A 288,358-nucleotide genomic window follows, 5' to 3' on the forward strand; every position below is an offset into this window, starting at 1 on the left:
CAGCTGGTGAACAGAGAATTCAGTCTTGCCAAGTGCCGCTCTGCCAGGGAGTTCTCTGCTGGGGAAGCAGAACTTGCGGGCGCTGCCTGCCTCTCCTTCTCCACCCCCTCCCTCCCTGACCACCCCACTTTTGTCTGCCCAAATCACTCTGGTTGGGCATTCTATCTTAATCTGATTTGGCTGAAACCCGCTTCAGCGCAAACTGGTTTGGGATTCAGGCGTCAGATGATCTCCATGTACAGCCTCCTATTATTTCACTGCTCTTGCGCAAATATTTGTAGAAAAACCCTTCACCGCTGCTGCACTGCAGCAATCATTCCCGGGATCCACACACAGCGGTAGCAGCCGAGACAAACTTTTCTAAAAATAGGCAGCACGGCAGCTGTGGAAAAATTGTTTGGTGGCCCAGGGTAATTGTTGGTCTTGCATTCCCTTTGTAGACGTTCTGCATTTACTTATCAGTACAAACTCTTTTGCATTTGAACCACTGTGCCACAGCGAGAATGCAAATGTGTCTCGTAAGGTCAGCATCAAAGCAGTTAAATAATGCGAAATATTTTATTTCTTTATTTTTATAATGAAACTTGATTCAGTGAAGACTTCTTTCATGCCAAAAGAATTCCTGGAACTTTGTATAATGAAATCGGAATAACTGGCACTGTTGTTTGTGACAATGATCTCTAGGTTGGACGCTAAACATTCTTCACCCTGTGTAGGCTTTTGAGTGAATTAACAAAGTTCTTTTTTATGCCATTTAAAATGAGGTAAGTCTTGTCAAAATTGACAATGGACCTTTGTGGAGGGAGGATGCAAAATGCTTTCTAGAACAGCAAGCAGAGTATTTTCCTTTTCCATGACACCCCACGGTGTCATGGGGTGCCTAAAAAGAAACCTTTTTCTGCATGATGACTGCGGGGTGTATTGGGTGTTAGGGGAGACGTAGTACCTCTGGTGGGGGAGACGCCATATTCCTTTTGGGGTAATTTATCCATCTTTGGTTCGCACCCTGCACTCAGCTCTCACCTGTGACTCCTAGAAGCTGTAAGCATGTGACAGAGGCCACATCCTGGGAAATGGCTTTGGCTGGCTGGCTAAACCAGGGGAGGGTAGCCAGTGTATCTCAAAACCTTTCACTTAGGGACTTTGCTTGCATGTGAAGGCAGGCTCTGGTGAATTGAGTGAGCAAGACCAATAGTGGATCCAACAGTCAAGAAGACTGTTTCTGCACATGCTGTAGAGGGAAGTGAGGGGCAGATGGGGCTTGCCAACCTGGAAAGGTAGCCCATCTAGGTGAAGGAAAACTCTTATCCTATACCTCCACTGCCTTGCGGGTTATCTTCAGGAGAAGAAATCCTGCACAAATCCAGAGTCCCTAAGATGGTTGGATGGTGCCTTCCATGCCTAATTCCAGCAACTGCTGTAGCTAAACTGCTGCCAAACATATTGCTCTGCTTTCTTTTGGATCATATCAGTGAGGCTGAGAGAGGGGTCTTGTCATCTGGGCATCCCAGGACCTCCAGACACACAGCCCAGGTTTGCATTCACTTCGGTGCTGCTAACAGAAGCAGAGCGGGCTGGGAACGTGGTGTATTTTGCTTGTTTATCTACAAATATACAAATAAAGCATGGAATCTCCAGCCAGCAGGCCAGTCTTGGCCCACCGGGAGGTCCATGCCCACCTGCCCATCAGATGACATCACTGGGTGCCATCCATCAGCCAATGGGCAGGAGGGTGATATTGAACCCTGTTGGGTCCTGCTTTGCCAGTGTGTTTCCTGAGAGTGTTAATCTCATGTTGGCAGTTCCACTGTACTTAGAAGTTCAGATTGTCCCTTCCCATTTTCATTATGGAGTTTCCATTGCACGCTGAAGATCTACCTCTTTACCCTGGCCTTTCACCCCTGAGATAGATGCTTTTAATACCCGCTCTATGCTCTTGAGTGTAATTGAGTTTTAAACTAATTTTTAACATCTTTAAGTTGTTGTAGCCCGCCTTGGGACCTCAGAGTAAATAGTGAGTAAGGAACTGAATCAATCACAACAGCAGCAACTTCAGTGGGATGAAATTGGCACCCATCAAAGTGGTCTGGGAAAGCTGGAGAGAGGATTAATTTGTTTGGCATCCCCAAACTCCACCAAGGTAAAAGGTAAGGTAAAGATACCCCTGCCCGTACGGGCCAGTCTTGACAGCCTCTAGGGTTGTGCACCCATCTCACTCAAGAGGCCGGGGGCCAGCGCTGTCCGGAGACACTTCCGGGTCACGTGGCCAGCATGACATTGCTGCTCTGGTGAGCCGCACACGCAAACGCCGTTTACCTTCCCGCTAGTAAGCGGTCCCTATTTATCTACTTGCACCCGGGAGTGCTTTCGAACTGCTAGATTGGCAGGCGCTGGGACCGAACGACGGGAGCGCACCCCGCCGCGGGGATTCGAACTGCCGACCTTTTGATTGGCAAGCCCTAGGCGCTGAGGCTTTTACCCACAGCGCCACCCGCGTCCCCACCAAGGTAAGCCATGCAAAAAAGTCCAGTGGGTTGATTTGAGTTCTCAAGCATGCATTTGCAATCCTGCTGCATGCCCTTCCCACACAGCTATAATTCTCACGCAACCATAACTAGGCTGAAGCCAAGGAGCTCACTCACTGTCACATTTTCATATTTTCTAGTCAGTGAAGCCAAGTGGAAAGGTTTGCGGCAGGAAAGCTGAAGGTGGGACTGATGGAGTGAGAGTTCAAAGGTAATGCAGCCGAGACATCTGGTTTGGAAGCCTGCAAAAGAGCAGCTTAGGACAAGGATGAACAGAAGGAAACAGCTGTGGTTTCCTAAAGCCAGGGACCAATCAGGAGAAATCATGAGCCAGGAATGCATCAGGGCATACCTGCCCTACAATGTCTCAGCTTGGTGAAGGTGCTGAGATTTCTATTTGAGATGAGTATCCCTGCCTCCCCTTTTTCAGAGCTACAGTTCCTAGATTTGATGGGGAAAGTTAAGGGTTATTAATCCTAGTCTAGGGATGGAAGGATCTGTCACTCTGGGCTCTTCCTTACTTTCCCACTCATAAATTCAGTTCTCCACATTTCCACATTAGTGACCCCCCCCCCACTTTTTAAAGAGCAATCATGAAAGTTCATCAACATTTTAGTGCAAATTCTCCAAAATTTCTCCTAATATTCTTTTGTGCATGATTTTGCCTAATGTACATCTATTTGCAAAGCAATTCATCCTAACGAAATGCATTCTTGTACAGTGGTACCTCGGGTTACATACGCTTCAGGTTACATACGCTTCAGGTTACAGACTCCGCTAACCCAGAAATAGTGCTTCAGGTTAAGAACTTTGCTTCAGGATGAGAACAGAAATCATGCTCTGGCGGCACAGTGGCAGCAGGAGGCCCCATTAGCTAAAGTGGTGCTTCAGGTTAAGAACGGTTTCAGGTTAAGAACAGACCTCCGGAACGAATTAAGTACTTAACCCGAGGTACCACTGTATGTCATTTTCACTAACATATGCATTTCGATGGATGTTTTACTCTAGTAAACGCCTTTTTGTAAACATTGCTTGGCTGGAGAACCATATTGCAAAATTCAGAGGAGCAATTAATTTTGAAGAGACAGCTGTGTTTCAGTTCACGTATTCTTTCTGTAAGTGTGAATTAGGTAAGTTCATCTTTAAATGCCAACTGAATCGAATTGCTCCCCCATCCCTATCCTAATCTGAAGAGCAGATACGCCCTGAGAATATCTTTTGATATCTTGCTTGAGGTTTTATAACTGCAGTTCCTGCTCTTGGCGGAAGATCATGCCAAAAGGATGAGTTGTGAAACCAGCTGGTAACCTTTTCCTTAAACCCAGTAGTTTCACTGTGTAAGGGACGGAATTAAAATTGGCATTATTGCTTTCTCTTAAAAAGAGAGAAAAAAAAGAAACATGTTGTTCAGTTCAAGAGGTGTTCTCCAATGCCTAATTCAAAGCATAATAGGACCCCATCAGTGCTAGGAAAAGCGAATTGGGTTAAATTGGCCTCTTTTATGGCTTTCTTCCCTGTATCACACTTAAATGCTTCCTTTCAGCAGAGAAGTTAATATATCACATCATTATGACATATTGTATTATTATGTACTCCCTGCACCCTCTGATGGACACCCAAGCCAACCTCATACTGAGTTAACAAGTCTGTGCTTTCAGACCGCAGGATCAAATGCTCCGTACAATTTTTCCCTGCACATGGAAAAGTAGGGTATCAGGAAGGCCCACCCAGACATGTGACATCCCCACACACTTGCAGATTGAATGTCAAATTAAATGTGACAAAAAATAATAATCTGTGACTGGATCCATGATGGGATCTTCTGACATCTTTCTTTTAATAGGCTTAAAAGCCACCATCTTTACAAGCACTCGGATTGGGCTCAGTGCAGCAGCCCAGGGGTGAGGTGGGGTGTTGTGGGGTGGGTGGAGGTTTTTTTTTAACCCTCTTTTCTTTCATTTTCCTGATAGGCAGCAGGTACCTCCAGGTTGTCAGTATTTTGCAGGAGGGATTCAGACACATTCCGGGACATTTAGGTAAAGGTAAAGGGACCCCTGACCATCAGGTCCAGTCGTGGCCGACTCTGGGGTTGCGGCGCTCATCTTGCTTTATTGGCTGAGGAAGCCAGCATACAGCTTCTGGGTCATGTGGCCAGCATGACTAAGCTGCTTCTGGCGAACCAGAGCAGCGCACCCTGCCACGGGGATTTGAACCACCAACCTTCTGATCAGCAAGCCCTAGGCTCTGTGGTTTAACGCACAGCGCCACCCATGTCCAGGAAGTTTAGGTCTGGGCAATTAAAGTGGAAAAAGGCGCTCTAAGTTAAGCCGCTTTAAAATAAGAAACAGACTGCAGTTAGGAAAGTGACAACTGAATGCATTGAAATACGAGTGTGGGGTGAAGGAAAGATCAACTGTATAACCCCCCCCCCCCCGAAGCAAATGCCCATTGTAATCTAACTTTTCTGCAAACAAATCAGAACAAACGCTCAATAAAAAACCTTCCTGCAAACCTTGGGTGAGCAAGTCAAGATGAATGCTCTATAAAAACTGGACGTAGTCTAGGCTGGTTTAGAAATAGTAATAATAACAACAAGGGACGTGGGTGGCGCTGTGGTCTAAACCACTGAGCCTCTTGGGCTTGCTGATCAGAAGGTCGGCTGTTCGAATCCCCACGATGGAGTGAGCTCCTGTTGCTCTGTCCCAGCTCCTGCCAACCTAGCAGTTCGAAAGCACACCAGTGCAAGTAGATAAATAGGTACTGCTGTGGCGGGAAGGTAAATGGCGTTTCTGTGCACTCTGGTTTCTGTCACGGTGTTCTGTTGTGCCAGAAGTGGTTTAGTCATGCTGGCCGCATGACATGAAAAACTGTCTGTGGACAAACAGTGGCTCCCTCGGCCTAAAAGCGAGATGAGCGCTGCACCCCCTAATCACCTTTGACGGGACTTAACCATCCAGGGGTCCTTTACCATTACCAATAATAACAAACAAACTTCGTGTTGAGTCCCTGTCTCCCCCCCCCCCCCAGAAAAGAAGCACTGGGGATAAGCAATAATAATCATTCCTAGTCATTACTGAGAGAGGTTACTCAAGGCTGTAGCTTTTGACAACAGCCACATATTATCTCTTTGAGTTGGTTCAACCACAAAATATTTCTAGAATACCATTAATTCCTGTACACTTGAATATTTTGTGCACTTAAAAAAAAATCTGCATTAGACTTGTTCCCTAATAAAAAGCCTAGAGCTAGATTGGATTTTTCTTGGGATTATTTATTAAAGAGGTCAAATATTTCTCAGGCAGAAGCAATTTTCTTCCTAGTATTGTGTGAACACCACTTGGAGAACAAGAAGGACCTCTTTGAGATCTCAACCAAATGCAGTTAGATCTCATGCACTTGCAAAGACTCCACTTGTCCCAATCTGCCCCCTCTCCAATCAACAGTTGTAAGATTCAGATGTACTTCATGTGACTTTTATGGTACCAAAATTCAGGAGTTCACACTCCTGAATATTTGGGCCTTAAGTGATTTTGTGCTTCTTGTTGTAAAAAACACACAACAGGAAACAAAACAAAACCATCATTACCTCTCCTGTTCAAGGTGTGTTTGAAGTTTCCACTGTTCAGCAATTGTTGTTTTCTCACTTTGCCCCCTTCTTGTTGCAAATTACTTTCAAGCTTCGTCGGCACAATGGAGGTCAAAATGACCCATGCCAAAACTTCACTCTGAAGCACCAGGTGCATCTTATCCATTCTGTTCCTCTCTTTATTATATGCATGGCTTCTTCTTTGTAATCCAAATTCAAGCTCTGATTTACTTCTATGGCCAATAGGTTGACTCAAGATTGGATCTCCTCCCTCTGGACTAATTGTACGTAATTTCTCCTGAAATTAACTCATACAGTGGTGCCTCGCAAGACGAAAAGAATCCGTTCCGTGAGTCTTTTCGTTTTGCGGTTTTTTCGTCTTGTGAAGCAAGCCCATTAGCGGATTAGCGCTATTAGCAGTTTAAGGGCTATTAACGGCTTTTTAAGGCTTAAGGGATTAGCGGATTAGCTGCTAAAAGGCTATTAGCAGCTTAGCACTTCAGAAAAAGGGGTTGGGGAGCAAAAAAAAACCCTCAAAAATCGCAAGACATTTTCGTCTTGCGAAGCAAGCCCATAGGGAAATTCGTCTTGCGAAGCACCTCTGAAAACGGAAAACCTTTCGTCTTGCGGGTTATCCGTCTTGCGAGGCATTCGTCTTGCGGGGCACCACTGTACCAGGATCATTATTAGGCACTCAGTGGGATGAAATGAATTATCTAGACCAGAGATGAGGAAACTTTGGCCCTCCAGGTGTAGCTGGACAGGTGTAGCTCCCATCAGTCTCAGCCAGCCTGGCCAATGTCCCTTTACCAATATTGGGAGAGTCAACAATATTAGCCATCCATGATCTAGACCACCGATGAACAGACTTGGAGGGTGCCATGGAGGTCAGCATCCGGTGGGACTGGTAGGGGAGAAGGCAGGGACGCTCGGGGTGCAATCATGTTGGTGGCCCTAGAAGTCCCATGTTTCCACAGGGTCCTCGTTGATGCTGTGGAGCATTCAGGAAGGTCTGCAGGAAGGTCACAAGCGGTGAAAATCGCTTGGCCAAATGCAGGTAAGAGATCACTTCTGCATCTACGATGTGGCAGTGATTATGGCAGATGCCCCCAATGGATCAGAGGTGAGACCATATTTCAGGTGTCCTGGTCCCAAGCAGTGCGGGGCTTAATGCACCAGAACCAGCAAGTTCCACTTGGCCCAGCAGTTAATTGGCAGCCAGTGCAATTCTTTCAGCAAGAATGTAACCTGACAGCAATACCAGACCCTCCAAGTATCCCTATTTTCCAGGGACGGTCCCGGATTTACAGAAGCCATTATGGTTTCTGATTTGATCCCAGAATGCCCTGCTCTTCCTTAAAGGTAAAGGACCCCTGACCATTAGGTCCAGTTGTGACTGACTCTGGGGTTGCGGCGCTCATCTCACTTTATTGGCCAAGGGAGCTGGCGTATAGCTTCCGGGTCATGTGGCCAGCATGACTAAGCCACTTCTGGCGAACCAGAGCAGTGCACGGAAACGCCACATACCTTCCCGCCGGAGTGGTACCTATTTATCTACTTGCACTTGGACTTGCTTTCGAATTGCTAGGTGGGCAGGAGCAGGGACCAAACAATGGGAGCTCACCCCATCGCAGGGATTCGAACTGCCGACTTTCTGATTGGCAAGCCCTAGGCTCTGTGGCTTAGACCACAGCGCCACCAGCATCCCTATATAAATAATTATAAATAGTATTATTATTATTATGGAATAGGACGTCCCTATTTTCATCCGAGAAATGTTGGAGGGTATGCAGTATCTTGCCCCAGTGAGCAGTTGAGCTGAGCAGTTGAGCTGCACCTTTCAGACCAACCTCAAAGGCAGTCCCACATCATGAATGTACATTAAAGGGGCAGGGTAAGGCCCTCACAGTAAAAACTGTTGTGGCATCCACATCAAACAACATTCTGATCCTTGGAGAATCCTGTCCCTGGGGTTGCGCTGCATCTTGCTTAACTGGATCGTGACCAATAGAAACCCTGTGCCTTTGATTTTGTGCCGGCTGAGGCCCCTGCCCATTTGAAGCTCTGCTAAAATGCCTGGCTCCTTCCCCACAGCTTGCCAAACAGATGCACACCAGCGAGGCTATCTTGGTTCGAGCCCAAACTCCGCAGCATTTTTTGTTGGTGACCCAGGGTTGAAAGGCTCTCTATCTCATTGTCATCCCTTGGACATTCCCCACCATTGGTCTTCGCATGCAGGAATGTTGACATTTTGATTTCCGTCTCCTACTCCTGCCTCTTCCTTGCTGAACTGGCACACGAGAGGAAAATGCTACTTAGAAGCTGCCTTTATCACCCTTTGCCTGCAGAGAAGGGGCTGCTGCTGTTAACTTTGCAGCTGCAAAGAATATCCTGGTTTGAGCCAAACAGCTGCAGGACCATCTGCAGAACAAATAAGCGGTCCTTTCACAAGCTTCCTCTCTTTGGTACTCCCTCGCTGAACATTTCTTCGAAACATGTTCCAGTGGTGTGGAAGAGGAAAGATGAGTGTCAGGCTTATCTCCTCGGGTACTGAGCAAACAAAAGCACGGCCTGTCTCCATCTTCCTGGAATCATTAATCTTGAGATGCAAACAAGACTTGAGTTTGTGTCATCCAGAGGAAGATGTTTGAACCACTTACAGACAGATCTCTTAGAAAGTTTCTTTGAATGTCTACATTTCCAACCCCAAATGGGTGGACAGGAAGCAGGTGGGGGAAGATACAGGTGGTGCCTTTTCAGGCTCAACATGGCTACATCTGCGAAGGTGGTCCATGGGAAGGGTTTTCTAGCAGCACTTCAGAACTTTTCTGTCATTTGTCAAGGCAGACAGAAAAACACTTGGCTTTGCTTGCTTTTGTTTCCCAATGACTCTTCAAGCCGGTTAGCCAGGGCATTGCTGCGCAGATGGGAAAACTTCACTCGACGCCGTCTCTTGCTCAAAAAGTTGTTGGTTGGCACATCAACCTCAAATATAAGGGGAAGGAAGGAAGCAATTTCTACCCAACAGGTTGCTTCTACCTTCTAGTGCTAAGACACTGAGATAAATCTACCAAGCACTTGACTCTTAGTTTCAAAGAGTATATGTAATGGTTCTAGGGGTTGCTCATGCATAAGTTGCCTTTACTCCTGGCTAGGTTGCATGGCTGAACTCTTTCTGTCAGGACAGCCTCAAGTTCCGTGGCTGCCTCAGTCGCTGGCAGAATCCGTCAGTGGGCGTTTCTTAAACCTCTTCCAACATAAAAGCTGCTTGATGCCCAGTCTCCTCCCCCGTTGCCTGCGCGAAAGCTTTTTGCGCACGGTGGGTGTGGGCAACGGAGCACTTGTCCCCTCTCCGCTGGTCTCCTGCGAAGAGTCTTGGAGCCACCTCTCCGATTCCTCCATCTCCTCCCCTTCTCCACTGGTGTTACACTGATTACCTTCCCCAGCGGATGGGCTATCCCTCCTACTACTAGGACCCTCTCCACCATCGTCCGGGAGCCTCCTCTCCGCCTCCTGCTCCGATGGCAGTTCCCTGACAGTATATGATTTTTTTAAAAAAATAATAATAAAATTAAGCCTATTCAACTGCTTGTATTTAGGTTCTGGTGGTTCTACATTGATTCTCCTTCCTCCTGGTGTCTATTTCCCCTTGCCCTCCCCTCTCTGATTCTCTGATTGGCTGGGGCCAGGCCTGGACCTACATCTCCACTGAAGCTTCTACATCAGTTGTCCAAGGTCACAAGTGAAATAAGTCAATTTCTTCCCTTTCCCTCCTAAAAAGCAAACTTAAGGACACAATTATTTCTTCCTTGTCCCGTGCAATTTGATGCTGTTCACATTTAAGGACAAACTGCACTTTCCAAAGCACTACCGCCCTTCAAAAACCCAGTCTCCTTCAAATTTTGCAATGCAGTTCTCCAGCCGAGTAAAATGCACGCACTAGGATACGCATTTGTGTCATGTGCGCATAAAGATGCACACACGAGTGAAAATAACGTACAAAAATTCATTTTAATAGCGGAGATTGCGTTGAAGAATGGAAATATTGGGCAAAACTGCAAAGAGAAATCTTAAAAGGAATCAGCATGTTCTCCCATATGAACTCCCAACTAACTTCACAATATCCTGTTGGCAAAGATGGAGAAAGATGAGGAGATGGTGAGGGGAAACAACGCAAGTTGACAAGAAGTCCTCTTCTGAGAAGTGGTTTCAGCACTTCTCCTGCCCATGGTTTTCCCGCTTCCTCCTGGCTTCTCATGGAGCAAGCAGGCTCTTGCCTGAAGACAGAGAAGCTTCTTCCTCTAATGCTTAGCAGTGACTCCAAGTTTTTCATGCCATCCTCATTCCCCTATTTAGTTTTTCCTTCTTCACACTTACCAAGAGGCCACCCAAATTCATCTGCAAAGCAACCCTGTGGAGTGCATTCAAATGAATGGCTATCAACCAAAGACCGGAGTGAACTACATGGCTAAGGACTTGGAAACTAGAGCTCCCAACTCCAATAATTGTTGTTGTTTAGTCGTGTCCGACTCTTCATGACCCCCTGGACCAGAGCACGCCAGGAACTCCTGTCTTCCACTGCCTCCCACAGTTTGGTCAGACTCATGCTGGTAGCTTCGAGAACACTGTCCAACTATCTCGTCCTCTGTCGTCCCCTTCTCCTTGTGCCCTCCATCTTTCCCAACATCAGGGTCTTTTCCAGGGAGTCTTCTCTTCTTATGAGGTGGCCAAAGTATTGGAGTTCAGGATCCGTCCTTCCAGTGAGCACTCAAGGGCTGATTTCCTTCAGAATGGATAGGTTTGATCTTCTTGCAGTCCATGGGACTCTCAAGAGTCTCCTCCAGCACCATAATTCAAAAGCATCAATTCTTCGGCGACCAGCCTTCTTTATGGTCCAGCTCTCACTTCCATACATCACTACTGAGAAAACCAGAGCTTTAACTATACGGACCTTTGTCGGCAAGGTGATGTCTCTGCTTTTTAAGATGCTGTCTCCAATAATATAACACTCAAATTTCTACCTGTCATTGGCTGGCAAGTGGCTCAATTCTTCGGCGATCAGCCTTCTTTATGGTCCAGCTCTCACTTCCATACATCACTACTGAGAAAACCATAGCTTTAACTATATGGATCTTTGTAGGGAAGGTGATGTCTCTGCTTTTTAAGGTGCTATCTCCAATAATATAACACTCAAATTTCTACCTGTCATTGGCTGGCAAGTGGCTCTCTTCTTAGATTCCTTCCCTACTTGACAGATTGAGTGAACCATTCCACCTCACACCCCTGTTTCCTCATGTGGAATACAACTCTCATCACCTGAAGGGATGTGACCATTTTGCCGTGTATTCTGCCTCCCATCCTACCATACGTATGTTATGGAGGTTTCACCACAATTTTTACCACATATGTCGTCAACCTCTCCCTACAACAGAACTGGATCTGGTCAAAGAGCCAGATGCAGAACTGGCCCACCACCTGTGAGGCATTTGGGCAGTTGATTCAAATGTTAAGCTGTGGGAGAATCTGACAACCTAAAAGCAACACGGCAGTCTAATAATTTGATTACAACACTTTATATAGCTACTAAATTGTATCTTCTGTGGGAGAAGGCAGAGTCTAGTCTCTGATTTTAGTGCTATGCTCTCACAGCTCCAAGGATCTGGGTGGCGCTGTGGGTTAAACCACAGAGCCTAGACTTGCCAATCAGCAGGTTGGCGGTTTGAATCTCCACGATGGGGTGAGCTCCCATTGCTCGGTCCCTGTTCCTGCCAACCTAGCAGTTCAAAAGTACTTAAAACAGCAACACCACATAAATTCTCTGTAAGGGACACAGGTGGTGCTGTGGTCTGAACCACTGAGCCTCTTGTGCTTGCCAATCAGAAGGTCGGCGGTTTGAATCCCCGTGATGGAGTGAGCTCCCGTTGCTCTGACCCAGCTCCTGACAACCTAGCAGTTCAAAAGCACGTCCAAGTGCAAGTAGATAAATAGGTACCACTCCAGTGGGAAGGTGAAGGACATTTCTGTGCGCTGCTCTGGTTCGCCAGAGGTGGCTCAGTCATGCTGGCCACATGACCCGGAAGCTGTGCGCCAGCTCCCTCAGCCAATAAAGCGAGATGAGCACCACAACCCCAGAGTCGGCCACGACTGGACCTAATGATCAGGGGTCCCTTTACCTTTACCTCACAGCTCTAAGGCTGGAGATATCCCTGACTCCAATCTTAGCCCTGTGGTGATTAGCATTACAACTGGAGAGAAGATATACCTGATCTTGGATGGTGATAACAGTTCTTCATGCCTGCCATCATATACCACCAAGTGACTGACAGGTGGGTGTGGTTTGCCCAAAACAGGCCAAATTCAGAGGCCTAGCAGAGTGGACATGGCCCACCACTGCCCTGCAATTTCTCAGAATAGCCAAGTTACCCTCAGTGAGATGAGATAATTCATCCCAGACTAATTTGGTTTTCTTTATGGACTCAAGACAACAAGCTTACCTGCATGCACACTACAGTGAGTCACTCTTTGATAGCTGGTCATCTGTGCAAATCTAGCAGGGGGAACTTTTTCCCTCTGGATGCTGCTGAACTACATTTCCCATAATTCCTGGTCTTTGGCCATGCTTACTAGAGCTGATGGGAGTTGTAGTGAAATAACATCTGGAGGGTCAAAGGTGGCCCACACCTTATCCAGCCAGCAACCGAGAACTTTGTATGCAATCCTCAGTCAGCCAGTGGCTGACCACTGGATTTAATGGTGCTACTTTGGGGTAAGAGATTTCAGAATTGCAGTGCTTGTAATCATTCAGCAACGTACAGTTCAGCTTCTTAGGCTTATTTTCAGCGAGTATTGGAAGAGCTGTTGGCTTCCATTGCTCTTCATTTCAACAGCAATTTTGTCTCTTAGAGCTGTCAGCATTTGCTACTTGAGCACATTAGCGTCTGCTCAGGAAACATGAATGGCACATGATGGACTTGTATACATGAGAACTCGGAGCACAATTAGAAGCCATTGGACTTAATTCAAAGCCCATCCAAAATGATTGCAGACATTATCTCTCTCTGGAACGACTTTGCAGAATTGCTACTCGGGGAACTTTAGATTAGGGAGGCTTTTTTGTCTCCTTGAGAATTAGAAAGTTGAGTGTGAGCGTTGTGAAATGTAGCCCAGCCTCACTGATCGGCGAGAAAGGGTGGATGAAGTACCTAAAAGCGAAGCCCCCGAGATACTGAACAGCTCCTGAACTCAGGATGGGACTCACCACCCGTGATAAAGGCCATTACATGCCATGACTATACCACTGCATGAGTACAGGAGAATCAGTCTCACAGTGGTCTTGGTGGCTATTCCTGAGTCTGAATTAGAGGCTTATGTTGTATTAGAGGCTTAATATTTGTACCATCTGCCCTCAATACAGATGCCAAGAGTCAGCACATCAGCCTGCAACATTGGATTGTACATTTGGAGGAGGGATCCTAGCATCTCAGAGGGATGTTGGTGGGGAGCCTCCTCTGGTCTGAGGGTCTAATCATCATCATCATCATCATCATCATCATCATCATCATCATTTATTTGTTTATACCCCACCCATCTGGCTGGCTTTCCCCAGCCATTCTGGGCAGCTCCCAACAGAATATTAAAAACACAATAAAACATCAAACATTAAAAACCGGCCCGGTTTCTGATTTGATTCCAGAGTGTCCCCCTGTTCCTTAGGATGTCACTATTTTCATTGGAGAAATGTTGGAGGGTATGGAGTTATGGGACCCCTGAGCCAAGGAGATAAGTAACTATACAACCTTTAGAAGACATTTGAAGACAGCTCTGTATAGGGAAGTTTTTTAATGTTCAATATTTTATTGTGTTTTTATATATGTTGGAAGCTGCCCAGAGTGGCTGGGGCAACCCGGCCAGATGGGCGGGGTATTATTATTATTATTATTATTATTATTATTATTATTATTGAATAGGGCACCCCTATTTTCATTGGAGAAACGTTGGAGGGTGTGTTCTTATGCTTTTATTTTTAGAGGCTGAAATAATATTTACTGATACAGGAAGGCATCACATTAACAATGGTGCATAGAACTGTTTTCTCACACAACCTAGCACACGCTTCCTATTTTCCTAATTTATTTGTTTTAAAATTATACCCTGCCCTCACCCTTCAGGGGGAAAAAGCTCTTAGAACAGGTGGCAACAAGTAACAGCAAGGCAAAACCAATGAAACACTAAAACAACCTCACATAATAAAAACAGCCACATCAATTAAAAACAGCGGGGGTTAAAGCATTGTCTCCACCACAGGAGAAGGAGAAAATCAAGCACAACAGATATTTTAAAGAGAAAGCATGGGAAACAAAAACGTACCGTATTTTTCCATGTATAAGACTAGGTTTCCCCCCTTTAACATAATGTCAAAAATGGGGGGGCATCTTATACATGGAGGTCATCTCCCCCCATTTTCTTAAATTGGAGTCCCCCAAAATAGGGGGTGTCTTATACATGACGGCGTCTTATAGACGGAAAAAATACTGTATATTTTCATGTGGTGTTGGAAAGACATCAGGGCTGCTGCCAGAGGAGACACCCTGAGGTGATTTTATCCCATATGGGGCCCCACAGCTGATGAGGCCCTCCTCCTAAACAGCATCCATGTCCACCACATGACAGGATGAGATGGGTGGTAAAAACTCTGGTGTAAAATTGCCCATATTTGGCCAGATGATACTACCATTTTGCCACACATTCTGTGTGGCAAGACATTTTCTCCTGAAGGTGTGATAAAATTTGCAGGTGGCAGGATAAGATGACCAGTCCACCTTGCATTTTACCACACAACTACCCCTAACATGTGATAAAAGTCTCCTTAGATATTGACCGTATGAGGTGACCATTTCACTGCACATTTTATCACTCGTCTTTCCTTCCTGACGAGATTAATATCTGAGTTGCAATGGTGGTGGTGGAATCCTTCCTGTCAAGCAGCCTGGGCAAAAACTATTCATGAAGTCAGCCCAACAAAACATTATGCAAGTGGGGCTTAGCTGTCAGCATAATTCAAATAGAAACAACCTTCTTACCTGCTACGTTCCAGTGTGAAAAAGAGAGACTTATTTCAGCCAGAGATCAAGTGAAGAACTATGATCCATCCAGCAAATTTCTGATGGATTAGTCAAACTGTGTTGTTGTCTTCCTGCCTTTCCCCCCTTTGCATTAAATCTTCCTACTTGGCAGCCAGGGGATAAATGTCACTTAGAGACCAATATTCCCCAGCCACGGTTTATATATTACAAATATTAGTCCATTGCAAGTTGGAGGAAGCGGCTGAGAAATAACGGCCATCTCTGCCCAGCCCTGTGGCATCTTGGCTTCAGATCCAAAATTCACAACTTGGAGAAACCACTTTGCCGGCTGCTTGTCAAGTTTACCAATCCTCGCATAGTAGGTTGCTTGTCCGTGAATGCATTTGGATTGGATTGGCTTCAGCTAGCCTTACCCATTTAGCAACTTCATCTGCAAGGAACCTCACTGCAATCCAATGGAATAAGGTGCCGTTCCAATGTAAGCAGAACCAGGCGGCTGCCTGCTGGAGTTCCAAGAGAATCTGGTAGTTGCAGGTAGGATCAGATGTGGTGACACCGTTTGCCGATCTTCCTTTGGAAACGAAAACCCCACAAGTTTCCAGTTGTCTTGTTTGTCCGTATTTAGTCAAAAACATGCTGTCCCATTAGGGCAATTCAGCTGAAGTTGTCTTTCTGGTGTAACCCAGACATATTCCATTAAAACAAATGAGTCAGTCCATCTATGCTCCTGAACGCCAGTTGCTGGTGGGTTTCCCATAGATGCCTATGGTTGGCCACTGGGAACTATCCTCCACCAGGGCCAGGGCCTTTTCAGTGATGGCTCCGAACTGGTGGCCCTGCAGGATTTAACCTCCTTCAGTCAGGCCTGTAAGACAGAGCTATTCCACCTGGCCTTTAATTTGAATTCAGCCTGATCTTTTACAGTCATACCTTGGGATAAATACGCTTTGGGATGAATATTTTCGGGTTGCTCTCTGCTGTGACCCAGAAGTAATGGAGCACGTTACTTCCGGATTTCACCACGTGCATGCACAGACGCTAAAAATGACGTCATGCGCATGCCGGAAGCACCGAAACACGCACAGACGCACGGACACAGGTTATGTTCGCTTCAGGATGCAAACAGGGCTCCGGAACGGATCCCGTTCGCATCCCGAGGTACCACTGTATTTCCCTTTTCTTCCTCCCCCTCCCCTTTTATGAACATTACCCACTCTGGGATCCCACAGCTAATTCTCCTCTGGCCTCCTTGCTGGCCCAAGTAGGACCAATTCAGCCAGCTAGCCCTGGTGATCATCTAATGTTTATTGGATGGATTTCCCCCCTAAATTGATTTTTGAATTCGGAATTTATCGTTATTCACATTTTTTACTGTATTTTATGCTGTGTTTTGTTGCATCAATTAAGTGTTTTAAATTTGTTGTTAGCAGCCCTGAGCCCAGTTTTCTGAACTGGGAAGGGCAGGGTATATATATAAAAAATATTATTATATTATTTTAAAAACCACTCACTCCAAGGTAACACCCAACTGTCCCACTTTCTGTAATCGAAAATTTGTTTCATTCCTCAAATCCAGTTACACAAGCTGACATTCCTATGAGCAAAGGCTATTCTTGCAGCCACCGAGATATTGTTGGATTCCAACTGCCATCGTCCCAGGTGATTGGCCATGCTGGTTGAGGCTGAGGTTGGGGGAGAAATTTGATACAATTTGTACTTATTGGACCAATGTGTGAATTGGAGCACACCGATCCTGCAAAGGTTGTGCTTCTCCGAATTTTGTGGTGCAATTCTCTGATAAAACAATGTGCATTAAAGAGGAAAGTGTGCATGCAAATACTAGTACTAGTAAAAAAAAAAATTTAAGATGCATTGTATTGGGGAAATTGTTTGCATCAGCCTGCATACACAAATGTGTTCATTTGGAGAAATTTGTGATAAAATGCTGACCATTTTTCATGGGGATTTAATATTGTTATTATTTTAGTAAAGGTAAAGGGACCCCTGACCATTAGGTCCAGTCGTGACTGACTCTGGGGTTGCGGTGCTCATCTCGCTTTACTGGCCGAGGGAGCCGGCGTACAGCTTCTGGGTCATGTGGCCAGCATGACTAAGCAGCTTCTGGCGAACCAGAGCAGCGCACGGAAATGCCGTTTACCTTCCTGCCAGAGTGGTACCTATTTATCTACTTGCATTTTGATGTGCTTTCGAACTGCTTGGTTGGCAGGAGCAGGGACCAAGCAATGGAAGATCACCCCGTCACGGGGATTCAAACCGCCAACCTTCTGATCGGCAAGTCCTAGGCTCTGTGGTTTAACCCACAGCGCCACCCGCGTTATTATTTTAAAAATGGCTAATTGCATCGGAAATGGGGAGAACTGAGCTGAGAGAAACCAAAATTGACAGCTTTGTAGCTGGGGCTGATGGGAAGTGGAGACCAAGGATGTTCCTCAAGTCTGCCTTAGGCTCTGGGTGAGTTATTAGAGTGTTAACATCCTACTCACCCCACCAACATTTGGAGAGGCTCGCAGACAGGCACAGTGAGGCATGTGAATCTAAACATCCATCTCGTGATCTTGGGAGTTCTCATATGAGCTCATTTGCAGTGTATGCATCCCATGTGGGCGGGGTGTCGTGCTTTTGGCTTCCCACCTCAGGAATCCGTCTCAGGAATCCCATGATAGTTTGTCATGCTGACCTTCTTTTGTGATTAACTGGGCATTGCAAGCGGGAAGAGAGCTGTTGTGCTCAGGTTCCGCTTCTGAGCTTCCCACACGCTTCTGGCTGACTGCTCTGAGAACAGCATGCTGGACTAGAGAAGCATTTGGGCCTAATCCTGCAGCCAGGCTCTTTTTGTCTTCTTCTTGTTATGTTTTGCTTTCAGTTTTTCAAATTTTATTTATACTTTTCAAGTTTATACATTTCACTAGCTTTTTACATTTCACTAATTTTACAATCATTTTAACATTTCAAAACTTGGCTTCTTTCCCCCTCTTTCTGTGGTTCCTTAAATTTATTTTTAACATCCTCTGCAAATCCAAATTAACTTACCGTATTTTTCAGTGTATAACACACCCCAGGGTATAAGACTATTTTGGGGGGACTCAAAATTAAGAAAATGGGAGGAGATTGTGTATAAGACTACCACCCCTTTTAACATTATTTTTAGTAAAAAAAAAACTAGTCTTATACACAAAAAAGTACAGTGGTGCCCCGCAAGACGAAATTAATTCATTCTGTGAGTTTTTTCGTTCTACGAGTTTTCTCGTCTTGCGAAGCACCAATGTGTATTGACGGTTTCCCATAGGAATGCATTGGCGGTTTTTTAAAAAAAGGTGCAAGACGTTTCGTCTTGCGAAGCAAGCCCATAGGGAAATCCGTCTTGCGAAGCAACTCAGAAAACGGAAAAGTCTTTCGTCTTGCGAGTTTTTCGTCTTCCGATGCATTCGTCTTGCGGGGCACCACTGTATGGTAATTTGCTCATTTGTTCATCTACTTTAAATATATACTCTTATAAAACTGTAGTTTATTACAATAATCCTGCCAATGATCTTATCTGTTTACAATTTATCTGTAAATATTCAAGAAACCATTTCCATTCAATTATAAAAAGTTTGTTATCTTGATTTCTTTTTCTTCCGGTAAGTTTTGCCATTTCTGCATATTCCATAAGTTCCCGTATCCGTTCTTCCTTTGCTGGGATTTCTGCTTCTTTCCATTTTGGGGCGAGTAACATTCTTGCTGCTGTAGTACATGAATATGTTTCTATACAGTTCTATACAGTTCTGACCCTGTAATTCCCAATAATTCTTCTTGCATTCTTATGCCTAATTTTAATATTAAGTTCACTTGGGACATGGCTTGGGAGGAGGTTATTTGTCTGCCGGAACAGTCTGTGCAGCGGACACGGTAATTGATTTTGCATCTAGTCCTCTTTCCCTCTATAGTTGCCTCTCCAAAGTCCTGACTCGAAAGGAGGGAATCATTAGCCTGCCCAAGAATAATGGCTGTAATAGTTAAGGCGGACACTATGGGCTCTACCAGAAGATCTGTTTATTGAGCATTCTTCCTGATTCACATGCACAAAGCTTACACAGAGGTTCAGCTACTTCCAATCTCCACTTTGCATTCATTCTGATTTGTTTGCAGGTAGGTGATACAGTAAAGTAAAGGACCCCTGGATGGTTAAGCCCAGTTAAAGGTGACTATGGGGTTGCGGCGCTCATCTTGCTTTCAGCCTGAGGGAGCTGGCGTTTGTCCACAGGCAGCTTTCTGGGTCATGTGGCCAGCAGGACTAAACCGCTTCTGGCCCAACGGAACACTGTGATGGAAACCAGAGCGCACAGAAATGCCGTTTGCCTTCCCACCACAGTGGTACCTATTTATCTACTTGCACTGGCGTGCTTTTGAACTGTTTGGTTGGCAGGAGCTGGGACAGAGCAAAAGGAGCTCATCCCATTGCGGGGATTCGAACCACTGACCTTCCAATCGGCAATCCTAAAATGCTCAGTGGTTTAGTCCACAGCGCCACCCGCGTCCCCCAGGTGATTCAGTAATGAGCACTGGGGCTGCACTGATCTTCATTTGCTTGTAGGATGTTTATATATCTTCCCATTGATAATTTGCTTATTCACACCATACTTTTCAATGCTTTACCACATCACAAAAGTCTCTCTCTTATTTTAGTGGAGTTGTTGCACAATATTGCAAGTGTCTGCTCCATCGGGGTGGTTGGGTCTGCTCCCATCTGCTAAGCTGGCACGTGGTTCTAATACATATTTTTCCTAGGACTGCTGGGATAGCTCAGTCAGTAGAGCATAAGACTCAAGGTCATGGGTTTGAACCCCACAAAAGATTCCTGCAAAAGATTCCTGCATTGCCGGGGACTGAACTAGATGACTCTTGCGATCCCTTCCAGCTCTACAATTCTATGGTTCTGTGGCCATATTTCAATGCATCCATGTTCATTCTATTTGTTTGTTACATTATTTTCAAACTTTTTTCACTATAGGAAGGAAACCTTTACAAAAAGAGGAAAGGAAAGGAAAGAGAAGAACATATTGTTATAGACTGAAGGGACTCCTAAACCCTAGAAATTAATAATGACTGCTCCCCACATCAAATGGGGGGCACTTTTTGTGTGGTCGCACGCAGCCCCCTGGATCCTAGTGTGGCTGGGTACCTGGAGGTCTCTGCCTACCTCACCCAATCAACCAATCCCGCCAGGGGAGGCATTGCCAGGGGATCAGCCAGGTAGGGAGAGCGACCGCCCTGCCCACACATCGGAAGGTGAATCTTACCTGTGATGCGTCCGTTGGCTCCATAGCTTCTCCCACCCTGCCCTCCCTCAGTTAAGCCTTCTTTCGCAGGTTAACCTCTTCTCCACAGGTACACGGGCGCTGCTACGTCATGGTCGCTGTTGAAGGGCCGGAAAGGAATTTTCCTGCATTGGCAGGTTTCGCCTTACCCATAGCAAAACATCACAATTTTGGCGGTCTGTGGACAAACGCCGGCTCTCTCAGCCTGAAAGCGAGATGAGTGCCGCAAACCCATAGTCGCCTTTGAATGGACTTAACCGTCCAGGGGTCATTTACCTTTACCTTATATTGTAAATATAAGTACTTTACCTGTATAGTTTTTACTGCTATGTTGCTGAGAACTAGCACAAGACTATGAGTAAGTAAACCATATTTTAAACTTACTTCTCAGTCTGTTGTCTGATTCTTTGTTAAGCAGAGTAAGAAAAGAGTGAATAGGCTTGCTTTGCAGCTGGACTTAATTAAAATAAGGCTTCACAGGCTATTCCTATTCCTATATGCTCTCCGTTTTTCTGCTTAGGATGAGACTTCAAACTCATCCAACTCCTTAAATTCAGAGTCTCCACATTTCAACACCTTGGGCATTTTTAGAACTTTTAGTGTCTGCCAAGCAGCTTGTAGTGACTTTTTCACCAAGCGTGCCAGAAATGTTTTAGCAGGGCATGGAGATAACTTAATTTTCACCCTTATAAAGCAAAAGTTAACTTATGCAAAAAGTAATCTCCAAGAAAAAACAACAGGGACAAACCTCCCAGAAATGTGGCATTTTAAGAAAAGTTTCTTCCAGCCGTTTGGCAAGCCAAGCTGAACAGTGGGAGTCCTTCTTTCCTCTTGCCATCTTTAGGTACCATCTCAGTGCCAAACTCATTGAGACAGCTTTTTAAACAGTGGGTATTTCTGTTGGGGATCCAAATCAACAGACTTGGAAATGTGCTGTTAAAAGGCAAAAATTGTCCCTTTTTAGAAATGAGGATAAGGAGATATTTTGTGCTGACTCCAAACCCAACGATCAACAATAAGATGGTGCCTTGGGTAGAATTCAGGCACAAGCTCCAAGCCACAAAGGCTATGGTTCTAAGGCAAGGGTGGCCAACGAGGTGCCCTTCAGATATTTTTGGACTCCAAGTTCCATCAGCCCCAGCCAATGGTCAGAGATGATGGGAGTTCAATGAGCTCCATTGAAAATGGCCTATCCATGAAAACCAGGACGTGACCTCTCCAGGCAATGGGATGGATCTTCTTACCTCTGTGGCTGCAATCTCCTGGGTGATGTGGATGCCATTAGGCAGTTGAATGAGTACTCCATCCATTTCCCTCCTTCCAACCCATCCCTCCGTACAGCCTCTACTGCTGGTAACCCACACTATACCACTGTGCTGGTCCCGTGGGTTACCCGAGAGGCAAGGTCCAAGTCCGGTCCATGGTCAAAGGTGCAACATGGAGGCAGTCCGTAGCAGCTGAAGCTGGGTGCAGGGCAGGGAGCCGGGTGAAGTCAGGAACAGGCTTGCAAGCAGGGAGCCAAGGCGGGTCAGGCAGGAAAGCAGGACAGGGTGCAGGCAGGAACTAGCAACCAACAATGTTGCTCCTGCAACTTGGGACTGGGGCTGGCCAGCTTTTATCTGCCCTGAGGCATGGTGACTTGCCTCCCCTGGCCTGGAGGCGAGCACTCTTCCTGCAGAAACTTAGTTCCCTCTACCCTGAACCTCTGCAGCTCAGGAGAGGCTGGAGGGTTACTGGACCCAGAGGCAACCTCAGCTTCCTCTGATGGGGCTGAGAGTGGAGCACCTGCAGGCAATGGGTCCTCCATCCCCTCAGGCGCCAGAGCGGACTCAGCTGATGCCTGCACCTGAGGATCCAGCACAGGTGAGGACCCTTCAGGTTCATGCCCCAGCCCCAGCTCAGCTGGTTCTGGAGGCGGGGAATCCTGTGCAGGCTGGGATCCCTCGGGTTCAGCATCCGAGTCTGAATCCCAGGCCATTACAGCCACTGCTTCCTACACAGAGTAGACTCACTAAAATGGATGCATTTAAGTTACCGTATTTTTCCATGTATTGGATGAGGTTTTTTGACACAAAAATCATGTCAAAAAACTCAGGTTGTCCAATACACGGATAGTGGCATGGGGGGAAGATGCCACTGCTCGCAGGGAGCGATCTGGGGGCGCTGGCTGGGGGTGTGCAGCTCCCCCCCCCCCCCCCGATGATGTTGCTGCGGAAATCACCTTCTGGATCATTTCCTGTGAGCAGCAGCATGTGGGAAGGTGCCCTCCAGCCAACTCGCTGACTGGCTGGAACGCAACTTCCCTCTATGCTGCTGTGCGAGGGAAACACTCCCTAGATTGTTTCCCACACGCGGCAGCATCAGGGGAAGGTGCCCTCTTTAGGATGTGAAACACAAGAGCAGTCAAGTACAACATTCCTAGAGTGAACATGTTTGCACATGGGGAGGAATGTTTGTCCAGCCAGCAGGTAAACTTCCTGTTTCCTTCTAGGCTGGGACAGACTTCCTCTGCATGTGACTAGAGGTGGGTGTGGCCTCACCTGTGCAGGTAATGACAAAAGCACAGGGCAGGGCAAGCCATCTCTCTCTTTTTCACCACATGCATCGAAGACACAACATCTACTAAGCCAAAGATGCCCTCTTGGCTTCCAGCCAAGAAGGGACTGTCTTCTAATGAGATAGATTCCAAGTGTATGTTACTTCATTAAGCTAAGTCTGCCTTCTGGGATCTGATTGTGAACAGAATGTGAGTAAACTCTTTTTATACTTTTGTAAAAGACTGTGTCGTCTCTTATATTTTATGAGGGAATAAGGGGGAAATACCAGAACAGTTATTATAGAGGCTTTAGCGAGCCTGAGCAAACGCATCAGTTGCAAAGTTTAAAATAAAGGGGAATGTTACTCTGCTGAAATTGTGGAACTTGTTAACACAAGCTGGATAAGGATATAATCAGACAATATATCCTCTCCTGCATCCCTGAACATTCCCACACCCTCTGGCCAACTGGCTGGCTGGCTGGAGCACAACTTTCCTCGATGTTCTTGTGTGCGGCAAACGATCTAGGGAGTGTTTCCTGCCCGCAGCTGCATGGGGGGGGGAGGCTCAACAACTTTGGGCCATCTCCCCTCATTTTCTTAAAACTGAGTCCCCCAAAATAGGGGCGAGTCTTATATATGGGGGCGTCTAATAGACGGAAAAGTACGGTAGTCCTTTCCAGTAACTTCAGTGGGTGTACTCTGCATCAAACTAACATTGGTGTCAAGGACTGGGCAGAGGAGCAATGGTGGAGACCGCCTCCCCATCTTGACCCTTCCAGGGAGGAGGAAGAGGAAGATAGTATAGATTTACAACAGGGGTTTGAGGGAGGTAGCATCTCAGAGGCAGATGAGGGGGAAAGCTGGGAAATCATGGGAGAGCCGGAACAACACCCGGCTGACACGTTGTCATTAGAAAGCATTCCAGACCCTCCATCTCCCAGAAACCAGCGAGCCTTGAAAGTAGGAAAGCAAAGAGCTCAAAGGCAGAGGGCATGTAGCAGCAGCTATAGAAGCGACAAATGAGGAAGTGGGAGAGACGGGGGTGGAGATTCACTCAAGACAAAGCCATTATCCAAGAGGCTGGGTTCTATAGCCTCTCTCTGTAAAGACTGAAATAAAAAAAGGATGGCAAGAAACTTTTCCATGTCTTTATACTTTCCTGGGCAGCCAGCCGGGAGCCACTGACAGCATCCTGACAATTGGATACAACCCTAAAGCGGGAATTGTAAACACAATGAGTAGGGAATAAACACTGTTGAATGCTTTGGGACGTTTGTCTGAGAAAACATGCCTAGGAACACACTCTGAATACACCTAATGACGCACCACAGCTGGGTGTCCCAGAGGAATTGCAGATTCTGCCAAAAGTTCAACTCCACTACCCTCCTTCTCCCCTGACTCCTACTTGCCATTTTCAAGCCTGCTCAGAAGTGAATACCTCCATATATTAAAAGCACAGACAACTACCAGGAAGCCAAAGGAAGGACAGATCACTCTTACTGGAACAGCATAAGAAAGGAAAGCAGCGAGTGTGTGTGATTCAGCCCCAAAACTTTGTGTCAGCTAATCTCCCACTCACCATCTCCTTCTGTATTCATCTGCATATTCAGATACGTCAAAGAGTATTCACCAGGAAATATCATCGATATTTTAACATCTTTTTATTGCAAAAATAGCAGAAATTATATATAGCAGAAACCTTGCCAACAAAGGCCCGTATAATTAAAGCTACCTTTATGTTCGCCTTGTACATTTGCGAACATTTCATTTATATTTGAGACCCTAGAATTCTTATAACACTTGGGAGGATGTGATTGCATTAAGGGTGTGTATTCTACACACACACACACACACACACACACACACCTATATATAGATCATGGCCACTGGTCCCATCACCTCCTGGCAAATAGAAGGGGAAGAAATGGAGGAAGTGAGAGATTTTACTTTCTTGGGCTCTATGATCACTGCAGATGGTGACAGCAGCCACGAAATTAAAAGACACCTGGTTCTTGGGAGAAAAGCAATGGCAAACCTAGACAGCATCCATATAGTTAAAGCTATGGTTTTCCCAGTAGTGATGTATGGAAGTGAGAGCTGGACCATAAAGAAGGCTGATCGCCGAAGAATTGATGCTTTTGAATGATGGTGCTGGAGGAGACTCTTGAGAGTCCCATGGACTGTAAGAAGATCAAACCTATCCATTCTTAAGCATATCAGCCCTGAGTGCTCACTGGAAGGACAGATCCTGAAGCTGAGGCTCCAATACTTTGGCCACCTCATAAGAAGAGAAGACTCCCTGGAAAAGACTCAGAAGATTGAGGGCACAAGGAGAAGGGGACGACAGAGGACGAGATGGTTGGACAGTGTTCTCGAAGCTACTAACATGAGTTTCACCAAACTGCGGGAGGCAGAGGAAGACAGGAGTGCCTGGCATGCTTTGGTCCATGCTGTCATGAAGAGTTGGACACGACTAAATGACTAAACAACAACATAGCAGAAATAAAAGAAATGCCAGCTCACATTAACATCCGAACAATCCATCAATCCTATTTTAAACAGATATATTAACATAGGCAGTCCATCTAGCCAAGCAAATGTCCAAGTGAAATGGATGGTTATGAGATATACCTTCAGATGGAGAAGGGGCTGTAAGATCTTCAGACCACTGAGGGGTGGATGGATGATCTTTTATCCCAACGACCTTGAAGTACAAGTCTCCTGGCAACCACAAGGAATCGCAGGATCCACATTTGTTGACTGTCTGCTAACCTCCACGTCACCTGACTATCATTTAAAAGCATGTGGACATGTGCAAATATAGAGAATTTTTCCAAAATAAAGTTATTACGAGCAGCAATTCCTGACCGCAAAGAAGAAACTCTTTTTGAAATGCCAAAGACTATGTCTCAGTAGTTTCTCAATGAAGGCCAGTGCTTCAGTCTAAACTGTTTCCAAGTCCAGCCCTACCATGAGACACACTGAGCCACTGGGCGCAGACAAAAGATTGGGACAGGTGGGAGAAAGCCAATTTGCCTATCCTTGCCTGTTGCTGTCTCTAACCATCTGAAGAAGAAAAAGAGGAGAAGAGTTTGGATTTGATATCCCGCTTTATCACTACCCTAAGGAGCCTCAAAGCGGCTAACATTCTCCTTTCCCTTCCTCCCCCACAACAAACACTCTGTGAGGTGAGTTGGGCTGAGAGACTTCAGAGAAGTGTGACTAGCCCAAGGTCACCCAGCAGCTGCAGGTGGAGGAGCGGGGACGCGAACCCAGTTCACCAGATTATGAGTCCACCACTCTTAACCACTACACCACACTGGCTCTCACATCTGGGAGAATTGGTGGCAGTGCTGGGTGAGGGCCTAGGCTCAGGCAACCCCAACTGCTGCGGCTGACACTCCCACACCCCAAATTTGACTTTTATTAGACAATTGTCTGGAGTCAGTGATGGACTACTGGTTGGTTGATTTATTTAAAATACAATAATTGTTACTGGCTAGATCTGAGTGCTTGCATTGTTCTTATGCATTTGCAGCAACATTAGTCCCAGCAAAGGAAGAATGGATACAAAAACTTATGGAATATGCAGAAATAGCGAAACTTACCAGAGGAATAAGAAATCCAGACAACAAACTTTTTATAAGAGAATGGAAGTGGCTTATTGAATATTTATAGATAAATTGTAAACAGATAAGAACAATGGCAGGATTATTGTAATCACCTGCAGTTTTATAAGAGTATATATTTAAAGCAGATGAATAAATGAGCAAATTAAGTTAATTTGGATATGCAGAAGAAATTAAAAATAAATTTAAGGAACCACAGAAAGAAGGGGAAGAAAGTCAAGTTTTGAAATGTTAAAATGATTGTAAAATTAGTGAAATGTAGAAACCTGAAAAGCATAAATAATTTTTTTAAAAAAAGCATTTGCAGCAGCATATCGCGCTGTGGATTAAACCACAGAGCCTAGGGCTTGCCAATAAGAAGGTCAGCGGTTCGAATCCCCGCGCCGGGTTGAGCTCCCATTGCTCGGTCCCTGCTCCTGCCAACCTAGCAGTTCGAAAGCACGTCAAAGTGCAACTAGATAAATAGGTACCGCTCCAGCGGGAAGGTAAACGGCATTTCCGTGTGTTGCTCTGGTTCGCCAGAAGGCGGCTTAGTCATGCTGGCCACATGACCCGGAAGCTGTCTGAGGACAAACGCCGGCTCCCTCGGCCTATGGAGCGAGATGAGCGCGCAACCTCAGAGTCGGTCACGACTGGACCTAATGGTCAGGGGTACCTTTACCTTTACCTATCTCATAACACCAATACTTTGGCCACCTCATAAGAAGAGAAGACTCCCTGGGAAAGACCCTGATGTTGGGAAAGATGGAGGGCACAAGGAGAAGGGGACGACAGAGGATGAGATGGTTGGACAGTGTTCTCGAAGCTACCAGCATGAGTTTGACCAAACTGTGGGAGGCAGTGGAAGACAGGAGTGCCTGGCGTGCTCTGGTCCATGGGATCACGAAGAGTCAGACACGACTAAACAACAACAACAACATCTCATAACACCATTTTATAATGTTATATATTTCATCCCAGGGCTGCTATCCCCATTGATACACCCATCCCTAGATTCTGATGTACTGGTCTTATGATGTGTTCAGAAGGGCTGCAGGTCAGACTACAACCTACGAGTCATGCAGTATGCAAATAGTTAGTAGGCCACAGCCAGGATGAAGTAATGAGATACTAGTGGATGTAGCAACCTCGTATCAATTGCCTTCATTCAGGTTTTTTTGGGTTTTTTTTGACCAATCACTTTGATCTGTTGCTTTGGGTCATGAATGAGCTGTTATAACCACCCTCTTTTGGTTCCATTTGATTCATTCATTTGAATCGTGTTCTTTGGTTTGGTTTGGTTTGATTGCTCCCTCTAGGCCGCTTTTCCTGTCTGATTCATCTTCCCCTTTGCAAACAAATGTTTGATTGTACGAAGGAATTCCGGGGAAGTTTCTGGGAAAAGTGTCTCTTCGCTGCCAGTGAGTTGATCTTGCTTTTTTAACCATCTCCTCATCATGTCCACATTCTTGGTGTTTTCCCGGCATTTGTGTTGCTGAATAACTATTCTACTTAGTGCTGGAGACAGATGCAAAGAATTGCTGGCTTTTATTTTTCCAAAATAAAAAAGGATTGGGGAACAGCCGCTGTTTTTTCTTTTATTTGCCTTGGCGGGTGTCGATATGACCTGAAATCTGTTTTGGACCAAGCATGATCTAACCTACCGGTAATTAACAGAGGAGTCCTAACTATAGGAAGCCAACAGATTTTTCAACACCTTCAGTGAAGCCACCGTAAGTGACCACTATCTCAAGCTTCATTCAGAAATGGGACTAGAATCATAGAATCATAGAGTTGGAAGAGACCACAAGGGCCATCGAGTCCAACCCCCTGCCAAACAGGAAACACCATCAGAGCACTCCTGACATATGGTTGTCAAGCCTCTGCTTAAAGACCTCCAAAGAAGGAGACTCCACCACACTCCTTGGCAGCAAATTCCACTGTCAAACAGCTCTTACTGTCAGGAAGTTCTTCCTAATGTTTAGGTGGAATCTTCTTTCTTGTAGTTTGGATCCATTGCTCCGTGTCCGCTTCTCTGGAGCAGCAGAAAACAACCTTTCTCCCTCCTCTATGTGACATCCTTTTATATATTTGAACATGGCTATCATATCACCCCTTAACCTCCTCGTCTCCAGGCTAAACACACCCAGCTCCCTTAGCCGTTCCTCATAAGGCATCGTTTCCAGGCCTTTGACCATTTTGGTTGCCCTCCTCTGGACACGTTCCAGTTTGTCAATGTCCTTCTTGAACTGTGGTGCCCAGAACTGGACACAGTACTCCAGGTGAGGTCTGAACAGAGCAGAATACAGTGGCACTATTACTTCCCTTGATCTAGATGCTATACTCCTATTGATGCAGCCCAGAATTGCATTGGCTTTTTTAGCTGCCGCGTCACACTTTGGGCTCATGTCAAGTTTGTGGTCAACCAAGACTCCTAGATCCTTTTCACATGTACTGCTCTCAAGCCAGGTGTCACCCATCTTGTATTTGTGCCTCTCATTTTTTTTGCCCAAGTGCAAAAAAAATACTTTCGGTTGAGCTGGCCCAAGCCAGGCAGAGGGAAGGCAAACATTTATATTAAACTTTGTATTATTGTCTTACTCTGCCCATTTCGCTAGGGCAAGTTCCACTGACATGCTAGGTCATGCAACCAAACTGAAAGGGGTTTGTAATAGGTTACTGCTGCCCTGCCCTGCCCTACCCCTACCCCTGCCACAGGCCCAGAATACCTACTTTTCTGGACTTACCCTGGCCTCAGTCCAGCTGGATTTGGCCAATCTGGGATGAGGGACTTAATAATGCAGTCATATCTTAGGTCGAAGTTGCTTCAGGTTGAGCACTTTTAGGTTGCGCTCTGCGGTGACCCAGAAGTAATGGAACATGTTACTTCTGGGTTTCGCTGCTCGTGCATGCACAGACGGTCAAAATGATGTCATGCGTATGTGTGGAAGCGACGAACTGTAACCTGCGCACACGCACAGTCACAGGTTGTGTTCGCTTCAGGATGCGAACGGAGCTCCAGAACGCATCCTGAGGTACCACTGTAATTAATAATAATAATTGTATTATTTATACCTCACCCATCTGGCTGGGCTGCCCCAGCCACTCTTGACGGCTTCCAACACATATAAAAGCACAATAGAACATCAGACATCATCATCATTAGAATTTATATGCTGCCCAATACCTGTGGGTCTCAGGATGCTTCACAGAATAAAATAAGCATATAAAACTGCAAAATACCTAATAAAAATAAAAACAACAACCCAATATGCCCTCCCCCAAAAAAACACATTTTAAAAAGGGCATAGGATGTAAATCAGATCAACCAAAGGCCGGATTAAAAAGGAACTTGTTTGCCTGGTGCTTCAAGGTGTATAATGCAGGCACCAGGCGGACTTTCCGGGGGAGAACATTCCACAGACGGGGAGCCACTGCAGAGAAGGCCCTGTTCTTGTGTTGCCACCCTCTGGGCCTCTCACGGAGGGGGCACACGAAGGAGGTCCTCAGAAGATGATCTCAGGGTCCGGGTAGGTTCCTATGGAAACGAATGGAAACATTAAAAACTTCCTGATACAGGACTGCCTTCAGATGTCTTCTAAAAGTTGTATTGTTATTTATCTCTTTGACAGCTGGCAGGAGGGTATTCCACAGGATGGACACCTCTGCTGAGAAGGCCCTCTGCCTGGTTTCCTGTAACTTCATAGCTCCTACTGAGCTGGGATGGGAGACTTGGCTGGGCCCAGGCTTAGCCTGAGATCTGCCTACTCGAGTCAGGCTCTTGGGTTTGGATTGTGCTGCTAGCCTGCCTATACAAGTGGCCCTTGCCATTTTATTTAGTGCTTCTCTTGATGGAGAAGCAGCCAGGGCTGGCCCATCCATGAGGCAAGGTGAAGTGACTGCTTCAGGTGGCAGAATCCACAGGGGCAGCAAATGCCTTGGGCTGGCCCTGGCAGTAGCTATTTAGCCTTAACTAAATAAAACCTCCAGCTTAGAAGTCCTGGTGCCTTTGGATGCCAGATGCAGAGAAGCACCACCAGCAGAAAGTTGTTGGGAAATAATTTATAATGAACAAAATGTTTAAATATATCTTTCCCCCAGAAAAACCTAGAGTCCTTTTTTTTTCAGATGGAAATTCCCAGGTGTCAAAAAAATGTTTATTATTTTATTTTATTTTATTTTAAAAAGGGTTATTTATGTATGCCACTACAGTGGCCCGTGTTTTGTTAGCCCAAAAATAGAAAACGAGCAAGGTCCCAAGCAAAGAAGGTTGGCAACTTAAACTGATGGAATATGTGCAGGTTGTGGGTCTAATGTATAGAATAAGAGAACAAGAAGAACATTCGTTTAAAGAAGATTGGGAAATATTTATTGAATATAAGGGGGGAAATTGTGTACACTTGAAAACATTGACAGCATTAAGATAAATTCAACAGTAATAATGAAAGTAATAATGGAATACTGAATGGTTTAGTTTATATAAAATATGCAGGGATGTATGCTATGTAAAATGAACCATGGAAAGAGAAGAAGGGAAGTCATTGAAATTTCAAGGTTGTATAAATGAATATTCTAAATTGCAAAACAGAAAAGTTAATAATTTTTTTTTTAAAGGAAAGAAAAAAAAAGAAAGCTGTTGCCTTTATGGTTCTGCTTTCAGACTTCACTAAGGCGTCCAGTTGGCCACTGCAGGAAGTACAACGCTGAACTAGATGGAACTAGTTGCAGTTGATCCCTATAGATGTCAGCCTTTGCCAATCAGGTGCCCTCCAGATGGTTTGGGTCACAACTCCCATCAGCCCCGGCCAGAAGGGCACTAGGCTGAGAAAGTCCTCACACCTCAGTGCTTAAGCAAACCACAAGCTGCTTGTGTTTGTGTTTATCAGGATGTGTGAGAACCGCCCATTAGGTGTTCCTGTTTTCTGTGGGTCCCGGGGATTGTTCCAGCATTTGACATTCGACTTGGGAGTCTCAAGAAGCAAAGTGTTTTTTAAAGCACTGCTGCGATTTTAACAAAGGGTATCTGGAGGTATGAGACGTGAAATGCATGGCACACAAATGAATACTTGCATAACCTGATACTTAGCAAAAGAAACAGCTGGAGCAAACAGAAGAAAAGGAGCTTAAGAGAGCTTAGAGCAGGGGTGTGGATCTGGCTGGAAGGCTCCCCACAAGCCAGCTTTGACTGGTGGGTGGGAAGCACCCACCTATCAATCACCTGGTGCCATTATGATATCAGGTGATGACTTCAAAGGTGCTCGGTCTCAGCACCCATCAGTGGTGAGAGCAGCTTCATTGTTCTCACTAGGGAACAGCAAAGGTTTTACCTACCCCTCACCCAACAACAGGGACACAGCTGGCGCTGTGGGTTAAAGCCTCAGCGCCTAGCACTTGCCGATCGAAAGGTCGGCGGTTCGAATCCCTGCGGTGGGGTGCGCTCCCGTCGCTCGGTCCCAGCGCCTGCCAACCTAGCAGTTCGAAAGCACCCCTGGGGGCAAGTAGATAAATAGGGACCGCTTACTAGCGGGAAGGTAAACGGCGTTCCGTGTGCTGCGCTGGCTCGCCAGATGCAGCTTGTCACGCTGGCCACGTGACCCGGAAGTGTCTGCGGACAGCGCTGGCTCCCGGCCTCTAGAGTGAGATGAACACACAACCCTAGAGTCTGTCAAGACTGGCCCGTACGGGCAGGGGTACCCTTACCTTTACCTTTTTACACCCAACAACTCATATGGCATCAGATGTTGGGCTGGTGGGCATGGCTTCAGGGAAATGGCATCCTGGGCCTCATTAGCCCTGCCTGTTAGAGGTTCCCCACTGGTGGCTTAGAGCAGGGGTGCCAACCTAAATAAAAGATTGAGGGACCAGGTAATCCCCACCTGGCATAATCAATCACAAGACGTGCCACACACAGCCCATTTGAATAGCAATGCCCATCAACTTTGGGGTGGCCCAGCCCCCTCAAATATTTTATTGGAGGGGCAAAGGGATTGTGGCCTCCAGGAGTTGGCTCCTATGGCTTAGAGCAGTGATGGCCAAACTTGGCCCTCCAGCTGTTTTGGGACTACAATTACCATCATCCCTGACCACTGGTCCTGCTAGCTAGGATGATGGGAGTTGTAGTCCCCAAACAGCTGGAGGGCCAAGTTTGGCCATCACTGGCTTAGAGGAACCACCAGGGTATGTCTTGATGCCTGCTGACACTGTTCTCAAAGTGCCAGGAGATACAGAGGCAGATACCTGCTTCCTTCCTGCCTTGTGAAAGCAAAGTGATTTCAATAAATGTAATAATAAATAAAGTGCTTTTGCTGTGTCTAGCACCCATGGGTTGGGAGGAGTGTTTTTAGTTTGTTCCCTTGTGTGGAACGTCTGGGGGCTGCGTGCCAATAATGATGCACAGAAGGCTATATCCCAGCCTTGCAAAAACAAGAGGGTTCTGTATATACAACCCCACCTTCATCTTGGCCAGCAAGAGGCATGGCCACGGTTGAGGGACACCTTCCAGGAAAGCAAATGTGCTCAAGGAAAGCATGGAGCAGGGCCACAGAGGGGCACAGTTTGGGGAGTGGGAAAGGCCCTGGGAGTGTATTGAGGGCCAGACAAGGAGGTCTGGAGGAACATATTTGGCCCCTGAGCCTGAGGTTCCCCACCAGTTTCTACAAAACGTCGTTTGAAGACAATGGAGCAAGAACAGGTCAAGCCATGGCCACCCCTGAATGCCAGACTCTGGAAATGGATGAAGAAAGCATCTTGAAGAAAAGCAAACTTATATAAAGCCATAGCTGGTGTCTTAGAATGTCTGTGCATAAAGGGTTCTATAGCAATACTCCATTCTTATTATACTTCTAGTAAATAATGAAACAAGAACAACACATCTGAGAGAAGCCCAGATCTCCCACAAGGTTGCACAGATGGGGAACTGAGCGCAAATATTCCCCCCCTGCTATGCTCCAAATGGTGGTTCAGAGTGATGATGATTCCTTTAATCTATCAATTTGTTTTGTAATGGATAATAAAAGACGGGGGGGGGGGGGGGGATAATGATCAACCACACTTTTTTGATTCAAATGCATAACTCTATTTAAGACTCACTCACGAACTGCTGTGATCTTAGTTGGCCTCTATGTGGATTTATTGTTTTTTATCATAGCTATGCTCTCTCTTTCTATGTATATGTGTGTATTAGTTTAGTAAACTGTCTTACGCATTCTTTGGGAGTGATCTGTTGTGCAAACTAGATACATTCTAGCCAATCCTGCCATAATTCCCCCAAAATTCATGTATAGATGAAGGTCACAACTGCACTAAACATAAGCTGTTTCCTAGTTCTGCTGGATCTCTCAGTATCCTTTGATACCATCAACCATGACATCCTTCAGGACTGTCTAGAGGGGCTGGGAGCATTGTTATACAGTGGTTCCACTCCTTCCTCCTGGGCCGTGTCCAGAAAGTGGGGGTGGGGGATGAGTGTTCGGACCCCTGGGCTCTCACTTGTGGGGTGCCCCAGGGTTCCATCCTCTTCCCCATGCTTTTTAACATCTATATGAAACTGCTGGTTTCAGGGGGTTTGGGCTGGGTGTTCATCAGTATGTGGATGATACCCAGCTCTACCCTTCTTTTAAATCAGAACCAGTGAAGGTGGTGAAGGTCCAGTGTGAGCGTCTGGAAGTGTTTGGAGGATGGATGGCAGCTAACAGATTGAGGTTGAATCCTGACAAGACCGAAGTACTGTTTTGGGGGACAGGCGGCAGGCTGGTGTGGAGGACTCCCTGGTCCTGAATGGGGCAACTGTGCCCCTGAAGGATCAGGTGCACAGCCTGGAAGTCATTTTGGACTCATAGCTGTCCATGGAGGCACAGGTCAATTCTGTGTCCAGGGCAGCTGTCTACCAGCCAGTGGTGTAGCGTGGGTTGTCAGCACCCGGGGCAAGGCAAGTAATTTGCGCCCCCCCCCAGAGTGAGTGAGCCAGGTAGGGGCAGAGAGCTGCGAGTGCGAGCGCCCCCCCCAGATGTTGCACCCAGTGCGGCCGGCCCCCCTGCACCCCCACGCTACGCCACTGCTACCAGCTTCATCTGGTATGCAGACTGAGACCCTACCTACCCACGCAGACTGTCTCGCCATAATGGTGCATACTCTGGTTATCTCCCGCTCGGACTACTGCCATGCGCTCTATGTGGCGCTACCTTTGAAGGTGACTCAAAAACTACAACTAATCCAGAATGTGGCAGCTAGACTGGTGACTGGGAGTGGCCACCAAGACCATATAACACTGGTCCTGAAAGACCTACATTGGCTCCCAGTACGTTTCTGAGCACAATTCAAAGTGTTGGTGCTGACCTTTAAAGCCCTAAACGGACTGGGCCCAGTATACCTGAAGGAGTGTCTCCACCCCTATTGTTCAGCCTGGACACTAAGGTTCAGCACCGTGGGACTTCTGGCAGTTCCCTCCTTGCGAGGTTACAGGGAACCAGGCAGAGGGCCTTCTTGGTAGCGGTGCCCACCATGTGGAATGCCCTCCCATCAGATGTCAAGGAAATTAACATTTACCTGACTTTTAGAAAACATCTAAAGGCAGCCCTGTTTAGGGAAGTTTTTAATGTTTGATTCTATTTTTAATATTCTGTTGGGAGCTGCCCAGAGTGGCTGGGGAAGCCCAGCCAGATAAGCAGGATATAAATAAATAAATAAATAAATAATAATAATAATAATAATAACAACAACTACAGCACTGTTATACCACTGCAGTCATCACTTCTCCCAAAGAATCTTGGGAACTGTAGTTGTTAGGGGAGCCCCCTAGTCCCCCCACAGAGCTACAATTCTCAATTTCTCTTCCCTGGGAATTCTGGGAATTGTAATTCTGTGAGGAGAATTTGGGGGCTCGCCTGCTGCTTTTGTTACATATCTTCAGGTGCCAAGCAAATACCTTCCTCTTCATCCAGGCCTTTGGTTAATTAACCAATCTATGGTCTTTTCAACTGTGTGTTGGGGGCAGGGTATTTTGCGGGCTTGTTACTACATTATGTATTTCTGTGCTTTTCTGTTGGGAACCACCCTGTGACCCTTGGGTGAAGTGCAGCATGGAAAGTCAATAAACAACTTCAGATGGATGGCACAGCCTTCGGAACCACGGAAGCTGCCTTTGGTCTAGTTGGATGACTCGTCCGTCCAGTGCAATACTGCTTATGCTGACTGTCATAGGCTCTCCACCTTGGTCAGACCATACCTGGAGTCCTATGTCCAGTTCTGGGCACCACAATTTAAGAAGGATATTGATAAGCCGAAACATGTGCAAAGGAGGGTGACCAAGATGATCAAGGATCTGGAAAACAAGTCTTATGGGGAACGGCTGAGGGAATTGGGTATATTTAGCTTGGGAAAGAGGAGACTGAGAGGAGATATGACAGCCATCTTTGACCATTGATGGAGCAAACTTGTTTCCCCCTGCTTTGGAGGGTAGGACCTGTACCAATGAATTGCGTTTGCCGATCAGAAGGTCGGCGGTTCATATCCCCGTGACGGGGTGAGCTCCTGTTGCTCTGTCCCAGCTCCTGCCTACCTAGCAGTTCGAAAGCACACCAGTGCAAGTAGATAAATAGGCACCACTGCGGCGGGAAGTTAAATGGCGTTTCCGGGCACTCTGGATTCTGTCATAGTCTTCCGTTGCACCAGAAGAGGTTTAGTCCTGCTGGCCATGTGACCCGGAAAGCTGTCTGTGGACAAACACCGGCTCCCTTGGCCTGAAAGCAAGATGAGCGCTGCAACCCCATAGACACCTTTGACTGGACTTAACCGTCCAGGGGTCCTTTACCTTTTACCTTTACCAATAGATTCAAGTTACAAGAAAAGAGATTCCAACCAAATATCAGGAAGAACTTTGTGATGGTAAGAGCTGCTTGACAGGGGGACAGACTTCCTTGGGAGTTAGTGGACTCTTCTTCTCTGGATGTTTGTAAGCAGAGCTTGGATGGCTGTCTGTCATGTAGAATGGAGTTGAGGTTCTTTGCAGGGGTTTGTACTAGACGACCCTCGGGGTCCCTTCCAAACTCTATAGGGTTTCCTAAAGAGCCCAGTCTGGAGCAGTCAGGGCTCGATCCAAATGCCCGCAGGACACGTGTTTTGCGCGGAGCCTTCGCCCTCGCGGGCTTGCCTGCTGGGTTGGCCCGTGTCCCGGCCAGCCTCTCTCCGTCCCTCCCAGCGCCGGGGCGCCCGCCACTCGCAGCCCTTCCGCCCCCGACGGTGCGAGCCAGCCGCCCACGGGGCATAAGCGCCTCCCCGTCGCGGCCGAGCCCCCTGCCACCCCCCGGCCGTGTTGTCCCAGCGAGGAGCGCCTGGTCCGTCGGGCGTCGCGATGCAGGGACAGGCAGCGGGCAGCCGGGCGCTGTGCTGCGCGCTGGCTGCCGTCGGGTTGCTGTCGGCGCTCAGCGCCGCGGGCACCGTCTTCTTGCTGGGCCAGTGGCGGGAGCTGAGCGCCGCGCTGCAGGCGACCCAGGAGGAGGTGGCGCAGCTGCGACAGCCCCAGGTTCCGCCGAGCGCGCTGCGGCACCTCCGCGACAGCGGCACCCCGTCGGACGGCGGCCTCGCCCAAGCGCCGGGCGGCCGCGACAAGAGGAGCCAGCGGAGGCGCGCCCTCGCCAAGAGCCACATCCGCGCCGAGGACGAGGACATGCTCATGATGATGACCTACTCCATGGTGCCGGTAGGGGGCGCTCTGGCCTGTCGAGGGGGGGAGGGGTCGGGGTCGAAACTGGGTTTCTCCCTAGAGATCCAGAGAGAAATCTGCGCTTGGAAAGCTCCAGTTATCTGCCCCCAAGGTCAGGCTTGCTACCCACAACTCCGCACTGGCAGAGCTCCTGTGCTGCAGCCAGCGGAAATCCAACAGGTGCAGCTTGCGCTATGGAGAGGGGCAGAAAATCAGTCCGCCCGGTTGGACCCTTTTAGGGTAAAGGAGTATTGGGAAATGATCCACAATGAACTGGAAAAAAACAGAGTCCTTTCTGTTGGGGATAATTCAGACTGAAATTCCCAGGTGTCAAAAAAGCTAATTTATGTATGCTGCCGCTGCGGCCCCTGTTTTGTTAGCCCCAAAATGGAAAACGAGCAAGGTCCCAACTAAAGAAGAATGGAATATGCACAACTCGCAGACTTAACGTATAGAATAAGAGAAAATAACTGTGTACAACTGAAAACGCTGGCAGCATTAAGATAAATTCAACAGTGTAAACCAAGTTTTGATGGGTGCTACAATGGAATACTGAATGGCATAGTTTTTTGTAAAATATGCAGGGATTTATGATATGTAAAATGAACCATGGAAAGAGAAGAAGGGAAGTCACTGATATCTGAAGGATGTAAAATGAGTATTTTAAATTGTAAAACAGAAAACGCATTAAAGAAGAAGAAGAAAGAAAGTTCCCCCTGTTGGATTTCGGCCGCTCTTCGTGGCACCGGAGTGAGGCCAGCAGATAAAGATGGCAAGGGAGAATGAAGGCCCCGATATCTGGTGAAGGAGGGGGGCCTGAAATATCCAGGGTTAGCATCACCCCCTGTTGCTTGACAGCTACAGCTTTCCCTGTCTCTGCATGGCCACGCTTCAGAAAGGCACCACCTGTTGAATTTTGCGATCTGAAGCCTGTTAGAGGATTTCTTCCATTCACATGCCTGTGCTCAGGTTGGATCTAAGCAACCTGGGTATGTGCAGGATACCAGCCAAAGAGTGTATATTTAAGTGCCTTAATAATAACTGTTGAATTGTGTGCAGCCATAAGCAGGGTATCATTTTTTCAAAAAAACAAAAACCCTATTGATTTAATTAGCCAGAAATTCCCAGGTTCAGTCCCTGGCATCTCCAGGTAGGATAATGTACTCATGTTGAGTTGGAAGGGACCCAAAGGTCATCTAGCCCAACCCCTGGAATGCAGGACAGAGAAAGACTTCTATTCTGAAACTGCAAAGAGTCACTGCCAGTCAGTGTAGACACAAGCTAAATGGTCCGATTCAGTACAATGCAACTTCCCATGTTCCTCTTTTTGTTGTGCTGTGCAAGACCTCCAAGTGTGCTACACAGCAGGGGCTGGAGGAGAGGGCTAGGGAAGGGGGCAGTTTGCAGATGCTACAACTCCCTCTCCCTAGGTTTAAATGGGTAGAGTCAATCTCCAGGTTGTGATTTTGGTGGCACTTTGGTATTTTGGACAGCTTGTTCTGCACTGCCAAGGTGAGCCAAAACATCAGTACTGAACAGCAGTACTTAAAACAGCAACACCTCTTAAATTCTCTGTAAGGGACACGGGTGGCGCTGTGGTCTGAACCACTGAGCCTCTTGTGCTTGCCAGTCAGAAGGCTGGCAGTTTGAATTCCTGTGATGGAGTGAACTCCCATTGCTCTGTCCCAGCTCCTGCCAACCTAGCAGTTCAAAGCACACCAGTGCAAGGTAGATAAATAGGTACCACTGTGACGGGAAGGTAAATGACTTTTCCATGCACAATGGCTTCCATCACGGTGTTCCGTTGCTCCAGAAGTGGTATAGTCATGCTGGCCACATGACCTGGAAAGCTGTCTGTGAACAAACACCGGCTCCCTTGGCCTGAAAGTGAGATAAGTGCCACAACCCTATAGTCGTCTTTGACTGGACTTAACCGTCCAGGGGTCCTTTGTTGTCGTTTAGTTGTTTAGTCGTGTCCGACTAAACACTCCTGTCTTCCACTGCCTCCCGCAGTTTGGTCAAACTCATGCTGGTAGCTTCGAGAACACTGTCCAACCATCTTGTCCTCTGTCGTTCCCTTCTCCTCGTGCCCTCAATCTTTCCCAACATCAGGGTCTTTTCCAGGAGACCTTTACCTTTACGTTTTTACTTAAAATGGCATCACCTCTTAATTTTTCTTTACAGCCCTGTAGCTTTAAGCACCTCCAAACCCTCTGATTTGTTGGAGGAATCAACAGCCTTAGCAAACTATCCAAAAACCCACACTCTGCCTTTATACCACTCTCATCCATACTTTTCCTTGACCTGTATTTCGATTATATTGTGTACCGATTGATTCCTCTGGGTCCAAGAACTTTTCTGGTTGTTCTGCAGCTGTGTCTTGCAAAGCTCCAACCTTAGCTGCTGAATTTGATCTTATCAGTTGCGCAGAAAATCCAAAGAGAGAGTTTGCTTTACGAAGCTTCGATTCGGTGGGTTAGATCAGATTTTCATGAGGCACAGCTGCATAACCCTGTATTGCAGGGGGCTGCACACTCAGGGAGATGGTTTGACAGTGATAGAATTTATGATCTGTTCAATGTTTCCCCCATAAAATACTTTATCTGTAGCATTATCAGTTGCTGTGTGATATTTTGTATCCTAAGACAGAACCACAAGGTGTGCAAACGCTATCTAATCCTAAACTGCATTGCAGTAAAAACAAAACCAGAACTTTCTTCCAAGATATACAACAGTTGTCTGAGCGATTATATAGTCATAACGTGTCTACAGCTGACACTCAGTTTAGAGAGTTGTCAACTGGCCCAGGCTTCTGTGCCTTTAATGATCTGCAACACTTGGAAGACAGTCTGGAAACTTCAGCTAGTGCAGAATTCAGCGGCCAGGCTGCTCACCGGAGCAAGATGGTTTGAGCATATTACACTGATCCTGGTCTGACTGCACTGGCTACCAATTAGTTTCCAGGGCCAATTCAAAGTGCTGGTTTTGACCTATAAAGCCTTAAATGGCTCAGGACTGCAATACCTGAAGGACCACCTCTTTCCATATGAACCTACACTGACCCTGAGATCACCTTCTGAGGCCCTCCTTCGTGTGCCTCCTCTTCGAGAGGTCCAGAGGGTGGCAACACAAGAACGGGGCCTTCTCTGCAGTGGCTCCCCGTCTGTGAAATGTTCTCCCCAGGGAAGTTCACCTGGTGCCTTCATTTTACACCTTTTTAACCAGGCCTTTGGTTGACCTGACTGACATCCTATGCCCTTTTAAAATGTGGCACTTTGGGTGGTGGGGGGCTGTTATTGGGTTATTGTGTTTATTTTGATTTTATATATTGTGACCTTTTCTGTGAACCACTCTGAGACCTCTGGGTATAGGGCAGTACATAAATTCAATCAATAAAAGAAGAAGAAGAAGAAGAAGAAGAGCTTGACTGCTGAATCAGGCCAAAGCCCCATCTAGTCCTGCATTCTGCTTTCACAGTGGCCAACCAGATGACTATGGGAAGCTTGCAAGCGAGACCCAAGCAGAACAGAATAATAATAATAATAATAATAATAATAATAATAATAATAATAATTTATTTATATCCTGCCCTCCCCAGCCAAAGCCGGGCTCAGAGCGGCTAATAACAGTAAAAATACCACAATTTACATAAAATCACAGTCAATTAATTGAAATACATTCTAAAATCACTTCAGAATCAAATTAATGGCAACCACTGGGCTACAGTTCTATGAGGATGACAGAAGGAGAGAGGAGGTCAGGCTGTGCCCTGGCCAAAGCCCTGGCGGAACAGCTCTGCCTTGCAGGCCCTGTGGAAAGATGTCAAGTCCTGCAGGGCCCTAGTCCCTTGTGACAGAGCGTTCCACCGGATCAGGGCCATGGCCGAAAAAGCCCTGGCTGTGGTTGAGGCCAGCCTAACCTTCCTGTGGCCCAGGATCTCCAAGATGTTTTTATTTGAAGACTGTAAGGTCCTCCGTGGGACACACCAGGAGAGGCGATCCTGTAGGTACGAGGGTCCTAGGCCGTATAGGGCGTTAAAGGTCAAAACCAGCACCTTAAACCTGATCCTGTACTCCACCGGGAGCCAGTGCAGCTGGCATAGCACTGGCGGAATGTGATCCTGCAGCGAGGACCCCATAAAGAGTCTCACCACAGCATTCTGCACCCGCTGGAGTTTCTGGGTCAGTCTCAAGGGCAGTCCCACGTAGAGTGAGGCTGGTATTCAGAGCCATAATGTCTCTATGGAGGTAGAAAACAGCCATCAATGCTAGTGGCCATTGATAGTCTTGCTCCTGTCCAAGGAGCATCATCACATTCCAATTGCTGCAGACTAAATGATGGTTAAAGGTGCAGGTGCCAGATCTGGGTGTAAACTGGCGACTCTTTCTGTATTTAATTGCCAATATTTGACAAAAAAAGTTTTCAGGGTGATTTAAAGTGAAATGCAAAATGAAATCTGAACCCAGAATAAAACTGGCAGCGAAGAATGACATCTGTACCAGCAGATCTTTAAAAATGCAAGAAAGGAAAGGGGGGGAGGAATACAATTGAGTGGCAATTTTATCCATTCATTAATTTTAAAGGTGGGTATAAATAGGATGGAAGAACTTCTATTGCACATGTCTTGCTTGGAGGCGCTTCTGTCCAGACTCAAGTATCAAGTACCATTGAGCCAGATGCTTGCATTAGATGTTCTGAAATCTAAGTCTTCGCACAATATGTATTTTGAATTTTTTTTGTTCCTCCATCACGCCAACCACTACAAGGCATGTTTGCTTTCCATGCTTGCTGCTTCCTCTTGTCTCCTTACCCTGTGAGTGCCAGAGAAGCCAGAGAAGCCTGCATAAATTACCCACGGCTGTGTAGCTCCATAAGATCTCACCTGTTCAGACCCTTTCATTAGATCATTCCTATTACATAGCCAGAAAGCTAGGGACCACAGTGGCGTAGCGTGGGTTGTCAGCACCCGGGGCAAGGCAAGTAATTTGCGCCCCCTAACCCAGGGCAAGGCAAGTAATTTGCACCCCCCCCCCCCGCGCTGCACTGTCCCTACCCCAGATAGTCCCTCGCTCTCTCTCCGCACCGCACCGCACGCCTGGCACCCTCCCCTCCACAGTGGGCGGCGACCCGGCGGCTCGGATCAGATTCGCACAGCCAGCACTGCAGTGAGAGAGAGTGAGTGAGCCAGGTAGGGGCAGAGAGCTGCGAGTGTGAGCGCGCCCCCCCCCCGATGTTGCGCCCGGTGCGGCCATCATTTGCATTTTAAAGGACTGCTAAAGGGCTGCAGCTCAGTGGTTAGAGCATCTCCTTTGCATGCAGAAAGTCCTAGGTTCTATTGCTGGCAGGTCCAGGGAGTCTGGAAGACAGGCTGGAGAGCCACTGTCAGTCAGTGCAGACAACAATGAGCTGGTCTGGTTCCATGTAAGGCAGTTTCCTCATGCACATTTCTTGGGACACTTGTGAAGGCTGTCGGATGAGCCAGTGTTTCACTGCTTTTGCTTCATCTTCCTCCGCCAAGAGAGAGAGAACAGATCAAGCTCTCAAAATTGCAAAGCTAACGTCATCTGTTCTGCAGATGTTCTTGCAAAAGGTAAGAAATGGAAAAGATGGGGGGGGGGAAACAAACAGAAGACGATTTGGTTTTTGTTATGTACTGAGTTGAATAGGATCCAAAAGGCAGCAGTTTGATTGGCCCCAGAACAATAGGATCCGGAATGCAGCAGTCTGATTCGTCCACAGGAGCCACCCAATCCAGCTCCAGGTGGAAGTGAACCCGCAACCTGATTGGCCTACAGGTGAATCCCGGAATTAGCCAATCATGTGGGGCTCATTGTGTAAATAATGTATATAAAGCAGACATTCTGGGGGAACTTCCATTCCTCCTCACCACTATTAGCTGAATAAAGAGCATGAAATCCACTCTCGACTCCAAGTATATTTCAGTTTTAGTTGCTCTCTAGCTAGCCGTCAGTGTTCCCCTGAAGCTGTTTCCCAGTGTTGTTCTACTTTGTGTAGATACTGGGAGTGGGTGGGAAATCTCAGTTAGTTTGTGCCTACACATATTAAGTTGCTGGAGTGGCTTCGCAATCAAACCATCTTCCCAGGGAACTCTGGGAATTGTAGGAGTGTGTGTGTGTGTGTGTGTGTGTCCTGACAACCCTTGGCCTCCTGAACAAACTACAGCTCCCATAATTCTTTGTGGGAAGCCATGGCTGTTTCAAAGTGCCGTTATAGTGTTTTACATGTATGCTGTAGGTGTGGGCTGAGTGTAGGGAGTCCATTGCAGGCCTCTATCCTGTCCTATACTCCCCTCCCGTCTCATACTCTGGTTTTTCTTCAGATCATATAAATCTTCTGCTTTTTTGCTATATCCCACTGTCTTTTGCTTGGCAACAGTGGTGTGGAAATTCTATGAGTAAAAGAAAGAGGCTTTCATCCTTTTTGCTGGGTGCATTCCTATGTCTTCAGTAGCTCCCGATCTAGAGACAAGTATTGCAACAACGAAAAATCAGTGGCCATTTTTCCATCCCTCGATTCATTCTTTTGTGTCAAAACAAATTGCAGGACAAATTCGTCCTCCTCCACCCCCAACCCTCTCGCTCTCTCTTAATAGACTCTCGCTATGATTATGCCAGTTGACAAAGTGTTTTCGTTGAAGAAGCTCTGCAAAGAGTGAGCAATCAGTCGCCTGACTTTGTGAACAAAAGCGTGGAAATGAAAGCAAAATAAGCAAAAAGGAGAGGGCAAGGAATCTGGAATGCAGTCGTGATATTCTGGCATGGCTATAGATTTGACGACGGTGCAAAACAAAGAAGCCCAAATCTGTAGTAAATGACTCATTCTCAGTTCGGTGAAAAGCGCCGCGTGGAATGTGAGAGGAGCACTTTGATGCGCGTCCAAAATTCCTTGCTCATCAACCCTATTTGTATGATGTCGTTGAGCAGAGTTTGCTCGTGTTCCAGATAGGGCTTGCTAATAATCTCACATTCTTTTCTCAAGCCCGTCCAAAGGCAAAGGCTCAAAATGTTTCCCAAAGGCAAACATGGGTCGTGTGTCTAGATGCAGAAGAGAACCGGATCCTTCAGTACCTTTTAAACTGGGGGTGGGGTCAGTGGCGTCGCATGGGTTGTCAGCACCCGGGGCAAGGCAAGTAATTTGCGCCCCCTAACCCGTAGATTTGCGCCCCCTAACCCGTGGATTTGCGCCCCCTAACCCGTGGATTTGCGCCCCCTAACCCGTGGATTTGCGCCCCCTAACCCTAACCCCCAGATGTTGCGCCCGGTGCGGCCGGCCCCCCCTGCACCCCCCACGCTACGCCACTGGGTGGAGTAAGCCTGTGGCTCCTGAGACGTTGCTGGACTACACTTCCCATCACCAGCGGCCATTGGCCATGCTGGCTGAGGCTGATGGGAGTTGGAGTCCAACATCATCCTGGATAGCTCAGTTGGTTAGAGCATGGTGCTGATAATGCCAAGGTCGCAGGTTTGATCCCCATATGGGACAGCTGCCCATTCCTGCTTTGCTGGGGTTTGGGCAGGGTGATCGTCAGGGTCTCTCTGCAATTCTATGAATCATCTGGAAGGCCACAGGTGCCCCATCCTTGTTTTCAGTGGTTGTACAGAATATGGGATTATGTTATTGTTATGCAGGATGTTAAGTTGTGGGTGAATATATCAGACAACACAGCGATTCTTGTTTATTCACAGGCCCAGAACAGAACTGGCCTGAAGGGTTTAGCCAACCTGCTTATATAGAGCTCAACTACAAAGCAACAGTAACACTTTCTGTAACTATCCAATCACTGAACGTCACTTTCACTTCCTTATTTGCATATGTGGACCTGAGAGAAAACTATCTACAGTATCCCCCTGCTGGCCCAGGGTGAGAACTTCAGTACATAACACAGGATAAACTCCTGGGTGATATGAACAGTCTGGAAATGCCTGCCTATCGATCTTAGGCAAACTCCTTCTCTGGGCTGTTTTAGGCACCTGCTAAAACCTTTCTTGTTTAAACAAGCCTACATAGACATTGTGGGACGTGGGTGGCGCTGTGGTCTAAACCACTGAGCCTAGGGCTTGCCAATCAGAAGGTTGGCGGTTCGAATCCCCACGATGGGATGAGCTCCCATTGCTCTGTCCCAGCTCCTGTCAACCTAGCAGTTTGAAAGCACGTCAAAGTGCAAGTAGATAAATTGTGGCGGGAAGGTAAACAGCCTTTCCATGCAGTTTGGCACTCATCATGGTCCGCCAGTAGCGACTGAGTCATGCTGGCCACATGACTCGGAAAGCTGTCTGTGGACCAACGCCAGTTCCCTTGGCCTAAAAAGGGAGATGAATGCCACAACCCCTAGACACCATTGACTGGACTTAACCGTCCAGGGGGGTCCTTTATGTTTTACCTTTTACAGACATGTATATTTGCCATATATCTTAATTTGTAAGTTGTTTAAAAATAAAAATAATAATAAGAAGAACAATAATGATGCTGTATGACCTGTACCCAGCTAAAGCTTTCTCAGAATAAACCTGTCCATTCATTTTAATGGATGTACTTAGGGCAGGAGAACAACCAGAAAACTAGGATGGCATCAATGGTAGCAGGGAGAAAAAAGGGATGTGAAAATGATAGTGTTATAAATCCTGCTTCTATGCACGTAGCCAGTGGCATAGCATGGGGGGTCAGGGGGGGCCGGCCGCACCGGGCGCAACATCTGGCGGTTAGGTTAGGGGGCACAAATCCACGGGTTAGGGGGCGCAAATTACTTGCCTTGCCCCGGGTGCTGACAACCCACGCTACGCCACTGCACGTAGCTCAGTGGGAGAGCATCTGCATTGTATGCAGAAGGTCCCAATTTCAATCCCTGGCATCTCCAGGTAAGGCTGAGAATGCTGCCCCCCTGTCTGAAATCCTGGAGAGACACTTCCCACCAGTGTGGACAATACTCAACCTGATGGACTCGTGGTCTGATTTGGTAGAAGGCAGCTTCCCAGGGCTCCCTACTTCAAATTCCCAGGTACCCAACATTGGCCATGCTGACTGGGACTGATGGGAGTTGGAGTCCAGCAGCACCCACAGGACATTGTGTTGGCTTCCCCAGTTGAAGATTTCATACCCTCCAACATTTCTCTGATGAAAACAGGGGCATACTATTCCACCACCATCAATATTATTATTTTATTTATACCCCACTCATCTGACTAGGTTGCCCCAGCCACTCTAACATATATAAAAATATTATAAAACATTAAACATTAAAAAACTTCCCTATACAGGGCTGCCTTCAGATGTCTTCTAAACATTGTATAGTTACTTACCTTCTTGACTTGCCGATCGGAAGGTCGGCGGTTCGAATCCCCGCAATGGGGTGAGCTCCCGTTGCTCGGTCCCTGCTCCTGCCAACCTAGCAGTTCGAAAGCACGTCAAGGTGCAAGTAGATAAATAGGTACCGCTCCGGCAGGAAGGTAAACGGCATTTCCATGCGCTGCTCTGGTTCGCCAGAAGCGACTTAGTCCTGCTGGCCACATGACCCGGAAGCTGTACGCCGGCTGCCTCAGTCAATAAAACAAGATGAGTGCCGCAACCCCAGAGTCGTCCATGACTGGACCTAATGGTCAGTGGTCCCTTTACCTTTAAGGAGAAGTGGGACATTCCAGGGTCAAATAAGAAACAGGGACAGCTTCTGTAAATCCGGGACTGTCCCTGGGAAACAGGAGCACTTGGAGGGTCTGAGATTTGCAGCAGCAAAGGGGGGGGGGGCTTAGGATGGAGGGCACAAATGGAGGGCACACCCTGCTCCCAGCCAGAACATGACAAGTCATAACATTGGAGAGTTGCTGGGAGTTCACTCTGGTGCTCATGCTTTGAATGAAAGGGAGCATGGTACCCAATTATTCTGATGCCTGATTAAAAAACATAGATTAACCTTAGCAGTTAAGGCCAATGTGTTCTTTAAAAATTGAGCTTAGGTTGCATTTTGACGCTTGTCCTAACATTGCCCTCCTTTGGAGCACTACATTCCCTGGTTTGTCAGCAGTGATGTCTGTACAAAAAGTAACCAGCATTCATCCCTTTAAATTATTTCCTCGGTGCAGTGGCCACTACACCCCCCCCCCCAAGCTCTCTTCTGTCCTCCGTCCAGCTTATCAGAGTTCAAATACATTGGGAGTACATCCTGGGAGGGGGTTCCAAGGGCCACATAGAAAGGATTGGAGGGCCACAATTTGCCTGCAGTCCTGAGGTTTATCACCACCGCTGTAGAAAAGAAGTCATGAGTTAATAGTTAATAAAAAGATCACGGGACGCGGGTGGCGCTGTGGGTTAAACCACAGAGCCCAGGACTTGCCAATCAGAAGGTTGGCTGTTCGAATCCCCGTGACAGGGTGAGCTCCCGTTGCTCGGTCCCTGCTCCTGCCAACCTAGCAGTTCAAAAGCACGTCAAAGTGCAAGTAGATAAATAGGTACCACTCCGGCGGGAAGGTAAACAGCGTTTCCGTGTGCTGTTCTGGTTCGCCAGAAGCGGCTTAGTCATGCTGGCCACATGACCTGGAAGCTGTACGCCGGCTCCCTTGGCCAATAAAGCGAGATGAGTGCCGCAACCCCAGAGTCTGTCACGACTGGACCTAATGGTCAGGGGTCCCTTTACCTTTACCTTTAAAAAGATCACAGATCCACTTCAAATTGGAAACTGGATTTTTGTTCCTGTTAGGTTTTCAAGCAGAAGCTGGTTTGCCACCCAAGTGGGAAGCTGTATCAGTGGATCACGGGCAGGGGTTGGGTAGAGAGCCTTTGAGATCCCTTCCAGCTCTATGCTTACTATATAATTGCAAGCAGAGGGGCAGCTCAACTGGGTACGCGTACACTCAAAAATGTTTGTTCTGACACACTTGGGAAGCAAATCTTTAAGACTGTATTTGGGCCTCAAGTTATAAAGGACAACTTGCCTTTGGTGGCCCCCTCACGCTTGTTGGGCTTCAGCATGAACTGCAGATCTAGACTTGTCTCCTGTTTGGCAGGTTTACCTTGGACAGTGACTCAAGCAGAGACACAACAGGGATCTTCCAGCAAGGATGTAGAATTACTCTGTATCTCTTCATTAGGTGTGATTGGATTAAGGCACAGAGGTGCAGCAGAACCATCTCGTCCTGCAGCAGCAGAGGCTGGTTGGAAGGTGGCACAGTTGGGCTTTTTGACATGCAGAGACACAATGGGCAGCCACCTCTGAAGATCCTGCTTAGTCTATGCCTTGGGAGTGGTTGAGTGACCATTCATTCCTGATGCAGAAGGATACTGAAATCTCCAACTCCCCGATCCAAAAAAATAATGATCGGAAGAACTCAGAGTATTTATGCTTGCAGAGATGCAGCGGGCAACCTCTTAGGAACATAAGACGAGTTTTGCTGGATCACACCAAAGGCCTGTCTAACCTCTGGATTCCTATGGGAACAAGCTAAGCATGTAGACATTCAGATTGCCTCTCACCCTGGAAATGTCATAAATCCATTTTGACCAGCAGCAACTGATGGAGCTGGGCTCCATGGATTTGTGCTTTGGAGCTGAGGGCAGCCTTTCTGCATTAAATTATCTCGAGTCGTGGCACACTCTGTTTTAAAGCATTCTTCTGATGTGCTAGAATGGTAGGAAGCTGTCTAAATCTCACATTCTGCACCCTGCCATAAAGATACCGTGTTTTGTGATTTCAGGTCCGGGTGATGATCGAGATCTGCAACAGCACAAAGGGAGTGTGCTTGACAGGTATGCTGGAGAATTTGTGATCTGGCAAACTGGGGACTTTTTTCTGTCTGTGCCTATTTTATTGCTGCTACAGCAGTGGGAGAAATTTGCCACCAGTATCACTACCCAAAGCTGCTCTAAACCAGGGTCTTCTAGGAGCATGTCTAAGTGTGGAAATACAGCTGATTTTATCTATCTATCCTATCTATCTATCTATCTATCATCTATCTATCTATCTATCTATCTATCTATCTATCTATCTATCATCTATCTATCTATCTATCATCTATCTAGCTAGCTAGCTGATGGCTTTTATATGGTCAGAGGGAGAGGAACTGTTCCTGCTCCACTTCTGAATGCCTTGCTGCAGCCTACTTGCATTGGCATGCTCTAACCCAGGGGTCGAGGGACGCGGGTGGCACTGTGGGTAAAAGCCTCAGCGCCTAGGGCTTGCCGATCGAAAGGTCGGCGGTTTGAATCCCCGTGGCGGGGTGCGCTCCCGTTGCTCGGTCCCAGCGCCTGCCAACCTAGCAGTTCGAAAGCACCCCTGGGTGCAAGTAGATAAATAGGGACTGCTTACTGGCGGGAAGGTAAACGGTGTTTCCGTGTGCTGCGCTGGCTCACCAGATGTGGCTTTGTCACGCTGGCCACGTGACCCGGAAGTGTCTCCGGACAGCGCTGGCCCCCGGCCTCTTGAGTGAGATGGGCGCACAACCCTAGAGTCTGTCAAGACTGGCCCGTACGGGCAGGGGTACCTTTACCTTTTTAACCCAGGGGTCAGCAAACTTTTTCAGCAGGGAGCTGGTCCACTGTTCCTCAGACCTTGTGGGGGGCCGGACTATATTTTTTGGGGGGAAATGAATGAATTCCTATGCTCCACAAATAACCCAGGAATGCATTTTAAATAAAATGACACATTCTACTCATGTAAAAACAAGGCGATTGGGCTGGATTCGGCCCCCGGGCCTTAGTTTGCCTACCCATGCTCTAACCCAGCTTTCTGCAACCTGTTCCTACTGGACTGCAAAACCCATCATCCCTGACCATTGGCTATGCTGGCCGGGGCTTATGGGAATTAGAGTCCGAAACACTTTAAGGCCAGCAAGTTGGTGAAAAGGAGCTGCTAACTTAAGCGAGTTTGCAATATTTCAGGTTGGTCCTGATAAAGAAATGGCACTACTGGTACTTTTGGATTGCTTTCCTAAAGGCAACACAGCTAATGGAAACCTTTGGCTTCCATTAGCTTTGGCTTCCATGTTCTTCATTTATCCTTGGTCTCCCACTAGTCAAGGATAATGGGAGCCACAGTCCAGTGTAGATAACCACAGGTTCCCCATCCCTGGTCTAAATGGAGCTTGTTGGCTATAAAGATCCAGCACAGTCCATCAAGTGCATTTTTGGCCTAGGACCTCAGGGATAAACAATGACTTGACGTCCATTTTTCAAGATGTGGGGAACCGTTGTCCTTCCAGATGTTGCTGAACCAGCATGGTGAATAGCCAGGAATGATGGCAGCATCTGGAAGGTCCAGATGCTGCCATACCTGGACTAGATACAATGGGGACGAGTCGCTGCTACGTAATTCTACACATCTTGCATGCAAAGGCTGATGAATTTGCACAAGGACTTAAAAAAACCAACAACCCACAAACTGATTTGGAGATGTGAAGAATTGAATTTAAGATTGGACGAAATGAGAAACGGTTAGAGACACAAATTGATCAGTTTGCCCATTGCTAGTTTCAGGTTCCCAACAGTCAAGCAGGAATGAGGGAGCCTTAAAGCAGGATCTTCGCCACCATTTAATCCAGATCTGTTGTTTCGTTTTGGCACAGCCTTCAGATCCCATGTGCCATTTTCATGTGTGCTGCAAACCGAGATGCTGAGAGCTTCTTGGGAGGCACCAAAAATACAAAGGTGTAAAGGACTGGATTATGTTGGCTGGCAGGAGTGAAAAAGCGAGTGTGCCACTATCCTCTGCAATGAGACTACCCTGAGGAATGCATGCTTTGTCAAGAGAGCAACTGGCTGAAATTTAAGCGGGTGCTGGGCTTGGAACAGAGAAGGAAGTTTGTTTGTTTGTTTTGAAAGATTAGCCACCAGTGAACTGAATTGGGTGGTGGTAGAGGGAAGGATTATGTTTCTGTATTTTTCAAAGTATTATGTTGTGCGTATTGTGAGCAGTTTCCCACATAAATACAGGAGCAACCAATGCTCCCTTCTCGAGTAGGCGAGGCAAACATTTTTCGCAAAGTTAATCCGCCATTTTCATTTCACTTTTGAGCACATTTATTTATTTAGAGCATTTGCACCTTGTTCTTCAGGCTGCCAACCTCCCATCTTCGTAGCTGTCAACTTTTCCCTTTTCTTGTGAGGAATCCTATTCGGAATAAGGGAATTTCCCTTAAAAAAAGGGAAACGTTTACAGCTATGCCCATCTTATGTTCAGCCGATGTACATGTGTAAACTCAGAGATGGGTAGCCGAATTGTGGAGGAGGGTGTGGACTGCTGGCTGCCTAAAACCTGTAGAGATATGAAACATGTGACTCTCCACAAGTTGGACTCCAAGTCCCATCAGCCCCTGTCAGCATGGCCAATGGTCAGGGCTGATGGGTGTTGTAGTCAAACTGGCTTAGTTTACCCATCTTTGTTTCAAAGCAGGAATGGGGAACATCAGGCTTGAGCTCTCTGTCTCTCCTCTGGGACTCTCACAAGGCACATCCACTCTCCCCAAGCCATATCCCACTCAGTGGCATAGCGTGGGTTGTCAGCACCCGGGGCAAGGCAAGTAATTTGTGCCCCCTAACCTGTGGATTTTAGCACTGATTTTAGCACTGCGAGTGCGAGCGCGCCCCCCCCAGATGTTGCGCCCGGTGCGGCTGGCCCCCCCTGCACCCCCCACGCTATGCCACTGATCCCACTTAGGTTTCATTTCACACCTTTCTTGAGTGTTCTCACCTGGCTGCAAGGTGTCCTTGAGAAGGATAGAGGACATAGAGGGGGGTTGTGACAGTGTCAGTGTGTACAGCAACTAGCCTGCTGTACAGAGGTAAATTTACATTCATTCATCTTCTTTTTAAAATTATTTCAATAATTTCCAAATTATTACAAATCAAAGCAAATTACTTTAATTTAATACAATTTCTTAAAATCAGGTTTCCCGCTCCTGTGGCAAACATATGTCAGTCATTTCCTCCCATAGCTGCATCTTCCCTTATTTAATGTCCAGTTGACCCTTCACTTGTCGTTAGTCCATTCCTGCAGCTGACCACATTATTATTATTATTACAGTGGAACCTTGCAAGCCGAATGCCTTTAAACTCAAACGTTTTGGCTTCCAAACGATCAAAAACCGAAAATGTTTTTCGGAAGCTGAACGTCTGACATGACTTCCGCCTCTTCTGAGAGCCAGTGTGGTGTAGTGGTTGAGAGCGGTAGTCCTGTAATCTGGGGAACCAGGTTCGTGTCTCCGCTCCTCCACATGCAGCTGCTGGGTGACCTTGGGCCAGTCACACTTCTCTGAAGTCTTTCGGCCCCACTCACCTCACAGAGGAAGGGAAAGGAGAATGTTAGCTGCTTTGAGACTCCTTAAAGGGAGTGAAAGGCGGGATATCAAATCCAAACTCCTCTTCCTCTTCTTCTTCTTCTTCTTCTTCTTCTTCTTCTTCTTCTTCTTCTTCAGGAAGCTCCTGCAGCCAAACAGAAGCCACGCCTTGGTTCTCGAACCATTTCAAGAGTTGAACAGACTCCTGGAATGTATTAAATTCGAGAACCAAGCTTATGAAATCCATTTCACGTGTGTAGTCCTTTATGTACATTGTTGTTTCAGACCTGGTGTGCTGGGATAATTAATTAATATCTTCCCATTTTACATTCATTTAGCCATAAACTTTTGATTCACATGTCACTCTGCTCCCTCCAAAAAAAGGTGCCCAGAAGGGAACCTGTCTCTTAGGCTGAAATATTTTCTCCACCCCTACCTAGATGGTTACACATATCCTTTGTTTGTTTCAATGTAATTTTCAGCGTGATACAGTGGTATCTCAGTTTAAGAACAGCCCTGTTTAAGAACAATTCGGTTTACAAACTCCGCCAAACCGGAAGTAGTGTCCTGGTTTGCGAACTTTACCTCTGTTTACGAATGGAAGCCGAACGGTGGAAGGGCACCGGCAGCATGAGGTCTTATTAGGGAAAGCGCACCTCATTTTAAGAACGGTTTCGGTTTAAGAACAGACTTCTGGAACGGATTAAGTTCGTAAACCGAGGTACCACTGTACTGGGATATTCATTGGAGTGTTATTTCCAGTTTTGGAACTGAGTTTGGAATGCACTGACTATTCTCCCTGTCTCTCTCTGTATGTGTCTAGGACCACCAGGAATACCAGGTAATATCTTCTCTGCTATATGTTCCTGTCTTTAAGCTTAAGCACTAGCTGAAAAAGCTGCTTTTACTGTCCTTCCCTGTTTATCTCCTGCCTTCCCTTCCCTCCTGTTTGTATACTACTATAGACTGAAAATTGTATACTATGATAACATGGTAGATAGATAATGTAAGGATATGCATAACTTTATAACATGCAGAGAATAATATGTGCTGAGAAATCACAGAGAGAGGAGCTGAGGTAAGTCTCGGGAGGGGGAGGGAGGGTTTGAAGGGGGTGGTGGGGGAAAATGCGGGAAAATAATGAAGATGATGATGATGATGATGATGATGATGATAATAATAATAATAATAATAATAATAATAATATAATAATATAATAATAATAATAATAATAATAATAATAATAATAATAATAATAATAATTTATTATTTATACCCCGCCCATCTGGCTGAATTTCCCCAGCCACTCTGGGCAGCTCCCAATCATATGTTAAAATATTAAATATTAAATATTAAAAACTTCCCTAAACAGGGCTGCCTTCAGATGTCTTTTAAAGTTAGGATAGCTGTTTATTTCCTTCACATCTGAAGGGAGGGCATCCCACAGGGTGGGCGCCACTACTGAGAAGGCCCTCTGTCTGGTTCCCTGTAACCTCACTTCTCGCAATGAGGGAACCGCCAGAAGGCCCTCGGCGCTGGATCTCAGAGATATGGTTTGATAATTTGTTATGTTGAAATTGTTAATAATTTTTTTTTAAGAAAAAAGAAAAAAGAACAAAATAGATCCTGCCAATCCAATCAATCAATCAATCAATCAATCAATTGTATAGTAGCACGACGGGGTGAGCTCCCGTTGCTCGGTCCCTGCTCCTGCCAACCTAGCAGTTCGAAAGCATGTCAAAGTGCAAGTAGATAAATAGGTACCGCTCCAGCGGGAAGGTAAATGGCGTTTTCGTGTGCTGCTCTGGTTCCACTCTGGCGGGAAGGTAAACGGCATTTCCGTGCGCTGCTCTGGTTCGCCAGAAGAGGCTTAGTCATGCTGGCCACATGACCCGGAAGCTGTACGCCGGCTCCCTCGGCCAATAAAGCGAGATGAGCACCGCAACCCCAGAGTCGGTCACGACTGGACCTAATGGTCAGGGGTCCTTTTACCGTTAGCTTTTACATGATTCTTAAACATAGCCCTGTAGGAGAACGTCAGTCAGTGCAGCGCTTTCATCCATGTTGTAACATGCTTTTGGGAGGCAGTCTGGTTGCCACATTTTGGCAGCTGTATCTTCTCCTTCTCTAGCAGGTCCCAGGGCTGGCTAAAGCAACATAAAATCCCTCATTAAAAACAGTTGAAACAAATGGCCATCACGGAAATGGGCTGGGTTGTAAAAAAATGTAAAGGTAAAGAACCACTGGACAGTTAAGTCCAGTCAAAGGCAACTATGGGGTTGTGGCGCTCATCTCGCTTTCAGGCCGAGGGAGCCGGCATTTGTCCACAGACAGCTTTCCGGGTCATGTGGCCAGCAGGACTAAACCGCTTCTGATGCAACGGAACACCATGACGGAAACCAGAGCACACGGAAACGCCGTTTACCTTCCCGCCGCAGCAGTACCTATTTATCTACTCGCACTGGTGTGCTTTTGAACTGCTAGGTTGGCAGTAGCTGGGACAGAGCTATGGGAGCTCACCCTGTTGCACAGATTTAAACCGCTGACTTTCCGATTGGCAAGCCCAAGAGGCTCAGTGGTTAGACCACAGCGCCACCCACTGGGTTGTAAAAGCACACATCTCAAGGGTCAAAGGCCACTTCTGTGGTGTGGCCATGTACGAATAAGTCTCAGCAGGCTTCTTCTGAGGTCTCCTCCAGGAGTCTATGTGGCTGAAGCAGGTGCTGACAACCCATAAAACCCAGACGGACGACTATGTGAGAGTGCGGCAGAGGCAGCAATGGAACTGTGTTCCCTGCAGTCTTGTGCAATGAGAGTCAACAGGCTCCAATTTCTATTTAAATCAGTGGGGGCTTCTTCCAAATAAACAGGCGTTGGGCTGATCTGCGCAACCTTTTGTCTCAGTTGCAGTTGAGAGGTTCGGCCTTCCCTCTTGCTAAAGCACCACGGCTGTCTTTGTGAACAAATTGCACAAGTCTATGTAGGTTTGCTCAGCACTGAAGCCCCACTGTGTTCCGTGGGTCTTACTCCCTTGTTGAGTATAGAAACCTTTAAGTTTTCCATAGGAACCCCCCCAAAGTTTGGTATCGATGCAGCGTATTTCTGGAATGTTGTTGTCAGCATCTCAATATTCTCTTCCACCAGCTGCATTATTGCACCATCAAAAACTGGTAACTTTCCTCGTTCCAAGCCGTTGGAAGGCAAACACAAGGACTTAGGCCTGCTTTTAATTTCTAGTCCATAGTGTCTTTCTCCCCCTTCCATATGTTCCACATGTTATCTGTTAAATTTCTGGATATTATGAAACTGATGACACAGTTGTCATTATGCTGTAGAAGAAAGCAGCATTTTCTTCTGGGTTTCTTACGAGACAGTTGTTTTAACTTCAAAATAAAGCTTTGCAAATTAAAAAGGGGGGAGGAAAGAATGAGGGGGCACATATGATGCTAATTTAGCTTCTGATGTTCATTTGGTATGAGATGTCCTTTGTTTATTTACCACTGAGGAACCTTTCCTTGAATGGTATTAATAAAAATGAGGGGGCTGCAATTAATTCCCTTTATAAATCTATAAATCCAGAAATTCTGCAGCTTAGCAGGACTGGGAAGAAGGGTGAGAGGTAAATGCAATTCTAAAAGTAATGGAATAAATACTTTTTGATGATATGTGATATCCTGTGCAGGGGGTGGGACTCCCTGAAATGTATTTCTTTGACTTTGTCAGGTCCTCCCGGGCTTGATGGACTGCCTGGTTTTAACGGATCAGATGGCGACCCTGGCATCCCTGGTCAGAAGGGAGAAATTGGAAAAAGAGGGAAACCAGGTATATTTTTGGACTTAAGAATGATATATGCAGCTGACCTTTCCCCCTTTATTGGATCTTCTCTTCCCACCTCAATCCCTGGAGGCAGTTCTGAAGAAGTTCAGACAAATCATGTGGTGACTGTACCACTTCAGACTGGAGGTGGGAAACGGCATGTCTGAACACTGTCACTGAAATATACTTGGAGTCGAGAGTGGATTTCATGCTCTTTATTCAGCTCATAGTGGTGAGGAGGAATGGGAGTTCCCCCAGGACGTCTGCTTTATACACATTATTTACACAATGGGCCCCACGTGATTGGCTAATTCCGGGATTCACCTGTAGGCCAATCAGGTTGCGGATTCACTTCCACCTGGAGCTGGATTGGGTAGCTCCTGTGGACCAATCAGACTGCTGCATTCTGGATCCTATTGTTCTAGGACCAATCAGACCGCTGCATTCTGAATCCTATTGTTCTAGGGCCAATCAGACTGCTGCATTTTGGATCCTATTCAACTCAGTACATAACGGTCTCATTTCAAAATCCCTCTCCATGTGGGTGACAGCTAGGTGTGTAGCACAAGGGCTGCAAGAATGGCAAAGTTTTGTTGTTGTTGTTAAAAAGGGAAACAAACGACTTCCCCTTGTCTTTAAAAGTAAGCCCATCCCACCTCTTTGATTGGGCCTGGCCCTCCCCAAAGATTTGCCAACATCCCTCCCACTTTATTTTTTAAAATTATTTATTTACTTTTGAAAGGGGTGAAAGGGTCTCCAAAAATGAGGTGTGTGCGCATGTATGTGGTCCAGCCTGAAGTGAGATTAGGGATTTGTTGCCCCTGTCAGGAATCAGATCTAGAACGTCTGAGGTAAACCGTGGTTACCTCATGCTTTCTGAACATGCCCATCGTTCATTTCCTTCTTCACTGGACGTAACGCTCAAGGCAGAGCTGAGCCCCACGCTATTTCTTTTGAGAAAATTACTTCAAATAAGCTCAAACGCACCTGGGAAAACATGATGGATTGAACTTGAGAAAACAAAGCATTGTTCTGGAATGTCCACAGAGGGCACTCAATTCTACGATATTCCCTTCTGGGTTAATCACGTCTCAAGAATGGTATTGAATGTTCCCTCTTTTCTACCAGGATTGAAAGGAGAACCTGGAGAGAGAGGTGAAAAAGGGGATCCTGGAGAAATTGGCTTGCCTGGGAAAGAGGGAGAGCGAGGAGAAAAGGGATCGAGGGGTCCCAAGGGGGACAAAGGTGATGCGAACAATGAACTCATGGCAGAAGGTGAGCTAACAGGCACTCTAATAATGTATAACTCATAGAAAAACATCATATCAACAAACTCCCATAGAGTGCTCTTTGTGTTACTTGATGGCCACAACCACACCATATACATTTAAAGCACACTGAAATTGTACGGTTTTTCACAAAAAGAATCTTGGGAACTCTAGTTTTTTAAGGGTCCTGGGAATTGCTGCTCTGTGAGGAGTTCCAAGGATTTCTGAAGGGAAACCATGTGCTTTAAAATGTGCTTTAAAGCGGTGTGATCAAGTGTTCTCCTTGGCAGGGTTTTCTTCCTATATACATAAAAAGGTAAGACTGTCGTCACGCAGCTCCCACTGGATGATTCATTGCACCGTGTCCATCCATCTAGTTGGATGAAAGGAGTGCTTAGCCATGGCAACGTTTTAGGAGGAGGAAGATGCAAGAGGTTACCATGGGGGTGGTTTGTGTGCAATGGGGGGGTTGCACAAAAGGAGATGGGGGAGGCATGGACACAGGGGAGAAGGTGAAAATGGGTGCAAAGTAGAGCTGCGGAATTGAGGATCCTCAATTAGCTGGTTAAGATCAGTCGTTCTGAAAACTAGCCTCCCTGCAGCATGGCGCCACCTCCCTGTAGATGTTGTTGGACTCCCATCACCTGATCATTGACCATGCCAGCTGAGGCTGATGGGAGTGGTAGTCCAACAACATCTGGACGGCACCAGGTTAGGGAGACCTGCTGCAAGCAATGCTGTTCAGACTCTGCAGATCCTCAGATTATGGTGTTGGGCATCCCAAAATAGGACATGGCGGTGTTTAAATTTCTACCTTGGGTCTGGTAAGCTACAGTCATACCTCATGTTGCTAACGCTGCGGGTTACGTCGTTTCAGGTTGCATCCTGTGGCGACCCGGAAGTACCGGAAAGGGTTACTTCCAGGTTTCGCCACTCGCGTATGCGCAGATGCGCAAAATGACGCCATGCGCATGCGCGGAAGCGGCGAATCGCGACCCGCGTGCGCGCAGCCGCGGGTTACATTCTGTTTAGGTTGCGAATGGGGCTCCGGAACAGATCCCGTTCGCAACATGAGGTATGACTGTATAACCTTCTGTCCTCCCGTGAATCTACTTGATAGCATCTCTCAAAGGGATATGTGCCAAACTTGTAAATGTACTGGCCAAAAGTAACTCCTCTGCTTTGATGTTCTCTTAGGTGCAAAAGGTGAGCCAGGGCCTCCAGGACCCTCTGGTCCGCCAGGGCCTCAAGGACCTCCAGGGCCACCTGGGAAGCGCAAAGCTAAGGCCCAGGTTCAGGAGAAAATGTTCAGCTCAGAGTGTACAGGTGAGTGCTTTGTGATGCTGTAGCGTATTGAGCTAAAATGTCGAGCTGCAGATCGGGGAGTCCCCAGTTGGAATCCTGCCTTTTCCATGAACTCACGAGGTGGCCTTAAGCATGCCCCTTCCTCTCGGCCTCAGTGCCCCCATGTGCAGTAGAGGGGACAACAATAGTAGCTTACCTTACAGGGTTGTGCTAAAGGTAACATACAGTGGTACCTCGGGTTACATACCCTTCAGGTTACATATGCTTCAGGTTACAGACTCTGCTAACCCAGAAATAGTACCTCGGGTTAAGAACTTTGTTTCAGGATGAGAACAAAAATTGTGCTCCGGCGGCGCAGAGGCAGCAGGAGGCCCCATTAGCTAAAGTGGTGCTTCAGGTTAAGAACAGTTTCAGGTTAAGAATGGACCTCTGGAACGAATTAGGTACTTAACCCGAGGTACCACTGTACTAGATAATGCGTGAGAATCGCTTTGAACACTCGAAACTGCAATAGAAATGTTTGTTATTTTTATCAACAATATGCTCTTTCCGTCTTTAACATGGGCAGACTTTGGGTTTAAAAGGTCTACTTTCTGCTAGAACCCCAACGTCCATCGATCTGAGCAGGGCCCAAACGGTGGTACAGACGCTTAGGAAGCCTCCAAACAAACTTGCCGCATCTCAAGTCTTAGCATTTAGGGTTGTGTCCAATCGTGGCACAGCCTTGCTCCACCAGGTGCCCTTCATATGTTCTGGAACACATGACATACATGCCGACATGTTAAGCAATGATAATCATGGGCCCCTCGAGTGGAACCTCGAGTTGCGGATGTAATCCGTCCCAGAGGCACATCCGCAACTCGAAGCATTCGCATCCAGAAGCGGCCCATCTGCACACATGCATGGCACGATTTAGAGCTTCTGCGCACGCACAAAGCACAATTTAGCACTTCTGCACATGCGCGAGCGGTGAAACCCGGAAATAACCTGTTCTGATACTTCCGGGTTGCCGCAGGACACAAGACGAAAACACACAACCTGAAGCGGACGCAACATGAGGTATGACTTTACATTTGAAGCAGGATCATGCCACTTTGAACAACAACAATAATAATTTATTATTTATACCCCGTCCATCTGGCTGGGCTTCCCCAGCCACTCTGGGCGGCTTCCAAAAAAATATTAAAATACTGTGATACATCAAACAGTGATGGCTTCCCCCAAAGAATGCTGAGAGCTGTGGATTTTTAAGGGTGCTGAGGATTGCTAGGAGGTCCCCCTCTACACCCCTCACTGAGCTACAATTCCCAAAGCTCACTAGGAAGAGGGATTGATGGTTTAAGAACTCTGCAAATTGTAGGTCAGTAAGGGGAACAGAGGTCCTCCTGGAACCACTCCCTGCACCTTTAACAGACTATATTTCACAGAATTCTTTGCTGGATGCTTTTGCTGAGATTCCTGCATTGGGGGGCTGGACTAGATGAGCATTGTGGGGATCCCTCCCAATTCTACAAGTCTATGATTCTAGGAATGTTCAATGTGGCATGATGCTTCATTTTTTATTTTTTGCGATAAATTTTTATTGATATTACATATATATACATAAAGACAAATACAAAATCCATTACATAACTTGCACATATCACATCTACTCCACAAATCATAAATATAGTACAAAATTATTTTAGGCTCTGCCGAGCCTTGAACTTCCCTCCACTCTTTTGGTAAGTATCAAATAAATTTTACAGTCACGTATTTTATCTCTTTTACTTATAGATCACTTACTGGTTATTTCAACCCCGCCAGTGTCGTCTGAAATTTGGTTCCAATATAAATCAAATATTTATTCCAATTATCATGAAATTTCTGTTCGTCTTGATCCCTTAATCTTCCTGTTATTCTAGCGAGCTCGGCATAATTTATCACTTTAACCTGTCAATCACTTATATTGGGTATAACCTCCGTTTTCCAATTTTGTGCTAACATGATTCTTGCGGCTGTAGTGGCATATAAAAATAATATCTTATCTTCTTTTTTAATTTCTTTACCCATCATTCCTAGCAGAAAAGCTTCAGGCTTTTTGGGAAAAGTATATTTAAGAATTTTTTTAAGTTCGTTATAGATCGCTTCCCAAAAGCCTTTCACTTTACTACATGACCACCACATGTGGTAGAGGTCACCTTCTACCTCTCCACATTTCCAACATCTTTTATTCTTCAACCTATAAATCTTGGCCAACTTCACTGGCGTATGATACCACCTATAGATCATTTTCCACAGGTTTTCCCTTAGCGCCATACACGCCGTGAACTTCATGTTAGTATTCCACAATTCCAGCAATGTGGCATGATGCTGTAAGCATTCAGTGCCGATTGAGGCAATGGCTTCTCTGAAGATGAAAAGATCTCGCAAAGGGTTATTGACTGTCTTTCATTTCCCTCCTCCTTCACTCCTTCAACCTGGAATCCCTTTAGTGTGGCTGAAGTGAGCTTCTCAGAGGCAAGGGCCAACCCTGTGGACATACTTGGAGAGATAAGGGAGGAAGGGCAGATATGCTGCTTTGTCCAGAAAAAGAAACCTTTGAAAGTGAAATTTTGCTTTCATTATTGCAACGAGAGACCTGGAACTGCCAAGGTTGCATTTAAATTAAAAACTCCATCGGTGGTCCTGGGAAAACTTGGCTTCACTAATGTGGTGCTTTTATCTTGACTTCTGATGGAAATGGAGCCCTGTTGCTTCATTTAGGTGGTGATGATGGATTCCTGCTCATTTTGCTGAGCGGGGTCCTTGACCTCTGGCTCAAAGTCCTGCCCTGGTACTTTACCAGCTTCACAGACTTTCAGCTCATCCTCTTGGACCACAAGCCATTTTGAGCAATCTAGACATTTGGTCTAGTCATCATTTTTGATGGTTTTTTCCCCCTGATGAGTTCTCCCCAGTACATTAGTTGGTTTTGTTGCTTCTCCCTCTTCTGTTTCTGGATTGGAGTCATCAAGGCTTGGTGAGTAAGAGGTGACATGACAGAAGTTGCAATAAAAACGCAATAGGGGGGGGGGGAAACCAATTTAAAATACAGGCTAAAATGCAATTTAAAATGCAGCCTCATTTTAAAAGTAGCCCATAAATCAAAACCATAAGGGGAGGGAAACATAAGGGTCAGACTGAGTCCAAACCAAAGGCCAGGTGGAACAGCTCCGTCTTGCAGGCCCTGCGGAAAGATGTCAAGTCCCACAGGGCCCTAGTCTCTTAAAAAAAATAATAATGGTGAATTTTGGACATGATGGAGATGTAAAAGATTTGGATTATTATAAAAGATGTAGGAGGAAATGATAAACAACAGGACCCACAAAGGGGAGGAGGGAAGTCCAGGAGATTCTTTGCTTTTATGTTGTATGTTGGATATGTGGCTGCAAAACTTTAATATAAAAAAACAAATAAATAATTATTTTTAAAGAGAAGTTTATAAAATTATGCATGGCATGGAGAAATTAGTATTAGTATTAGTATACCACCCTATACCCTCGGGCAGCAACATAAAATCATAATATAAAAACACAAAACCCATAATAAAATAATAAATAATAATAATAACAAAAGCAACCTGATAATGCCCCCCCCGCTCCCTGACACATTTAAAAAGACATTGGATGTCAGTCAGCCAAAGCATATAGAGAAAGGTTTCCCTCCTTCTCTCATAACTCTAGAATTTGTGGGCACCCAATGAAGCTGAGTGCTGGAAGATTCAGGACCGGGAAAAGAAAATGCCATATTTTCCTGTGTATAAGACTGGGGTTTTTTTAAACCAAAAAATTAGGTTTAAAATTGGGGCTCGCCTTATACACGGGTAGTGCTGAGGGTGTTTTCTTAACTTGGAGTCCCCCCAAATAGGGGACGTCTTATACATGGACGTGGGTGGCGCTGTGGAATAAACCACTGAGTCTAGGACTTGCCGATCAGAAGGTCGGTGGTTCCAATCCTCGCGACAGGGTGAGCTCCAGTTGCTTGGTCCCTGCTCCTGCCCACCTAGCAGTTCGAAAGCACAACAGTGCAAGTAGATAAATAGGTATCTCTCTGGTGGGAAGGTAAACGGCGTTTCCATGCGCTGCTCTGGTTCGCCAGAAGTGGCTTAGTCACGCTGGCCACATAATCCGGAAGCTGTACGCCAGCTCCCTCGGCCAATAAAGCGAGATGAGTGCCACAACCCCAAAGTCGGTCATGACTGGACCTAATGGTCAGGGGTCCCTTATACACTGAAAAATATGGTACTATTTCATGCAATGCACCATAGCCAGATGCTTCTAAAAAGCAGCTGCTGAGAACCACAGGAAGGGAGAAGGCTCTTATGCTTGCATCCTGCTTACGGGTTTGCTATAGTCAGCTGGCTGGATCCTGGACTAGACGGCCCATTGGCCTAATCCAACGAGCTCTTCTTATGTTCCTACATTCTTCTCAAGCAATGCCCCATAAAGAACCTATTTCCCATTGTGCTATTTCTGGAGTGTCTCACCTTTCCTTTTAATATGGGCCCTCGTAATGAGCCTGTGAAGTGGGAACGTGGTCCTCCTCCAGTCCTCGGAACAGGCTGTGCCACTTCAAGGATGGCAGAGGAGAACATTGCTCTTGCCCTCTCCTCTCTGTACTATTTTGGGGGCTGCTTGCTTAGCTCACGCTAGGAACCAGCACCCCACAGATTCCATCCCATGCTGTGTCTAGCTTCTGTCTTATCTGGAGGAGGGGGAGAAAGGGAGATGATTAGTGATAGGGATATGAGCAGCTGTTTGCAAGGTAAACCTTGGCATGTGAGTGGGGGGCCTTCGGCGAACCCATGCTGATGCCTAAATTCATCCGTTCCTCTCCTTGCTGTGACTCTGCTGGCAAGGCTAGAATTGGCGAGGGATGGAAGGAATCTCAGTCTCGCAATTTCAGCAGCCTCTGCTTAAATACCCCCCAGCGAAGCAAAACTCACCTCTTCCTCAGTCAGATTGTTCCTCTGCAATCAGCTCTTGGGCTTATATACTTCTGATTTTCAGACAGTTGCCATCTATATATCTCCAGGCCTTGGATGAACTGGAAACACAGTCGTCCTTAGACTTTCTTGTTTCCTTTCGTCAAAGCTTGTTCCCAAATGCAAATCCTGCTCTTGGCACATTGGGAATGCCAGCCTGGGCCTTGACTGTTCTACCCAAAAAGATAAAATGCTGTTTCAGGGGCTTTGTTGAGAATGTGAACTGGGGGAAATGGATAGAGAAAGAGGGCATTCTCTCCTCTCCCCCATAACCCTGGACATTTATGAACTTCAGTGTTACAGAAGCACAGATTTCCAAGGAATATCTAGTCCACGCTTCCCGGTTGTTGCACGCTATGGAGCGCAGGACGCAACTATGGCACCATTGAGAGATTGGCACCCAGCCATATCCAGTCAGCAGTCTGTTTCAGGATAGGCAAAAAGAACTACAGTGGTACCTCAGGTTAAGAACTTAATTCGTTCCGGAGGTCCGTTCTTAACCTGAAACTGTTCTTAACCTGAAGCACCACTTTAGCTGATGGGGCCTCCTGCTGCCGCCGTGCCACCGCCGCGCGATTTCTGTTCTCATCCTGAAGCAAAGGTACTATTTCTGGGTTAGCAGAGTCTGTAACCTGAAGCGTCTGTAACCTGAGGTACCACTGTACCATGAAACACAGAGGATAAGACCATCACTGGCTCCTAGCCACAATGGCTATGTTGTTGCTCCAACAAATGGGGTTTCCCGTTGGGGCATCTGGCTGGCCACTGTGAAAAGAGGATGCTGCACCAAAGTGCCAAAATTCTGACACGCTTTTTCCATACAAAAGGTGGCAATCACATACCATCAGCGCTTGAAGTGTTTAAAGCTACACCCCTAGCACAGTTATTATGGGGGGCTCAGATTTGGACAGGCCTTCACCTTGGATCTACAGAAGCTGTTCAATCTAATTTTTCCCTGTTCCACCCTGTGTTCCAAGTGCTTCACTGCACTTAGAGGCTAATCTCCCCTCTGTTGAATTACAGATTTGGCGTAGGACATTTAATTATTGGCTTTGCCTAAGTTTAAACCCCACTGGTCTACTACCCTTAGTGTCGCAAGATTGTCACGAGAGCGCTTGGATTAAAATTGTCAGTGAAAAGCTTTACTTTTCTGGTTTATCAACACAATAGCTATTAACACTGGGCTTCAGGTAAAGCAAAAAATTTAATTAGACAGCGCCTATATGATATCGAATAACAGTATACTCTGGCCACAGTAAGGAAATTTTGTCCACAGTGTGATTGTTTTCCACCTAGTCATTTTGACACTTTGTCACACACTATTTGCAAAATTTAACCATTCCAAAATACAGACATGCTTTCACTTTCACAAGATTGAATATACTGCCTTCGGCTGTACTTGAGGGTCGATTTCAAAAAATTCCACTGGGAAAATGGTTATGTCCCTATGGAGATGGCAGTATTGAGTCAGTGGCTCATGTGCTTCTGGCTTGCACTCCTTATAAAGATTTGAGGACTGAGGTTATGACCCCTTTATTACTGTCCATGCCGGGTCGCTCAACCATTCCTACTAGGTCCTTTCTTTTAGCGGATCAAGATGATCAGGTGACAGCAAAAACAGCAAGGTTTTTAGCAGGGGCAATTAGAATAATATCTATTATTTGATTGTTGATGTAAACCCCCAAAATGTATTTTCTATAGTTAAGTTTTTACCTTTATCTTCAGTACATTTTATTTTATTGCTATGGCTAGTGGCTGATGCAAATGAAGATTCTTCTGATTCTCTGATGCTGGGCTTGTTGGCCTCCTTTGGCCTCATCCAGAAGCGCCTTTCTTGTGTTCTTAGGATGTGTAAATTTATTTATGGCATTTTCTGGCACAGGATGGAATGGCGCCTCCTTGCTCAGGTGGCTTTGGAGGGCGATTAGTTTGGAAAATCGTGACCTCCATCATGTTGCACTTTGACATGCTTTCGAACTGCTAGGTTGGCAGGAGCAGGGACCGAGCAACGGGAGCTCACCCTGTCACAGGGATTCAAACTGCCGACCTTCTGATCGGCAAGTCCTAGGCTCTGTGGTTTGGACCACAGCACCACCCACGTAGGTTTTTGTCATGGTGTAGCAACTCATCACAACTTTGTAAGGTTGGCGGTTAGGCATTGGCTCAATGTTTTGTGGAGGGGAAGTGGTTGGCTGTGCCTGACCCTCCAATTGTTGGTGCTAGGGAATTCCGTTAAAGGAATCCAGGGACTCACCTTGCTTTTGTCCGAACCCTGTCAAGGGGCTAGGGCCACACCAGAGCCCCTGGAAGCAGCTGGGGTGAGCTGTGAGACTGAAGCCAGTGTGGTGTAGTGGTTAAGGGCGGTGGAGTCGTAATCTGGTGAACCAGGTTCGCTTCCCCGCTCCTCCACATGCAGCTGCTGGTTGACCTTGGGCTAGTCACGCTTCTCTGAAGTCTCTCAGCCCTACTCACCTCACAGAGTGTTTGTTGTGGGGGAGGAAGGGAAAGGAGAATGTTAGCCGCTTTGAGACTCCTTTGGGTATTGATAAAGCAGGATATCAAATCCAAACTCTTCTTCTTCTTCTCACTCAACCAGGATGCTTCCCCTTACTGACCTCTGGTGGTGCCCAGTTGTCAGTCTTGTTCCTGCCACAGTGCAGGTTCAGGTAGTCTGGAACCATGCCTAAGCAACCACTCACATGCTGTAATCAATAAAGTTGTGGCCAAAATTATTGCCAAAAGCCTTAACCAAAACTCTGTGTCTATTGTGTCTGTAATTTTGGGGGTGGTTTGGGAGGTCTTCACCCACAGGTTGCCATGGCTGAAACACATGGTTAGATCAATGAGAGACACACATGAACCAAGGGGCTTTTTATGTACTAATGCATGTCTTGATTTCACAAACATATTGGAGAGATGATGTATTTATTCCCCCATCTTTGGCAGCCCTGAAAATATGGAAGTCATAACAAAAACCCAGCAGAAGCAAAACAGTGTTCTGAAAAGCCATTGGAAATCGTGGCTTTCCCTTAGCCATTCTTCCATTTAATTCTTGTTTTTGTTTTTGTGTAAATGGACAACAAACAAGATGAATTTTAACAGGGAGAAATGTAAAGTATTGCACTCGGGCAAAAAAAATGAGAGGCACAAATACAAGATGGGTGACACCTGGCTTGAGAGCAGTACATGTGAAAAGGATCTAGGAGTCTTGGTTGACCACAAACTTGACATGAGCCAACAGTGTAACACGGCAGCTAAAAAAGCCAATGCAATTCTGGGCTGCATCAATAGGAGTATAGCATCTAGATCAAGGGAAGTAATAGTGCCACTGTATTCTGCTCTGGTCAGACCTCACCTGGAGTACTATGTCCAGTTCTGGGCACCACAGTTCAAGAAGGACACTGACAAACTGGAACGTGTCCAGAGGAGGGCAACCAAAATGGTCAAAGGCCTGGAAACGATGCCTTATGAGGAACGGCTAAGGGAGCTGGGCATGTTTAGCCTGGAGAAGAGGAGGTTAAGGGGTGATATGATAGCCATGTTCAAATATATAAAAGGATGTCATATAGAGGAGGGAGAAAGGTTGTCTTCTGCTGCTCCAGAGAAGCAGACACGGAGCAATGGATCCAAACTACAAGAAAGAAGATTCCACCTAAACATTAGGAAGAACTTCCTGACAGTAAGAGCTGTTCGACAGTGGAATTTGCTGCCAAGGAGTGTGGTGGAGTCTCCTTCTTTGGAGGTCTTTAAGCAGAGGCTTGACAACCATATGTCAGGAGTGCTCTGATGGTGTTTCCTGCTTGGCACGGGGTTGGACTCGATGGCCCTTGTGGTCTCTTCCAACTCTATGATTCTATGATTCTATGACTTGTCTCCAGCTAAGTAGGCCCGCTGTAAAATAGCCGTGTCCATTCACTTCAGATGGTCTACTCTTGAGTAGGACTGGTATTGGATGCAATGTTAGATTGCGTGTCACAATAATAACAGATCTCTCTGTGTGTTCCTCTCCTTCTGTGCACCGTTTAGGGGAGACCTGTGCTATCCCAAATGATGATACCTTGGTAGAGAAAGCAAAAGAGAAGGGACACCTTCGTCAGCACAGAAAACCAGGTAGCCTGTGCTAAAAATGATCGCTTTGCTGACTAAAGGCTGGCCAGTGGTGCTGATTCTGTTTCTCTCCCCCTCCCCATCAGAATGCATCATTAAATCAATTGGAAACCCAGCTGAGATTATACAATTAAGACAGAGCTACGGAGCGTGGATGATGGATCTCGCCAACCGAAGTGATGAAAAAATTTGGATCGCTGAACATTTTACAGGTGAGGGTAGGATCCAAATCCTCACTCAGCAATGCAGCAGGATGGGCGACCGTGGGCTGCTTACACACACACACTCAATCCAACCCATCTATACCTGAAGAAGCGTCTCCACCCCCATCGTTCTGCCAGGACACTGAGGTCCAGCTCCAGCGGCCTTCTGGCGGTTCCCTCCCTGCGAGAAGTGAAGTTACAGGGAACGAAGCAGAGGGCCTTCTCAGTAGTGGCGCCCGGATGTCAAGGAAATAAACAACTATCTGACTTTTCGAAGACATCTGAAGGCAGCCTTGTTTAGGGAAGATTTAATGTTTGGTGTTTTATTGTGTTTTTAATATCCTGTTGGCAGCCGCCCAGAGTGGCTGGGGAAACCCAGCCAGATAGGCGAGGTGTGAATAATAACAATAATAATTTGTTGTTGTCGTCGTCATCATCATATTGCAGGGTTTGTGGGGGACATAAAATGAGTGGGGAGGGAGGAAGAACAGCACTGTGAGCTCCTTGGAGGGAGGGACAGGATTAAAATGTACACGTTCTCTACTTGTAGCTGCTTGGAAAACCTTTCTTAAGGACAAACATCCCAAAATGTTGCAAAGCGCCCATGCAGTGTATTGCTAGATTCCTCCTCCTGCAAGCTTATTCAGCACCTGCTGTAGCTGGTTTATTATCCGAAGCACAGGAAGGAGATGGTCTTTGCTTGGAGGGCTTGCAAAACGTGCATGGCACAGGAGAGATTGATAAGAATCGAGAGTAACCAAAGAATGACCCAAGGAAATGAGCAGGCAGGTGGGAGCGTGTGATGGCAGTGGCAGAGGGAATCAGGTCAACCAAAGGCCTGGTTAAAAAGGAACGTTTTTGCCTGGTGCTTAAAGGTGTGTAATGAAGGCACCAGGCGAACCTCCCTGGGGAGAGCATTCCACAGACGGGAAGCCACTGCAGAGAAGGCCCTGTTCTTGTGTTGCCACCCTCCTGACCTCTCAAGGAGGGGGCACATGAAGGAGGGCCTCAGAATATGATCTCAGGGTCTGTGTAGGTTCATATGGAAAGAGGTGTTCCTTGAGGTATTGTGGTCCTGAGCCATTTAAGGCTTTATAGGTCAAAACCAGCACTTTGAATTGGGCATGGGAACTAATTGGTAGCCAGTGCAGTCGGACCAGGATTGGTGTAATATGCTCAAACCGTCTTGCTCCGGTGAATTCTGCACCAGCTGAAGTTTCCAAACCGTCTTCAGAGGCAGCCCTACACATTGCAGTAATCTAACCTATAAATGTAATAAACAAACCAACTTTTCCCATGCCTTCCTCCCCTGAACAGGCCACATGATTAAAGAATATGAGGACATCTCTGCGCTGTGGAACAACAGCTACAGCACCATTGAGCTGCCTTGGCAATATTACGGCTGCGGACATGCCATCTATAACAACACCTTGTACTATCAGCGTGTCGGACGCAACATTATTGTGAAGTAAGTAACTGAGGGGGCAGCAAAGGGGCTTCTGCTACTAAGCTGCGCCACGCAGTGGCGTAGCGTGGGTTGTCAGCACCCGGGGCAAGGCAAGTAATTTGCGGCCCCCCCCCCGCTGCACTGTCCCTCCCCCAGATAGTCCCTCGCTCTCTCTCCGCACCGCACGCCTGGCACCCTCCCCTCCACAGTGGGCGGCGACCCGGCGGCTCGGAACGGATTCGCACAGCCAGCACTGCAGTGAGAGAGAGAGAGTGAGCCAGGTAGGGGCAGAGAGCTGCGAGTGCGAGCGCCCCCCCCCCAGATGTTGCGCCCGGTGCGGCTGGGCCCCCCTGCACCCCCCACGCTACGCCACTGGCGCCACGTCAGGGAGAGGGAACCCGGTGACCTGTGCTGAATGGCAGTAAGGCAGCTCCGCGGTAGAGGATCTGCCACCCTGGCATCTCCCAATTCTGGAGCCCTGGAGAGCCACTGCCAGGAATCGCAGACCACACTGGGCTCCACGGACTGATGGGGCGAGTCTTTGTAAGGCTGTTTCCTTTGTTTCTCGTTGCTGCCATTCAACAGAGACTCGCTTTGAACAGCTTGCTTCACCCAGGGCTTAGCTTCTGGGACGGGTGTGTATCGTGGGCTCCGTTGTGTGGGAGCTGGGATTGCAGCCTTGGCGTTATTGGGGTGGCTGGATGCTATTTTGAGAGCGAGCGAAAGATCCCCTCTGCTCTTTTGCCCTTTCCAGCATCGCCCTTGATGCTGACGCCAACAAAAACATTTGCCTTTGAGAAGCAGGTGTGAGCGCCTCCTTGACCTTTCTCCCTAGGGAAGCAGGCAGAGAAATGAGAGAGGTTCCGGGGATCGTAATTTGCTCTGTTCGAGACACTCCCTGTTTCTTGGCAAGGGGGTTTAGAGATGCCAGACCTCTTCCAACAATGGTCTTTCATCTCAGCAGTGGAAGCGGCTGAAGAGGGAGGAATATAATGTCTTAACTGTCCATGATTAACACTCAGAGGGAGATGGATGGTGCTAGCAGCCGTTTGAAGGCTTTGGGGAGTTGCTTCCTCTGACAAAAGACTTGTAAACCAGGCAAGAGACAGATTGCAGACCTGATAGCATCAGGCAGTATCTTATGTTCCAAGACATGTGCATAAAGCTTTCATGCTTGGTAGTGGCACCCAGATTGCAGAACTGCCCCCCAAAAGGCCCCATCTCTTTTGAGTTTTAGGAGTGAGGCATGTATTTTTCTCTTTGGCTGTGCCTTTGATCTGTTTTTTTTAAAAAATAATATTTATTAAATGTTTAATAGTTACAAAAAGAAAAAGAATAAAAAAGAAAAGAAGAAACAATAATTTTTTTTTACAGACAATACATCAAAAAGAAAAAGAAAAAACAATACCACAAAACAACAAGAAAAAACTAAAACATTTAAAAACACATCCAAATTACATTTCTTTATCTTTCATATGCTTGTTTCCTCGACTTCCTCACGCCTCCCTTTTTTGTATTCAAGTTCAAATTAGCTGGTTCAACAAATCCTTTCCCTCTTTCTCAATTTTTGTTCTATAATTTATCCTAACACAGTTTAACTTTGAATTTTCCACTTTAACGCATTAGCAATTAATTTTTGTATAATTCTTAATAACACTTCTGCTAAAACCTGTGCCTTTGATCAGTTTTGCCTTCCTGCTTTGGCAATGTATTTTGAAACTGACCTATGGTGCAATTCTATGGTGTGTGTGTGTGTGTGTGTGTGTGTGTATAATCAAATGCAGTTCATCCACCTCATAGTTTGACCTGGCAGCCTCTTGTTCTGTCCTTTTCTGGGATTCAACTTTTTTTAAAAAACTGTTTCCCTCCCACTGTGAACAATGGCTTGTGGAAGAACAAGGCTTATTCAAATGGCAGTTTATGGTCCCGTCTTGCTGTCCCTATGGAACGCAGTTGTTGATGTGGTCTAAACCACTGAGCCTCTTGGGCTTGCTGATCGGAAGGTCGGTGGTTCGAATCCCCACAACGGGGTGAGCTCCCGTTGCTCTGCCCCAGCTCTTGCCAAGCCAGCAGTTCGAAAGCATGCCAGTGCAAGTAGATAAATAGGTACCACTACAGTGGGAAGGTAAACGGTGTTTCCGTGCGGTGCTCTGGTTCGCCAGAAGTGGTTTAGTCATGCTGGCTACATGACCCGGAAGCTATACGCCAGCTCCCTCAGCCAGTAAATCGAGATGAGCACTGCAACCCCAGAGTCAGCCGCGACTGGACCTAATGGTCAGGGGTCCCTTTACCTTTACAGTGGGAAGGTAAACGGCATTTCTGTGTGCTTTGGTTTCCGTCACGGTGTCCCATTGCACCAGAAGCGGTTTAGTCCTGCTGGCCACATGACCCGGAAAGCTGTCTGTGGACAAACGCCGGCTCCCTCAGCCTGAAGGTGAGATGAACGCCACAACCCCATAGTTGCCTTTGACTGGACTTAACTGCCTAGGGCTCCTTCACCTTCAGCTTTTTACCTTGTTTCCCTAAACCATGGTTAACACTAAAGCCAGGTTTGGTTCAGTGATGGTTAATTGAAAACGGAAGTGAAACCTTGCAGCCTTGTTGTGGCTGTACCAGAGGAGAACCAGAAACTGAGCAGACTGCACTCCCATGACCCTGAGGTTCCAAACTGTAGTTTAGTGTTACATACAAACAGAACCATTGTCTCTCTTGGGGGCAATGATAAGAGAGACAGGTGCATTCTGCTATTCCCTCTTAACTCTTAAGTGGCATGTTCTGTACTTTGAGGAACAAAAGGGAACATCATTTTTAAGAGCTTCTTTGCCTTGCTTGCTTTGAATGGTGAACTGTCCTCAGAATGACCTTTTCCTTCAGCAAACTTTGTGGCAGACTTGCTTCTCAGCCGTGTGGTCCCAATCTTAGGGTGCATGCTCATCATTTTGGACCCTTAAACCACATTCAAAGCTTCTTTCCCTCAAAGAAATCTGGGCACGGTGGTTGATTCCCCACAGTGTTTTAATTCTCAGCAATCCTTAATAAACTACAGTTCCCAGAATTCTTTGAGGGGAAGGCTTGCCACGAATGTGCTTTAAAGGGATAGCATATGCAGCCTGTGGGTAGCATCATTTCCTTTGGGATGTGTCTTGCGGTCAACTCAACTTTTGGAAGATTCTCAAGAAACTGTATCAGCCCTTTTTTGGGCACTTTTTTGAATTACGTTTCAGGGCTTCCTGATCTCTGTGACTCAGATATCCAAACATTTCCATAAATTTTTTTTAAACAATGCTTTTGTACTTCAGAGAGATGCTCATTCTGCCCCTGGGAAGGCAAGAACAAGGCCAGAATGCTTGCTCAATCTCCTTGCTTGGAAAGAAATTTTGTTTTTATTTCCTGGTCCCAGTTTATTTGATTGGATTTCAGAATTTGCCACCCAAGTCATTAGAACGTAAGAAGATTCCCATCTAGGCTGTCATCCTGTTTAGGGAAGTTTTTAATGTTTGGTGTTTTATTGTGTTTTTAATATTCTGTTGGGAGCTGCCCAGAGTGGCTGGAGAAACCAAGCCAGATGGGCAGGGTATAAACAAACAATCATCATCATCATCATCATCACAGCAACCACCCAGATGCTTGTGGGAAGCCCAGAAGCAAGGTAAAGGTAAAGGTACCCCTGCCCGTATGGGCCAGTCGTGTCCGACTCCAGGGTTGCGTGCTCATCTCGCTTTAGAGGCCGTGAGCTGGTGCCGTCCGAAGACACTTCCGGGTCACGTGGCCAGCGTGACAAAGCTGCAACTGGTGAGCCAGCACCAGCGCAGCACATGGAAACGCCATTTACCTTCCCGCTATAAAGCGGTACCTATTTATCTACTGGACCATAAAGAAGGCTGATCGCCGAAGAATTGACGCTTTTGAATTATGGTGCTGGAGGAGACTCTTGAGAGTCCCATGGACTGCAAGAAGATCAAACGCATCCATTCTTAAGGAAATCAGCCCTGAGTGCTCACTGGAAGGACAGATCGTGAAGCTGAGGCTCCAATACTTTGGCCATCTCATGAGAAGAGAAGACTCACTGGAAAAGACCCTGATGTTGGGAAAGATGGAGGGCACAAGGAGAAGGGGACGACAGAGGATGAGATGGTTAGACAGTGTTCTTGAAGCTACAAACATGAACCTGACCAAACTGCGGGTGGCAGTGGAAGACAGGAGTGCCTGGCGTGCTCTGGTCCATGGGGTCACGAAGAGTCGGACATGACTGAACAACTAAACAACAACAACATTTATCTACTTGCACTTAAGAGTGCTTTCGAACTGCTAGGTGGGCAGGAGCTGGGACCGAATGACGGGAGCTCACCCCGCCGCGGGGATTCGAACCACCGACCATACGATCGGCAAGTCCTAGGCACTGAGGTTTTACCCACAGCACCACCCACCAGAAGCAAGACACGAGTGCAAATCTCCTCTTGTGATTTCCAGAAAGCACATTCAGAGGCATGCTCCAGTTTAGGCATTGATTTGCATTGAAATCAGTCCAGTCTTCTGCTGCCTGTAAATTGGACATTTGCCGTCCAAATGGCATCTAATTTGCAGGCATTCTTTTCATCCCTCAGGACATAAAACCTACTGGAATTTTGACAGATTGAACAAAGGACTCCATTTTTATTGGTAACTGAAATGACTCACACATGGATTCAAACTTGTATGAGCTTTCCAATCTGCCTGTTTCAATGTTCTCTCCTCCTCTTCTCCCCAGAAAACCTTTCTTTGGTGATCTCTACAGAGGCCCCGTCTGCACTATGCATTTAAAGCAGTATCATCCCACTTTAAACTACACTTTCTGGGAAGGGCAGTTTGTTAAGGGTGCTTTGTGTGGTTCGGAGACTCCTTTTCCCATCACAGAGCTACAATCCCTCTTCCCAGGGAACTCTGGCAATTGTTGTACTACGAGGGGAAGTAGGGTATGCGTGGTATAAAAACTAGTCTACTTTGGTAAAAATTTATATTCATTGCTTCCTCCTGTTTCCCCCCTGGCCCAGTCCACCACTGTTCACAATGTTTTCAACACTGTGATACATCACCAGTTGAACCACAATATACCAATATATCACGATGTCTGAAATAAGGATGGAGCTCTGTGGAGGCATCGGCTGGCTTAATAATAATAATAATAATAATAATAATAATAATAATAATAATAATAAATTTATTTATATCCCGCCCGCCCCAGCCGAAGCCAGGCTCAGAGCGGCTAACAACATTAAAATGATACAACATTCTAAAATCATTTCATTCTAAAATCAGTTCAAATCAGATTAATGGCAACCACTGGGCTAGAGTTCTGTGAAGATTGCCAAAGGAGGAGGTCAGGCTGTGCCTTGGCAAAAAGCCTGGTGGAACAGCTCTGTCTTGCAGGCCCTGCAGAAAGATGTCAAGTCCCGCAGGGCCCTAGTCTTTTGTGACAAAGCGTTCCACCAGATCAGGGCCATGGCCGAAAAAGCCCTGGCTCTGGTTGAGGCCAGCCTAACCTCCCTGTGGCCCAGGACCTCCAAGATGTTTTTGTTTGAAGACTGTAAGGTCCTCTGTGGGACATACCATGGCTTTTCCTGCATTGTGATTTTTGCTGGCGCTTGCTCTTGTGATTTGCTGCCCCTTGCAAATGGCAGAGGAGAATTGAGCCGGCTGAGTTAAAAGGGGCTGCAGGAATCGAGATAAGCATTGGCTGGCTTCACGGTTTTTTCTGCATCGTGATTTTTGCATAGCGCGCGCACACACACTCACTCCGTGATTCACAATATATTGCCAGGTCCAAATTTTTAATAAAGAATGGGGAAAATGCACAACTTTTCTTAAAGACCATTGTAAACAGCTAAAATCGTTAGTAGGATTGGAATAGCACTTGTAGTGTAAGGTTGATTCTGGACGTAATGGAAGAGGTAAAGGTTTTGTATTAGCATAAAAGATGTGGGCGGAATTGATTGATAATAGGACCCACAAAGGGGAGGATGGAAGTCCAGGAGATTCCTTGGAATCTTGTTTTTATGATTTACGTTTGATATAACTCTGTAAAGTTGAAAAACCAAATAAATACATTTAAAATATATATATTATGCAAGCAATATCATGATACGGACTTCGGTTTTGGATGATATATTGATATATCACCCAGCTCTGGTAGGTTACCCAGAAGGGAATGTGGACTTGGAATAAAAGAGGTTCCCAATCTGGATTCATGTTCTTCCATTCCTTTCAATATAAAACACATGGAAACAAATGGGGTGTGTTAATTTTGTTTTATAAACCCCTGCCAGGGTGGTGTAGTGGTTAAGAGCGGTAGTCTCGTAATCTGGGGAACCGGGTTCGATTCCCCGCTCCCCCACATGCAGCTGCTGGGTGACCTTGGGCTAGTCACATTTCTCTGAAGTCTCTCAGCCTCACTCACCTCACAGAGTGCTTGTTGTGGGGGAGGAAGGGAAAGGAGAATGTTAGCCGCTTTGAGACTCCTTAAAGGGAGTGAAAGGCGGGATATCAAATCCAAACTCTTCTTCTTCTTCTTCTTCTTCTTCTGCCCTCGTGCCGCTTGAGCCGCTCTGAAGTATTTTGCTTCAAACCCTCTCCGCAGGTACGACTTCACGACACAGTCCTCGCAGACGCTCTCCGTCAAAAACGCCTGGTACTTTGAGCGCAAGTATCTCTTCGGCGCTTCCAAATCCTACTTCAGCGTCGCCGTGGACGAGAATGGGCTTTGGGTGCTCTACCTCTCGAGGCCAGACGAGCACATCATGGTGGCGCACGTAGACGAGGACACCTTCTCGGTGCTGCGGTACATCAACACCACGTACCCGCAGTCCAAAGCCGGCAACGCCTTCGTCGCCTGCGGCATTCTGTACATCACTGACAAGAACCACACGCATGTCGCCTTTGCTTATGATCTCTGGAGGGAAAGGCAGCTGGACACCAGCTTTGAGTTGAAACTGTCGCTATCCGACGCAGGCTTTGCTTCCAAAGTTTCCCCAACCAAGCAGGACGATTCGTCGTTTGTGCCTGTTCTGGCCATGCTTTCCTATAACCAAGGGGACAAGCGCCTCTACACATGGGAGCATGGCTTTCTGATGCAGTACCCTGTCCATTTTGTCGGCTGAATGTGCTTGGTACCAATCCACGAGGGCCATCTTTGCCTGTCGCCAATACTGGAGATTCGGCTCTCCAAACCTTTCGGCGAAAACAATTGCACACCTCCCATTTGAGGAGAGTCGCAAAGCAATGTGCATACAGAGCAGCTTGTTCTCATCCCCCTTTGTGTCCCCAGTGTAGATGTTTAGATTACGTAGGCTTCTGTGGCTTTGCAGAACAAAGGCCGCTCAGTGTCGTAGCGAGTGGTGCATGCCGGCAGAAGCCCAGTGAGGCTTTTGTTTCGCAGAGAGGCTGCGGTGTGGGAGGTAGGCCCTTGCAAATGCCATGTGCTTCGAGCGCGAATGGAGGCATGTGGCACCTCTCGTCAAAGGACCCCAGGAACGTATCTAAAAGCCCGCAGCTCCCATGTGGTGGTCCTTCTCACGACCTGGGTCACAGTGGCACCATACAGTACATTTAAGGCATGCTTGGACCACTTTCGAGTTGGAACAGTAGTTTTTGTTAAGGGTCCTGTGTGTCAGAGGTCTTGGGTTGTCTTCTAGCAACCCCCGACACCCTTTAACCGACTGCAGTTGCCGGATTTGTTTTGGGGGAAGCCAGAGCTGTAAAAGTGGTGCAAGTGTCCTTTTAAATGTATGGCTGGGGTCCACTCCAGCCATTTTTAAACATGCGAGGGCTGTGCTTGGTGTTCCCTGCCCACTAGCACAAGGCTTTTGCACTAGCAGGTGGGAGATTTTAATGTGGTGGAACGGTGGCATCCAATGCAACAGAAACTTGTTGCACAGCAGCGGCCCACATGCTTGTGCATTATCTCAGGCAATGAAGTCCTCCTGCCGCAAAGCACCTTGCCAGCAGAAGAAGTATACCACTAAGTGACAAACGTCGGGATGCAACCTTCAGTTTATTGGTCTCTTGGCTGCGTGTGGCTGCTTAGGTGGTCATGCATATTGCTCTATATCAGCCTTTCTCAACCTGTGGGTTCCCAGATGTTGTTGAACTACAACTCCCATCACCCCAAGCAAGCAAGGCCAGAGCTCAGGGATGATGGGAGTTGTAGTCCAACAACATCTGGGGACCCACAGGTTGAGAACCGCTGCTCTAAATGGTCTTATGGGCCATCTCATCGAACCCTGATCTCATTCTAGGAATCTTGCAACCCTCACAGCAGGCGTGCGGCAACCTTGGCCCTCCAGAAGTTGCCAGACGACAACTCCTGTCATTCCTAGCTTCCTGTGGCTGATAGGAGCTGTTGTTCAGGGACATATGGACGGCCACAGGTTCCTCACACCTGCCTTACAGCTTCTGCTAGAATATCTCGTGACAAAGAGGCCACGGTTGCCTTGGAGCAGCCACTTCTCCTGTCAAAGCAGCTATTTGTGTGACGTTTTGTCAGAATAGGATGCCCTCCCATTTCAACTGGCTGTTGTTTCATACTCTGGAGCAAAAGAGGGAGATGTATGTGGAACATACTGGGGGGAAATTCTTCTTCAAACACCCCCTTCAGCTCTTTAGTCTCCAGCCCTGCTCTGTCCACTGAAATGTGTCCTTGAATCCGAGATATCATTTCAATTCTTTGTTGAAGTCTTCCCCCCGCTCCCAGCACCTTTTAGCTGTAATCTTGGCTGAATCTCTCTCTCTGTGTGTATATATTTCTCAAATGGGGAATAAAGATGCATGTATGACAATCTTGGCAAATAAAGGGGACATTGGCCCAACTGGAATGGGCTTCCTGACTCCTGTTGCAGCCAAACACGGCTGTTTTGGAGAGATGTGTTGAACGGTGATGGGCTTGGCGGTGTTTGTTCCTGGCAGAGAAATGTTTCTCAAAGTGAGAAGTCTGCAAAAGTAATCTGTCAGAGGGCAACCTCTGGAAAAGATCTGGGGTAAAACAGAGATCCAGAAACAGAGGTACCCCTACCGCTGTGAAGCCAAAACTAACTTTATATGCATCCTTGCATTTAATGCTCAAAGCTTTTTTTAAAAAAGAAATTAAAATAGCATTAGCAGGTAAGTGTGTGAAAGAGAATTGTACTCTGTGGAGGAATGTAAGCCTTCCCTTTCATTTTTGACACTGCTCCCGAGGAAAATCCCTCTTCGAATAATGGGGAAAAACCAAATAGAAGATGTAGACCCCCCTTTTTTACACACACACAGAATTGTGTGCAAGGAATAGGAGCCCAGCATTGGTGCAAGACGACTGTGTGGAAGACATGGGATCTGGAGAGTGGGGCAATATTATTATTAATGATGCCTCTGCAGTAGAATGGTGGGGCATGAAGAGGGAGGAAGGTGTGTCCTTTCCGTGTTCTAGGATGCGTCTGAAAGTTCATACGTTATAAAATCTAAAATAAAACTCTGTCTTCATGAAGCTTATAAGAACACCATGGGACGCGGGTGGCGCTGTGGTCTAAACCACTGAGCCTCTTGGGCTTGCCGATCATAAGGTCGGTGGTTTGAATCCCCGCGACAGGGTGAGCTCCTGTTGCTCTGTCCCAGCTCCTGTCAACCTAGCAGTTCGAAAGCAAGTAGATAAATATGTACCGATGCAGCAAGAAGGTAAACGGCATCTCCATGCGCTCTGGTTTCCGTCATGCTGTTCCGTTGTGCCAGAAGTGGTTTGTCCTGCTGGCCACATGACCCAAAAGCTGTCAGTGGACAAACACTGGCTCCCTTGGCCTGAAAGCAAGATGAGCGCCGCAACCCCAGAGTCGCCTTTGTCTGGGCTTAACTGTCCAGGGGTCCTTTACCTTTTTTTATAAGAACACCGAGCTTTAGAATAGAGATGGGGAAATGCGGCCCCAGGGGCCTCTTTCTCTGGACCCACTTTGTACCCCCCCCTTGAGTATATTTGCCTGGCCGTAAGGTGCGCTGCTCCGGTTCGCCAGAAGCGGCTTAATCATGCTGGCCACATGACCCGGAAGCTGTACGCCGGCTCCCTCGGCCAATAAAGCGAGATGAGCGCCGCAACCCCAGAGTCGGCCATGACTGGACCTAATGGTCAGGGGTCCCTTTACCTTTAAGGTGCCCTTGAACTCACCCTTGCCTGGATGGAAAGGAGAGAGAGGGGTGCATGAAGTAACTAATCTGCTGTATTGCGCCACCCACTTTTGCCTCTGGCCCCGCCCACTGGCATGTGGCCCCTGGAAAGTTGCCCCGAAGGGAAAGCAGCCCTCTGGATGAAAGGAGGTTCGCCAGCTGAGCTGGGATAGCTCAGTTGGTAGAGCATGAGACTCTTAATCTCAGGGTTGTGGGTTGGAGCCCCACATTCGGCAAAAGATTCCTGTTTTTGCATAGGGTTGGACTAGATGACCCTTGGGGTCCCTTCCAATTCTACAATTCAAAGTGCTGGTTTTGACCTATAAAGCGCCTTAAACAGCTCAGGACTGCAATACCTCAAGGACTGCCTCTTTCCATATGAACCTACACTGGTTTCCTGATATCATCTTCTGCGACTCTCCTTTGTGTGCCTCCTCAAGAGGTTCAGAATGTGGCAACACAAGAACGGGGCCTTCTCTGCAGTGGCTCCCCATCTGTGGAATGCTCTCCCCAGGGAAGTTCACCTGGTGCCTTCATTACACACCTTTAGGCACCAGGCAAAAAACGTTGCTTTTTAACCAGTCTTTTGGTAGACCTGGTGAACATCCCATACCCTTTTAAAATGTGGCTCTTTTGGGGGGGGGGGAGGGTATTATTGGGTTATTGCTTTTATTTTTATTTTATATACTGAGATTATTTTTTTAATGTGAACCGCCCTGAGACCTCATATATTCCAGCTGTTGTCTCCTTAAACACCTGGGGGCAACTGTTGCTATTACGCCTTACAAAGTCTCACGCTACCACGACGACAAGGACTGTAGGGCATTCCGTGAAATAAAAGGAATTTATTTAACTTACAAAGGTAAAACTAACAAAGGACATTTGCTTTCTTTTCATATATATATATACTTTGCAGCTTGCACTTAAAATTGCCTTTAGACAAAGGTGCATTTTACTCCATCTCATTCATATATATATATATTTCTCATATATATATATTTCTGATTTAGAATACAGCACAGACACATAAATTCTCACTGGAGGGGAAAAAAATACAATTTGTTAAACATTTAAATACACAGACATCAGCTCCGTTATATCTTGGTAAAGAACATGTCTTCCTGTTTTACAACAGAGAAAAATACATCTAAGTATGACAAACAATAGCTGGTATATTACAAGCAAACAATATTGACCTCTGCATAGTTTATACAATATGCCGTGGAAACAGTTCAAGATTACCAATTTTGTCAACTATTTACTAGCTGGCCACATGTAAGCCTGACATTCATCTGAAATGTGGCATGGGTCTATATCAGTAGTTTCATCTACAGCTTCGCTTTAAGAAAGATCAATCTGTATGGTTTTTTCCCCTTCCTTCTCTTCCTTTTTTTTTTTGTTTTTGCCCTACGTAAAAATAAAACTCAGAACTCAAAAGGATGACTAGAAAGAGGTTTCCTGTTCACAACAAACACTTAGTGCTCACAAATTACATTCCTAATGCAAAAGGCAGGACTCGAAAAAATGGCAGGGGGAAGGAGTAAGGAGAAATCTGATATTAGGAAAATCACGGCGCCTCAGATGAAAACAGAGACCTGTGTTGCATTCTCTCCCACCCTCGCCTCTCAGTAGTGAATTGAACTGATGTCATAACGTGGCTTGGTTTTCTGCCCTGTCCGGCCAGTGATATGGATTGGAATGTGGAGAAATGCAACAATTTGTATCGGGACAGTGGTCAGCTGTACCAAAAGTTAGGAAAGGGATCGGGGAGGATGCCACAGGGCCTCCGTTTTGGTGGGCGGCCCGGTTCGTTTCAAAACGTCTTCAGCGCAAACGAGACAGAAAAATCAAAAGTGGCATACAATTCCAAGGAAAACCCCACAGGTTCCGAGAAATGTTATTCTGTGCAAATTACAGTACTCCAACGGTGCATTAATGCTAATTCGGGGAGGGGAAAACATAACGGGGGAGTCTCGGCATCAAATAATATACACATCAGCCCACAGTACATTCCCCATTGCACACAGCTTCACGGATTGTGTGGTAGTCACATTTTCATAGTGGCATGACCCAAAATAATAATAATCATTAATAACAACGACATCAACAATGTAAAATCACGCTCACTTCGAATACCCTTCATTATAGCAAATCATTTTCAAAATTGGAGGGCAGGGGGCGGTTTGCAGACATGCTTCAACTTAGCGGCAACGATTTGGAAGAGAATATCCTGAAAAGTACATCAAAAATAGCTTACTTTTAGGGATTTTGCTGCAACTGCAGGAGAATAAGCATCTTTTCGCTTACTTTAAGTAAACAAGGCTCATGGGTCACAGAGCACAAGCCCATCGGTCACTGCGCAAGGGACGTCGGCGCCCGTACAGTGCATGCATTCCCACACCATCAATTCATAAACGCAGTGCTTTAAACGAGAAAAAATAAAATAAAGGGGGTCGAAACACCGCTCTTCCTCTTAACTCAACTATATAGCAACTAAAAGCTGCAATAATTAACTCTCGACTATGAAGCGTGGCGACACCCCTTCTTAAACGTTCACTACGCCACGGTACCGGTTCCAGCCACGTTTCTCGGACAGGGAATGGTGGCGGCCGCGGCAAAGTCTACAGAATGTCGCAGAGGCTCGACGGGATGCTGAAAGCGTTGGGTAGAACTCGCATCTTCAGGGTACCATCCGCTCCACAGGAGAAGATGCGGTTGCCTTGTGCCATTTCAATCTGCATGACTCCGGTGCTGAGGTTTCGGAAGATGGACTGCTTGGCGTGTTCGTGCTTAAACGAGTGGATCAGACCATAGCCTGTCAGCCTCCACACCTGCAGGAAGAGAGGGCGGACAAGGACCCTGTCAGTCGATTTTGGGGACCCAGGTGACCTCATTTTCCCCCTCTAACGGAACAGCTCGGTGGCAGAGCTCGTGTTTGGTATGCAGGTGTTCCTAGGTTCAATTCATGCCATTTCCAGTTAGTAAATACCAGGTAAGGGACACGGGTGGCGCTGTGGGTAAAAGCCTCAGCGCCTAGGGCTTGCCGATCGAAAGGTCGGCGGTTCGAATCCCCGCGGCGGGGTGCGCTCCCGTTGCTCGGTCCCAGCGCCTGCCAACCTAGCAGTTCGAAAGCACCTCCGGGTGCAAATAGATAAATAGGGACCGCTTACTGACGGGAAGGTAAACGGCGTTTCCGTGTGCTGCGCTGGCTCGCCAGATGCAGCTTTGTCACGCTGGCCACGTGACCCAGAAGTGTTTCCAGACAGCGCTGGCCCCCGGCCTCTTAAGTGAGATGGGCGCACAACCCTAGAGTCTGTCAAGACTGGCCCGTACAGGCAGGGGTACCTTTACCTTTACCTTTAAATACCAGGTAACAGGTGATAGTAAAGGTGTCTCTCCTGGAGACCTTGGAAAGGTAAAGGTCCCCTGGATGGTTAAGTCCCGTCAAAGGTGACTATGGGGTTGCGGCACTCATCTTGCTTTCAGGCCGAGGGAGCCGGCGTTTGTCCGCAGACAGCTTTTGGGTCATGCGGCCAGCACGACTAAACAGTGTGTGGCGCAATGGGACACTGTGATGGAAACCAGAGCGCATGGAAACATCATTTACCTTCCCACCACAGCGCTACCTATTTATCTACTTGCACTGGTGTGCTTTCAAACTGCTAGATTGGCAGGAGCTGGGACAGAGCAACAGGGGCTCACACCGTTGTGTGGATTCAAACCACCGACCTTCTGATCGGCAAGCCCAAGATGCTCAGTGGTTTAGACGACAGCTGCTAGGCCTGGGTGTACAAATGGTCTAGATCTGGTTTAAGCCAGTCTTGTTTAAGCCAGTCTGGTTTAGGCATAGACAGGCTTAGCCTCCATGAATTTGCCCATCCTCTTTCTTTTTTAATTTTATTTATACTTTTCAGGTTTGTACATTTCACTAATTTTACAATCATTTTAACCTTTCAAAACTTGACTTCCTTTCCCCTCTTTCTGCAGTTCCTTAAATTTATTTTTAATATCTTCCGCATATCCAAATTAACTAAATTTGCTCATTTATGCATCTACTTTAAATATATACTCTTGTAAAACTGCAGGTTATGACAATAATCCTGCCAATGTTTTTATCCGTCTACAATTTATATGTAAATATTCAATAAACCATTTCCATTATTTTATAAACAAGTCTGTTATCTTGATTTCTTATTCTTCCAGTAAGTTACCTGCCTAATCCTCTTTCAAAGCCTCCAAGTTGGTGGCTGACCCTGCTTCCAGTGGCAGTGAGTTCCATAGTTTTAACTATGTACCATGTGAAGAAGTACCATATTCTTTGCTTCATAAGACACACCTTTTTCCTCCTAAAAAGTAAGGGGAAATGTCTGTGCATCTTATGGAGTGAATGTGTGGTTGATCACTGGCTCCCATTCTGGCCCCTGCCCCCTTGCCCAGAACTGTGAGTTGAACCCCATAAAAACAGGATTTTTTCCCTTTGCAAAGTAACTCAACAACTTTGAGCTGATCCTCAAAAAAGGGGCTTTTCCCCTTTGCAAAAGAAGCTGCACAACTGTGAGCTGACCCCCCAAAAACGGGGCTTTCCCCCTTTCCTCCTCTAAAACCTAGGTGTGTCTTATGGTCAGGTGCGTCTTATGGAGTGAAAAATATGGTACTTTCTTTTGTCTGCCCAGAGTATTCATAGAATCGTAGAGTTGGAAAGGGACTCCAAGGGTCATCTAGTCCAACCCCCTGCAATGCAGGAATCTTTTTGCCTAGTGTGGGGCGCAAACGCACGACCCTGAGATTACGAGTCTCATGCTCTACCGACAGAGCTATCCGGATGAATGTGTTGGATGGAAGTCACTGCATGCACCTCAATTTTGAGGAGCGGAGCAGTCAGCCTTGCAGAGCGGGACAACACCTGCACCATTTTTCTATGCGGTGCACACCAAATGTCTTTTGCCAGCCTGTATCAGAGGTTACAAGGGACGCGGGTGGCGCTGTGGGTTAAACCACAGAGCCTAGGACTTGCCAATCAGAAGGTCGGTGGTTCGAATCCCCGTGACAGGGTGAGCTCCCATTGCTCGGTCCCTGCTCCTGCCAACCTAGCAGTTCGAAAGCACGTCAAAGTGCAAGTAGACAAGAGCTGTAGGAAAAACAGTTGGCAACATCATGTACCTTCACATATATGAAGGTTGCTATCACACCACTTCTCAATTCCCTCTTCTCCAGGTTAAACATTCCCAACACATGTATTTATTTATTGAATTTATATACCTCCCTATGATCAGAAGGTCAGAGGTTTGAATCCCCGCAACGGGGTGAGCTCCTGTTTCTCGGTCCCTGCTCCTGCCAACCTAGCAGTTTGAAAGCACATCAAAGTGCCAGCAGACAAATAGGTACCACTCCGGCGGGAAGGTAAACGGCATTTCCATGTGCTGCTCTGGTTCGCCAGAAGCGGCTTAGTCATGCTGGCCACATGACCCGGAAGCTGTACGCCGGCTCCCTCGGCCAATAAAGCGAGATGAGCAACCCCAGAGTCGGTCACGACTGGACCTAATGGTCAGGGGTCCCTTTACCTTTACCTATCAGAGGTTACAGACCACAAGTTCGCCTGAACTTCCGCTTACCTTCACATTGCCTTCTGCGGAGCCCGTGCAAAAGCACTCTTCGGAAGAGTCGAGGGCAAGCGCCTTGATCGAAGAGTCGTGGGCTTGGAAGGTGTGCAGGGCCTGCCTCTGCCGGATGTCGAAGATGGAGATGTGCCCTTTCCTGCCTCCCGAAATCAGCAGCTGGTGCTTGGGTGCGTACTGTAACACGGTGGCACCGTGATCGTGACAAGTGAAGGCTGAGCGAGGAAACAAACAACCAAGCAAGTTTTAAGTAAATGGTTATTATAGCCTCATGCAAGCCAGGCTGGTCCTTCCCTACAACAGCAAACTTGGCCGGGGGGGGGGGGGGGAGAGGTGAGTGCCAAAGATAAACGGAGCCAAGTCAAAAAGGGACTGCTAAGAAACAAGAGGGAGGGGACCGGTTTCCTTGGGGGAACTCCTGACATCTACAGTCTGGGGAACGCTCTTCCCGCAAGCATCCTCGCTGCTAGCTTTGCTTGAGAACAAGCAATACACCACTACCTGAAAATGATTTGCCGATGGTAGAAGAAGAAAAGAGTTTGGATTTGATATCCCGCTTTATCACTACCCGAAGGAGTCTCAAAGCGGCTAACATTCCCCTTTCCCTTCCTCCCCCACAACAAACACCCTGTGAGGTGAGTGAGGCTGAGAGACTTCAGAGAAGTGTGACTGGCCCAAGGTAACCCAGCAGCTGCAGGTGGAGGAGCAGGGAAGCGAACCTGGTTCCCCAGATTACAAGTCTACCACTCTTAACCACTACACCATGGTATTTAACTCTGAGTAGACTTGCTAAAATGTATAAGCCTGAATCAGATAAGTGCTGGACAAGGTTGAGGGTAGCAAGGGAAAACAAGCTGGTGGCCAATCACTTCCTGATTTCCCTAGACCCCTGGTATCTGCCCTTCCCCTGAAACATCTGGGCCTCCCTTGCAACATTTCACATTTTCTACCCCAGCACAGGTTATCACGATGGAGGCCATGCCTCACCAAGGCATACTTGGCAGCGCGGAAAGCCATCCAATTAGACTTTAATTTGATTTTGACCTGTTTTTGGGAGGTAATTTAATTATTGTTTGATTTTATACTAATGTTATCTATTTGATGTTAGCAACCCTGAGCCCGACTTCGGCCGGGGAGGGTGGGATATAAATAATTTATTATTATTATTATTATTATTATTATTATTATTATTATTATTAGTGATGTTTTGTCTTGGACTTGGCCAAAGTCTGGAAAAACTAAGGATGCTTTTCTAATTTCCAGGCTTTGGTGCAAGGGCAGGTGGTGTGGCTTGTTACGAATGATTCTCTCTCTCTCTCTCTCTCTCTCTCTCTCTCTCTCTCTCACACACACACACACACAGACACACACACATATATAAAAAACCACATTTTTGAATATTCAATTAAACAACCTTAAAATATCAATTATTCCCTTCTTCTCATTCTATGGTTCATTTTGCATAACATAAATCCCTTACATAAACTAAACCATTCAGTATTCCATTATTATATCCATCAAAACTTATTTACACTGTTGAAGCTTGCTACGATAGAGGACTGGATGGTTGGACACTGTTCTCAAAGCTACTAACATGAGTTTGACCAAACTGCAGGAGGCAGTGGAAGACAGGAGTGCCTGGCATGCTCTGGTCCATGGGGTCACGAAGAGTCGGACATGACTAAATGACTAAACAACAACAAAAGTACAGTGGTACCTCGGGTTAAGAACTTAATTCGTTCTGGAGGTCCGTTCTTAACCCGAAACTGTTCTCAACCTGAAGCACCACTTTAGCTAATGGGGCCTCCTCCTGCTGCTGTGCCACCACCGCACAATTTCTGTTCTCATCCTGAAGCAAAGTTCTTAACCTGAGGTACTATTTCTTGGTTAGCGGAGTCTGTAACCTGAAGCGTATGTAACCTGAAGTGTCTGTAACCCGAGGTACCACTGTAGTAGTAGTCGTAGTAGTTTAAAAGGTCCACCCTCCCCATCCACTGGCCATGTTGACTAGCACTCATGGGCATCAGTGTCTAAAACCAGCAATTTGTATCTGAGTTGACCGTACCTCAGTGGTGGCAGGCACCCGTGAGGTTAGTGGGGCAGAAGGCAGTGATCCCAAATGGTAGGTGGAGCCAGAACCAGACAAGCACAGCCGTCCTGTGATTGGCTGTAGGTATGACAGCTGGCAAGCAGTGGCTGGTAGAGGGCAGGCTGTGATTGGTGGGGCAGTGCCCCATTTGCCTTCATGGACCAGCCTCCACTGCTGTACCTGGCATGACTGCCAGCGGCAAACATCTGGGCACCTCCAACAAAAATATGAGCTTGCACATGATCACTAGCAAAAGGGAAGTGCACACCACCATCCGCAGGACTAAGCAAGACTCCTAACCACAACTTCCAGGAATACAGGAATGCATCATGAATCACTTGCACATCACAGAGCTAATACAAAGGTGTATTGCAATAAACCTACCATGTATGAGGCTGTTGGATGGTGACACTAAGGTGTCCCACAAACACACATTTCTGGAAAGAAGAAAAGACACGCAAAAATAAAATAAGTATTACTTATTTTCCAAGTGTACCATCACTCCTTCCTCCCATTTTTTTGCCCTTTGGACAGACCTGTTGTCACTGGACTGCCCAGAGGTGGCTACTAGACTCGAAGAGGTAATGAATGCAAAGTCACTTGTGGTTTTGCTGTGGCACTGCCAGCTCTGAAAAAGAAAGCAGAAGAGACACAGAAATGCTATCAGCCACGAGGTACGAAAGGGCTCGCGCCAACTTCAGAGGGTTCTGCGACATCATCATCACAAGCAAAATGTCGGGAACACAAATGTTATAGCTTCAGATTAACAATGTAATGGCAGCTTGAAAACGAACAGGAAATGGAACTAAGCAAGCAATTAACCCTCTCATTTATAACTGCCATTTCTCTTTCTGCAACTGCTGAGAAGATGATTAAACAATAATGAAAATGTGAAAGTCTTAAAAGGACATTGCACTCATAAATTAAGGGTTTCCTGTGCTGTAATGGTTCTAGGGGTTGCTCGTGCGTAAGCCGGTGCAAACACCTGGCTGGGTTGCCTGAGTGAACCTTTTCTGTCCGGACAGCCACTCACCCGTGGCTGTCTCAATCGCTGGCAGAATCCGTCAGTGGGCATTTCTTAAACTTCTTCCAGCAAAGAAGCTCTTTGACGCCTAGTCTCCTCCTACTCTCTCTGCGCGAAAGCCTTCTGCGCAAGGAGGGCGTAGGCAGTGGAGAACCTCTACTCTCCCCGCTGGTCCCCGGCAAGGAGTCATGGGACCGCCTCGCCGCTTCCCCCATCTGCCCCCCTTCTCCACTGGTGCTATGCTGATTCTCTTCCCCAGAAGATGGGCTGCCTCTCCCAATCCCGGGACGCTCTCCGGAATCCCTCTGGATTTTGCTCTCTCCCTCTGGCACTGATGGCAGTTCCCTGACATGTGCCTTGCAAAGTTCAAAAACCAAACCATGGTTAACCATCTAGTGCAGGCAGGGCCATACCCCAAGAAACATGGGTTTGCTTCTTTGCTTGAAACACTTTGAAAACCACCGTTCATTGTGATGGATTCTAAGGCAATGTACAGCAATATAAACAGAACAGAATAAAACATCACAATTGGCATCCTTCCTTAGGAGAGTAAAATTAAGGGGCAACAGAACACTTAAACTATAAAACCTATGAAGCAAGGAGGCACCATAAGATAAATATAAACGCCTGGGCGAAGACGAATGTCTTGATCTGATACTGCAAATGTTGCTTCTTTGGGAGCGTGTTCCAAAGAGCACCCCCCTAAAAGGCTTCCCCCTTTCTATTTGTGTAACCACACAGTTGCTCTATGCTTATTTTTATTGAAACATTTCATTAAGGAGCTCGAGGTGTACAGAGGTCCCCTGGTCTCCATTTTATTCTCACAACAACAACCCTGTCAGGCAGGTTAGGCTGAGAGTGAGTGAGTGGCTGGCCCAAGGTCACCCAGTGATCGGGTGGTGATTCGAACCCTGGTCCTTTGGGCGTTATTCCAACACTCCAACCATTACACCACTCTGGCTGTATGTGTTGATTACAAAGGGATAGGAGATTATTTACACTCTGCATCCCAAGGTATTAGTCGCCTCCCCACACCCACAACTGAGAACAATCTTTAAACACAGAACGATAAATCTCCCTCTGCATTTTGTCTGACTTCCCTTGGGAAGAAATATATATGAATTTTTATTATTACGGTCACAGGCCAGTTCCAGCTCACTTACAATATCAGGAAAATCATAAAACACAACAGGAATACATTGAATTGCAGTTGGGTATAACAGAGATAATTCAGATATAGCAGCAGTTAACAATATATATTAAATCTTCATCATTAAAATATAACCTAAAGTTGTCATTTAAAACCTTAATCATTTCGGTAGTACAGCTTGTTCCCTAAGTTTTATGGCAGTCACACAGAATTTGGCCACCCTTAGCGTGATCTATAGATCCTTGTCCTCTAGAATATATATACGCATCTGAAGAAGTGTGCATGCACACGAAAGCTTATACCCAGAACAAACTTAGTTGGTCTCTAAGGTGCTACTGGACATATTTTTTATGGCTATTTCAACTGCATCAGACCAACATGGCTACCTACCTGAATCTATTCCCTTAGGAAGGTCCATGTCACCTCCTGGGAACCAGAGTTCAAAAATCAAGTTCAAATCTGCATGCATTTAACACTGCCCTTTACAGAGGCTGCTCTCCAGGCACTGCAGGACTTGCAACTTCCATCAGCCCCAGTTGACGGTCAGGAATGAAATAATCCAAGACATTTGGAGGCCACTAGGTTGGGGAAGACTGCTGACGGTACACCGAAGGGCCAATTGGAAGCTTGCAACCAAATTGACTCCTTGGATTTCCTACTTTGAGTTTTCCTAAAACTTGGGGAGTGGGACCAGAAATGAGGTCACTCAAAATAAAAACTTGGCTTGATCTACTTACCAGATAAGGTTTAGGATTAGTTGCAGTTTGGTTTACTTGCCAGATACTTAAGAATCCCTCTCCATCAGCCACACCACACTGCAAGAGACAGACGCCACTCATTTCATAACAGAATTCACGACTTTTATGAAAACGGTGTCAAGAGCAGCTATTTTTTCAGTAACCAGGGCCTATATTGCTACTGTTATTCCAGGCTACTGTCTTGGAGTGGTTGGACGCAGAGGAATGGTGGGAGGAACCAGCTAGGAAACCACCAAGGGGAGAAGGCTCGGAGACTGGGGAGTGGTGGTAGGACAGCAGTGAGTGGTCAGAGGGAGAAGACTGGGAGGAGGAGGTGCTGGAAGCTGAAGGGGAACAGGGCTTAGTGAGCAGGGAGAGTCTGTGGCAGAGAGAAGTTCAGAATCAGAGGTGGAAGTGGAAGCAGGAAAGGAGGGAGGCCAACAGGCAGAGATGATTTAGATTTGTGAAGTGTCACAGGTGTCTCCCTGTCCTACTGCGACAAGCCCCCCTCCCCACTTGTCTCCCAGAATCAGAAGAGGCATAAAAAGGGCAGAGGAGACATTGGCTTCACACAGATGCAGTCTCTTGATTGTTTGGGGGAATCCCCGGAAAGGAGGGGACTTAGGCAGATGTGGGGAGGCAGGGGCCTTCAGTCTCAGCAATTGATCCATGGGGCAAGACCTACCGGGGGTGAGCTGCTGTGCTAATGACACTCTGCCGGTCTGTGCAGATCATATTTTTGCTAATAAAGAGTTAACCCCAACTTGCACAGTGTGATTCACTGCTGGCTTGCTCCCGACAGCTACGCACTTAACGTTTTCTTAAATTCCAGTGGCAACTTTTTGCAGCTGTTAGATGGGATAGTTTATTAGAAACCAGGAACCATCACTCTAGGCCAGAAATGGGGGCACTTGTGGCCCTTCAGGTGTTGTTGAGACTACAACTCCCAGCATCCAATGACATTTGGATGGCCACAGATGCCTCATCCCTAGATGGGCATGCGGTCTGAGGTTGCAGAAGGCAGCTCCCTATTTCCCTTTGATCACAGCTCTGTGGTCAGCACAATTTTGTGCTCGTTCTCTTTTTTAGAGAATGCTTGTGACCGAAGTTTTGCCATGCACGTTTCAGTAATGCTCGTTAACAAACTCTTAACACAGCTTGTTGCTGTGCTTATGGTTCTTCCATTCAACATCTTTTACCTCTACTGGTGTGACTGGTCCTATTCTAATGACCGCAGAACACTGTCCTTTAAGGAAAGGATCTGCAGAACAATAAACAATCCAGTCCTACTAAGCACTAAGCCCCATGGAGCTCAATAGGCCTTAATCCCAGGTAATCAGGCATGGGCCAGAGGAAGCCTGAGTGCTGATTCAGAAGTACAGATGGGACCACTCACCTTATTGCCCTGAGAATTAAAATACAATCTAGTAACCCGTGCATTGCCTGCTTGTCGGAAGCACACCAACTGTTGTGGCCTTGTCCATTCAAACATCCGGACGCTACCATCCTGGGCTCCTGTAAGGTCTGAGAAACACACCCACAAGAGACCAAGTTAACACTTCACTAAAGGAAAGAAGAAAATGCAATAGATCGCAATTACTATACCCCTATTTCCTGCTCCTATGAAATCTGCTCCAACTACTTTCTCCCTGCTTCCTAACTTTTTATCCCCAATCTTCAATCTGCTAAATTGTTTTTTTAAAGTCAGCAGGAAAATTCATATGCATTTCTGCACATATTTCTCCTAACAAATGCGTTTTTTGGTAAACAAATCTGCCCAATATGCATGGTTTTGAAAGTGATTTCCCCTAAAATACAAAGATACCGTATCTTACTTTCGATGATGTACACATTTTTCTATCTACTTTGCCCCCCCCCACATGCACAACATCTGCATTCCTTTTTTGGTGGGAGAACTGCGCAGCAAGACTGGGAGAAGGAAATCAAAAGATGGCTGCATCTCAGTTTGTGTACTGGGCCAGGAATTGCAGATTAGTTAGGCTCCCACGGAATTGCAAACATATTACATTTCTCTCTCTCTCTCTCTCTCTCTCTCTCTCTCTCCCCCCCCCCCCCCCGTTATTTCTCCCGCAGTTAGAACTGCTGCACAGAAATTACTCACAATACTGATGGACTGGATGGGAAGTCATCCTCTTAACGTTATTCAAATTCCGCTTGATGAGCTAAATGCAAAAGAAATTGAAACCATAATCAATCCACTTTTTCTACAAGTCTGGACAATAATACTCAAGAGTAAGAGATTACAGTGGTACCTCGGGTTACATACGCTTCGGGTTACAGACGCTTCAGGTTACATACGCTTCAGGTTACAGACTCCACTAACCCAGAAATAGTACCTTGGGTAAAGAACTTTGCTTCAGGATGAGAACAGAAATCGTGCTCTGGTGGCACAGCGGCAGCAAGAGGCCCCATTAGCTAAAGTGGTGCTTCAAGTTAAGAAGAGTTTCAGGTTAAGAACGGACCTCCGGAACGAATTAAGTACTTAACCCGAGGTACCACTGTATGTGGGTTCTGGTGTCTTTTCCTATTCAGATGTCCTAAACCTCCCTACACTAATTTGGAAGCATCTCTCAGTGAACTTGGTGCGATTTATATCTGAGTGGATCAGAGCAAAATCTCACATTTCAGCTCAGAGGCAGTATGTCTCTGCATGTTATGGCTGCAGGTTCAAAACTACCATACATGTCAGCTATCGCCATGTAGTCATCCCTTTATGCATGAGAGCTTATCACGTGGATAAAGCTGTTTTATTTGTGCCACCTCAGAAATGTAAAAAGGAAGAAGGTTCTTTTTCTCATATGTGGTGGTCTTGTGGTAAGGTTAAAGCTTACTTGGAAATGATATATAATGAATTGAAAAGGATGTTCAAAATAAGCTTTGTAAAAAACAAACAAACCGAGAAGTTGTTTTTTTGGGGGGTGGGATTATAGGGACAGAACTACCTAAACTGAATAGAAACTTATTCATGTATGCGACTACAGCAGCAAGAATGCTACTCGCCCCAAAGTGGAAAGAAGCAGAAGTCCCAGCAGAGGAAGAATGGATACAAAAAACTTATGGAATATGCAGAAATGGCAAAACTTACCGGAAGAATAAGAAATCAAGATAACAAACTTTTTATAAAAGAATGGAAATGGTATATTGAATATGTACAGATACGGTAAATTGCAAACAGATAAAAACATTGGCAGGATTATTGTAATAACCTGCAGTTTCATAAGAGTATATATTTAAGGTAGCAAATTAAATGAATTTGGATATGCAGAAGATATTAAAAAATAAATTTAAGGAACTGCACAAAGAGGGGGGAGGAAGTCAAACTTGGAAGTGTTAAAATGATTGTAAAATTAATGTATAAACCAGAAAAGTATAAATAAAAACTTTAAAAACTTTAAAAACATTCGTGCCACCTCAGATCTTTTTGGGGTTTTTTTTTTGGGGGGGGAGAGATGTCTGTGTGTGTGTTGGGGGGGGGGCAACCATTTGCAGTGGTGTGAAGAAAGCAGCTTGATCCATGAGCTGAGTTGCTGCACATGGCTATTTTGACAAAGGGAGCAATTTCAAAGCAGCCTTCGTGCCCTGGTTGTACAAAGCATGGTTTGTCGGCCCTAACTTCTCAGCAGCAAAGATAAAATAAAATTAAAAACTTGAACATGTTGGTCATTTTATCCTGCACACTCTCCCACCTCCAAACATTCTTGGCACATCCTGCTATGTGAAAGAAAATGCAAACTGCATTATGCATCCTGGAGTTAAACAGCGCATGGTTTTTCTATGATCAGGACATCCTTTACGATGGGGTAAAACTTGCAATTAATTTGGCATGTGTTGCCATCTAGTGGCCATTACACCATCTCATATCTTTTATGGAATTAAGGGGGGACAGGGACGACAAAGGGCTGTATCCAAAGCTCCCTGTCTGTTAGCACACTAGGAGACAGATATAATAATAGAATTGTAGAGCTGGAGGGGCACAGAGGGTCATCTAGTCCAACCCCCTGCAATGCAGGAATCTCAACTAATGCATCCATGACAGATGTCCATGACAAGTGAGTTTTAATTGTTGAGCAACAGAGAAATCCGGTGGAAAAACTTGGGCAGCAGATTGCACTACTATTGTGCAAACAACTTATCAGCAACCTGCATATGTAAGTAAAAAGGTAAAGAAGAAGAAGAAGAAGAGTTTGGATTTGATATCCCGCCTTTCACTCCCTTTAAGGAGTCTCAAAGCGGCTAACAATCTCCTTTCCCTTCCTCCCCCACAACAAACACTCTGTGAGGTGAGTGGGGCTGAGAGACTTCAAAGAAGTGTGACTGGCCCAAGGTCACCCAGCAGCTGCATGTGGAGGAGCGGAGACACGAACCCGGTTCCCCAGATTACGTGACTACTGCTCTTAACCACTACACCACATTGGCTCCCAGTGTGGACCCCTGGATGGTTAAGGCCAGTCAAAGGCGACTATGGGGTGCAGCGCTCATCTCGCTTTTAGGCCGAGGGAGCCAGCGCTTGTCTGCAGACAGCTTTCTGGATCATGTGGCCAGCAGGACTAAACTGCTTCTGGCGCAACAGAACACCGTGACAGAAACCAGAGCGCATGGAAACACCGTTTACCTTCCCGCAGGAGCGGTACCTATTTATCTACTTGCATTTTGATGTGCTTTTGAACTGCTAGGTTGGCAGGAGCTGGGACAGAGCAACGGGAGCTCACCCTGTCATGGGGATTCAAACTGCCAACCTTCCGATTGGCAACCCCAAGAGGCTCAGTGGTTCAGACCACAGCGCCACCTGTGTCCCTACCTGCTTATGTACTGTCTTGCCACAGCAATGTTCCACAATGCTTGCTATACATGGTTGCTAGACATGATGACTATTGCTTTGCCTCCACTGCTGGAGGCTGAATGCAGGGAGCAGGGAGGGCTCTTGTGCTTGGGTCCAGCTTGCGGGTTTCCCCACAGGAACCTGCTTGGCTCCCAGTACATTTCCAAGCACACTTCAAAGTATTGGTGCTGACCTTTAAAGCCCTAAACGGCCTCGGCCCAGTATACCTGAAGGAGCGTCTCCACCCCTATCATTCTGCCCGGACACTGAGGTCCAGCGCTGAGGGCCTTCTGGCAGTTTCCTCACTGCAAGAAGTGAAGCTACAGGGAACCAGGCAAAGGGCCTTCTCAGTAGTGGCGCCCGCCCTGTGGAACGCCCTCCCATCAGATGTCAAAGAGATAAACAAATACCTGACATTTAGAAGACATCTGAAGGCAGCCCTGTTCAGGGAAGTTTTTAATATGTGACATTTTGATGTATTTTTAATCTTTGTTGGAAGCAGCCCAGAGTAGCTGGGGAAACCCTGCCAGATGGACGGGATACAAATAATAAATTATTATTATTATTATTATTATTATTAATTATAATTATTATTAGCCACTGTCTGAACAGGATGCTGGACTAGACTGGCCACTAGTCTGACCCGGCAGCCTCTTCTCACGTTCTTAAAGTGGCTTTAACTTAGAGCTGCAATGAGTGCAACCCAGGCTTGTTTGAAAACCTGTGGTGTGGCGGATTAGAACAGCCACACGGAGACACAGTCACTTACCACGCCAGCTCCAGTACTTGTTTGCCCGCTGCCCAACCATGGCATAGACGAAGTTGACGAAGAGGAGACAGGCTGCATCTGAGCCACCGCAAAGGACGCCGTGCTCGACTGCGTGAGCGTCGTGGTGGAGCCACGGAAGTCGAGGTCGTCCGAACTGAAAAGGTGAAAAACAGAGCATTAAGATCTAGTTACTTTGTCTTAAGAGAAAGTTGGTGCGACACTGGCTGCACCTACGCTTTTCACAACGGATAATGCAGTATATGTCAGGGGACTGCCATCAAGATTGGGGAGGGAGGCAGGACTGTACAGGCAGTCTCCCCCTTTGCTGAGCAGCAACACCTCGTCAAAGACTGGTGAAGGCGAAGTCTCCGGAGAAACGGAGGAAGAGAGAAAAGGGGGGGGGGGTGAAGCAAAGGCTCACACAGGCTGAGATGAGCCACAACACTGCTCCCAAGGAAACAGAAAGGGCGACTGACGTGCCGCTTCCGTCACATAGTTTTTGCCAGGGAATTAAAGGTAAAGGTAAAGGTACCCCTGCCCGTACGGGCCAGTCTTGACAGACTCTAGGGTTGTGCGCCCATCTCATTCAAAGAGGCCGAAGGCCAGCGCTGTCCGAAGACACTTCCGGGTCACGTGGCCAGCGTGACATTGATGCTCTGGCAAGCCAGAGCCGCACACAGAAACGCCGTTTACCTTCCCGCTAGTAAGCGGTCCCTATTTATCTACTTGCACCCGAGAGTGCTTTCGAACTGCTAGGTTGGCAGACGCTGGGACCGAACAACGGGAGCGCACCCCGCCGCGGGGATTCGAACCGCCGACCTTTCGATCGGCAAGCCCTAGGTGCTGAGGCTTTAACCCACAGCGCCACCCGCGTCCCTACAGGGAATTAAACATAAGGAAAAGAAGAGGAGAGGGGGGTTGCCCCGGCTTTTGTGCAGGAGGGGAAACCAGAAGAAAGCACTCTCGCAATCTGCTAGTGGTTGAGGCAGACATGGATTTTGGACTGCACTGTACATAGTTTTGCACCAATAAAACCTGTAAAAGGCAGGTCCAAGTCTTGGCTGTTTACTTTGTGAGCAACCATACGCATTCCTGACAGTATACCTGCAGGGCAATCCTACCGTTTATTCAGAGTCGGGGTTGGAAGCGGGGAGATGCGGAGGCAGAACAACTGTCATGGGCTGATCGTTCGCTACAGGCAAGACAGCAGGTAGTGTTGGAAAGCTTCTTCCTTCCCACTATCAGTATGAAGTAATCAAGGATGCTTACTTGTGCAATAGCTCTGTATTACCCACACTAACTGACAGCAGTTTTCCAGGGTTTCAGACAAAGGACATTTCCACCGCTAACTGGAGATGCTGGATATTGAACCTGAGACCTGAGCGTGCAGACACCAATCTGGAACCTCTCCCGATTCAGATCTTACAATGAAGTAGAGCTGTGTGCCATCAGTGTAAAGGTAAAGGGACCCTGACCATTAGGTACAGTCGTGACCGACTCTGGGGTTGCGGCGCTCATCTCGCTTTACTGGCCGAGGGAGCCGGCGTACAGCTTCCAGGTCATGTGGCCAGCATGACTAAGCCGCTACTGGCGAACCAGAGCAGTGCACGGAAACGCCATTTACCTTCTCGCCGGAGCAGTACCTCTTTATATACTTGTACTTTGACATGCTTTCGAACTGCTAGGTTGGCAGGAGCAGGGACTGAGCAATGGGAGCTCACCCCGTCGCGGGGATTTGAACCGCCGGCCTTCTGATCGGCAAGTCCTAGGCTCCGTGGTTTAACCCACAGCACCACCCGCATCCCATATGCCATCAGTGTACTTGGTGGCTATTCCAAAATGCCTTAGGACTGCTCCCAATGGTTTCATATAAATGTTAAATAGCACTAGGGAAAGGATAATATGCTGAGGAATCCCATAGAACAAGTGCCAGGGGTCCGAGGAACACTCACCCAGGCTAATCTTTGGACACAGAACCACCGTCATACGGTGCCTCTAGTACACATCCCATCCCATGTCCAATGGTATCAAAAGCCACTGAGAAACCATGCAGAACTAACAGGGTTGTACTCCTCCTGTCCCTTTCATGATAAAGGCCATCCAACAGGGCAACCAAGGCCAATTTGATTGTGTGTGAACCCAATTTGTAGCGGAACTAGATAATCTGTCTCTTCCAGGAACACCTGCAGTTGCCTGTAACCAAATAAAATACTGGATACAGGCAAGATACGGAAGAAACACATTGTCTGTGTGCCTATCTAATCCTAACCCCATCAACTGCTTTTGATCAGGAAAATGAAAGATCAGGAGTAGCTGGGCCTATAGATCAGGACTGTGGAGGGACAAAGGTCATATGGAAAGCCTGCTCATTCAAGATCAAAGTATCGTATTTTTCGCTCTATAAGACGCACCAGACCATAAGACGCACCTAGTTTTTGGAGGAGGAAAACAAGAAAAAAAATATTCTGAATCTCAGAAGCCAGAACAACAAGAGGGATCACTGCACAGTGAAAGCAGCGATACCTCTTGCTGTTCTAGCTTCTGGGATAGCCTGCGCAGCCTGCATTCGCTCCATAAGACGAACACACATTTCCCCTTACTTTTTAGGAGGGAAAAAGTGAGTCATATAGAGCAAAAAATACGGTATATACAGTCCGTTCTCAAGTTATGCAGAACACAACAGCAACAACAACATCAACAACATTAATAATTTATTTTCACCCCGCTCTTCCCGGTTCAGAAAACCGGGCTCAGAGCAGCTAACAAAAAATTCAAAACACTTAATTGATGCAACAAAAAACAGCATAAAATACAGTATAAAACGTGAATAACAATAAATTCAGAATTCAAAAATCAATTTAGGGGGGGGAATCCATCCAATAAACGTTAGAAGATCACAAGGGCTAGCTGGTTAAATTAATCCTATTTGGGCCAGCGAGGAGACCAGGGGAGAATTAGCTGTGGGATCCCAGAGCGGGTAGTCTTCATAAAAAGGGGAGGGGAGGGGAGGAAGGGGAATAAAAGATCAGGCTAAGTTCAAGTTGAAAGCCAGGCCCTGCGGAAGGAAGTTAAATCCTGCAGGGCTCTGGTCTCTGGTCCACCAGGTCGGAGCCATCACAAGAGGTCCCCCCCACCCCCAGGATGTCCATAAAGAGCCTCTGTGAATAATGCAGTCTTGCCAATGCATTCTGCATCAGCTACCACTTCTGCATCAGACACAAAAGCATATTTGAGGTATGCATTCAACTCTCCAGTTAAATAGAACCGCAAGGCATGAATAGCCAACCTTTTAGATTCTCGGTCAAACTCCTCTCCAATCCATATGTAAGACTGAGCGGCCAGCAGGGCTGTGACATCGAGTTCCTGAACATCATGCGTAGAAGCTAACACTATCTCGTTGATGTTTGCCTGCACAGCACAAAAGAGAAAAGCGAGACGCTTTAAGCCCGGGCCCTACGGCAAGCACAAAGACATTTGACAAGCAGTAACTTTACCTAATTACAGTGGTGCCTCGCAAGATGAAAAGAATCCATTCCGCGAGTCTCTTCGTCTTGCGGTTTTTTTCGTCTTGCGAAGCAAGCCCATTAGCAGATTAGCGCTATTAGCGCTATTAGCGGCTATTAAAGGCTTACAGGATTAGCGGGTTAGCTGCTAAAAGGCTATTAGCGGCTTAGCGGGCTTAGTGGATCAGCTGATAAGCGGCTTAGCGATCAGCTGTTAAGCGGCTTAGCGATCAGCTGTTAAGCGGCTTAGCGATCACCTGTTAAGCGGCTTAGCGGCTTGGGAAAAGGGGGGGGGAGGGGAAAAAAACCCGCAGGAACTCGCAAGACATTTTCGTCTTGCGAAGCAAGCCCATAGCAAATTCATTTTGCGAAGCACCTCCAAAACGGAAAACCCTTTCATCTAGCGGGTTTTCCGTCTTGCGAGGCATTCGTCTTGCGGGGCACCACTGTACGTTTATTTGTTGCAATTACATCCCACATACTTGGTTCTTCAGCCACATCCGCACCCAATTAATCTCCACAATAACCCTGCGAGGTAGGTTAGGCTAAGAGGCGATGACCTCCGTGAGCTTCATGGCCAAATGAAGATTTGAACCCTGGTCTCCCAGCTCTTAGCCTGACACTGAACCACTACACCACACTGGCTTTAAAGCAGAGGTTCCCAACCCCTTTTTGGCCGTGCCCCACCTAAACATCTCTAAAATCCCGATGCCAACCCGCCCCCCGGTGACATATGATTCTTATTATTCAAAAAGTGAACTCCTATTTACGTGCAGGAAGCCTAAAAGGCCATTAACTTGGTCTAAACAAGCTTCCAAAGAACATGTTTTCAGTACCAAAAACTGGTATTCGTCAGGTTCACCAGTGCTCAGAGAAGGTAGTGGCCCAAAACACCACTCTGAAAAATGGCGACCGCTCCAACTGAGCAGCTACTGAGCTTTCGGGGGAAATTTCACAACTGTTGACTGAGCACTCCCAGAGCCCTAATCGCCCTGAATGTGCCCAGTGCATTTTCTGTTTAGATGACCTTTTCTGTTTAGATAACCTCTCTATGGTCACCAGCTGACCACCGTGTACATTCTGATTTTAATTTTTAAAATGTGTATGTCACAATACATATTTATATACTGTATATGAGTCCCCTAGAATCATAAGAAATACAAAAAATCACTGTTAATAACTCATTCTCAAATTGCCCCCTTGTGGGGTGTGTGCCCCACATTGGAAACCATGGCTTTAGAAGGAGGCCGGGAGAGGAAGAACTTTACCTTATTGACAGCAAAGGCCATGATCATATCAGACTCCTTGTGTATAATTTTTGCTCTTCCTCCAGGGTAGCCGAGCTCTGCTTCGACCTACGAAACATTACAATGAGATTTTTTTAAAAAAAACAGGTTCACTGAACTGTTTTTGCAGTGGTATGAATCAACTGAAAAGACTAGACGCAAAAGAAGCATGCAGAAGAGGTTTAATAGATGTGGTTTTGGCGGAAACTCATCTTAGGGCTTCCATGTAATCTCCAGAGCGTTCCAGGAGCCAAAAGATGTTATGTTTTCAAACCTGACACACAAAACTGGCGTGCAAGCGAGTGACCCAAGGTGTTATGCGGCATATCTCAGCATTAGTACACAGGTTTGGGTCCCAACAGAGAGATTACACAGATCTGTGTTGTTATTGTCACTTTAGCAAGTGGGAGTAAGGAAAGGCAGACCCCAAGAAGCTTCAAAAGTGCAGCGAAAGGTTCGGGAGGTGGGATACTACTACCTTGTGTTTGTAATCGTCCGCTACGCTGTAGTGAATGACCTGCTTCTCGCGATCTTCTACAGACTATACGGCACCACAGTCACAAACACAAAAACACATGCACAAACAAATACAAAAAGGAGAAGAATGAAAATGTTCCAAGCTGGTGTTTAAAACGACACCAGCTAACCATTGCACAAATGCTTTTAAGGGCGGGGGGCCGAAACAAATTCACTTGGAAAGCAACACCTCCATGATGAATGCAAACACATATGGCATAGTAAGCAAATAATAATGAAATGAGATAAATACACACACACACACAAGCTTCTTACTAGCAAGATTTTCTCACTAGTTAGAAGTTACGTGGCCTGTAGTATGAAAGAGGGAGGCAGACTTAACACAAAGAACTGAAATAGGAAACAGGATGGGCTTGGTCCAGGCGAAATGTACCTGGTTATTAAACCGTGGCTTGGCAGCAGGGAATACTATGGGCGTGCTTTTGAACTGCTAGGTTGGCAGGAGCTGGGACAGAGCAACTGGAGCTCACCCCGTCGTGGAGATTCGAACCGCTGACCTTCTGATCAGCAAGCCCAAGAGATTCAGTGGCTTAGACCACAGCGCTATCCGCGTCCCTATCAGCCGTAGTAGGCATGCCCAATGGCCAGGGATAATGGGAGTGGCAAAGGTTCAACACACCTGCTTTACACTGACACTAATATCCTGCAAAAGTCAGCTAATGCATGTCATCAACATTTATGTAAGACAATTTGTATTGCTCTTATGGTATTTTGTGTTCTATTGCATTTGTACTTATTGGTGTACAATGACTTGATATGCTTTATATGAATGGACAATACTAATGTGTATGTGTGTGTGTGTATTTACAAATGAAAAATGAAAAACACAGTGCATAGTCAGGCTCACTTTAACACACTGCTAAAGCTAATTGAGGACAAAAAACCCAGTCATCATAACAAGCACTAAAACCAGCAAATGATTCCAAGGCAGAAGAAAACTCTTATAACTTCAATGAGTATCATTTGAGTCTTTCTTCTTTTGCACATTACCTCGCTTTGCTTTCTTTTCTTGGTGAACGTGTATCGGAGGAAAGTATCTTGCAATAATTCTTGCTTCACCAGAAAATGCCACAGCCTTTTGGCTGGCTGTGCTGAATAATCTTTTGATCTGGGGAGGGGGGGGGGAGAGAAGGGTGTTACTGTAGAATTCTCCTTTTCTTTTTAAAAAAATGCAAGGAAGGATAAAACTGGAAGAAGATAAAAAGAGCCCAATAAAATACTACAGGCAGGGTTCGAAAGAAACACATTGCTCGTGTGCCATTCTTAATCCTAAGGACCTGTCAACTGCTTTTGATCAGGAAAATGAAAGACCAGGCGTAGCTGGGCCTATAGATCAGGGTTGTGGAGGGACGCAGGTCACATGGAAAGCCTGTTCATTCACAGAAGATCAAAGTATATACAGTCTGTTCTCAAGTATAGCAGAACACAAGAAGCATCTCCCCAAAGAGAGTCCACAAGGAGCCTCTGTGAATAATGCGTTTCGTGGAGTTTCGTCCCATTAAAAGCCCACGCAAAACCAAAACAGAAAAGACTGCTGAAAGAAGCAAATAAATCAACAAAGCACTGTAAAATAAAGGCCACAGGCATTTCAAGCTTTATTCTGTAATGGCTTTGGCGACTGCGATCGTCTAAGGAGCAATAAATAAGTATATCTTGGAGAACAGGTGAGGTCCCTGCAGAATAGAGGTGGGCAAATATCCCCATCTTCAAAAAGGGGAGGGGGAGAAAAGAAAGGTCCTAGAACAGATAATTAAACAGTCAGTCTGCGAGCACTCGGAAAAGGATGCTGTGATTACTAAGACCCAGCTGTGCTGCCTGGGATTGATGGAATTTTGAGGACAACATCTGGAGGCCCATGAGTTCCCTACCCCTAATTGAGATGATCATGCCTGTTAATAAAATTGGTTCACTTTCCACTAGAGCCCACAGTACTACTTCCATTTCTGCGGGGGCGGGGGGAGAACCTACTTGAACGGTGTGTTTTCAGGGTCAACCATTGCTTTTATTCGGGCGGCAGCTGCTCCCGGTCCTATTCCCACTTCGGTGAAACAGGTATTGATATAATTAGGTGGTGGGCCTTCAAACTGGTCCACTCTTTCTTGAAGGATTTGCTCCCAATTTTCCAAATTTTTAATCACAGCGATACCCAGAGGTGAGGTGACTGGAAGATCTAAAACAGCAATGTAAAATTCAGCAACTATTCACACAAAATTGTACGCATTGGCAACAACAACAACATCCCCCCCCCCCCCCACAGAAGGACTCGGGACAAAGGCCCATGCACAGATCTGAATAAGACTCTGCATAAAACTTCCCTTGTCCTTGATCTGGAAGCTGCTGATAGTGCAGAATGTTGTAGCATGATTGCTGTCAGGAGCGAGATCTTGTCAGTGTGTAAGACCTGTGTTCAGTGATCTATACTGGCTGCCAAATTGCTAGCAGGTCAAGTTCAAGGTGTTACAAGTATATCTGAAGGAGCGTCTCCACCCCCATCGTTCTACCCGGACAGTGAGGTCCAGCGCTGAGGGCCTTCTGGCGGTTCCCTCACTGCGAGAAGCCAAGTTACAGGGAACCAGGCAGAGGGCCTTCTTGGTGGTGGTGCCCGCCCTGTGGAACACCCTCCCATCAGATGTCAAAGAGAACAACAACTACCAGACTTTTAGAAGACATCTGAAGGCAGCCCTGTTTAGGGAAGCTTTTAATGTTTTATGTATTACAGTATTTTAATTTTTTTTGGAAGCCGCCCAGAGAGGCTGGGGAAGCCCAGCCAGATGGGCGGGGTATAAATAATAATAATAATAATAATAATAATAATAATAATAATAATAATAATAATAATAATTAAGCCCTTAAGAACTTGGGAACAGTTTGCCTACAAAATCACCTTACCCCATATATGCCCATTTGGGCACTTTGATCGGCAGAAGGGCCACATAAAACCTGTTCTGCATTCGTAAGAACTTCATCTTACACTTTGGAACTCCCCGCCTAGTGAAATCAGGCAGGTTCCGTCACTGCACTCTTTTTGGCACCTGCTAAAAACATTCAGCCTACCCAGGCACATTGAATGTTGATTAAAAATAAATAAATTATCTTGCTTGATGTGTTTCCTTTGCAATGACTCTTCAGGTGCCTTGCATGCCATTCATAGAAGAAAGGTGGTACAGTCAAACGGCTCCGTTTTAGAACATTTTGGCTTCCGAACGCTGAAAATCTGGAAGTAAATGCTCCAGTTTTTGAATGTTTTTTGGAAGCCGAATGTCTGACACGGCTTCCGCTGGAGTACAGGAAGCTCTTGCAACCAATCGGAAGCCGTGCCTTGGTTGTCAAATGTTTCGGAAGCCGAATGGGCTTCCGGAACGGATAACGTTCGACGACCAAGGTTTGACTGTATATTATTTTTGAGTAAACATGCTTCAGCTTGGCTTTAGGATTTGCTTCTTCACATAGAATTGTTTCCACAAAGCGTGGAGCAACTCACCAGGTATTTCTAAACCAGCAATGGGGAAAAAGGTCTTAATATTGTTCAGAGCAAGTTTTACCATCGCCAAATGGATAAGAGCCCAGCTGCAGGGGGAAAAGGAAACAATTGAAATGTTACCAAGTGCAACACAAACTCTATCTCTCTCTCTTTTCTTTTTACAACAGCTGGTGTTTAGCACCACCACTTCAACTGCATTTTAAAATGTGTTCCACAAAACAAACTGGATCTGAAGGTGCTCAAGAACTGAGTGCTCGATTGCCAGAACATGGGGTTGTAGTATATCAAGTCAAATTTGGAATAGACCCACTGAAATGAATGAACCTGTTATGTGACATAATGTCAATGGGCCTACTCTCTGTAGGATTAGCACTGGATAGAACCCATTAAGTTTTAAGGTTCGCTTTTAATAAGCAAATCAAAGGGGATATCCAGCATTAATCATACTCAGAACATTCTACTCAGTTCAATGAGTCTACTCTAAAGTGCGATTAATATTGGACATCACCCTAAGGTAGCAGACTGTTTAATTTTTTATTATTATTAAAGCATGAAAACAACATCTGCTTTTGCTACATCTCAGCAACTAAAACAAAAGAAAATCAGATTTTTAAAGGAACCAAGTTTCCCCCTTCTGGCACCACACCTAGAAATGAAGGCAGATTATTGATACACGAAATATAACTATAACCCTTCAGACGTCTAGCCCTTCAATAAATATGTTGCCACCCTGATAGATACAGTCGTATTTGAACTACCAATTTCTGCAGTTTCACCTTAGCATCTGATGAAGTGGATTGTCGACTAGAATAGCGTACGTATGCTATTTTGTGAGAAAGCGCTTCTAAAATGCTAGTCCCTTTATTAAAATATAGAATAGTAAAAAGGACCCCCAGAAATCTAGTTTATATCCAGTGCTTTTTTCCCCTGGGAGGATGCAGGGGTACGCATACCCCTTAACATTTTGTGAATCTAACGGGAGAAGAAACAAAAATTTATTTTAAAAAAATTGTTTATTCTCTAGCATGGTGAATCGTCAGTTCCGTTGCTACTCCCGATGGCAGCCTCATTTCCTGTCACGGTGTTTCCTGAATCTCAGGCGGAAGCGAGCGTTTAATGTGTGAAGTAGGAGTTGGAATATAGCACAGTGATTGGTCAGTTTCGTTGTTACCACCTCCGGTGGCGGCTTCATTTCCTTTCCCAGTGTTTCTGGGAGGAATTGGAAAGATGTTAGTGCACACAACCTCATGCCAGTGTGGAAGTTACTGTGAGCTGTCAGCGGTGAAATATGAGGTAACGCATGTTCTTTGCACTTTTGTCCATTTACTGTATTTATTTCCCCCGATTTGAATTGTAAAATTGTGGTTTTCTAAGGATTTTTGTTTTAAAGAAAAAAACAGCACTGTATATCAGAAGAAAAGCTGAAGGTTCTGCATGCATCCATTTCAACCCCTGCTGCTACCTGTAAGAGTTGGCATCCTTGTGCTCCAGGATTTGCATATCGGAGAGGAAAGCATCCTCATCCTCGTCTTCACTGTGGATGCTCTCATCAGAATCATATATCACACCACTGTCTGAAAAAGGAAGGAATGGCTGTAAAGAGAGGACAGAGTGAGATATCAAAACATGTTTTACACCACATTGTTTTTTTCCACAGATGTTACTTCGATTCATAAAAGGTAAAGGGATCCCTGACCATTAGGTCCAGTCGTGACCGACTCTGGGGTTGCGGCGCTCATCTCGCTTTGTTGGCCGAGGGAGCCGGCATACAGCTTCCGGGTCATGTGGCCAGCATGACTAAGCCACTTCTGGCAAACCAGAGCAGCGCACAGAAACTACATTTACCTTCCTGCTGGAGCGGTACCTATTTATCTACTTGCACTTTGACGTGCTTTCGAACTGCTAGGTTGGCAGGAGCAGGGACCGAGCAACGGGAGCTCACCCTGTCGCGGGGATTCAAACCTCTGACCTTCTGATCATAGGGAGGTATATAAATTCAATAAATAAATACATGTGTTGGGAATGTTTAACCTGGAGAAGAGGGAATTGAGAAGTGGTGTGATAGCAACCTTCATATATTTGAAGGTACATGATGTTGCCAACTGTTTTTCCTATAGCTCTGGAGAGCAGGACACGAACCAGCAGGGCTGAAGCAAATGAAATGTTAAGGAATAAATTCCTGAGGGTTTACATTAATCAACAGTGATATAGGCTGCCAGGGAAGGTGATGTACACTCCTTTGTTAAAAGGTTTCCAAACAGAGGCTGGATGGCTAACTAGCAGGGGATGCCATAGGATGCAGGATCTCCTGCATCAGTAGTGGGTTCAGCTAGATGACCACTGAGGTACCTTCCTGCTCCTGGACTCTTTAACCCCTGCCACCCTCCAATTATTATTATTCATAGAATCATAGAATCATAGAGTTGGAAGAGACCACAAGGGCCATCGAGTCCAACCCCCTGCCAAGCAGGAAACACCATCAGAGCACTCCTGACATATGGTTGTCAAGCCTCTGCTTAAAGACCTCCAAAGAAGGAGACTCCACCACACTCCTTGGCAGCAAATTCCACTGTCGAACAGCTCTTACTGTCAGGAAGTTCTTCCTAATGTTTAGGTGGAATCTTCTTTCTTGTAGTTTGGATCCATTGCTCCGTGTCCGCTTCTCTGGAGCAGCAGAAAACAACCTTTCTCCCTCCTCTATGTGACATCCTTTTATATATTTGAACATGGCTATCATATCACCCCTTAACCTCCTCTTCTCCAGGCTAAACATGCCCAGCTCCCTTAGGCGTTCCTCATAAGGCATCGTTTCCAGGCCTTTGACCATTTTGGTTGCCCTCCTCTGGACACGTTCCAGTTTGTCAGTGTCCTTCTTGAACTGTGGTGCCCAGAACTGGACACAGTACTCCAGGTGAGGTCTGACCAGAGCAGAATACAGTGGCACTATTACTTCCCTTGATCTAGATGCTATACTCCTATTGATGCAGCCCAGAATTGCATTGGCTTTTTTAGCTGCCGCGTCACACTGTTGGCTCATGTCAAGTTTGTGGTCAACCAAGACTCCTAGATCCTTTTCACATGTACTGCTCTCAAGCCGGGTATTAGTATACCCGGAGGTCTCAGGGTGGTTCACAGAACAAAATCAAAATAAAATCCACAAAATATATAATCAAAATAAAAACAAAAACACAATACGCCCCCCCCCCAAATAACCCACATTTTATAAAGGCATTTTAATACACACATATAAATACAATATATTTCACATACGGTTGCCATCAGAAATGATTATTTAATTTAATTAAGGGTTATTATCAAAATGTACAGACTTTCAGCTGTTTGCAAGGAGCAAAGTTGCATAAATGATACTTTAGTTTAACTTTTTAAAGGTGATGATGGGCGCTTCTGCCTTCGTTTAAAGGGAGGGAGGGGAATCAGGCATACTTGAGATAAAGAAAAAGAATTACCTTTGCGACAAAATAGTCCAACATGCTGAGTTCCGGAGGGATGAATTTTTCTTTGTAAGACGGTCTTTCTGCAGGCACAGGTGGAGGGACAGCACTGTCTTTGACTGGCCTTCCTGGCACTAACATTCTCATGTTGAATCTGCGGCGATGCTTGTCCATTTCTTCCGAAGGAACTGGAGGGGCTGAATGTAGAGGGGTTTTAATAGCTACAACTGTGGCCACGAACTGGCACTTTTAATCATGATGTGGGTGTGCATTTCAATCCTAATCAAAAGTGCACAAGTAATCAAGAGTTGTTAGACTGAAAGCATAAAAGAAGCAGTGATAAAGCTCTTTGGTACGAAGTCCATACCTTAAAAAAAGGGGGAAGGGCAGAGATAACTGTAATCTTCAGACAGATCCTATGCAAGTAGAAAGCCACTTCGTATGCGATGAGAAAAAATAGCTATACGTAAATTAATTTGATCAGAGAAGCCTCCTAGTTTTAGAACTGCATTTCCTTACAATGCTACTTAGGCATTTGTTCAATCTTAACGTCATGCAGATAAAATTGGATTATTTTCCCCTCTTCCAAACCCTGGTCAAGCTGTACTGAAGATTACACTTACTTTCGAAACAAAATGTGCTCAAATTTTAAAAGTACAGATCTTCTCTCTAACACAGGTGGGGCTAGGAATTAAGACAGCCGAAATATAGTCAACAGGCTGACTCATCTAACACTGGCCAAATATTGTCAAACATCAGTCAATTTTCTTATTTTTTTAAAAAATCAATTTATCAGGAAAAGTATCAAAAAGGTTTAAATCCTCAACAGTTTAGACTTCTACTCTGATTACAAAAATAAAATGAAAGGAGGCAGGGAAGCATGTTACTGTGAAACAATAAGGAGAGATATTTTCATTTTTTAAAAAAATCAGTGGTTCATATTTGTGCGCTAACAAAAGTTTCTCTTCTATAGTGCTATTAAAGTCCAGGAACCTGCAGTGTTATGGCAAACAGTTATAACACAGTTAAAGATGAAGTTACATTGAAATTAGCATAGCAATTGCAAAAGAAAAAGAAAAAGAAAGTCAATAAAAATGGTAAAAGGTAAAGGACCCCTGGACGGTTAAGTCCAGTCAAAGGGGACTATGGGGTGCAGCATTTATCTTGCTTTTTAGGCCGAGGGAACCAGCATTTGTCCATTGACAACTTTCCAGGTCATGAGGCCAGCATGACTGAACCGCTACTTGAGCATGGAGGACCGTGATGACTGCCAGAATGTATACCCTCTTGCCGCAGGGGTACCTACTTATCTACTTGCACTAGCGTGCTTTCGAACTGCTAGGTTGACAGGAGCTGGGATAGAGCAACGGGAGTTCAACCTGTTGTGGGGATTTGAACCACCGACCTTCCGATCAGCAAGCCCAAGAGGCTCAGTGGTTTAGACCACAGCACCACCCGTATCCCTTCTGAATGTAGTTAGGTAGGCAGTCAATGTTTTTGCGATTCACCTCTTCTGCCAAATTTACACAACTCTGTTCCATTTGAAACTTGCATCTCCCTTGGTATACAACAGATGGTCAATAGCTAAGGCTTACTTTGCCACTTGGCCACAAGGCAATTCTTAAGATTCATTGAATATCTGACAATATTTGACCATGATGAAATAACGGGGAATCACTTGACTGGTCAAACCGATTTGACTACGCATTCCTACACACAAGTAACGTCTGGCTACAGTGCACAACTTTACAGACCTTCATTAATGCCCTTTGTATCATCAGAAACTGGATCAGCTACTAGATTTAAAGAAATTTGTCTTCATTAGAAGGGAAAAGGGCATTGTGGAATGAGACAGGGAGGAGGCATTGTGGAAATTAACACTACAACCAGTTGTTTAAAATTAAATATATAGAGAGGGAAAGGGAGAGAGGGAGAAGGAGAGAGATGTCAACTAAAACGAAAGAAGTAGCTAGAGCTGAAATTTTCCAAGATCTGAAAATCTACTAAAATAAAAATACAACACACACAAAAGCACACACAAACAACCCAATATATGCACCCATCTCTGATTTCATAGCTACTTCACTATTAATATTTTTAATAAATATTTTAATTTTTGTCAGGGTAGGAGTCAAACTATAATAGAAGTGAGAGGCCCGTTTTAAATAAAAATGTTCTTCTAAAAGTATATATTCATTTTGAATACATCCCTCTTTAATGAATATTTCATATCACTTTTGTGAACTGCTCAGATATGTATATTTTACTAAGTGGCGTATAAATATTGGTAAATAAATTAAGTTAAGAGCTTGCAAGAGTAAGGGGGTTTGTTGTCTTAAACTGCAAGCATAACTGCTGCAGAAGTATGATCACAATGGGACAAATGAGAAATAAAAAATAAGATCATGCATATAAACTTCAAAAACTCGCTCAGTGCAGACACAGAAATTAAGCATTGTGGTTTATCTGAATTTAACAGATTAGGAGACTGATTACTTTATTGGCAACCGAAGAGAGCAGGGGAGACAGCCCTTAGTAGATAAGTATAAAAAGAACTTGCAGGTAACAGGCAGCACACCAAAAACTGATCCAAAAGTAATAAACACAGATCAAAGATTGGTCTCCATTATGATAAGCCCATTTCATAAACCCCCAGTTATGAAGAAAAGAGAACGCAGAAGATAAAGGAGGAGGGCATCTTCCAAAAACAGCAAAGCGAAAAACAAAAATCCATGCCAAAAATATCCCGTTTGGAACATATTTCTAATGGAAGAAAAACACGCACAGCAATCAGCACCCAGATTCTCTCACCATCCTTCTGGCATAGACGCTCTGAGTCACAGCCAGAAGCCATTTCATTGCTATTTGATAAAGCAACCTGGTGCGATGACTGCAGACTTTTTAAGGACACTACGTTTTCTACGTTGGTGGTTAAGCACTGCGGTTTATCTGAATTGAACAGATTAGGAGACTGATTACTTTATTGTCTGCGGCAGCTTAGAGGCTCAGAGGCGGTAAACAAATTGGAAAAGCATCTGCGTATATTCTGAGAGAATACAAAACATGGATGTATATATCAATCACTAAACCAGCTCTGCAAGAACATATATACTATATTTTTGCATGCAATTTGTCCTGTTTTTGTCAGGGAGAAAAGATGGGCAAGGAGACAGACCGAAAGCTCACCCCCTAGAATCCTTACTTAGCATCTCCTGAGATTTTACCACTCGTTGCCCACAGGCAGTCAAGCCTTTCCTTGTGGTCATAAGGACTATAGAAGTAAGGCTGGTATTTTCAGGGCATAAATCCTTGGCCTAAGAACAAATTAGGTACTTGCACTGCACTTTTACTAGCATCTGAATGGTCTTGTATGGCGGCATCTATATTCTGCATGCCAGTCTTTCTAGGATTCGTCCGAGACCAAACTCCCTTGCTGCTTTTGCTACTGAAACATTGGGGTTTGTTCTTTTCTTGTATACATTTACTCTATGTAGCTGCTTTATTGATGCTCTTATTATGAGATTATTCTTGCAGTTGTTGATTTTGTGATATATGGTATTGTTCTGGTTGCTGTACGCTGCTTTGAGCACAATTTTTTAAAAATGGCTAAGTGGCAACAATTTATGCTGAAAATGTTCTTGTGCAAGCTGTGTTCAGCTGATTTCCTCCTATTCTCCCTTTCCAATGCATCCATCCCTGTCACAAATACCACATACTTCCTAAGGGGCACAGTGAGCAGGAAGTCTCACTGTGTCAGTTTCCTCTAACACAAACTCTGGATTCCTAGCCAACACATTTATGAAGTGTTCATCTGTACAGCCTTTTCCCACTAGGCAGTTAGGCCTTTAAAAAGAGTATAATTCCAACTCAGAATATAGTTCCAAACAACCAGGTCCTATGCATACTCACCTGAAAATAAATCTTACTGAAAGTAACACATCTACACAGTGTAGCTAATGTAAATTTTGAGTGGAAAATTAACAAATGGTAAAGAATCAATGCTAGCCCTACTTGGAGCAGATCCCATTCAAGTTAGTGGGCATGGCTATTCATGCATCTCAATGGGACTACTCTGACTAGGACACTGGATGCAACCCTCAGGGTTTGCATGCAGGAAATTCTATCTATTTAAAGTGCTGCGTGCATAATATAATCAAAAGACTGCTGGTAGGCCAGCTCACGAATACTGCCAAAACTGAAAACCAGAAGCCTTCTGCACACAGGGTTGAGATGAATAACTGCTGTCAAAGTGGTTTAAACCCGATGAAGTGAAAAATACATTGGGAAATGGCTTATTTTACAGGAGTTTACATTTGATGAGTTACTGGTAGCTTGGCAGGTATTGTCAGTTTCTTCCCCCTAGAGGATGCCAGCTAGTAAAACGCAGAACGCTGAAACCAACAGGCAAAGGGGGTATCGGCAGGGCAAAGGTGGAATGTGCAGGCTTGGTGCTCATTCCTGCCTTGTTAAGCTTTAGTTCAGCAAGCCAGGATGGTAAACGTCCAAAGTGTGCTTGTGGAGCAGCCCCCCTTTCACAAATAGAGAAATGTATGCCATCGACCCTTAAAATCATGCAGTCGAGGGACCTCTGAAGACCTTTTCCCATCGTACTGGACAGGGATGAGGAACCTGTGGCCCTCTAGATATTCCTGGACTCCAGCTCCCACCGACCCCAGTCAATGGCCATGCTGGCTGGGGTTGATGGGATCTGGAGTCCTACAAATATCCAGAGAGCTACATTTTCTCCATCCCTGATGCAGGAGGATGCTTCAAGAACATCAAATGCTTCCACAGTGCTGTGATGGAACAAAATACCCCCAAGCTTAAAAGGAGTACAGTGGTGCCCCGCAAGACGAATGCCTCGCAAGACGGAAAACCCGCAAGACGAAAGGGTTTTCCGTTTGCAGAGGTGCTTCGCAGGACGAATTTCCCTATGGGCTTGCTTCGCAAGACGAAAAATGACGAAAAAATTTGAATTTTTTTTTTTTGCTCCAAAACCCCTTATTTTGAATCGCTAAGCTGCTAAAAGCACTTTAGCAGCAAAACCGCTAATCCCCCACCCCTTAAAAAGTCGTTTTTAGCCCTTAAATCGCCAATAGCGCTAATAGCGCTACTCCGTCAATGGGCTTGCTTCGCAAGACGAAAAAACCGCAAGACGAAAAGACCCGTGGAACGGATTCTTTTCGTCTTGCGAGGCACCACTGTATAAGAAAAAGTGTTTTAGATTCCAGGACTGTGCTTTGAAGTATGTATTGTAACTCACAAAATTCTCATTCCCAATGCCTCCCACGCCACCCTCGTTTACAGTCTCCTAGGAGATACGCTACCTGGAATATTTTCCGATTGCCGCCTTGGTTTGATCACAAGTTTTACTCCTCCTCCAAAGACAGCAGCCCACATTCGGTTATTCAAGGGGTGGGCTGCTAGTCGAAACAATTCGTTGCAAGCGTTGGTAGCCAGAGCATGTATCAGCAGGCTTAGGTAGACTGCTACAACAGCTTCACAAAGCAAGACATTTAGCTTTGGCTGGTCCTCATCCTGGGCTGTATTTAAGAGGTTTATGAGTGAGCTCACACCTGCAAAAACAAAGTTGAGAAGAGATGATGGGCACATTAGATTATGATGTGTTTGTCCATTCTCCCCGCTGAAATATGAGAGGCACCATCAGTATTGGCACACCACCGGCTCTTGAAGGCACACCTGTTTAGACAAGCATCCTTCTGGTCTCCTGACTGGAGTCTCCTCTTTTAACTGCTTGCTTAATTATACATTTGAATAGTAAAGGTAAAGGAACCCCTGACCATAGGTCCAGTCATGGCCGACTCTGGGGTTGCGGCGCTCATCTCGCTTTATTGTCGAGGGAGCCGGCGTACAGCTTCCGGGTCAGGTTACCAGCATGACTAAGCCGCTTCTGGCAAACCAGAGAAGCATGGAAACGCCGTTTACCTTCCCGCCGGAGCAGTATCTATTTATCTACTTGCAGTTCATGCTTTTGAACTGCTAGTTGGCAGGAGCAGGGACTGAGCAACGGGCGCTCATCCTGTCGTGGGGATTTGAACCGCCAACCTTCTGATCGGCAAGTCCTAGGCTCTGTGGTTTAACTCACAGCGCCACCCACGTCCCTATACATTTGAATAGTAGATGCTTATTTTAATGTTTTCATCAAATTGTTATAGTGTGCATTTTACTTATACATGCTTTTTTAAAGTGGTCTACACTTGTGAACTGCTTAGAAGTCACCCTGGCAATTAATTGTTATATAAATAATGAAAAAAAATGGATAACAGCAATAAGAATAATAGAACTATCTCCACTTAATGCGCCGAGATATGATCATGCAAACATGAACCCAAAGTGTCCAGATGACAGAATGTGTATTGAACAGAACATTTTAAGGACAAAATTGGGAAATCCATTTTATATATGTACCAAGTTATTAAGATACCCAATAGCTACTGTTCTGAATTTTCTATATAAAAAAAGAAAAAAAGTTACATTAATACAAAACCACTACCTCCACCCCATTTATAAAAGCATCATTACAATAAACTGGAGCTAAAAACTATTACCAAGCAGAAATCAGATATCAAATCTGTCTCCTGAGGAAAGCACATGCTTTCTAGATTATGCTTCCAAGTTTTGCCAAGGAAGTGTCTTCACTTGGTCAGTGAAAAACAGTTGAGGGTGAGACGGGAGGGAAGTTCTACCTCAAAAAAGCTTTTCAAATCCCCTCATTACTCAGACATTGATGGCATTAGCAAATTCAACAGGATCTCCTTGTAAACTGGGCATATCGTGCAGCCGGCTTGTTTCATCCAAGTAGTGTTTCAGTAATCACATAAGCCCCGTGCAGGCAGACAGTAAAGAAAGCTGTGCCTGTGTGAGAGATCAGGATTGTGCTTTCCACTTTTGGCAAGTTCCATGCACGTAGGCTCTGTACGCATGATTTGCAGGGTTTCAATCAAGCTGAAGTGAGCCTATATGCAGAGGCACTGCTTGCGACTGAAAAGGGGCCCTTGCCCATCACATACCGTATTTTTCGCTCCATAAGACGCACTTTTCCCCTCCTAAAAAGTAAGGGGAAATGTGTGTGCGTCTTATGGAGCGAATGCAGGGGGGAGGCAGGCAGGAAAAGCCCCCAAGAGCCGCACACAAGCTCCGCGCGGCTCTTGCGGGCTTTTCCCCAGGAGGGAGAAGGGACTGACACGGCCAGTCAGTCCCTTCTCCCTCCTCGTAGAAAAGCCTGCAGGAGCCGCGCGCTCCTTAAAGGGTGCGTGGCTCCTGTGGGCTTTTGCGGGAGGTGGGGGTATTGCCATAACTGAGCGCAGCCCCTCCCGGCTGGAGAGGTTACGCGTGGCTAAAGAGGAAGCCAAGACAGCGAGCGGGATTTTTTCTTGATTTCCCCCTCTAAAAACTAGGTGTGCCTTATGGGCCGGTGTGCCTTATGGAGCGAAAAATACGGTAAATCTGAACGCAACTTGCATACAGGGGAAGAGTTGTTTCTCAGCAGTAGTTTTCCAGTTCAATTCCTGGCATCTCCAGGTAGGGCTGGGAAAAACTCCAGCCTGAAATCCTGGAGAGCCGCTGCCAGTCAGTGCAGGTAATACTGAGCTAGACAGACCATGGATCTGACTCAGTATAAGTTAACATACCTGTGCTAATTTATATGAATCAAATCTTAGCCCTCCCCTAATTATTATACAATTTAAGTTTATTCTAGCCAAAGGCCATGACAAACCTGTGGCGACAGTACCAATAAAACAATATAGATCATACATCCATAATATGAGCCAACATCCGTGATGTAAGAGAGGTTGCCAGAGACACCAACAAACTCAAATCCAGCTTGATTTCAAATTAAACCTCAGAATCATCACAATTTATAGTGATTTTTTCTCTGAATCGTCACAACAATTTAGTGATTTTATCTAACTCTTTTTTCCATATATCTATATGGTTCCGAGATGATCTACAGGTGGTCATTCATAACTGGCCAGTGAAGAAATCCAGTGGAAGAATGAAAACAGAATCTTAACTAAATGCAGGAATTCAAGCCACATGGCCACTCACTGCTAGCAGTATATGAAAACAAACAATGGCTTGACAATGCAGGCATTGTGCCTAACAGTAGTTAAGCTTCCTCAACTTCATGGTTTGGTTTGGTTTTTGAATCGAGCCTTTATAGTTGTACCTTGGATCCTGAATGCCTTGCGACTCTAATGTTTTGCCTCCCGAACTCCACAAACCCAGAAGTAAGTGTTCTGGTTTGCAAATGTTCTTTGGAAGCTGAACGTCCAACAGAGCTTTGGCGGCTTCCGATTGCATGCAGTGAGCTCCTGCAGCCAATCGGAAGCTGCACCTTGGTTATCAAATGTTTTTGGAAGTCGAACGGACTTCCGGAATGGATTCTGTTCGACAACCAAGGTTTGATGTACACCTATTGAAGCACTTGCATGATATTGTTAGGGAAGGTGAATTGTCTTACCAGGCCACTGTGCAGGCAACGAATTTGGTGTAGCATGCTCTTCAATGCTCTCCGTCCTCAGTCTGCGACGGTCACTCAATAGCAGTCCTTGATAAACCATTCCTGTAAACTGATTTGTTTCGGTCTGACTGCTAAAAACAAGTTTGATTTTGTTGTTGTTAATGTGACAAAAAATGGCAATTGAGTTTCAATTTCAAAGGGTGGGCTCCAACTGGTGCATTTGGACTCACTGAATATGATCCTAAGGTTAACTAGCTAGTAGTAGACTTTATTTGCGTAGCCGACAGGCCATAGCATCAAAGAACAAACACCAACAAAAATACATTACAAATATAGTTACCATAAAATCTTGTGACCTATTAAAACCCTAGGTAAATTAATAATCTCAGTTCTTAAAACTTGGCAGAAGTAATAAAATAATAATAATAAAACATAATGATAATAATCATAAGATCCTAGGCAAGGAATCCGGGTGACGACACTGGTGTCATTCAGATAACAGCTCTCAGTCTCATTGCTCTCTCGATAAATTTGGCAACCTTCTCTGTTGTCGAGCTGTTCTGGTCGGCTAGGAGTGAGAACAATTTGGCTTCACAAGAGCGGCCCGGGATGGCAGACAGGAGCGGCGTAATGGTCTCGTCCCTGAGATCTTTATATAGGGAGCAAGACAAGAGAATGTGTGACACCGTCTCTACATAGCCAGCTCCACAGGGGCAGAGCCGGTTCTCGAATGGAATTTTTTGATATCTACCTTCAAGAACAGCTGAGGGTAACATATTTAGTCTGGCCAGTGTAAAGGCCTGCCTGAGTTTTGGAATGGTTAAGGTAGACAAATAAGGTGCCCGAAAATCAAAGTGGGAGGGGGGCAGATAAGCGTACCAAGCACTAAATTTCTTAACATAGGCCAGATTATTCTGCTGCTCAATATCCTTCATGCGCTGATCAATAAAGGTTTTTGCCTTGGGGAGACCCATTTTCAGGAGATGCTGTGCTTGTAGGCCACATGTAAGTAGTTTTTGATGCACTACTTTGGACCACCGACTTCTATGAGCATCTCGTGCTACTAGAGGCAGTAGTCCGGATGGGTTTAAATTTAAACAAAGCCAATAGTTGAATGTTCTTAACCAGGTCCGGGTCTCGACGGAGAGGAGGCAGTCCTAAGGTAAGAAATGTAAGAAGGTTCACCAAAGGAAAGTTTCATGTCTTTTTCTGTCTGCATCATTTCCCATGCTCTTTGGCCTCTTTAGAGAGTGAGGGTTGCTGGGAGAGGAAGGAGTCAGCCCCAAACTGGGCATGGATCTAGAGATAAGTTAACTTAAGCAAGCTTCTATCCCTTTCCTCCTCCAGCAGCCACCCCCCCAACTCCCCAGAGCGGGTGGCTGAAGAGACAGAACGGGGGGGGGGGCAAACTTTCCTTCTTAACCTACCTTAGAATCCAAGTCACAAAAAGGCTTTTGATCCAGTGGAGTGTCTGCTAACGGAAGGAGAAGGAAGATATTTTTGGCCAATTACCCCTTCTCCCTGCATCCCCCCAGATCGGCTCCAGACAGTGAGGGAACCCTTCAGAAAAGTCGGTGGAGCGACTGCAGGAGAAACAGGCAAAAATAACCTCCCTTCTTCTTCTATTAGTGGACACCACTTCTGGATCAAAACCCTTTCCATGAGCACCAACCAGGTTTCATCCAAAGATTCCTATTTATAATTAGGCAGAAAGCTTCTTTATTCTTCTGATCAGGGTCTATGTAATTATTCTCTTCGTTACAAAATAAACTGATACCAGGGCTCTTTACTCTACCACACTATTTGGGAGGAGCAGCCTTTTTAAAAATGCTAATTGCATCCTCATATAATAAGCTTAGTACCTTAAAAACACTGTCAACATTCAGAACAACCGTCACAAACAAACAAAATGAGACTATATAAAGCAAGTGACTACACAGTTTATGACTACTGTGGACTACAATTTACAATCTCCCTTTTTAATTTTAGAATTTTTAGACTGTCCCTGATCAGAAGCAGAGAGTCCTCATACAACCTACTAAGCACAGAAAAGAGATTACCTGTAGCTGTGGCTGTCACACAAGGCTTGGTAAATAGATGCAGAAAGGGAAGCGGCTAATGAATAGAGGGTATGCACCTAAAAGAGGAAAAATACAGCATTTATTTTACAGGGGTGTAATTAATATATGCTTTTGCAAACTAGCATGGCACTGAACTTTTGGGCAAACTGATCTTCCATGAAAAGCTGCTGTTTTGGAGGTGTGGCTGTGCATGAGAGGCAGAAAGTGTCCATGAAGAAAAGGTAAACGGTGTTTCCATGTGCTCTAGCACTCATCACAGTGTCCCATTGAGCCAGAAGCGGTTTAGTCCTGCTGGCCACATGACCCAGAAAGCTGTCTGCGGATAAATGCCATCTCCCTTGGCCTGAAAAGCGAGATGAGCACCACATCCCATAGTTACCTTTGACTGGACTTAACTGTCCAGGGGTCCTTTACCTTTTTACCCAAGAAAAAAAAAACGCAGTCTTTTAAGCCTTTTGTGGGTTCGGAGTAACTAAAGATGCACCCCTTTCAGCAGAGCTTGCAAGTAGAACAGAACTGCTGCTCTTATGTGGGGTTCAGGGATTTGTTGCTCTTTAGTATTCAGTCTGAGTCCTGCACAAAGCAAGGTTTTGCTTTGCCATAGGACACATGCAAGGGACGCGGGTGGCGTAACCACAGAGCCTAGGACTTGCCGATCAGAAGGTTGGCGGTCGAATCCCTGCGACGGGGTGAGCTCCCGTTGCTCTGTCCCTACTCCTGCCAACCTAGCAGTTTGAAAGCATGTCAAAGTGCAAGTAGATAAATAGGTACCGCTCTGGCGGGAAGGTAAATGGCGTTTCCGTGCGCTGCTCTGGTTTGTCAGAAGTGGCTTGGTCATGCTGGCCACATGACCCGGAAGCTGTACACCGGCTCCCTCGGCCAATAAAGCATGATGAGCGCCGCAACCCCAGAGTCGGCCACGACTGGACCCAATGGTCAGGGGTCCCTTTACCTTTACCTAGGACACATGCAAATGCCAGGCAGGTACAGTCCTACTCCATTGAAGCAGAGGGCTTACACCATAAAACGCCTGTGTGTATACGACTCTTTTTTCATTTATTTATTTTTCATTTATATCTCGCTTTCTACCAAGGAGCTCAAGGTGGTGTGCATGGTTCACCTCTCTTCTCCACGGTTTTTCTTTTTTAAAGGACTCCTGAATGGTTAATTCCTGTCAAAGGCAACTATGGAGTTGTGGCGCTCATCTCACTTTCAGGCCAAGGGACCCGGCGTTTGTCCATAGACAGCTTTCTGGGTCATGTGGCCAGCAGAACTAAACTGCTTCTGGCGCAATGGAACACCGTGACGGAAACCAGAGCTCACAGAAACGCTGTTTAATTTCTTTCCACAGCGGTACCTATTTATCTACTTGCGCTGGTGTGCTTTCGAACTGCTAGGTTGCCAGGAGCTGGGACAGAGCAATGGGAGCTCACTCTGTCACAGGGATTCAAACCACCGACCTTCTGATTGACAAGCCCAAGAAGCTCAGTGGTTTAGACCACAGCGCCAACTGCGTCCATGTTTAACCTCACAACGACCCTGTGAGGGAGGTTAGGCTGAGAGACTGGGACTGGCCCAAAGTCACCCAGCAAATCTCACGGCCGAGCTTAGATCCAAACCCTTAGTCCAGCACTCCAACTACACTGGCTCTCAAATACTAGCTCAATTCTGAACCAAGGCTCCCATGCCCACCATACCACTCTATGACCATGACAAGCTACCTGAATTCTTGCTACCACATGCATCAAAACATACTCTTCACATTCTAAAAGCTCATTTCCCCTTTCGTTACCTTTACATCTTCAACATTAGGATGGGGTGGCGTTTTCATCTGCACAATAGTATGAAGGATATCGTGAATGTGGTTGTTTAAATACAGCACAGGATTGGCTATAACTGTTTTCGTTGAAGCAATGCTTGCCGACAGTAACGGTAGCGTGGTGGGTAACGGGAGGGGTGACTGGAGTTGCTTGACTGTCGTTTCCTAGTGGAACAAAAACACAGCCCAAAAAAGTGTCACATGACTACGAGCATCGCAGCACTCTGAGATCACACAACACGTCCCATCATCCCCAGCCAGCATAGCTAATGCTCAAGGATGATGGGAGTTGTTGTCCAGCAAGTATGTAGAGGGCCACAATAGAATGTACTGTTAAAACGTTAGAGAAAATATATGAATTTGGTGAAGTTTCAGGTTTCAAATTAAATAAGAAAAAAACAAAGCTCTTAGTTAAAAATATGGATGAACAAGGAAAGCAAGAATGACAAAAAAAGGAAAGTATCTGGGTATTTGGCTAACCTCAAAAAATATTAATTTATATAACAATAACTACAATAAAATTTGGAAAGAAATTAAGACCTGGAGTAGGTTAAAATTGTCATTATGGGGCAGAATTTCAGCCATAAAAATGAATGCATTGCCCAAAATAACCTGAGGTACCACTTAACCTGAGGTACCACTTTAGCTAATGGGGCCTCCCACTGCTGCCGCACCGCCGCTGCACAATTTCTGTTCTCATCCTGAAGCAAAGTTCTTAACCCGAGGTACTATTTCTGGGTTAGCAGAGTCTGTAACCTGAAGTGTATGTAACCTGAAGCGTATGTAACCCGAGGTACCACTGTATAATAATAATAATAATAAATAATAAATTTTATTTATATCCTGCCCTCCCCAGCCAAAGATGGGCTCAGGGTGGCTAACCACAATAAAATAATACAACATTCTAAAATCATTTCATTATAAAATTAATCCAAATCAAATTGATGGCAACCATTGGGCTAGAGTTCTGTGAAGATTGCCAAAGGAGGGACTCAGGCTGTGCCCTGGCCAAAGGCCTGGTGGAACAGCTCTGTCTTGCAGGCCCTGCGGAAAGATGTCAAGTCCCGCAGGGCCCTAGTCTCTTGTGACAGAGCATTCCACCAGATTGGAGCCACAGCCGAGAAAGCCCTGGCTCTAGTTGAAGCCAGCCTAATCTCCCTGTGGCCTGGGACCTTCAAGATGTTTTTGTTTTGTTTTGTAACAGTCAATAAAAAAAGAGAATGGAAACTGGGCCTTACCTGCTGAGATTCTTGCAGCAGAAACTTGAGCTCCATTCTCACAGAGGCAAGACCGCCACCCTGTGCCCCGTGGAGACTGCAGTAGCTTAGGAAAACCCTCAGGAGGGCTTGGTTCTTCTGCAGCCACCACTTCCGCCGCTCTGCGTGCTCGCGCTTGGCTTGCAGCCTACGCCGCTCAATCTGGTGCCGCTCGTACGAGCCGATGTCCCCCTTGTCCCCCACTTCTTCGCGGTCAAGGAGGTCTCCGTTTATCTGGGCGCTTGCTTCACCCTCGCCCTTCCCCCGCGCTTCGTGGTTGCAGATGTCGTGCAGGGCGGCAATTTCCTTCTCCAGCCAGTTGTAGAGCTGGAAGCGGAGCTTCCCTCCGTCGACTTCGTAGCCGGTGGCCAACGTTCTGAGCTCCGTCATGAGGATTTTGAGGCACGCTCTGAACTTCAGCTGCTCAGCGATCACGTCAACTTCGATGTCGTCGATATAAGCATCGTCGTCCGGGCTTCTCCCGGCCTGCTTGGCACTTTCTGGTTCCTGTTTCGAGCCCTTCATTTGCAAACCATCCTCCTCCTCCTCTTCCTGCGAGCTGCTTTTGTCTTCCCCCCAGTCCAATTTCAGAGGCTCATCCTCAAACGTGATTGCCGGCTTACTCCAGTCAACGAGGGCTGCGGACTCCATCTGACTCGTCAAATCCGCTGAGCTCTCTCCGGGCTGCGACCAGTCTGCAGCACTGCCTTCGCCCGACGCCTTTGGTTCCAATTTCACACCGTTCTGCGCAGCAGGACTCTCGCCGGCTTCTTCTGTCTTGATGAAGATATTGGATTTGCTGCTTATTTGGGGGAGCTTGGAAAGGACTTCGAGGGCTAGAACGGGACACCCCACTTTAAAATGAGCATTCGCAGTAGTGAAAAACAGCTTTCTCTCAATAAGATTGATTCTGTCGATCAAGCTTTTCTCGGCTTGCAATCCCAAAGTGGCAAAGGCCCCATCGGGCAGGGAAAAATTTCTTCGGATGAGCAAGGGGTGAGTGCGAAGGTAGTTGTAGAAACTGAAGACCACAGGATTGCACGATTTGACAATGACTAGAGAAATCAGATTAGTGACACATCAGAAATAGTCACAAAGGCTATGGTAATTGAAAGCAGCTCTGGAAAGTCTTTGGGGTTAAAGGAGGGGGGGGATACATACATGTAAATCAGGGGTGACTATCCTGTGGGTTGCATCTAGCACCCCATTTCTTTGCCAACCCCAAGACCTCATCCTAAATTTGTCATTGAAAAGTTTTAATGACTGGTTCAATTTGTCATTGAAAAGTTTTAATGACTGGTTCAATGATCTCCTCCCTTGAACTATGGGGATGCCGAAAGGACTTTCTCCCCTTGTCAAAAGATAAATAAATTCTTATATTTTAAAAAAACAAACAAACCCTTCTTACTGACTGGTCCCATAGGATGTCAACATGTTTTTGTGCGCCCACAAATGGCTTTTAAAATGGTTTTCAATTTTAATATTCCTTTTTAAAAAACATGGGTCCCTGATGTGATTCTTCCAACGCCAAAAAGGTTTTGTGTCTCCCCTGCTGTAAACAAATGGAGAAACTGCTTCACAAAATCAGGGCTCGTTAGGTTGCAAAATGTAACAACGGCCAGAACATCAGAAACGGGAGGTTCAGAATATAGTCTGACAGGCAGAGATCTATGGTCACTCCACAATATTCTGGCCCAGTATTTGATTCTTAATTTTTTGTTTCGGAGCTTTGGAGCTATTTATTGGCTTTTCTCTTTCTAATGGTGATTATTATTACTTAGCAATACATTATATATAATTTATTAATTAGATTTATATAACCGTGATCACTGCCAATGTTGTAGGGCTGCTGGGGCTTTAATTTTTGTTTGCTTGCTTTGTATTTAGTGCCTGGTTGTTTTATTGTTTTTATTGTTCATTTCCGTTTGTTCTCTGCAAGTTTCTATTTTATTGGTGTTATATTTTTGCTGCAAGTTGCCTTGAGGGTCTTTTTGGCACAGGGCAGTGGAAAAAACCAACCAACCAAGTGCTTTAAATAAGTAAATGAAATGAAGCAGCATTCCTTCCAAGACTGAGGCTTTCCTAACAATCTGAAACAGTGGCGTTGCGGCCTTTGGGTGTGGCACAGAGGGTGGACATAAAATCCATTGCGTCAACCTAGCCTTTGCTGCCAACACTGCCAGGCAAGTGTGGGGCACGGAGGGTTCGCAGGGCCACGGTGTACCACTTGTGTGCCTGCGCATGGGGGTGCCGAACTGGCCAACACGGCCCTTGGCAGGTGAATCCTCTCAACGTTGGCCGGGCAGCCATTCAGTGACGGTGCTGGGGATATAGCGGCAAGGCCAGGCCCAGACAAGGTGGGGAAGGTAGGGGATCCCTGTGGGGGAACGCCGGGTTCGCATCCCCTCCGAATCGTGCGCCCGGGACTCGGCCCAGCTGCTCCTCCCCCAGGACGCTACACCCTTGATCTGAAACAGTCTTTACCTGGGTTTTCGTCATCTTCCTTTGGTGTTTGTTCCAGTAAAGTGTCGAGTGCTCTAGTGTACTCTTTCATTACCCAGTAGGAAAGACTTCGCAGGAAAGGGTCCGGGTGTAGTTTTGCACAGCTGAATCCACTTCCATCTTTCTCACAGCCCAATATCTTCTCATAAAGGATGGCTGTATAGGTGGACGAGATCTCAAATTCGGATTCATACAGACGAGCGATAACCATAGCTAGCTGGATGTCTTCCATCTTCTCAAGACACACCTGTGGAGAAAACGAACATCAAGGTTCCATAAGCACACTTTAATTTGCAAATATTTCTGCGTTTATTTATTACGCGTAGGGCAGGTTGCAACGAATATAACACCGCGTGAAAAACAGTTTAAAACAATTTAGAGTCGCAAAAGGAAGATGGGTCCAAGTTTTGAAATGTCAATATAGATGTAAAATGAGTGAAATGTATAAAATGAGTGAAATGTACATACTTGAAAAGTATAAATAAATAAAATTTGGGAGAAGGGAAGAAACTGCAGTCATACCTTGGAAGTCGAACGGAATCCATTCTGGAAGTCCGCTTGACTTCCAAAATGTTCAGAAACGAAAACATGGCTTCTGATTGGCTGCAGGAAGCTCCTGCAGTCAATCGGAAGCCACGTTGGCCGTTCGGCTTCCAAAAACAGTTTGTAAACCAGAACACTCAGTTCCAAGGAGTTTGCGGCGTTGGGGAGCCAGAACGTTCGAGAACTAAGCTGTTCAATAACCAAGGTACGACTGTACTACAGATATATGAATGAACAGAAGAACCTATAAACCACCACAACAAAAACACCCATATATTTGGGGCAACAATACCTCAATAGCATCCTTTAGTGACCCAGCCAACAAGAAAAAGGCAGCTGATTGCTCAAAGCGCTGTTTCCCCAGCAAAGCAAAAGCATTTTTCAAAGCTGCTTTGCGCCATCTATCTTCACTGAAATTATGGCTGAAGAACTGTGTCATTTTCTCATCATGCTGAGACCTGTGTTGGAAAACAAAGGGAGAGAGAGAGATTTCCATTAGGGCTGCACCTTCTATGCACATCAACTAGAAAAGTGGCACAAGCCCCCGTAATTTTATACAAGCTTTCGCCTATATCCTAACTGGGGTTTTTTTCGAGGGAAGGTAAGAGAAAGGTAAAGGACCCCTGGACCGTTAAGTCCAGTCAAAGGCAACTATGGGGTTGCAGCGCTCATCTTGCTTTCAGGCTGAAGGAGCCAGTGTTTGTCCACAGACAGCTTTCCGGGTCATGTGGCCAGCATGACTAAACCACTTCTGATGCAATGGAACACCATGACGGAAACCAGAGCGCATGGAAATGCCATTTACTTTCCCACCGCAGCAGTGCCTATTTATCTACTTGCACTGGCGTGCTTTCGAACTGCTAGGTTGGCAGGAGCTGGGACAGAGCAATGGGAGCTCACTCCGTCGTGGGGACTTGAACCGCCAACCTTCTGATCGGCAAGCCCAAGCGGTTCAGTGGTTTAGACCACAGCGCCACCCGCGAGGGAAGAAGGAAAGGCCAAGTTAATGGAACTTACCGAAACAGACCCCACACCACTGCTTTTTTCTTCATCGCGAGGTAAAACAGCGCAGCATCCAAGGCATCGTTGTTCCTCTGAAATGCTGCTTTTGCAACCTGTCGTATTTAGGAAAGAGAAAAAGGAAAAGAAAAGTCCACAGTATCACAGAGAGTAAGGGCTGCAAGCAGATTAAACTACACAAATTGCAGGTGATCTGCAGATCTGCCTCTGGCCTTTCACCCAACCAACCTGCCTTCAACTGCTTTCCCTAAGCAGCAAAAGGGCATATTCCCATCATTGTTTTGCCTTCTTTCCTAGAGGCAAAAAGGTATGGTTCCTTCACTGATGCCATTACCTCTGTCGTATCTGCTTTTCTCAAGATCCTAAATGAAATAGCAAACTAATAAAATGCTTTGATTTTTGTCAATAATAGTATCCCGCTCTCTCCTGCTCCCCACCCAAAAGCCTTTCTGCAAAAGGAAAGTAGTATATCAGAGTAGGTAGGTAAACAATAATAATTGACTGATTAGCAGGAATATTGATCCTATTCATGCTTTTCTGAATACAGAGAGAGTAATTGAAATATAGAAATTGATATAGCTCAGTGTTGGACAAAATAATACCGTAATATGAAACAAGAGCTGTTCGACAGTGGAATTTGCTGCCAAGGAGTGTGGTGGAGTCTCCTTCTTTGGAGGTCTTTAAGCAGAGGCTTGACAACCATATGTCAGGAGTGCTCTGATGGTGTTTCCTGCTTGGCAGGGGGTTGGACCCGATGGCCCTTGTGGTCTCTTCCAACTCTATGATTCTATGATTCTATGATTTCTAAGCATATTGGATAAGCTCGAGGAAAATGTCAACACAATGTGTGGCAACCATGAAAAAGGCAAATTTCATGAAAGGGATGGTTTGAAAAGCAACGGAAAATAAAACTGCCAGTATCATAATGCTATTACACAAACCTATGGTGTGACCACATTCAGAATAACGTGTTGAGTTCTGGTCACCTTATCCCAAAAAAAGCTATTATAGTGCTATAAAAGGTTCAGAAAATGGCAACCAAGATATCAAGAGGATGGAAAGACACAGTCATTATGACTAGTAGCCACTTAGAGATCCATCCTGCATGAGGGGATGCACAATTTACAGTGGTACCTCTGGTTACGTACTTAATCCGTTCCGGAGGTCCGTTCTTAACCTGAAACTGTTCTTAACCTGAGGTACCACTTTAGCTAATGGGGCCTCCTACTGCTGCCACGCCGCCGCCACCCGATTTCTGTTCTCATCCTGAAGCAAAGTTCTTAACCTGAGGTACTATTTCTGGGTTAGCGGAGTCTGTAACCTGAAGCGTCTGTAACCTGAAGCATCTGTAACCTGAGGTACCACTGTATTCAGCTTTATTGGATGCCCCTGAGTTCTAGTATGAGGAAGGGAATAACTCTCTACTTCATCTGCATCAGGAATAGTTTTAAATACCTCTGCCACGTTCCCACTGCCCAAACACCCTTGCCTTTTTTTGGCAAAGAATAGTCCCAAATGTTGTAATGTTTCCTCAATGGCGAGTTGCTCTAGCTTTATTATTATTATTTATTGAATTTATATACTGCCCTATAACCTGAGGTCTCGGGGAGGTTCACAGAATAATATATTTGGTCTTGTGTTTTGAACAATTCTGTACCAGCTCAAACTTGCTTCGGGGAAGAACTTTGGAGCTTTATGACTGTAACTCCAACAGCAAATCTATTTAGGCTCAGAATAGTCAAAGGGCATTTTCCAGCTTAACCACAGTTCTATAGCCAATCTCTTCAAATGGCACCCTGTGATCATGTCTTGCATGCCTGCATTTAAGCTGAGAATAGACAGGGGAAGTCCATTTTGACACATTTTTTAAGAGTTCTCTTCCCAATTCTCACACAATCCCAATAGCTTAATCTACTTCTGCCAAACTACAAGAGCCTCAGGGATGCAATTTTCCCAAGCTCCTACATAAGCGTTGCCATAAGTTTTAATAATAATAATAATTTTTTTTTTATACCCCGCCCTTCCCGGTTCAGGAAACCGGGCTCAGGGCGGCTAACAACAAATTTAAAACACTTAATTGGTTCTACAAAGAAAAAAGAAAAAGGAAAAAGCATAAAATACGGTATAAAGCGTAAATAGCAATAAAGTAAAACATAAAAAATCAATTTAGGGGGAAAATCCATCCCCCTAAATTAGTCCCACTTGGGCCAGTGAGGAGACCAGGGGAGAACCAGCTGTGGGATCCCAGAGCGGGCAACCTTCACAAAAAGGGGAGGGGGAGGGAAGGCCCCTTTCCAGCTCTACAATATCCTTTTTGAGGTGAGGCAACCCAAACGATGCCCAGGATGCCAAGTGAGGTCACACCATAGATTTGTATAACAGCAGGATGAGATGCCTCACCACAATGTAACTTGGAACAAGGCAGATTCTAAGGCTCATGACCTTCCAGTTATCACCAAGAATGGCTCAAATTACCTTCTCCATGCACCTTCGGAGTGTGTTAATGTTTCTGACCCACCAGCCTATACCCATAGTTCTTAGTTCGGACCACTGGGGGTCTCCTCTTTGAATTGCAGGGATCATGTTGATTAACTCTTCCTCTGCCTCCGAATGAAAAGCCCAGGCAAAGTGGCAGGTAGAAACACCTAGATCATAGCACAGGGAAATCACAGGCACAAGGCAATTACAACATGGTGAATTAGATCAGAAATAATAGCCTAGGGAGAGGTGGGAGCATGTTTGACTTACTGGATTTAAAGCCACTGGGGACAAACATTCATAATTTGTTAAGAATGATGCAAAAAGTTCATTTTATGCAAATTTTGGAACAAGCGTGCATTCAGAGCTTTAGAATTCAGAACATTAATTTAAGAAAAACCGAGTGTGGCCACCTCCAATTCCACCAATCTAGTGAATAAAATTGTCATCATAACACTAGTATATCTCGTCCTTTTCCCTACCCAAGGAGTCCAGGGCAATAAATAAATAAAAAGGTTAAAGCAACACAACTAAAAATAATATACAAGGTATTTAAAATATTTAAAAACAAGTATAAACATCTAAATACCAATCCCATAGTCTCACTATTAGTAATTCAAAGTTCCTAGTATCTTTCAGCCACTAAACACCTTTTAAGCAGCAATGTTTCTAAATCCCCCAAACGTGAATAATAAAGGAGGCACCTCAATGCCACAAACGGGGAGCCATCACCAAGGAGACCCTGCCATGGGTCAACACCCAACAGCTCACACAGTCACTAGATGACCTATTCTTCCCATTGCTTGCTGCTTCTTAGAGTGATTCGCATCAGGCAGTTCGCACCAAAGAATTACCTTGATGAAGCAGCTGAACGCGATATAAAGGTGGGAGTGATGTCAGAAGGCATGTATGCAAACGCATAGCTAGCAGGTACCGCAGGCCGCATTCATCTAAAGTTTCTCTCCCTGTGAAAACGCACCAAACGGTTAAAACAATACACGCAGGTGTCCATGTTGCTTAGTTACAATATTCATATGAGGCCTTTTCAAACAAAAGGTTCTCAAAACAATTTACATATGCAGGGCATAGCAGAATATTCAAATGCACACAACCATAGTGTGACCTTATAACCCTTGATAGCTTCACACTCGGCTTTTTAATTATTCCAGATACTTGAAATGATTTATAATGTGATGCCAATAAAGGTATCTGATTGACTGATTTGGGGTAGGGTTAGGGTTTGGCAGAAGGAGATAGGATCTGCCCATGCGATGCCCACCTGGTGGAAACTCTAACTCACATGGCCCTTAAATGTAAAATGTATGATGATCTCTGCCAACAATTTCTAGACCATCTACATATTCCAAAATGGAAACCAGATAGGGAGGTTATGCGCTTCTTATTACAGGGGAGAGACCAGGAGCTCACCAAGACAGTAGCTAAGTTCCTCTATTTGATTTTCTGTCGCTACAGGATCCTGCCCTTGCTGGAAACCCACAGAGATGAGGCAGATTGCTCGCCTCTTCTGCCCTTTGGCGGGTGACAGTGCCGTTGGGGTGGCGACGAGATCGCACTGGCCTATCTATTCTGAATGTATTTTGAATGTTCTTATGTGATGCCAACAAAGGTTACTTGACTTGATTGATTGCATGTGGGATGTGTGGGTGGGCCCAAGCAGGATACAGTATATTTATGAAATATATTTATTTAAAATAAATTAGAGGTCAAGAAGAACTCGCACACTAATTTAAAAATGTCTTGCACCACTTCCTAAATGTCGCATCTTCCCCTGTTGCTTCAATAAGCATTCCACAAGAAAGTGGGCAAGTTGTTTACCTGAGTAATGCTTGTCTCTGTTTTCATCAAGCTCAGTGCTTGTGGTAGCAACAGTGTCTGCCAAGGCGACCAAGAACATCTGCTCGAGGCGAGTAAGTCCCGGTAAACTTGAGTGCATTAGATGGCTTGAGAGGACGCTGGCATGCTCTCGCCCAAAGTAAGTCGGCCCGTACTGAGACAGGTTGATGACTTTGGATTTATGCTCCCTCCTTTCCGGCTCAAAATCAATGAAGTCGTCCGTCGTCACCTGCGGAACCTGGAACAGATCCGAATAGTGATCCTCTGGCTTCCTTTTGGCATGGTCTTGTGAGCCTTGGGGCCTTTTGGCCGCTTCCTCCGTCTTGTACGTGGAATCCTGGTCTGCCGAAAGCAGCGCGTACAATGGCAGCGGAGGGATAGAGTCAATCTCTGTATAGTCTCGCGTCCCCTCTTTCCCTGTACTGACCGCGTCCTTTGCGGTGCTGCCACTTACGCTGATGGTGCGAGAGAGGTGCCGTTTGGAGCCTCCGTCGGCCGACTCGGGGTCTTTCACAATGGCAACTTCCCCCGCAATGCATTTCACCAAATGCGAAAGGATGGCTTTTGCTCTGCGGACTTTACCCAGGTCCATCAGCTCCAAGAGCTGGGTTGGGTGGTACTGCGGGAGGGTCGGAGAAAGGACGTGGGCGGCTTCAAAAAGCCCGCCATCTTGAATCACAGTGGGGGTTCCGAAAACATCGTCCACAATGCCCGCTCCGTCGATGATGCTGGTTTTCTTGGCCATCCAACTGGTCTTCAATGGATCTTGTGTGGGGGAGTCTTCGCCAAGGAAGCAGTCGCTCTCGCTGCCCCCCGATTTCATGGCATGCTTCCACTGTGCATAGACGTGCATTTCACAGTCCATTCCCACGACCAGTATCCCATCTCTTACCCAAGACAGGGAGACTGGCAATGAAGGGGTGCCATCTACAGAGGACACCAAGTCTATGGATCTCAGCAGCACCCATTTGGACCTTATGCCTTGCTTTATGCTACCACCTAGTGGTAAAGTAATGACGGCGACACCCTCTTTGCTGCTGGTTTGCTCAGTCACAATTCCCGAAAGTCGGCCGTACATGAATATATTTGCACCCATGCTGACCGTCAGAATATGTGAGCCGTCTTCTTTCGAAACCCAGTCCAAGTGGACCAGATGCTTGGTGTTTGGCATCAGGTGCCGGTCCTTGTTCAAAAATACATCCATTTTACTATATACAAATAAATTGCTGTCCACGCTCACTCTCGAGTCAAGGACGCTCCCGACTTCCACTAGATCGTCCAGGTGAATCGTCTGCTCCAAGACCCATTCCGACCCTCCGGTGGATTCACATTCAAATATACAAACGTGCATAGAAAATTCTTTGGAAACAAAACCGTTGTGTTGCATGGGTTGTTTGTATGCCACAGCCAAGCGCCCCGTATAGGAACAGCTGACAGCAACAGGCCTTCCCGAAATGCCCACTGTGCTGCTGTCGTCATCTTTTGAATCGTTCATTAAAGGCCACTTCTTCCAGTGATAGGTTTCCTTTGTTTCATTTCTGCTGTTCACCACCGTCTCTACAGAGCACCTCCAGAACCGGACTCTGTCATCCGAACAGGAAGTAACCAGCAAGTAAGGTGCGAGGCAGACTGGGTAAATTGATGAAGAGCTCAGGTGTCCTAAATGAATCAGAGATTACTATTATTATCATTATTTAAAAAAAATCATTTGAAGATCCTGGGGTGGTTCACAAGGTGAAACGGCATTTACATGACACAAACACAGCCTCCTAAGAGAGCCCGCAAAAAGTTACTAGCCTGCTGATTTGTGGCAGGTCTGTGGTCCAAAAGAATGAAACTTACACCCCCTTGAAATTTAAAAAGCTTTTCCCATCTAGGAAATGTCTGCAGGCACCTGGCTATTTACAAGCCCGCATGAAGATAAATCTGTTTTGATTTCTTAGCAGTATCGAACATTTCAGTCTCCAATCCATTTTGTTTCTAATTCACGTTTCTAATTCACAATATACAAGAGTGAAAACAACATCCAAACAAATTTTTTTGCATCTATAGGGTTACAGCGGACCAATGAATGCAGAATTTGCCAAAAGTCTCAGATTGGTAACCAAAGTTATAGAAACCGGTGTAACTAAGTATTGAATCATTGTTTTACCTGCAGAAGGAGTAGCTCGTACAACTTCTACACCAACTGGAATATCCAATGGGCAACTGTAGACCAGGCTAGAACTCAAAATAAGTTTACTAGCTGTCTGAAGATTAGCAACAGATGAAGAACGGGGCATGGGTGCTGCACCTGGTGAGGTATCTGGAGATGAGTCGACAGTCTGTTGCCCAGGTATGCCCAGCTGGTTTCCTGATGGTTGAACTTCAGCAGACTTTGCTTTAAAGATGCATTATTAAAAAAAAAAAAAGTTCAGTGTGTAACAAGGACATACTTCCCATTTAAAACATAGGCAAATATTTGTTTAGATACAGCATGCAGGGTGAAAAGCTTTAAAAGAGGATTAGACAAATTCATGGAAGACAACACCATCAGTGGCTACTAACCCTGATATATGTTTTTTGCCTCCAGTGTTGGAAGCATAGTATGTCTCTGAACAGCAGCTGCTAGCAATCTCAAGTGGACAGAATTTCCCTGCTAGGATCTCTTTGCACATGTCTATCAAGCATGGCCACAGACAATCACATGAACTGAAATAAGGAGAGCCCTTCTGAGTCAGGTCAAAGACCCATCTATCCTAGCATCCTGTTTGGATGGGAAGGCAGGATCTGAGTGCAGCAGTATTCTATTTATGTTTGCTCAGAAGTGAGTTGCAGTCCCACTGTGCTCAATGGGGCTTACACCCAGGTAAATGTGCATCAGATGGCATCCTACTATCCTTAGCATCGTCATTAAATCCCACTGAAGAGTCCGCGGTTCTCAACCTGTGGGTCCCCAGATGTTGTTGGACTACAACTCCCATCATCCCTGAGCTCTGGCCTTGCTAGCTAGGGGTGATGGGAGTTGTAGTTCAACAACATCTGGGGGCCCAAAGGTTGAGAAAGGCTGAGTTAGGAGCATGTAACTTAATGCATCTGATCAATTTTATGCAGCCTGACCACGCACAAGCTTAAGAAGAAGCATGAAATAGGTTTCCTGACATGTCACTACTGTGATTAAATGCTCACAAATGTTACGCAAGTGAATAATTCTAACACACTGACAGCAATGCAGCAATTAAAAAAAATCAGTGTGATATATCTCTTGTGCAAACAGACACCCCTTGCCTAATAGGGCTGGGCAATATCAGCTTTCCAACATTGCAATGTATCACCAGACAAACATTGTGGTGTAGTGAGACTTTGCAATGTTGAAAAGGGGAGGAACGAGCAGCACTGGCCCCGGTCCTGCGAGGCACCAGGGTGAAACTGCTGCCATTCTCGCTGCTGCCCGGTGCAGGGAGGAAGGGGGGAACAGAGAAGGAAGGTAAGGCGCTTCAAGCCCCACCTGCGATGAAGGCACCATCGCCCTCAAACCGGTCCTGAACGACATATCAATACATCGCCCCGTCCTATGCCCTACATAGGTTGTGCCACTGAAACGGGGGGGGGGGGGGTGTGTCAGTCTGCGCACAGAGCCATGGACTTGCATGCAAAACAACCCAAGTTGGGGGAACCGCCAGAACATATTTAAAGGGCCTTTACAGGAGGAGGAGAGGAAGGGAAAGTTTTGTTGCACAAGCAGAAATGCCTGCAATGATGGAACACTGTTCTTAATGTGACACTGAATACAACCATTGGCCCAATGAGTTCATTATTATCTATGCTGGATTTCCAGGATGAGAGTGGCTCTCCGGGATTTCAGACATAGAATGTTCCCGGCTCCACCTGGAGACGGAATCTGGGACCTTTTGGATAAAAGGCAAATGCTCCACGACTGAGTTATTCTGTAGCTCTGCTTGTCTGGAGGCTTGGGTGGTATTTGCAATTCTGCTATTAAATTGTTACTGGGTTTTATACACTGTCTTAATAGCTGTCCTAATTAGCCCTGTGTGCTTTTGCCCAGCTGCAAGGCAGGATTTTAAAAAATGCCTTAAATCAACCAGCGCATGATTAGAGTAAAAATACATGTTCATCTGGAAATTTCTTCACTCACCTACACATGCTTGAACAGATTTAAGATGCAGATGCCACATGTGAAGTATGGAACACCCATTTGTGTCTTTTTCAATTACAACTAGATAAAACTTTTCGGAGAAGGGTGGTGGCCGATAACCTGTCCAAAATCAAAACCAAATATTAATGGCAATCTGGCATTTCAATGTAAGTGATATTTATAAGCAAACAAACAAACAAACCTATAGCCCAGCCTTCCTCCCAAAGATGCCCAGGGCGGCAATGACATTTTATTAAACATGGACCACGCTGTAAGGATCACATTTTAAAAAATACCACTTTCTGCTGCATTTTAAACACTGTCAATCATTAAGTAATACGTTCATGGTACATAAACCTAAAAGTGTACGCAAGAAAGAAAAGTTAAACCAATCTAATTTAAAAAAACCAAAACCTGCTAATATTAGGCTGAAATTAAGTCACAAAAACTCAGAAAACCTTCTGACTTCATTGTTCCAAATTTGTGGACACACTTTCAAATTCCATTTTATATTTTGGAAGTGAAGTCTCATCTGAAAGTTGAGTGTTTTAGGCTTGTTGACAACTTGTGTATTATTTTAGCACATATCAGTACAAAATGTTGTAGTGCGTGAATTGTCAGAAACCGCTCAATGTTAAATACCGTTACAGGTTTTCTACCAAAAGCTACCAGATACTAAATAATGCATTACCAACTAGCAAAGGATGTCAAATAGGAAATATATTGGAAATATATGGAGAATGTCCTCTGAATGACGAGATGGTTGGACTGTCCTCGAAGCTACAAACATGAGTCTGACCAAACTGCGGGAGGCAGTGGAAGACAGGAGTGCCTGGCGTGCTCTGGTCCAGGGGGTCACGAAGAGTCGGACACGACTAAACGACTAAGCAACAACAACCTCTGAATAGCCCCAGCAGCTGCCAAGCCCTCAGTGCAGATACCTTTAGGGGAATTTTGGCTCTACGTACTATTCATTCTTCAAAAGGGCTACAATTCTCGGAGCAGTTTAACAGTCAATTCCTCTTCCCAGGGAACTCTGCAAATTGTAGCTCCATTTTTTTTTGGGGGGGGGGGTGTCTCCTAACAACTCTCAGCGCCATTAACAAACAGTAGCTCTCCGGATTCTTTGTGAGAAGTCATCATGGCTGTTTAAAGTGTTATGATAATGCTTATGAAAAAAAGGCAAGTAAGTGGGAATATGATAAAAATGTAAAGATGATGCATAGGCTGGGGGTGGAGAAAGGCATTTATCCCTCCCCCCAATAATATTAGGACCCAGAACCACTCAGTGAACAAGGGAAAGTAGACAGTACTTAATTCAACTATGGAATTTGCTGCCACAAGATGTAGTTTCATAACAGCCACCAACTTGGAGAGCTTTAAAAGAGAATTAGGCAAATTTACAGAGGATAAGGCTATCCAAGACCACTAGCCCCAATGGCTAGGTCCTGGCTGCTGGGACGCATGAACAGAAGAGGAAGATGGCGGTCATGTTTGGCTTAGGGCGATCTGGTTGACCTCCGTGGGAAAAAGATGCTGGATTAGTCGATCCCATCCAGCAGGAGATCTTCCGCTGCCTCCCAGGGGACCACAACATTCCTTAAAGATTCCTTGCTTATGAATAAGAGTAGAGTACGAGTGCTTCACTATACCTTTGGAGGGCTGGAAAAATATCTCGGTTTCTTTCAGCTCCGCATCCTCTTTATGCGGTTTGTATCCCAAAATGAAGTCCTCTTGAAAGACGTGAAGCAATTGCGTGTTTGACCCACACTAGAAAGAGTGTTAGACAGAAATCAACAGCTTGCCCCAAACAGTTATGCACAAGAACGTTCAAGGTATCCAATCATATTCCATGCGCCTTGTATCATCAGCTATCACAGGTGTGGGGCAGCTTTGGCCTGCCTGGTGCTTGCTGAATTACAGTTCCCATCAGCCGCAGCGATCATGGCTGAAGGCCAGGAGTGATGGGAGTTGTAGCTAAGCAACATCTTGAGGACCAAAGGCTTCCCATCCCTTTATCTACATAGAAGGCAGCTCTGGCTTCCATCCAGAACAGCTGCCACATGGTGCTTGGTGCCTTCAGTGCTGTTCCAGCTCCTCATTCCTGGGATTTTCACTTTGTTTTCTAAATGCACAGCAGTCTTTAGGCTAGTCTTCATCAAGCAAGCGCCCCCCAGGTGCTGCCACACTCTGACTCCTATCAGCCCCAGCCTGGTCCCTGGCAGGACGTCCCAGACTCCTTTTGATCTCCAAAGTGGAAAGGGCAGGATCATTACCATTAGCAAAAGCTTTGGGAGTCATGCATTTCAGCCCGACATAGGGAATCTAAAATGCTGCTCAAAAATCTGCAGCAGGCTTTCTACAGAAGCAGAGTAAGCGCAAAGCTTTCTTTGATTAATTACGCAGGATGTGTTCCGTTGATTAATTTAACACAGTAGGGAACAAAATTAATACTAAATCCCATTGGAGATAGACAAAAAAACCTAATGCACTAAGGACTTCCTTTTGGAGGGTTTGGTTTGAGGATTAATAAAGGAGCACACTATTTTGCCAAGGCCTAAAATTTATAAGCTGGCTATAATGGTGCTAAAATCCTTGGGGAATCCCAACCCCTCTCCCTGAAAACTCCTAGGCACATTTATTCTAAACATGCAGGTCCCAAACAAGGAACATAATAAAGCAATAATATTTTTTTTTTAATGGAAAATGCAGGATAGCAATTATTTAAATGCTTGTAACAAAGAGATTTCCATGCCATTTTGTAAACAGACACAAAATACAGAGAGACCAACAGCTCATTCAAACTAAATAAATAAATATTCTGCTGGAAAACAGCAGAATAGAAAGTTGTCACGATTATGCGTGCAATCTGGGAGTAGGTCCCATTTAGCCCAGTGGGATTTATTCCAGAGTAGACGTGTGCAGGACTGAACTGTTATTGGACATAATCATCTGTAGCAGCTAGCAGATGGTGGCCATTATCTTGTAATTTGAGGGAGGGGGGAGGTGAATGTATGTGTGAGTGAAAGTTAGGCCCCATCTGCACTATACGTTTAAAGCAGATTCATACCGCTTCAAACAGCCATGGCTTCTCCCAAAGAATCCTGGGAACTGTAGTCTGTTAAGGGTGCTGAAAAGTTTTCAGGCGACCTCTATTCTCAGAGTGGTTTAATAACCAATCGCTCTTCCCAGGGGTCTATGGGAATTGTAGCTCTGGGAGGGGAATAGCAGCCTCCTAAAGGTAAAGGTAAAGGACCCCTGGACGGTTAAGCCCAGTCAAAGGTGACTATGGGGTTGTGCCGCTCATCTCGCTTTCAGGCCGAGGGAGCCAGTGTTTGTCCACAGACAGCTTTCCGGGTCATGTGCCCAGCATGACTAAACCGCTTCTGGCACAACGGAACACCGTGACGGAAACCAGAGTACACGGAAATACCATTTACCTTCCTGCTGCAGTGGTACCTATTTATCTACTTGCACTGGCGTGCTTTCAAACTGCTAGGTTGGCAGGATCTGGGACAGAGCAACAGGAGCTCACCCCGGCGCAGGGATTCAAACCACCAACCTTCTGATCAGCAAGCGCAAGAGGCTCCGTGGTTTAGACGACAGCGCCACCAGCACCCTTAACAAACTCCAGTTCCCAGGATATTTTTATTTTGGCGGGGAGCCATGATTGTAACATGAACGTTGCTTTAGATGTAAGTGTCCTAAGTAAGGAAGCCTCTGAATTTTGTGTGGCTGGTATGTAGCATACCGCGCAAAAGTCTGTTGCATCTATTTCTCTGGCCCATTTCCCCCCTGGCCAGCCCACCACCAACACATGCCCCACTCTCTACCCACACAAGCTGAGAAAGGTTGCCCATCCCTACTGTTAGCATGGATTCCTGGTTTTTAATCACCATCTCCCCACTCCTGGTCTTTAATTAACAAACAAACAAGCACCAGGCATGGTTAAATGACCCATTAGAGGGTTAACTAATTTTTTACCTGATCGGATGGAAACAACAGGAAATACCGACAATGGAAGAATGGAGAAGGAAGCTGCTAGACTATGATGAGTTGGATAAAATGACTGGGAAGATCAGATACTTAAGAGACCAAAAGTTCACAGAAGACTAGGGAAAATTTGTTGAATATCTGGAGAGTATAAGTGAGGGCCAAATAACGCTAGAGGGATTTTAAAAAGCACTGTGAAACGCGAGAGGTATTGTTTAAAGGGAATAGAGGGGGGGAAAAGGTTTAAATAAGGACAATACAAATATAAGAAATGCGTAAACCAATAATGACTACGAAAGATTTACGGAAAAGCTTAAGGAAGTCCAGAAAAGAAAGACTTTGTGAAAATTTGGATGTGAAAATAATGTATGATTTGTTTTTGTTGTAAATTAATAAAAATTATTTTTAAAAAATATAATTTTTTACCTGGTCGGTTATAGCATCTAGTTCAATAATGCATCCTGGCCGAGCTGTTGATTGCTGGCTCACAATGTTAAAAACTTCACCGATGAGTTTCTGAAAGAGAAGGGAAGTTGGGAGAGTATTTGTATTTCGAGCTAACAGCTGCAGCTGAAGTTCCACTGGTACCAATAGCATCTGGGTGACAAATAGCCACTTTGTGCCGTGGACTCCAAGCCAGCATGGGGGTTTGGCTGACCTTGCTCTAGATCAGGGGTCTGCAACCTTTAAGACAAAAAAGAGCCACTTGGACCCGTTTCCGAAGAAAAAAAAACTGGGAGCCGCAAAACTCATCATTATATAATTAACTTTTTTGTCACTTTTTTATTATTTCTTTATTTGACCCCTCAGAATTACTCCTCCTCATAGAAATAAATGTTAAATTAACAAGTTACCTTTGTGTGTGTGTGTGTTCTTCACTCCCCTTCAAAACAGTGACCAGCATACATGCCCCGTTTCAATGCAGTGACCAGCGTACATGCCCATTACAATGTAGCGGGCGGGCGGGAAGGTGACGTCAGGACGGTGCGTGACTAACGCACGCACCGCCCCATGCGACGTCACAGCCAGTACAGCGCCCGCCACAGTGGGGAGTGTCGGGGTGCACAATGCGCCTCCTCCCCTCGCTAGTATCTGCCCCGGAGCCGCGGCAAAGGTGTAAAAGAGCCACATACAGCTCCGGAGCCGCGGGTTGCAGACCCCTGCTCTAGATCATCATGGTTTTAGTTTGCGTGTGGTCTGATGTTTAGAAAATAATGCAGGTGCTAGTATGAATTCTCACTCTCTTTGCAACCTGATTGTACAGATTGCACTCCCCCTTTTAAGTTCTATCCTTAGCTTATGAATAAAGGTAACGGTAAAGGGACCCCTGACCATTAGGTCCAGTCATGGCCGACTCTGGGGTTGCAGAGCTCATCTCGTTTTACAGGCCGAGGGAGCTGGCATACAGCTTCTGGGTCATGTGGCCAGCATGACTAACCAGAGCAGCGCATGGAAACACCGTTTACCTTCCCGCCGGAGCGGTACCTATTTATCTACTTGCACTTTGACGTTCTGTCGAACTGCTAGGTTGGCAGGAGTAGCTTATGAATAGCTGCCCTCTAATCAGTACTTGTAATTTGACAGAAAAGTCACTGAGCGGGGATGGAGGTTACCAGCCAAAATAGTTGCCCAAGATGCCTCTGTTGTCCTCTTTGGGAAGCATATTAACAATGCTCTCCCAGGGCAGCTCCTCTGGCACCTTCATTTTTAAAAAATATATATACAAAAGTTACAATACAATACATTTTCAATCAATATATCTGCCCCACAGACACCTCTGTGATTATGGTGGCATTAAAAAATCCTGTACATATATTTACAGGATAAGGGGGGGGGGTCTTCTTTTTTAGCTCTTATTATATTATGTATTTTGTGTTTCTGTACTGGAAACTGCCCTGTGATCTTAGAATGAAAGGCGGTATATAAATTTAATAAATGATAATAAAAATAAATAACAACAACAACTTCTTACAGAGGATCCTGGGTCACTCAGTTCATCCAAAAGTTTTCGTGCATCCACCACGGCTTGGTATAGCCTCAGGTTTTTGCCATCCGATGCCACGAAACAAGCACTCGCAGAATTGCAGTAGGTACCTAATTTAAAGGCAGGAGTCAGTTTTTGACATTTAATGTAAGCTATATGTTTTAGCAGTTATGGTTGGAGAGGCATTAAGCAGTTTCGTAATATTCCACCAATGCGGCAAATTCCCTGTTTAGGGAAGTTTTTAATATTTAATGCTGTATTGTTTTTAACACTTGATTGGGAGCCGCCCAGAGTGGCTGGGGAAACTCAACCAGATGGGCGGGGTATAAATAATAATAATAATAACTAATAAATAATAATAACTAATAAATAATAATAATAATAATAATAATAATTAAGAATGTTGCTGCAGTCTCGCAACTTCTAGCTGAGTTTGAAATAAGGCTGTTTTGCAGGAAGTGCTTGTCTACGCCCTTCCAACATTTAACAGATGAAAATGGGGAAACCGTATCCGTTGAAATTAACACATCTAAGTTAGCCCTGTCCATTGGTCAACCTGTGTAAAACTTAGCTGGATACAACCTGATGACTCAAAGCCTGCCTTGAAGGAGAGAGGCACAATCGCCACGCCACAGACCCATTTTCTGCACTAACTGCTTGCTATGCCGCTCAAACACCCAGGGAAATACAACTTTCAACTAGAAGGGTTTACCTTTTCATATAACTTCCGAACTAAAATACAGAAGAGCGTTCCCCCAAGGGGGGACTAAAATAAGAAGAAATATTTTGGGAAGTGGGGCAAAGTCATGGCTCATAAAGGTTATCTTCTTTTTTAAAAAAAGCAAAACAAAACCTGACTTCCGTCAAGTTTTATTGTATACAACAACAGCACTCACCGAGACAATAGCTAGGAATAAGAGTTGGGAGCCAGGCCACATTGGAGAAGGCAGAGGTATGGAGAGAATTGATACGAGCCAATTCCGATACTCCACCCGTGTACGACAAAGGACCAATGGGGTCCACGCGCCACAGAATCAGCTCGCTGTAGATGGCGTTTGGATCGTGGAATGTAAGCGTCGCTGCGTTCCTAAACTGCTGCCTGGAAGAACCTTTCAGGTGCCTCATGGGGTCCATCATTTTGTTCAAGCCATCAGAGTCCCATGGCTGATCGGCCTCCGGGGTCCGAAGGGTGTTGTGATGGGAAGACGTCAACAGGAGCGGGAGCACCGAGTGGCAAGCGAGGTCGTTGAGATGAAAGCGGTGCCCGCAGTACCTAAACTTGTGGGTGACTGTGTGCACCGTCGTGAAAGCAGACTTGTCTGCAAAAGAGACTGCCCACTGGTTGAGCGAACCGTCTATGTGCTTGGAAACCATCATGACTGTGGGCACCGTGATGTTCGCGTTGAAGCTGTCCTGGGAGCATCCCGGCCTCCATCCAGACAGGCTGTCGGAAATGCTAGTTCTCTTCTGGAGCAGCGCCTCGCTGATTTCTTTCGCGGACGTAGTGCAGGCATACATCATTATGTTTTTGCTAAGGGAGCTGGCGTCGCCGGACGGAAACGCAACGGGGATCTGAGAAGAAAATGAAACCTAGAGGAAAGGGAAGGAAACAAGGCGAATGTGTTAAGGCAAATAGTAATATTTTTATAGGAAAAGTCTCAATTTCCCCCTGCCCTAGGTATATGTCTAGCCAGTGGTGCCTCGGTTGTCAAACGTAATCCTTTCCGGAAGACCATTCGACTTCCGAAACGTTCGACAACCGAGGAGCAAAGGGCCACCTGCAGTCTCCATTGAAACACTATACCTGAACTTGCCGAAAGATGCCTGGATTATACTCATCCAAATATTTCACGTGCCACACTAGAAAGGTGCCGTCTACGGGATGGATGGTAAAGAGCATGTCTGGGTTCTTGTTCCATTCTTTAAGGAGCAATTCAATTTTCCTATCTAACAAGACAGTGGGAAGCGGCATGGGCGAGGCAGCTGGTGAAAGGATTTTGGGGCTCCCTTCTCTTTCCCCATCTTCGTGTTCTGAGGATCCTGTGCCAGTCCCCGTCTCAGACTCTCTATCTAGAGACAATTCTGGAATCAAAGGTAAAATACATGAAACAAAAAACATTGGACCAGTTTGCACATCAAAGTATTTTCTTACCCTCCAAGATAAATATAACTTGTGTTTTATTTATATGCTAGACTGTCTACTGTGTATTTTAGACCAGGGTTTCCCAAACTTGTTTCCAGCTGTTGTTGGACTACAACCTCCATCATGCCTAGCTAGCAGGACCAGTGGTCAGGGATGATGGGAATTGTAGTCCCAAAAAATAGCTGGAGGCCCAAGTTTGGGAAGCCCTGTTTTAGACTGCCTACTGTAAACCACTTAAATGATTTTTTGCTGTAGTAATAAAGCAGTATACAGTGGTACCTCTGGTTACATATGCCTCAGGTTACAGACGCTTCAGGTTACAGACTCCGCTAACCCAAAAATAGTACCTCGTGTTAAGAACTTTGCTTCAGGGTGAGAACAGAAATCGTACTCCGGTGGCGCGGCAGCAGCAGGAGGCCCCATTAGCTAAAGTGGTGTTTCAGGTTAAGAACAGTTTCAGATTAAGTACGGACCCCTGGAATGAATTGAGTACCTAACCTGAGGTACCACTGTACAAATAAAACAACTGTGTACAAACCAACAGTATGCAAATAAAAGAGGAGTAGGGAACCTGTGTCCCTCCAGATGCTGCTAGACTCCAGATGTCTTCTATGCCACTTGAAGACCTCTAGGTCATGAGCAACTAGAAGGTCTAATAAAAAGCAGCAACTGCAGTCAGCCCGGCCAACAGACAGGGATGATGGTAGCTGTCGTTCAACAGCAACCAGAAAGCCATTGGTTTCTCATCCCTGGTTTAAAAACAAGTCATGTTTTAGCGTGAAGAAGTAGCGGGCTTGTGCTTACTGCTCAGAAGTTCTCACAGCTCTCCAAACCCGCTGCTGCCACAGGCAAAACAAAACAGAGCCTGGTTTGTTGTGTCATCTGAACCTGGGTTGATGGTTTGTTTCACCCAAACCATGAGTGGTAAGGCAAACCCTGCTGCTAGTCGCTGCTAGTCGCTGATACTGAGGAGGAGGAGGAGGAGGAGAAGAAGAAGAAGAAGAAGAAGAAGAAGGGGAGGAGGAGGAGTAGTTTGGATTTGATATCACGCTTTATCGCTACCCTAAGGCGTCTCAAAGCGGCTAACAATCTCCTTTCCCTTCCTCCCCCACAACAAACACTCTGTGAGGTGAGTGGGGCTGAGAGGCTTCAGAGAAGTGTGACTAGCCCAAGGTCACCCAGCAGCTGCAGGTGGAGGAGCAGGGAAGCGAACCCGGTTCACCAGATTATGAGTCCACCACTCTTAACCACTGCACCACACTGGCTCTCCTGAGATAGATGGGTCAGTGGCCTGACTCAGTATAAGACAGCTTCCGGTGCTCCTTGGCAACATCTTGTGGTCCCCTAGTTCCTTCCCTTACCAACTATGAGCTGGGGATAGTGAACAGTTGCAGAACGACCTGGTCTAGCTGCTCATGTGCTGCTACCTACAAATTAGGAAGTCTTTCTCTTTTAGAGGAAAATATTCTGTGCAGACTGTACCAAACTACCCTTCTGACAACGAAACAGCATGCATGAGGCACAGTACAGTGGAACCTAGGTTCTCGAATGCTTTGGAACTCAAACATTTCGGCTCCCAAATGCCAAAAACCCAGAACTAAGTGTTCTGGTTTTTGAACGTTTTTCAGAAGCCGAACGTCCGATGCGGCTGTCGGTTACTGTGTCCGGGGCGCCTGCACCAATCAGAAGCCGCGACTTGGTTTTCGAACGTTGAACGGACTTCCAGAACATATTAAGTTCGAGAACCAAAGTACCACTGTACATCATTTTGAAAGGAAGAAAAGAGTCTTTGTTACATCTCTCAAGTCATTTACAAGAATTGCTATAGGATGCTAACAGAAACATCCCACAAGTTGTGGTGATGACTACCAGTTTGGACAGTTTTAAAAGAAGATTGGACAAATTTACCCACCCCCATTCTAAATACTCATCAAATGCAGACATCAAGGAAAAGGAAGCCATGCTACTAACCGTGATCAAGTTTCATCAGCAAACCTCTCTCCCTCTCCCTCTCTCTCTCTTCCTCTCCTTCCTCCTCGTCAGCATCTTCTTCTGCTTGTTTCATCTGTTGATCTGTAAGCTCTCGTAGGTGTTGCATAAAAATTTCAGTCGAGGATGTAAAATGGAATTCTTTGTTATTTAGCCAATGAACCACAAAGCCTTCGTTTCCTTCATCCAAGTGAAAAGGCGTCTTGAGCAAAGCTGGTGGAATGTCTGGGGAAACAAAACCATTTTCCCCCAAATGAAAGAAGTCTAAGATATTTAAGAGATGATTTATATTTCTGCAGGAAAGTGGTCTTGCATAAATGACTGTAAAGTTGAGGAATAGAAGATGTGTGCTATGTAAGATGGAACTAAACCATAGCATGGAGGGTCATTCAAGAACTGTGGGCTTGGCAACTCTCTCTCGGCTTCATTTTCAGTTTGCAATTCAATAGGTAAAAGGTAAAGGTAAAGGACCCCTGACAGTTAAATCCAGTCACAAACGACTATGGGGTTGTGGCGCTCATCTCGCTTTCCTGGCTGAGGGAGCCAACGTTTGTCCGCAGACAGTTTTTCTGGGTCATGTGGCCAGCATGATTAAGCCGCTTCTGGTGAAACCAGAGCAGTGCACAGAAACGCTGTTTACCTTCCCGCCAGAGTGGTACCTATTTATCTACTTGCACTTTGACGTGCTTTTGAACTGCTAGGTTGGCAGGAGCAGGGACCGAGCAACGGGAGCTCACCCCGTCGCGGGGATTCGAACCGCCGACCTTCTGATCGGCAAGCCCTGGGCTCTGTGGTTTAGTCCACAGCGCCACCTGCGTCCCTTTTAATGTAATAGGTAAATATAGCTAATAATTGGTAAATAAATAATTGTTTTATTTGCATCTGTTCTCTAAACCAGAATCTGGAAATCCTCTTCTAATGTATGAATTCCTATTCTGGTCTGGAAGGCAAATACAAGCCAGAGTTTGCCAGAAAACTATGTGATGGGGAGCCAAGGAAGCATGCAAGCCTCCATCCAGAAGAATCAACTGAATAGCGCAATATTTCAGGACCCATCCTACTCCTGTATTGTCGTTTGTTTCAGCTGTTTTTAATTCTGGATTTTAAATTGTTGCAATCCACACCAGAACCAGCTGGCAAAGGACTGGTAATACTACGACTACTACTACTACTACTACTACTAATACTACTACTACTAATAATAACAACAACGTTAACACAGAAATAACTGCACAAAGGGTCCCTTAAATAAGCCGTGTTTCTAATGTGCACCACAGAAAGGAAATCCAAATATACATATGACAAAACATTTAGAACAGGCCAAGATAACATTTGTTAACGTGGGGGGAACGTGCTTTCCAAGAAGTACAATTAACAATGTCACCATAAACACTGTTTTCTTTAAACATGCACAAGCTTCAGGCAAGGAGCCCAAAGCAAGGAAAACACACATCATCTTTCTTGGCATTTTCACACAGGACAATAGGGATGAAATAATTAATCTAATTCTTTCTAAGCCCACTTTGCTCCATTTCCACATTTAATTTATATAACTTATTTTTAGCTCTCCTCAGCCAACCCTCAAACTTACAATCTAGCAGACACAACACATAAGGAAAATGAATATTTTTTGGGGGGGTGCGCACTTGTTACTTTAAGCTGAGAGCCACACATCAACTTTCAGGTAAGTGTGCTAAATGAAGGACAGATGAACTCCAAATCACACATTAGTCAAGCATGGGATAAATTCCAACTTGCACATTAGTTTAGGATAGCCTTTTCCAACCTGGTGAGCATCTCCAAGGCCAAGTTCCTGGATTCCATCCCTACACCACTCAGCATGGTCATGCTGGCTGGGGCTGAGGGGAGTTAAGAGTCCAACATGGGTAGGCAACCTAAGGCCTGGGGGCTGGATCCGGCCCAATCGCCTTCTCAATCCGGCCTGCGGACGGTCCGGGAATCAGCATGTTTTTACACGAGTCGAATGCGTGCTTTTATTTAAAATACATCTCTGGGTTATTTGTGGGGAATCAGAATTCATTATTCGCCCCAAAAAACATAGTCCAGCCCCGCACGAGGTCTGAGGGATAGTGGACTGACCCCCTGCTGAAAAACATTGCTGATCCCTGGTCCAATAGGTAAAAGGTAAAGGACTCCTGGACGGTTAAGTCCAGTCAAAGGTGACTATGGGGTTGCTGCGCTCAACTTGCTTTCAGGCTGAGGGATCCGGTGTTTGTCCACAGACAGTTTTCTGGGTCATGTGGCCAGCATGACTAACCACTTCTGGCGCAACGGAACACCGTGACAGAAACCAGAGTACACAGAAATACCATTTACCTTCCCACCACAGTGGTGCCTATTTGTCTACTTGCACTGGCATGCTTTCGAACTGCTAGGTTGGCAGGAGCTGGGACAGAGCAATGGGAGCTCACTCCGTCGCGGGGATTTGAACCACCAACCTTCTGATCGGCAAGCGCAAGAGGCTCAGTGGTTTAGACCACAGTGCCACCTGCGTCCAGAGAGTCCAATAACCTCTGGGCAGCTCCACATTGACGACGCCTAGTGAAGGCTGGCCTAGGAGGTGTAGATCAGGTGAGTTTGCATTAGAATTTGGAAATATTTGATTCCTCAAGGTCTCCCTAGGACAACCTGTGGACCAAGTTCCCAGGGAATGAATTGCTTCTCTTTTTACCTGTGTTCGGGTTGATGCTTGCAGTTATGTGGAAATGGCAGAGCGCGTTAGCGTGGTGGGAAATGTGCCGCTGAACCTCGTGTGTTCCCAGCTGATCAGGGAGATCCTCAGTGTGAGTGATCAGTACAGAGGACCTTCGCTGACCCTTTCGCATGTTTTTCAAGTGATGAATTGTCTGAAGCAAGAGAGAGAGGGCAGGGGTGAGAGGGAGAAGGTGAAAAAGAGAGAGAGAGAGAGTGCACATAAGGCTGGCCTATTAAGAGGAGAACTCAACTATGGAAAACACAAATAGTTTCTCTTTCTAAAATTGGGCAGAACTAACAATAAATCCTAATAATAATAATAATAATAATATTTTTTCATTTATCCCCCACCCATGTGGCTGAGTTTCCCCAGCCACTCTGGGCAGCTTCCAATCAAGTGTTTAAAACAATACAGGATTAATTATTAAAAACGTCCCTAAACAGGGCTGCCTTCAGATGTCTTTTAAAGAGAAGATAGCTGCTTATTTCCTTCACATCTGAAGGGAGGGTGTTCCACTACCGAGAAGGCCCTCTGTCTGGTTCCCTGTAACCTCACTTCTCGCAATGAGGGAACCGCCACAAGGCCCTCGGTGCTGGATCTCAGTGTCCGAGCAGAACGATGGGGTGGAGACATTCCTTCAGGTATACAAAACTTTAAGGGCTTTAAAGGTCAGCACCAACACTTTGAATTGTGCTCGGAAACGCACTGGGAACCAATGCAGATCTCTCAGGACCGGTGTTATGTGGTCCCAGCGGCCACTCCCAGTCACCAGGCTAGCTGCCGCATTCTGGATTAGTTGCAGTTTCCAGGTCACCTTCAAAGGTAGCCCCACATAGAGCGCATTGCAGTAGTCCAAGGGGAGGTAACTAGAGCATGCACCCCTCTGGCAAGACAGCCGGCAGGCAGGTAGGGTCTCAGCCTGCATACCAGATGGAGCTGGTAGACAGCCGCCCTGGACACAGAATTAACCTGCGCCTCCATGGACAGCTGTGAATCCAAAATGACTCCCAGGCTGTGCAATTGGTCCTTCAGGGGCACAGTTACCCCATTCAAGACCAATTCGTAGAGTGGTTTACCATCCAATCCCTTTTCCCAGGGAACTCTGGGTATCATAGCTCTATGAGGAGAACAGGGGTTTAACTAACAACTCTCAGCACCCTTAGCAAACTGCACTTCTCAGGATTCTTTGGGGGAAGCCATTACTCTTTAAAGTGGCTTGATGCTGCTTTAAATGTATAGGGCAGATAGGGCCTAAAATTCACATCCAGTTGTGTACTGATTTCTACTTTACAGGCCAACAAGAGCAGGCAGGAGTAGCTTTGTTGTTCCTTTGAGAGTGGGATGAAGGTATACAGAAGCACTGCTTTGTCTCACAGCCACATATTTGTTGACTTTAAGAGACCTAGCTCTCCAATGCTTTTACGGCAGGAGTGGGGAAACTTTTTCAGCCCTAGGGACCATACTTCGTCATAGGCAGCCTTCCAGGGGCCACATGGCACTGGGGGCGGGGCCAGAGCCAAAGTGGGTGGAGCAATAGATGTGGCTTTTGCACAGTAGGCTACATTCCAAGCATTCAGGTAAGCAGCAGATATCATCACAGTTCAATGACATAATCCCAGGCAAGCCAAAGCACTTGAGGAGGGAACAGAGCACAGATGGGGAGGGGGACTGGCCTGAGGAGAGCCCCGAGGGCCAGACAGCGAGCCCTGCAGTGCCTGCATTTTGTGGAGAAAGGATGTTCCAGTCAAAATATAAAATTCCACGTTTGATAGGTGAGCAAAGGGTTAAGACACATGGAATTCCCTGGAAATTCCTAGAAGGCACTCTTGTGAGATCATAGCCTGTGCTTACCCTGGTGGAAAGGGTAACAATAGGAAGATAATTCTTATCACCTCCTCCCAGCTGGTTCTCATCATGCAACTACTGTATAGGAATTGAATGCAAGGTCTGTGTGTTCCTGAGTGCAGGCACCATCTTTGATCTAAACCAGGGATGTCCAATTCCCAAAAGACTGCAATCTACTCTGGGGGGGATGGGACTGGGAGGGGGAGGGAGTTCAGATGTGTTGAGCTTTTTTTAGGGAGGCAGGTCAAAGCTGTTGATAAGGATCCCACGATCGACCACGAACATCTGGGGATCGACCTGTCGATCATGATCGACCAGTTGGACACCCCAATCTAAACCATGTACTTTGTAATTTAGAGGTATATGTTGCCTGATGTATTTCATTTTTTTAAAAAAATAATAATTTTAATTTGCGTTTCTGTTTTATCGTATCAGCGATGTATACTGTGTTACAGTCGAACACATGGTAATAAGAAAGGAAAAAAGAAAAAGTTAGCATAAATACAAAATATATGTATGTGAATTCTAAAGCTCAAGGCATAAAAACGAGACTTGGGAAACGGGCTGCTTAGCTCGCCATACCTCTAAAGCGTGCTGGATGTTGTCCTTGTGCCTTCCGGAACGGGAGAAGCTGCTGCTGCTGCTAATGCTGGAAGTGCTGGTCTCACAAATCTGCTCCCCCAGAAGGCTGTCTTCGGGTAACAAGGTCTCTGCCCACAGCCGGCAAATACCATCAAGGCAGGAAGTAAGCAGCACGTTGCAAACAGACCCCCTAAAGGCAATGCAAAAAGGGATATTGGCACTTGTAGCTTAAAGGTTCATAGAACTGCGGGAAGTACTGAGTGTAAGATGGCTGTTTGAAACGAGACATGGGGCCTGCAGCAAAAGGTTGCAGTGTAGCCCTCCCCTCCTAAAAGTTGCTCTACCCACCAACACTATTAAATCTACATTCCCTGGCTACTGAGCATGTGCAATCCTTATTGGACATGGGGCTGGTTTCTGGGTTCCCCTGAGCGTGCTATCACCTTTCTTGCCCCTTAGAGCAGGGGTAGGCCATCTAAGGCCTGGGGGCCAGATGCGGCCCAATCGCCTTCTCAATCCAGCCCACGGACGGTCCAGGAATCAGCATGTTTTTACATGAGTAGAATGTGTCCTTTTATTTAAAAGGCATCTCTGGGTTATTTGTGGGGCCTGCCTGGTGTTTTTTTTATGAGTAGAATGTGTCCTTTTATTTAAAATGCCTTTCTGGGTTATTTGTGGGGCATAGGAATTTGTTCATTTTTTTTTTTCCTTTTCAAAATATAGTCTGGCCCACCACATGGTCTGAGGGACAGTGGACCAGCCCATGGCTGATAAAGGTTGCTGACCCCTGCCTTAGAGGCTTCAATCCTGTCAGCATTCATTAGCTGTGTTTGCTATTAGGAGTGATGCTTCATAATAGCTTCCCAGTGTCCCAATCGTGCTTAGATCTAACCACCGATAAATTATTGCAAAAATGCAAAGAACAGTGGAGCTCATTTCACTCCTTTCTTCTCCCTTCCAGTCCAAACTACCACTTTACCCGCCCCCGCCCCCCCCCCCCGAAAAAACAAAACCCAAGAACAGCAGCCAATTCAGAGAAAGCTATTTCTAAAACTGATGGAAGTTTTCAAAAGCAGTCTCTGGTGCTACAGGAGGACCAGCCGTCAACTGCTTCAGTCTCTCTTACTTGTGAAGCATAAAAGTACAGTGGTGCCTCGCAAGACGAAAAGAATCCGTTCCGCGAGTCTCTTCGTCTAGCGGTTTTTTCCTTGCGAAGCAACCCCATTAGCGGATTAGCGCTATTAGTGGTTTAGCAGCTATTAAAGGCTTAAGGGATTAGCGGATTAGCTGCTAAAAGGCTATTAGCAGCTTAGTGCCTTAGAAAAAGGGGGTGGGGAGCGAAAAAAAATCGCAGGAACTTGCAAGACATTTTCGTCTTGCGAAGCAAGCCCATAGGAAATTCGTTCTGCGAAGCACCTCCAAAACGGAAAACCCTTTCGTCTAGCGGGTTTTCCGTCTTGCAAGGCATTCGTCTTGCGGGGCACCACTGTAAATAAAAAAAAAGTAAAACCGTGGTTTTTTTTAAATGCAACTGGGCTTCCACAAGTCCCTTGCATCTGGCTAAGGATGCAATCCTTGCATTCTTTCTCATAAGTAAACCTCAGTGAGCCAAGTGAGACTTATTTCTGAGTAAACATGAATAGGATCTGTAAGGAAACTCATTGGGCCCTGGCCTGGGACTCTCTGCATTACCTGCCTAACCTTTCTATACAAGATACAGTGGAACCTCGGTTTTCGAACGTAATCCATTCTGGAAGACCATTCAACTTCCAAAACGTTCAAAAACCACGGATCAATGGGCTGGCTGCAAAGTCAATGGGGGGGAAAGGAAAAACTCGCCTCGGAAGCTGTTCGACTTCTGGGACGTGTTCAAAAACAGAAGCAATTCCATGTTTTTGGCATTCGGGTTCCGAATTGTTCGGCTTCCAAGACACTCGAAAACCAAGGTACCACTGTAGTTCCCTTGCGCGGACTCCCTAATTTATAGCATGCAAACTGTAAAATTAATGTATGACGGGCGCCTATGTTTTTGCACTCAGGTTTGAACCTTTTTTTAGAGGCGGGGAAGGAGGCGCGATTTCAAACCTGGGCATAAACTTGCTTGTGTTTCTCCACGAAAATCCCGTCACCGATCGAGGATGTGCCAGATACACAAAGGCGAAATGAACCGGTGTGGAGGTCCTTTTCTGTTCCTCACTCTCTTGGGGGAGAAGAGAGGATTTCCAACCAGTCATCGGATACCAGACTTTTAAGAGGCAATCATCCTAGACAAACCAACACATAGCAAATTGACAGTGTACGTGCATAATTACAGTTGTGGTTTTTTAAAAAAACAGCTGCAGGAAATTAGATTAGGGCTGTAGTGATGTGGGAAGGAGGAAGGGCCCTAGCTCAGCTGATGTTCTTGCATGTAGAAGGTACCCGGTTCAATTGCTAGGGTCTGCAGATAGGACTAGGAGAAACTTGCCTGAAACCCTCAAGAGCTCCTTCCCGTCAGTGTAAATATTGCTTCCTACATGGTGGGCGCAGCTCAATGCTTCTCCCCCATACTGTTGTCTCAATTGAGATCCAACACCAAAATGACAATTAGCCATACAGAAGAAACAAAACATAAATAATATCACCAGTTCTGCCTTGGTTTTGCAGCAGGCAAAATGGTCTTCTGAAGACCATTGTTTGCGTTACTATTATCGCTACCTATGGAATATGCCGCCTTTCCCCGAAAGTAAGACATCCCCCCAAAATAAGACCTACTTCCAGTTTTGCCTCTTGCTGTAATATAAGGCATCCCCCGAAAATAAGACCTCCCCGATAATAAGGGCTCCCCTGAATATAAGGCCTCCCCGGAATATAAGGCCCCCAAAGCTACCATAAGGCACCTGACTCCCATTGACCGTAGCGGCGGGCGCCGCAGCGCAGCTCACTGATTGGCCGCAGCGCAGCCGGAGCTGTTCAAGCAGTGTGAGGTCTCTTTAAACCAGAGAGCCCGCGCCACCGCAAGGACAAGCTGCCGCCTGCTGCTTGCTCTGCCCTGGCGGAGTCTGGCTGACTCGCAATTAGACAATAAATGTGTACCGTATTCTTCTTCCATGGAAAAATAAGACATCCCCTGAAAATAAGACCTAGCGCATCTTTGGGAGCAAAAATTAATATAAGACACTGTTTTATTTTCGGGGAAACAGGGTACTTTAACAAGTGAACTATCCGCAGTAGTGTGTTTGCCAATGTTGCACTTAAAAGGGTTTGGATAACTACCATATTTTTCGCTCTATAAGACGCACCAGACCACAAGACGCACCTAGTTTTTGGAGGAGGAAAACAAGAAAAAAAATATTCTGAATCTCAGAAGCCAGAACAGCAAGAGGGATCGCTGCGCAGCGAAAGCAGCAATCCCTCTTGCTGTTCTGGCTTCTGTGATAGCTGCGCAGCCTGCATTCGCTCCATAAGACGCACACACATTTCCCCTTACTTTTTAGGAGGGAAAAAGTGAGTCTTATAGAGCAAAAAATACGGTAATATAAGGTGATGAACACATTAAACGAAACGTTAATCACTTAACTATTTGTTTGGGCGAGATTGAAACCACAGATTACATTGTTCAACACAAGAGGCACAAGGGACCGGTGGTCTTTCTCAACTCTCTTTTTTTCTAGCCATGAAGAACCAATAAACCTTGAAGGATCAAGGAGAGACAATGAGAATGGGCCTCACTACACCTTGTACTTAACTGCCTTAACCTGAGTCAGACCAAAGGTCCATCTTGCTCAGCAATTTACACCAGGGTGGCCAAAATGAATATATATAAGGCTACTGGGAGGTGCTTGCTGAGACTGATGGGAGTTGTAGTTCAGCCATGTTCGGAAGGACAACATTCCCCACCACTGGTCAATACTGACAGGCCAGTGGCTCTCTGGGGTTCCGGCTAAGAGTCTCCCCCAGTGCTTTCTAGATATGCCAGGGATTGCATCTAGAGGTGCAAACTGTTGTTATAAGAATTCTAAGGTCCCAAATATAAACGTTCGTAAATTTACAAGGCAAACATGTAAGTATATAAACCATGTGTCTAAAATAGTACGGGAGAACAATCCTGAAGTCATTTTGACTCTCCCAGTGGCCTCAAATATTTCTCTGCAAGCAGGAAGGAAAGCCTCTCCATTGCCTTTTGTCTTAAGGGTGTTACTTGTGTGGGTGAATAGGGTGAGCCTGTGAGCTAGATTCAGGAATTAAAGTATTTACCATCACAAAAGAATGGCCGGGCTGGCCAGGTGGAGCAATCAAGTAACCATTATCAGTATCCTGCCAGAAAGGATTTGTGCTGTAGCCCGCCCCTGTGATGTATTTCTGCTGTAGACCCACATCCTTCTGTGAAGTATGTATGGTGTTTTGGGGGGTGGTCTCTGGCTAAAGGGTGGGCAACTTCAAAAGTCTATATAAGGGCTTGCACACCATTGTTCTGAGTTCTTCCTCCCTCCTGCCTGTGGTGAGTGGGGTCCCTGTTGCAACAGTTAATGAAGATCAGGCTTACTAGCTGCCTTGCTTCTCAATATTATCTGGTTGGCCTCTGTTATTTTCTCCTTCCAATAGGGAACCTACTTAAGGACTCTATCCAGACTCTTGGATACCCCATAAGGGAAAAGGAGCAGTTTTTCTTACAACAGTTTTATAACGCTGTGGAAGACTGAGGTTGAGTTTAGGACCTTCTGCAAAAAACGCAGACTGATCTACTGGCAGAGAGTGTTCCTGGAGCCCAGAGCCCATTGGGTCCAGTCCCTGGCCAGGCTCTGACCTCACAACCAGCTGCGGAATCCTGGGGAATGTTTTGTTTCCTAGGAGACCAGGTGAGTTATTTGAAAGGATCCCTGGCTAAGCTGAAAGCCCAGTCAGTTGGAGCAGTTAGCAGCCATTCAGATCCCTTCTTCTGTTCTTGTCTTGAAAGCTGTTCAGATGGACTGACTGACTTTCTGGACATCTTCAGTTTTCTACCCCCATGGAACAATGTCCCGCTGGTTGCGCAGAAGGTAAAGTCATGGGAAAGAGGGGAGACATCCTGAAGATTCATGCCCCCCACAACACGCCCAGTTTTTAAAGATGAGATTTTGAAAGGTCACATAACCTTGGTTATCTGACCTTTCTAAATCCCATACTGGGTGTTACATGAGCCAGCAATTTTCCCAGGGAGTTTTTCTGATGAATTTTGAGTTCCCTTTTTTGTCACCATCCAAATTGCAGCAGAATTACCACCCCCACCCCAAATATTCAGGAGAAGGCCCACCCCACCCCCCAATCATACCGCCTACAAACAGGATGGGGAATTCTGGGAGATCATTTTTCACTCAACCCTAAGATATACACCCCACCTCTGTAGGGCTCCCACCTGTACCCTTGGGTGCTTTCTTCCTCAGCTACATTTCCAGGGTCTTGAATTAGTTTCCCAAGTCCCATCAGCCCCAGACAGCAGGTCCGGGGGGGGGGGCAGGGAGGGGGGAGGAGGGGAGTTGGAGTCCCGCAGCAACATCTGGAGGGCACCAGGTTTGGGGAGGCTTCAGGTAGAAAACATCAGGGTAATTTAGCATCATAACACTGGGTGACTGGCCAGGAGTTTATTTTGGTCCTGATCAGGTGAAGCCAGAATTAGCTATTTGCTGTCCAATGTGGAAAATGGAACAAATGGTCTTGCTAGTCATCCTCAGGAGAGCAGCCCTGGGGAACAGCTCTTTGCAAAATGAGAAATGGGTTATGAAACATGCCTGATGAAATGGTGCATGCTCTAGTTATCTCCCACTTGGACTACTGCAATGCGCTCCACGTGGGGCTACCTTTGAAGGTGACCTGGAAACTACAACTAATCCAGAATGCGGCAGCTGGACTGGTGACTGGGGGCAGCCGCCAAGACCACATAACCCCTGTCTTGAAAGACCTACATTGGCTCCCAGTACGTTTCCGAGCACAATTCAAAGTGTTGGTGCTGACCTATAAAGCCCTATCTGGCCTCGGGCCAGTATACCTGAAGGAGCATCTCCACCCCCATCATTCAGCCCGGATACTGAGGTCCAGCTCTGATGGCCTTCTGGCATTCCCCTCATTGTGAGAAGCGAAGTTACAGGGAACCAGGCAGAGGGCCTTCTCGGTAGTGGCACCCGCCCTGTGGAACGCCCTCCCATCAGATGTCAAAGAAATAAACAACTATCCGACATTTAGAAGACATCTGAAGGCAGCCCTGTTTAGGGAAGTATTTAATGTTTGATGTTTTATCGCATTTTCAATATTCTGTTGGGAAACCCAGCCACATGGCTGGGGGTATAAATAATAAATTATTATTAAAATGAAACACATTTACACTAGATAGACTATTAACCTCTGTGTGGAGTTGAACCATGATCATGAGTCAGTGACAATGAGTTCTTTATGAACTATTTTTAATATAACATGTGTGTAGTTTGGCCCCAAGAATGAGTTCGCTATGAAGGTTTTATTTCTTCTAATATTTAAAAGGTTGCTGGCTCTTAAAGGCTAGAAAAACAAGAGTGAGGGGCGCAGGCAACCTCCATTGTACTCACCCGCATTAAAAGCAAGTCACAACTATGCTGCCTAAGCGAAATCACACTTATTCTGGGGTAGAGATGGGGGGAGAAGAGAAGAATTACAGCCTACTCCAACTCCCATGAGCCTCAGCCAGCAGAGCCAATGGTCAGGGGTGCTGGGAGCTGTAGTTCACCAATCCGGAGGGCTGCAGGTTCCCTAGACTTGAAGTAGCCAGAATAGAACACACTCCCAAGCTGCTGTTTGTTAACAGTTATAATGTTCAGTTATGATCTGTATACAGGTACAAGCAAATAAATTCTCCAGCAAAACATACATCAAGTGAAAACGGGGAAGAGCATCTCTAGAAATATAACATAAATATCTCTCAGCCACATTTTAGTTAACGGCCAGCCTGCTTAGTGCACACACAGAACTGATACGATGCCTGGCAATAGAAAAGCCATTTTGAAGTCGTAAACCACAAATCATAGATTTACATCCACAACTGATCTGGCACAAATAGCACCTTAGGGATCGCTTTAGCTGCCCGCCCGCTCCCCCGAAAAACAAATTAATTTTGCAGCTAAGGTTAGGAATTGCTGAGAAGATGGGAGTTAAGGTCATTATGTTGATCATATGAAATGATTATTAGATTGCACTTGCCAAAGAGATATTTAGTGCCCTTTGATACATCAAGTCACTTTCGTCTTAAAGACAGATGCTCAGGGGTCTAGTGTCCCCCACCCTTTAATCCATCTTCCTGCCCCATCTTCTGCATTCCATATTCAGGCCCCAGGCCCGCTGAATATAAATATATACCCACGGGGAATAAATAATAAACTATTATTATTATTATGTTTCCCATGCATTTTCCTTGTATGGCATTCCCTTTCATTATATCAATTTTTATTGCCTTTTCTTAAAAATTAAGGGAGTTCTTAGCTCAGTGGAACAGCAGATGTGTTGCATCCACAAGGGCCCAATCCCTGGCATTTTCAGTTAAAGGCGATCAGGCAGCAGACTGGGAGAGACCACTGTCCTGAGGAGCTTCCAGATTTAGCTGTACCCAAATCAATGCCATTCAATTTTAAGTTGGAAGTGGAATAGCAACTCTGCTTCCAGACTTCTAACACACTATGACCAAGGGGGCAGTGTTGGAGGGAAGGTAGTTCCACCCTGCACAGACACACATACGCACTGCAGTTTAAAGGGGGAAGAAAATAGTCACAGCTACAAGGGCAATGCTACATGGCTAAAGTGAGAGAGCTGGCTGCTTGAGGAGAAAAACAGACAATGCAGACGGAACTGACTAGAGCAGGACTTTCCAAGCTTGGGTCTTCAGTTGTTTTGGGACTACAGTTTCCATCATCCTTGACCACTGGTCCTGCTAGTTGGGGATGATGGGAGTTGTAGTCCAAAAACAGCTGGAGACCCAAGTTTGGGAAACTCTGGTCTAAAGCAGCCTTTCTCAACCAGTGGGTCCCCAGATCCATCACCCCTAGCTAGCAAGGCCAGAGCTCAGGGATGATGGGAGTTGTAGTCCAACAACATCTGGGGACCCACAGGTTGAGAACTGCTGGTCTAGAGCAATCTATACAGGCCAAAACAAACAAACAAACAGAAGCAAAAGGAAGAAAACATGAGAAAATGTTTTGTCCAAAACATGATGCAGAAGTGAGTCAACGGCAGGCATGGGCAAACTCGGCCCTCCAGATGTTTTGGGACTACAATTCCCATCATCCCTGACCACTGGTCCTGTTAGCTAGTGATGATGGGAGTTGTAGTCCCAAAACATATGGAGGGCCTAGTTTGCCTATGCCTGGTCAACGGTATGTGGCTATTCCACAATATTTGCTCGTGTGGAAGCTGCTTAAGACCCTAGGGAATGGTTGCCAATCTGAGCAGATGGGCTAGAGAAGGGTAGCCAACCTGTGGCTCACCAGATTTTGCTGGTCTACAATTCCCATAATCTCTGACCACTTGCCACTCTGGCTGGGGATGATGGAATCTGGAGTCCAACAACACTTGGAAGGCCACAGGATAGTCAACCCTGAGCCAGATGGACAAATGATTTGACGGCATAAGGCAACTCCTTACACCTTTGCAAATTTTCCCTTGGATAACAGCAACTTGCTGAGGAGCAAGACGCAATAACATTTCCACCCTTCCTTTCCACCTCTCTTGAAACGCTTTCCTATAATGTTTCTTCCTGATCATTTTCCTGCACCCCTTTTTTGAGCACCCTGACAACTGGAGGATACAGAGCCTTACCTAGAAGCACTGTTCCAACTCTTCCTCTCTCCTGGTTTTCCATTCATTACATTCTCACCAGGGAAGATGTGATTTGGCTACAGCATACCTGTTTCCCAAGGTTTCGCTCCCCTCTTCTAATAGTCCCTGATCTTAGCCAAAATGCCAAGAAACAATTACACTTTTTATGTTGGGAACATGGCTTGAGAATGAAGTTAGGATAATAAATTATTAGAAGAGATTGCAGAGCTCTCAAAGTACTATCTAAAAGTAATAAATCCTAAAGGATTTTTTTTTTTTTTTTTTGCTGGGGTGGAGAGAAAGGACAATACAATCATCTCTGCAGAGACACAATTAAACAAACAATACGTTTTAGCCAGACGTAGTGCTGCGATCACCAATCCAAACCAAACTGAGCCACAATGCAAGAACTAAAATGGCAACCGTCCCTGGCACAGGCAGAAAATGGCTTCCAAGACCATCTGCTTCAGTTACTTAGTCACAGACCTCTGGCGCTGCACACAATGGGGCAAAACAGATGGAGATTGATGGAAACGAAAGAGCCTTTGACAACCTCCTGCTACATCACTGAATTCTGAATTCAATGTAATATTGAGTACATAAGAGGTGGCTACTGGATCAGGCCAGAAGCCCACTTTGTCCAGCACAAAGTCTCACAGTGGCCAACAGCTGCCTATGAGAAGGCCTGCTAAGGGAACCGTTTTGTCTTAATGGACATGTCCAATGTAGGCTATTAATTTCAGTGGGTCGCCTCTGTATAGGCCCCACCTGCACTATACATATAAAGCAGTGCCGTACCACCCTAAATGCTCATGGGTCAGAGCCCATGACGCTGGACAAAACACCCACCTCTGGCAGCAGAACTGCGAGAGGCCAAACTGTGCCAGATTCTCATTTTGCATCAGGTGGCGAGCCTTGTAAGGAGACCCCCTATCCCCCCCCCCCATGAGCTACAATTTCCAGACTGGATTAACAATCAGCCCCTCTTTCCAGGAAACTCTGGGAACTAACTCCAATGTCCAAACATCACCTTTAAAAAAACTACAGCTCCCAGAAACCTTTGGGGAAAACTGTGACTGTTTAAAGATGCACGATGCTGCTTCAAAGGTATGGTGCGGATGGGGACTTAACGGAGTACAAATAGAATTGCAACTAAATAATAACTCATGAAATAATAATAATAATAATAATAATAATAATAATAAATAAATAATAATTTATTTATATCTCACCCTCCCCAGCCGAAGCCGGGCTCAGAGCGGCTAACGACAATAAAAGTAACACCATTTACATAAAGTCACAATCAATTAATTAAATACATTCTAAAATCAATTCATTCTAAAATCAATTCAGAATCAAATGTTCATTAATTGTATCAGGGTGTACTTAAGTACAGGGGACGGTAGAAAGCTCAGTGGCATCTACTGGCAGATAACTGGATTTGCAGTAGATCAGGAAGCAAAGGGCTTTTAGAATCCCGGATCTGTGTAGTAACTTAACCAATATAAAGGCACAGCTTATCCAGGTCAGCTAGTGTATGGCTTGTGGATGCTGTAAGCAACTGGATCTGACAAGTCGGTAGCCGTTATTTGGCTCCCATCGGTAGTCCTCACTGTTCTAATAAAAGTCAAAAGCCAGCCCCGCAAACCTGAGGTCTGTGTATTTAAAACAACCCACTGCAGCAAATTATTTAATCCTTGAGGGTGGGGACGGGGACACTGCTAAGACAGAATCACATCGAATGACAACAAAAGACAAGAAGCTAAAAATAAAATGAAAATCCAGGGATCCAAAGCTTTGAATGAATAATCCACTATACATTTGAAAATTCTTTTAATCGAGATTAAATCACCCAACATGGAGAGAATGGTGAGGTGTGGGACACAGGAGACCACAGTTCAAATAGTCGTGAAGGTTACCAGGTGACCTCAGATCAGAAGAATGGTTTAAACTGGTACCCACCCCAAACTTTTCAGACCCAAAGCCCACCTGTAGTCACAACCTGGACTATGGAAGCCACTTAAGTATGGGTTTTTAAAAAAATATTTTAATGGCACACATGCAGCTTCATCGCCTCCCTTTCCTATTCCACTCTCTTTCTCAGAACGGTCCCGAGGAAAGTGTCAGAAGGGAAAATATGATTTGTACCCACAAGATCCTAAATTCATCTCCCTGACATCTCAAATCAAAATGATCAGGAGCAGATAAACCATGTACAGTGGTGCCCCGCAAGACAAATGCCTCGCAAGACGAAAAACTCGCTAGACGAAAGAGTTTTCCGTTTTTTGAGTCGTTCCGCAAGACGAATTTCCCTATGGGCTTGCTTCGCAAGACGAAACGTCTTGCAAGTTCTTGCGTGTTTGTTTCCTTTTTCTTAAAGCCGCTAAGCCGCTAATAGCCATGCTTCGCAAGACGAAAAAACCGCAAGACGAAGAGACTCGCGGAACGGATTAATTTCGTCTTGCGAGGCACCACTGTATATTGATGGTGATGAACAGATAAATAAATGAAAAGGCAAAGACCTGAGTCCAAGGAGACCTATTAGAGTAGTCAATACTGAGCCGGGTAGACAAATAATCTAACCTAGCATATGACAGCTTCCTATATTTCTCTTCCTTTCCTGGGGTTAGGGCATGGTTTGGCATGGTTTGGCAGCCCCAGACACAAGAAGGAGAAGGAACAGATTGGGGAACTAGAAGGTGGGCCCCCAGGGATGGGGCAGGGCTTGTTGCTGAGAACCGGGTGCTGGCTCCATAGGTGGGATCAGATGCACCTGTCCAGGAGGAGCGTAGGTGTGCAGAACTATGGGGAGGCAGTCTCGTGTTTGAGCTTGCCCTGCCTCGTCATTCAAAACTGGGCGGGGAGAGTAGTGTCAAGTGTCAGGACTCTTCCTTTTGGTTATGAACCTGTTGCCTTGCTCACGCACCTTGGTATTCCGACTTCTGGACCTCATGCTTGCTGATAAGCCTGTACTAATATTAGCCTGAAGGAACAGATCTCCCTCACTAGCAAGTAAGAGTCACTGGGTTTGGGATGGGAGCCTGACATGACTCTTAAAAGGCAGTAGGTCTAACACAAAGGACAGCAAAAGCATCTTGCTGCCTCTAGTGCAACATTCCTTAGGCTGCAGCTAGATCCAATTTAGGGTCCTGACTCACTAGCTGAAGACCAGCGCATAAGATGTTATATGGCTATTCCCTATTAGATACGCGAGGAAACAATTCTATTTTACTAAGCAGAGTTAATACAATTCCTGGCACACTCCAAAAGTGCAATTCGCTTTCTTTCTGATCCTTACCTTTCCGGCTGTGGCAAAATATTCGCCATCTGGGGACCATTCCATCAGATGTACAGACACGGCCGTTCTAAAGAGCAAAGCAAGAGAAAAGAATGCAGTTCTCCACTGAAGGGGGATTTACTTTTTTTATGGACACAGCTATGGCAGCCTAAGGTTATTCTCGCCATTGACATCTCGTTACACATTCAGGAGAAGTTAGCTAAAAATACTTTAATTGCCGTATGGCAATGATGAGTAACCTGTGGCCCTCCAGGTGCTGTTGAACTACAATTTCCACCATACCTGATCACAGACTATTCTGGCTGGGACTGATGGGAGATGGAGCCCACCAACATCTGGAGGACCACAGGCAACATCTGCCGCATATCTCTGCTGAATGGCATTACTAACTTTAAAAGCCAATTGTATTATTGAAGCAGGATCAAGGGTTTTGGCACTCTCAGTGAAGCAATGAAATGGTGCTCCATCCCTTTAGCAACCCTGAGGCCTCATAACTCCTATTTTTAGTGTTTATCTGCAACTGTTGTCACATTCTCTGTAAAAAAAGAAGAATCTCATGTCAGCGTTCAGTATGAGCTGCCTGAACCAAATATGCTTGCACCCTGGATTTTGCAGCAACATGAAGCCAACTCCCAGATACACAAAAGAGGCACAATGTTTTCTCGTTCTATACTAGTTTTGTTAGGCACCACATTGTGAGCATTGTTCGAAATGAAAAGAAGACTGCATCTTGAGGGGAAATGAGTATTGACTACAACAGAGCTCCGTGGCTAGGCAAAACGCTTTGGAACAGAAGTAATCAGCTGACAGAGGATTGTTTTGAACCAAGTTCTTCTCACAGTAGACCCACTGAAATCAATGAAGCTAAGCTAACTCTGAGGACTAGAGTTGAATACTACTAAGAACCTCATTTTATATGATCCTATAGACCAGAAACAAATTGTGGGTTTTTAGCCCTTTGCCTTCCCCCAACATTTTCCTCCTCTCTTGAGAAGCATCGCTTCCAGTTTAGCATAAGCCACAGTTTGACAACCAGCCAATTTGAACATGACAGCACTGATCCCACCCCAAAATTGGAAATCCACTTCAATCTGTGGTTTCTATTTCTGGTTTGGAGGCATAGTTTGTTGATTCAGATGTCCCTGTAAACAATGGTTTGCGCTAGGCAAAAAACTGGAAGGGAATCTGCATCCATTAGGGAGAAGAGGAAGCATGCAAGCCCACAGCTCAAATCCAATCCCCAGTTGTCTGAAGCAACTAGAGATTTGTTGTGTTCAGTTATGCTTCCCTGGAAGAAGAAGTCAATATGGTTTGGAATGCACTGGAGACCTAACAAATGTGCATATACACAGAGAAGCTTGTTGCTATTCTGCTATTGTTGCTATTCTGTACTGGGCTTTCAAGTAGTATAAAGGTAAAGGTACCCCTGCCCATACGGGCCAGTCGTGTCCGACTCTAGGGTTGTGCACCCATCTCACTTAAGAGGCCGGGGGCCAGCGCTGTCCGGAGACACTTCTGGGTCACGTGGCCAGCGTGACGAAGCTGCTCTGGTGAGCCAGCACCAGCGCAGCACATGGAAACGCCGTTTACCTTCCCGCTAGAAAGCGGTACCTATTTATCTACTTGCACTTAAGGGTGCTTTCGAACTGCTAGGTGGGCAGGAGCTGGGACCGAAAGACAGGAGCTCACCCTGCCGCGGGGATTCGAACCGCCGACCATTAAAAAGCATATATGGCTTTTTAATGAGCTGCATATGTAAAAATAATTTCAGGTTTTAGAGCGATTAGGGATGGGACTGTAAGATGTCCCTGCCTTTCCTCCATAATCATAAAGGTAAAGGACCCCTGATAGTTAAGTCCAGTCGCGGACGACTCTGGGGTTGCGGTGCTCATCTCACTCTATAGGCCGAGCAGCCGGCGTTTGTCTGCAGACAGTTTTTCCGGGTCACATGGCCAGCATGACTAAGTCACTTCTGGCGAAACCAGAGCAGCGCACGGAAATGCTGTTTACCTTCCCACCAGAAAGGTACCTATTTATCTACTTGCACTTGGATGTGATTTTGAACTGCTAGGTTGGCAGGAGCTGGGACCAAGCAACAGGAGCTCACCCCGGCGTGGGGATTCGAACCGCTGACCTTCCGATCGGCAAGCCCAAGGCTCAGTGGTTTACACCACAGCGCCACCTGCGTTCTCCATAATCATACTCTCACACAAACTTACTTGCAGTGCCAGACACATTTCCAGTCGCTTAGAACAGGATGGATTTTATCATCTTTGAGCTCCAAGTCAGGATCATCTTCCTCCTCCTCTTCTAGGATATCACTAGATGGAGGGGCCCATAACTGCAAATAATCTGTTGCAGTCAGCAGCCGGTTACCTGGAAGCAATGGATATTTAAGCAAAGTAGACAGCAATATTTGGCCTACATGCATTTTACCTTCTACTGCTTCTTCCAACATTTGTGAAGGGAAATATGGGGCTGGGGAATCGTGGAGGACAGAATTCTCCTCCACAAAGACTATTGCACTAACATAAGCATCTGCTTTTGTTACTGTTGGTATAATTATATTCAAGACAGTTCCATGTGCTAGGGCTGTTTGTGAGCTGACCCCGCCCCCCCAAAAAACACTTAAGAACTTAAATCGAGTCTGAAGAATAGAGAAGAGACACTCTTAAGAATATTAGGGTGATGGGCAGGGGAAGCATGGTTATGTTTTTTGCAGTCTTCAGATGAGAACTGGACCATGTGAAAAATGAACATAGGATTTTTAGCTGCAGTTTATTCATTTTCAGCTTTGTATTCTTGTTATAAAAAAGTGCACCTAGACATTCTGCTGTTGGCCCATAACCTAGGTTTAAGGTACCATTTAGCTCCTGGCTTTCATATCTCGGTTTCTAACACTAGAAAGTCCCAAAAGCTGCAACCTTTTTTCATAGGGGAATCACTTCATTTCCTGGATCAATCTGGCTGCTCTGTTCTAAACTTTTTTCCAGCTCTACAATATGGGCTTCAGGTGAAGCGACCAAAACTGTGCACAGTATTGCAAAGGCAGTCTTACTGTTGTTTTGTACAACAGCATTATGAGATTGGCAGTTTTATTTTCAACTGCTTTCCTAACGAACGGAATAACACACTAGAGGGAGGCAAAAGTACCTTGATAATATTAGAGGAAATCACAAAAGATTCCCCCTGAAGAAGATCCCTCACAGTAACATGCTGCAAAGCACATTAGGAAGTGGGAACTGACTTAATGTTGACTTCGTATTACCTTGAGGATCCCATGCTAGGTTGAAGGTCATAGAACTGAGGAAAAACTGCCCTGTCTTCAGCCATTGACACTTCAGTTGCTGCAGTGCAAACATTACAGAGTTAATTCTTAGGGGGCAAAAAACACACCACACAGGACAGGAGCAATCTTTTCTTCACATAGCTATAAAATGACATTTCATGGTTTGTTTGGTTTTTTTATAAAAAAAAAATTTGATGTGATTAAGCAGTTACTTTTGCTGTCAAACAGCATTCTTCAAGGGTGACAATTAAAACCAATAACACGCCCCAAATTATGCACTTTTCAAATAACAGATCACAGCCATGGCTGTGGCATAAACACAGGCAACAAATTTGCCTGCACTCCTGCTGTTCTGCATGAATAGCTGATTCATTAAAGAAGGGGAGGGAAGTTATTTTGTGTCCCATGCCTTCATTACAAAGAGCAAGATCTGCAACAGGGAGAGGGGTTCTTCTCATGTACAAAACAATATATTTCTTTAAAAAATAATCATAATCATAAATACATTCTATCTATTCAATGATGAGACATGTTAAGACCACCAAACAATGGAAATTAAACTTAATACATCCTTTACGGCACACGTAGGGAACCTCCTGTCTGCGGGTTAACCGTGCCCCCGGGGGGGGGGTGAGGTCCAATTTGGCCCATGGCGCCATTTTCTCCAACCATGCCCGTCGACTGACATTTCTAGGTGAAACTGCCAGAGACTATGACATGGTGGTAGAGAGAGGAAGGGCTGGGGAGGCTTGCCTGTCAGATCCAGGAGACGGAAGTGGAGGCTGCCCCCCCCCCAAATTCAGCCTGCCCTCAACCAGCCCTCACCTGCCTGCCTACCCCCTTCCTTCCTTGCAGCCAGCCCAGGGTGTTCCCCTGCCTGTCAGCTTCCTCCTCCTCCTTAGTCTCAACCATGGAGAGGCAAACTAAGGCCCAGGGGCTGGACCCAGCGCAATCGCCTTCTAAATCCGGCCCGCGGACAGTCCGGGAATCAGTGTGTTTTTACATAAGTAGAATGTGTGCTTTTATTTAAAATGCATCTCTGGGTTATTTGTGGGGCATAGGAATTTGTTCATTCCCCCCCCCCCATATAATCCGGCCCCCCACAAGGTCTGAGGAATAGTGGACCAGCCCCCTGATGAAAAAGTTTGCTGACCCCTGCAGCGTTTCCCTTACAGAACTCAGCAGAGATGTAGGTTAGGAGCAAAACTAGCATTCATTGGCTCTGACTCCACCACCTATGGTTGGCCTCCCTGTCTTCTGCTAACTGCTAGGAATGATGTTACCTGCTCCAAGATAAACAAAAAAATAATAATGTGGATTTTATATCACGTAATAAATACTTACACAATTTCTCTTATGAGAATTCACCCCAAGGGGCTCAAAAATGCACACGGCATTTCCATAAGAGGCTGCAATCTAGAACAGATTGAGTGAAGAAGTTAGTCTTTAAAAAAAAATAACAACTGTGAATATTTTACTATTTATAGATACCAATGCATTCATCAGAGTGTTATGTACAAGGACAGATTCAGGGGGAAAGTAAATTTATACGAACATCGCTTGGCTGTTGTACCAGACGCTAGATTTCAAGGGATATGCTACAATGAACCACATTCTGTTTATTCAAAAAGAAAGTAACTATTCTTTACATGTGTAATTTCCAGAATGACTGCCAGTAGCATATCATATCATAAAAGGCCAAATTGTGCTCAATTCATAAAGCAGAGTAATTTATTTAAGTGTTAATTAATTCATTAAAACAGATATGATTTGCCAACTAAAACTTCTTAAGGTTTTAATTCCTATATTTAAATTTATTTATTTATTTTAAAAAAGAACACTTTCCTGTCTCCCACCGCTCAAAAGTTCTAAAAACCAGGGGTTCCCAAACTGTGGTCTGTGGACCACCCAGAGTCTGCGAGCTACATTCAGGTGGTCTGTGGCATGTCTGTGAAGAACATTTTCAATTTGAATTCCATAGAATTCTTTGGAATTCAAATTGCAATGCAATCAAATAACATACAAGAAAAAATAAGCAATAAAGCTGCTGTTAAAAGCATCCAGCATCCAGCACAGTGAATTTAAAATTGCTACAAGAGGCAGAGAAAAATCATAAAGTGGTCTGCCAAGACCCTCAGCAGTTTTCAAGTGACCCATGGGCGGAAAGTTTGAGAACCAGTGCTCTGAAATCCTTACCCTTCCTTGCTGGGAGCACTCCACGCAGCTGACTTGTATGTTTCCATGCTTAGCACCAGGAATAATTTGCACACATTCAAAGTCATTTGCCAGGATAACAATATCGCATCCGGAGCCGTATGCCTAAAAAGAAATGTGTCAAAAAGGATTTCATTATTTTTCATTTTTCAATTACCGCGCTGTACACATGTGTATTTTCTTTTTTACCTGTTTCCAACCTCCCCACCCCAAATCATCACAGGAAGTAGAAACATCAACAATACTACTGTTTTAACACCGCCATTAATTTATGTTTCAGTATTGTAACCTGGTGCATGTATGTCAGTCTGCTGTACCCCAAAAGACCCACAGACTGATGGTACCTTAAAAGGCTAACAAATTAATTATGCCATTATGTAAGGAAGTCAATCTTAAATGTTGGAGGGGATGTACAAAGGAACAAATTTTCATATGTGGTCGTGTTGTGACATTATCAAATCCTATAAGCTTGATATACAACAAAACAATTGAAATGTCCCCTGTACTAGCGCTACTTGGGCTTAGGATCCCATCCGCTCACAATTATCCTAAAGATGACCTCTTAGCCTTTTTATGGATGGCTGTTTGTACGGAGATAGCTAGATGTTGGAAAACCGGTGATGGGCTGAACATTGATTCTTGGTATAACAGAGTATGGTCAATAGCATTGGCTGAGAAACTAACATGCCAGGTGAGAGCGGAAAAGAGCAAACACAATCCATATTCCTTTTATAACATATGGCAAATGTTTATTGAATACATACATTGTTCAGACTATGGCAGGAATCCACCCAGAACTCATGGGAAAATGTGGTGTGATCTCTCAGAGCAATCAAATGAAACTTTAACACATGGCATGATAAAAGTCTGTAATTTTATAGTTACTTGTTTACTGTTGTAACAATAGTTTTTTCAAAATTTATCTTCTGTACCATGAAAATAACTTAAAACAGTATTTTGAAAAATTAATTATGCCATTCACTAATCACCCTTCTTTGTGCAAAAAGAAACTCCAAACTCTATTTATTTAGGAAAAAATTATATACTGCTGTATCGTATATCATAGTGGTTTAAAAGGTAAAGGTACCCCTGACCATTAGGTCCAGTAGTGGATGACTCTGGGGTTGCAGCGCTCATCTCGCTCTATAGGCCGAGGGAGCCGGCGTTTGTCTGCAGACAGCTTCCGGGTCACGTGGCCAGCATGACTAAGCTGCTTCTGGCGAACCAGAGCAGCGCACAGAAACACCGTTTACCTTCCCGCCGGAGCGGTACCTATTTATCTACTTGCACTTGACATGCTTTTGAACTGCTAGGTGGGCAGAAGCTGGGACCGAACAATGGGAGCTCACCCCGTTAACAGTTAAAAGCAAGTTAAAAGCCAAAAGGAAACTTTAAAATGAACAGCAATAGACCGGGTGTGTGTGTGTTGTACTCTTAATTGCCTGCATAGGTCCGGCGGCGTTTAAAAGTTGGCACAGAAGGCGTCTGCTGAATCTCTTTTGGCAAGACCTTCCACAGACCTGGGCCAATGGCTCTGAAGGTTCAGTTTCTCCCCGTGCCTATGCATTACAAATTATAAACCTAAACACCAACTACTTCGCAAATTATTTTGGGTGATATTCAAATACTGGTTCCATCAGTGGAACTCCCCCTTCCTCACCAGATCCGCTCTGGCAAGTTGGAGGAACCCCCAGAACAGATTTAGCGAACACAAAGGGGGAGGAGAGGTGGAGAAGTTCCACTGCACAAGTGGAAATCCTTGTGCATAAAGGAACGAGTTTGCTGGACAGTGTCATTTGCATGTTATTATGATTAGAAACAGAACCGTCCTTTCTCTGCTGAGGATATTTTTCTTCCCATCTGCCAAACTATCGTTGCAGAGCTTCAGAAGGAATTGTACCCAACATTGCGCCTTGACATGCATATACTGGAATCTGGCTATTCTGCGATGAGGCACAAGAGGGGCATCTGGCGACAGACAGTCAACCCCCTCACCCTGAAGGAGCAACCATACAGCCCAGGGGTAGGAAACCTTTATAAGCCCAAGGGCCTCATTTCCCCATAGGCAACCTTCTGGGGGCCACATGGCAGTGGCAACTGTGGGTGGAGCCACAGTTGTGCCTCTTATCATTGTATAGTAGAAAATACTTAAGTGATAAAAAAGTCCGAGTTTTTATCAATTACCTTACATGCCACAAGTCTCTCCATTCTCCATCCAGGGGAATGAGAGGTGTGTTACATCAGGATGCATGCCAGCTGGGCAAAAACCCTCAGGGAGGGTGCAGAGCAGGGCCATTGAGGGGAATAAAAAAGGTAAAGGGACCCCTGACCATTAGGTCCAGTCGTGGCCGACTCTGGGGTTGCGGCGCTCATCTCGCTTTATTGGCCAAGGGAGCCGGCGTACAGCTTCCGGGTCATGTGGCCAGCATGACTAAGCCGCTTCTGGCACACGGAAACGCTGTTTACCTTCCCGCCAGAGCGGTACCTATTGATCTACTTGCACTTTGACGTGCTTTTGAACTGCTAGGTTGGCAGGAGCAGGGACTGAGCAATGGGAGCTACCCCATCACGGGGATTCGAACCGCCGACCTTCTGATCGGTAAGTCCTAGGCTCTGTGGTTTAACCCACAGTGCTACCCGCATCCCCCTTGAGAGGCATAGTCTACAGATAATGCTTGGAATTTCCAGACCCAAGTTCCAAATTTAAACACGGCCAAGTTCTAGTTTTGTGGTGCCCAACACCACAATCTGAGGATCTGCAGAGTCTGAACAGCATCACTTACAGCAGCTCTCCCTAACCTGGTGCCCTCCGGATGTTGTTGGACTCCAACTCCCATCAGCCTCTGCTAGCATGGCCAATGATTGGGTGATGCATTCAGTCTCTGGGTTTGAGGTCCCTCATCACTGATACTATGCCCAATGATATCTAGCTACAACTTACTTGCTCCTCTTTGCAGCCCCACCCCATAAATAAGCCACTGGTGAACATTTCGGGGGGGAAAGCTCCCCACCCATTCATGTGCAGTCGCTCATTTGAATGTAAAGCAATGCCGCACACTGGTGCGTATGCAAAAGTCTGGTTTGTACACATCCTACTGCCTCCATTTTCTCCGGAATTCCCTTGAGCAAGCAGCCGAATGAAAATATTGGACTTTTCCATGATGTTTCAAAATGTACTGAGAGAGAAGGAGAGAAGGTAATTTATCACCTGTGAATTAATAAAATATTTTATGGAGAGAGGAGCCCTGCTTCCACGATTCCCAAAGGTTTTCTGCTACAAAAACAGGATGATGGACTAGATGGTCTTCTCATGCATAACTTGGGTCTTATTAAACTACAGCATTGTTATTTTCAGTATATGAGAAAAGTCTGCTTCCACTGACGTTCTTCCACTACATGTTCTTTTCCAAGTTATTACGTACATTATCTTTAATATACCACTCACCTGCAGCGACCATATTTCTGGGTAAATCTCATTACAGTAAAGATGTTTCTAAAGAAAAGGTGATAAAAAAGAAATACCCTTTGCTACAAGCACCTAAGCTCCTGACCATCAGAGCTAAACAATGATATCCTTTCCCAGCTGCAATATCCTCTCTTTGGGAAGTTCAGAGAGTAAAAAGATAAACAAAAAGAACAAAATATCTTTGGGTCTAAAGAAAAGAAGAAGAACTGTTGTATGATGAATTGCTTTTATTTTTACTTTTTTTAAAATAGCCATAGATTTTGAGCACACTGCTTCACTGATGCCTGATATTAAAACAAGATGAACAAGTAGGTTAACACCCCTTTCAATTTTTTATCTCTCAAAGGCACTAGCAAAGGTGTTGCTAGATAGCCAGCACATCCCATCCTAATAATCATTAATCAACCTTGAAATTAAGCTCTTGCCTGGGGCACTCCATTTGAGGGGCAAAGCACCCCGCTGCTCCCCCAACAGTTAAGGAGAAGGGAGACCAGCACACAGTAGCCATAACAATACAATGCTGTTTCCAGCGTATTGACCAAGCTTCCTCAGACTCAGCCCTCTAGATGTTTTGAGACTACAGTTCCCATCATCCTGACCACTGTCCTGTTAACTAGGGATGATGGGAGTTGTAGTCCCAAAAACATCTGGAGGGCCAAGTTTGCCTATGCCTGGTATTGATCCAGGAGAACTGTATACTAAGATAACACAACAGTTCTGCCTTTGGAGCCAACAGCCTAGAGCTCTCAAAAAGAATAAAGATTGCAGAACTACCCTGCCGGAATGTCTAGGTGCACAAGGGCAACATTACCACTATTTCCACCTTGGGATGCAGCGCTCTATGGATTAAAAGCAGTGCAGCATTGTTGTTTCAATTTATAGACCACTTACCATCTGAATCAGAGTGGTTTGCAATGGATATAAATATATGTATGTGTGACAAACACACACACACACACAGCACAGCAGAATAAAAGCATGTCAAATAATTCACATAGCAAAATGCATACAAGTTATCCATAGAACTATTATAAAAATAAGTAAAATCAGAGATCACTGCAAGGCAGTGTAATATAACATTTCAGACAGCGCAACGTACACATAATCCTTCATCCCATCTCACTCAACAACCATTTCACACAATCATTCGCTACCTGAAACACTACCAACTACTCAGGCATAAACCACTCACACTCAACAATACAGTGGTACCTCGGGTTAAGAACTTTGCTTCAGGATGAGAACAGAAATCGTGCTCCGGCGGCACGGCAGCAGCAGGAGGCCCCATTAGCTAAAGTGGTGCTTCAGGTTAAGAACAGTTTCAGGTTAAGAACGGACCTCCAGAACGTTCTTAAGTACTTAACCCAAGAATTAAGTACTTAACCCAAGGTACCAGTGTACTGTTATGCGGTGCCTGCCACTGGAGCTTCCATTGTTGGGATGGAGACTGGGAGAGTGAATTGAGGCTCATAAGGCTTTGGCGTACCTCTGAGCAAGCAGCTCAGTGGGAGCTGTCCATGGTGCTGTAGGCTCATCCATCCTGCCTTGTGAGCTCCTTGCCAGGATAAAGAGAAAAATGCTTCTCACTTGTGCACAGGAAATCAAACTACAGGATCAGAATCTGTTCCACATGCATAAAGCTTTTTTACATGCCTTATTGTCCCTCTATGTAATTGATGGCTCCTGTGCAACTTCCTTTCACTCCTCCACTCTCGTGTTTCAGTTTTTGGAAACAGCTATGGTTAGCTTGACATATGCACTGGCACAATCAGGAAAAAGCCAGTTTGCAAACCTGGTTTGTAAACTATGGTTGGTGAAAACACACAATGCTCACCGTGGCTATCTTTGAAAGCGAAAGGGAAATTCAAATGCAACTCTCCGGTTTAACCATTGAGTTGATGCATACAGTTGATGAAAAGGGTAAGGAGGGGCACGATGGCACCGAGGTAAGGCGTGCTTATCAGAGCTCCACATATTCCCTTTCAATTACATGATGGGGGTTTGCTTTGCTAGCTTCTCCCCTCCTCTTTTGTTCTTTTAAAAATTCCTCTTATCGAAGGCAAGGTTGTTTTATGTGTTCCAGCGACCCCAGGAATTTGCACCATAGAATTTTGTGAAGCTAGCATCATAAATTTGTTTTAACGAAGGCTAACAGCCTTGCAGCCACCGCCCTGGTTTCCTGTCAGCTATATCTCCACATTTTAAAAACCTCTTTAAAAGCTTTTTTAAATGACTTTTAACCTTCAAAACCTTTTAATCTCTTAAAATCCTTTTTATTTCCTTTGATCCGCTATATTTTAAACAAACTGAATTGCACACAGTGTGTTTTCACTGTCAACGAGAGGAGAAGGTATCTCTACCAAGGTTTGCATACAGTTTTCTAGTATCTCAACAGGATCTTTTTCTGCCCTATCACATATCCTGTATATAAAAAGAGACAGCCAATACAGCAGCACCCTGCAGACATTGCTGGACTACAACTTCCACAATCCCTTCCACTATGCTGGCTGGTGCTGAGTAGAGATGGAGCCCAATAACCTCTGAAGGGCAATGCGTTAGCTACCCTTGATCTAGAGTGACCACACCTGGGACCTGGTCCATGTTGACTCATGCATTAGAAACCAATGATCGGGCTTTCTTAAAATACAAGACAAATGTTTGTTTCCCAGTATCCTGAATGTCTTGAGGACTGCGGTGCAGCAAACCAGGCTTGAAACCGCCCCCCCCACTTGCTTAGTCCTCCATGATGACCATAAATTACCTTCAAGCAACCAGGCTTTACATAAGAAGTTAAGATTGCAAGCAAATTGCACAAGCATGCGTAGGCACAAAGTCTATTAAAAATGCATGGACTAGTATTTTTTCCTGGAATTATTTGTGAGGCTGCAAAAAATTATAAGCATTCAGGAACATTGGCTTTTGCTTTTAAAATCATGCTAAAAAGCACTGTACCCTGTTAATATTCAATTACATCTTGGAGTGTTTTGGAAGGGTAGAAAGAAGGAAGCAAGCTTGAGATGGTTCCCAAAACACAGAAATGCTGAGGGGAAGCTGGGCAGAGTTTCCTGCAGCAATAAGGATAGCAGCGCATGAGTTCTGTAGATTTAAAGCCCTGACAAAAGCAAGGAGCATGAAGCAAGCTTAAGTACCACCCACACACAGAGTCTGCTCTGCTTTAGTCACTCTGCTACCTGCAAGAGAAAACTAGATGGGAGTTCGCAAGCTGCCAGAGGAGCTGGAATGACTTGCAGGATTCTCAAAATGTAAGAAAAACTGCACTTCTTTTTGCCAGAGCTTGCATTAAGATGAAGCCTGTTGGCCCGATCCAAGACAGTGACAAAGATCTAGTAGATTCAGTAGCCAGACCAAGATAAGCACAGGCAGAGAGAGAATCTTTCAATAAATAAAAGGGCTGAGAAGTGTTGCATCTTAAATAGCTCACAGGCATGTAATTTTCCACTTGCCAGAAGCAGGTAAGAACTGCCTTCAGGTAAGCTCCACAGGAACAAATCAGTCTGTGCTCTAGGAGCCAAGCTATGCACGTGAAGCACTACTAATGGCTGCATGTCCATCTTGGAAAAAACTGAAAGTGCCCAGCCAGTGTTTCTTAATTTATTTTTTGTTTATTTCATTTATAAAATTTCTATCCTGCCCTTCCTCTCAAAGGAGCACAGTGTTCTGAGAATCTATAAAGGCTCTGGGGTTGCGGCGCTCATCTCGCTTTATTGGCCGAGGGAGCCGGTGTACAGCTTCCAGGTCATGTGGCGAGCATGACTAAGCCGCTTCTGGCAAACCAGAGCAGCGCACAGAAACTCCATTTACCTTCCTGCCGGAGCGGTACCTATTTATCTACTTGCACTTTGACGTGCTTTCGAACTGCTAGGTTGGCAGGAGCAGGGACCAAGCAACGGGAGCTCACCCCGTCGTGGGGATTTGAACCGCCAACCTTCTAATCGGCAAGTCCTAGGCTCTATGGTTTAACCCACAGCGCCACCTGCGTCCCTCTGAGAATCTATAGTCTCCTTGTAAATATGCCCATAAGAGTGGCTAGCCTGCAGAAATGCTTACCAGTCTGTGAAGGCTCACATAGGAGGGACTGAGAGTTACATCCCTCTTTCAGCAGCCCCATGTCCTATTATGATGGACATGGAGGCCTCTTCTACCAGCACACTTGTTTTGTATGCTGGGCATGGAGGGGGCTTGCCTCTTCTGCCAGCAAACTTTGTTTCTATGTAGGGCACAGGAGAGAGACAGAATCATCCCATTCCTTCTCCACCAGCTGATTCACTTGCTGATATGCAGCTTCTGGTCATACTTCTGCTTCGACTATGGCTAGTAGGTTAGTGCTGAAATATGAGGCAGCTCTATGGACAAATTTAATGGTGGCTGGTTTCCAAGCCTGCCTATCTTATTTAAAGACTAATAGCCAACCTTTTGATCAAATGATACTCAATAAGAGAGTTCAAAAATTCAATACGCAGCACTCCGTGCCAATGGAAAGGGAACTCTTCCTAGCTCTCTGGCACTTCTGCCACTGTTATTTTATGTGGTGACTTCAAAATACCCTTGATCTCCCCACTCCATCTCCAAAAGCAAAACAAATATGCTGCCAGGAAAAACTGGGCATTAACTAAGTGACTTATCCAGGGGGTTATCTCCTCTGTTTGGATCCAGATTTTCCCAGGTTCACCCTCATGTCAAAAATAAGAAAATACTGCAAACCATGTCTGCAACCTCCAGCCCACGAAACACCCTCCCTGCTTTACCCTTTCCTTTAAAGGGGTGGGGGAGAGTGTTTGGAAGGGTTATGGTAGCAGCAATATCATCCCACCATGCAGCGCATCGAGACTGAGAAAGGTAGACCTTGGGAACTGGGGCTTTCTCAAGAGGTACAGTTGCCCACCCCACTCCCCATGTGAAGTAAGAGAAAGGGTGGGCCCTCTGTAGGTTCGACAAGGGAAGGAAACTCTGAGGAACTTCTCTGGCTCCAATATCCGTCCAGGGTCTTAACAAGCTCATATGTACTTGGAGGTAATCTTTTCAAAACCATGGAGGTTCATTTTTGGGTCCTACTTGGGTGAACATTCATGATGTATCAAGATGGTGCATCACAAATTAATGGTGCTTCTTTTTCCATAGGTGGAATACTTCTCTTGGTGGTGGGTAGCTAAAGGACATTCAGGGGTGTGGGTCATATTAAAGTCTCTCCCAAGGGTCTTTTTTAACATTCCTGGCCAGGAGTAAGGAGAGAAGCTGCATGTAAATGGAAGCCCTCCTCCAAACTTGGATAAACTGTGCATCCTGGACTCCTCCGCATTAGGGGAACGATCCAGGTGCAGGGTGCTTCAATCCCATTGATATCAAATAAATACAAATACAAACCTAAGTGTTTAAGATCCATTGAGTCCAACAATGTCACTGTGCTTTTCAACCATCATTTTCACAGCAGCATACAATGCACATTCCTAGCATAAGTTATCAACTAAAACTTCTGAAAGGAATTATTAATTCAGAACTGTGTAGCAAGATTACCTTCCCAAATGTCCAATGTAAGAAGACCATTTCACTCTGCTTACGAAACGCTATGTAAATCAGAGCTCAATGAGGAAGTGAGTTCCACAGGTCCAGGGCAACTGTAGAAAAGGTTGTGTTATACCTGGTATTCACAGAAACTGACTCTTGCAAGAGAGCCTCTTAGGATTACCTCAAATCTAGAGAGAGGGTTTGTGTCGGTGGAGTTACACCCCAACACTATAAAGCTGATGTTTTTTAGATACTTGTAACTGTATTTGGTGTGACTGGACATTACAAAGCACGGATGAAGTGGATTTGGGACACTTCCAGTAGAACTTCCACCTGCGACTGTAGCAAAGTGCTAAACCAGTCTGCAGTAGTTAGAAATTTTTAAGAACATGAAGTTATTTACCAAACTAACTACAGTGGTACCTCAGGTTAAGAACTTAATTCTTTCTGGAGGTCCATTCTTAACCTGAAACTGTTCTTAACCTGAGGTACCACTTTAGCTAATGGGGCCTCCTGCTGCCGCCGCGCCGCCGCTACATGATTTCTGTTCTCATCCTGAAGCAAAGTTCTTAACCCGAGGTAATATTTCTGGGTTAGTGGAGTCTGTAACCTGAAGTGTCTGTAACCTGAAGCATCTGTAACCTGTGGTACCATTGTATACATTGAATTAAGCAAAATCTATAGAATTCTGGAACATGAAAGTATACAAAATAGGGACAACTTAACAGCATGTTCTTTTTTATCCTGCATAACAGAACACTGCATTATTAAATTACACCAGCAACAGCATCATTTATGTTGGTTCATTATTCAAGAACACCCTGACTAACCAATTTCTAATGCAATGCACAATTGCACTTTCCAATTGTCTTTCCTTGCTATTAAATCACTTTCTTCAGACACTTTTCAGCACTGGAGCTGTCCAAAAAGGAATGTGTTTTTACAGAGGTAGCTGATTGTTGGCACAGGTCTGCCAAAAGTAATGCTAATTTAAAGGATTCATCTATCGCCTGTCCCCGACCCAACTTATATTCGGGATATTAATTTAAAAATAGGAATTCCATGATAGAAATATATTAAAAAGGGAGAACATTTAACAACACTTACAAAATTGTTGTGAACTGCCCTGAGATCTATGGCTGAAAGGCGCTATACAAACTTAATAAATAAAAAAATTAAAAATTAAAAATCAAGCTATATTCTCAATTAAATAAACAGCATTAAGTGTGTGACATCTAGCAAAAGGGTCTGGTGCATATGTAAAAATTCTAATTCTCTCAACTACTGTTAAGAGACTAGGAATATCCTCTAATTCACACAATATCCTTCAGTGTTAACCACAGTTTCATTATTTCTACACTAACATTAACTATGTGTAGCCAGGGTTTGAAGCTGGTTTTGCAAAACCATGTTAAAAGTAGCCACAATTTGCATTAATGTCAGAGCAGTTGTAATGCTATGCTATCTACAGTATAACACAGAAAAAGGAAGAGGGTGAATTGTTCAAGAGGGAAAAGAGGATGGGCCACACAAGTCTGTAAGACACTTCCGGTTTCTTCACCACAATTAAAAGCTTAGAAAACAGTGTGTCTGAACAGGAACACAAAGGCTAATGAAAGCCTGAAATCAGCCAGCTTGCTTTCACTGGTTGCAGATACATCATCATATTGTTCCTATATAAAACATATCCAAACCTATTAACATATAAAAAAGCAAATTAATACATTTTTAAGGCCACAGCGGCAAAAAGCCCTCTAAAATTCACAATACAGAAAGAGAAGGCAATGTAACAACAGTAAGTAGCTACATCAACTATTAAAAGTGTTGGACAGTAATTTTTTTTTAAAGTTGCTGCAAGCCAAATTTGCCTGCTAGGAGCATTCCATATTGGGGTGCCTTAAAGCCAAATATATTATAGCACTAGCTATGATACATTGCATTTCACGATCCCATACTCTCCCCCGTTCTGCCCTGCCCACTCTTCCAACCTTCTCCTCAATCTTTATCCACCTGATTAGTTTTTGACTGGCTCATCTTCAGACAAAGGTGTTGTGGCTGTCCTGATTTAGCTGTCCTGATATCCTAGCAGGGTATGGGGAGCCTTGGACCTGGAAGCTGAGTACTAAAGGACTCAGGAGACCAGAGTTCTACAGTCTGTGAATGATTTCCAATAAATTAAACTGTCTGCAGTACCTGGACACTTCAGTCTTTGAGTGACACCTTGTTGGCAAAGACTGCGTCAATGGTTTTGGAGCCTTTGGATGAAAGCTACAGAACCACCTGTTGCTTATAGGTGATGAAGTTGAGTTGGCAGGAGACTGAATCATCAGATGTACTTACTGCACAACCACTCCTATATCTTGCTATGTAATGCCAGGCAGGCTTATGTTACCTGCCCATAATAAACGGTGGAAAACCCAGAAGCACAGTTAATGTAAATCCAGTAATTTAATAACCTTATGAGCTTTGTAATGCACACATTGGCAATATTACATATTTTAGTGGTCATTTGTTTTGCACTATTTCCCATGCACGTGTTTGTTCTGCCAAATTCCGCAAGGACAGGGATGGGCCATAGCTCATAGAGTGCAGGTGTTGCATGCAACAGGTCTCAAGTTCAGTCCCTAAGCACTTCCAAGCATAGTTAAGAAAGACACCCACTTGAAACCCTGCCAGTCAGTGTAGACTATACTGAGCATGATGGTCCAACGGTCTGACTCAGTAAAAGGCAGCTTCCTTTGTCAATCACAAAAGGTAAAGGGTAAAGGGACCCCTGACCATTAGGTCCAGTCGTGGCCGATTCTGGGGTTGCGGTGCTCATCTCACTTTATTGGCTGAGGGAGCCGGCGTACAGCTTCCAGGTCATGTGGCTAGCGTGACTAAGCCGCTTCTGGCGAACCAGAGCAGTGCACGGAAACACCGTTTACCTTCCCGCCGGAGCAGTACCTATTTATCTACTTGCACTTTGATGTGCTTTCGAACTGCTAGATTGGCAGCAGCAGGGACCGAGCGACGGGAGCTCACCCTGTCTCGGGGATTCGAACTGCTGACCTTCTGATCAGCAAGCTCTAGGCTCTGTGGTTTAGACCACAGCGCCACCCGCGTCCCTAAAAGCTCTTTATTTCCAACAGGTTCAGACGTAATAATCCTGCTCTGATAAGCTGTGCTGCATTGACCTCAGAACAAGCTTGCTCAGCTTCAGTGAAACTATCTTCGTTTCTTAAACCAGATTCCCAATTCACATGGCACAGGAAACTGTGGTTTAAGAAACTAAGAGACCTTTGCTTAAGGCTTAAGCTGAGTGTGCCAAGGAAGCAGAGACACAAGGTGTCATTGCAAGGGCAGACAACTCATTCACAGGTTAATAAAACTTGGTTTATCAGACTGAGATCATTACATGTAAACCAGGACATTGTTTTGCAAATGGCTGGCAGAAACAATATTCCTGCAGTAGAATACATCTCAAGAGCCAAATACAGATTCACACAGAGACACTGGAAAAAGTGCAAAAAGCTTTGGTCAAAGTAACTATAGCTTCTTGTTCCTTGGCTAAACGGACAAAACATTAAAGAAAACTGCCCTGAGTAATTCCCAATATCTGTGAGAAAGAAAATTCCTATGGTTTCACTTAGCATTAGGGTGGCGTTCTAACGAAGAGGTGGGGAACCTCTGGACCTCCAGAGATTATTGGACTACAACTCCCACAATCCTTTACCATAAGCCATGCTGGCTGGGGTTTATGAAAACTGGGAGTTCAACAACATCAGGAAGGTCACTAGTGCCTCACTATGAATCTAAACAGGAACAAAGACAATCGCAGGGATGACGAAACTATTCCCAAAATGCTCATTTCTGTCAGGTTGCACAGGACAGAGATGGTGAAGGTTAAGGACTCCCCAGTAATGCACAGAGATGGAAGGTGGAAGCTGACTTGTTTTAAAAACAGTAACTGGCACAGCTTGCACCACCAATATGATGTCCAAACAACAGATGAATGATAGGCCTGGGAAGTCTAGCCATCTTAGGATCAGTTGCAGCATGACTGTTTGATGTTTTTAATACCCTCACAAAGTAGCATCATCATTCTGCTCACGCTACTGTTTAACGGAGGAATTAATATCCCTAAACTACCAGAGATCAGCATTCTACGGTGTTCTGCTGAAGGGGATGCTTGCTACCTTTGCAAAAATCCCACCCACTCCATTGCAGAGTCAGCAAGATCGACTGTCCTCAGTGGGATAGGAGGAATTCCAGGTCCGCAGCACAGAACTTGGGGCTGCCTGCAGCTACCTTTCCTCCACCTCTTTATTTGTATGGTAGTTCCAGCAGGGACCTAGCAAGCAAATCCCCAGGCTTACTGGGGAAGACATACACAAAGAACTCGACATCAGTAAGCCGATACTGACAAAGGAAATGCCCTGCGTGGAAGAATAAAATATGGGGCAAATGTCAAAACACCTCTCAGTAGAGATGAAGAGTTACTTAAGTTGTTTCACCTTCATCCAACTGCAGCCATGAAGCACTCCGATTCCACGCTTGTTGCTCTGACCTTGCAATTCCCCTCCTAAAATCCCTTCCAGGGCTTCCTGTCCACTCCCTGATTCCGTGCAATCTTCCTCATCTTTAACCACCCCCCTTGCAGGACATTCCTTATCTATCTTCACTTATTTCCCAACACATCCCTTCCAGTGACCTTTGCCCACACAGCTCTACCTGAAATGATTTCTTCTTGCTGCCCTTTAAGGATTGAACCACCACCATTGTATGATCACCTCAAAACAGTAACGTATTGAGAACTTTCCCAGGAGTCCCTTTACCTAATTTACCTAATTGTAACTCCAGGTTCTTTGTAAAGCATCATGTATATAGATGGGGCTGCACAGATTAACAATAATAATGAAGCCAGCAAAATTACTTTCAATAGCAGGATAGCGGAGACTGGGGCAGGTAAACATAGATATTACGAAAAGGTGAGGGTTGGTGCATTTGTTTTGTCTGGTTTAATAGGGAAGAGAGACAGGGATTGTGATAAAAGGGGGCAATTCCTTAATTATAAGGATCTCTATTTGCTGCAATCATTCATATGGTGACTGCCAATGTCTTGCCTCCTTTCTAATTGCTTGTAGACACAATATATAATTTAAACACTGAGAGTCTGATAGTTCAGACCACCAGAAAACTAAGTCTCTGTGGCATGAGATAGCTTACTGCATTCAAACAATAAAGCCACTCAACAAACAATGGCTATTTTTTAAAAAAGATCATTTTTAGGAGAATCACAGCAAAGAAAGACCTTGAGGCATTGTCATTTACAACCTGGGCTGGCATAGATTACAACACACACATCTAATACAATTATTTTACACTTTCCAATCATGATTTCAGCCCCCCCCCCCCCAGTTCCTTAAGCAGAGCATACATATAAGAAAACCAGCAATGCCAAGAATGATCTATGAAATCAATCCATCTCTCCTCTCCTTCAGCCTCGCGGTCTCTGGCCTGTGCTGTTAGCAAACTGGCATTAAAACAGTATCCCAAAGATCTGCAGTAAGAGTCTGTTCATTTTTATAACGATCAAAATTTGGAGAAAGCATTCAGACAAAAATGGCTACACAATATGCAGCCCACATATTATTAGATGAATTCCACTGTGATGAAAGAAATACTACGGAGTACGGTTTTTATGAAAGTCACAGGAAGCAGTGGCTGTGCAGTGTCCTTAGACGTCAGTAGAGCTGCATAGCAGCAGAAAAGAGAAAATACTCTGGAGAGAATACCTATACTTTCTTTTCTTGGGAGAATTGTTATTAAAAGGGCAAAACTGTGTGAAACCATTTCTGAATAGAAAGGTTTTTCAACAGGCCCCCAAAGTGTCTGAGAAATAGATGCTATAATCAGAATAATTTCGACAAAAATTACTTCAGGCTTGTATATGTCACAAAGATAAACATGCCCAGTCTCCTCTCCTCCAAACGCTAATTATTATTGTTGTTGTTTTTGCTGCTCAAAAACTCCTAAAAAGCAACGCTTTTTTTGCACAAGCTGTTAGGTGCAAGATCCCTCCCACTTTCATTTATTATTAGCAGAGGAAGTTATATTCCATTCAATTGCAAAGCTCATCCACAGCTAGCCCAGGAAACATTTGTCACAGCTAAGGTGTCTTCGGCCAGCTATGTGTTGCTTGACTACAGCTCCCATAATCCCTGATCGCCAGCCATGCTGGCTGGGGCTGATGGGAGTTGGAGTCCAGCAACACCTGAAGGGCCGCAGGTCTCCTATCCCTGATTTAAGCAGGCTGTTGCAACCACATAACTTTTCATTACAAGATGGACCAAGGTATTTTCAGCATTGTGCCATTTTCTCACTTAAAAGACTTGCATCAAGAAAGTCAGACTATGCGCATTGCCTCCACCGTTCTCTCCCGGGGTACTCTGGGGAAAAGAAATGTACCCTAAATCTTTACCACTCACCACCAGTGGGACTAAGGACATTATTACATCATAAACAAACGCAAGGGAGTGAAGAGATTATGCAGCTCAGCCTGGAAGGACAGCCAGGACTGACCAACAACACTCTTTATTTCCACAGGCCTTTACTTTAGAAGTTACAGCCCCTGCCTTCCCATGCCTAAAAAGACAGGCATCAACACCACTGGTGGGAAAGGAGAATATATTTTACAAACCCCCCACACCTTAAGACTGCCAAGTTTTCAAGCAGGCCTGTTAACAGCAGTCATGAAGCAGTTGCATGATTCAGTTGCTGATTTCTGCGGATCAATGCTCATGTAAAAGCAAGGGGGAAGGCCAGAGCGGTTTAGTGACCACTTGGCAATGCTGTCACCCCCTCCCAACACACACACACACACACCCCAACCATCCTATAATTCCCTCACCCTGTTGGGAAGCACCTGCCAGCTCCCTCACCTTGCCACTAAAGCCACAAATATATAATGCTGATTTAAAAAGGAAGTAAATAGGACACACACACACACACAGGTACACTATTTTAGTTAGCAAGGGCAGGTCATAGAATCCTAGAACCGTAGAGGCGGAAGGGAGCACGTGGGTCATCTAGCCCAACCCCCTGCAATGCAGGAACTTTCCGCCCAAATGTGGGGCTATAACCTATAACCCTGAATTTAAGAGTCTCATACTCTACCAGCTGGGCAATGCATGCCTCCCTGATCCGATACACACCTTAGATAAATATATAGATGCATCCATTATTATAGTATATAAATAGAGATTCGGTACTTCAGACACGTCACAGCCGTGGTTCCCAACATGTGCCCCATGCCCCACAGGAGGGCAATTTGATTTTTAAGGGGGGGGGGGATTCCAGAACGAGTTATTAACAGTGAATGGTCTTTTAGGCTTCCTCCACGTGAATGGGAGTGCACTTTTTGAATAATAAGAATTATATGTCACGGGGTGTGGGGGCATCAAGATTTTAGAGATGCTTAGGTGGGGCATAGCCAAAAAAAGGTTGGGAACCACTGCGTCAGAGGAATATCCGTGTTGGGTTGCATCCAACTAAGTCAGAGTGGATATGTTAGGTGTGCATTAATTTCAGTTGGCCTACTTTGGGTTGGACTAGCACAGAGTACCCCCCACAGGTATATTATACATTACAGTACAGTACAGTATAAAGATTCCAAACCTTTTGGGTCAAGGTCCAGCCGAATTTTGTGGACAAGTACGCAGACAGCGCAACAACATGACATGACATGACATTATAGTATATTATAGTATAAAGATTCAAAACCTTTTGGGACAAGGTCCAGCCGAATTTTGTGGACAAGTAGGCAGACAGCCTAACAACATGACATGACATTATATTGTAATATATTATAGTATATTCAAAACCTTTTGGGACAAGGTCCAGCCGAATTTTGCAGACAGGAAAATAATTTTATATAGCATATACAAGCACACAGACACACACACCAGGGCACGGAAACCAGACCAAAAATAGCCTTTTTTGGGGGGGGGGGGAGAGAATAGAAATTTTCAGTGCCCCACCCAGACCCCGAAGGCAGAAAGCCTCGCCAGGACGACGAGGGTGCCTTCTTCTTCTGCATCTCCTTTGGGTGCCACCCTCTCTCTCCTCGCCTTCCCTCCCTTGACCCTCCGCCTCAGGACGGATCCGTCCCTCACCGTGAACGGGGTGTCCTCGACGCTGCCCACCGAGTAGCAGTTGTCTCCCGGGTTGACGGCGCCGGTGAGCACCTGGTGCAGATGCATCGCTGCTGCTGCTGCTGCTGCGGCCTCCGGCGGCCGCCCGCCCAACCGGCAGGGATTCCCTCTCCCCTCCGCGAGGGCGAGCGCCGGGGATGCGCAGAGAGACCCGGATGGCTTCCGCTCCCCCCCCCCTCCTCCTCCTCCCTTCCCGCGCTGAGGGGGAAAAAAAGAAGAAGAAGGGGGAAGCTTCGCTCTCGCAACCAGGGCGCGCGCGGGCGGCGGGCGGGCGGGCGCGCGCTCAGCGGCAGCCGCGGTGGCGGTAGGCGGGCAGGTCAAAGAGAGTGATGGGACGGAAGCGGCGTGCGCATGCGTGGGAAGGGGAAAGATGCCGGCTGAGGGACCACCTCCGTCTGAGGGAGGGGCTCCGGACAGGTGAGTCCCGGGGGGGGGAGGGGGGACCTGCCAGGTAGGGAGACACGCTGTGGAAAGGGGGAAAGGGGAGCCGGGAGGGTGAGATTTAGCGCAGCAACAACAGGGATGGCCGCCTGAATTTGTTCCCTGAGGGCGCGGTCACACACCCGGCGTTTAAAGCGCGACGGTGCCGCTTTAAAACAGCCGCGGCTCTTTTTCCTCAAAGGGTTCTGGGAGTTGTAGTTCGTTGAGGGTGCTGGGAGTTGATAAGGAGACACACGCACACACATTTTCTCTTTTTTTAATGTATTATTATTATTATTATTATTATCAGTGCTTTTTTCTGGGGGGACGCATACCCCTAAACATTTTAATATATATATATATAAAATTTAAAGTCCAGTAGGACCTTAGAGACCAACGAAGTTTGTTCTTGGTACAGTGGACGCTCGGGTTGCGAACGTGATCAGTGCGGGATGCACGTTCGCAACCTGCAGCATTCACAACCTGCGTCTGCGCGCACGCAACTGCCAAAATCCGGAAGTAACCCATTCCAGTACTTTTGGATTTTGGCGGTCCGCAACCCAAAAAAACACAAGCTGAAGTGACTGTAACCCGATGTATGTATAAGCTTTCGTGTGCATGCTTTCAATAATTTTGCTCACACATTTTGTTCAGCTGTTAATAATTTTGCTCACACATTTTCTTTCTTGGTTGTGGGAATGGGTGAAAAGCTTGTCTGTGGTTTGGCTTTGGTAGGAAATAGTGACAAGAGGCTGGCTTTGTGTTGTGTATTGCAGCTGATATTCTTTCATATATATATGTATATATATATATATATATATATATATGGGTGGGAGGGTGTTCAGTTGAGTTGGGTAACTCTTTTAACAGCCAAGTCAGTTATGTAATAGCCGTAACCAATTTTTCAAAAAAACACCGTATACTGTTGGGGAAATCGATGGACAAGTGCAAACAAATAACAAACGTTGGGAACGGATGAAAACTTATATAGTAATCATCAGGCATGGTGCCATATAACAAACAACAACAACAACATAAAAATCTCCATTTAATATTACAGATTCAAGAAAAGGGAGATGACACATAAGGAAAGAAAAATAACAACTCAAGAGACTTTAAACAGGTCCTTTTAGACACAAACGGCGGAGATCGATCATGTTCTTGGATGTTGACAAAGGTCACCAAATCAAACCAAACAAATACAAACTTATTTCCATTTATTGTTTACAGCTACGTAAATTTTGCTATATTTTTGTAATTTTGTCAATCCTTTGTTGTTGTAAGTTCCCTTGAGTGTGGTTTAACTAAGGAATGGTGACATACAAGTAAATGTCGATGGTGTGGTGTGTTGCTGGCTCCCAGAGGGCACATTAGATTTGTAGACTACTTGAACACTTTTGCTTTTGTGATTAAATTAAAAACAATTTGAAGCCTGTATGTTTTCTTTCTTTCAAGCTCTGGAACAATCAAGCCCCAAGGAGAATAAACATTTATGGAATGGGTTTCTGGATGGCAGTAGCTGGCTTAAGGATAAAACAAAGGTTGGGTTTGTTTACAAAGGACTTTAAAATGTTAGCTTTTAAAGGTGAAGACTAGTGACCTCCAGACTTTGAGAATGATGAATCAAGTTTAAAATTACATGGTCAAGTCAGTGCCAGGGGGAGAATTGCCTAGGTGAGAAATAACTTTGCAACGCAGTACTGTATATGCAATTTATCATAACTTCAAAGTAAAGTTTTTGGATTTTGATTTGAGTTCTCAAAACCTTTTTTTTAAAAAAATAAGCAGCTAAAGTTCCTGTAGTCTAGGAATATCTTTCCAGCATGTCATCAGGAAAGGGATATTTTGGGAACAGTAATGTTAATTTTCCTAATACTTTGTTAATGAGTTTCTTCCTCTGAAGTCTATGGGAATTTCATCATATGCTGCCTGCCTTAAAATCAGACATCATGAGTGGTGGGGAACCTTTAATAAAGCAAATGAAAGGAAAGAAATGAAAGGAAGGCGGTCCAGCGCTGAGGGCCCTCTGGCAGTTCCCTCCCTGCAAGAAGTGAGGTTACAGGCAACCAGGCAGAGGCATAGCTGTCAACTTTTCCCTTTTCTTGCGAGGAATCCTATTCAAAATAAGGGAATTTCCCTTTAAAAAAGGGAAACGTTGACAGCTATGGGCAGAGGGCCTTCTTGGTAGTGGCGCTCACCCTGTGGAACGCTCTCTCACTAGATGACAAGGGAAATGAACAACTATCTGATTTTTAGAAGACATCTGAAGCAAGCCCTGTTTAGGGAAGTTTTTAATGTTTAATGTTTCATTGTGTTTTTAATATCCTGTTGGAAGCTGCCCGGAGTGGCTGGGGAGACCCGGCCAGATGGACGGGGTATAACTAATTATTGATTGATTGATTGATTGATAAGCCTTTGTCAGCAAAAGTTAGGAATGATTACAGCCAGCTCAGAAAACAAAGCACCATAATTCTGCTCTTCTAAATAGGGTGGCGCTGTGGGTAAAACCTCAGTGCCTAGGACTTGCTGATCGTAAGGTCGGCGGTTCAAATCCCCGCGGCGGGGTGAGCTCCCGTCGTTCGGTCCCAGCTCCTACCCACCTAGCAGTTCAAAAGCACCCTTAAGTGCAAGTAGATAAATAGGTACCGCTTTATAGGTAAACGGCGTTTCCGTGTGCGGCACTGGTGCTGGCTCGCCAGTTGCAGCTTCGTCACGCTGGCCACGTGATCCGGAAGTGTCTTCGGATGGCGCCGGCTCCCAGCCTCTTGAGCGAGATGAGGGCGCAACCCTAGAGTCAGTCACGACTGGCCCGTACGGGCAGGGGTACCTTTACCTTTACCTTTAAATAGAGTGACACATGTGGACAGATACACATTTACAAACCTTAAACATACTGTATTAAATACAGAATGTGGTTAAGCTTTGCTGCAGGCCTAGGAGAGGGCATTCTCTGGCAGCTGCTAAGTTGTGGAATTCCTTTCTGCAAAGGTGTGTTTTGCTTCTTCATTAAAAAGCTCTCAGGAAATTCTGAAAACAGACCTCTTTACTCCGGCCTTTGACCCCCGAGACGTATGTTTTCAGGGCCTATCTGATTTCTGTGGCCACAATCTCTTTTAACTGTTTTTAATTATGAAGTGGAAATTGTTGTGACCCTGCAACCTGCTGGTGAAGGTTGTGAAATATTAATAATATCATGGAGTAAAGAAATGCCCAAGGTGATTGAAAAGAAAGCAATAAAATAAAGACATCCAACAAGACACAGGAGAAAAAACAGGAACTCGTGCTGCCCACCGAAATGCGCTAAATTAAATCAGACCAATATTAAAACACTTAAATTATTTTTTCCCTTTTCTTTTTTTAAAGTTGGCTATCCTGCCTGTGGTTAGGGGATGCGGGTGGCGCTGTTGGTTAAACCACAGAGCCTAGGACTTGCCGATCAGAAGATCGGCGGTTCGAATCCCCACGACAGGGTGAGCTCCCATTGCTCGGTCCCTGCTCCTGCCAACCTAGCAGTTCGAAAGCATGTCAGAGTGCAAGTAGATAAATAGGTACCGCTCCGGCGGGAAGGTAAACAGCGTTTCCGTGAGCTGCTCTGGTTTGCCAGAAGTGGCTTAGTCATGCTGGCCACATGACCCAGAAGCGGTACACCGGCTCCCTCGGCCAATAAAGTGAGATGAGCGCCGCAACCCCAGAGTCGGTCACGACTAGATCTAATGGTCAGGGGTCCCTTTACCTTTACCTTATCCTGCCTGTAGCCAATTGAGTGGGCTGGTGAGCATCCCACACAAAGCATATGGCTCTATAGCTCCACAGATAATGTGCTCTACTGGTCCAAGCCTTGAAGCTAATGAGTAGAGAACTCATTTGAAGATCAAAGAACACAAGAAGAGCCTGTTGCATCAGGCCAATGTCCCTTTTAGTCCAGCATCCTATTCCCTCTCTCAGTGGCCAACCAGAGGCCTGTGGGAAGCCTGTATAACTTTGCTCTCCCTTTCTGACAAGTTCCAGCAACTGGTATTCAGAAATTTTACTGCCAACAGTGCAGGCAAGGGACAGCCAGCGATGATGGCTAGTGGCCATTGAGAGCCTTATCCTCAGTCAGTTTTTGTCTAATCCTCTTTTAAAGCCATCAAAGAGAGGGGGACAAAGAGAGAGCTAAGGAGCTAGTGCCTGGAACAGATCTTTCCAAAAAGCAAATTTCTATGCTAGCAAGTAAAGGGCAGTTCAGCGCACAGGTTTGTCGCAGAATGAGTGTAGTGGTAAAGCAATGACTCACATTTGTGAATCACCAGGGACCCATCACTTCCATTCATCTGTTGCTAGCCCAGAAAGACAATACTTTTGAATGGAAATAGCTCACAGCCTTTAGATACGAGTCTGTGTGTGATTTCTGGTGGTGATTCATGGTGCCGTTCTTGGATCATAGAATCTTGAGAGTTGGAAGGCACCCCGAGAGTTATCTAGTCCAACCGTCTGCAATGCAGGAATCTCAGCTAGATCTTGCATGACATACAGCTGTCCAACCTCTGCTTAAAAGCCTCCAAAGAAGGAGAGTCCCTCACCTCTCATGGGATGGATGCTGAAAGTGGACTATGGGGGGAGGAGGGACACCACAGCCTTAGATAATGCCCTGGAGCAGATGTGTTGTTGTTGTTGTTGTTTAGTTGTTTAGTCGTGTCCGACTCTTCGTGACCCTGTGGACTAGAGCACCCCAGGCACTCCTGTCTTCCACTGCGTCCCACAATTTGGTCAAACTCATGCTGGTAGCTTCAAGAACACTGTCCAGCCATCTCGTCCTCTGTCGTCCCCTTCTCCTTGTGCCCTCTATCTTTCCCAACATCAGGGTCTTTTCCAGGGAGTCTTCTCTTCTCATGAGGTGGTCAAAGTATTGGAGCCTCAGCTTCACGATCTGTCCTTCCAGTAGAGCAGATGTAGGGAACTTTATTCAGCTGGAGGGTCATATTCCCTTCTGCAAAAGTGGGCAGAACAACGAATGTTGATTTTGCCTTTCTATGGAAGGTTTGTTTCTATATGCAGTCACCCCTCCCTTTCTATTATTCATCCCGGCAAGCAAGGAGCATCACTGGAGTTCAAAGACACTTGCTAGCAAGGCAAAACCACCCAAGGAGGGGGCAAAACAGGGTTGGTGAGGCCAGGAGGGTGGGATCCCAAGGACCAGACTGAGGGCCAAATTCATCCATTGAGTCTGAGGTTTTCCCAGCCTGGCCCTAGAAGTTGCAACCAATCAATATGTTCCAAGCAGAGCAAAATGATTTGCAAACCTCTCACCTAAACATTGTTTTCTACTTAGTTAGCAAAAAGTGCTCTTAGTAATGAATTGTGGTGGTTGTTTTCTCCCCTTCCACTTTTTGGCTCATGAGCTTTCCATTAGCAAGGACACCCAATAGATTTAGTCACAGTCTCCTGCTCGCGTGGGCACAGTAAGGATCTTGGGGCGGAGCCCAGTCTTCTGTTACTAAATGATGCTCAGGCTTGCCAGGAATTCTCATTTCTGTGGCAGTCATAAGATAGTTGCTGCAACTTCCACTCTTGGCAAAGTCTTTGAGAAGAAAGACTCCCTGCGATACCTGCTCTTTTGGTCCACCATTTTGAGCTGACCCTTGGTAACCGATGCAAAAACTGGGGGCACCTGCTTGGGATGGGCAAATCTGTCGATTTCTGTTTCTCTTAGTTTCTTGTTTTTTTTCCAATCTGAAATTCAGTTCTCCACATTTCCACCAGAGCTTGAGGTTTGTTTGTTTCTAGAGTCCTCATGAAGATGCACCAGGATTTTAGTGTGAATGTTCTATAAAATGCACGTTTAGTATGTGGTTTTGCTCAATTTACACATTTTTGCAAAGCGTGTTCTCCTTCATGGAGAGCACGTGTTGCGGTGGAGGCCACCAGGACACTCCAAAGTTGGGGGCGGGCTAATTGATCGTTGGCCACTGATGCGATTGGGGCTTCCCTTGTTATTGGGAAGAAGTTTATGTTGCTATTTGTTGATTGACAGCCAGAAATGCTAAAACTCCTTGCAAGAGGCTAGGACTTCCTCTTTTCGCCCGTGCATCGGATTGCCCGTCCCCCCCCCCCTAGAATTAGGGTTGTTCGGTTGACCTTGCTATGTCTGTCATGGGGTCGTTTGCTCTTGGGGCAGGGGCCCGGTAGGAATTTTGTCCATCTGGCTGATTGGCTGGGGCCATTTGGTTTTTGCCTACTGCGTAGCAAATCATCACAACTTGTAAGGCTGCGGTTAGGCATTGGTTTATGGTTTGGTTGGTTGAGGGGCACTGGTTGAGTGTCTGCCCTTGGTAGGTTGAGTGCCTGCCCCTCTAATGCTGCTGCTGCTGCAAGGGATTCCGTTAAAGGAATTGGGGGCTAACTATTGCTTGTCCACTCTGTCAAGGGGGCTCGGGCCATAGCAATGAGCTCCTGGTTGCATTTGGGGTGAGGGCAGGTTCCCTGCTCCGCGTAACCCCCAAGTGTATTCCCCTATTCTGACTTTCGCATCGTGCGGAATGTCAGTCTGTCCCCCATGGTGGGGGCAGATAGTCGCAACCAATGCCTGAGCAACCACTCACAAATTTGTATTTTAATAAAGTTGTGGCCAAAATTATGCCAAAAATCTTAAACAAAAAATTCTGTGTGATGTGTGAGTTATTGGGGTGGCCCTGGGGACCTCGACACACAAAGAGCATTTCCCCTAATATTTCTGCTTCGCCTGACATAATGCATTTTTGCACATCATTTTCACCAACATATGCATTTCTATGCACACTTTACCCTAGCTTAGTGTATGCATTCTTGTACCCTCTGCTGGATTGCATTGCAAGATTTTGATGAACGCAACTTTCCATGGATGGCTGTGTTTCAAGCTTGTGTATTATTTCAATATTATTTCATTATTTCAAACTGGATCAAATTTCTCTTTTTTTTTTTTTTTTTTTTTTTTATAATATATTTATTGAAGTTTTCAAATAAAGCATATATTAGATAAGCACAACTTGTCATTGTCCATTTAACATCTCTCAATTGTTACATGGGACTCCCCCACACCTCCCGCATACACTTACATCATTATTAAATTAATTTCAAACAAATTATCATTTAACTCATCTTAATTAATAATCTTAATTTGGTTTGACATATAATTCAACCTTAAATCTAATTTAATGGTAGACAATTATCTGCACTGGCATCCAATTCAACACTCAGCCAAATTACAATATTTTTGTAAATAAATCTTAAATTCCCTCCAATCTTCTTCCATCCTTTCTTCTCCCTGGTCTCGAATTCTGCCGGTCATCTCGGCTAATTGCATATAGTCCATCAGTTGCATCTGCCATTCTTCCACAGTGGGTAGCTCCTGAGTTTTCCAATTCTTGGCAATTAATATTCTTGCTGCTGTTGTTGCGTACATAAAGAATGTTCTGTCCTTTTTTAACACACTCTGGCCGACAATACCCAGGAGAAAGGCCTCTGGTTTCTTAGTAAAGGTGTATTTAAACACCTTTTTTAATTCATTATATATCTTCTCCCAAAAGGCCTTCACTCTAGGGCAGGTCCACCAGAGGTGAAAAAATGTTCCTTCATTTTCCTTACATTTCCAACATTTGCTATCAGACGAATGGTATATTTTAGCCAGTTTAACAGGGGTCATGTACCATCTATACATCATTTTCATCACATTTTCCTTCAACGCATTACATGCAGTGAAGTTCAGCCCAGAGGTCCACAACCTTTCCCAATCTTCAAACATAATATTATACCCAATATCCTGCGCCCATTTTATCATTGTTGATTTTACCATTTCGTCATGTGTGTTCCATTTCAGCAGCAAGTTATACATTCTTGAAAGTACCTTAGTCTTAGGTTCTAACAGTTCAGTTTCTAACTTTGACTTTTCCACTTGGAATCCTAGCTTTTTGTCATTTTTAAACACTTCTTTAATCTGAGCATATTGTAACCAGTCTCGCACTTTGTCTCTCATCTTTTCTAAACTCTGCAATTTCCAGTTGTCACCATCCTTTTCTATTATCTCCCAATATTTTGGCCAGTTGGCCTCCATATTGGCTCTTTTCCAAGCCTTGGCCTCCAGGGGTGACAGCCACCTCGGAGTTTTATTCTCCAGTAAGTCTTTATATTTTGTCCAGACATTAAAAACTGATTTTCTGACAATATGGTTCTTGAAGGCCTTATTTATCTTAGCTTTATCATACCATAGATATGCATGCCATCCAAACGCATTATTAAAACCTTCCAAATCCAAGACATCCGTATCTTCAAGAAGTAACCAATCTTTTAACCAGCAGAAAGCTGCAGCTTCATAATACAACCTTAAATCTGGCAGGGCAAAGCCCCCTCTTTCTTTCGCATCTGTTAATATTTTAAATTTGATTCTGGGCTTTTTGCCCTGCCAGACAAATTTAGAAATATCTTTCTGCCACTTCCGAAAGCACTCTGTCTTGTCTACAATCTGCAGTGTCTGAAACAAAAATAACATTTTTGGCAATACATTCATCTTGATGGCAGCTATTCGGCCTAACAAAGAAAGATTTAGTCTTGACCAACTATCCAAGTCTCTCTTAATCTCTGACCAGCATTTTTCATAATTATCTTTAAATAAACTCAGATTTTTTGCTGTTATGTTTACCCCTAGGTATTTAACTTTTTTAACTACATTTAGTTCTGTCTCTTTCTGAAGCTGTTCCAACTCAGTATCTGTCAAGTTTTTCCCCAAAACTTTAGTTTTTTGCTTGTTTAACTTAAATCCTGCCACTCGACCAAAGTTTTGAATCAGTTGTAGTACTCTTTTCAAACTAGACTCCGGCTCCTGTAATGTCAGAACTAGGTCATCTGCAAAAGCTTTAAGTTTATATTGTTTCGCTCCGACCTGAATCCCTTCCACCAACCGGTCCCCCCTAATCATATTCAGGAGCACTTCCAGAACCGAAATAAACAGTAATGGGGAAATCGGGCAGCCTTGTCGTGTACCTTTTTCAATTTTAAACTCTTCTGTAACCACATTGTTAACTATCAGTTTAGCCTTTTGTTCTGAATATATTGCCTCAATCCCGTTCTCAAACCCCCGTCCCACTCCCATTTCTTTTAAATTCCCCTTCATAAATTTCCAAGATATGTTGTCGAAGGCTTTCTCCGCGTCTATAAAAATTAAAACTGCTTTAGTGTTTATGTTTGTTTGTAAAAGTTCCAATATGTCTATAATGTTCCTCGTGTTAGTAAACATATGTCTGCCCGGGAGAAAGCCTGCCTGGTCTTTATGGATTATCTCACTTAAAACTTTCTTAAATCTTCGTGCCAAAACATCTGCAAATATTTTGTAATCCACATTTAAAAGGGAGATGGGACGGTAGTTCTTGAGTTGTGTCTTTTCAGTTTCTGACTTTGGAATCAATGTGATAAATGCTTCTTTCCACGATTCAGGCGCCTTCTTCCCCTCCATTATTTCATTACTGACCTCCAACAAAGGTTGTATCAAATAATCCTTCAATGTCTTATAGTAGTTAGAGGTCAGTCCATCTGGCCCTGGTGATTTGCCCTGTTTCAGACTCTGGATGGCCTGTTCAATCTCTTGTCGTGTTATTTTGCCATTCAAAATTATTCTATTTTCTTCTGACAGCTTTGCTAATCCATTTCTCTCCAAAAATTGTGTAATCTCTATTTCATCTTGTGGCCCTTGAGTGTATAACTTTTTAAAATACCTCTGGAAGCACTTTCTAATCTCTCCCGGGTTCTGAATGTTCCTTCCTTCAACCTCTAAGTTTGTTACTGTATTTAATCTTTGTCTCCTTTTCAACTGCCAGGCTAGCAGTTTCCCACATTTATTTGCCGATTCAAAAGTTTTTTGTTTCATTATTTTAATCTTCCATTCTATTTCCTGATTTATCAGTTTGGAATATTGTGCCTGATAAAGTTTAATTTCTCTCAGAATCGGTTGGGACTTCGGGTTAGATCTTAACTTCTTCTCCAACTCTTTGATACTTTCCAGAATTTTATCTTTCTTTTCATTTTGCAGTCTTTTCTTTAAAGAATTCTGTTGAATCAAGAACCCTCTCATCACAGCTTTACTTGCATCCCAGATAGTTCTTTTTTCCACCGTAGTGTTCAAATTAATCTCAAAATAGTCCTTTAAAGTTTTTTGGGCCTTCTTTACAATTCTTTGGTCTCTAAACAGGCCATCATTCATCTTCCATCTAAAGGAGCCGGTTGGGATCAATGTCATATCCATTCTCAAGGCGTTATGGTCGGAGCATGTTTTAGGGCAGATTTTCACCTTCCTCACCTTAGGTGCCAGACTTCTAGTTATCCATATTTGGTCGATTCGTGTCCAAGTCAGTTGTGCTTCAGAAAAGAATGTTCCTTCTCTTCCCAAGGGGTTTCTAACTCTCCAGATGTCAACCCAGTCCATATTGTCAGTCATTTCAAAAAAGGTCTTAGGTAGTCTTCCCTCTTTAGTAATGTTCTGGTTCTGTGACTTATCCATATTTGTTGATGCGACCCCGTTCATGTCCCCCATCATGATGACGTTGTTGTAATCCAGATAATCCAGCATGGTCTCGTGCAACTTCTTATAAAAATCCGATTTACCTTCATTTGGAGCATAAATTCCTAATATCAAAATTTTTTCTCCTTGATACTGTACTTCTATTGCGAGGATTCTTCCACTTTCATCTTTAAAAAGAAATTTTGGTGAAAGGCTCTCTTTTGCATAGATCACTACACCTCTCTTTTTAACTGTATCCGATGATATAAATTCTTGACCAAGCCTTTTATTTATTAACACCTTTCTATGGAGCCTAATCACATGTGTTTCTTGTAAGCATATAATGTCCAATTGTTCCTTTTTTAAAATATGAAAAATTTTAGACCTTTTTTCAGGACTGTTACAGCCATTTATGTTCCAGCTCAAAAGCTGCAGAGACATCCTGGATAGGTCTGGTTATTCTTTCTGGGGTGGTACCTTGTTCTCCGGTCCTTGAGGATCCGAGGGGGCGGGCTCCCCTGGAAGTTCTGGCGCTGGCAATCCAAGTCCTTTGTGGAGGTCTTCTCCGTGTGCTCCCAAAAACTTGTCTCTATCTTCCACTGTTTTGATTTTGATCTTTCTCCCTCTGTAGGTAAAGGATAATCCTTGTGGAAACTCCCACCTGAAGATAATTGCGTTGCTTCTCAACAGTCTTGCCAATTCCGTGTAGTTAGATCTAAGGTCCAGCAACTGCTTAGGAATGTCCTTGTAGATTTCAATTTTCTTGCCCAAAATGCCTAGTGACTTTTCGTAGTGCAGGCCCAAAATCTTGTCCCTTTCCTCCTTTGATCTCAGTGTTATCAAACAATCTCTGGGCTTCTCTGTCCTTCTGACTCTGCCAAGCCTGAAAGCAGATACGATTTTAAAGTCTTTTTCCTCTAACTTCCAAAACTTGGCAAATTCCTTAGTTAGAAATTCAATAAAATTATCTTCTTCCACCTCTGGTATTGACCGTATCCTCAAGTTGGTCTCCCTGTTTCGCAGTTCTGTCATCGAAAAGTAAGTCTGATGTTCTCCAACTTGTTTGCTGAGTGGTCTTACTTCTTTCTCAAGTTCTTCCAGTCTTTGACTAGTATCTTCAGCCAGTTTACGATTTTCACCTACAGCCTCCTTTAATTCTCCAATAGACTGGGCATTCTGTGCAACTTGTCCAGTCAGCTTATTCAAGCTTTCTGTGTTCTGTTCAATTTTAGCTGTATGCAAATCAGCCTTCTTGTCCAGAGCCTCCAGTTTCTCCAAAATTTTCTCCAAGACAGAGCTACTTGTCCCTGAAGCCATATCTCCCAGGTGCAGCTCCTCTGTCTCACCCTCCCCTGCCTGTATTAGGGAGGCCGCCTCTATGTCTGGAGGCAAAGTGGAAGGCAAGGCCGGCACAGAAGATCTACGCTGTGAGGCTGCAGATAAAGTTAGAGTTGTTTGTTTGGTCCTTCCTCTTCTCCTTGCGCCACTCATTCCAAAGTTATCTGTAATCCAAGGTCAATCCAAGTTGTTCCCATGAGAAAGCAGAGTCCCAGATACAATAGTCAAACAGAGGCCGGGAAAGGGAAAGTAAAACAAAGTCACTGCTGTAAATCCAAAATCCTCTAGAGGGAGCTTAATACGTCTTCAGGGAAAAGATCAAATCCAATACGTCTTCAGGGAAAAGATCAAATCCAAGTTAAACTTATAAATTTAAATCCATGTCCATCGCCTCCACAATGTATTATTTTTAGCAGAGTAAAACTTAAAGCAAAACAGTGTTTCTTACAGTGCCTTGACTGCAACAGTTTCAAAGTATCCAGTTCCAACTCAGAATGTTTCAAAACCTGAATTCAATGTATCCAAAGTTGCAAACTGGTGTTCATCCAGGCAGCTCCAGCACCAGAGATTCTTATTTATTTTGTAATCCACTGGTGCCACAGAAGAAGGATATCAATGCACCCCCAATATGACCAGCAAAAGTCAATAGCTCAAAGTCTTTCACTCAGAAAACTGCTTTAAAAGGGTGCCAGCATTTAGTTAACGCATAACTTTTTGTCTCCACTCCTCCTGCTCTTTGCTTAAAGTTCAGTATAGCGGGAGATGGGCTTCCTGCTTATCCTCACTCCGTTTTCAGCCAGATTTCAACTTTTTTAAAAAAGTTTTAAAAGTTTCAGAAAGTTCTCAAAAAGTTTCAGAAAGTTGACAAAAGTTTCAGAAAGTTTTCAATGTCCAAATTTACTCACGGGTTGTAGTTTCCAAAGTTCAGAAAAGTTGCAGGAAGAAAGGACAGCGCTGACCGGCCACAGCAACGCGGCTTCACTCCGCTGTTTGCGCAACGACCCACAGCGCCGCTACCCCCTCCGCGATCCGGAGCCCCTTACGGGGTCCCTTCAGCGTTTTGGGGGCTGCTTCTGGCGCCCGCCGGGTCCCGAGACCACAGGCTTCTGCCACCTGTGGTTTTCCTGAATGGGTCTCCGCTTCGCCGTAGCGGACGACCCGTTTACAGCGGAGCTCCCTTCTCCTTACTCGGAGAAGGCAGCCATTACCGGTCGCGCCGCCTCCGGAAGTACAAACTGGATCAAATTTCTCCCCCATCCCTGTTCAAGAGAGCTATACGTTAAACAAACATATGAGGCCACAAAGCAACTCACAAGGTCAACCCTATCACAAATTTCTTTTAATATGCTTGCATCTGTATGCAATTTTGTCTAATATGTTTTTGCAATGCAAAGCAGTTTTTCCACAATATAATGCATTGTTTTAATGCTTTTTTTTTGGGGGGGGGGGGGTCTAAGATATGCATTTTATAGACATTCTACTCAAGTTCATGCACTTTGTACCCATCACTTGCATACCCTCCAACATTTCTCTGATGAAAATAGGGATGTCCTATTCAATAATAATAAATTGTGGTGGTGGTGGTGGTGGTGGTGGTTTTATTTATACCTCACCTGTCTGACTGGGTTGCATCAATCACTGGGGGGCTTCTAACATATATAAAAACATAATAAAACATTAAACATTAAAAAAACCTTCCCTATAGAGGGCTGCCTTCAGACGTCTTCTACAGGTTGTATAGTTACTTCTATCCTTGGCTCAGGTGTCACATAACTCCATTCCCTCCAACATTTATCTGGCAAAAATAGGGACATCCTAAGGAAAAGTAGGACATTTGAGGATCAGATTAAGAAAATGGGAAGGCTGTAAATCCGGGACTGTCCCTGGAAAATAGGGGCACTTGGAGGGCTAGTTAACTCGGCTGGAGAACTGCGTTGCAATTTTTTTTAAAAGTTTGCATCGTTTTGGTTTGCATATGGCTTTGGAAGGGTGAATTAAGTAAGGTAATTCACCTTTAAATCTGAACTGAAGCAAATTTCTCTCTATCCCTGTCACCTGCTCCTCTCATGACCCTGATCGCAGCCAGATTTTTATACAGGCCCAGGGTCTTTGCAGCGTATCTGTATACACGCCTCTACAGAAACAAACACGATTCACTTCCATGTGACCTACTCCTTGAATTCTGATTACTATTGCAGCCTTTGTAATGTTGTACAGTTGTATCTTGGATCTTGAATGCCTTGGCTCTCAAACAAATCAGATCCCAAATGATCGAAACCCGAAAGTGATTGTTCCGGTTTCCGGACGTTTTTTTGGAAGCCAAACGTCCAACACGGCTTCCATGGCTTCCGATTGGCTGCAGGAACCTCCTGCAGCTAATCAGAAGTTGCGCTTTAGTTTCCGAACATTTTGGAAGTTGAACGGTCTTCTGGAATGGATTCTGTTCGACTTCCAAGGTACGACTGTATTTAGGATGTGGCTTTAATTCAGGGATGGAAAGCCTGTGGCCCTCCAGGTAGAATCCAGTCCCCATCAGCCTCAACCAGCATGGACAGTGGTCAGGGATGATAGCTAGTTGTAGTCCGGTAACATCTGAAGATTCCAAATCCCTTCTAAAAATCTGATTTTCATTTTGCAAACCGCCCCAGGAATTTGTGTCAAAAGGGCAGAGTAGAAACGAAGACACAGGCAGGGAAACATCAGTTTTGTGGGAGGTTTAGCTATTGGTGAACTTAAAATATTAAGTAAGCACAGTTATTTTGCTGTGAGGATTTGCGGTCTACATCTGCGAAAGGCAGGCGTTTTCTGTCCTTAAGGAGATAAAGAAAGCTGCAGCAAAGGTGTATTTATAGCCCAGACAGTCCTCCAGGAAGTGAAAGAGAAGGAAAGACATTTCCCTGCTGTCAGTTTCAGATGACATAACTTCAAAGCTTAAAGTTTCAGCAGTAATTCCCCTATTTAAGCCGTATGCCTTACACGTAACTGCAACTGACACACAGCTGTTCAAATGACACACAGCTTTACCAAATAAGAGATTTTTCTGATACAGTGGTACCTCAGGTTAAGAACTTAATTCGTTCTGGAGGTCTGTTCTTAACCTGAAACTGTTCCTAACCTGAAGTACCACTTTAGCTAATGAGGCCTCTCGCTGCTGCTGCGCCACCGGAGCACGATTTCTGTTCTCATCCTGAAGCAAAGTTCTTAACCTGAAGCACTATTTCTGGGTTAGCGGAGTGTGTAACCTGAAGCGTATGTAACCTGAAGCGTATGTAACCTGAAGTGTATGTAACCCGAGGTACCACTGTACTTAATTCGTTCCAGAGGTCTGTTCTTAACCTGAAACTGTTTTTAACCTGAAGCACCACTTTAGCTAATGGGGCCTCCCGCTGCTGCTGCGCTGCCGGAGCACAATTTCTGTTCTTATCCTGAAGCAAAGTTCTTAACCCGAGGTACTATTTCTGGGTTAGCGGAGTCTGGAACCTGAAGTGACTGTAACCTGAGGTACCACTGTAAAAACTTTGAGCTAACTCCTCCCACCCTCCACCTGAAAAACAACCCTGTTACTTAAAAGGAGTGTTTGGGGGAAATCATCACTTTTTCTTTCTGATTTTTTCTAAACAACTTTAAAGTAACTATGGAATTAGACGCTCAATGAGTTTCCAAATCCACATCATTGCAATACAATCTTATTAGGAGTTGTAGTAAATGTTATACCACTGAGGAAGAGATCAGAACAGCCTGCTTTATTGTTTGGGGACAACTTAAAGTCGTCTGTACAATTGGTCATGTGGAAGAAAACCCAAGGATGTTTTATGGAGAAGAAAACGGGATTTATTGTTGCTAAGTAAGAGCAGAAACAGCAAGCTCTTCCAATTGCAGATCCCAGAGCAAACCAGATGCCTGTGGGATCCCAGCACAAGAGAACTCTAACCTCCTGCAGTTTCCAACAACTGGTCCTGTATTCAGAAGCATTACTGCCTACCAGCATGACCACATAGCCAACTGGGGGGATGCGAGTGGCGCTGTGGTCTAAACCACTGGGCCAGGAAAGCTGACTGTGGACAAACGCCGGCTCCCTCGGCCTGAAAGAGAGATGAGCACCACACCCCATAGTTACCTTTGACTGGACTTAATGTCCAGGGGTCTTTTACCTTTTCCCTTTTTTTACACTTCAGCAGACAGAAAAAGTCTCTGTAAAATTTTACATTTATATATAGAGAGAGAGATCTTAGAATGAATTCTTGCAAATAATAATTTTTAAAATCAGGTGGAAAGTATCCACTCTTCTGACAATAATTGAATTTCCACTCCTGAGGGTTGTCCCCATCCCCACTTTATTAGGGATGGAAGGATCTGTCAGTTTGGGTTTTCTCAGCCAAGAGAATGAGTCAAATCTGAGTTTGGGCAGTGCTTTCTCATTCCTGCCATCACTCTGATGTCTTATGGGTAACAAGAAATAAGGGAGAAAGGGAGAACTGGAACATACAAAGTCCATGTTTCGCTGGCAGTGACTTTCCAGGGTTTCAGAGAGTGGAAATTCACAGCCCTAACTGGAGTCACTAGGGACATGGGTGGCGCTGTGGTCTAAACCACAGAGCCTAGGACTTGCTGATCAGAAGGCCGGTGGTTCGAATCCCCGTGACGGGATAAGCTCCCGTTGCTCTGTCCCTGCTCCTGCCAACCTAGCAGTTCGACAGCACATCAAAGTGCAAGTAGATAAATAGGTACCACTCCGGCGGGAAGGTAAACAGCTTTTCTGTGTGCTGCTCTGGATCGCCAGAAGCAGCTTAGTCATGCTGGCCACATGACCCGGAAGCTGTACACCGTCTCCCTTGGCTAATAAAGTGAGATGAGTGCTGCAACCCCAGAGTCATCCGCGACTGGACCTAACGGTCAGGGGTCCCTTTACCTTTACCTGGAGGCACTAGGGATTACCTGAGACCTTCTGCCAGCAGGGCAGATGCTTTGCTACTCAGCTATCGCAGAGGATGGCAGAGGGAGTCTGGTTGCTACCCCCAGGAGCACAAGGAGATGAAAAACATGAGTAAACAGGAGGCTCCCCCAACACATTGCAAGAAAAATTTCTTTCAGCCGTTGTGTCATATCCAGTGAGAAGTTATGAAACAGTTCCCCACAGCCGGCCATTTCAGCATTTTCAACAGGCGTTAGGTCTGTCTCCATTTTCCACATCGGTTTTGAATTTGGTGGCGGTGCCTGTTTGAAATGCATCTCCGTTGCAATCTTCAAGCGGTTTTATTGGGAAGGGAACAAGCGGCTCTGTTAACGCCTGCCTTGCAATGCTGCAAGCTGTTTCCCTGTTGCTATATATAAATGTCGAAGACGCACGGGAAGTTTCCACTTCAGTTGGAAAGGGCGGGCAGCACGGGAGGTGTTGCAAAATGGGGAAGCTGTAGCTCAGGGACAAAGCAGCTACTCTACAGGCTGATGAGCCCAACTTCAATCCCCAACATTTCCCACGTAGGACTTGGAAGGACTCCTGTTTGAAATCCCGGAGGAGGCATAAAACGGGTTTGGAACACGGTTATCAGTTTTCACCCCTGGAGAGTCACTGTCCATCAAACTAAAAGGTTAAAGGTAATGGACCCCTGGATGGTTAAGTCCAGTCACAGCCGTTTACCTTCCCGCCGCAGTGGTACCTATTTATCTACTTGCACTGGCATGCTTTCGAACTGCTAGGTTGGCAGGAGCTGGGACAGAGCAACAGGAGCTCACCCCGTCATGGGGATTTGAACCACCGGCCTTCCAATCGGCAAGCCCAAGAGGCTCAGTGGTTTAGAGTGTACACGCAGTCTCTGCCGTCGCAAGGTTTTAGTGTGGATGCAAACCTTACAACATAATTATATATATAATTTTAAAGGTTGCAGACATTTTCCCCATAAACCTATATGTAATATAAATAGCAGGATTATAAACATGTTAAACAGCGGGTGGCGCTGTGGGTTAAAGCCTCAGCGCCTAGGACTTGCCGATCGAAAGGTCGGCGGTTCGAATCCCCGCGGCGGGGTGCGCTCCCGTCGCTCGGTCCCAGCGCCTGCCAACCTAGCAGTTCGAAAGCACTCCTGGGTGCAAGTAGATAAATAGGGACCACTTACTAGCGGGAAGGTAAACGGCGTTCCGTGTGCTGTGCTGGCTCGCCAGATGCAGCTTGTCACGCTGGCCACGTGACCCGGAAGTGTCTGTGGACAGCACTGGCTCCCGGCCGGAGTGAGATGACCGCACAACCCTAGAGTCTGTCAAGACTGGCCCGTACGGGCAGGGGTACCTTTACCTTTACCTTTAAACATGTTGTTTATTTTAAAAAGTTAAGCATTATAAACATTGCTTCAAAATCTTTAATGAATGAACATTCAATGTAATAAATAATATTTACAGGCTGGTATTCAACTAGCGTAGGCTCACTGAGATACATCAACTTCTGAGCAATACTTTGTAAAACTCATTTTCAGGGGCTGCCTCAAAACTGCCAACAATCCATGCTCTAAAATCTTGCAGACAATATAGGCACAAACACAGATATTGTGTATATGCATGTCTGTTGACTGGCAGCACTGAAAATCAGGTTGGCCATGCCTAAACCACCTGGGCACTTGCTATTTTTTGTACTTACGGTTTAAAAAGTCATTTTTATTGCCGTCTCTGAAAAACTGACCCATCAGATAACATGGTGCTAGGGGCAATATGGACCCATCTGTTTGGGAGTTCTTTGTGATTTATAAGTCCAAAGAATTTCTTGGTTGGCACATTCCTACTAAATATGATTTGATCTGGCAATGTTTATGAATATATATTGTGCATAAATATGAACTTCATATTCCACCATGGAATGTATTTTGTGCCAATCATTCTTTTCCTACCTCTTTTTCTAAAATATTGTATTTATATTCTCCTTGCTTTAATGGCTGTTTTTCTACTGTCATTTGGTTTGTTGTTTCATTTATTGTATTTGCAAAAAAATCAGCCAAGAGATTTGCTTTGTTCATCCTGGCCTCAGCAGCCAAGCAGCTCATCAATCATCATTGCTTGGAGCACGATACGGAAACCCTGTCCTCTTCTTTGCCTTCGCCTTCTTTGCCATCTGCTCCACAAAGATCTGCAGAAATCTAAAAGAGCAGTCAGCAGCGTACAATGGAAATTTTAAGCCAAATTCCGCAGAGACTTAACAGTGCTGTCCTAGGCATATCCACTCAGAAATAAGTCCTATTGAATTCAAGAGAGCTCACTCTTGGGAAAGTGTGTTTAGGATTTGCCATCTCAACATCACATGTTAGCCAAGCCAGTTTTATTTCTGCATTTGAGATGCCCAGTGATATAGTCATCCTGTTTAATCCTCTCCCTAGAAGGGCTCCCCAGAGTTCCCTGGGAAGATAGGTTAATTGTTAAACCACTCTGGGAACTGTAGCGGGATGATACCGCTTTAGATGCCTAGTGCAGATGGGGCCTGGTTATTTTGCAGTCAACCCAAGAAGAAACAGCCACCCACCTCTCAAGGAAACAGCAAGCAATTTTAGGAATATGCAGGAATGTTTTATTTATATTAAAAAAAAAACCATTTAGGGGAAACTTCTTACACAGCAGTGTTGAAAAACCAATTATGAACAAGACATGTGCAGCGTAGATTCTTGCTAGCTAAATGGCCTTTGGTCCTCTTCCATCTGACATCTACAAAGCTTGATAAAATGGTCACTGATTGCATTACCTGGGCAGTCTGGCCATTCTTTTGTGATGGTTCATACTTCAGGTCACCTTAAAGGTAAAGGGATCACTGACCATTAGGTCCAGTCGTGACCGACTCTGGGGTTGCGGCGCTCATCTCACTTTATTGGCCGAGGGAGTCGGCTTACAGCTTCCGGGTCATGTGGCCAGCATGACTAAGCCACTTCTGGCGAACCAGAGCAGCCTACAGAAATGCCATTTACCTTCCCGCTGGAGCGGTACCTATTTATCTACTTGCACTTTGACGTGATTCTGAACTGCTAGGTCAGCAGGAGCAGGGACCGAGCAACGGGAGCTCACCCCGTTGAGGGGATTCGAACCGCTGACCTTCTGATCGGCAAGTCCTAGGCTCTGTTGTTTAACCCACAGCGCCACCCGTGGCCCTAGGCTCACCTTATTCATACACAAATATGCTCTTAAGACAAGATTTGTAAGCGAAAAGACAATGGGAAGCCTTTCCCCATTTGCCTCCCTTACTTCAGAGGAATATTTGAGCTCATTGGGAGAGTCAAAATGGCTTCAGTATTGCTCTCATGTACTATTTCAAACACACGGTTTATATATATTCAGATATGTGTACATTTATGAATATTCTATATTTGAGACCTTAAAATTCTTACAACACAGGGAAGCAGAGCCTTCTCAGTGGCATCCCCATGGGGACTCTGCAAAGAAATCTGTACGGCATTGTGTCTGTTGATTTTAAAGAAAACCCTGTAAACTTTTATTATGATTATGATAATCATTCCAGTCTGTGTTCAGTTAAGGTACTGTGCAGCAGGGACGGTTAGCTGCCGCAGGAATCAGCTTAATGGAATGGCTTGTGGCCAAGGCAGCGCTAAGCAACTTGTTCCACAAGCACAAAGATTTATGCTTGCGCAATGAAACTTTCCTCCTCCTGCCATGTGTCCCCTAAATCTGTTACGAAGGTTGCCCCAATCCTCGGGAGCAGATCTGGGGAGGGAGTACGAACTTGGGAATTCTGTTGCAAAAATGTAAATCCTTGCATGAACAGAGCAAGTGTCTCAGATACTACCCAGTGATTCAAATTAGTGGGATATTGCTTCTTGATGTTTGCAAAGTGCCTTGTGTCCTGAAAGGTGCGTCAGAAATCCTTTATATCGGGAGCAGGTAACTGGGGAGACTTCTGTCAATTTTTGTACTCCAAGTCCCAGCAGCCCCAGCCAACAAGTCCAGAGCAGCGGCAGAGCAAGGGGCGGGGCCAGTTGTCCATGGGGGTGGGACCAGCTGCCCATGGGGCAGGACACTCTGTGGGGCCTCTGATGAGTGTGCTGGTCCCGTGGGGTAACCGTGAGGTGAGGTCCGAGTCCAGTCCTAGGTCGAGGGTGCAGTAGGGAGGCTGTCCGTCAAAGCTGAAACAGGGTCCAAGGCAGGGAGTTGGGTGAGGTCAGGAGCTCCGGCAGAGAAGCAGGACAGGGTGCAGGCAGGAACAGGCTACCAACAATGTTGCTCCCACAACCTGGGACTGGCGCTGGCTGGCTTTTATCTGCCCCAAATCACAGGGCTGCCTCGGTCCACAGGTGACTCGCCTCTCCTGGTCTGGAGGTGTGCACTCCTCCTGCGGGAACTTAGTTCCCTCTGCCTCTCTGCCCTGAGCCTCTGCAGCTCAGGAGAGGCTGGAGGGTTACCGCACCCAGAGGCAACCTCAGCCTCCCCTGACGGGGCTGAGAGTGGAGCACCTGCAGGCAATGGAGCCAGAGCGGACTCAGCTGATGCCTGCACCTGAGGATCCAGCACAGGTGAGGACCCTTTGGGCTCAAGCCCCAGCCCTGGCTCAGCTGGTTCTGGAGGCAGGGACTCCTGTGCAGGCTGGGATCCCTCAGGTTCGGCTTCTGAGTCCGAATCCCAGGCCATCACACTGGTGCCCAAGCCACCACATCACTCTCAGCAGAGTCACGTGGCTCAGGTGTGTGGGCCCCGCGGTGCGAGGTACGCAGGCCCCGTGATGAGTGCCACTCGACATTTTGTCACCCCCCTGAGTGGTGACACCCAGGGCAAACCGCCCCCACCGCATCCCCTTCCTTCGCCCCTGGTCCAGAGGTCAAGGAGACTGATCTTTGGAGTCCCACAGCACCTGGAAGCCTGAAGTTCCCTTATCCCTGCTTTAAAGAAAACATAAGAGTGTATTTCCATTCCCTCCCAGACAGTGGTGAGAAATGGCAATTTTGGAAATGGAGACTGGCGAATGATTTGTCTGGTCTTCAGCTCTCCCTCAAGCGCTCTGCAGCACAGTGCTGCTGGCTCATGGATTTTTGTCTAATCTCTGCCTTGCCAAGTGATGCCTGACGACTGCCTGGCAGTTGCAAGGAGAACATCTGGGGATGTCCATGTGCGATGCTCCGCACTGGCGTGCCACATGGGATCGAATGCTGAAAATAGGTCACTGCGCCATTGGAGGAGGCAGAAGGAAACAGTGGGTTGATTTATTATACATGAGCGGGCATAAACACTGAAGGCAAATGGGCTCCGTCCTGTTGTAGGCAATTTGTTTCAGTGGGTTACGGACAAGATAACATGTGATTCAGGACAGGAGAGACTCACCGGTGTCTACAATGCAAACCAAACAGCAAGCGTGGTGTAGTGGACCAGGGAGGCCACGGTTCAAATCCTGACTCAGCCATGAGATTCACTGGGTGACCTTGGCCATTCACTCACACTCAGCTTAATCTACCTTACAGGGCTCTTGGGGGGATTAAACGAAGAGGGGGAGAATCATGTAAGCCAGCTTGAGCTACAAGAAGAGGCTGGGAATTGAACCTGCGACCTTCTGATTCCTTCCTGTATGGAAGTGAGAGCTGGACCATAAAGAAGGCTGATCGCCGAAGAATTGACACTTTGGAATTATGGTGCTGGAGGAGACTCTTGAGAGTCCCATGGACTGCAAGAAGATCAAACCTACCCATCCTTAAGGAAATCAGCCCTGAGTGCTCACTGGAAGGACAGATCCTGAAGCTGAGGCTCCAATACTTTGGCCACCTCATGAGAAGAGAAGACTCCCTGGAAAAGACCCTGATGCTGGGAAAGACGAGATGGTTAGACAGTGTTCTTGAAGCTACAAACATGAGTCTGACCAAACTGTGGGAGGCAGTGGAAGACAGGAGTGCCTGGCGTGCTCTGGTCCATGGGGTCACGAAGAGTCGGACACGACTGAACGACTAAACAACAACAACAAATCAAAGTGAACTGACTTCATTTGTACCTCCGACTAAGGGATCATCCACACTTTATCTTTTGCCCTGCATTTCTAGGCAAAGGTCCACCACTTTAAAACTCAAGCCCAGAGCACTCTTTGTTTTCAATGCCTCAGTGCTTTCCCTGCGAGAACCCACTCTTTTAACACTGTTATAGGAATTCTAAGGTCTTAAATAGAGAATAAATGTTGATGATTGCACAAGGTAAACACACATATAAGGTAAAGGTACCCCTGCCCGTACAGGCCAGTCTTGACAGACTCTAGGGTTGTGCGCCCATCTCACTCAAAGAGGCCAAGGGCCAGCGCTGTCCGAAGACACTTCCAGGTCACGTGGCCAGCGTGACATCGCTGCTCTGGCAAGCCAAAGCCGCACACGGAAACGCCGTTTACCTTCCCGCTAGTAAGCGGTCCCTATTTATCTACTTGCACCCAGGGGTGCTTTCGAACTGCTAGGTTGGCAGGCAAAAACACACATATACCACATGTCTAAAATAGTACAAGGCAGCAATCCAAAAGCCATCTTGGCTCCCCTAAAGACTCTCAACATTTCCTCTGCATCCTTAATCTCCCTTGTCTGAGAACAGGTAAGCAGAGAGCAATCAGGGGAAGTTCCTGAAGGGATTCCTCTCTATATCTATGAAGCTCCTTTGTATATTAATTCTCACCTTTTGCCCAGATGCTCTGCATTGAGGGATGTCTGACAGGCATCCTGATGGTCTTATCAAATGCTAATGTTTTGTGTAAACTGTGTCTGGAACTATGTAAAACTTGCTAAATCCTCAGGAATATCACACCTTGGCTTACCTGAACCACAGTAACCCCACTTTAGGTGTGATGCAATTTCTTCTCGATGCCAAAATGTCCTTCTTCTCTACGCCAAAATGAAAACCCTTTAAAGAGATGTTTCTTCTTGGTTCTGGGTCTCTCCTGCCTCCTTGCTAGGAGGGGAGGGAACTCCATTGCAACAGAAAAATAAAGATCCGCCTTGCTTCCACTGCTTCCTGCCTCCATCCACCCATCTCTGACTGATCCTGGACTTAGGGGACTCAGTCCCTTGGGGAGCTGGGCAGCAAAAGCCAACTACAGCGGTACTTCGGGTTACATTACCTTTGGGTAATGTAATTTCGAGTTACGAATGTGACAAACCTGGAAGTGTATACTTCCGGGTTTCGCTGTGCGCGCATGCGCAGAAGTGCTCTATCACGCTGCGTGTGTGCGCAGAAGCGGTGCCTCCGGATACAGACTTTTCAGGGTAAGTACGGACCCCTGGGATGAATTAAGTTCGTATCCCGAGGGTCCACTGTACCCCTGTTTTTTCTATATTAACACTGAATCACAACAAATGGCAATCCGGGTTTTCTGTGTACTGGCGAGCTACAGAGCTTCAGTGCATCATTTGCACTGATTGAATGTTAAAGAAAGGGGTTTATGGGGAAAGCGCTGGGGCAAAACGAGCAAGCACTTGCAACACAACACTTTAAAGTGTGGACCTGTGCTTAGAAACACAGCACAAGAGAAAGTCTTTCCAATGAGCCCTGGGTCTTAACACAGATCCGAACGTAGTTATCCTTTAGATTCTGCATTTCTCTGAATTTCATATTACAGCTCTTGGCTCAAAAAGCATACCCAAATGCATTTTTTAACATGTATTCTGTAATCAAATATGTTTAGACATGTTTACGTTGAGATAAAATGCATGTTTATGTTTGTGAAAAGAAGGCATTTAAGCAGGTATTTAAAGATGCATTTTTATACAGGGACTAATGCAAAACAGAACAGGATGGAACTACAAATGATTCGTACAATAGCTGAAAGGAGGGATGCCCACTGCAGCATCTCTTGCCAAAATGAAGCAAGCAGCCTCCTCCAAGAAATGAGTCATTCTTCTGCATTTCCGGGTCTGCTGTGATTGGATCACTCCATCAGCTCTGACACAGCAGACTGACTGTGTGCTACAGATTTTAAATAAAGCCCCAGTCGGGGTTGTGTGAATCAGGTCTCATTAAAAAGCTCTCAAAGCAGGTAAAGGCTCCACCCTTCCTTGTGATGTATACCCCCTGCTAACTGTAATGCCCAGGTTGGTTGGTTGCAAGGAAGAGGGTCCTTCAATTAATTGGGTTCCAAGGAATTTATGGCTTTAGATATTAATAGTCATTTAGGGCTTTGGATGCCACATTGAATTGGGACTCTGTAGCTCACCAGCAGCTGGTACAGGGCTCTCAGAATTGGGATAATATGCTGCTGCTGCTGCTGCTGCCAACAAATGAGCAGCTATGTTAGGGGAAGTAATGGTATCATTCGATTCTCTCTTGGTCTGACCCCACCTGGAGACTTGTGTCCAGTTCCGGGCACTCAAATGGAAGGATATTGACAAGCTGGAACATGTGCAGAGGAGGGTGACCAAGATGGTAAAGGATCTGGAAACCAAGCCTTATGAGGAATGGTTGAAGGAGTTGGGTATTCTTAGCCTGGAGAAGAGAAGACTGGGAGGTGATACAATAGCCATCTTCAAATATTTCAAGGAAGAAGGAGCAAGCTTGTTTCCTCTTGCTCCAGAAGGAAGTACTTGAACCAATGGCAGTGTGGTGTAGTGGTTAAGAGCGGTAGTCTCGTAATCTGGGGAACCGGGTTCGTGTCTCCGCTCCTCCACATGCAGCTGCTGGGTGACCTTGGACTAGTCACACTTCTTTGAAGTCTCTCAGCCCCACTCACCTCACAGAGTGTTGTGTAGGGGTCAGGTGGGATTACCATGAGGAATTATAAAATATACATCAAGCCATCGTGTCCACGATGAAAGCATTGTGTTGACTGGGTTTGATATATTGACGATAATTTCTGATTAAATCCCATAAGATTCTATATTCATGTCCTTTCCATGCCCTTTTGCCTCTGCTGCCCATTTCTCTTGTCACGTACACAGCCCAGTTGCTTAGACAGGCAGGCATCCTGGGTCATCAAAGATAGTGGGCAAGTTTATTTGATGTAGGATGTTAATCTTAGGGCTAGGAAACAGATCTCACATTAGGGGGATAATGGTCACTGTCCTCCTGGCCATCCTTCTTATCATATGTACTGCTTGTTTATTACCTCGGGGTTGCCAGATGCTCTTCTTTGTAGTTCTCAACATATTTACCCCAAAATATATGCATGCTAATTAGTGTTGTAGTGTAACTTTTTCCCCACGTGGGGTTTGATGAAATGCTCAGAGGAAATATGATTGGTTCTTACGAGCACTGTGTAAAAGATTCTTTTGCTTATAAAATGGCCTGGCGAGGGGTGTGGTGGACGCACTTTCTCCGAGCGCCTTGCTGGTCAAAGCCTCGTGTCTTGCTTTTAATCAGGGGCCAATCCTTCCTTTACTTTGAGAACGCAACAAGTTGTGGGGGAGGAAGGGAAAGGAGAATATTAGCCGCTTTGAGACTCCTTCGGGTAGTGATAAAGCGGGATATCCAATCCAAACTCTTCTTCAAATTACAAGAAAGGACATTCTGACTAAACATCAGGAAGAACTTTGTGATGGTAAGAGCTGTTTGGCAGTGGAACAGTCTCCCTCAAAAGGTTGTGGACTCTCCTGCCTTGGAGGTTTCTAAGCATCTCAACTAAAGCATGAATGTTTTAGTTAAGATTCCTGCATTGCAGGGGGCTGGACTAGATGATGCTCATGGTCCCTTCCAACTTTACAACTTTCTACAACTCTGTGACTCACAGGTAGGTAGCTGTAGGATTGCAGCTTACATTCTGTAGGTGAACTCTGCAAAGAAGGATTTTTCTTACATCTGCCTTAAAATCTTCAGCTTGTCACTAACATGGTACTCAACCAGGTAAACCACTCTTAATGATGTGAGTGGAAAATGCAGGCATTGCCCACAATAATGTCAGATAGCAGCAGCAGTGGAGCTATCCGCTCGGATGCCAGGTGCGGCGCACACGTCCTACAGGCAGGGGTGGGGCGAGCCACGTTAGGATCATCCTACTCACTATAGGACCCTGGCAGAGACTCATGGCCGACTGGCATGTTCTCTCCCTCCTGGTCGATCGTTCGGAAGCTTCAAAAGCTTTCTCCAGCCCGAACATTGACTGATACTAAGAAGCATCAGCACACTTAGGAACCTGCAGAGTATTTGCAGTTTGCGTAACAGAACCCAGTAGCACAGCATTTTGGCTAATCTACTTTATTTACATAGAATACGCTCAGAGCATTCTGTCTCATCAGACAGCAAAGAGAGAAAAACAAAGGACAACAATCCCACATCACGGAACACAGTAACATAAACATCCTGTCTCCATCACCCCCCACACTGTGGAATGAAAACATACACTGTCATGTGATAGACAACAATCTCATGACTGCAAACATGGAGCAGGAATCCTAACAAGCTGACCATGGGGCAGGGCGCACTGCATGGAGCCTCTCCGCTGCCTCTCCCTCAGCTGTAGGGTGGCTGAGGGAGAGGCAGAGGGCAGGCGCAAGTCCCATGCTGCTGTTTCAGGCAGCGCGGAGCCTGCAGGTGCCCAAGCCACCATGTCACTCCCAGGAGAGATGTGTGGCTCAGGCACACTGCAGGCCCCACGGTAAGTGCTGGCCCCCGTGGTGTGGCGCCCAGTGCCTGCCGCGTTTCGTTACGTTTGTTGACTGAACTAAAAAGTTTCGTGAGCCCAATACAGTGGTATCTCGGGTTAAGAACTTAATTCGTTCTGGAGGTCCTTTCTTAACCTGAAACTGTTCTTAACCTGAGGTACCAATTTAGCTAATGGGGCCTCCTGCTGCCTCTGTGCCACCGTCGCACGGTTTTTGTTCTCATCCTGAAGCAAAGTTCTTAACCCGAGGTACTATTTCTGGGTTAGTGGAGTCTGTAACCTGAAGCGTCTGTAACCCAAGGTACCACTGTATTTTTTAAACTCATATTTTTGTCATTTTGTCAATCCCCCACCCTCAGTGATGACACCCAGGTGAATGGCAATCGCCCCCCACCCCCTTCCTCTGCCACTGGATAGCAGAGATGTCGGTTCCTGTGACATGCAGTTTGTAAATGTGGCTGGAGCATAGCTGTCAAGTGTCCCTTATTTGGCGGGATAGACCCTTACCCCAGCTCCATGTCCCGCTGCTGTCCCTTATTGATGAGGCTTCATTTGGCTGCTGGCTGGGCTTTCTGCCTTTGGCTCGGAAGGGCTCAGAAGTTGAACATACCTGTGCCTGGAAAATCCCTTATTTTGGCTGCTGATCCCTTATTTTCGAGGCTGCTGGTCCCTTATTTTCAAATCTGTAAGTTGACAGCTATGGGCTGGAGTCACTGTATTTCATGCTAATTGCTAGCAAAACTGGCCTCCCCCAAAGGCTGAAAAATTGGCTTTCCCAAGCTGCAGATGCACCACAGCTCACTGTAAATACCTCTTTTTGGAAAGCTTACTCAGATGGCAGCTTCTGCTTTGTGTGCCTGCCTGCATCTCTCCACAGTTAAGCAATCATTTAAGCAATCTGTAATAGGATGTGAAAGCAGCCTCTTTCAGTAGACGCTTTGAGTGCATTCCAAGTTTAAGATGTCAGAGGTCAGACGGCCACATGTTCTCTGCAGCTTCCAAATCTGCAGAGCTCACATCCCACAGTGGCTAGGAGGCTGAGCTGTGACTGGGGTTCAGATCTCACCCTTCGGCATGGACTGACAAGGAGGCCTTAGGCCAGAGGTGGAGGAACTCAGGCGTAGGAGCTAACTGCATCCCCTCCAACATTTCTCTGATTAAAATAGGGATGTCCTAAGGAAAAGCGGGACATTCTGGTTTTTTTTTAAAAAAGGTCTTTATTTATTTATTCTTTTCAAATTTATACATTTCATTAATTTTTACAATCATTTTCACATTTCAAAGTTTGACCTCCTTTCCCCTCTTTCTGCAGTTCCTTAAATTCATTTTTTCATATCTTCTGCATATCCAAATTCATTTAATTTGCTCATTTAATTATCTACTCTTATGAAACTGCAGGTTATTACAATAACCCTGCCAATATTTTTATCTGTTTGCAATTTATCTGTAAATATTCAATAAACCATTTCCATTCTCTTATAAAAAGTTTGTTATCTTGATTCCTTATTTTGAACATCCTTTTCAATTCATTATATATGTTAGCCGCCCTGAGCCCGTTCCAGTTTGCATACAGAAGAAATAGATCTACTGATGATGCTATTTCCATCGTTGTCCACACTGTACTGAGTCACTTAGAACGACAGGGAACCTACGCAAGGCTGTTGTTTGTGGACTACAGTTCTGCCTTCAATACAATTTTGCCAGACAGGTTATTTCTTAAAATGATCAATCTGGGTATACATCAGAAGATCTGTCTGTGGGTAAGGAATTTCCTGACTGACAGGCCGCAGACAGTGAGAATGGGACCTTACTATTCTTCTACTCTAATATTAGGCACAGGAGCTCCTCAGGGATGTGTGCTAAGTCCCTTTCTCTATTCCCTGTACACATCTGATTGCACCCCACTGTATAAGTCCAACACAATCATCAAATTTGCGGATGATACAACAGTGGTGGGGCTCATTAGTGAGAACGATGAGACTGCTTATAGGAAAGAAGTACAGGGGTTAATTCAATGGTGTAAAGAAAACAATCTTATGCTTAACACCAAAAAAACCAAAGAACTCATAGTTGATTTTAGGAGAAAGAAAAGTGTATTTTTACCATTGCACATAAATGGCGAGGAGGTGGAGAGGGTTGGTAGTTTTAAATACCTGGGCATTTATATTTCTGAGGACCTCTCATGGACTGCAAATATTAACATGGTTGTGAGGAAGGTGCAGGGGAGGTTGTATTTCCTGAGAATGCTCAGGGGACTGAATCTATCTCAGCACCTACTCCTGTCCTATTATCACAGTACCATCGAGAGTGTCTTAACCTATAGTATATTATCGTGGTATGGAAGCAGCTCTGAAACGGATAAAAAAGCTTTACTGAGAATAACAAAAATCGCCCAGAATGTTATAGGGCTCCAGCTACCAACCCTGGATGAGATCTTCACGTCTCGCACTTTGAAGAAGTCACACAATATCCTGAGAGATCCCACCCATCCTGCTCACAACTTCTTTGAACTGTTGCCTTCGGGCAGAAGATATAGGACAATGAAAACACGAACCACACGCCTTCTGAATAGTTTCTATCCAAGAGCTCTGATTGCACTAAATAATGATCTCAGGGCCAGTTGTAAGAAATAGCAAGCAGGGAGTAGGAAGGAATGAGATAGGGTTTAGGTCATGTTATGCTTTTAATAGGTCATGTTATATTCTGGATTATGTATGTTTTATAGATTATGTCTGAATGGGATGAGAGTGTTGGAGGTACGTGCAAATGTGTATGTGAAGCCGGTCTTTGGGTGGGTGTTTGATTTTCGTTGTTGTGTATACTGTGTATATACGGACAATGACAAATAAATTCTATTCATTCATATATCATTCCCAGGAAGCTTTGAACTTACTACAAGACCACCACATATGATTAAAAGAACCTTCTTTCTCTTTACATTTCTAACACTTGTTTGATTTAGATTTATACATTTTTGCCAGTTTACTCGGTGTCAGATACCAAAGATATATCTTTTTCATATAATTTTCCCTTGAACCATAACATGCTGTAAATTTACGGTATATCCATATTCCACAATCGTTCCCATGCTTCTATATCTATATTATGACTGATATCTATTGCCCAGTGTATCATTGAGGATTTTACTTGCTCAACCTTTGTCTCCCATTCCAATATTTCAGACATTTTAGACAACACTTTTATATTACATTCCAACAAGTCTCATTCAAACAGGTGTTGTCCACAGACAGCTTTCCGGGTCATGTGATTAGCAGGACTAAACCGCTTCTGGTGCAATGGAACACCGTGCCAGAAACCAGAGTGCACGGAAACGCCATTTACCTTCCCGCCCGAGTGGTACCTATTTATCTACTTGCACTGGCATGCTTTCAAACTGCTAGGCTAGCAGGAGCTGGGAAAGAGCAACGGGAGCTCACCCCGTCATGGGGATTCGAACCGCCGACCTTCTGATCAGCAGGCCCTTGAGGCTCAGTGGTTTAGACCACAGTGCCACCCTCTGATCATGCATCGACACTCCACCACCAAATCCATGGCTTTTGGCCTTCTTCCCCTGGCGGTTCCCTCAGGGGTTCCCCAGCTGCTGCCTCCTGCCCCTTCTCTGCATCCAGTCCATTCATGCCATGCCAATGCTTTAGATTGTATGCTCTAAAAATCTCTCAGTGAGAAGCATTCTCTAAAAGAGTATTCTTCATGTTTTAAAAGGCAAGCTGTTTTCACTCTCTCATGGAGGAACAGTGACATCCAGTGGCTGTACTGATATATTTTCAGAAAACAAACTTTGCTGAAAGACAGCTGTTCCCCTGTGCATTTCTCACATGCAGGACTTTCATGTGGGAAAGGGCAGGGGGACCCTGTTGCTGGCACCTGCCCCCCACCCTCAAGGGGATCCTTCTTAGAGCCTAGTTGCTCCACTGCAACAGATCCACTTTTTAAAAAATTGACTTTTTGCTGTTGGAAAGGTGAGGCAACATGGAAAAGGTAAAGGGACCCCTGACCATTAGGTCCAGTCTTGACCGACTCTAGGGTTGCGTGCTCATCTCGCTTTATTGGCCGAGGGAGCCGGCGTACAGCTTCCGGGTTGTGTGGGCAGCATCACTAAGCTGCTTCTGGCAAACCAGAACAGCGCACGGAAACACCGTTTACCTTCTCGCCGGAGCGGTCCCTATTTATCTACTTGCACTTTGATGTGCTTTCGAACTGCTAGGTGGGCAGGAGCTGGTAGAAGTTTATAAAATGTTGTATGGCTTGGAGAAAGTGGATAGAGAGCAGTTTTTCTCTTGTTAACGGAGAAATCTGAGGGCTCCCTTGGACGAAAAAACAAGGATAACAGCCAGGAATACCAGAGCAAAACAGCAGCCAGTAGGCTTGGTCTCTATTGAAGAGTGTCATGACAGGACTCCCACCTGCCACCAGGTGAAACAAGATGGAAGCCCAGAACAAAAAAAGACCCCAACTTTTACTAGTTACTAATTCCCCAAACTACACCCCTAAAACTACATCACAACTACATCATTGATACATCACAAAAAGGAGGGGTTGAGGGAAGAGTTGTGGTTGTAATCTGAGTGTCCTGTCACCTGGCTGGTTCCCCCTTTTCCCCTCCCCATGAGTATTTTCCAGGTGACAGAGGGGAATTAGCAGTTTCCTGCCCCCAGAGGGAAGAGCTGATCATTGTCCATTGTTCCAGTCCGTGCTGAATCCACTCCTATATGCAAGTTCTTTGTGACCTTGATGGTCTTCTGTCTAGGACCATCAGGGATGGCATAGCAACTGGGCAGGGACATTCAGTGAAGCTGAAGGTTGGAAGATTCAGGGCAGATAAAATAAAGTGCTTTCTTCACCCAACCCATAGTTAAAACTATGGAACTTGCTTCCACTTAAGGCAGTGATGACCTTGAAGGCTTTAAAAATGGATTGGGCAAATTCACAGAGTAAGAGAGCTAGCAGAAGCTACTAACCATGATGGTTATTGCTCTGGTTCCACAGCTGAAATCAGTACAGTGGTACCTCGGGTTAAGTACTTAATTTGTTCCGGAGGTCCGTTCTTAACCTGAAACTGTTCTTAACCTGAAGCCACACTTTAGCTAATGGGGCCTCCCACTGCCGCTGCGCCGCCGGTGCACAATTTCTGTTCTAAAATGAGTCACTGGCTTGATCCAGAAGGCTCCTTTTATGTTCAAATGGGGGAATTCTCTGAAAAGTGTGCAGTGAATGAATGAATGGGATCAATGATTAAAGAGAAAATGTATAAACAGCTTGCAATGAAATCAAGATGAATACCCATTGCCGTATAAAGAATAAAGCATAAAAATAATAAAAAGTGTTTATGCATCAATGAAAATAGTTTGCAATCCTGCTCCACTAAAAAGTAAATTTCAGATTAGTTCTGAATCATACCACAATATGTTTACATTAAAGTGTTTTTAAAAAGGTTTTTTTTTAAGCCTAGCATCTAAGAAGTCTGATAACATTGACCCCAGGTGAATTTTCTCTAGGGGAAGCATTCTTTAATTGGGGGGCCACCACAAATTATGTATAAATGGATTTAGGCACTAGGAAAAGATATATTATTCAGTTAATATCCTTCCTTGCTCATGTGAGTGAGATCAGCAGAGTACCATCCTTTGTAGCTTTTAACTTGGAAGCTAAGACAAGGTTGATTTAACCTTCTAGAAACAATAATCCAGGATGCTTTAAGGCCAACTGGATTTTCCCTGGTATTACTCATTTTCTTACTCATTTAACTCATTAAAAATAAGAATCACACACACATTGTATTGTGAAGAAGTAAAAGTAGTATTTACTTACATAATCTAGGTTTCGAAGCAGCAGTAACAGTAGCAAAATGAAGGCAGGTTTATCATGACTATCTAAGCTACAAAAGTACAAAATTTAAGTTCAAAATGGTGACTGAGCTGCAGATCTGAGACATGCATGCTTGGAAGCATGATGAAGAAAAAGAGAGATAGATGCCCGGGTAGGAAGGATGTAGTGTTATAGCTTCCTGCCAAGGCAGACAAAGGAATTGATCTCACAGAGTTTTCTAACAAATTTTATAGGAAAGCTTTGTGAACCTAAGCCCCTTCATGTGCCTATCGGGCAAAACTAGGATTGTTGGTTTGACTGTGATAATGTCCCACAATTTATGTAGTAAAGAGTCGGATTGTGCAGCAGATCTGGATGAACCCTGAATCAAAATAGGGTGCTTTGGGGGGATTCTGGGCTTCAGTCGTTTACTAAAAGAGAAAGGAAGGTCCAAGCTTTTCATGTAAGCTTCCATAACAGGGATGTAAGAAGGCTTTGACATCCATTCTGTTGCATGCGGTCCTGTTTCTGTTCCGCTGCAATTCAGCTTCTGACAAAATTATGTTGCTTGGCTTGCTGTCAGCTGCTGCTTAAGATTTTTTTTCTCCATTACATAATTCCGCACCATTCGTTTCAGTGCAAAGAAAACACGATGCATCCATTTTCTATCATTGGCGGACTGAAAAACAATAGCCATGAATTCCGATTGCATTCGCTGGACTGATTTCCATTCCAGACATGGAATGGAAAAGCAAACATTGGGGGATTTCTGCTCCTCTTTCCATTTCTTATCGGGATTATGGGGGTGAAGAGGGAGGCAGAGCAAACAGAAAGGTAAGGAAGCAGGGGAAGGAGAGCCTGATTATAACTGACAGTTCTAGCTTGCATGCAGAGGGAATGCTTTGCCTCTCCAGTCCTAGTGCACTCTGAGGCTCCTGCTGGTGTTGTGCCGTAGAACCCTTCCCCATCTCGGCTGCTTCCTGAAGTGCAGGCAGATGGCATGGCTGGTATCTACTGCCAACTTGAAAGGATCCCAGACTCTGCTCTGCCGCTTGCTGCTACTACTACTGGTGGCAATGGGGGGCGGGGGACACAGGATCACCTGCCCCTGATATGGATCAGAGCTGCTTCTGCCTGCAACAGTGAAATTTGTGTTTGAGATTGGTGGGAGGAGAAGCAAATGCAACTGCAGCTGGCTATTGCTGCTCCGACACTGCAGTTCTGAATACCAGAAATCAAGAGCAAATTCATTGTCCCAAAGCACAGAACCGATGGGTTCAAATGGACCAAAAGGGATTCCAACTGAACATCAAGAAGAACCTGGGTAGCTTTAGCCTGGAGAAGAGAATACTGAGAGCTGATATAATTGCTGTTGTTATTTAGTCGTTTAGTCGTGTCCGACTCTTCGCGACCCCATGGACCAGAGCACGCCAGGCACTCCTGTCTTCCACTACCTCCTGCAGTTTGGTCAAACTCATGCTGGTACGTTCGAGAACATTGTCCAGCCATCTCGTCCTCTGTCGTCCCCTTCTCCTTGTGCCCTCCATCTTTCTCAGCATCAGGGTCTTTTCCAAGGAGTCCTCTCTTCTCATGAGGTGGCCAAAGTATTGGAGCCTCAGCTTCATGATCTGTCCTTCCAGTGAGCACTCAGGGCTGATTTCCTTAAGAATGGAGAGGTTTGATCTTCTTGCAGTCCATGGGACTCTCAAGAGTCTCCTCCAGCACCATAATTCAAAAGCATCAATTCTTCGGCGATCGGCCTTCTTTATGGTCCAGCTCTCACTTCCATACATCACTACTGGGAAAACCATGGCTTTAACTATACGGACCTTTGTTGGCAAGGTGATGTCTTTGCCTCTTAAGATGCTGTCTAGGTTTGCCAACGCTGATATAGTAGCTATCTTCAAATCAAGAAAAATGCAACCTGTGCTGCTGATAGAAGTAATATGACTCATGCAACACGTTGGCGACTATTATACACACAATAATTACCTTTCTTTATCAATCTTCTGAGAAAAATACAAAACCTTGTGCAAAGCCACAGAGACTTATAAACTATCCAACCTAAGATGAACTTATAATGTCTGGTTTCAATGGGTTTTTCAGATGCTTAACTCAGTCTTTTGTTGTCTTTATCTTTTTAGGTAAGTTCATGAAGGTACCAACAAAGGGTAAGATCGGTGTTGTTCACAATACTGAGAGATACTAGTGAAGTTGTAAGGTAAAGATAAAGGGAACCCGACCATTAGGTCCAGTCGTGGGGTTGCGGTGCTCATCTTGCTTTATTGGCCAAGGGAGCTGGCGTACAGCTTCCAGGTCATGTGGCCAGCATGACTAAGCCACTTCTGGCAAACCAGAGCAGCGCACGGAAATGCCGTTTACCTTCCTGCTGGAGCGGTACCTATTTATCTACTTGCACTTTGACGTGCTTTCAAACTGCTAGGTTGGCAGGAGCAGGGACCGAGCAACGGGAGCTCACCCCATTGCGGGGATTCGAACCGCGATCTTCTGATCAGCAAGTCCTAGGCTCTGTGGTTTAACCCACAGCGCCACCCGCAACCCAAGTGAAGTTGTAGATGGATGTTAATGAAGTTGTAGATAGGGTGCCAGCGTTGTGCACCTGTTTCGCCCTGGCAGTCCAAGAAAGATAGCACACTCACAAGGTGGTTTTCCGGGCTTCTTCAGTGGTCTAATCTCAAGGCCTTGATACATATATTGATATTCAAGTTCATAAAGAATGCTATTTCTTGACTTAAGCTTAAGAGGCTGATTTGCTTATTCATTGTCCCAAAGCACAGAACCGATGGGTTCAAATGGACCAAAGGGGATTCCAACTGAACATCAAGAAGAACTTGGGTAGGTTTAGCCTGGAGAAGAGAATACTGAGAGCTGATAGCCATCTTCAAATCTAGGGCTGTCATACATCTGGATTTCAAAGGTAGAACAGACACTTTGTTCTGGATCTTAGGCAAGTGAATTGAAAACTTGGGACTTCCTGGAATAAGCTCAACAACTTCCAGGGTGTCCCGGATTTTTACTTTTTGAAATATGCCAACCCTATCAAATCTCTGAAGGGCTTTCACATGGAAGATGGAGCAAACCTTCTGCTGCCCTGGATGGTAGGACTCAAACCATTGGATTCAAAGAAGAAGAAGAAGAGTTTGGATTTGATATCCCGCCTTTCACTCCCTTTAAGGAGTCTCAAAGCGGCTAACATTCTCCTTTCCCTTCCTCCCCCACAACAAACACTCTGTGAGAAGTGTGACTGGCCCAAGGTCACCCAGCCGCTGCATGTGGAGGAGCGGAGACGCGAACCCGGTTCACCAGATTACGAGTCTACCGCTCTTAACCACTACACCACACTGGCTCAAGGACAAGAGATGAGATTCCGACTAAATATTAGGGAGAACTTGCTGACAGTTAAGAATGGATTCCCCTAGAAAGTGGTGGGATCTTCTTCACTGGAGGTTTTTAAACATAACTTGGATGGCTGTTTCACAGGGATCCTTTAGCTGGACTAGATGATCATTGAGTACTTTCCAACTCTATAATTCTATGATTCTAGGAACTACTTGACAGTGCAAGCTGCTCTGACAGCCAGTTCCAGGAGGATGTGGAATTTCCTTTGTTGAATGTTTTGAAGCAGAGGCTGAATGACCAATCAGTGACAGAATAGCCTATCAGGGAGGGTGTAGCAGTGACTCACATGGCAAGGGGCCATGCTACTTAAACATTGGCATCCCATCCAACCAGGACCAGATTTAGGTTTGATGAGTCCCTAAGGAATAGGGGAGACATTTAAAGCTAAACTTGCCTAATTTGCACTTCTTGAAACAGTGAACCCAAACACCCTCATTCTTTCAAATTTGCAATTCTCTGTATTTTACTTTTTTCCCTCTCCAGCCAAATCATGTGTACAAAGATATATAGGCATATAACAGAATAAAGTGTGCATAAAACTGCATATATTAGTGAAAATAACATACACAGATGCATCATTTAAGAGGAAATTGCTTATGTGCTTATGTGTCTATTAGTCAGAACTACATAGAAAATTGTGTTTATCTGGAGATATTTGTACTAAGACGCTGACAAATTTTCATGAAGATTTTTCTTTGCAAATTGCTGCAGAAATGCGGAGTACTGAATTTAAGTGTAGAAAAACTGAGAGAACCAAAACTGACAGATTCATTCCTTCCTATTAGTGGCACAATCCTCTAAGGAATGAATAAACAAGCAAAGAATTGTGCTATAAGTAGGATATTCTCTTGATTAGTTGTCATGATAAAATTCCATCCACCAGAGGGTGCACAGACACTCTCGCATCCATTGAGTGCTCCATTTCCTTTTGCTCTTGCTCTTTATGTATTTATTGCATCCGCGACGCCGCTTTTCCAAACCTCAAAGTGGCTTGCATAAAAGCGTGTCTTTTTCTTAACGAAAGAAAAATCACGCAAAATCTAAAAACAACAACACAGTAATGAAAAACCATTTAATTACAACCAAAGCACAACCGATGAAAAATGGCAGCCACAAAAATAAATAAGTTTTAAATAAATAAGTTTGGGAGCCACTCTAGACTGCCAGAGCTTCGAGAAGCCATCGCTCAATGTTCCAGCCCTTGCTTGGCACGCAAAAAGTCCCAGATTCAACCTCCAGGCAGATACAGTGGTGCCCCGCAAGACGAATGCCTCGCAAGACGGAAAACCCGCTAGACGAAAGGGTTTTCCGTTTTGGAGGTGCTTCGCAAAACGAATTTGCTATGGGCTTGCTTCGCAAGACGAAAATGTCTTGCGATTCCTGGGGGTTTTTTTCCGCTCCCCACCCCCTTTTTCTAAGGCACTAAGCTGCTAATAGCCTTTTAGCAGCTAATCCGCTAATCCCTTAAGCCTTTAATAGCCGCTAATAGCCGCTAAACCGCTAATAGCGCTAATCCGCTAATCCGCTAATGGGGTTGCTTCGCAAGACGAAAAAACCGCTAGACGAAGAGACTCACGGAACGGATTCTTTTCATCTTGCGAGGCACCACTGTATGGGAAAGACCTCAGTCCTAAACTCTGTCCTGTAGACTAGAGGTGGGGAATCTCAGACCTGGCAGTGAAATTTGCCAGGGGTTGGCAAGGCTTACCGGCCAAGGACCAGATCACTCCCACGGAGATCCTCCATGGGCCAGACCAGTGCAGTACGACGCCGGAAATCGCACCTGTGCAGAAGTGATTTCGGGTGTCTGGGCATGTGCAGACACGATTTCTGGTATCTGCACATGTGCAGACGCAATTTCCGGCGCCGCTTGGCGAGTCCCCATGCTGCCAGTTTAGAGCAGTGCATGGGGGACTTACCAAGCAGGCGGCTCAGTTCGGCGGTGGCTCGTGGGCCGGTAAAACGGTCTTCATGGGCCGCATCCAGCCCATGGGCCACACGTTGCCGATCCCTGCTCTAAGCCATGGGTAGGCAAACTAAGGCCCGGGGGCCGGATCCGGCCCAATCGCCTTCTAAATCCAGCCCATGGATGGTCTGGGAATCAGCGTGTTTTTAGATGAGTGGAATGTGCCCTTTTATTTAAAATGCATCTCTCAGTTATTTGTGGGGCATAGGAATTCGTTCATTTCCCCCCCTTCAAAATATAGTCTGGCCCCCCACAAGGTCTGAGGGACAGTGGACCAGCCCCCTGCTGAAAAAGTTTGCTGACCCTTGCTCTAAGCCTATCTTCCTACCTCTGAGAGCTTGCCCCCGGCTATCCTCCTTCCCCACCCCAGCACATTGTGGATTTTTGAAGTGATAGTTGCACCCTCAATAGTTTTTAGTTGTCTGGAATGTGTCCTTGAGCTCTGAATATTAACCACCACAAGGGTTCATTTTCTCCTTCTCTAATAACACTAGAACCCAGTGTTTCCATTCAGGCTTACATTGAGTTTTATTGCAAAAGAGATTTTGCAAAATCAAAATGAAGTTGATGCAGGGCTGATGTTCCCTTCTGCCCCTCGCCACCACCACTTTGGCTCGATAAGAACGAACTCAGCTATTCAGATGCTCTTTTGTTCATTGTGCTCCTTATAACCATGGGAATATGTTTATCATGTTTCCAAGGAAAAATGTGCAGCACCACAAGGAGATATTTAATCGAGACCGTGGAGATCGCACTGCTGATTGCCAGGCTCAGGCAGTGTGACAGTCAATATCAAATATGAGCAAATAGCAGAAGTAAAACATACTCTGCATTTTGAAAGAATTGCATTAAGGTGAGCATGTCTGGAGTGATGCACCAAGAATTACTCTCATTAACTTGGCTCGGGAGATGAAATTATAGTGCGTATTGCTTTATGATGGCAAATGATCTCTCAATGTATACGATCAATCAGCATTCTCGGAATGGAAGGTTATTCGTTTCAAGAGGGTTTGTCACTTGCCTCCATGACGATATTCCTCATGATCATTTTTGCAATGCTGTAATTCCCCCCTCCCCTTATTTTTTTTTATGACTTGGTTATTGTTATGCAGTTTGAACATCTCAGACACTTTCAGCAGAGATGCCATTCATAAATATGGATTCAGGTGGGAATCGTAAATGCACTTAACATTGAGCTCGAATGGGTGATCTCCAATAGAGCCAGTCTGTGACTGGAGCAGACTTCTGCTTGGGCATTGGCACTTTCTTCTCCCTCTTCCTGCAGCCCATGGCATACCCCTCTGGAGAGTTGGAGGACAACACATCAAGGTGACTGTCAGGAACGAGCCAGCTCCAAGCAAAGATTTACAGCCAACTGCAGTAAGCAGCCAGGAACAGAGAGGCTCAGATGTTAGTCAGGCAGGGGAGAGCCGGCAGCTGCAGACTTCCCGACTCTTTCTGACTTTGACGAACCGGCTGATAAGGCAGTAGCTGAGAGCAGGCGGGAACACAGCCAAAGCTCACAGGAAGCACAAACAGGCACGAATAGACTCAGCCTCTCAACACAGGAAGAGGTTGGAGCTGATCCGCTAAGTCTGAGGAGTCGGCAAATGGGAGGGCTTCTAGATAGGAAGCAAAACAAGAGACATAAGAGTCGTAAGTTCAATTTCTGTCGTGGCCGGAAGGAATCTTCAAAAGGGTCATCTTGATTAATGATGCTGGAGGCTTTGTCAGAGCCTTCCGGAGCTATCTGTTTGTTTTTGCAATAAATCCTTTTTAATTACCTACACTTACTGTGTTACCAAGCTGGGAACCTGGACTCCTGACAGTGACACACTGAAGAAGATGTGGCACAGTGACAAATTACAAGTGTGAGGCCCTATGATCAATACAGCTTCTGATAAGGTGGAGTGCTTAGTGTGTGTTGGTTGCCCAGTTTGAACCCTAGTGACTATCTGGGGTTCTGAATGATGTCAGTATTAATTCTCAGTCTGTGAGATAAGAAGGCAGTGGGGCTGAGATAGGCAGGTTGGGGGGGGGGGGGGCTGTGGCCCTCTTATTGTGACTGGATTCCAGTTCCTATTGACTCCAGCCAGCATGATTGAGAGGACCAGAACAGGAATGTGGCCCTAGATTTATCTTGGGAGACGCTCCAATGAACACCCAGAGAAGACATGCATAGGATAGCATAGTTTGTGGTTTGTAGCCTATCCTTAATTTAAAGGTTCTTTTGAAAAATCTCAGTATAACCTGGAATGTTGTGGAAAGTTCTGAAGATGTAAAAAAACAGGGTTGCCAGAGGAGCTGGCTATATGAAATAATGGGCCTGGAATGGAAATCCTCAGGGATTCGAGTTGTTCTGCTTTAATGCTGGCTGACATTCATTTGCATTCTCAAATCCTGCTCAGGTCACCCATTTTCCTGACCCTTTTTTCTATTCACCAGTCACAACCACTCTAAGAAGGAGAGTTGAGTTTTGATGTCTCTTTGCACTATGGCTGCTATTTGCGCTATATCTATATATCTATATCTATCTATCTATCTTCCACTTTTTAAAATTTGAAAGATATACAGGAGGGAATAGTTAAGCTTAATAATCTTTTATGCTTCTGCTCATTTCCCTCTTCCTTTTTATCCCTGTTTAAATGGCAATACATGTGGACCGTCAAGAGTGGTCACATTTTAGAATAATGAGGAAAGGCTGTGGGCACCTGTCACAAAATGGCTGCCATACAGATAAAGAGGCAGGGCAACAAAATGGCGCAGGCATCCCCCCCCCCCCCGCAATGAGCTTCTTCTTCTTCTTCTTCTTCTTCTTCTTCTTCTTCTTCTTCTTCTTCTTCTTTGGCAATCACTCGTAGCCAAGTAAGATTGTCTTCCATGAACACAGTTTTAACAGTGAGTCCATAAGTGACTGTGGAGGCCGATTCTGGATCTTAGCATGTTTCTCCCTTTTGTCCTGAGTTTGAGCATCTTCAAAACCCATGATACCTTTGGTAAAGGCTGTTCTCCAGTTGGAGCACTCACAGGCCAGTGTTTCCTAATTGTCGGTGTTTATACTACATTTTTAAAGATTTGCCTTGAGAGAGTCTTTAAACCTCTTTTGTTGACCACCAGCATTACGCTTTCCATTTTTAAGTTCAGAATAGAGTAGTTGCTTTGGAAGATGATAATCAGGCATCTGAACAACATGACCAGTCCAATGAAATTGATGTTGAAGAATCATTGCTTCTTCATTGGCCTAATCAGCTATCGCATAAGTGACAGAAAAGCCACCCACACCAGTTCCTACTGCACTCATTCACAAGCAGAAACCCTTTGCGTATTTCATTCACATTTAGGGTCGGCAGGCTTTCAGGTGTCACCTAAAGTCTCCAGGTTACTGGGCCCCAACCAAGTGACAGGTGAGGAGCGTGAATCTCTAGGTAGGTGAGAGTACCAACCACTACCACCACCACAAAGAATATTGTGCATGCAGCTTGCAAGCTTCCCCTGACAGTAGCTGAATGCAAATCATCGCATAGACACTATGGGGGATCTGGCCTCCTCTGCTCCCCTCTCCCAATTAACCTCCATCTCCATGGCTCACCCCATCACATCACCAGAAACCTCCATCACCAGAAGGCCCCAACTAGCACTGAGGCTTGGGCCCTGAAATCTCGGGGTCTGGGATGCTCTTGACCTGGCAACCCTATGCACAACGGACAGGAGAACCCAAGGACATGACGTGTCTGTGTGAGCTAGTGCAAATGGGAACTGAGCAGTAAGAGCAGACAATCTCTTGTGCATTGTAGATCTTCAAAGGGATATTTGCAGTTACAAGACTCCTGGGAACAGCAGTTTTTAACTTTATTTGCAGGGGTACCTTGGTTTATGAACTTAATCCGTTCCAGAAGTCTGTTCTTAAACCAAAGTGTTCTTAAACCAAAGCGCGCTTTCCCTACTGAGGCCTCGCACTGCCAGTGCCCTTCCACCATTTGGCATCCATTCGTCTTCCGAGGCAAAGTTCGCTAGCAGGAATACCTACTTCCGGTTTCATCATCATCAAAATGTTTATTCGGCTTTACGCCCATAATGAAACACAACACAACACAACAGAACAAAACAAATCAAATAAAACAGCGGACTCGTACAAAACACACGTAGTATGACACCGTTCACAGCTCACAAGGGCAGGTATTGGCCATTCATAAGAAAAGTTTAAGATTAAAGTTAAAATTGTTTATGGACTATGCTAAAATCAGTATCTGATGTCATTATATAAAAATTCTTATAACTGTCAATAATCAGCTAACATTCCATTCCGTCTCTTATACGAGAGGACGGCTGTTAGGAATTTAGCAACCTGTAGGGTAATATAAGGATCCACATCCTGAAGTGCCCAGGCAAGCTGTTGGTCTACTGGTTTGCCAGCCATAGGCAGGATTAAGGAGTTTAGTATGCTAGCACGGGCTGAGCTATATAAAGGGCAGATAAACAAAACATGATGAAGAGATTCAGATGTTTTCATTTCACAAGCACATATTGAAGGGACTTGGCCCTTAGAAAATCTATGTCTCAGCACGTTTGTTGGGAAGACATTGAACCTAGCTCTAATGAAGGCATATTGGTGAGACGCGGCCATAAGCGATGTTAAATAGGACGGAGCGCGGTAGATGGGGGTTATGCCAAAGTTTAACGGTGAGCATACTCCACCAGCAGCTACGAAATGTTGGTATAGCTCCGCAGCTACTTCCGGTTTTGCGGAGTTCATTGCCCAAATAGTTTGTTAACAGGACTGTTCGTAGTAATAATAATAATTTAATAATAATTTATTATTTATACCCCGCCCACCATAGACCGAGGTACCACTGTATTTGGTTTCTCAGATTAAAATTTTACAATCATATATCCAACATAGATCATAAAAACAAGATTGCAAGGAATCTCCTGGACTTCCATCTTCCCCTTTGTGGGTCCTATTATTAATCATTTCCTCCTGCATCTTTTACGATGGTCCAAATCTTTTACATCTCTACTATATCCAAAATTCACCCTTAAACTACAAGTGATATTCCAATCCTACTAACTGTTTACAATGGTCTTTAAGATAAGTTATAAATCTCCCCCATTCCTTATAAAAAATTTGGTCTTCCTGATTTCTGATACTTCCGGTCATTTTAGGCATTTCGACATAGTCCATCAACTTCATCTGCCATTCTTCTCTGATAGGGACTTTATGTTATTGGCTCAGAAGTGGAAAGAAGAAAGAAAGAAAGAAAGAAAGAAAGAAAGAAAGGGAACTGCAGTTTTTAAAGGATGCTGAACATTGCCAGTAGGCCCCTATTCCCCCTGCAGAGCTACAATTCCCAGAGTTCCCTGGGAAGAGGGATTAACCCTTAAACCACTCTTGGAAGGTAAACGGCGTTTCCGTGTGCGGCTCTGGCTCGCCAGAGCAGCTTCGTCACGCTGGCCACGTGACCCGAAAGTGTCTCCGGACAGCGCTGGCCCCCTGCCTCTTAAGTGAGATGGGCGCACAACCCTAGAGTCTGTCAAGACTGGCCCGTACGGGCAGGGGTACCTTTACCTAAGGGGCAAGATGGCCTTCTAGCAACTCTCAACACCGATAACAAACAACAAATCTCAGGATTCTTTGGGGGAAGCCATCGTTGTTAAAGTGGAATGATGCTGCTTCAAATGGCTATTGCAGATGGGGCCATTGTTGTGTTGGGAGGTCAAGTTAGAGACACGATGACATGTGTCGTTTTGTTAGGAAATGCTAGAAGTTAAGATATATTTCATCAAATGCCCAACTGAATAAGTTTTTGATGAAACAGCAGAGGCGGGGTGCGGGTTGACTGGAATTGGGGTCTAACTAATGTAAAGATTATTCGTGCATGCAGAATCTCCTGCTGGAATTAATAATTATGTAGAGTCCTGCTGTGGCAGTATATGCTCTGTGCATCATTTGGAAGTAAAATATGCATAAATGATTTAGACAGGTGCGTGCTTAGATGCTTAGGGAGGATGGGTGAGAGGAGGATGGGTATGGAGCTGGTCTAGATGTGGATTTCCCCCACCCCACCCCAAATTTCAAAATGATGATGTAGAAACAGTGGCAGCGATGAATTCATAGAATCATAGAGTTGGAAGAGACCACAAGGGCCATCGAGTCCAACCCCCCTGCCAAGCAGGAAACACCATCAGAGCACTCCTGACATATGGTTGTCAAGCCTCTGCTTAAAGATCTCCAAAGAAGGAGACTCCACCACACTCCTTGGCAGCAAATTCCACTGTCGAACAGCTCTTACTGTCAGGAAGTTCTTCCTAATGTTTAGGTGGAATCTTCTTTCTTGTAGTTTGGATCCATTGCTCCGTGTCCGAACTACAAGAAAGAAGATTAATTAAGAAAGAAAGAATTAATGCAACACTTACCATATTGATGCAATGATGTCATTGATTCTATGCCTCCTTATGACATATTGGTTCAGTGAGTGGGGTTATAATAGCTGATAAAAGGCCGAGGTTTTCCATGCTCCTTTGTAAGTTTTAACGGGGATGTATTTATTTATTACATTACTATCCTGCCTTTCTTCCATTGTGGAAATCAAGGAAGAGTAAATGGGATCCTCCAATGGATGTCTAGGTAAAGGTAAAAGGTAAAGGACCCCTGGACGGTTAAGTGCAGTCAAAGGGGACTATGGGGTTGCAGTGCTCATCTCGCTTTCAAGCCGAGGGAGCCAGAGTTTGTCCACAGACAGCTTTCTGGGTCATGTGGCCAGCAGGACTAAACTGCTTCTGGTGCAACGGAACACCGTGATAGAAACCAGAGTGCACAGAAACGCCGTTTACCTTCCTGCCGGAGCGGTACCTATTTATCTACTTGCACTGGCCTGCTTTTGAACTGCTAGGTTGGCAGGAGCTGGGACAGAGCAACGGAAGCTCACTCTGTCGCGGGGATTCGAACCGCCGACCTTCCGATCGGCAAGCCCAAGAGGCTCAGTGGTTTAGACCACAGCGCCACTTGCATCCCTATTGCCAAGCAATAGACGAGACAGATACAGAGGAGGAGCTCCCAGTCTCTCTCTATTGGGGAGGGGTCCAGAGGGACAGGGGCAGAGGAAGAGGGGTGCGGTGGGTGCGGTCCACCCCAGGTGTCACAACTGAGGGGTGACAAAATGCTGGGCAGTACTCACTGCGGGGCCTGCACCATGCCTGAGTCACACGTCTATCCTGGGAGAGACACAGTGGCTTGGGCGCATGCAGGTCCCACGCTGCCCAAATGCTCCACCCACTGCCTCTCCCCCCAGCTGTAGGGCAGCTCAGTGGGAGAAGGCAGGCAGACTCCAGCAGCCTTGTGGTGTGCCCCACCCCTATGGGCAGCTCGCCCCATCCCTGGGCATGCCACCCCAGGTGCCCAAGCGGCTTCCTCCGCCTCTGCAGAGGGAGAAGTTAGAGCGGAAAGGCGGGGCCAGAGCTCAACTTCTCAAGCTGAGACCTCACTGTGTTACTTTCTGTGAACAAAAAGTCCATTGCGTTCCAAGCTTCTGGCCTCTTCTGGACCTGCGAGGGTCCGGCACCTCCCTGTCAGCCCTTGTGACATAAGGAGGGATGAAGAGCCTCTGGCCTGTGGGGCCTCTTGAAGACCTCTCTTTGTGGCCCTTGTGTCGCCCAGCCACAGCCTTTGCTGACCCTGCTTTGCACTCTCCTTGAGCATTTTTGCCTGGCTGGACTAAGCCCTCGAACTCTGATAAGGTTTTTTGCATGCCCTGGTTGGAGGATAGAGTGTGCAAACAAACCGTAGTGTGCAAAGGGGAATTGGCCTCGCCCACTTTCGCCTCTGGCCCCGCCCACCACTGGCATATGTTTCTCATAAGGGAATACAGCCCTTGGGCTGGAAAAGCTTCCCCAGTCCTGCCTGGAGAAAGGTATTATTTTTGTCCAGTGGGTAATGCAGATTTCCTCCTTGTGTTCCGGAACACCAGTGCGATCATCTCCCTCTTTGAAAGGCTAATGCGCAATGCTTCGGCAACAGGGATCCTAGCGGGAGTGCATAGCAATTAATCATGGCTCATGTTCGCGGAAACGAAGAGCGGCGACTGTCATTGCATGCAAACGAGGCCTTTTTCTTCCCTGCCACTGGAGCAAAGCTCCTGCCTGGGTTTCGTCATTGCTCCATTTGCATTCAAGCCACTGATATCCTAGGAGTCCCTAATGCCCGGCACTGAGGTATTTAAAAATGTTTAATGAGTTTGGATTCCCAATTTGACTTTTAGCTTGAATGAAAATGCATTGCTTCTTTTAATAGCTTATTGTGAGTGTGTTTCGGGGGGGGGGGGGTGAGTTTAGCAACTGCTGTTACCAGTCATGGCACTGGGAGGCAGTAATTAGTCAAGCTTATATGTTCTTATTTTGGGGGTATTAAAAATAACTTTGAATATGTTAAGATGTTCTACTTGGAGAAGAGCCATTGAAATGAATGGGGCACAACTAACAGTCATTCATTTCATTTTTTAATATATATAATTTTTATTAGTTTTTTAACATATCATTTTCAACAGTAATTAAACATACTTTTACATCTTATTCAAATTTTTGACTTCCATCAATCCTGTCTGAAAATTTTCCAATCTAATCTCTCAGCATGCATTTCTTATCTTCCCTATTACATTTCAAACTCATAACCAATATCTCTTATCTTTTTATACTTTGTAACACTTCGTATATTTCTCCTTACAAAACTTCTTGCAGTCCTACTAGCGTAATTTGTTGATTACACTTGCTCTTCAAATAATTCATATACTTCTTCCAATCTTCTGTAAATCTCTGGCCCCGCAGGTTTCAAATCCTTCCTGTCATTTTGTCCAATTCTGCATAGTCCATTAATTTCGTCTGCCATTCTTCTTTTGTCGGAATTTCTTCTTGTTTCCATTTCTCAGCTAACAATACTCTTGCCGCATGGTAGACCTTCATCTTGGTTTTGGATGCTAGAATCACATTCTCCCATGCCCTTTTGGAGAGGCGAGCCATTCCCGTAGCTGCCTTGGTTAGACCATTACAATAATGAGTAGTTGACTATACCGTTGTACATTCCAGCCAGGGAAAGCATCTTTTGGTCTTCTCACTTACTGCCTGATCATGTCTGTTCCAACTGCACCCCCCCCCTTTTTGACCACAGACTGTCCTTATTATAAAGTACCTGCTCTAGACAAACCATCATCCCTATTTTTAACTTATGCTGCCTTTGCAGAAGATGATGGAGGTGCTTCGACATTGGGGATCTTTGCTTCTTCCAGTACACTGGCATTAGTTCACCTGTCTTCCCAGGTGATGTGTAATTTTTTCCGGATACACCATTGATGGAATCTCTCAAGGAGTTGGTAATGGCATTTATAAGTAGTCCATATTTCACAAGCATATAGTAATGTTGGTAGCATTTTGGTTTCCCTGTGAATTTCCTGGCCCTCAAACACTCTGCCCTTCAATCGGGAGAAAGCTGCACTCACTCGCAGAGCTCAGGCGAGGCTGGATTTTGGCATCAATGTCATCCCTTGTGGAAAGATAACTGCCCAGGTAGGAGAAGTGACTGACACTTTCCAACGTTACACCATTGAGTTGGATCTGTGGCACTGCAGAGGGGTTGTTTTGTGCTTGTTGGTGCAGCACTTGGTGCAGCACTTTGGTTTTTGGGATGTTGAGCGGTAGGCCAAGCTTTCCATAAGCTTCATATTTAGGGTGGTTTGGAGGTCATCCTCTGAGTGTACACACACAACGTTGTCATCAGCATAAAGGTTAAGATAAAGGGACCCCTGACCATTAGGTCCAGTCGTGGACGACTCTGGGGTTGCAGCGCTCATCTCGCTTTATTGGCTGAGGGAGCTGGTCATGTGACTAAGCCACTTCTGGCGAACCAGAGCAGTGCACGGAAACACCGTTTACCTTCCCGCCGGAGTGGTACCTATTTATCTACTTGCACTTTGACGTGCTTTCAAACTGCTAGGTTGGCAGGAGCTGGGGACTGATCAACGGGAGCTCACCCCGTCATGGGGATTTGAACCACCGACCATCTGATCGGCAAGCCCTAGGCTCTGTGGTTTAACCCACAGCGCCACCCACGTCCACCATACTGAATCTCTATGACAGAAGTTATGGTAACCTTACTCTTTGCCTTCAGCCTACTCAGATTATCTGTTTGATATATGATTTCTACCACGGTAGGGAGTTTGCCTTTGACAATGTGAAGGGCATTGGATGTCAACCAGCCAAAGGCCTGGTTAGAGAGGTATGTTTTTGCCTGGTGCCTAAAGGAATATAATGAAGGCACCAGGCGATCTTATCTGGGGAGAGCATTCCACAGATGGGGAGCCTCTGCAGAGAAGGCCCAGTCTCGTGATGCCACCCTCTGGACCTCTCAAAGAGGAGGCACATGAAGAAGGGCCTCAGAAGATGATCTCAGGGTCCGGGTAGGTTCAGCTCTTTCCAATCATGATGGAGCTCTTCTAACAGCTGAAGGGCTGCCACATAGAAGAGGGCAAAGTCTTGCTCTGTGAGGACTGAGAGGACAGGGTTAGATCCAATTGGCTTAAGTGATAGGAGAGCTGAACATTTGATGAAACCTTTTGGTGGGAGCTGTGCCTGGAGGAAGAACTGTGAGGGGAGAGACTCCATCAGGCAAGGCCTCCTTCCACCTGCCTTGCTCTACCCTCTGCTTCTCAATGTGTAATGTATTGTTTTATGTACTGTGGCTTGCTGTTTTATTGCTTATAGTTTAGATATCATTGTAACTATTGAGTGGATTTCTGTTTAACTTTTATATGTTGATATCATTTTATAATATTCTAATTACAGTGGTGCCTCGCAAGACGAAATTAATTCGTTCCGCGAGTCTCTTCGTCTAGCTGTTTTTTCGTCTTGCGAAGCAACCCTATTAGCGGCTTAGCGGATTAGCGCTATTAGCGGTTTAGCGGCTATTAGCGGCTATTAAAGGCTTAAGGGATTAGCGGATTAGCTGCTAAAAGGCTATTAGCAGTTTAGCGGCTTAGAAAAAGAGGGCGGGGAGCGAAAAAAAAATCTCAAGACTCGCAAGACATTTTCGTCTTGTGAAGCAAGACCATAGGGAAATTCGTCTTGCGAAGCGCATCGAAAAACGGAAAACCCTTTTGTCTAGCGGGTTTTCCGTCTTGCGAGGCATTCGTCTTGCGGGGTACCACTGTATTATTGAATGTTACTTTTTTAATGGAGGTTGCCTATTTTAAAGTTATGTTTTATTATCACATTTTTGTATTGCATTAGATTGTTGTAAGATGTACATTTTTTGTTTCTTCAGCGTGTAAACCGCCTTGAGTATTGTAAGATAGAAAGGCGGTATACAAATTAAAAATGATGATGATGGTGGTAAGAGCAGTTTTACCATGGAAGCAGTGGCCTAGGGAGGTGGTGGGCTCTTCCTGATTGGATGCCTTCAAGTAGAGGCTTGTCACGCATCTCTTGGTGGATTCTCATTCTCTGAATTGCCTGCATCTAGCAGGATCCTCATGCAGGCTTTACATGTTTAACTGTTGGTATGTCCCCAAGCACGATGCCGCTCATTTCTGAGTAAGCATGCACAGGAGTGCACTGCAAACAAGTGAAACAAACAACTTAAAAACTCCAAGCTAAGGCTATCGTGCTGCCATTAGCTCCTTGAGAGCCGAGGGATTCCGAGATCCTTTTAATTGCTTTCTTATTAAAGTGGAAAATCTGTGGCTCTCTGGAGGAAATGTGATTGAATCATGCAAATTTAAAAACGGACCTTTTGGAAAAGTTAGCCTCATTTGAGAATTTCTGACGTGTAACCGTTTACAATCCCCGGGCCTCAGCTTGTGAGGAACGTGCAGAAATAAGACTTCAGCCCAAAGGGAAGTTTAATTAACTGGCAAGACCATGCAACATTCATTAGAAAAGCATTCAGCTGCAGCTAGGGTTAAAAAGTCACGACCTTAGACAGTAAGAGGCGTCAGTGAAGTGTGTTATGCTCATACTTCATCATCCTGATGCGTTTCAGAATTGCAGCAGGCAATCTCGCTAGAGGGAAAATGTACTTGAACTTACTTGAGCAAAAATGTTGTAATGCGTCTAGGTGATGGTTTGGCCCAGTTGAGATGTAACAATAAACTATGGTTTGTTACAATATGAAGCTAGGACGAGCCTCGGGTTTTCATGCTCCCCTTTCTTTTATGTGAAGAGATTAATTTCCATTCCCCATGTTCCAAAGTAGATCAGATATAATGGAAAAAACTGCAGTTTGGGAACAAACCCAAAATGGAAGCTTTAAATCTTGTGTGTGCATCCTATGGAGCGAATGCAGGCTCCTTGACTTCAGCGAAAGCAAAGCGAAGCCTCCGAAGCGCAGAGGGAGCGCTCCCTCCGCGCTCCGGAGGTTTAGCGTTGCTTTCGCTGAAGCCTGGAGAGCCAGAGGGGTCAGTGCGCACCGACCCCTCTCACTCTCCAGGCTTCAGGGATAGCCGCCTGAAGCCTCCGGAGCGCAGCAGGAGGTCCCACTGTGCTCCAGAGGCTTCGGGTTCCTTTTGCTGAAGCCAGGAGAGCAAGACTCTCCTGACTTCAGCAGAGAGGGAGAGCTGCGCAAGGCCCCTTCAGCCAAGCAGGAGGAGAAATGGAAGGGGCTCCGTTTCTCCTGCCGCTTTGCTAAAGGAGCGCTGAGCAGAGAGGGGGAGAATTATTTTTCTTGTTCTCCCCCTCTAAAACAAGGTGCGTCCTATGGTCGGGCGCCTCCTATAGAGCAAAAAATACGGTATATACAAAAGCAAAAGTTTAAAACGTGTTAAAAAACTTTTTACTAAAAGTTCTCACCCCAAAACTATTTAAAAGTGGATGAATCCTACATTATGGAACTCCCTGCCTGTTGACAAAATACAGGCACCTTTGCTGTACTGCTTTTGTCATCTGCTTAAAACATTTTTGTTCAAGCAAGTGTGTCCAGACATTTAGATGTTGACATGTTTAAATCTTTTTAGTATGCTGTTAGTATTAATTATATTACAAGTGTTTTTAATCATCTGTGTTTAACTTTCCATTGATAATTTTAATAGTATGTGTATGTGTTTAATTTTGGGAGTGAGTTTATGTTTTTAGCTGTTCTTATTTTATGTGTAAGCTGCCTTGATTCCCTGTCAGGGAAATATGCTGGATATTAAACAAACAAACAAACAAACAAACAAACAATGAACAACAACTGTAAACCACTTAGAGGTTTTATTACAAGCAAGCTGTATATAAATATTGCTAAAGAAAATAAACAAATTTTACAGGAAGAATAAGAAATCAAGATAACAAACTTTTTTTATCAAAGAATGGAAATGGCTTATTGAATATTTCCATGTAAATTGCAAGCAGATAAAAACATTGGCAGGGTGATTGTAATAACCTGCAGTTTCATAAGAGTCTATATTTAAAGTAGATGAATAAATGAGCAAATTAAGTTAATTTGGATATGCAGAAGATATTAAAAAATAAATTTAAGGAACTGCAGAAAGAGGGGAAAGGAAGTCAAGTTTTGAAATGTCAAAATGATTGTAAAATTAGTGAAACGTATAAACCTGAAAAGCATAAACAAAATTAAAAAGAAAAGAAAAAAGAAATAGCAGATCTTTACAAGAAAACTGATTATGCTACATGTGCAAATTATATGTATTTTGTTCTTTATAAAAGAGCACCCTCGAGGGGAAAGTGGCGTGAAATGGGCATTTTTACCATTTATAGAAGCCCGTTTCGCTCTGAGCAGCAGAAATTAAGCCAATTTGGAAATAATAATTGTGAAGGAACCGGATTCTTTGTCCTTGTTACAAGTGTCACTGCTCAGCAATTGAGACTAACTGCGTGGGGGGATTTTACAGGCTAACTGGGCCCCAGAGACCAATCCTTGTAGCATTGCCAAAATATACCCCGCCAAGGAGAGGAGGACATGCACAGTGACAAATTATAAGCACGAGGCCTTATGATCGATGCACCTTCTGACAAGGTGGAGGGCTAAGGGAGGGCTGGTTTGACTTCACCCCCTGAGGTGCACTCCATTGGAGCCACCCACCGCCTGCAGCAGAACATCTTCTGCAGCAGAGAGCCAGTGTGGTGTAGTGGTTAAGAGCGGTAGTCTTGTAATCTGGTGAACTGGGTTCGTGTCTCCGCTCCTCCACATGCAGCTGCTGGCTGACCTTGGGCCAGTCACACTTCTCTGAAGTCTCTCAGCCCCACTCACCTCACAGAGTGTTTGTTGTGGGGGAGGAAGGGAAAGGAGAATGTTAGCCGCTTTGAGACTCCTGAAGGGAGTGAAAGGCGGGATATCAAATCCAAACTCCTCTTCTTCTTCTTCTTCTTCTTCTTCTTCTTCTTCTTCTTCTTCTTCTTCTCTTCTTGGGACTATGAGTCCCAGGGGGAAGTCACATCATTCCATGGATAACAAGTGTGTGAGGCATGGGAAACCCTAGACCAGGGCCAGGTTTAGGTTTGATGAGGCCCTAAGCTACTGAAGGTAATGTGGCCCTTCATATGTCCAGCTGTCCTTTGTCAACAACCAATTGTCGCTGTTTTTTTGTGTTGAATATATGCTATATAGTGGTACCTCTGGTTGCGAACGGGATCCGTTCCAGAGGCCCATTCGCAACAGGAAAAGAATGCAACCCACAGCAGCACGTCTTCGCATGCGCGGGTTGCAATTCACCGCTTCTTCGCATGCGCATGATGTCATTTTGCACGTCTGCGCATGTGCGAGCGGCAAAACCCAGAAGTAACCCGTTCCGGTACTTCCGGGTCACCGTGGGACATAACCTGAAAGAACGTAACATGAAGCAGACGTAACATGAGGTATGACTGTACTGTATAGCATGGGTAGGCAAACTAAGGCCAGGGGGCCAGATCCGACCCAATCACCTTCTAAATCTGGCCCGCAGACAGTCCAGGAATCAGCATGTTTTTACATGAGTAGAATGTGTGCTTTTATTTAAAATGCACCACTGGGTTATTTGTGGGGCATAGGAACTCGTTCACCCCCCCCCAAATATAGTCTGGCTCTCCCCCCTCCCAAGGTCTGAGGGACAGTGGACCCCTGCTGAAAAAATTTGCTGACCCCTGCTATATATGGTAATTTGTGGACCTAATAGGTATCTAAAACCATTTGCACATGCAGAATATAGAATATAGAATATATTTGCACATGCAGAATATAGAATATATATAGAATATATATAGAATATATATATATATATATTTCTATATATATATATATAGAAATGAGCAAACCAGTGATATTTTAGGGAGCAGGCTAGCAGGCAGGGCCCTTTACTTGCATCATAGGAGCCTGCACAACACAAAACACTGTTGCTGTATGTAGGTTTTATTTTATTTGTTTTTTATCTTATATTTTGGAAATGTACATCCAGGTGTTTTTTCCCTTTAAATTTTTTGGAGGCCCCCAAGAGAGTGGGTCCCTAAGCTATAGCTGTTTAGCTTATACGTAAATCTGGCACTGCCCTAGACATTTAATAATACTTTATGTACAGCTTAATGCCAAAATAGACGTCTGATCCCTTGCACGGTAACTGCATTCATACAGGCGCATTTGATCTTGACCCAAGTTAATACAGTAGCCTTAGCACAAATAACTAGAGAAAAATGTCCTAACTTCCTCACCTCTCCAATGGTTTGTTACAAATGTGCTTTCTAAGGTTGTCAGTTTTCTAATTTCCTGGGGAAATTACTACTTTGGAGCTTAATAATCATTAGTGCTATTGCACAGCCAATAATTAGAGAGATTGGCTGTGAGTGCCATTGTCACATTTGTGGCTGTCCCTCCAGGCAAAGTTCTTTGGAGTCAACACAGACCTGGCTGCATAGAATCATAGAATCATAGAATCATAGAGTTGGAAGAGACCACAAGGGTCATCGAGTCCAACCCCCTGCCAAGCAGGAAACACCATCAGAGCACTCCTGACATATGGTTGTCAAGCCTCTGCTTAAAGACCTCCAAAGAAGGAGACTCCACCACACTCCTTGGCAGCAAATTCCACTGTCGAACAGCTCTTACTGTCAGGAAGTTCTTCCTAATGTTTAGGTGGAATCTTCTTTCTTGTAGTTTGTATCCATTGCTCCGTGTCCGCTTCTCTGGAGCAGCAGAAAACAACCTTTCTCCCTCCTCTATGTGACATCCTTTTATATATTTGAACATGGCTATCATATCACCCCTTAACCTCCTCTTCTCCAGGCTAAACATGCCCAGCTCCCTTAGCCGATCCTCATAAGATTTTGAGAAGAGATTTGTCCCCAGCCAGCCGCACTCTACAATGCGTAACTTTCCTTTTTGCAATGTTCATTCGACAACAGCAGGACGTGTATTGTTTCTGGAGTCGGTTTTCACTTAAAACATCCTTTCTTTGTAGCTTCATTATGAATTAAAGGAAGGAAGAAAAAAAACCTGTCCAGGCAATCAGAGGAAGAGTGCTTCTCATTAGACCTGATTATTATGAATTTGAAGAGAACTATCAAACATGCTCCCAGTCATTTGATTAAGGTACCTCTTCTCCATTACCGAAATAGCTATAATGTGAAAATTGCTGACAGGAGAGATGGCAGAGCATTGCCATATCTTGAGGTCAGGTGTTGTAAGTTAAGGCATTAGAACAGAGAGAGGTTTCCCATCCGTTTTGCATGTATCATTCTGCAAAACGATCAAGGGGGTGGAACAACTCCCCTATGAGAAAAAGACTGTAGCCTTGGAGACCTTTGGGTTGAAAGAAAAAGTGAGTACAAAGGGGGAGGCACAGGAGTTTACAGAATTATGCATGTCAAGGAGAAAGTGGTTAGAAAAAAAGTTTTTTTTCTTCCTCTCTCCTAACACTAAAACTTGTGGATGAAGGTGAATATAGGAAGGTTCAGAACAGATTTTTTAAAAGTACCGTATTTTTCGCTCGAAAGGACGCACCTTGATTTAGAGGGGAAGAACAAAAAAAACTTTCTCCCCCTCTCTGCTCAGCGCCCCTTCAGTGAAGCAGCAGGAGAAACGGAGCCCCTTCCATTTCTCCTCCCGCTTCGCTGAAGGGGCGCTGCGCAGCTCTCCCTCTTTGCTGAAGCCAGGAGAGTCTTGCTCTCCCGGCTTCAGCAAAAGGAAACCCGAAGCCTTTGGAGCGCAGCGCGAGGTCCCGCTGTGCTCCAAAGGCTTCCGGCGGCTATCCCTGAAGCTTGGAGAGCGAGAGGTGTCGATGCGCACCAACCCCTCTCGCTCTCCAGGCTTCAGTGAAAGCAACGTGTAGCCTCCAGAGCGCTGAGGGAGCGCTCCCTCTGCGCTTCGGAGGCTTCGCGTTGCTATCGCTGAAGCCAAGGAGCTTGCATTCGCTGCATAGGACGCACACACATTTCCCCTTAATTCTTGGAGGGGAAAAAGTGCGTCCTATAGAGCGAAAAATATGGTATGTTGGCTTTATTACAATTGTAAGTCCTATTATGTAGAGCGGGTTCTCCTTTATGGAGAGCATGTGTTGCGGTGGGAGCAACCATGACATTCCCTGTTGCTGGGCGGGTTAGTTTGGATGGCCACGAATTTGATAGGGCACCCCCAATGTTGCAGGGGTAAATTGATTGTTGCAATTTTATTTGATTGATGGGGGTGCTGTATAGCTCCCTGTGAGCAGTGTTGAGCTTCCTCTTTTCGCTGCGCACATCGGATTACCCACCTACCCTCCCTTTAATTAGGGTTTCTTTGCGCTGACCTTGCTATGCCTGTCATGGGGTCGTCTGCTTTGGAGCAGGGGCCTGGTAGGAATTTTACCATTTGGCTGATTGGCTGAGTCCATTTGGGTCTGCCTAGTGCGTAGCAAACTGTCACAACTTGTAAGGTTGCTGTTAAAAGGTAAAGGGACCCCTGACCATTAGGTCCAGTCGTGACTGTGATGGCCTGGGAATCCGATTCAGAGGCTGAACCGGAGGAATCCCAGCCTGCACAGGAGTCCCCGCCTCCAGGGCCGGCTGAACTGGGGCAGGGCCTTGATTCTGAAGCGCCTGCACCTGTGCCGGATCCTCAGGAGCAGGCACCAGGTGAATCCACTCTGGATCCGGAGGTGGTTGAGGCCTCAGTGCCTACAGGTGAGTCTCCCCCTGGGTCCACTAACCCTTCAGCCTCTCCTGAACTGCAGGGGCTCAGGGCAGAGAGGCGGAGGGAACTGGTTTCTCCCAGGAGGAGTGCTTGCCTTAAGGCCAGGAGAGGCGGGTCTCCTGGGGTCCAGGACCACCCCTGGCCTCAGAGAAGATAAAGGCCAGTCAGCCCAGTCCCAGGTTGCGGGAGCAACGTCGTTGAAGAGCTCTTTCGGCCAGCACCCAGTCCGGTTCCCCCAGAGTTCCTGTCCTTGCCCAGCTCCTCGCTGTGGACCTCGCTTCGCCCAAGGAGGACTGTCTGCCGACCCTCGACTCAGGTCCTGGACCTCGCCCCACGGTAACCTCCCCCCTGGACCAGCACAGTGACCGACTCTGGGGTTGCGGCGCTCATCTCGCTTTATTGGCTGAGGGAGCCGGCGTATAGCTTCCAGGTCATGTGGTCAGCATGACTAAGCTGCTTCTGGCGAATCAGAGCAGCGCATGGAAACGCCATTTACCTTCCCCCCGGAGCGGTATCTATTTATCTACTTGCACTTTGACGTTCTTTCGAACTGCTAGGCTGGCAGGAGCAGGGACCAAGCAACGGGAGCTCACCCCGTCACGGGGATTCGAACCGCCGACCTTCTGATCAGCAAGTCCTAGGCTCTGTGGTTTAACCCACAACGCCACCTGCGTCCCTGTTATTGGTTAATTGGTTAATTTTTTGGTTGGTGGAGGGGATGTGGTTGGCTGTGCCTGCCCTTCCAATGCTGCTGCTGCAAGGGTATCCCGTTAAAGGAATCCAGGGGCTCGCTATGCTTTTGTCTGTATCCCTGACAAAGGGCTAGGGCCACGCAAGAGCCCCAGGGAGCATTTGGGGAAAGGTGTGAGCCCTGGCAGCCAGCTTTATTCTCTCCCCAAAATTGTTTATCCTTACTGACTTCTGCACGGGTGTGGCTGTCAGTTCTGTTCCTACCTCCAAGTGGGAAGAGACAGTCGCTAACCAATGCCTAAGCAACCACTCACATACTGTAATTCAATAAAGTTGTGGCCAAAATTATGCCAAAAACCGAAACAAAAATAATGTGTGAACCGTGTTTTTATTCAGGGGTGTCTTGCAGGTCCTTGACACGCAATAAGCAGCTAACAAATGGGCTTGTTTGGGAGGAAAAGCAGGATATAAATTGTATAATAAAATGATAATAATAATAGGATTTCCTACTTCTTATCTAGATGAGCATTTTGCATCCAAGAACCAGCAACGCTTTCATTTTATTCTACTATAGAACAAACTCCCCTTCAAATATGCACCTAAACTTAAGGTAGTTAAAGGGTTCTTTCGGGCCTAATGGAAAATGCTAAAAAGAGCAATGAAATGGCATATAACTGATGCATGTTGATCAAGCCAATGTAATCTCTAAGTAATTGCTGAGTTTACTGGCAGTATGTCAAGCAACTCCGTAGAAAACTCATTTTGTTTTCTGCAGAAATGTCTGTCAAGTAGGCTTTTTTGTGTGACTATTCTTTGGATATCTGGTAGTTTTCCTTCTCCTTGATTGCTGGACAATAATAATTTAAGCCCACGAAGGGACTTTTCTTGGAATAAATTAGTAGTTATTTCCTGGGCTTTCTTCCAGGAAAAAACCAAGTTTTCAGTTTTTGGATTTGACTTTACTTTCCAGAGCCAAACGCAGATGATTCCTGTTTTACATTTAATAGCTTCATTTCTTGATGAGTTTTGTATTTAAAAACAGCAACGTTTCGGCTATTGTAATTAGCTCTCCCACTGAGATTCTTTCCCTCTCGTTATTCGAGTTGGGGATTTTATTTAATTTAGAAACACTTTAGACACTTTAAACTCTAACAAGAGTTCACAAAAATAAAATGTAACAGCTATATTTTCTGCCACCTTAATATAAAGTTCTCTGAGTGACCTAAAAGGTAAAGGTAAAGGGACACCTGACCGGTAAGTCCAGTCACGGACGACTCTGGGGTTGTGGCGCTCATCTCGCTTTACTGGCCGAGGGAGCCGGCATTTGTCCGCAGACAGCTTCCGGGTCATGTGGTCAGCATGACTAAGCCGCTTCTGGTGAACCAGAGAAGTGCACGGAAACGCCGTTTAGCTTCCCGCTGGAGTGGTACCTATTTATCTACTTGCACTGGCGTGCTTTCGAACTGCTAGGTTGGCAGGAGCAGTGACCGAGCAACGGGAGCTCACCCTGTTGCAGGGATTTGAACCTCTGATTTAGACAACAGCGCCACTCGCGTCCCTGAGTGACCTACAATAAGTAAAAAAAGAGAAAGAAGTCAAATACAAAATAATACATAAAATCAAAAGTGGCACAAATACAATTGCTGTCAGGCTTCAGGGAATCAGCTTCCTCCCTGCTTTGGCAGTAGATAAGCAGAACAAAAGAAAAGGAGTCTTCTTACCAGTTAAAAACTTTAAGGATCACAGCGAGAGAACAAAGAATCAATTTCTTAGGAATGGCGGTGCCCCCAATTAAGGGTTCCACCCACCTCCTCCATAGTCACCCCCATCACTACTGCATCTTGTAACCAGATCTCAACCACTGTGCTTTCTGTGCTGCCACCTTATCTACTCTTCTTGACCTTGGGGAAAGCGGATGAATGCTTTCCAGAGACAGTGAATCTGTTAACTCCCCCCCCCCCAGTGCATCTTCTCCATCCAGTATTTCCCAGCTTCTGCCTTCTGAACTATGCCCCTCTGCAAACCACTATTCCAAATCTATACTGTCCTCCTCCTCCTGGGAAGATTCAGGATCAGGGGAAGGGGGTGGCTCCCACCATTCCTCCACAGTGCAGCCCTCCCCAGCACAGTCCCTGACAGCTGCCATTAAATAAGGACTACAGTGTTGCTCTCTGTGTTTTAAATTGTGGGATGTTAACTATAATTCTATGATTCCTTTCACCTTCAGCAGACATTTATCTTTAGCATTCTTCCTACTCCTGATGTCTGGATTTGCTTCAGGGCTTCCTGCTTCACCTCTGACATGCCCCAAATCTATCTCTCCCTCTTCACCTTGGGATTCTTCCTCATCGGGGTGCATGCCCCTCTGCAAAAGCACATCCACATGTTGAATTTCTTTGGAAGAGGTGTCAACAAGCAAAACAGTAGGTCGATAACGGATCCTATTAAGATAATAAGAACAATACACATTTGATAAGACGGCAATTAACAAACAGAGAAGGACCAGATGGTCAACCAGATTCCATGCCAAGTCCAGCAAATGCATCAGCCTAGAGAGGATGTGGGGGGCTAAGTCTGGGGTTTAAAAGCCAGACAAACCTTAAACTGCGAGTGAAACATAAAAATGCACACAAACAAGAATGGTGGGGATAGCTTAAATCAACTGGAACACTACCAAGCTTCTGCCATACAAGGCTCACAGCTCTGCCTAAACTCACATTATTTTCTTTCTGTTTGGGGCTGGGGGACAATTAATAAAAGACCCCCAGGTCCCATGATCTACGGCAGCCTTCCCCAGTGTGTTGCCTTCCGGTTGCCATGGCACTTTATTTCCCATCAGCCACAGCCATCATGGCCAAAAGGTATTGACAGGCTTGAGCCAGCAGTATATCACACCGAGCAAGTTGGAGTTAACGCTTTACAGCGGTACCTCAGGTCAAAAACTTAATTCGTTCTGGAGGTCTGTTCTTAACCTGAAACTGCTCTTAACCTGAGGTACCACTTTAGCTAATGGGGCCTACCGCTTCCGCCACGCCAATGCCGCACGATTTCTGTTCTCATCCTGAAGCAAAGTTCTTAACTTGAGGTACTATTTCTGGGTTAGCGGAGTCTGTAACCTAAAGCGTCTGTAACCCGAGGTACCACTGTATTAGCAAATCAGGATCTGCACTGGAGTGTAATGCCAAATGAGTACAGTAATAATAAATAATAATAATAATAATTTATTTACACCCCCACCCATCTGGCTGGGTTTCCCCAGCCACTCTGGGCAGCTCCCAACAAAATATTAAAATACAGTAATGAATCAAACATTAAAAGCTTCCCTAAACAGGGCTGCCTTCAGATGTCTTCTAAAAGTCTGGTACCTCGCAAGACGAATGCCTCGCAAGACGAAAAACTCACAAGATGAAAGAGTTTTTGTTTTTTGAGTTGCTTCGCAAGACGAATTTCCCTATGGGCTTGCTTCGCAAGACGAAAACATCTTGCGCCTTTTTCTTAAAACCGTCAATGCATTCCTATGGGAAACCATCAATGCATTTCCTATGGGAAACCGTGCTTCACAAGACGAAAAATTCACAAGACGAAAAAACTCGCAGAACGAATTAATTTCATCTTGCGAGGCACCACTGTAGTTGTTGTTCTCTTTCACATCTGGTGGGAGGGTGTTCCACAAGGCAGGTGCCACTACTGAGAAGGCCCTCTGCCTGGTTCCCTGTAACTTGGCTTCTCACAGTGAGGGAACCACCAGAATGCCCTCAGAGCTGGATCTCAGTGTCCAGGTAGAACAATGGGGGTGGAGACACTCCTTCAAGTCTACTGGCACAAGCGCCAAATCGTGCTGTGCACCTGCGCAGATATGGCGCTTCAGGTTGTGCTCTTTTCATGTTGCAAACGGGCCTCTGGAATGGATCCTGTTCGCAACCAGAGGTACCGCTGTTATGTTGGAAGCTGTCAAGAGTGGCTTGGGCAACCCAGTCAGATGGGTAGGGTGTAAATCAGGCATGGCCAAACTTGGCCCTCCAGCTGTTTTGGTACTACAATTCCCATCATCCCTGACCACTGGTCCTGTTAGCTAGGGATGATGGGATTTGTAGTCCCAAAACAGTTGGAGGGCCAAGTTTGGCCTTGCCTGGTGTAAATGATAATGGTAAGATAATCATAATAAAAATAATAATATTTATACACTGCCCGTCTGGTTGGGTTTTCCCAGCCACTCTGGGGGGCTTACATCACATATAAAACATAGAATTATGATTATGATTATGTTGCATCATCATAGTTTTATTTGTATGCAGCCTTTCCAAAGTTAAAACCATGCTCAAAGCAGCTTACACCAAGTAATACATAACTACAAACATAACAAAAGTAGTCATAAACAATAAACAAAACATTTAAAAAGTACACAGCCAATTTGAACCATTTCTGCATAAATTGTAAAATCCAAAATAAAGATACCAAAAATTCTGTGGCACCCCTGTATTATTATTATTACTATTATTTTCATCAGAGAAATGTTGGAAGGTATGAAACACCTGTGTGCTCACATAGACATGGATCGATATTGAAAAGTTTGTGGATACTGCATTTCTCTGAGATGGCCATTTGGAAAAGAAGACGAAGAAGAAGAGGCACTTCAAGGACAGGATATTAAGATGTGGTGCTCAGTAACTCTGGGTGGGTGGGGGAAGTAAGGAAGAAGTCATCAAGGAAAGAAGCGATCATTCAGCAAGCCAGGAAGCCATCAGATGCTGAAGACATGTTTACTGTAACAAAGCAATTTTCTTTGCACTCTCGCTGTTGTCTCGGCTTTCTGGCCTCCGTCTTCTTGTCTGATCTCGTTAATCACGGGGCGGCTGCTTCCCATGTGCAAAACTGCCTCATCAAAGACTGAAGGGAGAGGTTCGAGTGTCCCTCACTTGCTGACCTGGGAAAGAGTTACTTCCGTCAGGCAGTAAATTAGCCGAGGTGGCGACGACCCCTCACGCTAATTGGCACAGAGAATTATCTGCATGTCGGGGATAGATGGGCCGCGGACGAGGCGAAAGCTCTTCAAGTCAAGAGGCATTTCTAATGATCAGAGGCTAGGCCCAGAGCTAATGTCGGAGACAAGCGCTGTCTGTCACACAGATGGAAATTTCTCCATGACGGATGGGTGCTTTTTCTCCTCCAGCGAGTGGGCGCCTTTGCCTCGCTTGCGTCTCGCTCCATGTTAAGGTTACCGCATGACAAGGATGGGCTGCGTCCGGCCACTGTGGCTTCTGCAATGTTCCGTGTGGTATAGTGGTTAAGAGCGGTAGTCTCGTAATCTGGGGAACTGGGTTCGCGTCTCCGCTCCTCCACATGCAGCTGCTGGGTGACCTTGGGCCAGTCACACTTCTTTGAAGTCTCTCAGCCCCACTCACCTCACAGAGTGTTTGTTGTGGGGGAGGAAGGGAAAGGAGAATGTTAGCCGCTTTGAGACTCCTTAAAGGGAGTGAAAGGCGGGATATCAAATCCAAACTCTTCTTCTTCTTCTTCTTCATGCATAAGTATGTGTTTGCATTAATCTACAGTGCTTAATTTAACAATTCGGGAGAAACTCAAGGTTAGATTCCTGCAATGCGCTATACGTGGGGCTGCCTCTGAAGATGGTTTGGAAACTTCATCTGGTGCAGAGTTCAGCGGCCAGGTTGCTCACCAGAGCAAGACGGTTTGCGCATATCACACCGATCCTGGTCCGACTGCACTGACTACCAATTAGTGTCCGGTCCCAATTCAAAGTGCTGGTTTTGACCTATAAAGCCTTAAATGGCTCAGGACTGCAATATCTCAAGGACCACCTCTTTCCATATGAACCTACCCGGACCCTGAGATCATCTTCTGAGGCCTTTCTTTGTGTGACTCCTCCTCAAGAGGTCTGGAGGGTGGCAACACAAGAACGGGGCCTTCTCTGCAGTGGCTCCCTGTCTGTGGAATGCTCTCCCTGGGGAAGTTCGCCTTGTGCTTTCATTATACACCTTTAGGCACTAGGCAAAAAAATGTTCCCTTTTAACCAGGCCTTTGGTTGATTTGATTGACATCCTGTGCCTTTTAAAAATGTGATTCTTGGTGGGGGGATGTTATTGAGTTGTTGTTTTTATTTTATTATGAATATATATATATATACATATATATATATGCAGGTTTTGGTGTCCTCGGGTGTCTTCCCGTGTAAAAGTTGGGGTGTCTAGGCGACGTTTCGACGAGGTCTCACTCGTCATCTTCAGGCTGGTGCTTTCGGCTTCTTGTTACTGGAACAGAGCAGGATCTCAGTGTTTGAGTTCCTATAAATACTGTTGAGGAGGTGTGGTGTATAGCCTCCAATGTTCTGGGCAGAGAGGAGGTTTCCAGGCTAGTGTGCCTTTTCTTCTTTTGTTCCTTAATTACTTGAGGGATATCTTGAGTGATTTCTTGAGTGATTTCCTGAATCCCACTTAGGTGGGTCATTAGGTGTGGATTAGTTGCTAAAGCCTTCGTGTCTTGAACTCTTGAACTTTGTGAAGAGTTTTTCTGAGAAGATGGCTGTACTGCACTTGGTTGTGCTCTGGCTTGGCTTCGTGTATAGGGGCGAGCTGTGGTTTTGTGGCCTGTGCCAGCCAGATCTGTGTAGGGATTGCAGGGGGGTGCAGATCTGGCTGGCACAGGCCACAAAACCACAGCTCGCCCCTATACACGAAGCCAAGCCAGAGCACAACCAAGTGCAGTACAGCCATCTTCTCAGAAAAACTCTTCACAAAGTTCAAGAGTTCAAGACACGAAGGCTTTAGCAACTAATCCACACCTAATGACCCACCTAAGTGGGATTCAGGAAATCACTCAAGAAATCACTCAAGATATCCCTCAAGTAATTAAGGAACAAAAGAAGAAAAGGCACACTAGCCTGGAAACCTCCTCTCTGCCCAGAACATTGGAGGCTATACACCACACCTCCTCAACAGTATTTATAGGAACTCAAACACTGAGATCCTGCTCTGTTCCAGTAACAAGAAGCCGAAAGCACCAGCCTGAAGATGACGAGTGAGACCTCGTCGAAACGTCGCCTAGACACCCCAACTTTTACACGGGAAGACACCCGAGGACACCAAAACCTGCATTCCTGTACCCGTGAAAATCTACGAAAGCATATATATATATATATACATATATATATATATATATATATATATATATATGTTTTATATTTTGATTTTGTTCTGTGAACCGCCCTGAGACCTCTGGGTATAGGGCGGTATATAAATTCAATAAATAAATAATAACGTAAATAAAATTCACATTCAGATATGTATCTAAACAGATGGGGCCGGCTCAAGACATTTTGCTGCCTGAGGCAAAGGACAAAGCCACACCCTCCCATACTGCCAGGTTGCCATGCACGGCTTATGTTCCCCTTCTCTGTAGATAACAGCACGAAGCGAAAGCAGTGTTTTGGCAGCAACAGAGAGGTTTATTGAACACAGCACAAACATTCATCGTCCATTCTCACCGTGCAGGTGCTCCCAGCTGAGTTCCTCCCACTTCCCTCTAGTTACTTCCATCTTCCTGTCTCCTCACCACGTGATCCTTCTACTACTGAGCCTTCTGAGAGGTGACCCTATCCAGACTCCTGGCTCTAGGGCTCATGGGCTCCACACTTTCTAGTGAGGGAGAGTCAACCACCTCTTTCTCTTCCCATTCATCTCCCCTTGGTTGCTCATCTCCCAGCTCAGCCCAGCTGTCAGTTTCCGAACTGTGTCCTTCCTCGAACCATTGCTCTAGGTTGATACTATCCTCCTGCTCCAGAGGAGCTTCAGGATCAGGCCCTTGCAAAGAGGGAGAGGGGAGCTCCCACCATTCTTATTCAGAGCAGTATCCTGCAGTCTGGTTCCTGGCACATACAGAAGCCAGCTGGACAGGTAATTGAACCTTACTCCAATACTAGAGAAAGGATAGCTTCTTCCACTATACCTGAGGGCAGAAGTCTAGCGTAGGGGGTTAAAACATACCTGCATACTCTCCAACATTCCTCTGATGAAAATAGGCATGTCCTATTCCATCATAATCATCATCATCAACATCATCATTATTTTATTATTTATACCCCACCCATCTGACTGGGTTACCCCACCCACTCTGGGTGGCTTCCAACATATATACAAACATGATAAAACATTAAACATTAAAAAACACTTCCCTCTACAGCATGGGTAGGCAAACTAAGACCTGGGGCCCGGATCCAGCCCAATCGCCTTCTCAATCTGTTCTGCGGACGGTCTGGGAATCAGCATGTTTTTACATGAGTAGAATGTGTCCTTTTATTTAAAATGCATCTCTGGGTTATTTGTGGGGCATAAGAATTCGTTCTTTTGTTCTTTTTTTCCTTCAAAATATAGTCCGGCCCCCCACAAGGCCTGAGGGACAGTGGACCGGCCCCCTGCTGGAAAAGTTTGCTGACCCCTGCTCTACTGGGTTGTCTTCAGATGTCTTCTTAAGATTGTGTAGTTACTTATCTCATTGGCTTGGCATGTGTGTGTGTTTGTGTGTGTCACATAACTCCTTGCCCTGCAACACATCTGCAATGAAAATAGGGATATCATAAGGCAGCGGTTCTCAACCTGTGGGTCTCCAGATGATGTTGGACTACAACTCCCATCATCCCTGAGCTCTGGCCTTCCTAGCTAGGGGTGATGGGAGTTGTAGTCCAACAACATCTGGGGACCCACAGGTTGAGAACTGCTGTCCTAAGGGAAAGCGGGACATTCCAGGATTAAATCAGAAACCGGGACGGCTTCTGTAAATCTGGCACTGTCCCTGGAAAACAGCGGCAATTGGACAGTCTGTACCTGGTCTGTATTTCTTTCCTGAGGGGCTTTGCTAAACAAAGTGAGTTTGGAGTTTGGATACCTGACGGGTCGGTGTGAGGCGGCGCCATCACAAGAGCAGCGGGAAGGCATCTCTCCCCAGAAGCCCTCACAACTTGCGTGTCATCGTCTCCAGCGTCAGCCTGGGTATAACTTGACATTTGGTGTTGCTTTACACTCTTTGCGCTAATCTTGTGCCTGCCTGCATCACAGTTGTATTGATCTTCCCAACCGCTCGATGCTATCTCCAGACTGAATTCTCTGCTGTCGCTGATGCTGTTTCCTTCTGAAGTGGCTTGCTTGCTTATTTTTTTTGCGTGCCAAGCCACCCGAGCCACAAAGTTCCCAGAAGAACAATAAAACACACAGACACGAAGTATTTTGGTTTATGGGTTCAAGTAGGCCGCAACTTTATTGGTTACAGATGTGAGCGGTTTGGCTTAGGCATTGGGCTGAAGCCAGGTGATGTCTTGACTCCTGTCCATCTGCAGAGAGTCCACTTAAGGGAAAACCCACCAATAGAGGGTGCTGTGTGACGTAGATCAAATAGGGGCCGCCCGAGGGGTCCCCGTAGGGGCTGTGACATGGCTCTAGCCCATGTCTAGGCTTTGGACAGGATTCACACCCCGGATCTGTTTACCAGGATACCCTTACTGAGGAGGGGCAGGCGGAGGCAACAACCTCCCCCCCAACCAGCCAAAGGCTTTAAAAGGTAAAAGGACCCGTGACCATTAGGTCCGGTCATGCCCGACTCTGGGGTTGTGATGCTCATCTCGCTTTATTGGCCGAGGGAGCTGGCGTACAGCTTCTAGGTCATGTGGCCAGCATGACTAAACCGCTTGTGGCGAACCAGAGCAGCACATGGAAACGCCGTTTACCTTCCTGCTGGAGCGGTACCTATTTATTTACTTGCACTTTGATGTGCTTTCGAACTGCTAGGTTGGCAGGAGCAGGGACCAAGCAACGGGAGCTCACCCCGTCACAGGGATTTGAACCACTGACCTTCTGATCGGCAAGTCCTAGGCTCAGTGGTTTAACCCACAGCGCCACCCGCGTCCCCAAACAAAGGCTTAAAAAGGTAAAGGTAAAGGTACCCCTGCCCATACGGGCCAGTCTTGACAGACTCTAGGGTTGTGCGCCCATCTCACTCAAGAGGCCGGGGGCCAGCGCTGTCCAAAGACACTTCCGGGTCATGTGGCCAGTGTGACATCACTGCTCTGGCAAGCCAGAGCCGCACACGGAAACGCCGTTTACCTTCCCGCTAGTAAGCAGTCCCTATTTATCTACTTGCACCCGGGAGTGCTTTCGAACTGCTAGGTTGGCAGGCGCTGGGACCGAACAACGGGAGCGCACCCCGCCGCGGAGATTCGAACCACCGACCTTTCGATCGGCAAGCCCTAGACGCTGAGGCATTTACCCACAGCGCCACCCGCGTCCCCTAAACAAAGGCTTACCCAATGCCTAACCTTACAAAGTTGTGATGACTGCTACTAGGTAGGCGATAACCAAATGGCCGGTGACAGTTTGCCAAGTGGAAAAAACTCCTACCCAGTCCCAACAACATGGCGGCTGACTATTGCCATAAGAAGGTCATATCAGAGCAAAGCATGAAGAACGGTGATACGGTGAAGGGGCGAGAAAGAGGGGGGCGGCTGGTCGTGCCACAATTAAATTGCCCATGGCCACACCCACCCTGCCAGCTGATTGGCTGGGGCTGTCTGACGAAGGGCAGAACCCCCAGCAATGATGACGCGGCCGGCGTGCCATAGGGGAGAGGTGACGTCCCTCCGCCCCTTTGGCCAGTAAACTGTTGAGACTTGGCAGGCTGGCTGCAAGGCCGCCCACCTGGTAAAAGGTGAGTGAACATATTTATTTAAACATGTATTTATTTAAACAAAGTCTTTGTGAACTTGCCCTTTCTGTTTAGGGCATTGTTAGTTAAAGAAAGCAATGTTCACTCTTTCATTTTTTGTTTGTCGGCAAGCCAGTCAGAGATCTTTCCTAGGTCTATCCAGAAATGGAGCCTGGAAGCTTCCGCATGCTCTGCCCTTCAGCTGTGGTCCTTCCCATAATCTTCCCTTAAATCTTTTAAAGGGTGTTTTTCTTTGTTTTATCACTTGGGCACATAGCTGTCAACGTTTCCCCTTTTTAAAGGAAAATTCCCTTTTTCCAAAAAGGATTCCTCGCAAGAAAAGGGAAAAGTTGACAGCTATGCTTGGGCATCTTTGGGAGAAAGGCTGGGGTATAAATTTAATAAAGAAATATTGCATAAAAATACAGTGGACGCTAGGGTTGCCAACATGATCTGTGTGGGATGCACATTTGCAACCTGCAGGGTTCACATCCCGCAGCGGCGTATCTGCACACGTGCGGGTTGTGATTCAGTACTTCTGCGCATGCGCAAAGCACGATTTAGTGCTTCTGTGCATGCGCGACCCCCAAAACCTGGAAGTAACCTGTTCCAGTACTTCCGGGTTTTGGCGGGTCTGTAACCTGAAAAAACACAACCTGAAGCGTCTTTAACCTGAGGTATGACTGTAAAGACATACCATACAGTGGTGCCTCGCAAGACGAAAAGAATCCGTTCCGCGAGTCTTTTCGTCTTGCGGTTTTTTCGTCTTGCGAAGCAAGCCCATTGACAGATTAGCGCTATTAGCGCTATTGACATTTTAAGGGCTAAAAACGGCTTTTTAAGGCTTAAGGGATTAGCGGTTTTGCTGCTAAAATGCTTTTAGCAGCTTAGCGCTTCAGAAAAAGGGGTTTTGGAGTGAAAAAACCCCTCAAAATTTTTCGTCAATTTTCGTCTTGCGAAGCAAGCCCATAGGGAAATTCATCTTGCGAAGCGCCTCTGCAGACAGAAAACCCTTTCATCTTGCGGGTTTTCCGTCTTGCGAGGCATTCGTCTTGCGGGGCACCACTGTACTTAGCTTTATTTGAGATTATTATTATTAGTAATCACATGCATCTTTTTGGAGCGGGGCCGACATTTTTCAACACCTGCCCATCCTCACGCTGGCTTTTCTTTTAGTTCACAACTGTTTTTCTTTTAAGGTATAAATAATCCCCAACATGCTTTGACAAATGCAATCTTGTCACCCAGCCCGTTACTTTAAGAAAAAGGAAGCTCAGGCTCCAATTGATAGCCAACATTCCTTTCATCATGGCTGTCCTTGGCTGATGGCAGGAACAAGGCGACAAATTGTCCGCAGCCCGTCCTTTAATCTGCGCCTCGTCCCCCCTCCTGCTGACCCACCCCAAGATTTGTGGCAAAAATCTGCCAGTCGGCAGAGGCAGGCAGCGTTAACGGCGCTCAGATTTATTGCTTCGTATCTCGACGCAGTAGGATTCGTCCCTCCCTTCCTCTGCCGCCTGCTAGGGCAGCAACATCCCCAAATGAACTCAAGGCTACTCGGTTCCTGACTCGAAGGCAAGTGCCTTGCCTACGTCTGTCAGGCTGTCAAACATTTCTGCGCCCGCCAGAGACAAGCACCGAGGCATGTCTGGAAAACAGATACTGTATGTCTGTGACCTGTTCTTTAAAAGGACCCTAGCCGTGAGGGAGCTTCTCGGTTTGAGTCTACACTTTAGATCAAATGCATTTTTCCTTGGCTGACATTCAGTAGCTCTTTCTGCCTCGTCACTTTAAAAATAGGAAGGGGGGAAAAGGCTCTCACGAAGTGGTGGTGGAGGTGTCATGGGGGGGGGGGGCCTTAGGTTTTCCACACTCTCCAGATCAGAGGTGACTCTTCAGGTAAAGGCGATATTCAGCTAATCAGGATGCAGTTCCCATTCTGCTTCTCTGAATTTCTCATCGTGGATTTCAAAGTTGTCTGGCCCTGTTTCTATGAGGAAGCGGCTGCGTTAGGAATTCTCCATCCATTTTTAATAATAATAATAATAATAATAATAATAATAATAATAATAATAATATTTTGTTTCATTTTTAAAAGTTGGATGTCATACATGCAGTTTGCCCCAGGCCATAAACACCACCACCATTCTATTCCAGCTGTTTAGGTAACAGGTGGACCACAGTTAAAGTACGGTGATATCATAGAATCATAGAGTTGGAAGAGACCACAAGGGCCATTGAGTCCAACCCCCTGCCAAGCAGGAAACACCATCCGAGCACTCCTGACATATGGTTGTCAAGCCTCTGCTTAAAGACCTCCAAAGAAGGAGACTCCACCACACTCCTTGGCAGCAAATTCCACTGTCGAACAGCTCTTACTGTCAGGAAGTTCTTCCTAATGTTTAGGTGGAATCTTCTTTCTTGTAGTTTGGATCCATTGTTCCGTGTCCGCTTCTCTGGAGCAGCAGAAAACAACCTTTCTCCCTCCTCTATGTGACATCCTTTTATATATTTGAACATGGCTATCATATCACCCCTTAACCTCCTCTTCTCCAGGCTAAACATGCCCAGCTCCCTTAGCCGTTCCTCATAAGGCATGACTTTAGACACTCATGGCTTCCCCCAGAGTATTCTGGGACCTGTAGTTTGTGAAGGGTGCTGAGAGAGGTTTGGAGGCCCCCACTCATGGAGCTCCAATTCCTAGTGTGGTTTAACAGTGAACCAGTCTTCCCAGGGCATTCTGGGAACTGGAGCTCTGTGGGGGGGGGGGAGATGAGGGTCCCTTAACAATTCTCAGCATGTTACAGTGGTACCTCGGGTTAAGTACTTAATTCATTCCGGAGGTCCATTCTTAACCTGAAACTGTTCTTAACCTGAAGCACCACTTTAGCTAATGGGGCCTCCTGCTGCTGCCGCCCCGCTGCTAGTGCACGATTTCTGTTCTCATCCTGAAGCAAAGTTCTTAACCTGAAGCACTATTTCTGGGTTAGCAGAGTCTGTAACCTGAAGCGTATGTAACCTGAGGTACCACTGAATTTTCATTATTATCATTTGTGTGTGTGTGTGTGTTTTGTATGGAATGTTTGGGAGGAAATAAGATGGGAAATAACAAATAACAAACAAAATATTGATGTATGTAATTTTTATTTCTCAATTATATTTTGTGGTAAGGTAAGGTAAGGGACCCCTGACCATTAGGTCCAGTCATGGCTGACTCTGGGATTGCAGTGCTCATCTCGCTTTATTGGCCGAGGGAGCCGGCGTACAGCTTCCAGGTCATGTGGCCAGCATGACTAAGCCGCTTCTGGCGAACCAGAGCAGCGCACGGAAACACCGTTTACCTTCCCGCCGGAGCGGTACCTATTTATCTACTTGCACTTTGACATGCTTTCGAACTGCTAGGTTGGCAGGAGCAGGGCCTGAGCAACGGGAGCTCACCCCTTCACAGGGATTCGAACTGCCGACCTTCTGATCGGCAAGTCCTAGGCTCTGTGGTTTAACCCACAGCGCCACCTGCGTTCCTTATATTTTGTGGTAGTATGGTTGTAATGTTTTTTGTAACATAAAATCATTCAATATAATGTGTGTTTTTTAAAAAAAACAATTCTCAGCATGTGGCCCTAGTCCCCAAATTTTCTAAGCGTAGACAGTGGTGGACCTTGGGGTCTCACATTTCAGTAGCACCCTGGGCAATGCCCAAATCCTGCCCCCACATCTAACTTTCCATACTGCATCATATTTGCAATGCCCCCCAAGGCTCTGCACCCAGTTTGACTGAACCGGCCATGCTCAATCCATCTCTCAAACAGCAATGTGCATTTCATAACATAGATCTCCCCCTCTCACATAGGAACAGTATTTTCAGCCTATTTATGGAGTTTACATTCAGTATTTGCTCAGCGATCCATCCAGGTCTAGGAGGAGACAACTGGGGATACATTTGTTAGTGAAACAAAAAGAAACAAAATACCAGAGCATCGCTAAATGTCTGAACAGCAGTACATGAATGATGTCAGTGCAATGTTCTGCAGTGGTGTTTGCGGTGGGGAGAAAATGCCCTCAGGTGATGCTTATTTATTTATTACATTTTTATTCCCACTAGGAGCCTCCAGGCTGTCAGATTTCATGAGGGAGATGGAGGCACACTCTGGGAGATGTAAGTTTGCACACTTAAAGTGGGTGAAAGCACCCTGTTCTGTAATGTGACAAATCCACTTTCAAAAGCAACACCGAGACTTTTTGCTGCTAGGAAAGTGACTGGGAAATGCAAATAATAATAATAATAATAATAATTTATTATTTATATCCCGCCTGTCTGGCTGGGCTTCCCCAGCCACTCTGGGCGGCTTCCAACAAAATATTAAAATACAGTAATGCATCAAACATTAAAAGCTTCCCTAAACAGGGCTGCCTTCAGATGTCTTCTAAAAGTCTGCTAGTTGTTGTTCTCTTTGACATCTGGTGGAAGGGTGTTCCACGGGGTGGGCGCCACTACCGAGAAGGCCCTCTGCCTGGTTCCCTGCAGCTTTGCTTCTTGCAGTGAGGAAACCGCCAGAAGGCCCTCGGCGCTGGACCTCAGTGTCCGGGCAGAACGATGGTACAGAATGTAGGCACCCTATATGAGCAAACCAGTGATATTTTAGGGAGCAGGCTAGCAGGCGGGGCCCTTTGCTTACATCATAGGAGCCTACACAACACAAAACACTGTTGCTGTATGTAGGTTTTATTTTTTTATCTTATATTTTGGAAATGTACATCCAGGTTTTTTTTCCTTTAAATTTTTCATTCATTTTTTCCCTTCAAAATATAGTCGTTCCCCCCCCCCCCCAAGGTCTGAGGGACAGTGGACTGGCCCCCTGCTGAAAAAGTTTGCTGACCCCTGGCTTAGGTAGTTCTGTCCCTACAATTTCCAACCAAACATTTTATCTAGAGGAGTTCATTGTGAGTCAACAGGGTAATGCAGCAGCAAAAAATAAATAAATCTAAGGCTATTTAGGCTGACTGGAAGGTGGTGGTCTCTCCTTCACTGGAAGTTTTAAAGCAGAGGTTGGATGGCCATCTGTCATGGGTGCTTTAGCTGAGATTCCTGCATTGGAGGGGGTTGGACTAGATGACCTTGGGGGTTCCCTTCCAACTCTACAACTCTATGATTCTGCGATCGTTCCTTCAGACAATGCTAAATTAGAAGGGTCAATGATCTGACTCAGTAGAACAACAACAACAATTTATTTATACCCCGCCCAACTGGCTGAGTTTCCCCAGCCACTCTGGGCAGCTCCCAATCAAGTGTTAAAAACAATACAGCATTCAATATTAAAAACTTCCCTAAACAGGGCTGCCTTCAGATATCTTTTAAAAATAGGATAGCTGCTTATTTCCTTGACATCTGATGGGAGGGTGTGCCACAGGGCAGGTGCCACCACCGAGAAGGCCCTCTGCCTGGTTCCCTCTAACCTCACTTCTCGCAGGGAGGGAACTGCCAGAAGGCCATCGGAGCTGGACCTCAGTGTCCAGGCTGAACGATGGGGGTGGAGATGCTCCTTTGGGTATACTGGGCCGAGGCCATTTAGTGCTTTAAAGGTCAGCACCAACACTTTGAATTGTGCTCAGAAACGTACTGGGAGCCAATGCAGATCTCTCAGGACTGGTGTTATATGGTCCTGGCAGCCACTCCCAGTCACCAGACTAGCTGCCGCATTCTGGATTAATTCTGGATTAGAAGGAAGGTTCTCCATGTTCCTAGAAGGGTCAAGGTAAGTGAATTTCCCCCAGTGCCTTTCTCCATGACAAAAAACTTGTGCAACCTGAATTCGCTGGAATGTGAATGAATCCCATCCGATAAAAGTGACAGCCTAGAAGCGTCTTGTGGCATTTGAAAGGAGAATGAAATTACTGTTCTTTTCTATTTATTCCCGTTCTAAATTTAAGAAAGGTCCATTGTCATTTGTTTCCTGTTTCTCTCCACCTCCCATTTCCAGTCCCATAACCCACAATGTATTGGCCTCCGATAAACAAAGAACTAAATTAAAACTGTCATTTCAGCTTATAAATAACAGATGTCGCATCGCTTTAATTATTTATAACTTTGAATCTTTTGTGCACATGCACACACACCAGCCCAAAATGACAATCCACATTTTGAATGTAATTTGATGCTGCCTGGGCGATAAGATGCTCAGATAACCCCGGTACACAAACATGGAAAAAATAATAATAAAAAGAACAACTTTGACTGACTTGCTTATCTTCTGCGACTGTGTTTCCGTTCCCCGGTGACTTTTTTTAAAGAATTAAAATTTAAGTGAAATCTAATCACAACAAAATGATGTTCATACGCTCACGTTAATAATTTATCTCCCGGAGATCACAGAGCAGGTAATATGGACATTGGAGATTCGTTCTTTCCATCTGGGGAGGGGGAAGAAAATCAATGCGTTTTCTTATCTGTTTTTGGTTGGATTCATCTATTCATCTCACAAGTGCAGCATTTGGACAGACCAAAACAAGCCTGAAATATTAATGCTGTAAGAAATTGACAGCAACTCTGCCAATATTAAAAAGCAGAAAGCAAAAAAAAACCCCCCACAACAACCCACCCCACTTTCCTCAGATGCTGATAAAATCCTGTCACCCGGCTTAATGACTTACTCTCCTTCCATAAGCTCGGTCAATCTAATGAAAATTGGAATTAGTTGCATAAAAGATTCATCGATGCAGTCAACAAAAGCAGCAAATACCTACGGGGTGTTCTTAATCCGATATTTAATCGGAAAGTGCTCTCACACATAAATCAAAGAGTTGCTTCGCTTAAAAGTTATTACTAAAGGGCTAGTGTGAGCCTCTTGTATAAGTCTTGCGACGCTGAGATGCTGAGAGTCTTGATTTGATCCGGCAAAGTTGAAGAGCAGCTTTAACAAATGAAAGCAACAACCCCATATTCTGTCTGAGGACTAGTTCAGAGGAAAATAAGCGTGTGCGGTTTATTTATTTCTTAATCTGTTCCCTGGGAAGCGGGATTGACTGCTAAACCACTCCAGGCGTGGTAGCACCGGCAGGGGAATTGGGGTCACCCAACAATTCTCAGCAACAAAGTACAACTCCCATAATTCTTTGGGAGAAGCAATGACTGTTTAAAGTGGTATCATGGTGCTTTAAAACGCATGGTGTGGATGTCGCCTTTGCTTTTCGGCGTGGTGTGAAATGTAAGACGGATGAATTTATCAGTTTTGCTTTCTTTCGGTTTCCAATTTCCTCAGTTCTTCACGTTTCAGCATCACTTTGTGTTTTTGTTTTTGAAAGGTTGTCACGAAAAACCGCCAGCATTTTAATTCATTCATTTAAACATTTATAAACCACACCTTCATATAGAAACACCGTATAGAAGCTAAAACCACAGCATTGCAATAAAAAAACCTTCAAATGTTGTTTGGCAAAGAAGCTCAGGTTTGAAAGTCCTGTCTGAGTAACACAACACTTTTGTCTGCATTTCTCCTAATACATCCACATTTCTGTACGCAATTTTGCCTAATGTACACATTCTTAAAAGGTAAAGGGACCCCTGACTATTAGGTCCAGTCATGGCCAACTCCGGGGTTGCGGCACTCATCTCCCTTTATTGGCCGAGGGAGCCGGCGTACAGCTTCCGGGTCATGTGCCCAGCATGACTAAGCCGCTTCTGGCGAACCGGAGCAACGCACGGAAACGCCGTTTACCTTCCTGCAAGAGCGGTACCTATTTATCTACTTGCACTTTGACATGCTTTCGAACTGCTAGGTTGGCAGGAGCAGGGACTGAGCAACGGGAGCTCACCCCGTTGTGGGGATTCGAACCACCGACCTTCTGATTGGCAAGTCCTAGGCTCTGTGGTTTAACCCACAGCGCCACCCACGTACACATTCTTGCAAGTGATAAAAATGCATTTCTGCTCATTATGGATTTTTTAAATATTTCACACACTTTCCCCTAAATTATGCATTGTCATTTTTGATTGGAGTATTGCCCAGCAAAATCCACAGAAGTACGAATTTCAAAGGAAGCTGTGTTGTTTGCATATTTCGTTTGTAAGTGCAAACTAAGTAGGTTCACATTAAAATGTGAATCAGACCAAATTTCTCTCCCGTCCCTAGTGATGTGGGAGTTGCTGTCCAGGAACACTGGGAGGGGTGGTGGTGGCAAGGTTTGCCCATGCCTGCTAAATATTGCTGTTTGAAAATGTACCTGTGCTATCAGATATTTTGTGGGGTTTCATTAAACACAACAAATCTAGGATTCTATCACGCTGGAGAGTAGTGGAACTTTATTGCCTCTAGAAAGGCACCAGAAAACCCCATCCCTAGGGTTTGAGCTAATATATGGATTTTTTGGTAACCGTTTTAAAAATTCATTCTTTTATTCTTTTTCTATTTAAAGAAACATATTCCATTGTTATGATGTGGGAATTGTCATTATTCCAGAGCGGAGGATTGGTTTTGTTGACTTTCATTATGTAACGCATTATACAAAATTCAAAAAAGGAAAAGAAAGTTTGTGCGGACAGAGGATCAAACATCAGGGTTAGACAAACACTGTGAAGATGAAAGAGTTAAGAGAGATGAAAACATTGACTAGCGTTGAAAGGAGAAGTGGAGGAAAAGAATGGGAGTGTTGTGGTCCACATAGGAGTGGAATGAAACCTATAGTCTGGATTAGCGATGAGAGAGAAGGAGATATGAAAGTGTGATCTAGTCAAGGAATCAAAGGGGGCTGGGGAGAGGTAAAAAGTCTGAGGAATACAGAAAGGGAAGTAAATGTACATTTGTTAAATTTAATGTATTTATATAAACCACTGAGCCTAGGGCTTGCCAATCGGAAGGTCCAATCTTCATGTTCAAGACTAATCTTCATGTTCAACTAATCTAGAATGCGGCAGCTAGACTGGTGACTGGGAGCGGCCGCCAATACCACATAACACCAGTCTTGTAAGACCTACATTGGCTCCCAGTACATTTCCGAGCACAATTCAAAGTGTCGGTGCTGACCTTTAAAGCCCTAAACGGCCTCGGCCCAGTATACCTGAAGGAGCATCTCCACCCCCATCGTTCTACCCGGACACTGAGGTCCAGTGCCAAGGGCCTTCTGGCGGTTCCCTCACTGCAAGAAGCAAAGCTACAGGGAACTAGGCAGAGGGCCTTCTCAGTAGTGGCCCCCCGCCCTGTGGAACACCCATCAGGTGTGAAAGACAGAACAACTACCAGACTTTTAGAAGACATCTGAAGGCAGCCCTGTTTAGGGAAGCTTTTAATGTTTGAAGCTTTACTGTATTTTAATATTTTGTTGAAAGCCGCCCAGAGTGGCTGGGGAAGCCCAGTCAGATGGGCTGGGTATAAATAATAAATTATTATTATTATTATTATTATTATTATTATTATTATTATTAGTGTACTGATTTGGGAGGGTAGCAGCGGATCTGCCAAGATTTGATTTGCAGACGGCGACTCTGATTTGCAAACAAGATTTCAGGCTTCCAGAGCTGAAGATAAGTAAGATGACGATATTTAAACAACCCCATCTGTGGTCATGATGGTGTGTCCTTTTAATGATGTTCCTCACCATTGTAGAATTACAGGTGGCAGCATTCAGCCCCCTCCCCGCCCCCGCCAGATCTTGCCCTTTGCAAACTTCCTCGGAAACAGTTTCCATCATCCTGACGTTTCATTTAAAATGAAATATAGAAGATATTCATGTCCGTGACAGGTATTATTTGTTTGACTTTGAAATATACAGCAAACGCGCCTTAATGCGCTGCGACTGAAGTGTTGCAGGGGGTGTGAGCCTGCATATTCATGGAGCGCCGCTGCTTCAGTCCACGCAAAGCACAGCCGCGGCATCGGGAAAGGAGTGACCTTTTTTTGTAACGCTAAAAATCCGTCTGTGTTTGCATGCACGGCAGTGAATAATTTAACCAGGGGACAGTAGGAACAACCTCCGCTCTGGTTATGACTTCCCCCCTTCAAGCAAACAGAAGCGAAATATTGTGACTTCCCTCCCTTGTCGTTTCTGAAGGCCTTTGCTGACATGCAGAAGCTCCTGCTGTGGTGAAATGATTAAAGTGTCAGACTAGGACCTAGGAGACCCGAGTTCAAATCTCCACGAATGAAGGTCACTGGGTGACCATGGGTCAGCCACCGCCGCTGAGCCTAACCTACCTCCCAGGGTTGTTGTTATGGGAATTAAATGACAAGGGGCGCCTTAAGGTCCTTGGAGTAAAAAAGGTGGGATATAAACACAGTAAACAAATAAATAAGATGGTTCCTATGCACATTACAGGGACACGGGTGGCACTGTGGGTTAAACCACAGAGCCTAGGACTTGCCAATCAGAAGGTCGGCAGTTCGAATCCCCACGACAGGGTGAGCTCCCGTTGTTCTGTCCCTGCTCCTGCCAACCTAGCAGTTTGAAAGCACATCAAAGTGCAAGTAGATAAATAGGTACCACTCTGGCAGGAAGGTAAACGGTGTTTCCGTGCGCTGCTCTGGTTCGCCATAATCGGCTTAGTCATGCTGGCCACATGACCCGGAAGCTGTATGCCAGCTCCCTCGGCCAATAAAGCGAGATGAGCGCCGCAACCCTGGAGTCGGCCACGACTAGACCTAATGGTCAGGGGTCCCTTTACCTTTATGCACATTACAGTGGTACCTCGGGTTAAGTACTTAATTAGTTCCGGAGGTCTGTACTTAACCTGAAACTGTTCTTAACCTGAAGCACCACTTTAGCTAATGGGGCCTCCTGCTGCTGCCGCGCCGCCGGAGCCCGATTTCTGTTCTTATCCTGAAGCAAAGTGCTTAACCTGAAGCACTATTTCTGGCTTAGTGGAGTGTGTAACCTGAAGCGTATGTAACCTGAAGCGTATATATACAACATCTTCTCTTTGTTGGCATGCAGAAGATCTCAAGGCCAGCTGGGTAGCCCCAGCTGGGTTGTCTCCTTCCAGCCGTCCTGCTGCGACGACCCATCAGCCTCTGCTCCGATGTAAATCAGTGACCCAGGCTTTAAAGCCAGGGCACACTATATCAGCCAAGCGAACTATACACACAGGATAGGCGTGAGGCTTGTGGAAGCATACTACAACTACGGATTTATTAATCATAAATCAGGACAAAGAAACATGTCGTCTCTCTGTCTTCTCAGAGAGACAGAGAGAAGCAAAAGCTATGCACAAATGGAAGTTCCCAGCAGAGTGTGCTGGAATATAAACAGACATGTGACACGCAACAGTTCCATGTCTGTAACTAAACGTGGAATGGAATTTTCCAACAAGATTTTATCTATTTCTTTGTTGAATTTATATTGATCCATCCATCTTTTTATTTTGCAGTCATTGACCAGAACAAGATAGAACGAACCAACATAGATGTAAAAAATAACATAAAGTACATTAACATGGGTTGCACCTTGTACCACATATGTGGTATAAGATGTCATGAATATTGAAAACATGTCTAAAATAAGCTGTAAGCCATGAAACTTTGAAGTATGACAGTTAAAAGTAAATACATTCAAACATACATAATTAAACAAATAACACAACCAGATAACAAATTTGTAATAGCAACTAAATAGAGTAAGTTTAATCGGGGGAGATTTCCTTTGGCATTTTTGCAGCCAGAAGGGGAAATCTAGCCACCGTTTCTGTATTATATTCTGCCCTTCCTCTCAAAGGGGCCTGGGTCAGCATACACATTAACAACAACAGCAACAGCATTTTAAAAAGAATTCTGAAAAGCAGTTTAAAACTTTATCTCAGCCAGTGATTTCATGGGTGGAATCTACACACATGCTGTGAAAATGCTTTTAAAAAAAAAAAGTTTTGAAAAATATATTGAATTTGCCATAGCTCACAGTCGCCATCTAGTGTCACATTTGTATATTGCACTTTACAACACACTTAAAACATTTTATATGAAGCTGTATAGCTGAGTGGTCTCTGGGAACACTCATCAAATGTCTAGGTAAACAGGAATGTTACCCACAAATACATGGCAGCCATTTTCTGCTTGGCACTCGTAGTGTTTCCTCGGAATTCACTGGGGGGCAGGACATTCCACATATGGGGAACCGCCATGGAAAAGCCCCTGCCATTGATCAATGCCAACTAGGCAGCCCCTGGTGGCAGCAACACCAACAAGGCCTCATCTGCAGATGAGGGACATGTGTGGCACAGTGGTCTAAACCACTGAGCTTCTTGGGCTTGCTGATTGGAAGGTCGGTGGTTCGAATCTCCATGACAGGGTGAGCTCCCATTGTTCTGTCCCAGCTCCTGCCAACCTAGCAGTTCGAAAGCACCCCTAAGTGCAAGTAGATAAATAGGTACCGCTTTATAGCAGGAAGGTAAACGGCGCTTCTGTGCGCCCTGGTTCCTATCACGGTGTTCTGTTGCACCAGAAGTGGTTTAGTCCTGCTGGCCACATGATCTGGAAAGCTGTCTGTGGACAAACGCCGGCTCCCTCGGCCTGAAAGCAAGATGAGCACTGCAACCCCAAAGTCACCTTTGACTGGACTTAACTGTCCAGGGGTCCTTTAGCTTTACCTTTTACCATCTGCAGATCATAGGGTCTAAGATAGCTGATATTGGGGAAAGAGTTCCAAGCCATTTAGGGCTTTATATATACATTGATACCTTGGTTGTCAAACTTAATCTGTTCCAGGAGTCCATTCAACTCCTGGAACCGTTCGAAAACCAAGGTGCGGCTTCCGATTGGTTGCAGGAGCTTTCTGCAGTCAAGTGGAAGCCACATCGGATGTTCGGCATCCAAACAACATTCGCGAAGCAGAACACTTACTTCCGGGTTTGCGGTGTTCGGGAGCAGATTTGTTCGGGAGCCAAGGTACCACTGTAGTACTAACACTTTGTAGTACTAACACTTTGTAGTACTAACACTTTTGTATGCAGTAACAGCAGCGAGAATATTGTTAGCCCAGAAATGGAAACAAGAAGAACTACCAACACTGGAAGAATTGAGAATGAAAATGATGGACTTTGCAGAACTGGATAGAATGACAGGAAGAATTAGGAATCGACGAGATCAGAGATTTATTGAAGAATGGGAAAAATTTTCAGAATATATGCATAATTTAAGTGAAAAACAAATAACGCTTGTAACGTTTAGCAAAGCTTTGTAAAAAACAAAGTTAAAATTATGGACTGAAAGTAAATAAGAACTAAGAAATGTGTGGAAAATTGAGAAGGGAAGGAGTACCAGCCAAGTTGAGGGAAGTCAAAAAATGAGAGAATGGTTTTATAAATTGTTTGAATTGTATTAATTTGTCTTATTTGTAAACTGAATAAAAAGTATATATTAAAAAAACAAAATGAATTGGGACTGGCAGCTCATTGAATGGAGTTCTTTTTCTTTTTCACTCCAGACCCCTGTCAAACACATTACATTGGTTTATTACACACACAAAAACCAAAACACACACACAGAGAGAGAGGGAAATGTCAGATCATGCAAGTCTTTGGTCCATCTAGTTTCGTATTGTCTACACCAGGGGTTGGGGATGCGGGTGGCGCTGTGGGTTAAACCACAGAGCCTAGGACTTGCCGATCAGAAGGTTGGCGGTTCGAATCCCCGCAACGGGGTGAGCTCCCGTTGCTCGGTCCCTGCTCCTGTTCGCCTAGCAGTTTAAAAGCACGCCAGAGTGCCAGTAAATAAATAGGTACCGCTCCGGTGGGAAGGTAAACGGCGATTCCATGAGCTGCTCTGGTTCGCCAGAAGCGGCTTAGTCATGCTGGCCACATGACCCGGAAGCTGTACGCCAGCTCCCTTGGCCAATAAAGCGAGATGAGCGCCGCAACCCCAGAGTCGGCCACAACTGGACCTAATGGTCAGGGGTCCCTTTACCTTTACACCAGTGGTCAGCAAACATTTTCAACAGGGATCTGGTCTACTGTCCCTCAAACCTTGTGGAGGGCCAGACTATATTTTGAAAAAAGAATAAGAATGAATTCCTATGCCCCACAAATAAGCCAGAGATGCATTTTAAATAAAAGCACACATTCTACTCATGTAAAAACATGCTGATTCCTGGACAGTCTGTGGGCCGGATTTACGGTAGAAGGTGATTGGGCCGGATCCGGCCCCTGGGCCTTAGTTTGCCTACTCATGGTCTACCCTGACTGACAGCAGCTCTCCAGGATTCCAGACAATCCCTGGGGATGCCAGGGATTGATCCTGAGACCTGCTTTACACTGAGCTATGGCCCATCCCCTAAAGAATTGAACACAGACACCTATGCCAACTGCATATCGGACTAAGACATTGCAAGTGAAGCACTCTTTTGATTGATTCCTCCTGTTTGACGAGCAGGGGAAAAAAACCCCATTTGCGAGTGAATTGGCAATCTCTGTCCTCTATGGCTTGTCTATTGTGCAAAGAATGTCACGTTTTAGATAACCCGATTAACTCAATATTCTCAGATAGGTGAAATTTTCACAGTACTTAATTTTCTTCTAGAAAAAAAGAAAAGGGAGAAAGCGGGGGGGGGGGGGGGAGAGTCCCATCAAATCATTAATGGAAGAACTATCATAGCTAGCTTAATGCAGTTCACTATTTCTGATCAGCTTAAATCACCTGCCTTTGAACCGCTCTTTTGCTATTCATTTGAAAGGGCTGATTATTGTTAACCTGGAGGAGAACACTGAGCAGAGAGGCCTTTGTAATGTTAATGAACTTCCTGGCCAATGTAGCTTTTTACATTTGCATGAGAAAGAGATGGAAGCAAAAGCCTCTGTAACCCTCATGTAGGAAAATGCCCTTTAGCTGCTGTCTATGGAGCCTCTTGCCTATCCTCGCTGAATTACCTATCATTATTCAATTGTTGTGTAAGGAACACAATGCATTGTTGGTCCCAGGACCATGCTCTGAAGACAGAGGACGGGGCAATTTTGCTAAAGCTAAGCAGATATGGACCTGATTATTCATTGCCTCGCTAGGAAAATCCTTTGGGAACTCTATGGACGCGACCAGTTGATGTAATAATGTTCTCCACTACAGTGGTTATTTCATTTGCTGCTTTTCTTATGATGTTCTCACAGGTCTAAGAGGGGAAACCATTTGGAATGAAAGAACTGGTGCTATTTCTATTGTAATTATCTGTATATATTTAATAGATCTTTTATATTTATATATAGTTTTAATTGACATTTAATTAAATTAATGTTTAATTGTTTTACAGACCCTCCAAGTGTTCCTATTTTCCAGGGACAGTCCCGGATTTACAGAAGCTGTCCCAGTTTCTCATCTTATCCCCCAATATCCTGCTTTTCCTTAGGATGTCCCTATTTTCATTGGAGAAATGTTGGAGGGTATGGAGTTATGTGACCCCTGAGCCAAGGAGATAAGTAACCACACAACCTTTAGAAGACATCTCGCTTTATTGGCCAAGGGAGCCAGTGTACAGCTTCCGGGTCATGTGGCCAGCATGACTAAGCCACTTCTGGCGAACCAGAGCAGTGCACGGAAACACCGTTTACCTTCCCGCTGGAGCTGTACCTATTTATCTACTTGCACTTTGATATGATTTCGAACTGCTAGGTTGGCAGGAGCTGGGACAGAGCAACAGGAGCTCACCCTGTCGTGGGGATTCAAACCGCCGACCTTCTGATCGGCAAGTCCTAGGCTCTGTGGCTTAACCCACAGTGCCACCCGTGTCCCTTTGTCGGCAGGTCTGTGATTGGGTTTTCTTCTTCTATGCTTTTAGCTGTTCCTATTTTATCTTTAAGCCACCTTGAGTATTCAAGGGGCGGTGTTCAGTTTCTCTTTCAACCAAGAAAAGGGAAAAAAGGGAACAAATCCGCCAATTAAATTAGAAAGGTTGGCATGTGCAGATAGCAAAGGTCATGGAGAGAGGAAGAATTAAAATGTGGCGCCACAGCAACCAGTGACCAGCAACAGGGAAAGAAACAGCATTTTGGAAAATGGTGTGGCCGCGTATTACTTACATTTGACAAAAAGCAATAACGTAAAAACATTTTAATTAATAAGTATGCCAGTAAAGCCAGATGAGCGATACAACCCCAGAGTCGTCCGCAACTGGACTTAACGGTCAGGGGTCCCTTTACCTTTACATTGATTATTGCTCTCATTTTATGGATCATTGGTCTCATTAGATACAGTGGTACCTCGGGTTAAGTACTTAATTCATTCCCGAGGTCTGTTCTTAACCTGAAACTGTTCTTAACCTGAAGCACCACTTTAGCTAATGGGGCCTCCTGCTGCCACCGTGCCGCCGGAGCATGATTTCTGTTCTCATCCTGAAGCAAAGTTCTCAACCCGAGGTACTATTTCTGGGTTAGCGGAGTCTGTAACCTGCAGCGTCTGTAACCTGAAGCGTATGTAACCTGAGGTACCACTATAGTAAAATTCATATTAAATTGCTGTTTTTGGGATTGTTTTTTTTAAAGTCTGGAATGGATTAATCTGTTTTGCATTACTTTCTGTGGGAAAGCGTGCCTTGGTTTCGGAACGCTTTGATTTTGGACCGGACTTCCGGAGCGGATTAAGTTTGAGAACCAAGGTACCACTGTACTTGCAATGTTAAAAGTGTGCAGTTAAAACTATTGGCAGCCTGGTAGTGTGTCATTTAGACTGCTGCTAACATGACAGTAAAAAATAAGTTTAAGTCAGCATAGACCAAATGAAATATTTCAGCTTTAAAGGGAGCGGGAACCTCATTCAGGCCAAATCCACGAGTGACATTTGCCCTGTGGCCTCCCACCTTCACTCCAGCGCCGTGAATCCACTGCCTCGCTTAGTGAATTATTCACCATGCCTGCCATAGAATTAAATATTTGTGGAGATTTCAGCTTGGCATTTCTACCGCTATAGATGAATATGCATAGGCCGAGGCCAAAGGGAAAAGTACACACCGCTTTTCACTTAAAATATTTACAGGAATTTGAAAATGAATTTTAATATTTACAGAAGGTGCCAGATGGAGGACCTCGGAGTATTTGCTCAATATTTATCCCAGGGAAATGGTCAATACGAACAACACACACTTGCCTTCCTTCCATGGTTCCAGTTCCAGCCTGTAGGTGACTGAGTGCAATTCGCTGTTGGGTCCCCAAAGGATAAAAATCTTGTGCGAATGGTTTGCTCAGTATTTCACCTGAGTTATGGGAGTAGCTGGCCTGGCCCTATGAGATAAGCATGCACATGGGCTGTTGAGTTCTTTAGGCTTTGCGGCGATGCCTCAAATGAAATTTAAATGAGCAGCTTTGTGCAACTGGTGCAGATCGTGCAATGCTTCCATTTGCATATCTCATTAATATTAAGTGCCCCACAGGAGCAGGCAAGCGCAATACATTGAATGCTTGCAAAACATTGTGTTGTTGGGGAGAGACTGGCTGGGCTACAGCTCCCTCACCATTGGGCATGCTGGTCAGAGGTGATGGGATTTGTAGTCCCAGCAACATCTGGAGGTTCACATGTTCCCCATCCCTGACCCAGATTATCTTTCAGCAGCGGCAGAGAGAGAAACCTTCCTCTGAAATAATTTCAGTTTCAGGTACAGAAGTTTCCTGTACTCTCATGCAAAAAAAACTGCCCTCTCTACATATATTTTCATATTGATTTATAGAAGCTGTCAGATGAAGCATATTGTTATGAATGGTCCCCATTCTGCCAGCCATCTTATCGGTTAAGGGGATTACTGGTCAATTGTCCAGAATGACTAGTAGAAGTTTCTTTAATGGGAACTGATGGCTGGGAAATAGTTACTGATCTTTCTGGAATATAAGGACTATGACTCACACTCCTGGCTTGGGATAGGGGCTGTGTATGAAGTAACAACAGAACCAGGTTTTGGAAACAGTGACAGAAGTACAGAAAGAAACCTGACCCCCGCCAGGGATGGTCATATCTGTCCATTTTAGCTCTCCATATTTCTCATTTCCCCAAGCTTAATGTTGTGACATTTCCACAACAGTTTGCAAAGCCTTGCCAGCATTTTGGTGCGGATTTCTCCTAATGAACCTATTTTTTGTATGCAGTTTTCACTAATATCCACATTTTTTTGTACATGCCAGTTTCACAAATGTATGCAATGTGATGCATATTTTACCACTTTTGTATATTGTTGGGTAACAGAGAACTATGTTGTGATGGGTGGGGCCAGAGCGGAAAGTGGGTGGAGCTATGAAAGTGACCCTTATAGTCAGCTGGATTTCAGCAACACAAAAGTCAGAGGTTTCTGTGCAGACACGTCTGTCTATTCTCCATCCTGGCACGGATATGTCTCAATCAGGCAAAAGCACTGAGGGTGGATGTAGAGCTGGGTTGGTGAATAACATTGCCAGGGGAGATTCTCAAGGGCCAGGCAGAGGGGTGTTGAGGGCCTGGGCTTCTCCATCTTGGCACAGAAAACGTATGTTTAAGTAGATACTGCAAAGTACATTTAAATATACGGATGTGGGTGGCACTGTGGGTTAAACCACAGAGCCTAGGACTTGCCGATCAGAAGGTCGGCAGTTCGAATCCCTGCGACGGGGTGAACTCCCATTTCTCGGTCCGTGTTCCTGCCAACCTAGCAGTGTGAAAGCACGTCAAAGTGCAAGTAGATAAATAGGTACCACTCTGGTGGGAAGGTAAACGGCGTTTCCGTGCGCTGCTCTGGTTCGCCAGAAGCGGCTTAGTCATGCTGGCCACATGACCCGGAAGCTGTACGCTGGCTCCCTCAGCCAATAAAGCGAGATGAGCGCTGCAACCCCAGAGTCGTCCACGACTGGACCTAATGGTCAGGGGTCCCTTTACCTTTAAATATAAAATCCCATGCCTTAATTTTTTAAAAAATAGCAGCTTGGTGTGGAAACCGGACAGAAGGAATTTAGAAATTAACTTATGTGAAGTTGACCCGGGCTGGAAATAGACTTGATATGAGCATTTGCAGTTGCCCTTAGGAGGAAAAAACGAACCCTATTGTGCATTAGCTAGATGAGTTCATAAATAAGCCAAGCTTCTTCTTTGTTAACCCCTATATCAGCTAATTGCCAAGTCAATCTGAGCCCGCTCAGTTTTCCAGAAGATATTGAGCGAAATGCCCAGCAAAGCAAAGGTGAAATGTCTCTGTGGCTTTGCTGGAGAAACTAGGGCTGGGGCGAGGCAAACATCCTACTCCACAGATTGCGACAGCAATTCTGAACCACAGTAAGGCACTTAACTAGGCATTGAAAGGTTTTATGCTTAAGTGTCCACTGTTTCTTTGCAGAGGACGTGCAGATACTAGCCCAGTTGTTAGAGCATGAGACTCTTAATCTCAGAGTCCTGGGTTCAAGCCCCACATGGGCAAAAGATTCCTGCATTGCAGAGGGTTGGACTCGATGATCCCTCTATCCAATTCTATGATGCTATGTGGACACGGTTGGCGCTGTGGTCTAAACCACAGAGCCTAGGGCTTGCCAATCGGAAGGTCAGCGGTTCGAATCCCCGTGACGGGCTGAGCTCCCGTTGCTTGGTCCCTGCTCCTACCCACCTAGCAGTTCAAAAGCACGTCAAGTGCAAGTAAATAAATAGGTACCACTCTGGCAGGAAGGTAAACGCCGTTTCCATGCACTGCTCTGTTTCGCCAGAAGTGACTTAGTCAGCTGGCCACATAACCCAGAAGCTGTACGCCAGCTCCCAAGGCCAGTAAAGTGAGATGAGCGCCACAACCCCAGAGTCGTCCACAACCGGACCTAACAGTCAGGGGTACCTTTACCTTTACCTTTATGTGGAAGCCGCATATCCTTTCTTCCTGCAGAGAAGCAACTGTGACAGCAGGGACCCCCTTCTGAACCACTCCATGATTTCCAAGGAGCCCTGCTGGGTCCTGGGGACACCAGCTGCCACTGTCCACAGGGGATGCTCAGGGCTAACGATTCTGGCCCCAGTCCTCTCTTTTCTCCTTGGGGCTTCCTCAGGGCTAGCTCTCAAGAGAAAGGTTGGGTTGGGATGTCTTCTCCATATTTCCTTGGCTTCTAATCTGAGTGCAGAAATATTCAGGAGCTTCAGGTGCTCACCTCTCCTTCTGAGATGGCCATTGCTGAATTCCTGAAGCCCAATTCAAGGTCTGTGATTAGGGATCTTCACCAGCATCTTTGGTACATACAAGCCAATGGGGGATGTTTGATTGTGGAAGGAACCACCTGCTTAGCAGCTGTCTCCATCCTTAGGCCAATCTAATGCAAGCACCTTTTGATAAATGCAATGTAGGCGCTTCGTTGTTTAGTTTATGGTGCAAATGGTTACGGTTCAATTTTTTCCAGTGCAGGTTTTTGCGTCTCGTGTATCCTCGCAAGGCTTTTTCGGTGGCACGACCTCCCCTGAACGTGTTCATTGTGTGTATTTCAAAATGCTAAGAGGCAATGAATGATTTGATCTGAAATAGGATAATTGCTGTGCTGCATCTCACAGAATCCCAGTGAGCTGGAGAACATGTGTTATGCTGAACTAAAACCTCTTTACAGAAAGTGCTGTTGGCTATGCATGTAAGTGAAACAGTGTCTGGGAAATGTGGAAGTAGATAGTTTGGCTTCTAAATATACAATTGCATTACCTAACTCAAACCCCATACACTGAACAGTGGTACCTTGGGTTAAGAACTTAATTCATTCTGGATGTCCGTTCTTAACCTGAAACTGTACTTAACCTGAAGCACCACTTTAGCTAATGGGGCCTCCAGCTGCCGTCGCACCACCGCTGCACAATTTCTGTTCTCATCCTGAAGCAAAGTTCTTAACCCAAGGTACTATTTCTGGGTTAGCAGAGTCTGTGACCTGAAGTGTCTGTAACCCGAGGTACCACTGTAATAGTATTTGCAACAAAGCTCCAAAGCATTGATGGGGAATCTCAGGCCTGAGAGTGAAATGTGGCCCCCAAGCCTCTCTATCTGGCCCCTGGGACCCTCTCCCAGCCATGCCCTCGTTAACATCATACCCTATCCCCAGGACACGCCCCTTCCCTGGTTCTGCTTCCCACCTTCCTTGAGACTTTTGCCTGGCTGAAATGTTTCCTTGAACTCTGATAATGCCTCTTGCTTGTCTGGACGGAGAACAGAGACAGACATGGGAGTCTGTAACCTACTGCAGAAAGGTAAAATGTGCATTTTTTGATCCATCCATTTTAGCCTCTGTCCCCCGTTCCCTGTCTGCCACTGGCCCATGGCCCCCCAAAGGCTGCCTGCATGGAAATATGACTCACTGTGTGAAGAAGGTCCCCCAGCCCTCCTCTGTAGAAGGCTAAAACAAAGAACATAGTTTGGCTAAAGCTTGAAGAAGTTGGTGTATGTGTGTTTGTGTGGATGTTCTCCCATCACTTGAGCACTAAGCCCAAAGATCTTCTCTGTGTTAGGTGTTTATGCAGAGGCACATTTGAGGGAGCCCTGGTGAAGGTGCCTTCCAGGTGACCCACTCCACATACTTCAGCCCCACTGCTGTTGTATACCCTCCTGTTGTATACCCTCCTTTCATTTCTCAGATGAAAACAGGGACATCCTAAAGGAAAAGTGGGACATTCTGGGATCAGATCAGAAACCAGGACGTCTTCTGTAAACCTGGGACTGTCCCTGGAAAATAGGGACACTTGGAGGGTCTGCTATTGTCATCCATGCTGGGAGGGAAGTGAGAGGCGTCAGCAGAGTACAAGGACACATTCCAGCCAGGCAAAAACATTCAAGGAGACTGGGTGAGGGGGTGTGGTTGAGAAGAGTCTCAAGGTCTAGGCAGTGAGTCTTGAAGGGCCAAATCTGGACTCAGGGCTTGGGGTTCCTCACCCATGTTTTTGTTAGGATATTTCCGTTCCACCTTACACACAGCCTGCGTATTTCCTGTTTTCACAGGATGTTTCTGTTGTGTCTTTTGCTTTCGTTTCTCTCTCACTGCCGGAACTCTCTCAAGCAGGCAGTCATGGTTTTTCTTTGTACTGATCAACGCTGAATAAACCTCTAAATAATGCTCTCCTGGGTGCATCTTTTGCTGTGTGAACTCTGCTGATAGAGTGTGCAAGAGCTCTAGAATGTGGGAAGCTATTTCTAGAGCTCGTGTCGCTAATTGCTGATACTGCGTGTCTACGGGAGATCAATGGACGTCCGGAGACGACATGGAGGTCAAGATGGACTTTGTCTCCCTGGCAGTATCCCAACAGTTTTAACCAAAAATGATGGCAGTTGGCAGGATTCTCGGCAGCCATTGGCGCAACACTTTGCTAACTAAGCATGTCATCTCTTGCTTCTGCTACCACTACATCCCTTTTGGAGGGCTCCTGAGCTATAGGGCCCTCAGTCTGTGGCCTAGGAGTCGGGCCTTTGCAGCACCACAGGATTTATGACTCTACATAATCCTACATGCTTTTCTTCTAGTTTGGGACAGTTGCTGAAGAATGGGAAGGCTGAAAATTAGAAAGTAAAATGGGAAGCCGGAGCCTATGCTCCAGAGACTAGCAGTCAAGATGAGTGAAGTTTAAAACAAAGAGCAAAGTAGATGAGGCTGAAATGCAAAGATGCATCTTAATTATGGAGAGAGGGGGAATTCTATAAAACAGCACATGAAAGATCTAAGCGTCAGCACGTGGACTGATAGGAAAATCTAAGTCACCTATGGAATGCTTACCTTTAAATCAGGCATGGGACACCAGTGGGTCTTCAGATGTCTTTGGATTCCAACGCCTACCAGCCCTAGCTAGTAGGACCAATACTCAGAGATGTTGGGAGTAGGAGTCCAGCATAGGCATATATGTTTTTCTGAGTCCCAACATTGTTCCATCTAGCTCAATGTCGCCCACACCAAATGGCAGTGACTCTACAGGGTTTGTTCGTGACTCGCCACTCATAGTTTGTTTGGGGGAAGCAGGTCATGAGCCTGGACAACATGGCATAGTAATTGCCACCTTGAATTGGGCTAGGGGAAGACAGGGAACTGATGCAGACTTCAGTGAAGTGGTGACATGTTTTCCAAGTGGGTCAACCTTCTTTGGCAGTGGTCCACTGCATTCTACACCAGCTAAAGTTCCCAGGACTGCATTGCAAAGAACACATTATAGACATGGGTGGCGCTGTGGTCTAAACCCCACTGAGCCTCTTGAGCTTGCTGATCAAAAGGTTGTTGGTTCGATTCCCTGTGACGGGGTGAGGTCCCATTGCTCTGTCCCAACTCCTGCCAACCTAGCTGTTCGAAAGCATGCCATTGCAAGTAGATAAATAGGTACCGTTGTGGTGGGAAGGAAAACGGCATTTCCATCATGGTGTCCCGTTGTGCCAGAAGCGGTTTAGTCCTGCTGGCCACATGACCCAGAAAGCTGTCTGTGGACAAACACCGGCTACCTTGGCCTGAAAGCGAGATGAGTGCCACAACCCCATAGTCGCCTTTGACTGGACTTAACCGTCTAGGGATCCTTTACCTTTTCATTTTTGTACTCTGGGTGCACAAATAAGAGGCATGAAGGCTTGAGCGTCATGAGATAGATGCATTCCACACAACAGGTGGAGTTGGGGTAAATTTGTTAGTGCAGCCTCCTAGGTTCCCAGGTACAGTGGTACCTCCAGTCATGAACTTAATTTGTTCCAGAGGTCCATTCGTAACTGTCTGAGGTTGAGGGTGCAGTAGAGAGGCACAAACAGGCTACCAACAATGTTGATCCCGCAAGTCGGGACTGGGGCCGACTGGCTTTTATCTGTCCCGAGGCATAGGGTGGGCCCGGTCCACAGGTGACTCGCCTCTCCTGGCCAGGAGGTGAGCACTCCTCCTGCGGGAACTGCAGCTCAGGAGAGGCTGGAGGGTTACCGGACCCAGAGGCAACCTCAGCTTCCTCTGACAGGGCTGAGAGTGGAGCACCTGCAGGCAATGGGTCTTCCATCACCTCAGGAGCCAGAACAAACTCAGCTGATGCCTGCACCTGAGGATCCAGCACAGGTGAGGACCCTTCAGGCTCAAGCCCCAGCCCCAGCTCAGCTGGTTCTGGAGGCGGAGACTCCTGTGCAGGCTGGGATTCCTCAGGTTCAGCCTCCGAGTCTGAATCCCAGGCCATCACAGATAGGCAACTACGTTCTATTGACTTGGACCACTGGCCTGTTTAGCACAGTATTGTCTTCACTGCTCTTCTCCCAAGCCACAGCCCCTCCCATAATGCAATAACTTTGCCTTTCAAAGGGATTGGGTTTCCTTCACACCAGCACTTGATTGCCTGAAGCCTGAGCTAATCATTATCTGAAATGAACGAGTAGCTCCCCGTTTAAGTTGAAATGAGAGTTCGTTAACAGTATTAATGGACCTTGATGCCTACTTAACGGGATTTAGTTAAAATGATAAACTCTTTCGAATGCCTCCCTGTAACACACGGATGCCTTGCTGTGTTGTTCTCTTTCTCTCTTTCCCCTCCCCAACCCCACTGCCTCCCCAATGAAGTGAATTCTGGCTAAATAGATGGTCTTGCTACATTTGCTGTAATAATAGATGTAGCATACACACGGGCTGTTTCAACTCCTCGAAACATTACGGCTTAGCAACGAAACGCAAAAGGGAAGGAAATTTAAGAGGGGGAGGAGAGAGGAATTGGCCTTCTTCTGCGATTGTGCTTGAGGGTACCATGGGAGTGGTGTTCTTGGTTTCCCTGAAAATGAGAATGTTTGGGAAGAGAGACGGCTCAGGATATTTTGGTGCTGGAGGCAGAGCTCCATGGAGGGCTAAATGTCATTGTTTCCCTCCCTCCCTCCTAACTGGCTTTCTGAGACCTCCCTCCCTCACATGACTCAAACAGGCCCCTTGGGGCAGGAGAGGGGGGAATGGCCAATGTTTCAACGTGGTTAAGATGCATGTTTTTCTGCAGCTCTCTGGAAACAAAGTGAATGTTCATAATCCTGGTAGCCTGCCCGTTTCTTGTCTGATGCTGAACGTCTCGCCTATTGTCAGAGTGATGACTCTGTCATCACCTGCCTTTGTTCTAGGATAGGTAAAGGTGAAGGGACCCCTGACCATTAGGTCCAGTCGTGGCCGACTCTGGGGTTGCGGCGCTCATCTCGCTTTATTGGCCAAGGGAGCCGGCATACAGCTTCCGGGTCATGTGGCCAGCATGACTAAGCCGCTTCTGGCGAACCAGAGCAGCGCACGGAAGCACCGTTTACCTTTCCGCCGCAGCGGTACCTATTTATCTACTTGCACCTTGACGTGCTTTCGAACTGCTAGGTTGGCAGGAGCAGGGACTGAGCAACAGGAGCTCATCCCATCACGGGGATTCGAACCGTCGACCTTCTGATCGGCAAGTCTTAGGCTCTGTGGTTTAACCCACAGCGCCGCACCTCTCTAAAACAAGATCCCAATGAAGCTGGCTTCACTTCAAACCCCAAATGTAATAATCTCAGAAATTATGGGGAGAACCTGGCACCCAGGAATTTTAGGGTATCCTTGCCCCCTGCAAACCCATAACAATAGAAATATACATATGTCTATTTCCGGGAAGTGAAACAGATAAATGGATGCCTAAAATCACACTGAGCTGGCCGTTCCCAGATGCATCTCTTGCACTTCCGGCCATTTTCACATTTTGTCTGGGATTGTCAACATTTACATGTGAATTTGGACATTCACTGTAATGTATTCTATATTAGTCACTGTTTTGTCTCCAGAAGATTCCCCCCTCCGACGTCTTCGCTATTGCGTTTAGAATGACAGCTTTGCTTGAGATGTAAATTAGATGCAAAAGTAAGGCAGCATAATTTCGAAATCTCTGACAAAGAGGAAAGATAACACAATGGGTAGGAGAGTTTGATGAGCGTGACACTGAAATTCTTCTGGGGCCTCCTACTGTGAGCTGATACGACTGAAGGAGAGAGGGGAAACCGGTCCTTTTAGCTTCCGATACGAAGGACATAAAATACTGTAGGTAGTTTCTAATTTCTTTTACTCCTCGTATCGTAACTTTCCCATTGCATTGTTGGGCTGCTTAAGTGTGATTGAACATGCAGGCCAAGCCTATTGTCTAGGGATGGGGGAAATAATCGAGTCAGTTTGCATTTGAATGAGAATCATACCTAACTGAGATCCAGTATGGTGTAATTGTTAGAGTGCTGGACTAAGACGTGGGAGAAGAGGTTTCAAATCCCCATTTGGTCTTGAAGCTCCATATCTCTTTTTAATCATTTTGTAAGTCACCTAGAGAGATGGCACCCTCTCCCTTGCTGGAGATTTTGAAGCAGAGGTTGGATCGCATTCTGTTGGGGAAGAGCTGTGGCTCAGTGTGTAAGAGTCTGTTTTGCCTCCAGGCGGTCACAGGTTCAATTCCCAGCATCTCCCAGCATCTCCTGGGGAGCGTCCTAGAGAGCCAACACTGGTCACTCACAGACCCTCCAAGTGTCTGTATTCTCCAGGGACAGTCTGGGATTTAGAGAAGCCATCCCAGTTTCTGATTTCATCCTGGAATGTCCCACTTTTCCTTAGGAGGACGTTCCTATTTTCTTCGGAGAAATGTTGGAGGGTATGGAGTTACGCCACTCCCGAGCCAAGGGGATAAGTACAGTGGTGCCTCGGGTTACAGACACTTCAGGTTACAGACTCCGCTAACCCAGAAATAGTACCTTGGGTTAAGAACTTTGCTTCAGGATGAGAACAGAAATTGGGCAGTGGCAGCACAGCAGCAGTGGGAGGCCCCATTAGCTAAAGTGGTATCTCAGGTTAAGAACAGTTTCAGGTTAAGAACGGACCTCTGGAACGAATTAAGTTCTTAACCCGAGGTACCACTGGAACTATAAGTCCTTTGGAAGACATCTGAAGGAAGCCTTGTAGAGGGAAGGGTTTTTTGTTTTTAGAGTTTAATGTTTTATTTTGTTTTTATATATTTTGAAAGCCACCCAGAGCGGCTGGGGCAACCCTGTCAGATGGACAGGGTATAAGTAACAAAATTATTATTATTATGGAATAGGACATCCCTGGTTTCATTTGAGAAATGTTGGAGGGTGTGCACTCATAGACAGTTCTGAGTTAGATGGGCCAGTTGTCTGAAATACAGTGGTACCTCAGGTTACATACGCTTCAGGTTACATATGCTTCTGCTAACCCAGAAATAGTGCTTCAGGTTAAGAACTTTGCTTCAGGATGAGAACAGAAATCGTGCTCTGGTGGCGCGGCGGTAGCAGGAGGCCCCATTAGCTAAAGTGGTGCTTCAGGTTAAGAACAGTTTCAGGTTAAGAACGGACCTCCGGAAGAAATTAAGTACAGTGGTGCCTCGCAAGACGAAAATAATCCGTTCCGTGAGTCTCTTTGTCTAGCGGTTTTTTCGTCTTGCGAAGCAAGCCCATTAGCGGATTAGCGGATTAGCGCTATTAGCGGTTTAGCGGCTATTAGCGGCTATTAAAGGCTTAAGGGATTAGCGGATTAGCTGCTAAAAGGCTATTAGCAGCTTAGTGCCTTAGAAAAAGGGGGTGGGGAGCGAAAAAAACACCCCAGGAATCGCAAGACATTTTCGTCTTGCGAAGCAAGCCCATAGAGAAATTCGTCCTGCGAAGCACCTCCAAAACGGAAAACCCTTTCGTCTAGCGGGTTTTCCGTCTTGCGAGGCATTCGTCTTGCGAGGTACCATTGTACTTAACTCGAGGTTTCACTGTATAAGGCCGTTTCCTGTTATAGGCTTGGTTTTCATCATGAAGCCAGGGTTTGGATAAGATCACCCACAAGGCTCCTCCTACTCTCTGGCTTTCTGCAAAGCACTCTTTAAAAAAACCCTCCAGTGTCTTATCTTTAAACTATAATAGCTGAATAATACCCCCTGTCTGCCCACCAGCATCCAAATGGTGAACCCCCTTAGCAAAATGCTAAGCTTTTTTTGAGATGACTCTCTTGCAGCTGTGCCTGCACAAATAAAACTGTTTGAGGTGGAAGCAGGAAAAGAAAGAAATTGCAGAATGCCAGCCAGACCCTCCAAACACCGCCTCAACATGGAAAGGTTAGCGAACGTAATGCGCTTTCTCATATCCCAGCAACCATTTTACAAAAGCCAGAGGACATCTGGCTGTCATTCTCCCTGAGACAGGAAAGGGAGATTTTTATCTCCTGTGAAGGGCAGGGTGGGTAGGCGGGAGGGAGCCATGTTTTTCTTTCCCAAATGAACCTACCTCTCTACTAGGAGATAGGCCTTTGATTGTCAGGCTGAATCATATTTGTTTAGTCTTTCTCTGCCCTGTCAATGCCGAGTTTCTTGTAGCGCACGGATTAGAATTTTCTGCTTCCTGGGCAGTTTAGTTGCTCCTTTTGCAGTGCCACTTCAGGATACAAATGGGGGGGGGATATTTGCTTGAAAGGACGAAAAAGCCAGCAAATACCCCATTCTGTCCCTGCCCTGCTCCTTTCTGTGATGTTTTTGGGTCCTTTCTGGCAGAGCATAAACAGCTAAGATTACATATATTTGCCTGTATAATGTGTGTCCTAGGGGTCTCTTTGGACTCTGTCTTATAATGCATTATTGAATAAAGTCTGACCGTCTGGGAACTAACCAGCAAACACAAAGAAGCTCTGGAGCAAAAATCCCTTTTCTCGTATGCTCACACTCAAGAAGCAAAAACAGATTGGTAGCTCAGGTTTTGCAAAGTGATCTGAGCTAACTAGAGGACTCATACAATGGTTGGAGCAACAGTCCTTCTTCCCATATACAGTGGTACCCCGCAAGACGAATGCCTCGGAAGACGAAAAACTCGCAAGACGAAAGAGTTTTTTGTTTTCTGAGGTGCTTCGCAAGACAGATTTCCCTAAGGGCTTGCTTCGCCAGACGAAACGGCCCTGCCTCTCGTGTCATGGCAACGGTCACTGCACGCCCGCACGCTCGCTTCCCCGCTCCTCCGGCTCCCTCCCACCTTCCCGCTGACAGTTGGTGCCTCGTGCCGCTGCCCACCCCCCTCGCGCGCTCCCCTCAGAGAGCCGTTGCCGCCAGCGCCTCTCTCTCCCTGGAGTCGCGCTCCTGACCCCCGCCGCCCTCCAGCAGCCGCGCCGCACGGTGGCCACAACGCACGGGTGAGTCTGAGGTACCGGCTGCGGCAGCTGTCCTGCTTCTCCCCGCCCCTCCCCGCCGTTGTCAGTGTTTAAATGCAGTGGTGCTTCGCAAGACGAAAAAACTCGCACAATGAAAAAACTCGCAGAACGAATTAATTTCGTCTTGCGAGGCACCACTGTACTTAGAATCAAAAAGCAAAACACAGGTAGCTCAGGGTTTCTAAAGCAATCTAAACTAAAATTTCCAGCACAGAGCACATCTAGAATTCCTCTTCTTCTATGCTTAGAGTAAAGAAAGCCAAAACAGAGAAGCAGTTCAGGTTTAGCAAAGTGATCTGAGCTAACTAGTCTCTTTAAGAAGAGGAGCAGAGAGGCAGAGCGAATGAAGTTAAGGCAGCAAAACTGCTTTCAACTTTTTCCCCAAAAAATTAAAAAATGGCATCAGGGAAGAAGGGAAATACATTCCATATGATGAATAATAGAATCGCCTGGTGCTGGGAATGGTAAATTAAGCAGACTGGAGAGCGAAGCCTCTCGATTCTCCAGGCTGAAATTTTTCGGGCATGTCAGTGTCACCTTCAGTCTTGATTAGAGGCGAAATGCCAGATGCCCAGCAAGTAAACAGGCCATGAGTGTAATTAACAATCAGTGCTGAAAATTCTGGTGGAGATGATGATCTCTTCAATCCGAGAAGGGGCTGGGAGGAAAATCAATCAAACGAGTTAATCGAAGGATGCCCCGATAAGGAAATGAAAAAGCTCAGCACTGTGTGCCAAAGAACAAAGCAGGGGAAGGCTTTGAAGGACAAGGCTGAAAGGATAATTTCCTGAAGGCTCTGAAGTTTTTGGAGACACACACACAGAGAGAGACACTGTTCATATGAATCATCCCCCTGGGAAACAAGATGCTTCAGCTCCAGGGTCCCCGCTTTTGTGTCCTGGAAGCATTGGGGCCGTTTTAGACTCTGTACTCAAGTGCACAGTGGCGTAGCGTGGGTTGTCAGCACCCGGGGCAAGGCAAGTAATTTGCGCCCCCTAACCTGGGGCAAGGCAAGTAATTTGTGCCCCCCCGCTGCACTGTCCCTCCCCCAGATAGTCCCTCTCTCTCTCTCCGCACCGCACCGCACGCCTGGCACCCTCCTCTCCACAGTGGGCGGCGACCCGGCGGCTCGGATCGGATTCGCACAGCCAGCACTGGTGTGAGAGAGTGAGTGAGCCAGGTAGGGGCAGAGAGCTGCGAGTGCGAGCGCCCCCCCCGATGTTGCGCCCGGTGCGGCCGGCCCCCCCTGCACCCCCCACACTACGCCACTGCAAGTGCAGACTTGGCTATGGGAATGAATGGGGCACTGCCCCACTGGCTGTAGCACTCCCTCCCTTTACCTGCCTGCTGTCATTCTTCGATCCACCCCAGAGGGTGGCCACTTCTTCCTTTGTAGTGTTATAAGAATTTTAAGGTCTCAAATATAGAATAAATATTCACAAATGCACACTTATCTGAATATATGAACCATGTGTCTGGAATAGTATGGGAAAGCAATCCTAAAGGCATTTTGACTCTCAATGACCTCAAATATTCCTCTGCAGTAAGGGAGGCACATGGAGAAAGCTTTCCCATTGTTTTTTCTCTTACAAATCCTGTCTTAAGAGCATATTTGTGTATGAATAGGGTGAGCCTGTGATCTGGATTCAGGAACTGAAGTATTATCCATCACAAAAAGAATGGCCAGGTTGCCCAGGGAATGCAATCAGTGACCAACATCAGGTATCCTGGCAGGCAGGATTTTTGCTGTAGACCGCCTCCTTCTGTGATGTATGTATGATGTTTTGGGGGCTACAGGGTGGGCAATTTCAAATGGTCTATATAAGGCCTTGCACACCATTGTTTGGGGTTCTCCTCCCTCATGCGTGTGGTGAGTGGGGACCCTGTTGCAACAGTTCCTTGAATAAAGATCAGGCTTACTAGCCACTTTGCTTCTCAATATACTCTGGTTGGCCTGTTACTTTCTCCTACCAACAGGGAACCCACTTAAGGACTCTATACAGGCTCTGGAATACACCATAAGGGAAAGGGAACAGTTTTCCTATAACAGTTGGTTGCATACACACCGTATATTTAAGACTTGCGCTGAAGAATCCTGGAGGGCTGCAGTTTGCCCCTCACTGAGTTACAATTCCCAGCACTCTTAGCAAATTACTGTTCCCAGAATTTTTGGGGGGAAACGACGTGCTTTAAATGGATGATGATATGTGTGCGTCTTAGTCTCATTGTTGCCCTTGTAGAACTCAGAAGGGAGGATGGTGAGGGCAACACTAGAATCTAGGCTAAGTACAAAGTAGTGGTTGAAAATTGCATTTGTTGTTGTTGTTTAGTTGTTTAGTCATGTCCGACTCTTCGTGACCCTATGGACCAGAGCACGCCAGGCACTCCTGTCTTCCACTGCCTCCCGCAGTTTGGTCAAACTCATGCTGGTAGCTTCGAGAACACTATCCAACCATCTCGTCCTCTGTCGTCCCCTTCTCCTTGTGCCCTCCATCTTTTCCAACATCAGGGTCTTTTCCAGGGAGTCTTCTCTTCTCATGAGGTGGCCAGAGTATTGGAGCCTCAGCTTCAGGATCTGTCCTTCCAGTGAGTACTCAAGGCTGATTTCCTTCAGAATGGATAGGTTTGATCTTCTTGCAGTCCATGGGACTCTCAAGAGTCTCCTCCAGCACCATAATTCAAAAGCATCCATTCTTCGGCGATCAGCCTTCTTTATGGTCCAGCTCTCACCTCCATACATCACTACTGGGAAAACCACAGCTTTAACTATACGGACCTTTGTTGGCAAGGTGATGTCTCTGCTTTTTAAGATGCTCCCTAGGTTTGTCATTGCTTTTCTCCCAAGAAGCAGGCGTCTTTTTTCCTCCAAGGGGCTCAAGGGGGTGTACATGGTTCTCCATTTAACCCCCACAACAACCCTGTGAGGTAGGTTAGGCTGAGAGGCAGTGATTGGCTCAAGGCCACCCAGTGAGCTTCATGGCTGAGTGGGAATTTGAACCCTGGTCTCCCTGGTCCCAATCTGACATCCTCAGCACACTGGCTCTCTTGTGCAGCTCAGGTATGTAGCTCCATTCTAATATGCTTTCTTGAACGCCACTCACAAAAATGCCCATTATTGTCCTCATTTAAGAAAATTTGCAGTATGAAGCACTCCCTGGCAGACTAAGGGAATTGCATGAACTTTGTGGGCAGTGTGGTGTTTTAAAAAGCAACATACTTGAAAGCTTATGATAACACATATAAATACATTTTGAAAGGGAAAAATTGTATCAGCTGTTTCTAAGCCAACCTTTTGAAAGGATTTGCCTAGCAGAGGCTGATACTTATTTTATAAAGTCCATCAAAGCAAATTGCTGACCACTGTGTAGAGATGGAAAAGAGTGTGACTACTCTGTAATGCTTTCAATATTGCAAATATGATGGCAATGATTTTTTTTTAAAGGGGAATGGGGAGAGAGAATCAGGATTGCCTTGTTTTTGATGTTGCAATTAATTCCCCCCCACAGGGCAGCAACAAAACTGAGTTGCTCATAAGGTTGTCAAAAGTAGCATGACTGGTTATGACTTAGCAATCTCCTTTGAATTTTTTGGAATGTCTAAAGTGGTACTGAACAAATTTGTTAGCATATTGTGCCTGCCATCTTAACGTGTGACCAGTTTTTAAAAAAACAACAACTGTGGAAGGCATAGAAAATGAGATCTTGGAAGGCTCTAAAATGCCGATTAAGGTTTCCACTTGTGCTAAATATTCATAAGAGTTTTATAATGATGTGTGCAATTAAAATCACTGATCATCAAATGATTGGTCTACCCATTCTAACTACTCTGAAACAGCTGCATAGAGAAGGTAGTAATATGTCCATCAATTGCACGGCAACATCCAGGTTGTGTTTAAGTATGTAGTTCCAGTATCCCAAACTTGAGGCTTATGGGGGCGGAGCATAGTGATGTCATAGGGAGAGTGCCTTATGATGTCATAGGCTTGCCAGCTCTTGAAAGACAGGACTCTGACACCTAGGCAGGAACCACAGATGTGACTCAGTAGTAAAATGATAGAAAGTAAGGATGGATAACCTATGGCCCTCCAGATGTTGTTGGACTCCAGATCCCATCAGCCCCAGTCAGCACGGCAGGGATGATGAAAGTTGTAGTTTAACAACAACTGGAGTGCCATGAGGGAGTCCACTCCTGCAATAAAACTAGAAATGTGAAAGCTTAAGAAAATTGGTAGATTCAGAGGGGGGGAAACAGGTTGGGGAGGGTTTTCCCCAATATTTCCAGGTAGGGAAAATGGAAATGTTGGGAACTTTTGGTGGGGGAAAAAGCTCTCTTGTGCAATATTTTTTATCTAGGATGCAAGTTACCATTTTGTAAAATGAAGTAGAAATCTGATATTCACTGATTGCCCTGAGATTTATACTTGGAACCCTGGGAATGGACCTAAAACCAATGTGTGTGATCCAAAGCCAGAGACTTGGTAACCCCAGGTGAGAATCCTGCCAACCTGGACACAGGGGTAAAGGTAAAGCTAAAGGAACCCCTGACCGTGACCGACTCTGGGGTTGCGGTGCTCATCTCTCTTTATTGGCCGAGGGAGCCGGCGTACAGCTTTTGGATCATGTGGCCATCATGACAAAGCCGCTTCTGGCGAACCAGAGCAGCGCACGGAAACGCCGTTTACCTTCCCGCCAGAGCAGTGCATATTTATCTACTTGCACTTTGACGTGCTTTTGAAGTGCTAGGTTGGCAGGAGTAGGGACTGAGCAACGGGAGCTCACCCCGTTGCGGGGATTCGAACCGCCAACCTTCTGATCAGCAAGTCCTAGGCTCTGTGGTTTAACCCACAGCGCCACCCGCGTCTTTCCCCAATAAAAGAGGCTCCACATAGCTTGCTTTTCAGCTTCCTCCTGCACAGCTCATTGCATCCAACCTCCTGGCATCTCGTCATTCGTACAATCATCATCATCATCATCATCATCATCATCATCATTTGTAGCTGAAGTCAGTTGAGGTTCTGTCCCCCTGAGGCCACACCTAGCAGGATGCTCAGTGGCAGGGCCCAGTTTTACCACTTTTGATGCTGTGTTCTGGGCTCACCTGTCTGGCTACAACCTGAGCGGTTCAACAGAGCAGCTGGCAGCAGCGCTGGAATTTTGCTTCCTCTCTTAATTGAGATGCTCCCTGGGAACGAGGCCCCTGTACCTTTTTTGTGTACCTGGCCTACTATGTGGGTCTCCCTATGAAACCCTGCATCTCACTTTGAGAGCTGTTGGCAGCCTGCCGGTTTGTTTAGTGAGTTTTCAACGTGACCTTTCCATCAAAAACTGAGGATGCTGTGAACCTTTTCAAAAGTGATGTATTGTAATAATTGAAATCTGGCCAGTGGCCATTTTTAAATTGCTTCGATTGTTGGTTCTTCGCTGAGATTTGGGTTTCTTTCAGGAAATTAGAGCTCTGTAGCCTGAGCAGGGTGTGAGGATCACACGCTGGTGTGCACTGCCTCCGAGCATTGCACCAGAAAGAGGGCTGGAGTTATAGATTGTAACTCTTAACAAAGTATATCAAAGGATCATTTGATTGCCAAACGCTCATTCCAAGCAATGACCTTCAAATTCAGCTTTTAAATATTGCTGCCACCCTTGTTTTTCTAACGTTGCACCATTGCTTCAGATGTTTTATTAGCTAAAAATTCATGCTTGTTGCGGCTGCTATTCCATTATTTTAGGTACAGTGGTACCCTAGTAGTTGAACACCTTAGTTGTCAAACAAATTGGCTCCCGAATGTTGCAAACCCGGAAGTGAGTGTTCTGGTTTGCGAACGTTTTTTGGAAGCCGAACGTCCGATGTGGCTTCTGCAGCTCCTGAAGCTAATCGGAAGCCGTGGAAGCCGTGTCGGACGTTCAGGTTCCAAAGAACATTTGCAAACTGGAACACTCACTTTTGCGCCATTCAGGAGCCAAAATGTCTGAGTACCAAGGCGTTCAGGATCCAAGGTATGACTATAGAATGTTGGTGTTTTAATCTGTTTTTAGTTTAATGCTGATTTTATCTTTTTTGAATGTTTGAATGTTTTCCACCGCTGCAGTACATGAACCAGCCCTTCCACATGGGGCCAATGCATGCAGCTTCCAGTGTTGCTTGTTTTATAGTTTCCAGAGTCCTCCTTAGTATTGAACTACCAACCCTTTTCTTC

At 45.6% G+C, this 288,358-nt stretch overlaps 2 protein-coding genes and 1 long non-coding RNA gene across 10 annotated transcripts; 2 read left to right on the forward strand and 1 right to left on the reverse strand.

The window, feature by feature from the left end:
- The first annotated feature begins 36,810 nt into the window (after positions 1-36,810).
- Positions 36,811-78,626, forward strand: GLDN (gliomedin). The gene is made up of 10 exons (XM_083412083.1): positions 36,811-37,354; positions 49,060-49,111; positions 53,459-53,476; positions 56,359-56,457; positions 57,580-57,726; positions 58,917-59,045; positions 68,056-68,139; positions 68,223-68,348; positions 69,657-69,807; positions 76,400-78,626. Exons 1-10 carry the CDS (start codon positions 37,007-37,009, stop codon positions 76,917-76,919), a joined length of 1,674 nt encoding a protein of 557 aa, XP_083268209.1. The 5' UTR covers positions 36,811-37,006; the 3' UTR covers positions 76,920-78,626.
- Positions 78,627-81,293: 2,667 nt separating this feature from the next.
- DMXL2 (Dmx like 2) lies at positions 81,294-184,823 on the reverse strand. Of its 7 annotated transcripts, none has more exons than XM_083411713.1 (45): positions 184,595-184,823; positions 167,432-167,554; positions 166,580-166,651; positions 165,215-165,293; positions 164,166-164,322; positions 161,947-162,013; positions 151,941-152,119; positions 149,856-150,045; positions 147,405-147,579; positions 144,695-144,937; positions 142,385-142,662; positions 141,477-142,170; positions 140,569-140,690; positions 139,023-139,112; positions 136,256-136,373; positions 134,604-134,723; positions 132,621-132,848; positions 130,451-132,127; positions 129,469-129,579; positions 128,612-128,781; positions 126,134-126,231; positions 125,409-125,574; positions 124,556-124,820; positions 122,054-123,126; positions 120,789-120,980; positions 118,976-119,052; positions 116,916-117,046; positions 113,758-114,006; positions 110,185-110,226; positions 108,446-108,627; positions 106,441-106,571; positions 104,979-105,064; positions 103,466-103,667; positions 102,488-102,605; positions 101,439-101,501; positions 100,943-101,029; positions 99,458-99,579; positions 96,172-96,325; positions 92,685-92,745; positions 91,959-92,086; positions 90,563-90,640; positions 88,188-88,279; positions 88,036-88,088; positions 85,560-85,777; positions 81,294-82,778 (listed from the first exon to the last, which is right to left on the reverse strand). In XM_083411713.1, exons 1-45 carry the CDS (start codon positions 184,679-184,681, stop codon positions 82,569-82,571), a joined length of 9,258 nt encoding a protein of 3,085 aa, XP_083267839.1. In that variant the 5' UTR covers positions 184,682-184,823; the 3' UTR covers positions 81,294-82,568. The 7 variants fall into 7 exon arrangements, with proteins under 7 accessions (XP_083267839.1, XP_083267840.1, XP_083267841.1 ...); XM_083411714.1 differs by having other exon boundaries at positions 116,916-117,043; positions 184,595-184,796; XM_083411715.1 differs by lacking the exon at positions 110,185-110,226.
- Positions 154,613-186,488, forward strand: LOC310663890. 2 transcript variants are annotated; one of them, XR_014504637.1, is made up of 3 exons: positions 154,613-154,873; positions 169,330-169,472; positions 186,114-186,488. It is a non-coding gene; the product is annotated as an uncharacterized lncRNA (long non-coding RNA). The 2 variants fall into 2 exon arrangements; XR_014504638.1 differs by lacking the exons at positions 154,613-154,873; positions 169,330-169,472 and adding an exon at positions 184,901-185,050.
- Positions 186,489-288,358: the final 101,870 nt, after the last annotated feature.

Source organism: Podarcis tiliguerta, assembly GCF_965153285.1.
Source record: "Podarcis tiliguerta genome assembly, chromosome: 14".
NCBI classification, from domain to species: Eukaryota; Metazoa; Chordata; class Lepidosauria; order Squamata; family Lacertidae; genus Podarcis; species Podarcis tiliguerta.

Excerpts from the sequence above, each read along its gene's own strand:
- GLDN (XM_083412083.1), top strand. The coding sequence starts at position 37,007 with ATGCAGGGACAGGCAGCGGGCAGCCGGGCGCTGTGCTGCGCGCTGGCT. Across the intron at positions 57,727-58,916 it reads CAATGAACTCATGGCAGAAG|GTGCAAAAGGTGAGCCAGGG; the intron begins GTGAGCTAACAG and ends ATGTTCTCTTAG. Across the intron at positions 59,046-68,055 it reads GTTCAGCTCAGAGTGTACAG|GGGAGACCTGTGCTATCCCA; the intron begins GTGAGTGCTTTG and ends TGCACCGTTTAG.
- DMXL2 (XM_083411713.1), bottom strand. The coding sequence starts at position 184,681 with ATGCATCTGCACCAGGTGCTCACCGGCGCCGTCAACCCGGGAGACAAC. Across the intron at positions 128,782-129,468 it reads CGTTCAGCTGCTTCATCAAG|GTGTTTCTACCTGCCACTTT; the intron begins GTAATTCTTTGG and ends GCTATGATCTAG. Across the intron at positions 102,606-103,465 it reads CCTGAAAACACACCGTTCAA|ATCAAAAGATTATTCAGCAC; the intron begins GTAGGTTCTCCC and ends CCCCCTCCCCAG.